A 282,650-nucleotide genomic window follows, 5' to 3' on the forward strand; every position below is an offset into this window, starting at 1 on the left:
CTTAACATGAACTGATGTAAAGTGAAATGAACAGGACCAGGAAAACATTGTTCATAGTAACAGTGATTTACTGTATAATGACCTACTATGAATAACTTAGCTATTCTCAGCAATATTTGTCCAAGACAAATTTGTAGGGCTCATGATGAAAAGTGCCATCCATTTCTAGAGAAAGAACTGGTAGAGCCTGAATACAAATCAAAGATACTTTTACTTTAATTTATTTTTCTGGAGTTTTTTTGGTCTGTGTTTTCTTTCACAAAGTGACTTACATGGAAATGTGTTTTGCATAATTACACATGTATAAACTATGTCAAATTGCTTGTTTTCTCAATGAGAAGGGAAAAAGAGGGAGGGAGAGAATTTGGAACTCAAAATTGAAAATACAATGTTAACATTGTTTTTACATGTAATTGGAAAAAATAAAATGTTAAATAAGGAAAAAAAATAGAGTCAGGGACTCTTTCCCCTTTTTCATATCCTCATTTTTTAGCATAATATCTGGCACATGGTAAGTCCTTAATAAATTCATATTGGTTATTAATTTACATATGAATTTTATTTATTTACCTCTGCATATGTTGTGTTCTTCAAGTAGATATAAACTTGAAAATTTACCTCATTTGGCTTCAGGAAAATAGATATCTTGATATACTATTGTTGGAGCTGTGAACTACCTTTCTGGAAAGCACTTTGGAACTATGTCCATAAGATACCTCAACCCAGCAATACCACTACTAGACCTATACCCCAAGGAGACCAAAGAAAGAAGAAAAGTATTTATATGTACAAAAACATGCATAGCAATTCTTTTTAAAGTTGCAAAGAACTGGAAACTAAAAGAATGCTAATCAATTGGGGAATGGTTGAATAAATTATGAGTATAGTGTTCTTGTGCAGCTAGAAATGAAGAATGGAATAGTTGCAAAGAAACCTAGGAAAACTTAGGTGAATCGATTCAGAAATTAGTAAGCAGAACCAGAAAAATAATGTATAACATAAGACTGTAAATATAAAAATGCTGAAAGACTTCATAATACTGATCAATGCAGTGGTCAGCGGTGATTCCAGAGGACTGATAATAAAGAGTGCTGCCATCTTTTTGACAGAGTGGTGATGTACTAGTATGCAAAATAAGACACATTTTTGGATGTGGCCAATATGGGAATTTGTTTTGCTTTACTATACTTATTTGGCTTAAGGGTTTTGTTTTTGTTTTTATTTTTAAGAGGAGGGAAAAATAAAAATAATTGAAAAATTAATTTAAAAAAAGATGAAAGTGTACCAATATATTCCCCCTTCCTTCCTGGAGGGACCTGGAAGGACCCTGGAGGACCAAAGATGTGATACATTGAATATACTATTAGATACATAACTGAGTTTTATTATGATTTTTCTTTTTCTTTTAAAATTTAAATTTTTAAAATTAAATTAATTTAAATTAGATAATAAAATATTCATATTTTTAAATAAAATTAATTAAAATTAAATCAAAATTTAAAATTATTACAAGGGAGGGAGGAAAAGAAGGGAAGTATATTTGGAAAGAAAATTTATGCAAAACCAAAAGAAAGCAATAAAACTTGGGGGGGGAAAGAATGTATGCACCTTGAGGGAAGGAATTGTTTCATTTTTATCTTTGAATCTCCAGCTTTGAGTACAATACATAGAAAGTACTTAACGGCTGTTGAATTGGACAGACTTGTGTTTTCACTAAGACTAACGTATCCCTGGGAATGATCCCCCCAGGAACAAAGTCTTTCAGCCCTGAATGGGGTTAGGGGACTTCTGCACTGAAGCTGATACTTGCATGATTAATTGAAAACATTGAATTTCTCACAGCCACTGGGAGTCACGGAATGATAACATTTTACCCTTCTTTTCTCCTTCTCCCTTTTCTCCTTTCCCCTCCTGGTAATACTGTTAATATCAGAACCTTTTTGTGTCTGAGCAATTTCCTTTCAAAGCTTGAAAGACCAAAAAAAATGCTGCTTATACCATCTAAATATTATAGATTCAGCTATTCCCTGGCAGCATGAGGCCCTTTGACAATTCATACCAAGTCTTAGGAGGAATGCTCTTGGAGAAGGTCTCATGACCCTGCATAGTGCCCACAAGCCCAAGAACATGGTTACCAGAGCATCCACCTGAGGTGGATATATGGCTTGAATTCTTAGATTTACAAATGCCACTGAAGACAACTGCCATAATAGAAGAAAGCCTGAGTACATCAGGGTAAAGATAGACAAGGAAGACTCAGCAGGGCATAGTGGATTTGGAAAGCCTGGATTTTCTATTGCAATTGTTTACTTACTCTTGCTATGATCTTGGAAAAGCCGTTTTACTTGTTTGGGACTCAATTTCTTGATCTGCAAAATGAAGAGTTTCTAAGGTTTGTTCCAGCTAGAAATCCTATTATCCTTTAAGACAGTATCTTAGCTGAGATGAAGAGGCACTTCATTTCCATCATGGGGATTTGGAATTCCAGCCCCCAAAAGGCTATTTATTAGTCCCAAATAATTATCCTGGGAGCTGGGTGTACAGAGACAAGAATAAAGTCTCTGTCCTAGAAGAATTTACATTATTTTTCCCCTTTTTAATTTTTAATGACATCCTTTATTTTTAAATTACCTTCATTCTCAAATTGGGCAGCTAGGTGGCACAGTGGATAGAATTGTGGACCTGGAAATCGGGAAAGTCATCTTCATGAGTTCAAATCCAGACTTAGACACTTAATAACTGAGTGACTCTGGGCAAGTCAGTTAACTCTGCCTCAGGTTCCTCATCTGTAAAATGAGCTGGAGAAGGAAATGGCCAACCACTCCAGCATCTCAGCCAAGAAAATCCCAAATAGGGCCACGGAGAATCAAACATGACTGAGCATTTCCAAACATGTCCCTTCTCCCCTCTCCAGAGAGATATCCCTTGTGACAAAGAATAAAAGGGAAGGAAAAACAATTCAGGAGGAAACAAGCAGGAAGCACAATGGAGAACATGCGTTCAGTTCTTTTCATCTCCTGCTCTGAAACAAGTCATGACCTATGGCCACTTGTGCATTCAGGAGGAATTCCTTGACTTGTGTTCCTGTAACCTCGGTGCCTGACATTGCTAAGACCTGTGATTTCATCAGCACTTTAGGGAGCACCCAGGAAGGAAACAATTTCCACTAATGTTGATCTATAACTGCTTTGCAACTTGTGATGTTAGAGAATAACCTGCAGGCATGAATGATTCAGTGATTTGCTTGGAGTCCCACAGATAATCTGTATAGAGGTAGAATGTGGACGCTGGTCTTTAGACTAGTTCTCTAAACATTAAGCTAGGCTGATTCTCCATTGCACACAGTGGGTGCTTAATGTTTGTTGAGCCAACTTTTCCCCATATGGATAGTTCATCTGGTCCTTTTGGACAGCGTTGGCCCTACGGTACTCATCCACGTGGGATGCTTCTGAGCAGTCACTCTACTCCAGCACTGATGTACCCTGCATCTTGAGTCTCAAGCCTTGTTCCGTTCAGCTATAGTTGCACAGGTCTTCCAGCCTGGGCATAGGACTTTGGGGACCTCGTAGCTTGGCTCGGAACACTGACACCTTGATTTTGGGGAGTGGGAACAAGGCCTACCTAAGCCAGAGAGTGACTGGTGCAGAGGCAAGTATCCAGTTCCCAAGAAGCTCATCTTTGTCTCTGTCACTTATCTGTAACAGACCCATCCTCTTCCCTTTCCCCCATTCCCAAACAGCAATTTCCAATGCTGTTTCTTGCCTAAATGGCCCATCTTGGCTCCCTCCCTTGGTCCTCTCCGGTTCCTGGCCGGGAGAGTGGCTAGTCTCTGTCACGTATCACTGCTCGTAGGGGGCACGGAACGTTTGTGGGGATACCGCGTATGTGGGCTGCACATCTGGGTGGGGCCTTTGTGCTCTGCCATGTAGACTTGCACACATCTCGGGCTGCAGTGCCTCGGAGTCATTTCGGGGGCATCCCCCTCTCACTGCGCCATCCACAGCGGTCCCTGCCCCCCAGGACCTGGCTGACATTTTTGCTCTGGGCCCTGGCTTGCCTTCTGTCAGTCACATCCACACTGAGAGGGAGATCGGGGGCTGTCCCTTTGGTCCTCTTCCTTAGCCATCTGATCGTTTGTCAACCTTACACTAGGTAAAGTCCATTACAGCAGGTGAAGGTGGCTGCCACCGGTTCAGGAGCCCAGCCCCTGAAAAATGGGAGTGAGAAGCCTCTCCCGTGTCATTAATTCTCCTGCGATGGAGGCCTTTCTGGAGGGATGGACGCCGGGGTCAGGGTGACTGATTGCACCTGCAAACGCCTGGTGAGGGGCTCTGGCCCGTGCGAGATGTTTGCTGTGTTTTCAGAGTGAAATGTCATTTGGAAATTAACGACTCCCAGCCTTTGTATGCTCTCAGTACATCAGGCTGAATTGTGAGGTGGGGGAGAAGGAAAAGCTGAGCTTCCACGCGGCCAAGCCTGGCCTGTCCATTGACCCCCCCATCCAGAGCGCCGGCATTGCTCCCCAGTCTGTGCCCGTTGCGCCTCCCACTGCCTGGTAGCTGGCTCGGGGCCTTCCTACTGGGGCAAGTTGCCATTTCCTTGGAGACAGTATCTTTTTCCCTAAGACTTCCCTGGAAACCAGCTGCCTCAGCTCCACGCCTGAAAACTCAAGCACAAATAATTTTCAATTTGTCCAGGAGTTTCAATATCACAATCCCATGTTAAATAATAGATTAGATGCCCCAGGGAGAGAAACAGGATTTAAAAAGAAGAAATAAATAAAAGGAAAACTGAAATTCAGCATAAAAGTTTGGAGAGCGATAGGGAGCTAGGTTCCACTTTTTCTGTAGCTCCTTGGCTACATCCTGCCCTGCCTCTCCTTGTATTCCTGCTCTCCAGAGTTCACCTTGATTGTCCTTTGCAATGCTCTTGGTCCTCTGGGGAGTCTGTGGCAACGACAATACCATGTCTGGGGAGAGAGTCCGGCCCTGTTAGCATTATCGGAGCTATGTTCTCTTAACATTGGCCCCTTATCTTCCTGGGCAGCACCCACAGAATTACAGAATTTGATAGTTGGAAAGGCCCTCAGGAGCCATCTAAGGCTTATCCAGCAAAGGAAAATTCACTTCCACGTGCCCCTCCTCGGGCATGAGCCCTCCAATCAGCACAGCCAGACACACTGACTAGATACTTAAAGGAGCTGGCCCCAGCCACCTCTCCAGCCTCATCATACATCATGCGCCTCCTGCATACTGCTCCTTGGCCAAAACGAGCTTCTTGCTGTCCCTCACAAGTAGCCCATCATCTGCCATGCCTTTGTCCTCCCTGTCACCCACGTCTGCTACATATTCCTCCCTCCGTTGCAACTTTGAGTGCCTTGTTCCCTTCAGGAAAAACATCTTTCAGCTCAAGCATCACCTTCTAGTCCCCCAAACCCTAGTAGCTAATTGCTCCCTCAAATCACTTTGTATGTGTTTTACTCTTATTTTCTGTAATACATACCTATATGTGTACGTGCTGTCTCACTGGGCTGGACCATAAGCTTCCTGAAGATTGAGACTATTTTTGCTAGTCTGTATCTCTAGGGCTAAGCCTTATGGGCTTAAAAGGCACTTACTAAATGCTTGTTGGCTGATTGACAGACAGACAGACAGACAGACCCGTGAGTAAACCTTCCCTTGTAACAGAAGTGATTAAGCAAAAACATCTGGTTTGGAGACCTTGACTTTCAGTTTATAGAGTTTTTTGTTTTAGTAATGCTGTCAACTCTACTGTGAAGGGAAAGCTAGGGAGGGGAGATGGCTGGAGCTTCTCAGATCTTCTAGGAACAGATTCATGAAGTAGGCAGGAAGACAGACCAGACATTTCAGGCAGACGTGCAGACAGGGAAACAGAAAAGCCAGTAGACAACCTCCCACTTGGCTACCCTCGGCTGTCTCTCTCTGTGTGGCCCTCATTGCTGTGGGAATTGGACTACAGCTAGCAGATGCTTGTGGGATGCGAGCTCTGCTTATTCCACTCCCCTAAGGATTTAATAGTGTATTGCCGAGCCCCTGGCCTGGGCCATGTTTTGTAAGGCTTGTGGGCTTCTGGGATGGGGCTTGGGCCTGGGGGTGGCTGTGTTTGGGGTCACTGCTCTCCCTGGGGGCACTGAGGCAGAAAGAGGGTGAAGATTAAAGTGTGTTTTAGACCCCTAAGGACCGTCTTTGAATGGGGTAGGTCAGATCTTGCCTATCAAACCAGGACACAGAATCCCACAGGGAGGCTGATCTTCATTGTTCTACTTTCCCTCAGGAAGTGTCAGATCATACCATATTCTTTGTTCTCTTCCCAGGGGCTTGAAAGAGCTGTTTTAGGGAGAACCTACCCTTTCTTATTCTGCCACTGACAACTGCTTATAAGAAGGACAGTCCTGGACTAGGACCCTTTCCCATGATTCTTCACTCTTAGTCCATAGAGTGGGCTGACCCAGGCCTGTCATGCAGCCTCCTAACCTGGACGCTGCTTTCATTCAGTGCCTCCTTGGCTTCTGCTTATTAAGTTGCCCTGCCTTCCCCCCTTTTCTTTCCCCAACATTTCCAAGAATCACAGTATATCAGGGACCTCCAAGGTCCTCTTAGACAATACAGAAAGCCAGGGTGATGACCTAAGGAAAGGAGCCTTTTACTTGAAGTGAAGAACTTAGCTTCAAAGCCATACTCTGTCACACACTACCTGTGTGAGCCACCCTACACTGCTGCTTCACTCCGGCCTCTGTCTTCTGTCTGTAAAATAAATAGGTTGCGAGGGATGATCTCTATGACCCTGATAAGTAGCCGTCCCTGCTTGAAGACCTGCAGGGAATGGGCCACCCGTTACTTCAAAGAGCAGCCCGACCCTTCTACCAACAAACTCTACCTGTTAGGAAATTTTTCTTATTGAACCAAATTATCATATTCCTTGTTCCAGACACTTTGCCTTTATTAATGGAGACCAAACATCAATGGCTGAAATCTCTCTCTCTCTCTCTCTCTCTCTCTCTCTCTCTCTCTCTCTCTCTCTCTCTCTCTCTCTCTCTCATTCTTTCTCTCTCTCTCTCTCTCTATCAATATAGTGCTCTCAGATTTATAAAGAATTTTAGGTAAATGACTTCATTTCATCCTAAAAACCTTGTTAAGTAGGGAATATTGCCCCCATTTTGAAGATAAAGAGACTGAGGTATCTATCTATGTCAATATAGTGCTCTCAGATCAGATTTATATAAATGACCTCATTTCATCCTAAAAACCTTGTTAAGTAGGAATAATTGTATCCCCATTTTGCAGTGAGGTTCAGATAATTTAAATAACTTATACAGTTAGAAGTATATGAGGAAGGTTTTGAAAATTAAACTTTCCTGATTCTAATCTAGTCTTTTTTCCACTAAACTACACTGCCTCTAATCACATTAGTCTTTTTGATTCATGTTCAGTTTGACATCCAAGAAAACCCCCAGATATTTTTTTATATAAGCTAACCAGCTTATAACCAGTCATGATTCTCCATCTTATGCTTGTGTCATTGTTTTTGTTTTGTTTTGTTTTTGTTTTTTTAATCTAAATATAAGACTTTATATTTACCCATTGGAGAGAGAGTAGTGCCTGAAATCCCACCATTAGAACTTTACTTTTAAAGATAATCTTCTGACAGCTTCTAAGGTCATATGATTTTATTGATCTAGACCTGAAGGGATGTTAGAGGTCTTCTAATTCAATTCCCTCATTTTTCAGATGAGGAAACTGAGACCACGGGCAATAAAAGGTAAAAGTTCTGGAGGGACACAAGGGGAGCTTACATGATTCATATTCTCAAAAGGAACTGTCTGGCTCAAGGATTCTTAACTAGGATTTTGGAATTTACAATTTTTGATAACTAATATGATTTGTTTCTGTTGCAATCCTTTTGTATTATTTAAATTCTCCTTGTATTTGAGCAAGAATTCTGTAGACGACTCTCCCTTCTTGTGGTCATCTGGCCTCTTCTTAAAGATCAGAATTAGAGAAATGGTGGATTTTTAATAAAAATACAAAGTACTTTTAGTTAATTCCTTTTTTCTTCATATCGTTGTTATTTCTCTCACTGTTATGCAGTAAACTCTCCATTGTGACAGAAAAAAAATAAGCAAAAAATCTGATGCAAAGACTTTGCTCAACAATGTATATAATATTTTGTCCTGGTAGTCTAGTTCTTTTCCTCCTGCCTCCCTCAAATTCTTAATTATTAGGGAAGAAGTAGGTAGGGATGGTTCAAGACTTAGGTCTTGAAGGAGCACTTTTCTAGGTCTCCTGGGTAGCTTAGGTTCTTACAGGATCTCAGGCCTGAGAATCTGGGTAAAAGCAGAAAGAGAGGAATGAGATGGGCATTGGGAAGAGAAGGCAATGGGAAGGAAGTGGTGGGGAGAAGAAGGAAGAAGTAGGAGAGAAAGATAGGGCCTGAAAAAAGAATGGCGGTTGGCTGGAGAAAAGCCAGTATTTTGGGTCACACCTCAGGCTGAGAGAGGAGCTAATGCTTTCCTAATTCCTTAAGCTTCCCCTACAGTCTGTGAACCTCTCTTAGAACACAGAGGAGCAGCTTTGTCCCTGAAATTGTGTATTTGCTGCCATCTCATGGTGATTATGAGGAAACATCATTGCCTGCCTGAATGAAGATGGACACCCTTGGACCTAAGATGCTAAGGCCCACTACCCTGAGACTGTCCAGGGGGGAATGTGCTGAGGCTCCAGACCATCAAGCTTACTGTCTAAAAGATGTCTGGACCCCAAGGGCATTTGCCTCCAAAATCTAACAGTGTGAAAAATAAAAACAATAAATTCAATTCCCATTGAATCCCGGCGGGAACTCCTGAGGCTTACTGGGAAGAAATTACCTCTTTTGGGTACTTTGGATCCTGTGGATGCAATCATATTTTCCATTTAGTTTGAACTTCTATAGTTAAATCTCCATCCCCAGGCTGAGCCCCAAAGACTTGACCTCCATGGGGCAAAGGCAATGCCCCATCCCACTTCCTGGCTTGATTTTCCTGCTCAGCTTTTCAGGCCTATGAGGGTTCCAAGGGTCATAGACAGAGGATGACAGCTTCCCCTAACATATTCAGTGGCTGTCCCCTGGGCTCCATCCCAGGTCCAGATTCTGGCTCTTTTTAACTCTGGCCCTATCCTAACCTCTAATGTTAGGTTAATCAGGGACTAATCCATCAAAATCCTACCCTCCCTCACAGACCCAGCCATCACCCAGGCCTTCTGAAATAATATACCTACCTGTTTTTTTTCCTCAGGCAAGTGGCTGTAGGGCAATAACTTCATCTGGACCTTTAGAGGAAGCACTGCCGGGATGAAACCTGTCATAGCTGTGGGGCTGGGAAGAAGTACACTTCAGGGCCAGACCACTGCTGCTTTTACCAGGAAGGGTGAGGTTGTCAGGGAAGTAGGCATGTCCCCAGTGTTTTAAGTGCTTTCCAAATTTTCTGCTCTGGGGAGAACCCTAGTGACTTTGCCTTAGTTATTTAGGTCAGGCTAAAAACTGACTGACCCCAGCTCTGACACAGACGAAGTCTGGAAAAAACTGAGCCCCAACTCTAGCTCCTGAGTGTGTAAGGGTGAATCATCTCTAGATGACTCAGAAAGAGGGAAAAGTGGTGGGTCGAGCTTTGGCGTTCCCTTCCAGCCATCCCATAGTTTCTTCCAAGGCCTGGAGCTATTATAATGGAGTCATTATGAGGCCTGATCCAACTTTTGTCCTGGGAGGGCTATTGATGCTTCTTCCCTGCCAGGATTCTCAAACCAATACTTCATTGAACCCTTACACAATGAGTACTATTGAGCCCCTCCAAATCAACTATCTGCATGTGGGACATGGCAAGTTGGCAAACAGTAAATGAGTCTACTTTAGAACAGAAACAATTAGAGCAGCAGCTTCTGCTCTTCCTAGGACGCAGTTCAATCCCCCTGAGTTGGTCCCTCTTGAGACTGCTTTAACTTCTTCAGAGCATACGTATGAGTAGGTTCCCTTCTTTCAAGTTGTACAAGCCAATTCAGTCCAATAGATCATTATGGGCCCTCACGCTCCACTGATTAAGATGAGGTGGAAGGGTATAGAGAAAGAATTGAATGGTTTCTGATCTCAGGACTAGTGATTGACTAGTGGATAAAACATAAAAACAATTAGAGAACAAGAGGGTACTAAGTGGTGTGAGATAGACATGAACGTCACAGGCTTCAGAAAGGAGAATCCAGTCAGGGACAGAGTAGTCAGGGAAAACTTCCAGTAAGAAGCCTATGGCCTAGTATAAAAAGAAGGGTAGAATTTAGGTAGGTAAGTAAGAGGAGATAGAAATGTTAGGAAGAAGGGTATGAAAACAAAATGAAGGTATGTAGTCAACTAAAAATGAGATTGGGCTGGTTGGAGGAGGATAGACTTCTCCAGTGGAGAAAAGAATGGGAACACAATTTCAGACCAGTGGAAGCTTTGAATTTAGTTCAAATTAATTCAATTCAATACATTCATCCATTCTTTAATCAAGTATTTATCAAGCACCTATTAGTTGCCAGACAGTGCTAGAGAGAGACACAGACAAAAGGGTCCTTTGACCCTTTGAGGTCATTGTCCTTAAGAATCCTAGCAAGTTAACTGGAAACATTTTAAAAAGATCTACTATTTGCAAAAACACTATGCCAGATACTGGAACTACAAAGACACAAGGCAACTTATGTCTGTTTTCCTGAAGATTTTAAAAAGCAAGGCTAGAGAGTTAGCATTTTATGCTCTATGCAGCTTCAGGTTCCTGCCGAATAGCACCTGAAGGATGGCCATTCCAGGGAAATGCAGCTACAGGCGGATCCAAATTCAATATAAAAATGGGTTTCCTGTCACAAAGACCCAAATAGGACCCATATAGGCTCATTTATCTGTAAAAGCACCGTCTCCTCCCCTTCCCAACCAGCGCCCTTAAACAAACCCAAGACCCTAGTTGTGAAAGCTTAGATTCAGAATTAGGATCAGAGTTACAGGGAAAATGAAGGTTGGAGCTATTTAAGGTTTGGGTCGCATTGAATACTACTTGAAAACAAATTAGGGTTAGAACTTGTCTGTAGCTGTGCTGTAGGGGTGTAATAGAGGAGGATTTCCTACGGTATGACACCTTCTGTTTGTGGGCGAGGTAGACTGGAAAAAATGGTCAATGGGAGTTGAGACTGAAGTGTTTCAAGAAGGCAAGAGATGACCAGAGGAATAGATTGTGTATTAGGTATTGAACTTACTGGGGAAGAAAGAAAGAGACCCAAGGAATCATATATGACAGCAGCAAGGATCTGGCATCGATAGAATAAAGTTTAATGGAATGTCTTCTTATTTCTCAAACTAATGCACTTCATCTCTTAACTTAAAGTGTTTTTCTGAGGCTGTCTCTCATACCTGGACCCTTTTCTCCTCATTTCTACCTCTTGGCTTCAAGTTTCAGTCAAAGTTCCACCTTCTGCAAAAAGTCTTTCCCTATCCTTATTAATCTTAGTGCCTTCTAAGATACTTCCTTATCTCCCGTTTATTCTGTATGTATCTTCTTTGTACATAGATGTTTACATACTATCTCTACCATTAGACTGAGTTTCTTGAGAGCAGGGACTGAGTTTTGGCCTTTCTTTGCACCCCAGTACTTAGTGCTATGCCTGGCACATAACAGGCATTTAATAAAAGTCAATCTCCTCTATAAGCACACCACGTACCGTGAGTTAGTTTTCTATATGGTAAAAGAGAGTTTGTTTAAAACAAACAAACTGCTGATCTTTTCCATTTTTCTTCTATTGTCTTCCTTTTAGTCTTATCTTTAAATGTCCTCAAAATGACTTTGCTTAGTTGAGTCTCTTGCCAAAATTTCTGTAAACTTGTTTTATACTCCATATGTGTGTGTGTGTATATACACTTATACTTGCTTTTTAGTGTTTATGAGACGTTTGCTCGTTAACCTTCCACCGTCCTTTCCCTTCTACCTCTAATATTTCTAAAGTGTATTTATATTCTGAACCAGTATTTCTCTGGACTGCCATGTCTTTCCTCTTGGCAAGCATGTCAAATGTTTGCTGACTGAGATGCTTTTTAGGCTTTTTTGGTCTCATTACAATAATTGATTTGAATTGGCTAGAGTGTTGCTATCCTTTCTTCTATCCATTTCCCAATTTTGTTTTTGCAACAATAACTCATTTAAATAGTTCAAGCTAGAGTTGCTTTTATTATAATAATGCTTCCCCCCTCATTTTTATTCTTCTAGATGTGTAATAATTTTTCCTCTCTATTCTATTAAGTCAGTGATCTGTGCTTAACTGTAGCCAGCTTGGGAGAGGTAGGGGGGTGAAAGAGGAAAAAAAATTAAAAAGTGCATAGCAGAGAACAAAAAAACAAAAACAAAAACAACCTACAAGCAAACAAAGAAAAGATGTACACTCATGAATATAATTTCTTCCATTATTATATATGATTTCTTGAAATGGAAATTTGTTGTTATATATTTTTCATTCTTCTTGTTGGTCTGTTGGGCACATGAGAATGTTCTGCTTTGTTTTCTTTTGTTTTCTTTTGTTTTCTTTTGTTTTCTTTTGTTTTCTTTTTCTGTCTTCATTTTCCAATTTTTTTTCTTATTTTATATTTGGTGCAATAAGTAAATTTTTAAAAATAAAGTCTTTCAAAGCTAAGAAAAAAAATCAGTGATCTGGCTATAGAGAGACAGCAGATTCATAAATGCTCTTGTATCAGAAAGGAGTCATTTTCTGACTGTTAAAATATAATGTTTTTTTTTTTTTTTTTTTGAGATGCATTGGGTGCTCACCATGTCCTAAATCTTCAGATTTTTTTTTAAGGAAAGTATACATGATGTATAGGCACAAGTCTTCTGTATAGTCTGAAAGTCTATGGCCTCTCCGGATCATTATTTCTGAATCATAATTTCCAATAAATTTCATTCTTCTCACCTATTCCAATCTTTGCATTGAAATCACCAATTATCAAAGTATTCATTGATTTAATTAGGAAAGGGTTCCCCTCCCCTCCCCTTCCCCCCCCAGGGCTGGGGTTAAGTGACTTGCCCAGGGTCACACAGCTAGGAAGTGCTAAGTGTCTGAGACCACATTTGAACTCGGGTCCTCCTACATTCAAGGCTGGTGCTCTATCCACTGCACCACCTAGCTGCCCCTAGGAAAGGGTTTTTATCAAGGTCTTTATAAGATTGCTCTATCTCTACAACAGGTGTTGACACAAACTGCAATTATATTCATGGTGGTCTTTTTACAAGCATTGCATTATGACGTGGCCAAATATCCCATTAAACTTTCTTGTAGTCTTTGGATACACAATAAAACCAACCTTACCAATTCTTTGATTTGCCTTTCCAAGGGGAATCTAGGAGCCACCTTTCCATTTCACCACAATTTTCTTCTTGCTGCTGATTTTATTTATGGTGAGAGGATCAAGATTGATATGATTCAGTTTATGTATTAGTATTTATATTCAGATTAAAAGGTGTCTGTGTGTGTGTGTGTGTGTGTGTGTGTGTGTGTGTCTATAATTCATAGTATCCTTTCCCCTATTTTTTTAATCGCCCTCTGTCATTGTCACTGCAAAAGGGAAGCTGGAGGACAGAGAGACATTTTGTATTTTCGTTTTATTGGTGCTATGGCCAAAGAATTCATCACTAAGTGGCCACTGGACCAGTGATGAACTTCTCCATATTTACTTAGTCTTTGGAAAGTAAATATAATCCATTGAAAGGACTATACTTGAAGTCTTTCTAGAGTAGTAATAATAACAAGTATTAGTGTATGCTTTAAGGTTTAGAAAACACTTTACAAATCTTATCTGAATGAATATTTTTAACATCTTCCTGAAATAGGTGCTATTTCCATTTTACAGTTGAGAAACTGAGGCAAACAGAGGTTTAAGCCATTTGCCCAGGATCACACAGCAATTAAGTATCTGAGGTTGGATTTGAATACAGGTCTTCCTCACTCTAGTTTTAGTACTCTGTTTTGTCATTAGCTACTGACAGTAGAAACTATCAGTGTTTGAACTCTGTTGGAATAACCTGTACGAACCCAATCTTAGTATAAGACTTTTTGGAGTCACAGGCAAATTCCTAGAACAAACTACCTAGATGAAATCTTCTGCACAGGTTGCTTCCATTTCTTTATTTTCCACTCCCTCTTTACAATATATATATATATATATATATATATATATATATATATATATATATATATATATATATATATATATATATATATATAATCTCTCAACTACAACTGCTCTCTCTAAGGTTACTAAATTAATTACTAAATTAAATTACTAAAAATACTAAAAATAAAATAAATTACTAAATTAAGGTTACTAAACTAAGGTTGCTAAATACAATGGTCTTTTGAAAGAAAAAGCATTTATTAAGTGCTTACTTAATATGTGCCAAGAATTGTGCTAAGTGTTAGGGATACAATTAGAAAAATCAAAATGGTTTGGGAGAAAACACAGAGAAGAAAGTTCAGCACTATGATACAAAGAAAGCCCAGAAGTTCTAAGTTTGCAATAGATGGGTGGATGGCAAGGTCCAGGGATCTTTAGGTTCTTAACCCTTTTTATTTTTATTATTTAATGTCTCAGTAACTTTTGACACTATTGACAAAACCCTCCTTTCCTTTCTAGACTTCTATGTCATTGCTTTTTTTTTCCTGGTGTTCCTTTTTTCCTGCCTGGTTTTATCTTTTTTTTTTTTTTTTTAAACTTGTCTTTTTTTATTGAGCCCTCCTCCATTTTTTACCCATTAATAATAAATGTCCCCCAAGGGTTATACTGTCATGGTCTCTCTTAGTCTGTTTTTTCTGTCTCTCTCTTTCTCTCTTGATTCTTCTAATAACCCTGCATCACAACCTTGAGTCCTTCTTGACTCTTCCCTACCCATTTTCAATTCTTTGCCAAATCATTTTTTCTTCAATAATGTCTGTTGTCTTCCCTTTATTACATAGCCAGTAAAGACTTAACTCAGACCTTGATCACTTCTTTCCTGGACTATTGTAACCATCTCTTAACTGATCTCCTTGCCTTTAGTTTCTCCCCTGCCACTTTTCCCCCATAGGTAGCCAAAGTAATCCTCCTTAGCATGTGTCTGGTCATGTAATTCCCCAGCTCAAAAATCTTTAGTTGCTCCATGTTATCCAAGGATCAGAAGTTTAAGAAAGAATCGTGGCCCATCATTTAAAACTCTTTACAGCAACACTCCAAACTGACTCTCTAGGCATGATTCCCTTTCACCCGCTCTGCTTTCCAGTCCAACTGGCTGGATACTGACTGTTAAAGTTAGTATTCCATCTCCCATGCTCATGCCTTTGTAGATTCTGTCGCCCATCCCTGGAATGCAGTCCCTCCTCATTCCTCTTTGAATCTGTAGCTTGCTTCCAGACCCACCTCAGGTACCACATTCCATAGGAGGTCAATTCTGATCCTACTAGTTTTTGGTGCTCTCGATTTTATCACTTATCTTATATTTACTTTTCTGTTGAGATGCTGTGTCCATCAATAAGAGAGTAAGGACTATTTTTCATGTTTGTCTTTGTATCTCTAGTATCTAGCACGTTGTGGGTGTGTGTTGGGGTGGGGGGTGGAAAACTGGTGCTAGTGCAAGATACTGAAGCTGGGATTCCACTAATAGGAGTAGTTAGCATTGAGGGAATTCTCTCCATCAGTGAAGACTAACATCTGGTCTTCAATTTACAAGTCTTTAAGAGTTGCCTAAGGGGTTGAAAAGTTAAGTGATGTATTCAGGACCGCACATACAACTTGTGGTAGAGTTGGGACTTGAAAGTTGGGACTTGAACCCAGGTCTTTCTGGCTAAAGCAAGTCCTCTGTCCTTCATTCCATTGCTGCCTCTCTGCCTTGAAAATAGGAAGTAAATGCTCAATAGATGTCTGTGGAATTAAATTGATTAGTCCTTTTTTCATTATATCAATTTGCCTCATTCAATACATGGAGTAAAGTTCAGATTTTTGAAGTGCCCAGCAAGAATAGCCGGAGCATGTCCAGGAGATTGCTAAAGCTTCCACTTTGACTTTGATCATTTGCTGTTAAAGTGAAAGGCAGGAGGGATTCCTTTCAAATAATAAGCTTTTCTCCTTCGTTTCTCTTCAAGATCTGGACCTGGCTCTCCAGACTTCATCATGCCCAAGAAGCCGCCTCATCCTGGAAGCTTCATCTGCCTCTGAAGCCCCCACCCTCAACCCTCTCCTGGCTCCACTCCTGCTTTCCAGGCTCCCCCTTTTTGATATTATTTCTCCCTATTAGAATATAAGATCCTTCAGAGCAGGGATTATTATTTTTTGCTTATATTTGTAATTCTAGAGTTTAGCATAGTTCCTAACATATATAGTGAACACAATACATACTTAATAAATAGGGGATACTAGATGGTACAGTAAATAAAATGGAAGACAAGTTCAAATCCAGCCTCAGGTACTTACTAGTTGAATAACTCTGGGTAAGTCACTTAACTTCTGCCTCAGTTTCTTCAACTATAAAATGAAACTAGTAATAGCCCCTACCACATGGGATTGATATGAGGAACAATTAAGATAATGTTTGTAAAGTGCACTTCTTACCACATAGCAAACACCTCAAAAAAAGGCTTATTCCCATATCTTCTTGTTTTTAGCTCTTTGTTTAGGAATGGGCTGACTGACCAAGTATTTCCAAGCTACATTGCCTCTAGTAGTGATACTGGAGCTACTACACTGAAATTCTTTAAGATCACTGCCCTGTGTGTGTTTCACGAGGAGGTAGAAATGTCCCTAAGACATTAGCTGGAGGAAATTAAGCACACATAGAGATCTGTGTTGGAGGTGACACCATTTTAAGGGCATTGATTCTCAAGATATCTGAAAGAGAGGATATCAAACAATTGGGAAATATAATAAGCTTTGTTATAAAAATACCTGTGTCTATACCTTTATAAAATCTTTAGAAAAATTCTTCTCTCTCTCTCTCTCTCTCTCTCTCTCTCTCTCTCTCTCTATATATATATATATATATATATATATATATATATATATATATATATATATATGTATTATATATATTCAGTGACAAAATGCAAGCGGTTATTGGATTCTAGAACTCATATCCTTCTGAGATAGCCTATTTTTTTTTAAAGACAGCTGTCTCTAATTCCCCCTTCTATCCTCCACAACCATATTGCTCCCCATTGCACCCTTTGCAGCCAGTCAGAACAAATATTACCCACCTTTTAGGACAGTTCTTCAAAACTTTCTGACATCTGTTACATTCTCCCTAAGTTTTCTCTTTTCCAGGCAAACTATCCTCTTTTGTCAACTGATTCTTATATATTGTTCTCTCACTAATCCTCACATAGCCTGCCCTCCAAACTTCTGGACATACTACCAGTTTTCTGCTTTCTACCTTCTGAGAGACATCAGCTCATCTATAGCATTCCTAAAATTCGAGGCCTTGAATTAAATGTAATACTCTTGGTGTGTTCTGATTAGGGCAGAGAATGGAATCACTATCATATCCCTTACTCTAGACCAGTGGTTCTCAAGCTTTTAGTCTTAGAACCACTTTTACACTCTTAAAATTAGTGAGGACTCTGAAGGCCTTTTATTTTTGTAGGTTATATCCAGTGGTGTGCTGGAGCCAGCTTGTCCAGCCTCATTAGAGTCAACTGTTAAGTTTTCAGTGTGAGTTCTAAATCTCAGAAAAAAGCAAAAGTTACAAGTCAGGGGTTGATTTACTGCTTTGTTGATTGTTGACTTTAAAAAGTGATGGAGAAAATGTTAATAACTAAACTTAAAAGTGGACTATGTGTGTAGTTTTTTGTGTGCTTTTTGGAAATGTTTGTTAAATACTTACCAACCCATTCCTAGTTATATCTATCACTATTTACATGCGAGCAATTAAAGATACATTTTAAAAAATATTTATTAATTCATTTAAAAACAACAATAATAAACCCATTACACATTAACATAAATAACATTTTTATGAAAAATATCTATTTTCCAAAACCAAAAAGTTTAGTGAGAAGAGCAGCATTGTTTTACATATTTTCACAAACCTCTTTGATGTCTGGCTTAATAGAAGACAGCTGGATTCTCATAACTACTTCTGCATTCAATCTGTTGCAATATGTTGTTTTGGTTGAAGTATATGAAGAAAATTTGGCCTGACACAGATACATAGTTGGAAAAAGGAGTGTTTTGACAAGCAAATAACATCTCGGTATTATTATGAAAATAGCTTTTGCCTTGCAGACCCCCTGAATGGGTCTCCGGGATTCCCAGGGGTCTGTAAACCATACTTTGAAGGCTGTCATTGCAGACAGTATGCCTCTTTTAACTTAGGAAGTAATTTAACTTTGTTGGCTACCAGGTTGTACTTGTAAAGGAGTGACATTATTTCATCTTTGGGGAAAAGTGGTAACAATAATTACTGACATTTACATAGTGAGTTTGGCTTGTGAATTTGATAACATACATATGTATGTGTAGATGTAAAAGCTCATTTAGCGATAACAACCCCGACAGTAAGGTGCAGGCGGTCACCTGCGTGGTGGAGACTGATTTCTGAGGATGGTGGGTGGGGGTGACATAGAGCATAGACTCCAGAGGTGATTTACCCTGATTCATGACGATGGCCCTGGTAGAGTCTGAAGGCCTCGCTTCACCACAGCTCCATCTGGTCCCTTCCTGTGTTGTGCCTGAAGTGATTTCCCCAGGACCCAAGCTGGTGACCATGGTTACGGTGGAATTTAACATCATTTTTTAACCACAACGGAAATATAAGTTTATGCTAAAAGAGGCTAACAATGGCATGAGAAAAGTTCAGTTCAAAAGACTGACTCAGTCCCCAGACCTTTCTCCACTAGCCATGTCACAAAGAGCTGAAATAACCTCTGAGGCGAGGAGCTAAAAGAGATGATGGGCCCTTCTCCCAGGAAGAAAGGTGGCCCAGCAGTTCAAGACCAGCAGGTGGCAGCAAAGATCAGCAGAAAGCAACTCAGTGAAGCTCTAGCCTACAAGCTGGGAAACTAGCTCTCTCTGCCTCCTAATAATTCTCATTCTGCAATGCATCTGCAAGAAAGCAAGTGACAGCAACAGAGGCAAGGGGGTTTCCACGGGGAGTGCCGCTTTGAGAACATGACTAGTACTGCCTACTGTGACCACGTGTTCCCCAGGCGTGTATTACTCCCGTGTCCTAGCTTAAGTCGTCCCTCTTGTCTTCCTGGTCTCAGAGGTGGCCATAACCTGGAAGGGGGGGATCTCTCTCAATTTTCCTTGTCATCTGTTTTGCTTTATTAAATGTCTTTTGCTTCCTGTAATGTGTTTTCTGGTTAGTCGAGCAAAAGAGACACTGATATTGGTGAGCTGTGGCTTGGAGCGTGTGCTGACCCAAAGTGCGCCTTGAACCCTGACTAGCAGTACCGGGGCCAGTGACTGACCGTGCCGAGTTATAAACTTCTGACTCACTATTGAGCTGGCAGCCAGGAACACTCCCGAGTCTTTTTCACAGGAAACTATCGCCTTCCATACTCCCTTCTTGTGTGTTGGTGAAGTGGGGTTTTGAGACAGTCCTACATGGATCCCCATTACACTTCATTTTAGAGGACTTCCCTCCTGTCCCAGCTCACGTGCTTCCTGACTAGGTCACCCAGCGCCAGGCGTCTGAGATTTGAGGTAGCGAGGTGTCATGGCAGACCGACCATGGACCTGAGTCAAGAAGAGAAGTTCAACTCTAACCCCAGACATTTACTATGTTTTCTTGGGCAAGTCCCGTAATTTGTGTGCTTCTGCAACTCTAACCCCAGACATTTACTATGTTTTCTTGGGCAAGTCCCGTAATTTGTGTGCTTCTGCAACTCTAACCCCAGACATTTACTATGTTTTCTTGGGCAAGTCCCGTAATTTGTGTGCTTCTGTTTTCTGTAACTCAGGACTGTACTAGTATCTACCTCAAAGGGTGTCGTGAGGATGGAATGAGACCTCCAGCTCTGACAAACAGACTGTCTATGACTGAACCGAAATCAGTGATAAAGATGCTGCGCCACCCAAGGGCCAGGAGATCCCAGGGGCAACCCGCCAGCAACTTTCTTCCAGGTTGGCAAGGACGGTGAGAGAACTTGTGTCAAATGTTTTGTTGATACTACAGATACCAGGCCCCTGAGCTAGCCTCGTATATATTTAGAGCTCAAAAAGATCTTAGAGGCCATCTAGTCCAGCCCCCTCCTCATTTTACATGTCGACAAATTGAGGCAAGTCCCATTACTAGTTCAGGGTCACCTAGTAAGTGCCTGAGGCAAGATTCCAACGCAGTTCTTCTGGACTTCAATTCCAGGGTCCTATTCAGAAGTTTCCCCAAGCTCAGAGAGGTTAATTGATTTGCCTAATGGCTCATAGATAGGAAGCAGTAGAGCCATAATTTGAATTTCGGATTTTTGGCTCCAAATCTAGTACTCTGTCCATTGTATCAAGCTGCCTCCAAATCAATGCCTGGAGAAGTTTAAAGGGCTCAGCAGAGAGTTGCAGAGCTGTGATCTGAATGCACCGAATCTGAATTCTCCCACTGCATCCTCCTCTTTTTTCCATTATACCACTGTGTCTTCTAGCTGATCTCTTCTGATGGAACCCAGCTCCCTTTGATCAAATCTTCCTTCTTTACAAGCTCCCAAACCAGGCCTTTAGCAACCTCTTTTTAATTCATTGTAAAAAGTCAGTTTCATTGACTAATGTAGTTCATAGACATTTCTTCCTTACCTTCTTTTTTTTTTTTTTTTTTTTGTATTTTGTGTTGTCTTTTTCCAATCTCAAATTCTTGGGTCTTTCACAGGCCATTCAGAGCAAACAACAGTTCAGTAATCACATCTGCCAGTTCTGAGTCTGATGACTTTAACTCACTGTGAACAGGTGGGTGACCTCCTACCAATCCCTTGCTTATCTTTAGATTTAAATCCCTATTCATTTTTTTTCCTTTTCTCTTCATCCCTTCAGCTATCAACCCATCTTAGCCATCTTGGCATCTGCCTGCTGTCAGTGCCCCATTTAGACCAGAATTCTTCACACTGAACCTGGACTTTGGCACCTTGGAGCTCTAGAATTTATATCCTTATCCCTGAAGAAAGTGAATCTTTGGATTCCCCACTGCAGACTGCGATCGTCGTGGTTGGTGACTACGTATAAACTACTTCAACATACAGAGCTGGTCCCAGACCCTATGTCCTAGACCATGCTGTGCTTTCACATCCAATCCAACTAGTCACCCATGGCATCTCATCATCTGCCTGCTGACAAATATACCTCCCTCCCTCTTCTACTTCTCACTCTGGGCACAGTAAGCAAAGCATTGCAATGGGTAACACTGCTTCTGGAAAGGGAATGTGCATTGGCTGCTTTATACATGAATTTGCTATCCTTGTGACTGCCCAGGCCAAAACTCTTCCCTGGCCACCCCTCGACTAGATATATTTTTCCCCTGGTAGAATTTGAGCTCTTTGAGGTCAGGGACTCTCTTTTGTATTTATAGCTTGTGCTTAGCACAGTTCCCAGCATATCACCAGTGCCTAATAAATGTTTTTCCATGAATTTATTCAGTCCTAGTCCAAAGATCATTCTCCAAAGAAAGAGAACACAGAAAGAAAATAAGTCAAGTAGCTTAGCCTTATCATTCTTGCCATTTATCATTATCCCATCTGCCTCAAGGGGAGTCCGTCTCTTCATCTAAGTGACTCATGGACAATGGTGGGTATGAATCAGGAAAGCCTGAGTTCAAATCTGACCTCAGACACATCTTGTATCTCCATAAACAAATCATTTAACCTTTCTCTGCCTCAGTTTCTTTAGCTATGAAGTAAAGATAACAGCAGCATCTATCTCATAATGTTGTATGAATCAAAAAAACATCTGTAAAACTCTTAGCAAATGCTTGGCTTGTAATAGGTCCTTAATAAATGGCTAATCTTCTTCCCCCACCCCCATCATTATCCTCTTGCCTCCAGTGAATTTTAGGATCCACCTTTTTTTTTTGTAGTTGTATTTAACATTTATCACCAGCTTCAATTCATTCTAGGTTTTAACACTCCAGAGAACAGTCTAAGAGGACTGTGCTATTCCTTTTTATCCATCCTTAATGAACTGTCCTTGTTTCCATCTATTAAACACATATTTTTTAAAAATCTGAGTTGTCAATGAATTCTTTGTGAAGACACATTAATCTCTTTAGATGACTTTCTATTCTCTTCCTTATCAGAATCAGTTATGCTTGTGTTTTCAGAATTTCATTTTAAGATTTTTCCAATCCCCTTGGCCAACTTCTTGCAGAATATTAGTCCATTGGGTCCTACCTAGCTTTTCTCTGAACTCTTCAAAATTCATTTTCCTACAATCTTAGGTTTATGTCAGACTTTCTTGACTTTTCTTTCCTCTATTATGAACTAACCTCCAAAATTCCTGTCACTTTTGGCTTATTAACCATTTCAGATGCCAGTGACCAGCCGGATGTAGTTCACTGAATTGTATATTATAGTTTAAACAAGAAGCGCTCTTCATCATATTTTTTTTTTCCTATGTGAGTAATTTGACTTTTTTAGTCTTTTTAGTCACTATGGATGTCATTTAGGAGACACTGCATAATATGGAGGATTAATGGGATTGACACAATAGTTCTGGCAAGTAGAAGCATTTGGTCCTTTTCTATTTGATTTTTGCCCAAGATGTGAGATTATAGGATCCCAAGCTGGGAAAGATCTTAGAGGCCATTGAAACCAAGTAACTCATTTTATATACAGTGTAATTAAGGACCAAAGGAATGACTTGCCGAAGATAACACAGTTAATTAGGTAATAAGCAGTAAAGTCCAGATTCAAATTCATGCTTAGTGATTCCAAGATTCCACTCTCTTACATTTTCCATGATAACTGCAAAACCTTTTGAAGATCTTGTCTCTCACTTTCCTGCTTGCCTTATATTAATAATTCATATTTGTTGGCCATACCCAAGTCCATAAAAATGATTTCCTTCCTGCACCCTTTGAAGATTATCAGTGAGGCAAAATTCACATTTCTCATCTACTTTTAAGTAATTTTTGAACATTTGTAGATGTTTAGATCTTGATCCTTAAAGTCTTCCCTTCATGCTAGTTTTCTGATTTATTCCCTTGTCTAATTTCTTCTCTCCAGTTGGCCTGTGGTATATTGTCATGACAATATCATTTCTCTTTCTCCATCTTTTCATACTCTGCACCATATTTTTCTCTCTTTACCTTGTTTTTGGATTTCCTCACATGAGGCTATCTTCTTAATTTACAACGAGACTTCACCAGCCAGCCACTAAATTCATATGTCGTTCCTGTAAATAAGATGTATCCTTCCATCCATTGCATTTAAAGACGGACATGTGAGGCAATAAGTTTTGTTGATGGCTCTTTTTGGATATTGGCTTCTAGGAATTAGTTGGGCCCTTTCTTCTATTTTACTTTTCATGGTGTGTACTGGCTACTCTTTTTGATACAAGGTTTGGCGGTTCTTTGTGGACAGTTTCTTCCCTACTGATTCTCTTTTATCTTAAAGCCTTCCTTGATCAGATTTATAAAATGCTTGGAATACATGCCTTTACCAGCTCATTTTCAGAATATTCCATTCTTGGCTAGAAATTTTTTATTCCCATGTTTTAATGTGTGGTCCAAAAAAAATCTACATTCTATTTTTTCATATGTCATATTTTTAGCCAGTTATTCAGTTTCCAAATATTCCTTTCTTTTCTGAATCCCTGATCTTCATCTGGCAGTATTGTTTTGTTGAAAACTCCTTCTGTGCTCCTAAGTAGGGATTCTTAATCTGGGGTATCTAAACTTCTTACATATATGTATATATATGCACACATGTGTGTGTATAAAAATTGGTTCCTTTTATAATCTTATATATTTTATTTTAGGCATTTAAAAAAGATTATTCTGAGGAGTCCATAGACTTCACTAGATTGTCAAAGGGGTGCATGATGCAAAAATGGTTAAGAACTTCTACCCTAGGGGCAGCTAGGTGGCGCAGTGGATAGAGCACCAGCCCTGAAGTCAGGAGGACCCGAGTTCAAAAGTGGTCTCAGACACTTAACACTTCCTAGCTGTGTGACCCCGGACAAGTCACTTAACCCCAGCCTCAGGAAAAAAAAAAAAAAAAAAAAAAGAACTTCTACCCTAAAATCTTCAGTTTCTTATCTAACTTCACAATCTTAAACCATATTCTCTAGGTTAATTCTGGTTATATAACTTAGCCCCATGTAAATCATCAGGACTGGTTATAGTTGTTGGGTTTGAGAAATCTCAGGAGTCTCCCTAATATATCCTGGATACAGGCCGGAGGCCAATAGCCAATTCTGTTGTTCATATCATGTCAACAAACTGCAGTCTGTTTTTTAGTAGGGGTTCTCATTGTCCTTTGACTGTTAATGGATGTCTTCTCACCTGCTGATGCATGTGGATCGATGCCATCATTCCTTGGAGACTAAGTAGTGACTTTCTCCTGAGATGATCCATTTCCATCCTTTGCAGAAAGAGCCTTATACCTGTTAATGAACTCCAGAGGTTCAAATGTTCTTTCCTTCCTTCATGTGCTATGCTGTTCCTATGTCTGACCTCCTGATACTAGTCACCTTCCTCTATTTCATGTACTTTTTCTTCTTTGTTTCCTCCTTGAAGCACAGCCTCTGTTCTTTCGAGGAAGACTTCACTATTCCTGATAACTTGGGGAGATGTGCTCTCCCTGTCCTTTCACCATCTTCTCTAAGAAAAAGAATAGTTTGTACTACTTATGTTTAGCTGTCACTTCAGGTTCCTGAAAAATTCTTACCTCTCTACCTTCTTGAAGACAGACCTTCAGGCTAGCTCTTTTGACTAATCCTTGTGCTTAACTATAATGCTTGTTTCTTACCCTGGTGGGTTCTTCTGAAAGAAGTTAAATTTGTTTTATTTTATTTATTTATTTGACTGAGACAATTGGGGGTTAAGTGACTTATCCAGAGTCACACAGCTAGAAAGTGTTAAATGTCTGAGGTCAAATTTGAACTCGGGTCCTCCTGACTTCAGGGGATAAGTTTAATTTATTTAGGGCTGACTTCCTTTTTTCTAGACAGGGAAATTCTGTGTGTTCAACTATTATTCATTGGCAATTTCCACACTATTGCCACACCCAGATTCTGAGAAGCAAACAAACCAATTGGTAAAGAAGTTCAATGATCTAATTAGATATATCCAGCCTTATATCTTGTTGCTCATCTCCAGCTTTGTCCCTCTTGCCTGGTTGAGTGGCTAGCTATAGTTGCAGTTGATGTTCAGATTAGGATTAAAAATCAGGTTTAAGGTTAGAATTATTCTGGGCTTCAGGCCAGGGTTGAATTTAAGGCCAAGTTTCCAGCCAGAGATGCTTGCAGAAGACTGGGTTCTAGACATTTGCCCTAGCAGATTGTTTAGAGATTGATCTTAAGGACTAGGAGTAGTCCTCCTACAGTTGTCATTTGGGAACAAATTGAGACTGGTCCTCCAATAACACTTGGTGTCCCCTAGTTCTGTACTTACCATCCTATAGATGCACTCTGTATTTTTGATGCAAATTCATCTTCCCTTCTTACTTCCCTTTCCTCCACCATTTTCCCTAGTCTGTATATGAATAAATTATTGATCATGACTATTATTACTAAAAATAGAATAAGTGCTTGCCCTTTCACTTCCACCTGAATTCCTACATAATTTGAACTCCAGGTAAGCCCCAGCACAATCTGATCCTCACCCCAAATACTCTATCCTTTTCCTTTCTCTTCTCTCCTCTCCTCCCCTCTCTCATTCAGCACAAATATCTTCCTTCTTCCTCCCTTACCCTGAGAAGCCATTATAGGTGTGGGGGCCACAACTAGGTAATGCTCTATCAAATTAGCATTTATTAAGTGAATTCTATGTGCCAGGCCCTGTGCAAAGTTTTAGGTTAAGTCTATGGTTGAGTAATTCCTAGGGTGTGTGGCTGCTGGGGGTGGTGATCAGTGAACCCCCTCACCTCAGGTCTAGAATCTAGTTTCTCAAAACTCTCTTGTTCCAGTTCTTTTGGCCGAGCCTGCAAATCTCAGGGCTATTCATGTGAATTGCCCAGGGAAAGGTTATCTCTGAAAGCTGAGTGGGGATGTTTGACTGAAAGCTCCTCATTGCCTAGGATGTTGTCAGGTACCTTTTGCTGTATCTAGATAGTTATGAACTGTTTCCTGTGAAACTAACAGTGCTTTTGTGTCCAGATGGTTCAGCAGGATTTTCTGAAGTAGGTGGTGTTTGTACATGTGCTCCTGTTTAGTGGACGCTTGGTGTGGTGCTGATGGTACTTGGGTAGAGCCTGATGTGTGTGTAGTTATTGGTACTGTGTGTACCGATGTGTAGGGGCTATTTTGTGTGATTGGTGGAGTTACAATGTTGATAGGACCTGGTGACAAGGGAGGATGGGAAGGTCAGCGCTTCATGGATTATTTCTTCCCAGTTTAGGGGTTTCAGGATGAGCTCATAAAAACTGCTTTAAAAAGTCCAACAAGTACCTGTGAAGCAAATAAGCTAAGAGCACTTCTACATCAGTGGCTCGGTGACAGGCACATGGTGCTCAGTCTCCCAGGGCAACACTCACCTTAAGCAATATACCTAGTGACATACAGCAACACCATGATACCCTTACAGTGGTACCCTCACATACCATCACACAGTGATACCGCCACACCCTCACAACAGCCACAATACAGAATTCCAACTCACTCTTGTAAACCTCCATTCATTCAGCTGGACCAACCATTTTTTGAGGAAATGGCGGACCTTTTAGGGACCTCTACAGGGATCGAGGGAACCAAGTGTCTGCAAAGGATGAAAAGGAGTTTCACAGATTGGGATGATGATTTAGGAGAGTAATCCTATTCCCTTTATGCATGTGCCACAGGGTAAAATAGGAGATAGGGGACCCACTACCAAGCATAAGACACCTCAGTCTGACACTGTACTTGAGTATCAAACAAATGCTAATGGGCTAGGCTGTGAGTTTGAGTTTGGGACAGACCCCGCTAGGTAAGTGAGATCTGAGAGACTGGAAGTAGGCGGGAGGGAAGGCTGGACAAAAACTACTACTTAGAAAACGTGTGCTTTATTGGGAACCCAATTCCACAGGGGATCTCTGCCTGCAGAGTCAAGGGAAGAGAGAATGGAGGTTTGAGAATTCCCTGCCCTCTGAGAGCCTGGCCTCCAGTTTCTGGGACCTCACTCCTCCCCAGCCTGGGGCCCTTGGCTTTCCATGTACCTACCTGGTTGAGACACCAAGTTACAATTAAGCCCCTTTTAGCCTTAGACAGGAGGAGGCCTTACATAAACACAGGTTTGAGCTTCTGCCCCTTGTGGCTCCCTGACATGCCCTCTCACAAAGCCCCCTGCTCGCTCGCAGCTGAGTATAGCTGTGGCGCTGGTTTCTTAGGGGGAGTCAGCGCCCCCACAACCTGGCTGTCTCCTGCGCCTGTCTTTTCTCCGGGAATGCCAGCTCCCAGACTGCGGGAGAAGTAGTGTTTCTAGGAATGTCAGCTCCCAGAGTCAGAAAACACTGTTCTCGCTGATCGGCGACCTTGGGCCCAGACTCGCCCCTGACACTGGCCCAACCCCGACCCTTCTGCCCCCCGCAGCTCTCAATACAGGTCATCAAAGGGCTTGGAGTAATTGAACATCAAGTAGTCCATGTAGTAGAAGTCATAGGTGCGCTGCCGCTGCAGGGGGGACAGCTGCGCGAAGTAGTGGCGGGCAATCCTCGTGGTGGTCCGCTCCTCGTTGGAGTGCCTGTCTTTAAACCTGGGGAAGGTGAGATTGCGAGGTGCCCCGACCAGGCGCAGGAAGAAGTCGGCGTCTTCCTCCATGCTCTCAAACTTGCCCACAAAGTCATAGTCAATGAGGCATGGGCTGCACAGTCTGTTCACGTGGTCCCAGTGAATGTCCATGCCCACGGGTCGGTGCACGTCTAGCAGGTACTGGACGAACTCAGAGAACCTCACGCCCGAGCCCGTCCGCAGGGCCTCCCGCGTGGCGTTCACGCGGTACCGGGCCAGGATGGCCTTGCCAAAAACCGGGTGGTAGTAGCTGTTGGGGTGCTCGAATTTGTCCCGGAAAGCGGAGACCAGCCTCTCGAAGGGCTCGCGGACGAAGAGCATCTTGGTGTAGGTGTTGAGTCGGTGCGCGATGCCCTGGCGGTCAAAGGCGTCCAGCCTCTTGAGGGTGTTGCCGTAGTGCACGGTGTTGTGCTGGATGTCCCTGGTGGAGGAGGCCAGCCCGCTGAGGACCATGAGCACCCGCTTCCAGTTGGAGCAGCCGGCCTTGGGCACCTCGCAGTACAGCACGCGGTACTTGTCCTCCACAAAGATGCGGGACACGTGGTAGGGGGTGACGACCCTGCGGCTGTTGCTCTTGTATTTGGCGCATGTGTCCCGCATGGTCTTCTTCCGCTCCCGCTGCACCTGGTAGAGGCGCTGCCAGTGGCCCTCGGGGGCCCCGGCATCCTGGGGGCCCAGCTGAGCCAGGGTGACGGTGGAGCTGTTGAGAGTGATGACGATGGGCGTCTTCTTGATGAGAAGCCTCCTGCGGCGCTGCCGGAGCTGGGCTCGGCCTCCCTCCGGCCCGGGCTTTGCCTGGTCTCTCACCAGGACCACCAGGCTGCCCGGCTGCTGCTCCGGGCTCCGAGCCCCTGGGCCTGGCGAGCCCTGCGGAGAGACCTTTGCCAAGGCTCCTGATTTGTGGCCCGTCACTCTGCCGTCCTGGCTGCTGCCTGGTGGGCAGTCCTGGGGGAGGAGGAAAGAGAGGGTTAAAAGTGTCCCAGAGACCAATAGCAAAGCACCCCCAGGGCCGTCCTGCTGCTAAGATGAGAAGCCACAGAGAGCTCCCCTCGTGGACTGAGCAGAGATAGCAGACAGATTTGGAGTCAAGAAGACATGGGGATGTCTCAGAGCATCACGGCAGCCTCAGCCCACGTCACTCCAGTGCTAGCCATGGGTCAGGGGCTCGGCTGCGGGACTCCGGATGAAGCTCAGTTTCTCTGCCAAAGAGGATAACACGTGCCCCTTCTAGTTCATGAGGGAAGTTCGGAAAGCTTGGAGCAGAACAGGAGTGGAAATGATTAATTATGGGATCATGAATATTAAATTGATCGCATGCTTAGAAATTATCTGGCCCAACCTGCTCATTTTTTAGCTACCTGTTCTTTCCCAGCTTTCCAGTTTTCTTATACTTTAGTCACTTTCACCTAACCTAGCTAACTGGTTTTGCTGTTCACAATAATACAAGTAATAATAGCTTTTACACAGTACTTCAAAATTTATAAAATGCTTTATAAATATTATCTCCTTTTATCCTAACAACCACCTTGAGAAGTAACTGCTATTATTGCCCTCTTTTATTGAGGAGGAAAGTAAGAAAGGCAGAGTAACTTTTCTACGGTCACACAGATGGTGCCGTCAAGCTGTCCTCCAGACGCTCGTTCCATTCCCTCTGCAGAACTCATCCTTCCGGTGGCTGTCCCTCAGACCCACAACACTTACCTTCCTCACTTCCTGGCCTCCCGGCCTCCCTTCAATCAACTCAAATCTCCCGTCCAGCAGGAGCTCTTTCTCGGTGACTCTCCTCTTCCTGCCCCACCCAGCCTTTATTGCCTTCCTCTGAGAATACTTCCCACTTACTGTGCATGTATCTTAGACACACAGTTTTCTCCATGTTATTCCCTTCCTTTGATGCGAGCCTCTTGCGGGGCACCGACTGTGTTTTTGCCTTTTTCTCTGTCTCTAGCACTTGCCTACTTGTTGATTGATTGAAATGACTTACCCAATGTCAAATATATGCCTAGATCTGAACTCAGAAACAGAGTTGGGATGTGAATGTAGACCTGACTGAAACTGAGGCTCCTTCCCCTAAGCCCCACTGCCCTATTCCCCCGGGTCTCTTTTGGGAGCAGGAAGAAAGGGTAGTTCATTTTTTTATATGTGAAACTGAAGCACTCAAAGGAAAGTGACAATTCTCTTACGTTTATCTTTTTTATTTCATTTTATTTTTATTACACATTTCTTTATGAATCATATTAGGGGAGAAAAATCAGAACAAAAAGGAAACATCACAGGAGAGTATATGTGCTTATCTTGATTATTGGTGCTGGGACTTGGATTACTATCTTGCTTCTTGTCTCTGACGCTAATAAGCTTGTAAGTCATTAGGGGAAGACAGCGAATTGAAATTTTGTGTCGAGAAACAGTCTTGGTGAAAAGTCTCCACTTGTGGCTGCAAGGGTCCCCCAGGGCCCTGTAGATGCCCGCATTAGAAAGGTCTCTGCTGGCAGCCGCAGTTATCTAGGGAGCCACTAGATGGAGCAGTCTCACCAGGCTCTCACCAGTTCCCCTTCCCTACTGCGGTTTCTTGGGGTTCCCCACTCACCCACCCAAGATTGACAATCACTGTTAGCGGTCCCCAGAGCAGCAGTGGATGCGTAAAGGAGAAATTCACAGCTCAGAAAGGCCCTGCCTTCCCTTAGCAGCGGCAAAACTTACATGTCGGTGGCGCTGAGCGTTATACTTTACTCCTGGAAAGAGAACAAAGAAAAAAACAGGGTTATCAGTTCGTCCTTAGCTCCGGACCTTGTGTGTACAAGCCTCTGGCCACCAGCACACAGGCTTCATGTCTGTCCGAGATGAAGCCCCGGGAAAGCCTGCATGGTCGCCCCGTGCTTAGGCGAATGGCCAGGCGCATTCCCACAGTTCCCACCAGGCCCATAATCGAGAGGGAGCTAAGTGGCTATCCGTATGTACCCAATGACACTTGTGAGTGGCGGCTTTTTCTGTCTTCAGATAGCACACATGGAAGAGCAGTCCTAGAGTTTGAGGCCCAGCTCTGATAATTATCAGCTAAACAACTCCCCAGAGGGAGGTCCCTGTAAAATGGAGATAACAATCCAGATACTCCTTTCTTTCCAGGGTTATTATGAAGCAAAGTGCTTTGAAAAATCCAGAACACTGAAGATATCTAGGCTGTTATTATTTTTTATTAAGGCATGAAATCAGATCTCTGATCATCTGTGATGTCACATGTGAGCTGTTTTTATATTTACATGACTTAAGCCATTTGTTTCCTACATGATTATTGACATTGTATCAAAGAACCTTTCATACTCTCCCAATTCTATAATATGAACTATTCTCCTGTGCTCAGCCCCACTACAGCATAAGAAGGGGCCCGGAAGCTTCCACACTTATGACTGGATGTACCAGATCCACGAGCAGCAGCTCCCTTTCTCTTCCTCCACTTCACCTCCGCAGTTCTTTTTTGCTGCCCACCAGTCTCTTTGCTGGTCCGCAGCACCTCGACCTCCCGCTCCCATTTGGGTTTATTGGATTTCCAGTTTGGTCATCCTCTTTATCCTACTGTGCCCTCCCCACTCCTCTTCCATGCCCATTTAGCTCTAGGCATTCTTTAATGTCCATTTTCAATCTGACCCCCTCCCTGACTACTTCAGTGTAAAGTCATTTCTCCCTCCTCTGACCTCACATTATCTCCTTTGCCTTTATGATGTTTACCTTTTCACGGATGCATGGATGACTTGCTTTTACAACTAAGCCAGGAATTCCCGGAGAGCAGGGACTGTCTTCTCCTGTCTATATCCCCAAAGGGGCCATTAGTACAATAGGCCCTCAATAAAAGTTTATTGATTGAGAGAGAAAGGACTAAGTACCTCCTGGGTTTCAGTGCCATTCTCTCTACTCCCTTGATGCAGCTCCTCTTTGGTGTTCTGGACATAGAGGTTGCCTTATACACCGGGACTCTATGTTAAGAGTCAAACTAAACTGAACTAAAGACAACTAAGGGATAGAACTGGAATTCAAACTCAGGCCTTCCAGCTCCAAATCCAGACTTGCTGTTGTTTTCCCATAATACCATGCTGCAATCTGAGAGGTGGGCATTCATATGCAAAAATCAGATTTCCTGACTTGGTTCTTTATGGGGATAATTTCTCAGTCTCGGAATCTGGCAAATGTGCCCACCACCATCACCGGCATTATGAATATCCCAATGGCATCATCAATACCATCAATAGTAACATCATTATATCACCACCCCTATTTTCAACATCAATATCCCCTTCTATATCGTCACTCCTTTTACCATTGTTACCATCCACAACAATCTTGCTATTATAAGTTTCTTCTGCATAATGACTCCCATGCCTGTGGTGTTTCTTCTGGTAACAGCATAATTACAGATCCCTTCAGCTAAAGCCCTTGTTTATGGCTCTGATTGCTACTATAGTCATGGGCTCGCTCCATCATATTTCCTTCTAGAGACTGCAGTTGTTAAATCATTTCTCCTCAGCAGTGTCACAGATCCAGAGGTTTGCTTTGGCTGTCAATTTTGTCAACATGTAGAGATGACAATTTGCATATTTACATATTCATCCCAGAGCAAACTAGTTATACCAAATTGAGGCAGGAGTGGGGCTGAGAAACTTACTTTTTTGTGGAAAATTAAAACTTAACTTCCAAATGATTCAACTTTGTTACTTTTGAGTAACTTCTCCTTCAGCTTCTCATTAATCAGATAAATGTCACCTCAATTCAATTCACCAGACATCTATTATAAGGTACTTATTATATATCAGATACCAAACTAGAATCTGGAGCTATAAAGAGAAAAATAATAAACAGTCCACAAGGAGTTTACATTCTCTGAGAGAGATGAAATGTACACATTTGAGTAAATGCAAAACATATGCAAAAGGAAGAAAACACTTACAATTGGAGAGATTAGAAGATAGAATCTGATCTATGCAATTTCAAGGGAATCAGAGATTCTACAGGGCAGGGATAAGAGGGAATTCATTATAGACACGGGGGATCATTTGCATATGGAATGTTGAGATTCTAGGAACCACCAGCAGGTCAATCTGGCTGGAATGGAGAATGAACAAAAGGCAGTAAAGAGAAATAAATACACACTCTGTCTGCGATGTTCCAGTACCAACCTGTTTGAATAAAGGTATTGTTCTAAGTTCTGACTTAGAAATCTCCCTCCCAAGAAGACTAAAGCCTGGGAGAACTGATCAAAGGAAGCTTCCAAGGTGGATGCTTTGGCAGGATCAGAAAGAATTGGGGGAATGGAAAGATAGCTTATAGCTTATAGCAAGCCACTGGATGAGAAGCAAAAGACCTAAATTTTTCATCTAGGCTTCATTTGTGACTTGCTGTGCAACCTCGAGTGAAACACCTTAACCTTCTTTATTTCACTTATTAATACAGAGCAACCACCCCTGCTTCTTCTGGTGGTATTGTTTTGGTGTTTGGGAGAGGAGTAGGTAGAAAAGGCAATTACCACTTAGGATATCAGGATCACATTCTTGTTACTTCTGGTAAGTGAAGTCAATTTTCATGAAGTAGCTCAGCTAGGTCATAGTAGTTTCTAGAAAGCTCATAGTCACACTTGTTCTTTTGAGAAAGAAAACTCTTACCCAATAAGGAATTTATCTGGAGTCTCCTCTACTTATTAAACCTCACTTTCTTGAGCTTCTTTAATACAGTTTGTGGGAAAATAATACTTCATTGGATACAAAGCAACGGAATTGTGAGCTTTTTCATATAAAGAAACCAAATTAAGTTTAAATAGGGTTGGATTAAAGCAGGTCAAAAGACACTATATCTGTCTTTGATTAGAGACAACTCTTAGCAGCATGTCCAATATTCCAAGATCTTTCCCCCAAAGGAAGCTGCTTTCCTGTGAGTAATTTGGATAAATGCTACAATACCCAGATCCCTTGAGGGATTAAAAGTTATAATCTATGTATATCCTGGAGTCAAGCCAATTATGCTGAGTCTGTACACTAATTCCCTGGCTTTGGGGAAACAGATCAATCTCAGAACCTGCAGTATAGCTTGCCCTGTCTGTGGGGATCAAGATAGGATGATTATATAGTAGTTGTAATGATATGTATGTCAGGATTCTGGAGAGAAACATGAAAAGAAAAAGAGATGATCCTTGGACAAAAGTCCCAAAACATCCAAGACTATGTCTACCATCGTATGTCATCACCACTGAGCCCTTGGTAGTGGAGAGCCACCAGGCTCCCTAAGGGCAGGCAAAAATGGCCCACACCAACAAAGTAGAACAGGGGCAGGAGTGGCCTTAGACAAATAGAGGGCCCAGGCTAAAAAAACAAAAGAATCCACCTCATTATTCCTGTCTACATTATCATAATAATTACTACCATTATCACCACTACAGTTGAATCACCTATCATCATCCTGGTCATCCTTACCACCACCAAGAACATTATCCCCATCATCATGGTTAGCTATCTACCACTACCAGCTATCATCACTATCACTGCCCTCACCACCTGATATCATCTCTGGGGCCACACAACTATGACTACCATTATTATCACCATCATCAAAATCAGCACCATTGTATTTAATATGGCCAATAAGCCATTCACCAATACCATCACGATTTATCACTTTTATTGTTGCCATTTGGTCATTTCAGTTGTTCATGATTCCTTTTAAGGTTTTCTTGGCAAAGATATATTTCTTTTCCAATTCATTTTAAGAGGAAACTGGGACAAACAAGGTTAAGTAACTAAGCTAGTGTCTGAGATCAAATTTGCATTTAGGTTTTCCTGTAGCTAGATTTGGTGCTCTTCCCACTGGGCCACCTAGCTGCCCCTCTATTTTTCACTACCACACCACCATTTCTAGTGGTCATCCTAGAAGGCAGAATGTTCTCAATCTAACACAGGGCAGAGAATTACTAATAACCGACCCTTGCAGTGGGTCCAGCTCTACACATAATTTAGGAAAGTGTAAATATCTCTGTCCTTTTTCATTAAAGGTATATAATGAGAGATCTACCATTTTTCTCTAGGCTGGTGGGCTGAACACAGAATGTCCTTCCCTTACTGACCTGAGGGTCAGGATCCATAGCTACCAGGGAATGAAAACATACATGACTAAAACTTGTGTGAAGAGTGGGAGGCTAACATGTCTAAAGGAACTCTTTGTATAAACATAAGATTTTCCTATTCTCTTGATCTTTTCTTTCCTTTTTTTTTTTTTTGGGTTGAGATAATCTGGATTGTGACTTGCTCAGGGTCACATAGCTAGTAAATGTCTGAGGCTGGGTTTGTACTCAGGTTCTCTTGACTCTGGGCCAGTGTTTTATTCTCCCTGTACCATCCAAGTGCTACTCTCTGCATTTTCAAATGCTATGCTTCTTTTGGGGCTGAATTCAGCTCCTCCCAGCTTCAAGGAACCATCTTTGATTGCTTCATGTGCTTCTATCTTGTTTCTCTAACTACTGAAGTTTTCAAGGGAAAACTCTATGGAAAACTATAATTATTTTTGTAATCAATATGTACTTAGCCTGGGGCACACTAAATGTCTACTGATTGGGGGTTTTGGAAATCCTATTCCATTGACTAATAAACTTAGAACATTCTTTAAAATCATTGTTTCCTTCACTCACCAAACATTCAAGTTTCTACCATTTAAGAACGTTATTAAGAATACAGAGATAAATCTTGTGTTTTAAAAAATCATCTGCATATAGGTAGAGGTATAGCCAGACCAAAAAAAAATTCTATGTACAAAATATCTAAGTGGTTTATGAGATTGCAAACTCAGCAAAAGTTAACACTGGTATAGCAGCCCCCCTCCCCCCTCCAAAAAAGCATAGGTTGAACTATAGGAGGCAGAATTACCTCCAAACCAGTCAAGTCAACAAACATTAAATATCTACTGTGTTTCAGGAAGTATTTTAGGTACTGGAGATAAAAAGACAAAAATTAGTTTGTAATTTACTGAGGGCAAACAACATGTGTAAATATAATGCAAAAAATCTTAAAAATAAATACAAAATAATTTGCAGAGGAAGAATATTGATAATTTGGGAGATTGGGACAATCTTGTAAGAGATGGCATTTGAGCTGAACCTTAAAGGCAAATAAGAATTTCGTGAGAGGACAATGAGGAGGAAGGGGACAGGTTACGGACTTCTGTTCTGGACACGTTGCAGGCATTTGATGATATGAGTGGAGAAAGATAAAAGCAGGATATATAGATTTGGGAATCATTTTCATGGAGAGGATAATCTCTCATCTCTGGTTAGACCACATCTAGGATATTCATTAAGATCTAGGTGCCACATTTTGTGAAGAAAATAAACTTCTGTGCACTTAGAAGATAGCGACGGTTTCTCTTGGAGTGGTACCATGGAAAGCTCCCTGGAGCTGGACTCTAGAGCTTGCAGAGACTTCAATCCTCTTCACCAGGAGGTTCTGGAGCAAGTCACAGCAGTTTGAGCCTTCATGGGGAGGAAGGAATGGTTGGGGAGAGGTGAGATATCCAGGCTTGCAGAGAACAGCCATGGTCTAATGGCAGCAGTGTGCCCTAAAGGCACTACTCCCTGGATCATCTTCATTTTCCTTCCCACAGTTTTCTGGATCTTCTCAACATAACTTGTTAAAAATCCACAAGGGAATCCTTTATTTCCCCAGTCCCTCCTCACCCCCCCCATTAAAAAATAAACAGCCATTTTCTTTTTTTTGGACAGACTACATTAATAGCAAAACAGACTCACAAGCAGGAGGAGATGAGTGTGTGCCAACGATAATAAATACGACATGAGTTATCAGGGCTGCCAAAGTGTATTTCATGTTCTGTAGTTTTCATCTATTGCTGTTTTTCTTCACCGTGTGTTATTTAAACGTTTCCTATTTATCAGCGGGGAGGGGGGGCTGCTGAGGGATGCCTTTTGGATTTTACAGATCCAAAGGAAGGCCCTGCTTTCTCTTTGCTGGGGTAGACACTGTGGGGAGAAGGGCTTCAGAGATGAGTTTTACCTGGAGTAGGGAAACTATGAACATGGGACAACTATGTACTTCAACTGTTTGATGCACATAAGAGAAGGAGAAAGTTACTCAAGAATGACTTGGAGTTTAAGTTTCACTTGTACTAGGAGCAAATTAATTGCTGCAGGCAGGGTAGGGGAAACAGTTTGAATTTCTGCATTGTTTTGAATTTAATTTTTGGCCATGTTATATATTGTAGCTAACTCCCGGTTAAATTGGTCTGAAAACTTGTGTTTTCATTGCCCTCTTGTCTATTTAAATTATCGTTATTTCCTCCCTGGATACAGAGGTAAATAATGATGATTTGAAGAGAGTAAAGAGTGATATGGTTCCTGAGGAGTGACCCTCCCTTTGAGAGTACTGTATCTGTAGCCATTTTTTTCTCACCAACCAGCTATGTCACAAATTGTAGCTGGAGGAGGTAGAGAATTAAGGGGATTTGAGTGTAGAATCAATGTGGGGCAGAGACCACATGAAAGGTCTGAGAATAGAATCTAGTATATAGGTGAACTTTTCTTTCCTTTTACTTCTAAATTTCTGCCCTTGAGATTTAAATCCTTCATTTTTTAAGCCTATCATTCAGGTGATGGCCAAGAAGAGAGAAAGGCACAGACACCAGCCAGGAGCCATACAGACACTGCTACTGGCTGCTGCTGTTACTGCAGTACCCCAGATGGTGACCTCAACCAAGATACTCCATCCTTCTGAGCCTCAGTTTCCTTATCTGTACTAGATGATCTCAGAGGACCTTTCCAGCTCTAGAGTTATGATCCTAAGACTCGATGCTTAGGATTCTAGATATTATATATTATATATCCATATTATATTAGGATGCCAGAGACTAAAGTGACATGACAGGGATTTAGCTAGAGTAGGGCTGGATTGATACTGCCATGAAACCTTAGCAGCTGGTAAGAATGCTGGAGACCATACATCTCTGGAGGTCACTGCCTGCTAACTTTCTTCCTGACTTGAAAAATGGACCCAAGGTAGGTCCTAGACACATGAGCTTTTCCCTTGGCCATGTCCAAGACATTTGAAGGAGTAGGATGAGTAAAAGCATGGGTTTATGGATCTATATGACCCCAGAGAGCACTTGAAATTCTTATGGCTTTTCTATGCTTAATAAAAAGTATGTGGTTTTACAAAGTAGATCGTCTGTATAATATAATCACATCAGGTTGTGAATGAGAAAGGGATACCATTTAGAAGTAGAAAGTGGATATTCTAATCACAAAGGTTATTTTATAATTTTCCAGAAGTTTGGAGCAATATTGTACTTACAAATTCCTAGAATTCAGAATCTGAACCAGTAAGAGCTTCTTTTCTGCCCTCCATCACTGGTTAATTAATTTATTAGGGTGGTACCCTGTTTCCTGAGTCTGGTGTACTGCATCTCGAGTCACCTGGGAAAACCTACCCACCCCTACTGTCCCATTTGGAAAAGGTAATGTTCCTGAGACATTACTTTCTTGTCAGGAAGGAACATGGACACGAATGCTGGAAACAGATATATTCCAAAATACTGTCTTAGATGATCTAGCTGTGGACAGGTGTAGCAGCAGTGGGGGGGGGGGAGAAGGAAGCACTGCTCTCAGGCCAGGTGGATCATGACTGAGCAATTCAGAGATGCTCTGGGACTGAGTAGGGTGAGAAAGCAGAAAGCTTTGTGTACATGATTGAAGGAAAAGAAGGAAAATAACAGGAAGAGAAGAAAAGGGAAGGGAGAGAGAAAGAAAAGTATACAAAAGGAAAGTAAAGAAGTATGTTAGGGTCATCCTCTGACAAGGAGAGGACAGGATGATGTGGAAGAAAGAAGGGAGCAAAGGACCTTTTCCTGCACCTCCTTTTCAGGCCCCAATATTTTTCAGGCTTTGCTAGCTGTTAGACCACACTGTCCTTCAGACTACCCTGTTCCTTAGGCCCTCAATAGCCTTTAGACTACATATGACTTTCCACATTTTGCAACATTCTTGGACTTTGTATGTAAAGTCAGGGGCTTCTTGTAATGCTTTTGGAAGGAATGCTGCTTCCTTTCAACCATTCCACCCTTCAGTGCTTACTCTCAGGTCATGCTAGACTTCCTTTCATATCTGTCTTCCTTTTTTGTTATCTCTATCCCACAGTTCTTTAGATCTCACCCATCCTTCATATTCAGAGCTGACCCAGGTGGCCATGACTGGTGTGTGTGTTTGTGTCCCACTCTCATGGAGATCAGCAATGCAGGGCCTTATGGGTTTGGTGGCTAAGAATGGTAAAGCCTTCTAAATCTGGGATGTTTTATTTCATCAGCCCAAGTTTATTCATACTAGAGAATTACCTTATATCTGACCCTTTCCAGCCCTCTTCTACATAGAACAGCAGGGCTACTGTGGCTCCCTGAACCCCAAGGTCCAGCCCTTGCTCCCCCGAGTACCCAGCAGGCCACAGCACCCCCTCCATCCACCAAGTCCAGAATGCTTGTGAGGGGAACTCAGAGGATGTGGAAGAGGGAGCTCTGCTAAAGTCCCAGGCAGAATGCAGTGGTGGGTCTGTCAGCCGAGTCTACTCTCATCCCAAGTGTCTCCTCGGAGCTGTTTGGGCGTCCTCATTAGAGAATGACATTTTCTGATCCTCATTTACATTCCCTAAGAACTGCACCCCAAGCAGGAGCCAACTCCAAGCCGAAGATACGCTTTTTCCTGGCCCCGTCCCTGGGAATACCTTAATTAGCATCATTAGCTTTCAGGCACTGTCAGCAGTTACTTGCAATTTCTACTTAACACCTTTCAATTATTCTCCATTGTCACATTTAGCATTTGCATAAAGCAGCCTTCACCAGCTGACTTTGACAAGGACGGCGCTCTCACTCACAGCCAGCAGGAGGGGAAATGAAAGTCCAGCCTGGCCTATGGATAGGGGAGTTTGAGGGGAAAGACTGGGGGCCAAAGGATCAGGGGGACCAAAGCCACATGTAGCCAGCCTGAGAGAGTGCACAGATAAATCCAATTCCACAAGCAGAACTTGGGATCCAACTGAATCATAAGGTTTCCTTTCATTATTCAGTCATGTCTAACTCTGTTATTTGTGATGCTTTCTTGGCAAACGTATTGGAGTGGTTTGCTATTTCCTTCTCCAGCTGAGAAAATGGAGGCAAATGGGGTTAAGTGACTTGCCTAGGGTCACACAGTTAGTACCTGAAGCCAGATTTGAACTCTGGAAGATGATCCTTCCTGACTGCAAACCGGAATCCTATTCCCAGTGTCCCCAGCTGCCCAAGGTTTTCTTTGTGGCCTCCTTGTAGCTCCCCCAGGGCGACATTCTATCCTCCAGGCCGCCACATAGAGCCCCAGATGGGAATGCTCTCCTTCCTCACTTCCATCTCCTAGAATCCCTAGTGGCCTTCAAGGTTCCTCCATTTGGAATTTCCTGATTCCCCTAATGCTTAGCCCTTTGTATTTGTATTATGTTTATTTACCTGGGTAGATCCTGTTCATCTTCTAGATGGTAAGCTGCTTGAAAGGTCATAGACTGTTTTCATCTTCATTATCATTGGGAAGATTCCTTGGGAGCACGTAACTTCAGATTAAAAGGAAGATTTAAGGGGAACCCATATGGGGCAATGGGAAAAGCCAACAACAAGGAGCTCAGAGCCCTGGGTTCTAGTTTATGTCCTTCTACTAACATTTCCTGCAGAATTCAGGCCAATGACTGCAATTCAGAATTGCAAAGGTCTTACAATCCTACTCATGCACCCCATTATGGGGGAGGGGGAGGTAATGGACAGAGAATTGGACTTGGAGGCAGGAAAATCTGAGTTCAAAACCCACTTCAGATAATGACTCGCTATGTGACCTTTTCTCTGCCTCAGTCTCCTTATTTGTAAAAGGACGACGATGGACTACATGATGTCTCACGGTCTCTTCCAACTCTGAGTTTATGTTCCGATTCTCCACTTCCTTTGGCTAAGCATCTGAATCATTCTCTTCCACCTTAGAATTTGGGAGGAACTGAGGGTATCAGAAGCATAGGAACCTATGGGAGGGCTCATGAGATCAATGGGAAGCTCTAGGAGAGGAGCAAGAAGTTTAATTGAACTCTCTGACCTCTGCATTCTCACTGACTTCCCCTAGTTGCTCCTGCCATTTCTGCCCAAATCACCTAGTAGCTTTTTTTTTTTTTTTTTTGGCTGAGGCAATTGGGGTTAAGTGACTTGCCCAGGGTCATGCAGCTAGGACGTTTTAAGTGTCTGAGACCAGATTTGAACTCAGGACCTCCTGACTTCAGGGCTGGTGCTCTATGCACTTTCCCACCTAGCTGTCCCTATCTTTTTTTTTTAATATAGAAAACTGGACTTGCAGTTAATGAGACCTGAGTTCAAATTTGACCTCAGATACTTACTAGCTATGTGACCTAAGCATGTCCTTTTGTTGAGGGCGGTAGCCCCTTGATATTCCTTGTTTGATCTCCAACTTCCTTTGGGACTTGGACTTTGATACAAGATCTGGTCAAACTAGTCTGGGCTTGTACCCAGCCCCCCACTGGATCTGAGCTGGCTTGGATAAAGCCCGCCAAAAATCTGGCCTTCTAGGAATTAACCTGAGCTCCGCCCATTACTTCTTCAAGCAGATAAAAAGAGCAAAGCTAGAACCATCTTTGGTTCAGAGATTTGAAAGATGTCAGCCAAGATGCTTGCATCAGAGATTCTCTGTCCCCGCCGCTTTTGGCGTTTATCTTCCTCTATCTAATGCCTTTTACTAACCAGACCTTAACCTTGCTTCCAAACCCTGCAATAAACATCTTTTACCCATCTAGGTTTTCAGCCTGTAAATTCATTTACAGGGGACTCTCACCGCCACTAGACCTGATTTAACTTTGTATCCTTGCGCCGAATCCTAAGGGGGTTGCAGGGGAGCTCCACGTGACTCCCTGTACCCCGAATCCTGCCACTAGAGCTCACTTAATCCTATTGGGGTATATACCTCATTATTAGGTATTTATGTCATGATTTGGTTCGTTACCTCATCATTTTGAGGTTCCCTATTACCTCATCACTTTGACTACTTATTAGTTTATTCTGTAAAATAAGATTGGATATTTAGACTTCCAAAGTTACTTCTAACTCTAAATCTATGAATATATATATGTATTGTACATACAAATGGGCATATAATGTATGTGTATTTATACATGACTATATGTAAGAGTGTATGTATATATACATATGTTTGTGTATAAATACCCGTACATTAAATGCCCATTTGTATATACATATGCCTATGCATATACAGGCTATACACATTAACATTTTCTTCTATAAAAATATTAGCTTCTTGAGGACAGAAACTATTTCATTCAGCATTTAGCATAGTATTTGGTATGTAGTAGGGACTTACTATATACGTTTGGTCAATCCTCACAGAACCGGGGGACACTAACCAATAAAGTGTGTGCTGTATATACAATATTACACTAAATTTGAGGCACATATAGGGATGAACAAGACACAGCTTTTACCTTTGGAAGGTCAAAGTCTACTAGAAGAAACAGGACTTCCACACAGGCAATATGAACTCAACACCAGGCAATATACGGTACCAGGTAACTGGGTTATTTGTCATAGACGGTAAGAGGAGAAGGGGTGGATGCAGGCTGAGGGATCTAGGGAAGGTTCACAGAGGAGGTTAAGCTGTACCTTGAGGGGTAGGTTACATTTGTGACTTGAGATGGGGGACTATGGGGAAGCCATTCTAGGCCAATCTGCCTGGACTCTGCTTGCTTCACCCAAGCAGGAGAGATTTCGAGTCAAATGATTCCCAACTAGCCCTTTCTGTTCCTCACCGCGTTCCCAGCTCTGTGCTTGGCTAAGCTGTGGGGGAGATCAGTATTTAGTGGGCTGTCACCAGGAAGAAGGGTAGATTTTGGCATCACCCCACAACGCTTAACTAGGCACAAAGGGTGGTTTGCTTGTGGGAAATGATGCTCTTTCCTCTTTTGCTCACCTTTTGTTCTGGCCCAAAATTTTTGAAGTGTTTTAGGAGTTCTTAACTCCGAATGATGTATGTAGTCATCTAAGACAAAGGAGTCAGCCTAAGACACAGGTTACAGAAAGACGACAATCAAAGTTTAGGGGGACTCTGCCTGGCTTTTGTCAGTTGGATGTAGTGCTATTTTATCCTTTGTTTTCAAAGAGGACTAATGATAATCACAGGGAGGGAATTGCCTTGAGAGGGAATTGAATTTAACTGACAGAGCCATGTGAAGTCATCAGCTTCGCTCTCTGTCCAAGTACACTGTCCAGACAAAAGCCAGGATACCTAGCTGCGGCCCAGGATGCAGCGGATGACCTGGGTTATCTTCAATTTCTGCCCACTCCAAAGCACCTGCTTCAGCCATCTTCATGGATATTGGAACAAATGAGAATCTGCCCATTCTACCACACAAGTCTTCCTATGTTTGGGGCAGACATCCCTCTAAGTCACCCAAAGGCTTGAAGTCTCTAGGCTACCCTTAACATCTGCAGAGACAATTCTCCTGGGGTACACCTGGCACACACGTTCCACCTTCTTGGAGCCGCAGGTGAGAGTTGGTTAAAAGATGAACACCAAAGGTGGGTGAACAGCCCTGGAAAAATCTTGGCAAGCCCTTACAGCAGAGGCACTAGCCCACCTTAAACACTGTCAAGGCTAGACAGTTAATATTTGCCCTGAGAGGGAAAAGTTTCTGGCCACAATGCAGGCCCTGAGAAGAGATGAATCCTAGAAGTTTTTAGATAGTGGGGAGTAATACGAGCCAGAAGCTATGTCACCTTGAAACTACTGAAGATTAGTGGCCCAGTGCCTGAGACTGTGTGCCCAGCAGCAGCCAGTCACCTGAGCCCGGCAGAAGTCAACGGGGGAAAGCCCCCAGGAGAAACACCATTTCCAGGTTTTCCTGAGAGTAGCAGTAGGCAGCCCATCTATAGAGGACTAAAACTGCAATCAGTAAGAACCAGTCTAAATCCATTCTCAGACTTGACTAGCTTTATGATTCAGGGCAAAGCACAATTTTTGCCTGCCTCAATTTCCTCATCCTGGAAGATGGGGGATGGAGACAATAATGGTACCTCTTTCCCAGGGTTGTTTTGGAGAGAAAATGAGATATGTAAAATACTTTGTGAGTCTTAAAGCATTATAGTATATATTGGAAGAGGACTGTGTTCCTGTATTCCTGGAGGCAAGTTTCCCCTCTCTTTGCCCTGACTATGTGCATTGTTTATCTATGTGCCCCTCATGCCTGATACCTATGTGTACCTTCTCTATCCATCAAGGCTAAGTTTCTTTGTGGGAATGTATACTCCAGACTTATGGGGGAGAATATTCTATTACTCCTTTTCCTCTCAGGCCACTTAATTGTCTTTGTTTTGAACTGTATCCCCTGACTGACTAGAAAAGCAAAATAAACAACTGAAGTTAGGGGCTCATGAGCTATGTTTTTGAGTAAATGAGGACTCACAGCATACCTTGAACCTGGGGGTCTGTATCTTGGGGACACCCCACATGAAGTACCCAAGGTGCTACATAAGGGGGAAAATCCTATTAGAGTTCTTCAAAAGTGTAATGAGGAAGTGGGCTTAACCTTCAAAGGTTTTTATGCAGAGCCTGGCTGACCATTTATCCACAATTTTGTAGATGGAATTTTAAAAGATGTACCTTGAATTCAATGGTCTTAGAAGTTCCTTCCATGTGGTTCTGACACACGTGGGCCCTTGCTCCCTTGGAGCTCACAGTCTATTTGGAGAAACCAGACTTGTGCGTACAGAATACCTAGAGATCTGGAGAGTAATAAATGAATGTGGAAACAGTTCTGCTCCATCCTCCAGATCCTCTGCATGCCTGGTTCCGGGGGGGGGGGTTCTTGGTGCTTGCCTGTCTGCCTGATAGGGTTCCCTGGTCTCTATCTTCAATCTCCCCAGGTTCTCTCTCCTCTGCCCCTCCTCAGCTATGCCTTGGTGTCTCTCTGAGACTGTTTAGGAACTGTTTGAGAATTTAGAGATCAGATTCTGGGCCCCAGGGGCTATTTGCCTGGACATACTTGGAACTAAGGAATCTTTTTTTTTTGATGAAAGTGGGGAGAGATGTCCAGAGCCGCGCCCAAAAGAATGAATTTCTTGAGCTCAGGAGATCTTCCCTTCGTATCTGTCTCCATAGTGCCTTGTTAATTGAGCTGCAGCTCAAGTGCTTGTTGAAGGAATAAATGGAAGGGAAATTTCTATTCTGATAGATGGGTTAAGGAACGACCTGCTTCAATTCTAGAGATCCTCCTGAAATGGACAGTACTGCAGGACACATGATAGAAAACATGTTCTCTGTGAATAGCTAAGACACTGATCCACAGACAAAGAAATCAGGACCAATCATGAATTGGACCTTACTGGCTTTCCTAATGTCACATAGGTAATAAGGGACATAAATGGGATTTAATTATGGGCCCTCCAACTTTAAATCAAGGGACTGTGTTACCTTTACTTCTGATGCCCGTTCCAAAAAAATCACTCTGGCCCTCACCTTCTGACCTTGATGATATTATTTCATACACATTACCTCATCTGATTTGGTGAGACGGGCCAAGCAAACACTATCATTTTCATTTACCAGAAGGAGAAAACAGATTTGGAGAGGGGCATGTCTAAAAGTCACAAGCAAGACAGAAGCAGGGCTAAAATTAAAACGCAGACTTTTAGATTTTCGGCCTGGAGGCCATCCCGCCCCGTCACATGGGGCAAAAGCCACAAGTGCAAAGAGGAGGCGGCAAGGATGCTTTGGGAGCATGTTTCTTCCCAGAAAAATGGCAGCCCCACACTGATTCCGGCACGTTAGAGTAGAGAGAGCACCGCTCAGCGTTCAACTCCCATTTCTGATAACTAACTTCCTGGGTGTCTTTTGGAGAATCACCTCACAAGCCTCAGTTTCCTCATCTGTCAGCTGAGGACGACTAGTTGGCCTCTTGAGAGCCCTTCTAGCCCTCCTAGATCTAGGACCATGTAAATGTTCACAGGTTCAGGAAAGAGAGAGATTTTGGGAAGCAGACACCCCCCCAACCCCATCAGAATGCTAGGAATCGGAAGGGGTTCAAGTACCTCCTGGGGGTCCCTCCCCCAATCTCCTAGAACAACTTCCTGCCATGCTGTCCCCCTGAGCCAGGACGGGGCAAATGGGCGGGTGAAGAGATCTGCCTGTGCCCTAAAGGGGAGGAAGAGAGACCTGTGGCTGGTCGTGGCTGACAACCCCACTGTGGCTGCTGACAGACCGCACTGCGCTATTACATCAATGAGTCACGGCCCAGATTTGGGGCTGTTTGCTAATTTATTTAGATTAGATGCGAAACTGAAGCTTAAACACGCTGTCATCCTCAGACACACTCAGGCAATTAGAGACTGGCTCATATTAGGGACTTATAATTCAAACGGAAGAATCTCATTAAATTCTCAATTGTGTTTATAGGAAAATTCATCTTATTAAATTCTCTGGTCAGGCCTCATAACAGCACCTCGAAAACGTGCCTTTGTTTCCCCTGTCCTTACCCACTTGAGCTGTCTGAGCAGATTGGAAGAGTCAACCAACACATTACCACCTCCTGGTAGGTGTGGATACGCCAACCCCATGGGGCCAAAGGTAGGAAGGACCCAGAGTTCCTCCTCTCAGAGCCATCAGGGCCTCGTGGAGACAGGAGGGAGCCGAGGAGATGGCGGGTCCTTGGGCCGGAGAGGGGACAGCCGGACTCGGAGTCTTCTCCCCAAGGGACAGTGTCTCCTCCATTCGTGCATGAAGGCTTCCGACCAGTTCTGAGAGTTCTCACCGTTCCCTCCGGCCCTGCTGTTGGACTTCCAGGGCCCAGCCCTCCCCCACTCGTGCACAGCCGAGTCTGACCAGCTGTGGGTATTGTCACTGTTTATCCCACCCCGGTAACTTGCTTTTTGGAAACAGTGAATGCTCTGCTCCTGCAGCGTGGTGTCTGAGTGGCTGTACGTGTTCTCGCCACTGGCTGCAGACCTGCTGCTTGGCTTCGAGGGGTAGAACTTCCCCAGCTCCTGCTTGGAGGAGTCCGGCCGCAGAGGGCCGTTCTCACCGCTCCCCCCGGTCTTGGCGCTCAGCTTCCCAGACACGGGCTTTTCTTGCTCCATTATGAGGACGTCTGACTGGCCCGCGATCTCTCCGCTCACCCCGGTCTTGATGATGGACCTCTGAGGATTGATCTTCCTCTGCTCCGAGCCGAGGCTGTCCGAGCGGCTCTGCGTGGTCTCCCCCACCGAGGTGGGCCTGATGCTCTGCTTCTGGGGACAGAGTCTCCACTGATCGTAGATGGTGCCGTCGGGGTGGCTGTGCCTGTGCTCGCTGCTGGCCCGGATGCTCGGCTTCTGGGGACAGAGTTTCCACTGGTTGTACAACGATGCATCGGGCTGGAGGTATGCATTCTCAACACTCATAGCTCTCAGGTTCGGCTTCTGAGGAAAGAACTTCCTCCTCTCTTGCAAAGAGCCATCTGACCAACTGTGTATGTTGTCGCTGCCTGTTCTAGGCCTGCCTCTGTTTTTTCGGGAGGAGTGCCTCCCCCGCTTGGGCATGGAGATTTCTGACTGGCTGTGCGTGTTCTCCTCCCTCAACCCCAGCCTTCTGTTCGGCTTCCGGGAACGGCGCCTCCCCTGCTCGTTCAGGAGGGCGGTCGCCTGCTGACCGTGTGTTTTCTCGCCCATCACCCCCTCTTGCGTATTTGGCCTCCGGGAATAGCACTTGCCCATCTTGCGCATGACGGGGTCTGACTGGCTGCGCGTGTACTCCCGGCTGGCCTTGAGCTTGCCGCCCCATTTCTGAGAAGGGGAATTCCTCATCTCTAGCCCAATGACATCTGGTTGGATGCGGGTGTTCCCACCGCTCGCTCTACCCCTGCTTCTCGGTTTTCGGGAAGAACGTTTCTCTTGCTCCTGCACAAGGACTCCGTCAGACCAGCTGTGCATGTTTTCACTTCTGCTCTTAGTCCTGCTACTCTGTTTTTGGGGATGGAACTTCCTTGGTTCCTGCATGAGGCTCTCGGACCAGCTGTGGGTGTTCTCACTGCTGGCCCTAGTCCTAGCGCTCCGCTTACGGGAATAGCCTCTCCCCCATTCCTGCGGGGGTGTGAATGACCTACTATGGGTGTTCTCGTGGCTTGCCCCGGCCCTGCTTCTCTGTTTGTGGGAATAGTGTCTCCCCCGTTCCTGCCTCGTAGTGCTCGACCAGCTCTGGGTGTTTGCACTGCTCGCTCTGCCGGTCCTGCTGCCCTGCTTCCAGTGGTGGGATAGGTCCCATTCCTTCATGGCGACCTCGACTTGGGGCTGCCTGTTCTCGCTGTGGGCCCTGGTTCTGTCACTCCACTTCCGGGGCCGGCCTCGGCCCCGTTCTTTCGCGGGGATGCCGATCTGGGTCTGCAAGTTCTCGCCGCTGGCCCCGGACCTGCTGCTGAACTTCTGGGAGGAGCGCTTGCTGCATTCCTTCAGGGGGGCCTCTGCCCAGAAGTGGGTGTTCTCGCTGCTCGTGGCGGGCCTGCTGCCCCGTTTCTGGGAGCGCCGGCCCCGTTCCTTGATGGGGGGCTCCAGGCAGATGTTCTCCCTGCTGGTCCCAGTCCTCGCTCTCTGCTTCCGGGGACATCTCCCCCACTCTCTCAAAGAGGAAAAAGACTGACTGTGGGTGTTCTCCCTGCTGATGCCGGTGCGGCTGCTCTGTTTCTGGGAGGCGCGCCTCCCTCGCTCCTTGGCAGGCGCGTAGGGCGGGCTGAGGGTATTCTCCTTGCTGCTCCCCGCCCGGCCGCTGCGTTTGCGGGGGCCGCGCCGTCCCCGCTCCTGCACCGAGGCCTCCGGCCTCTGGGTATTCTCGCTGCTGGCCCCCGCCCGGCTACTTCTCTTGCGCAGGCTGTGTCTTCCTCGTTCGGGCAGAACGGGGGCGTCCGCTCGCAGGTGTCCATTCTCGCTGCTGGCCCCGGCCCGGCCGCTGCGCTTGCGAGTGGAGTGTCTGCCCCGTTCCAGCAAGACAGGGTCCAGGCGGCCCGAGTGCAGGTTCTCGCTGCTGACCCCCGGCCGGCTCCTCTGCTTCCGGGGACTGCGCCTGCCCCGCTCCGGCCCGACGGCGTCCAGGCGGTGGTGGGTATTCTCGCTGTTGGCCCCAAACTTGCCACTCCTCTTCCGCGGGGAACATCTCTCTCTCTCCTTCAGGAAGCTGTCCGACCGACTCCGGGTGTTCTCGTTGCGGATCCCAGCCCCACCACTCCGTTTCCGAGGACTGTATCTCCCCCTCTCCAGAAGGGTAGTGTCTGAGGGACTGAGGGTGTTTTCACTACTCCTCCCAGCCCTGACATTTCGCTTCCGGGAGCAGCGGGTTTCCCACATATTCATGGAGGTGTCTGACTTGCTGTGGGTGGTCTCACTGCTGTCCTCATAGTTTCACATGCTTAATCTGGACAGACCTGTAATGTTAGCCTTCATCTTAATTCAAATATGACATTTTCCAGTTGTGACCTTATAAGATTTATGGCTTGACCATCCACACTTTCTTTTAATGAATCCCGATAATCCTTTGCTGTGTTAGATGTTTAGAAGGGGAGGACAGCTGAGAAACCCCCAAGGCTTCGATGGATTCTGCAGGAAGTCAGAGAAACAATGAGCTTTCCAAAACCCCCACTGTCATCTAGTGTCATAGAAACGTGGAATCATAGAACAATGGAATGTCTGAGCTGGAGAGGGACCTCAGAAGGCACTCTGGGGCCCACAGGGTGGAAGCCACTTGGCCCATGACCAGCCCGTGATCAGTCATGCGGAGAGGAAACCCAAACCGAGGGGTCCTGGCTCTTAGTCCGGAGGCCTTCCCATGACCCCCCCCCGCTGGCCATGGCGGACCTTCTTTCAGGCGGCTTCCTCTGGAAGCGGGAACTCTCCCACTCTGTAGTTTCTGAGAAAGCCTGGCGTGAGACTGGCTCTCTCTGTGGTTCTGGGGCCTTTCAGAACCGGGCTTTTGTTGTCAGAGCTTTTTACCAGACAGTAGCTGTCTGTGCTGGTCCGGGACAGTCCCGGGAGCCTCCCAGGCAGAGGCCTACCGCAGGCGCCGGCTCGAGGCTCCACAGGCCTCGGGGCTCGTGATTCTGGCAAATGCTCGGTTCTCTCTGACTTGCTGAGGCGAAGGGCCGCAGAGGAAGAGGGGGGGCTCTTGGGGAGGAGGCCGAGTTTCTCCCAATGGCTGCGCTTGTTCTATGGCGCTCTGAGCAGACAACAGGTGCTAGGAAGGTGGCCTTGCATGGATGGGCCCGAGTTATAGGCTGGAGGGCCCTGCACCCTACAACATGCCAGGTATGTTGCACAGGGCATGACAGGTCAGCAGGCGGGGGTCAAGGAGATCTCCCGGTGACAGCGGCTTTCACCCCCATACCACAATGACTTAACATGTTCATATTGCAAATTGTGACATAGTGTGAATGCCATAAAGGTTTATCACTCAAGATGGGGAAGGCTGTTTTGAGTTAGCTCTGTGCTCCTGTGGGACCTTCTGGGCTAGTCTAATGGCTGTAACACACAAGGTGAGATGAAGGGTAAAATTTGAACAGGTCCAATCAGCTCCACACAAAGAACCCTTAGTCCCTACAGACAGCAGACTCATCCCTAATCCTCAGCTCGACTGTGCCTTAACTACTGGCTAACTGAGTCCCAGCCCCTATCTCAACCCCCAGCGAGTGCTGCTCCTGGCAGATGCCTTACAGACGTGGGTCGCAGGGGGACCCGAGAGTAGGGATGTCCCCATTCAGACCGTCTCTACCGTGGGAAGCCGCAGCATGGAGCTCTCTTCCCGCTGGGGAGGGGACGGGGGCCTAGGAGAGGGCAGTTGGGTAACAGGCCCACTGTACAAAGAGAAGCCGAGTCGTTTAGTTCAGGTAGCAGTGGCCGAGCCGGGGACCGGAAGCCTCCTCTCAACGACAAGAGTAGTTCTGAGCCAAGGCCAGGGCAGCATTTGCCCATTTCTGAAGAATTTCCACTGGTTTTGCTTATTTTTCACAGTCACTTAAAATCCTCAGAGTCCTTTCTCTAAGGGTGCAGGAGTCCACGTGGGATCTGATTCTCGAGTCTGGTTTCCCCAAGGGAGAGGGGCTGGAGGTTGGAGTCCCTGAGGGCTTGGAGAAGGGGCGGCCGGGACCTTCCCATTTCCAGGCCAATACCTCAGAGGTAGGGAACCCTCACAAGTCTCTCGCCTCAGTAATTAGTAACAATGACTGTGATGGATTTTGCTTTTCAACGGGGTGGCCTTTGGGACTGGCCTAGCTGAGTGTACCCACTGGCTCCTCTGTGTGGCCAGCTCCCCTGTGATCCGGGCAGTCGGATGGTGGTCCTGGCTACTCCCAACATATGATTCAGTCAACCAGCCACTCACTCACCCAGGCCAGCCGTCAACACTTTCCTCTCCGAGGTTCATCCTGCATCTCCATGCCATGAATGGGCTGGCCACGCCGCCCTGTCAGCACGCCACGTCCCACTAAACGTGGCAGCTGCTCCCTGGTCCCAACGCCCTCCAGGCTACGGCTGTCTGTCAGCTGAATGACACAACCCTGGGCCTGGAGTTAGGAATACCCGAGTTCAAATCTACCCTCAGTTATTCGCTCCCGTCATCCTGGGCAAGGCGCTTAACCACGGTTTGCCTCAGTTTCTTCAGCTATAAAATGGGGGTTGTAATTAATGGGGATCATTTGCAGGGTGGCTGTGAGCTCAAAAGAGATAATATTTGTAAAGTGTTCAGCACAGTGCTTGGTACACAGTGAGTGCCACAGAAATGTTAGCTATTATTAGTTCATTTTCACATGGTACATGTTAAATGCTGTGTGCGATAATGGTGTCCTTCATGATGTGTACTACGTGTCACCATATATACAAACATACATTACACAGATTCTGTCACTTTTATCAAAGTATATTATATGCTAAATATGCTCTGAGTTATACAGAGTGTGGCAAGTCATTTTTAGATATATCTATACCCAGGGAATGATTACTGGGGTGAAAAATGAACTGTCACAGATACTCTATAACTGTGTCATGTATGTATGTAGTGCAATGAGTCTGTGAGCTTATGAGAGGGCAGAGATAAACATGCCCTCTCCTCCTAGGACTTTCATAGTAACTGTTTGGTACACCCATTTTGTACACTTATATACCTGGGGTCACATAACAATTTCCTGGGCAAAAAAGGATTGTGAGTGAAAAAAGTTTAAGAAACCCTGATATAGGGTGCTTGAGTAGAGAGCTATTGATGCAAATTGAACTTTCTCCTGTATCATACAACATGGTCAAGTCAGACTAGGGGGTGGACTTCCTGCTGTCATTGCTGAAGTAAATAAGGTCAGGCACAAAGGAGGAGGTGCAGCTGGTGGGATCTTGGGTGGAGGTAGCAAAACCAGGAAAATCTACAAGGATCCATAAAATTGTCCACAGGCTAGGAAGCCTGGCCAGCAAACTCCATTCTTTCTCCATTGTGGCTTCCTGACTACACAGGATATGCTTTATAATACCATAAGCCACAAGGCAGTTAATCAAGGAAAGGACAAAGTAGAGGAGAGCAGCAAAAAGGATATAAGGAAGACTCTAAAAATATCCTGATTGCCTCCTTTCTTTCCTCCCTCCTTCCCTTCCTTCCTTCCTTCCTTCCTTCTTCCTACCCTCCTTTCTCCTCTTCCTATCTCCTCCTTTCCTTCCTCCAATTTTTCCTTCCTTCCTATTCTTTTTTTCTCTCCCTTCCTTCCTTTCTCTCTCCCTCCCTCCCTCCCTCTCTTCCTTCTTCCTTTCATTTTAACAACACTCACTTTCAGACACAAGCCTTTTGATTTTTCAAATTTAAGTGTTTCCCATGGACGGACAGTATGACATGTAATTAGGAAGTCAGGAAGCCAGGAAGCCAGGAAGACCTGAGTTTAAATCATGCCTTTGACCTATATTGTCTAGGTGAGTCTGGACAAGTCTCTTTTCAACGATCTATGAGATCTGTAAGACATGTAAATTGGAGAGAATGTACTGATTTGTCTTGGCAGAGGGAGTTTCCTCACCCAGGAGTTCCCTGAGCCAATAAAAGTCCCCATCCCCCATCCTCATTTTCAGAATACCTCTTTCCTGTCAGGATTTCTTTCTCGCTGAGCCTTCCTTTTGGACATACAAAAATTTAAGCAAAACCAAATGGTCCAGTGACCCTGATTGATGGCACATTCACCATACTACATCCATAGACTGCCACCACTTTAAAGAAAGGAAGGTTGTATTTTGACCTTCCCAAGGCTCATCTTCCCCTTTATTAATATCCCATTGAGGTGAGAAAGTGGAGATAGCATCTCCATTTAACAGAGGAGCCCCAGAGATAGACTCTGACTTGCCAAAATCTCCCTCGAGTTAACAGCCGAGTTTGGACCAGAACCCCGGTCTTTTTCCTCATGTGCTGGATCCAATGTCTGGTCACTATCAAGAGTGACAGTGTCACAGAAGCCGCCATCCTTGTGCTAAGTGACAAGGAGCACTGAATGACTAAAACTATTAACTGACACATTTATCCTCCTTCCGAAGACCCACTTCCTACTCCTTCCCAGCTCCCTTTACCTGCTGCATCTCGGCAGGAATAATTGCCCAGCCCCAGTGACAAGTGATGAGGAAATACAAACGAGCCCTGCACGGGAGGACGGCGCCGGGTGGCGGGATCGGCGCAGCTTTGCCCTGACCACGTTTCCCACACGCTCATTACGGACATGCTACTTCTTGGCAGGAATATAGCCAATGAAGTATAACTCCACACACCGCTGAGCACAGCTCTGATGGCTGTTTATCAAACTATCTTCAGGCAATATGTCATCTTTTAATGGGACAGAAATGTTCCAGCAATCGAGGTTAGGAGCCAACCAGCATGAGTCCTCATTACAGTGTCCTGGCACTGCAGCAGGAGGAGGATCACTCTGTGTTGCTCTGCGTAGCGAGCACCCGGAGTCTCGCCCAGACGACTGACTCTCCCTTTACCAGTGCCCAGTTATGGTGCTGATTACTCCTGTGGCCAGCCGTTCTCCAAAAAGCCGGGAAAGGGATGGCCAGACCTCAAAGATGGCTCTAGCCAAGGACACAGACTTTAAACACCCGGCCTCTGCTTAAGGACACAGGTTCTAACATGGATCAAGTATTTCTCCCCCCACAGATACAGACTCTAAAGGGTGCTGAACATCTACGGACCCCAAAAGGTGCTGACCTCTTTGCCCAAAAGCATGGATTTCATGCACGCTCTGCCCTCAAGTTGTTTCTCAGTGGTTTTTGTTTTTGGCTCCATCTACCCCAAAAAGTTGCTCTTTTTTCAGGGGGAGTTTCATTTCTTCCTCTCCTATCATTCAGCCATGAGGTTCAGTTAGCTCTGGAGAGTTCAATAATGTTCAGTCATGGAAGGGCCCTCTTGGCTCTAACAGTGGTGTGCCTGAGCACTTGTCAGCTCTTTATTGTACAGCATGTTACCTTATAGAATTGTCCAATTTTCACACACTAAGTTTTTTAATACGGCAAAACCTTATCTCTCTAACCAGACAATGACATCCCCGAGCACAGAAATATATATATCTCCTCTTTCTCCCCACAACATACCTGAGCCTGGGGCTGACCATGGAGTGGTAGAGGTGTTAATAATTATCCCCATAGTGTAGATGAGAAAACTCAGGCCCAAAGAGGTTAAATGACCAGGGTCACAGAGCTACTCGAGTACTGGAAACCAAATCGCTCCCGAGCTCGTTCTTCTCTACACACTGTCTTCCAAACACTTAGTGACAAACTGAGCTGAGCTCTCCACTGTAGAGTCCCTTCATTGCCTCAGATATGTTATCCTAGCTCTGGAGGCCTTTCTCTTCCCTCTCTCCATGTACGCTTTCTAGCAGCGACCTTTCTCAGGGAGGCAACTTTCATTTTGTAGCCAAGGTTCCGAGGTGCTCAGGCATGTATTCTTCCTGGACCAATTTCCCCAAACCCTCTCAGGCTCGTCTCTGATCTTCCCCTCTGCCACAGGTAGAGACTCTAGCCTGCCTTCTGGTGATCAGCCCACAAACTGTCACCATCCTTCACCAGTCCAGCTTGCAGTCAGAGGCGGGTGGTGGTAAGGGGGAGGAGGCTGGTCATCCTTGCAGTCAAAGGCTGGTGGCGTCGGCCATGGGGAAGAGGCTGGGGGGAGAAAGCCGAAAGGCAGCCTAATAGTAGCCTCCACTTAGAGCTGTGGTAATACTTTATTTCTCCCTCATTTTTCAGAAATCTCATCTGTACCGTTTGATAAACTCAAACAGGTCCTAAGGCAGCAGCCCATCTTTGATCTATCAGCCGACCATTCCGTGCATCATTGCCCTTAACTATTGTTCTAACTTCCCAGGGAGTTTGTCATCTTCCCAGCATCTGTGCATGGGAGCTGGGTTAGTACAGCCCTGTCCAGCTTTGACAATGCTTGTTCATCTCTCTCGATGGAAATGCCATTAAATCACCACAGTGCAGGGCCATCCATAAATGTTCTCCCCAAACACCACCCAGCCCCGGAGGGGCTCTCCCAGGGGGCCTTCACACACTGATTTCTTTCTGGGAAGATTCTGGCGCCATTGCCTGGAGGGATGGGCCACAAACTATCAAAAGTTTCATAATGATTTCCTCGGTGCTCTTTAGGGAAGGGGATTGAGAGCCCGGAAAATGGAGATCAAGAGTAAAAGGGCAGCGGTTATGAGGCTGGTTTTCACCATTAAATGCACTCAGAGCACTGGGCTACCCAAACCTCATTGCAGGGAGAAAGTGAAAATCAGTTTTTACTTCTACTCAGGCCTTTCTATAGCTTAAATCACTTTGTGGGATGTGAAAGAAAAGCCCAAGCCTGTGAATTATATAGATAGAAAAATAGCTGGAGCTGACTTCATTTCAGACTCTTCTAGGGTATGAAGGGCAGTTTGGGGAGTTGAGCCTGACCAGAATCATTCTTTGCTGCCTGGCTTTGCGTAAAATAGAAGGGAGGACAAAGAATGCTATTAAAAACCCATTTTTCTCTTGCCAGTAGAAGAGGATAAGGCAGTTGGTGGGATGGCCAGGTATGCCAGAGTTCAACAGCATTTATAACAGAAATGGTTTAAGCCAGATTTTCAGTACCCTTGGATTGGAAGCTGGGGATAACTTTAATATTATTCAGTCATGAGCAATTCTTTTGGGACCCCATTTGGAGTTTTCTTGGGAAAAAATCTGAAGGAATTTGCCATTTCTTTCTCCAGCTCATTTTTCAGATGAGGAAACTGAGGCAAACATGGTTAAGTGACTTTCCCAGGCTCACAGCTAGTAAGGGTCCAAGACCAGATTTAAATTCAGGAAGAGGAGTCTTCTTGACTTTAAGCCCGAAACACTATTCACTGAAGCACCTTGTAGGCCCATTCTAACCTAGCTGAATCTCAAAAAGCCAGAATCATCAGTGGGGAATAGAGATAGATGAAGCAAGGTGAAGATAGGAGAAAGATAGGGAGGAAGAAACAGCTAACAATTCAGAGAGACTTTGTTACAGCATTGGAATCTATTTAGTCTGGCATCCTCCTTCTATAGCCCCAGAATGCACCCCTCTTAAAGCTCCTATAATTGTGGTTTTTCACCTGGGGTCCGTGAATTTGTTTTTTTTTAAATAATTGTGATACTTTGCATTTCAGTATAATAGAGTGCCTTTGTAATTCAATGTATTTTATGTGTTTAAAACATTATTCTGAGAAGGGAGCCACAGATTTCACTGTATTTCATTACATAAGGCAAGAACTGATGTCATGAGCCTATTTCTTCCACAGCCCTGGTACTTATTTCATCTGTAACTCCAGTGCCCATTTCCATAGGCCGAGCATCTACCACACCCACACTAGTTGCTCACCCACAGTTATACCGGTCTCTCAGTCCCAGTGCCCGCCTCTCCCAGAGCCCACCTTTTCCATAGCAGTCATATCTACTTCTCCCACAATCGCAGCCAGAGAAGAGTATGGACAGAGAAGGTTTTAGAGTCTAGGTTTTAGAGTCTATGAGAGGGGTATAAGGAGAGTAAGGGAGAAGGGGCAACTTCTATCCCATGTATCGAAAGATATCCCTCTGTTAATATATACTGTTGGTTCACAGATGGGAAGAGCAACTGCTCTCATTTCTAGCCCATTGTGCTTACAAAATACGTTTATGTGGACCTTTCGCTCTGATTCTCCAGCAGCTCTGGCTGGAAGGGAGGCAGGACCGGGCCCTTGTACAGATGGGGAAACTGAAACCCAGTGAGGGAAAGAGATCTGCTTACGGTCCCCTCAGTGTGGGCCAGGCCAGAGCCAAGCTAGGGATAAGGACCTGTGGGAGGCACTCGCTGCTTTCTGCATGGCATGCTAGTTGTCGTGGATTATGTGGAGCGTCATGGTCATGGCTAATTCACTATCTTCATTCAGATTTACCTTCTGCAAATATTGACACGTGGAGCTGTGGGGATGATTGTCAGAAGCCGAGGTTTTTGGGAGATGGGGAGGGTGGGGGAAACGGTGTTCCCGTTTTCAAGGACAAATCCCAGCTCAGACTTACTGATAGGTAGAGGTAAAAAACGACACTGCATGCCCTAAAACTTAAAAGTGCAGAACCAGCCTGAAGGAGCTACACAGATAGATGCTCTCACACACAGACACCCCCAGCAGACAGATACGTACTGTACATAAACATGCATGGACACACACAAACACTCCACACACAGTGCACAGACATGTGCAGAATGTGTGTATCACCATCATGCACGGAGACAATACATATAAAGACACTGCACACAAAGTGTCCACACAGAGCTTATGTGTGCAGAGGCACATGCACTGATGATATGCAGACACAAAATCAGCACCAGAATGCCCCCACTTACATGCATATGTAACTGCAGAGACATGTACACACACACGCATGTACACATACAGCCCCCCACTCTCCAATAGCAGGCAGACATTGGCACCCCCATAGACCAATGGCACACGTACATCATACAGCACATGTACACGCACAGAGCCGGGGCAAACGTGATGTGGACCGTGACTGATGCTCCCAGGCCCAGTGCCCAATGAGTGTGCTCTGCTGGGACTCAGAATTGCTAAAGGAGCTGTTTTTCACAGTAAAGCCCATATTTCCTTGGGTTTGCCATACAATCTGCTTTATTTTTCACCAACAAGCTGCTTGTTATGCACAAACAAGAGCAAAAGGCAAGAAATGTTGCTTGGGAACCATCTCGGTGCCCCTGTACAGTGCCCTGGGTCCTCTGCACGTTTTCTCACATTTCCTAGTACTTTGGTCGCAAGGGAAGGATTGTAAGCAACCATCCCTACATTCCTCCCCTCCCGGAGGGGGCCCACAGACAATCTGGCTAGGCAGGCTTAATTACAAAAATAACAACTCACATTTATATAGTGCTTAAAGGGTTCGATCAATCAAGTAATCAATAAACATTTATTAAACTCTTAGTAGGGGGTCAGATATGGTGATAGAGATTCAAAGATAGAAAGTGAAAGTTTTTGCCCTCTAAGAGTCTTATTTCCGTCAGAGGAAACAAAGATTTTCCTTGCCATAACCTTATGAAGTTACTGGTATTAGCAAGGGCTCTGGGCTCACTTTCACAAGTAGCACTAGAATAGTAAGTTGGGCCTCCAAGTATGGCTATTGCTCCCCTCAGGTGTCATGGGGCAACTCTCAGAGGCTGAATGTCCAATAGTTTTCTCATGAGACCCTAACAATGTGACTGCCCCAAAGATTATCTGTTGATATCAGCTAGCTAGAGTCAATGTTTAGAAATAGGTAGACGTTGAGGTGGCAGAGTATAGTTGGTAAGCACCCAGTGGTACAGTGGGTGGAGTGCCAGGTCTGGAATCAGGAATACTCATCTTCATGAATTTAAATCTGCCCTCAAACACTTTACTAGCTATATGATCCCAGGCAAATCACTTAATCCTGTTCGCCTTAAAACCACAACTGTAAAATGAGCTAAAGAAGGAAATTACACAATGTCCAGTATCTTCGCCAAAAAAAATCTCAGTGGGGTCAAGAATTGGATATGACTGAAAAACTGAACTGAAGAAACTTCCCAAATTGGAACCCCAGAAGGCATAAGCACATACAGAATATAATGAACTCAGGTTTAACAAGGGGTATCTTGATTCCTGGTTGGACAGAAGTCCATTTCTCCCTTTATGGACTCAAAAAATTCCCCTTACACTTGATGTTTGGCTCCCTTTTGAGTCCTTGAATCCACCTTACCATACTATCCAGTTTGTCCAAATGGAGGAGATGCTGTTAGTTATCACATTATCACCAATTGATAGTCCAAAATCTTTTGACATTCTAAGATTTATGAGATCATTCTCTGGTCAAGACAGGGAGGCAGAAGCGGGGCGGGAGGGAGGAAGGGGCAGAAGCACACGGTCTCCAAAATCAAAATGGTTCTTTCTCAGAGGCCTGGCTAAACTTACTCCACCATTCGTCTGATCTGCTACTAAAATATCCTGGATTCCAAACTAACTTGCTAGTTTTATTCAAGCCTCACTGGGAATCTTCTCAGTGAATCACAATTCTTTTTTAGCCAATGGCTCAAAAGCATCATTCCTCCTGATTGATTGATTGTTCCTGATTTATGACTTTGAATGATTGATTCAATAGAAACACCTAGCTTATACTTCTGATTCAATTGAAAAAACTCCAGATCCCCCCCCTCTCTGTATATCTAGACACACAATACATACCTACATATATATATATATATATATACATATACATACACATATGTCTATATAGACATACCCACAGAATACCTCTCTTACACCATTTTTCAGATGAGGAATTTAAGGCTTTAGAGGTAACGTATGTTCTCTGTGTCATATGACTAGTAAATGTCGGAGAAGCATTCTTCAACTTCAGGTTTGCTCCTAAGTCCAGCGGCCTTGCTACCTTGCCACATCATATCTAACTTGGCTGATTTTACCAGTCATGTGGGGGAGGGAAGGACTGGCCCTGTAACACAGTCTGTATGACATCCAAAGTGGAGTCCTAGGAGCTGAAATGGTTCTCAGGGCCAGCTTGCACATGGTGTCTGCCCACGGAGACAGACTCAGAGTCTCATAGTGTTAGGGGACCCTTCTTCAATCTAACTTTCAGGAAGCAAGGGATTCATTTTTTTGTTCTCTCAAACTTATCTGCCAAAGATGAATTTAGACCTGAACCTTTTTCTTGGCTCAGAGTAGTTAATACTTTTAGGGAAACAATAATTTAAAGTTCATACTGCACTATTTTGGGCACCTGCCTAGCAGATACTGGGAGATGCCATTTCCTGTGTTTGAGCCAGGGCATACAATTAAATAGTTTATAGCTAAAGACTAGGTCAAGCTCAAAGACTAGCTTAGGCCAAGACCCAGGCCTGAGGGCCAGTTCAGGACCAAAGCTTCCTATTGTCTTCATTTCTCTCTTCAAACTTCTCTGGCTGGAGCTGCCACACACTTCAATTGTGGATATTTGTGCAGGTCCTGTCTGTCCCACTAGCCTCTCCTTTCCCCACAGTTCATAGACCCCTCAGGATCTCATGCTCATCAAGTACAAATTAGGAAAATGAAACTCATAGAAAGGATATCATGTGAAAAGTGATGCCTTGGGACTCCTACTCTATTCTAGTCAGTATTGATCAGCTTGATGTTTTACACAAGTCATATAAGATAGATAGGCTCTCATAGTGGCCTTAAACTTTAATGTAATGTTTCAACTTATTTTTGTACCTCTGGACCATTCTCTTTTGTCCAACATGAACAAGTAACCATCTTATGGCCACTTAGTGGAGAGTTAGGGGATTGCCTTCAGCTTCGCCCAACTTATGATCCCATTGCTGATATGCCATTTTTGGCCCTCAACAGCAAGACCTATCAACCAGTGAGAATATACAAAAGAGGCATGTAAAATACAGAATCTCATGAAATGTCCTATTCTTCCAGGACTTTGTTTTCAGATCATGAGGAAGCTCTGAGGTCCCCTTCATTAGAGGACGACCACGGACCTTTTAACAAAGTGTCATTGGCTCAGAGTTCTGTCTCAGTCTCTTATCGTACATTGGGCAATTGTAACTCCCACAGTCACGTAGCTAAGCAATGACAGAGCTCTTTAAGCCCCTCTCCAGCATTTTTTCCATGCCCTATTCTTGCTCTTCCTTCCTTTAGAGAGCCCTGGCATAGTGTGCTCCCCCACAGGGGTGACGGATGGGCCCTTCTCCTGTTGTTGGCAGCTTCTCTAATAACCTAAAGCTGAGCTCTTTGCCCAGCTGCCCTCTTCCCCCTTCATCCTCCTACCTCTGAGTCTTCCATACTCCTCAGAGGAAAGGAAAAGAATGATTTTCCCCCCTTTTCCATATAAGGAAGTTGAGACCCAGAGGGAAAATAAGGTGATGTCACATAGCCGCTCAGAATTGAGCTAGGAGCCACCTGTTATTGCAAGATGAGAACATCCTGGCTCTTTGACAGATTCCCTGGAATGAAGGACTCAGACAAACCACCTACAGCTGCCTGACTCATTTCCAAATACCCCAAGGAACCAGTGATTTTATATTGCTCATCACAACTCTCTTATTAGTGTTAGGCAGGGAAATGTTAACCAGAATTAAACACTGGAAATGCCACTTAGCATGTTTTCAATTGTCCTGTGTATTCAGATTGTGTCAGAGACATCCTAATGCTATCTTTCTAGAATATAATAATTGCAAGTCTCAACCCTCTCTCCTCCTCACCCTTCTGGGTTATTTCCTGCCCCCATGAAAGGCATCAGGGTCCAATGAAAAGAGCTTAAGGTCAGGGGCTCCGGTGCCAGCTGTCATTATGTAGCCAGGTCACTTTCTTCATATAAACCTCAGTATCCCCATCTATAAAAGGGAATTAATAACCCCTGCCCTGGATCCCTCATGGGACTGTTGTGAAGATCAGATGAAGTCCTGAATCCTGACTTAGAAAGAAAGTGCCTGAGAAAAAGAAATGAGGATGAGGTAAACATCTTCGAATAGTCAACTTCCAGGATGGAAAAGATGGAAAAAGGATTTAACTTATTTCAGTTGGCTAAGAAGGCACAACTAGGAAAGTAAAAGATACAAAAAAGTAGATTTAGGCTTCAGGTCAGGAAAAACTTAACCATCAAAGCTATCCCAATGGGGAATAGCTGGGCTCTAGAGACAGTGGTTGGATCTGGCAGAGGGAATTTTGTGGAGTGAAAGTAGGTACCAGTGTGAATGGGACCAGCCAGTCTCTGAAGTCTCTTGCAGCTCTTGAGACTGTGTGATTTAGATACAAATTCACTTTATAGGTACAGCTTCTGATCCATATATATCTTCTTGGATGGGGGAAGTTGTGTTCTGATGGGAGAGCAACAGACTTCTTTCCTTAAAGCTCCTCACTCAATACTTAGGGAGCGAGCTTGGAATAAACTTTCCTGTAGCTCTACCACATTTTGTCCCTTTCTTTTTTTCTTTTTTTTTTTTTTTTTTTGCAAAGATCATGCAGTCTCCTATTGCACAGAGAACAGTAAAACCATTGAGAGGCTATGGTCCCACAATCCAACAATTCCAGTGAAGTGGCCCCGGTCCAGAAGTCCCAATACAAAAGGCAGAGTCTAAGACCCACAAAAAAGAAGTCACAGTTTATGAGCCACAGAAGGATCATAGTCCAGGAATCACAAAGAAAATAAAATTCAGGAGACGCAGGGACTTAGCCATGACCTAGGAGTTATGATACAAAGGACATAGTTGAAGAGCCACAAAGAAAAGGCCAGAGTTTAGGAATCATAGTGAAAGCATCATTGTCCCCAAAGCACAAGAAAGGGTGTCGATCAGTCAGTCCATCCATAAGTATCTATTAATGAAACATTCCCTATGTTCCAGGTGTTATGCTAAGCACTAGAAACACAAAGACAGACCACAAAGAGCTCGATCTGATGGGGGACTCAAACCTGAGGGAAGAGCCCTAGGAAAGGGGCCACAGGTTAGGGATCATGGCCCGGAATAAAAAAGACATGATCCAGGAACCACAGTGAAGGGGTCACAGGACCACCAGAGGATCACCTGCAGTCCATCTATCTTTTTTTTTATTCACTGAGAAAACTGAGCAGCAGAAATATTAAATGGTGAAGGTCACTTGGGTAGTATTAAGAATCAGTTCAGATTTGAACCCCTGTTTTAAAAACCAATTAATTTCTCTTCCCATTCTATGACACTGCCCCTTGGGGTATCTATTGTGGGGGAAGGTGCCAACTTCACAAGTGTCCTCTTCCTGATTCTGAAGTTTGACCTGAATGCAATGCCAGCAAAAAAGCAGATCAGGAGCACTCAACCTTTATATCTTTGGAGGAAGGAACAATCGTCACCAAGGAAACAGACCTGATCACCTCTCTGCATTTTGGGTGACCATTCTGAGTATGTTCTTCTGAAGGAAAAAGCCACTGAAAGCCACCACCCCACAAAACCATCCTTTGCCCCATCTCTTCCTTCATTCTGTCCCAGATGTCCTTCTATTGCTGAGGCAAACCTTGCACATGCAAGTATCCTTGATCCCTTTTCTTCCCATTGTCTCCAGCAGATCATCCTCATTATCACCCTCTCCCCTATCTTCAATCTCTCCTTATCTATTGTTTTCCTCCCTTAAAAAATCCTCACTAGTCTCTGTCAACTTTCCTACGGATCACCCTATCTCTCTTCAGCTAAACTCCTTGAAAAAGTGGTCTACAATTAATCCTCCAGCTTCCTCTCCTCCCACTCTTTTCTCAATCCTTTACCTTCTTGACCTCTGCAAAATGTGACAATGTTGACCAGTTTCTCTATGTTCTCTCCTGGTTTTTTGGTGGCAGTGAGTTACCATTGCTTCTCAGTCTCCTTTTCATTACACGTCACATCCACCATCGGTGCTCCCAATTTCTTTCTCTTTGGCCCCCCTTCTCTTTTTCTTCTACCTTCTTGGTGACATTATCTTTCATACATTCACACACTGTTATTCTCTTTATAAAGATGATGCCCAGATTTATATATAGTTATATTAATATATCTAATCCTAGTCTCTCCCCTGAGCTCCAGTCTAGATATTTCAAATCCAACATGTTAAAAACAGAACCCATTATCTTTTTCTTCCAAACCCAACCTATCTTCTGAATTTCCCTGTTTCACCCAAATCACAACCCCATGTCATCCTGAGCTCCTCATCTTTATTCATCCCACATATTTAATCCGTTGCCAAATTTTATTTACTCTTTCTTTGCATTATGTGTCGTATATGTCCCTTTAGTCCCACAGCCACCATCTTAACCCTCTCCCCTCCCCTCCCATCTGGACTGCCACAATGGCTTTCTACTTGGTCTTGCTGCACTGGGTCTCTCCCCATACTAATCCATACTCCACAAGCCCCCAAAATGATTGTCCTAAAGCGTAGTGTCATCCCTTCCTTATCTCCATTGGCTCCCTATTACCTCTAAGATGACACAAAATCCTTTTGAGGATTTAAAAGTGCTCACAACCTTGTCCCTTTCTAACTTTCCAGTCTTCTTGCTCATAACCCACTTCCACGGTCCAGTTGTACTCCTCTGTCTGCGCTCTTCACACAGTCTAGCTATTTCTTGTATCTCTGCCTCTGAGACCCTGGCCGCCTCTGAGCTTCAGCCTTCCTCTCCCCAGATCTCTCACCTCCTAATGCCCTCTCCTCTAAGGTTGCCTTATATCTATTCTATGTATGTCTTACATATACTTATTTACATACATGCTGTACCCCCCCCCCCACCAATTAGCATGTAAGTTTCTTGAAGAAAAGGACAATTTTTGTTTCCCCCCTCCCCCGCTATCTCTAGAATTAAACACAATGCCTGGCACTTAGTGAATTAAATAAAAATTATAGGAAGTAGCAACTACATGCAAAGCACTGTAATAAATTAATAAATTCTTGTTGGAATGATTAATTCTTCCATCCAAACTTGATGAGCAGTTCTAACACATCCATCTCTGTTCTGAAAAATAAATGAATAGTCTCAATTCCTGGAGATGGGAATTTGGGGGCAGGGCTGGGGAAAGTGTCAGGGTTTGGGCGGGGAGTGGCTCTCTTGCTCAGGGAGACCCCCACAGATCAAGTGTATCCTTGACAGGATAGAATGCCATTCCTTTTAACAGAGCTGATTTACTTGCTTGGCTGTCTGACTCCAAACACAACATTGCACGGTGATTATAAATCATGCAGAGGATGTTTACAACAGAGATTAGCATATTTTCTTCTCGGGAGTCAGTTAAAGGATGAGGGGCTGCCCTATCATGAAACGTCAGTGGCACTGTGGGGTGCTGCTGGGAAATCCTGCTGTCGGATGGGCTGGTTTGTGAAAGCATAAGAGAGGCAGGTTGTACGGCCTAGTGAGCTCGCCAAAGCGGCCCCTGGTTAGCTGTGTGATCCTGAGGAGGGAATTTCCTGCCTCTCAGTTTCCTCATCTGCAAAATAGGAAACTAGACTGGTTGATCTATACGGTCTATATAGGTATACACACCCCCACCCCCACACACCCACCCACACCCCCACACCCACCCACACACACACACCCACCCACACATCCACCCACCCCCACTCACACACACCCCCCACCCCCCCCACCCCCCCCACACACACACCCACCCACCCCCCCCACACACACACCCCCACTCACACACCCCCCCCACCCCCCCCACCCCCCCACACACACACCCACCCCCCCCACACACACACACCCACACACACCCACACCCACACACCCACACCCACCCACACACACCCACACACCCCACACCCCACACACACCCCCCACCCACACACCCCACACACCCACACACACCCCCACACCCCCCCACACACACCCCCCACACACACCCCCCACACACACCCACACACACCCACACCCCCACACATCCACACACACCCCCCACCCACACACCCCACACACCCACACACACCCCCACACACACCCACACCCACACACACCCCCACACCCCCCCACACACACCCCCCACACACACCCCCCACACACACCCACACACACCCACACCCACACCCACCCACCCACCCACCCCCACACACCCCCCCACACACACACCCACACCCCTCCATACATATAGGTTGTGTGACTCCTGGACAAATCATTAATTCTCTTAAGATTATTTAAACTGTAGAGCAAGTACCTATCTGAACTGGAAGGGGAAACAGCTCTATTAGGAGTTCACTAAACCACTGAAATCACAGGTTTAGCTCCCTTGCCCTCCTTTCTAATTCTGACTCTGCCCTGTTGGGTTCTTGGTATGAGGGGGACTATTTCCTTGTGTTAGCGGTAACTTTCCTTCCGAACCCTTCACTGGAATCTGGACACCTTCCCTCCTCCTGGTGCAGGGGAGATGACTCAGAGCTGTAACCTGCAATTTCAGCATCTGGGGAGACTCCCATAGAGCCAATAGTAACGAGCAGGGCAGGTGCTGGGAGCTAGGGGCGCCCCGCCTGGACTCAGGGAGACTCCTCTTCACAAGTTTGAATCCGGCTTCAGACACTTCCCAGGTGTGTGACCCTGAGCAAGCCCCTTAACCCTGTTTGCCTCGGTTTCCTCATCTGTAGAATGAGCTGGAGAAAGAAACAGCAAACTGCTCCAGCATCTCTGCCAAGAAAACCCAAAGGGGTCACAAGAGTTAGACATGACTGAAAAATGATCAAGCAACCACAGGGCAAATATTAGGAAATGCACCTCTCAGCATGTGGTAATACAGCATGAGGATACTTCTGGTGTAATCAAGACAAGTTCAGCTGAATGAAAGGAAATGTTAGTTACAGTATTGGGTTGGGGGATTCTGAAAGAAGTAATCGGGCTCACACACAGGACTCGGGGGGTTTCCTCTGGCTCAGCATGTGGGAGGGAAAGTAGAACACAGATTTTTTTTTTTTTTTTTTTTTTACTGGCCCTAGAAGAGAAACATGTTGTGGCACATATGTAGTGACAGTGACAAAGATTACTCTGCTGAAAAGGAGAGAGATAGGGAACAGAGGCAACGAGTGACAGGCTGAGCAGTTTACTGCTGCCCAGTCTGTGCACAATTGAAATACCTCTGCTGGGTCAACATGGGCACCTCTTCCCCTCCTCTGGTAAGGAGTACAAGAGTTAAACTTTCATACTTTTTAAATCTTCTGCCCAAGAGCAACTTCCCTTCCTCAATACCTAGTTATGCTAATTATGATCAAGGCCAGGAGAAGGATGCAATACAATGGTTTCTGCTCAGCTGATGATCTCAGAAGCAAATGGGATGGATCAATATCTCATGCAGATTTGAGATTGAGAGTCAGAAAGAATTCAAGTGATTCCTGGTTAAGTGTGATGCTGCTTTCAGATTCAGAGTGCACATCTGTAAAATGGGAATAAGAGCATCCATGTCACAAGATCAAATAAAACAAAAAGAAGAAAACTACCACATAAACCTTAAAGTGCAATGTAAATGTTAGCTATTATTATTAACACCAGTCCTTGGTCCTCTGCCTTGCTTAAGGTAGGACTAAATGTTTGATGAATTGAACAAATTCCAAAAAGACAGTACATAGGATGCTGAGCCATTCCTGGGTTCTGACCAGCCCAGAGGTCACAGGGAATATGACCTGATGTCTAAATCGGAGAAGTCTTGAGTCAGATAAGTTAGTCCTTTGCCTTCTTGAAACTTGAACGTTCAGATCTTCCTGACTCCAAGTCTGGCACTAGCCATCGTACTAAGCTGCCTTCCATAATTGAGGCAAGTTGTTGGATCTCTGCACCTCAGCAGCTTGGTGGAGGAGAAGACAGAGCACTGGGTCTGGAGTCAGGAGTTTAAATATGGCCTCAGATATTTAACTAACTAAATAATCCAGAGTAAATCATTTACCCTCCGTCTGCCCCCAGTTTGCTGAACCATTTTCCTATTGCTACAAAGATGAGATGAGATATTTGTACAGGTACAGTGCCTGGAACCTAGTAAATAGGTGATAAATGCTCATTTCCTTCTTTTAAAGTGAAGTTTGGATTATATAACCTCTAAAGATCTTTTCTGGTAGTAAATCTGTGATCTTGATAACATGAAATCTGATGAGATTATAACCTCAGTCTTCCAAGGAAACTGCCAACCTGACTTTAGTGGATACCTCTAGACTGTCATTCAAAAGTAAACCAACCTAGCACAGTGGAAACCGGCTTCTCACACTGAGTCAGGGAATAAAACTGGGACTTCTTTTCCACCACACTCTGGAAAAATGAGGTCAAAAGTCTATAATACTGGGGGAGCCAGGTCACTCTTCAGAACTGGCCCAGATTGAAAATAGAAGGCCAAGCAGCCAGTCATTGTTCTCTTTTTCTTTCCCCAGCATACCTACAAATTCAAGGGGAATGGTTTTCAGGCTTTATAAGGGGCTCAAGGCCTTCCGGACCATAGGTAGATCCTTTGTGGCATTATTTATAGAAAGATAGAGACAAAAATCACAGAATGAGAAGGATCATGTCACGCACACTGAAAAGTATACATTATATACTTTGCAGACGTTATAATAGCGTTAGCTATTCACTTATTGAAAAACCATATGTTCTGGCCTTAGCCAATGCAGGAGTGGTTAGATGGGTTCTAGAGGTTTCATCACATCTAAACAAGAGATCACAGAACTGTAGGCCTAGAGCTAGAAGTCATTCAGTTCAACTCCCTCATTTTATAAACGATAATACCCTATAATAATGACAAATTATATATAAACATATTACATATACATAAAATATATAACTATAAACTATAATTATAAATGATAATCAATAACCTAGTTAATAGCACCAAACTTAAAGCTTTCCAATAATCTTCCTGGGGTGAGCAGCAGAGAGAAAAACAGGAAAGATACAAATTAGCCAAGCTAAACCAGTTTTCTGTCACCCTAATAATGATCTGATTGGACACTCAATTTATACTCCCCACCCCCCAGTACTTTACAAAATAAGTCCACTGCCAGGCCATTTCATCATATCATCCATTAAAGATATGAGAAGATTTGGTGAATTCTATTGTTTGGCAAATTGAGGGAGGTAATGAGCCAGGGAAGTCCATAATGAAAGCTGGATCAAGTCAGTATATTCTGTAAACTTGAGCCCCCCACATAGTAAAATAAGCTGCGCATACTTTCTTCCCCCATGTGCTAGGCAGACATAGAACCACAGAGATGGCTCCGCCCCTACTCAAGCAAAATGGCAAATGGGTAGGAGTTAATAGAAGACTGAAGTGTTACATGGATCTTGTGACATCTTATTACCCTGCAGCTCACAAAATACAGAGACAGACTTCCTTCAGACGGGCAATTCCAAACAGACTAATAATCTCTTCTAAGCAAACTGTCTCTCTGGACTTTAACGATCTCTCTGCTGCACTTTGTACGTGATAAACAGGGCAGAGAGATTCCAGGTTTCTAAGAATATGAATGACTCTGGCCTCCGAAGAGTGTTTGGCCAGGTTTTCTCTTCTCCATTACTAAAGCTAGTTGATCTGATGGGTAAAAGATGAAAGAGCAGGTGAGCTGGGGGGGTTAGGGATGGGCACCAGGGTCTCATTTCCTTCCAAATCTCAGGATAGTGCCCTGTGAATGCTGCATGAATCAGTCACTTTGATGGCAGGGTTTCATCAATCTCACTCTGCCCGGGCACTCTCGGGGACAGTCCAGACACAGAGAGCATCCAGACATAAAGAGTACACTCCTGATTCAGAGCTGCGAAGGGCACTGCTCAGGAGAGAGGATGCAGCTCTGAGCCCCCACAGCTGAATCTGGGAGTCCCAATGTCCACGAGCTGTTTGCTGGCGTGGGGGCTAGAGAAAGACAAAGGAGGAAGAAAACTGTGACTTCTACTTTAGGCAAATTCAGAGAAAGACCAGAGTTGGTTCTGACACTTTTAATCTTCCAACTCAAAAAAGCTTTTCTCTCTGAATCAAGATTTTAAATCATTCAATTTAACATTTATCAAATGTTTGCTATATATCAAGCACTAGTATATAAAGAAAACTGTAGGGCTTGGCCTTGAGGAAATTCCATTATATTGGGAACTCCTCAGACCTTAGTTGCCACTCCCTATCAGATCCATCCCACTCCCTTTCCACAATGTGTCACTATGACAGACGTCTCGAGTTCTTCCACACTCCAAAAGGGAATGGTTACGTCTCTAAGCTCAGTTCTGTGCACTTTGAAAACAAAAAGATATCGTATCTCTTTTGTCAGAGGCCGAAAGAAATCTTCCTTGTCAGAAAACAAAATAAATCGCCCATCTTGGATCAAACTTGGGTGAAAGAGCCAAGTGTTCTGTTGTTTGATGGAGTCTGGTAGATTTTGATAACGAGTACTTTAAAATATATGATATTGAAGCCTTCCTAACTCGAGGCAGATAAGAAATAATGGCAGCATATTTCAGCCTCAGAGACAAAAGTAACCTTTTATCACCTAATTTAACACCCAAACTAATGAAATATATTTGGAGATTGGGAAGTGTTCTGAAGTAATGAAACATTCCGCCTTAGGACAATGAGTTTTAATTGTAACCGTCCCAGTCCAAACATCCGGCTTCAAAGAGAGCCTCTCAGAGTTAGCATTTCCTTAACCAGGATTTCCCTGGTCTGGGCCCACTTGTCATAGGAGCATAAAATCTTAGTGCTGGAAGGAACCTTGGACATTCATCATGACAACAGTCTTCAGGACTGCGTGCTGTCTTGGCCCCACCAGGATATGATGAAGTCTGGTAGCAGTCCACACAGCTCCTAATAATTGTCTAAAGCAGTATTTGAACAAGACTCCATATTCAGCCCTCTATCCCTTCCCTCTTTTAAAATTAGGTATCGTTTTAGAGGCAGCTAGAGTCAGAAGATGTATCACGTGAGGAGGCCATGGAGGACCGTGGAATACAAATGATTCCAAGGTCATCTCGATAGGGCATGCAGAATAATCTGAGTTTAAGTGTGTCATCTTTGCAGAGAATAACCAACTTTCTCCTGCATTTGTCAAAGTGATAAACAGCAGGATGCTGAAGCTGTCTGAATTATGGTTGCTGCAGATGGGTCAGAGGATGGGGTGGAGCCGGCACTATTCCTCTGCAGGAACATGGAAAAACAATGGGGACCGCTTGTTGTCCAACCATAGACCCTGCGCTGTACTGCCAGCCCTGGTCCTGATCTTGGTGAAAATTCCCGGGGATTAGGTACTCATGTCCTAAGCGTGCAGGGGGAGTGAAGACTTTATTGGGTGTCAGTCAGCCACTGGTGGGGGAAGAGCTGGGTGGTATTGTACTGGGCATTAAGGCAGAGGAAAGCTAGCTGTTATGCCATGTGCTATCTCCTAAATTTACACTGGGGTGCCCTGGGACTGCTATCCCCTGCTGAGGACAAGACAAGACACATTCCTGAAGACCGCTGGCATTACAAATGTCCAGAATCCCTTCCAACACTGGTTGGACTCTGGCATGGGTGGCTGGTTCTCCCCGTCCTTACGGGTAGGGTCCTGTGAAAGGCCCCCTCTCCTCAAAATGGCCTGGATGGGGAGGATGTTTTCATTTGCAACTGCTCCTACCTAATGGATTAAATATGTGTTCACTAGTAGCTAACTTCCATGGGCATCAACACATCTGAGCGCAATTACAATTTTAAGCACTAATTATTTTACTTGTGCTTCTGAGTCTGAGGATCCTTCAATTTCAGTTTAATTGGAGAAAAAATGGTCATCAGTTATCGAACAGCAGGGAATTCTGCTTTCCGATTTCTTGACACATTGCTTTGCTATGAATCATCCAAACATATGGGTGACTGTGTGAGCAGCCTGGCTGTGGCACAAAGCGTGAATGAGGTGGGAGAGGTTGGGGACCCTGTCTCAGAGCTCCTGACATCTGCTGGGAAGGTTGCACTGCCGAGTTAATTACTCGCCTTTTTATCTTTTTCATTGTGTTCAGTTTTTTGGCAACAGCATCTGTTGCAAGAAAACAAACTGCAAAAGGAAATGGGTTTCATTATTAAAAGGAGAGATTATAACTTCCCCTTCGTTCTGCCCCTCCTGTACTTGATAATAATCTTGTCTCATAATGAAATTCATAAGGCCCTCACCACAGAGATGCTCCTGGAAGGAACCAGGCCCTGCTGGATGGTATCCATTTGCATACTAATGGAGAGAACAATGCTATTAATATGAGAAAACTAAAGAGTGTCTGGGTGCGACTGGAATGCGCAGCAATGGATCACCGTGGGCCTCTGGGAGCCAGCACACTTTGCAAGCTGACCACATCCCCCCAATCTCCGACCCTGCCATGCCAGGGACCCTGGCAGGGCCGTTTCTTGTAAGTGAATTGCTTTATGCAGTGTGGTATTGCGGAGGGTTCATAAATGGATGCTGGCAATGTGCTTTATTACTTGTACTTTATTGGAAAATAAAGAGAACTGAAAAATACAATTTTCTTTTTGCTGCAGAGGTTGATCAAAAAAAGAAAATTAAGAAGAGATCCATGAGCAAGCTTCACTTAAGGAAGGGTGAGGTAGCTGGGAAAGTGTGGTGTTTTTATTGGGAGGTTGTTTTTGTTTTTTACAGATGTCCCACTGGTGGCCCTGGTGCTTGATGGCTCTTAGGGTGGGACAGGTGGACATGCAGCCTCGGGAAGGTGGAAGAGACTGGATCTCCTTAGGGTTGTAACATCCTGGATATTGAGGACTGAGTAGCAGAGGGACTCAAAAGCGACCCCACAAGGAGGGAGGCAGGTGTGACCCCTGTTTAACCAGCTAGTACCTCCCCATAAGGACTGGTTTTTGAGGGGTCAGGTCAGAGTTGTGCTACATAAACTTTCCAGTTTTAAGCTACATCTCCAAAAAATGTAGGCATGTAAAACTTAAATTTAATCTGTATTATAGGCATTTTCTCAAATCTCTATATAATCAGCAAAACAATAAATGAGGCACTGATTTGTAGTGTCTGTGGATTTATGAGGTGAACTTTTTCTCCTTCATATGAGCTGGCTCCTGTACTCCCCTAGCTCAGGCCTTGTGGAATTAAGTGCCCAGAGCTAGCATGCTAGCCCTGAAAGACTAAAATGTAAACTCATGTTTACATGACATATAACACTTTATAGAACTCTTTCTTAGATGACAAAATTATATTATAGAAAGAAAGTACTGTCAAATCAGAGGGTCTGAATTCCAATTTTAGCCCTATTTTTTTTTTTTTTTACAAGGCAAGTATTCCACCTTGGAGAATCACAGTTTTTGAGACACATTTCCTCATCAATAAAATAAGGGGTTAGGTTAAATGACTTTTCAAGTCTCTTCCAACCTAGAAATTCTGAATTCTGATCCTCTGATTCATAATAGTTTGGGGAGCATCACTACTGACCTTCTAGGATGAAGAAGGAAGACCCTAAGAAAAGTGGCTTGCCAAGATCACACAGGTCATAAAGTCCAGTGCTTTTCTTTTATAAATTTTCTCTCTTTAAATCTAACAGAAACGTAAGCATTTCAGTTTACAAAGAACAAAAATGTGTGTGTGTGTGTGTGTGTGTATGGAACTGTGCTTTAGTTACATTTAGTATGTAACTAAACTTTTTTAAACAAATTAAAGTACATATTAAATTGAGCATGGTAGTAATAAACCTGCCCCATTTGTCTGTCTGCCTTTCTGAACTGTTTCCTGATCACTTGATTTTCAAATGCTTCCTTGATATTCTCTTATTTTGCACTTATCACCACTCACCAAATTCTCCCCAAGCACTCTCCACAAACCTTTTCTTGTAATAAGTAAGTATACTCAAAGAAAACAAGCGGATGCCCTGGCTACACCAGCGCCACACTGACTTAGACCTGACTGACTCTTAGCAATGGTTCATGACATCTTTCTGGACACTTATAGATTCACTTCAATTTTTAAAAATTCTATTATTAAGTGCCCATGACTGCACAATACTAAACTATATTAGAACAAAGCTCAAATAGATTAAGTCCTTTGTAATAGCTAGCATTTGGAGAGGGTTTTCAGCTTTGTAAACATTACCACAATTGATCCCTACAACAACTCTGTGAGATAGATGTTTTATGAGCCCATTTTACAGTTGAGATAAATTGAGGCAGACAGGTTACTCAAGGGTAACATGGTTAGGAAGTGTTTGAGACTGGATTTGAACTCAGATTTTCTTGACTACAAGCCCAGCTACATAGTGTTCCTCTTAGGTCCTTTCTCTCTCTCATCAATCTCTTTCTCCCTCTTTTTCTCTTGTCTTCTTTCTCTCCTCTCCTCTGTCTCTATCTCTCTGTCCCTTCTTCCCCCCTCTGATTCCATGTGTCTCTCTGTGTCTTTCTCTCTGTTTCTCATACCATCTCTTTAAATCTTTGCTCTCTATCTCTCTCTTATCTCATCTCTCTGTCTCTGTTTCTTTGGCTCTGGCTCTGGCTCTCTCTCTTAAACTCCAAATTAATTAAACTCTGTTCCTACCTCCAGAGAGACAGCACTATTGGAAATTTCCAGTCAAGGGACTCTCATTTACCTTCTTCGACAATAATATGCTTTATCATAACTCAAGTTATAGGACTCTGGCAGGAGTTTGTCCAAGTGAGGAAGGGAAAGCTTCCCACCCCATGCAAACTGTAGTCATCCTAACACATCACATTTAATTCCAGCTCGGGGCCCAATTTTGATTTTCAATGAGTTTGCTATTTTTCCAATCAAAGGAGATTAACTTGTAGTCAAGAGGAATATTTAAGGTATTATCCTGCTCAAGAAGCTTTGATGGCTCCCTAATGCTTCTAGGGTAAAGTAAGAATTTTCACTCCGTCATGGCCTGGATCACTCTCCCTTCATGCACTCTATGAGCTAGCCAAGTTGGCTTATTTATTGTTCCCTTAATCAAACATTCTGTCTCCCAACCCATTCACAGTGATGGCCCTCATGCCTGGAATGATCTTTCTCATCTATGCTTTTGAGTCAGCTCCCTCACTCCCCCTTCAAGGCCAAGTTCTGTCTCCTACAAGAAGTCTTTCCTGATTCCCTCAATTTTTAGTAGTCTTACCCCAATCCACTTACTCCCTGAAATTATTTTGCATCTTTTTTGCATATATTTTGAATTTAGTTATCTATGTATAGGTTGTGTTCCTTCTCCATCCCCCCCTTTAGAACAGTCACTTTGTTGGTTCTGTTTTTGTATAAAGTGTCAGCACAGTGCCTGTCATTTGTTATTTTGATGTACATTAAATAGAGATTTTAATAAATGCTTGTTAAATTGAATTGAAGGAGAGTACATTTCATCCTTGCCTTCATGGACACTAGCCTTGCTCTCTCAGAGAACAGCTCATCATTTCCTTTTTATCTGGAAAAGTGGACTTTAATGGACACCCAAAGCTACTCTTCCTTGTGTGACTCCCAACGGTTATCATGTGGAGTTACAGTTGAGATTCTCACTCTTTATGCAAACCTCACCAGCCCAAGATTGGAGCTGTACCTAGATTCTTTTTCTGGGTACCTCCTGTGCCAGCTAATGCTGGCCTCCATTTCTAAGAGCTATTCTGAGTCTGGACAAATTTCATTTGAAATCCTGGCCTGTCTAGGTCACAAAACATTAAAGAATAATAAAACCTGCTTTCCTAAATATGGGATGGGACTTGGGAACTCTTGGACATGCTGTTTTTGAATTGATAACATGAATCATGTACCCAATTTAAAACACACACAAGCTCACAGTCACACAGAGATAAATGGACGCTTAGGTACATATAGACAGAAGCACACTCACTGGTGAATTTGTTTCCCCAAAAAGGTACAGACTCACAGAGGTTTACATAGACATGCATAAGAAGAGACACAGATATAAATATATATTATATAACTATATCCAGGGAAGTATATGTAAAAAAAACTTACAAATGTATGTATACCTAAGTCTGAGGAGGCCCACTGAGACTTCTCTTTGATGAGCCTTGAGATTCTATCCATTCATTAATTCCACAATTCTGCCTGACAGAATAAGCCCCAGTTTCAGAAAACAGTCTCCCCTGCTACAGAAAAGACCCCTTACAGAATCACAATTCCAGCAATGGGGCAGTCCCATGGTGGAGGAGATGCCTTCCAACTTGCTTGGGAGGGAAGTTTCTGAGACAAAGAGAAGTAGCCAGGGGCGGGAACGCAGAGGAACAATAGTGGCCTGCTCCTGGCCATCCACATTCTTGTTCCTCTGCCCTCTGTCGAAGCTCCCCTTTTAGGCGACAGCGCAGCTTCTGGGCCCTATAGAGGCTTTGAGTAGAGCTGACCTTGGAAGAGCTGATTTGGAATTATCTCTCTTCCCCAGATCCGGGGTCTTGGGGGGAGGGGAGGAGTTTCAAAGTCATGTAGTTGGGCCTCCTCATATCACAGGTGAGAAACAAGACCAAGAGCCGTGTGCCTTGTCACTTGCTCAAGATTCCTTGAGCTCAGTGCTCTTTATGCCACACCAAGATGCAGTTCCATTATCCACACGTTTCCTAACTCCCCAGACTGGGAAATGAATCGACCACTGTAAGTATGTGTGTGTGTGTGTGTGTGTGTGTGTGTGTGTGTGTGTGTGTGTGTGTGTGTGTGTGTGTGTGAAAACAGAAGGTGAGACGCAGAAATACAGACACTGTGCATGCAGAGCCGGGCATGACAGCAGATGTTACTGATTGGAAGACAGTGCTGCAGAAAAAATTACCAATTGTTTTTAAAATGAGAGAGAGTAAGAGGGCCAGAGTTCTACCCAGTTACCTTTAACCAGTCAGTTGTTGCAACAATGCAGCTCAGTATTATTCAGAGCAAGAAGCTCAGTCCCTATGGCAACACAGCCTAGGAGCTGCAGTCATGCAGCATGGTTACCACAGCCAGACCACTGAATCACAACGGTGGTCACTGCAGCAAATGCAGCACTTACTGGCATAAATGCAATAAATGAGCCTAGCCATCACAGGAAGCAAAGCAAGCCCATCTACTCCCTGCAGCCACACAGCCCAGTCACTGCCAAAAAACTGTCCATACCACAGCAAAGCTACCTGATCACTGAACTTATCCCCCTCCATCGCCCCCCCCCCAAAAAAAAAAACAACAACAACAAAAACCTCTCAGGTCAACGCTGAGGTCGTACAGCCCAGTCCCCAAGGCAACAAAGCCTAGAAATTGCCAAAAAAAAGGATTAGCTGCAGCAGCCATGCAACCCAATTACTGCAGCCAGCTACCCAATCACTATAGCAACAGCCCAGTTAGTGCAACCAAACAGTCCGACTGTCCCAGCCAGGCAGCCAGTCTGGTGCACATCTGTCCAGCCGCTGACTTCGTCGTACACTTGAGCCAAATCCCTATTAAGGGAAAGTTTATTGGGAGAAGGTGCATACCTGGGAGAAAAGACAAGTATGTTGGAAGGTACAAATTAATTGTGTTCATTTCTTTTCTCCCCTTCTTTCTTCCTTATCATGACTTCTTTCCTTAAAGAGGCCTTATTTAAACTTTCCCCATGTCAGGCAAGAACTGAGGTTCAGAGCAGAATGACAATTAGCACCGTTCCCTACCCAATCCTTCATTTTTGTGGGAGGCAATTATTTTTTAGGGCTGAGAAAAAAGATGGAGTTGAACTGGGAAGGAGAGGATACAAGGTGGGCTTAATCCCACTCACATTCAGTGGCTGCCACAGCGGTAGTGTTCATGGCCAGCCAAGTAAGACTTTTAGCTAAGAGAAGGAAAGGGGATCAGTTTCTCCGCCAAAGTCCTCAGGGGAGGGAAGAGAAGAATAGGGACTAAGCACTGATATGGCACCATTATGCATTAGGCTCTACACCAAGCATTTTTACAGAGATCAGCTCATTTGATCCTCACAATAACCCTGTAATAGCACGTGCTATTATTATCCTCATTTTACAGGCAGGGAAACTGAGGCTAAGTGATTTGTACAAAGCCACAAAACAGGAAGTGTCTGAGGCCAGATTCTGAGCTCAGATCTTTCAGCCCTCCATTGTATCATTAGCCACCTCTAAAGACGGGACCCTCAGGTGCTTAAGTATCCTAAGAAGAATGTTTGGTCGTTGGCCAAACTGGACAAGGATTCTCTGGTGACCCTTCTCACCACAGAGATGACTCGTGTTCAGAGAATGAAGAAACCACACAAACTCAACTCTAAAAAGTTTGAGTGAACCGGGAATAAGCTCTATTTATCTAGCAGAATGTTTCCTGGTTGATATCATATTCTCATCAGGAATGAGGAAAAGGGTAATTGGATTTAAATGTCAAGATGTTCCCTGTGTGGGTCTGAAGTCACATATCTATTTTCTCAGCTATGGCTTTTTCCCTCTTGTGATTATGAAAACTGTGATCATTTGGCAGTGGCAATGCCAGGGAACCGGATCTCTAGGATCACAGCCTCAAGGGTTCCCCCGCATCAGGGGAAGGGGTGAGGTGAGGGCGGCGTGGGGGTCACAGCAGGCGAAGGAGGAGCCCCCAGCACAAAAAGCCAGACACGGCGGGGGTACAATTACCCCGAGGAACGCTCCTCATGGTCTTCGGGCACCTGTTCTCGGCCTCCCTGGGGTGGAGAAAGAGTGAGAGCGTCCTGGCTCTGTTCCTTCAGGCTCAGACTTCATTACACAGTGAGCCAAACTCTAGCTGGTCTCTCAACTGGAAGCAGGTTCCTTAATTGGAGGACAATTCCTTCTCTGTGTGCTGAGCAGCTGCTTGTCCCTGGGTTTTAAAAAGCCAGCCCTCTGCTTCCCTGAATCTTCTCCTCAATTCATTAACTGTGTGGTCATAGCCAAGATAGGAGTGTCCTGAACAGCAAGTGCCCCACATCTGGCACCCAACCCGGGAAATAAGCCGTCTTCTAAAAAGCACTGCAGTCATAGCCTCTGGATTCAAAATTGAAGATCTCCCATTTGCTTCACCTTGGGGTAAATCATAATCCCTCTGGGTCTTAGTTTCCTGGTCTGCAAAATGGGACAATAGAGTCAGACGACCTCTAAGTTCTCTTCCAGTTTGAGATCTATGGTCCTCTGAACAGGTGATGCTGAAACATGATGACTAATTCAGAAAACTGAATAAGGCACCTGCTATAGGTAAGGCACTATGTTAGTGAAGCCTGAGACACAAAGACTTTTTAGTAATGAAGCAGCATTGCTCTAATCAAACAACAAATGTTCTTACTTAATAGTATTTTATTTTTCCCAATTATATATATATAGTTTTCCAAATTCTTTTTGTAAGATTTTGAGTTCTAAATATTTTTCTCTCCTTCCCTTATATCTCCCCCTCCCCAAAACATCAAACAATTTGGTATAGGTTATACATGTACTATCATTTTAAATATATTTCCACATTAGTCTTGTTGTGAAAGAAAAATCAAAATAAAAGGGAAAAAAAACAAGAGAAAGAAAAAAACAGAAAGTGAAAATAGTATGCTTCGATACATTTTCACTCTCCATAGTTCTTTCTCTGGATGCAGATGGCATTTTCCATCCCAAGTCTACTGGAGTTGTCTTGGATCTTTTATTACTGATAAGAGCTAAATCTGTCATAGCTGATCATCACATAATCTTGGTTTTACTGAGCATAATGTTCTCCCTGGTTCTGCTTATTTCACTCAGAATCAGTTCATGTAAATCTTTCCAGACTCTTCTGAAATCAACCTGTTCATCATCATTTCTTTCTTTCTTTTTTTTCCTTGGTGAGAAGCAAGTTGTAGAACTTTATTTTTTTTATTTAAAAATATTTATTTATGATGGACAGAAACAGCTATACCCAATGAAGGAACACTGGGAATTGAGTGTAAACTGTTTGCTCTATTATCTTTCTACTTATACCTTCGGAATCCAATTCTTACCGTGCAACAAGAAAATTGGATTTGCACACATATATTGTATCTAGGTATACTGTAACACATTTAATATGTATGGGATTGCCTGTCATCTAAGGGAGGGAGTAAAGGGAGGGAGGGGAAAATTTGGAAAAATGAATACAAGGGATAATGTTGTAAAAAAATTACCCATGCATATTTACTGTCAAAAAATTATAATTATAAAATTAATAAAATATATTTACTATTTCCCCCAGTTACATTTAAAACAATTTTTACATTTGTATTTCAAATTTTTGAGTTCCAGATTCTCTCCCTGTATCTCCATTCCCAACACCCATTAAGAAATCAATATGAAGTTATGCAAAACATTTCTATAAATATCATGTTGTGAAAAAAAGATCTTAAAAAGAGATTTTAAAAAACCCTCAAGAAAAATAAAGTTTTAAAGAGACAAACATTTTCCCCTTTTGATTTTATTTTTCTTGTATAGCATGATAAATGTGGAAATATGTTTAGAACTATACATGTAAAATCTATATTTGATTACTTGCTGTCTAGGAAAAGGGTAAATGGTAAGGGAAAGAGAAAAATTTGGACTAAGGTTTTGCAAGGATGAATGTTGAAAATTATATTTGCATGTATTTTGAAAAATAAAAAGCTGGGGGCAGCTAGGTGCCACAGTGGATACAGCACCAGCCCTGAAGTCAGGAGGACCTGAGTTCAAATATGACTTCAGACACTTAACACTTCCTTGGCTGTGTGACCCTGGGCAAGTCATTTAACCCTAATTGCCTTGGCAACAACAACAACAACAAAAGCCAAAAGAAAAATTGTGTGTGTGTGTGTGTGTGAGAGAGAGAGAGAGAGAGAGAGAGAGAGAGAGAGAGAGAGAGAGAGACAGAGACAGAGAGAGAGAGAGAGAGACAGAGACAGAGACAGAGACAGAGAGAGACAGAGAGAGACAGAGAGAGAGACACAGAGAGAGAGAGACAGAGAGACAGAGAGGGAATTTTCAATCTGTATTAAGATATAATTAGTTTCTTCTCTGGGTATGGATAGGATTTTTCATCCTAAGTCCTTCAGAGTAGTCATAGATCGTTATACTGCTGAGAAGAGTAAAGTCATTTATATCTGGTCATTCCAGAACATAAACTCTATGTACAGTACATTTCACTTTGCTTGAGTTCATGAAGGACTTTCCAGGTTTTTTTTCTGAGAACATTCTGCTCATCATTTCCCATAGAACAATAATATTCCATAACAATCACATCCCATAATTTATTCAGCCATTCCTTAATCAACCATTACTTATTAAGTATCTACTATCTGCTAGATATTGGGAATACAAATGCAAAAATATGAAACAATCCTTATTCAGAATACAGCAATTATTAACTTTCAGTTAACACCTAGGAACTGATTTGGACTTGCTGAGTGAAAGAAGAAAAAAATCAAGAATGTCAAGGAGCTCATAAACCTGGGTGACAGGAAAGATGATGGAGCCCTTATAGAAATAGGATACTTTGAAGGGGAGGAAGACTAAAGGAGAAAATAAAGAAGATAAATATTTTGGGCAAGTTTCGGACACATTAAATTTGAGATCCAGATAATTGCAAAAGCAAGTTTAAAGTTCAAGAAAGAGAAAAACCCAGGCATATGTAGATTTTAGAGTAATTTTCAATGAGATACTTAAATGCATAGAAGATGATGGAATCGTTAAAGGAGAGAGTACAAAAAGAAAAGAGAAGAGGGTTTTAAGGAACATACATGTTCATTGAATGGAAAGATATGATCCAACAAAGAAAAATAAATAAGAACAGTCAGATACAGAGGAGGAAAAATAGGAAAGGAATGTCATGGATAACGATGGAAAAATAGGAGAAAGGAATGTCATGGATAACGATGGAAAAGGAAATGTCCAGGAAGAATGATCGGTCAACAGTGTTAAAAGCTATAGGCAGGCCAAGGAGGAGGTGGACCATCAAAACAAATTAGACTTAGCAGTTAAGATATTATTTACAATCTGGGATTGAGCAATTTCTGTAGAGTGAGTGATGGGAACAAATCCAGATTACATAGTGCTGAGATGTAAGAAATTGGCAAAAAAGAAATAGCAAGGGTAGATGATTCTTTTAGGTTGTTTGTCAATAAAAGGGAGGAGAGATATAGAATGACTTCTTGAGAGGAACTTTTCAGAGGAAGGTGAGAATAAATTTGAGAGAGGGAATTGTCTGAAGACACTGATATGGCTACAAAGAGAACTTCACCAACAAAATTAGATTTTTAAAAGATACATAAATATAATAAAATTCATTTGGAGGAAGAAAATATTGAACATAAAAAGGAAAACATTGGAGAAAAGTAATAATAAAAGAAGAATAGCATTTCTATACCTCAAATTATATTATAAAATAGTTATCATAAAACTGTTCTGTACTGAATAAAAAAATTAAAAAGTAGATTAATAGAACAGATTACAAAAAGAAGAATTAGAAATAATTGAACATAATAACCCAGTGTTCAATAAATCCTAATACATAAATTACCTGGGGTAGGAATTCTATATTTGATTAGAGTTTTTGAGAAATTGGAAAGCAGCCTTGGCAGAAATTAGTCTTAAATCAATATTTTATGCCATGTATTATAATAAACTCAAAATGAACATGTGACTTGAAAAGTAAAGGTTATGAGATTAAAGGTTAGAAGAGAATCAAATCAGGTACATTTTACAGCTATGGCCAGGGAATGAATCCTTAATCAAAAAAAGGGACTGAAGTAATGAGCAAAGATGAATAGGTAATTTTGGTGATAGAAAGTTGAAAAATTTTGCACCAAAAAACTAATGCAATTAAGATTAAAAGGGAGGGAAAACCTTGTGTGTGATGATGATAGTAATAATAACTAGCATTTATATGGCGCTTAGGGTTGGAAAGCATTTTACAAATATTACCTCATTTTATCCTCAAAACTCTGGGTAGTAGGTTCTATTATTATGTTCATTTTACAGATGAAGGAACTGAGGCAGAGTTCAATAACCATATAGAAGCAACTAACTAGAAAATTTGATAGAAGGCCATTCCCCATTAGAGAAGGTTAAAAGAGATGAAATAAGTTTTCAAAAAAGAATTGCAAATCATTAACAACCGTATGAAATAATGCTCCAAGATTATAATAATAAGAGGAACTCTAAATCAAAGCAAAGAATCTTTGAAGTTTCACCGCACACCCAGGAGGTTGGCAAAGATGAAAAAAGAAGGAAAGGAATAAGCTTTCATTAAATGCCTACTAAGCATTTAATATCAGGCACTGTGCTCTAAGAATTGTACAAAATCAACTTATTCTACCCTCCAAAGACTGCTGTAATAAAAATGCTATTATTACTTCCATTTTACAGTTTAATTAAACAGAGGCAAAGGTTATGTGACTTGCTTAGGGTCACATAGCTAGAAAACATCTGAGGGTGAATTTGAACTCAGATCTTCCTGATTCTGAGTCCAGTAATCCAGCAATTAACTGCTGTAAGAGACAGTAATAGTCAATAATAGAGGGAGTTGTAAAAAGACAGGCATATACTAATGTATTATGAATATGATTATATCATGTAACCCCAAGAAAGTCAGTAATAAAATAAAAGTCCCACATATTCCAAAGCATTTGTAGCAGCACTTTTGGTAGTGGCAAAGAAATGGAAACACAGTAAGTGCTCATCAATTGGAGGCTAAACAGGTTATGGAGTGTAGAGATAATGGAGTATTAGTGTATAAATAGTCAACATGATGAATACAGGGAAGCATGGGAAGACTTGTATGAACTTGTAAGAACATAGTGAATTTTGAAGAGCCAAGAAAACAATAGGTAATGATTACATCAAGGTGAATGAAAAAGAGCAACAATAGGAAAACAAGACTGGTTGCTACATAGTTATAATGACAAAGGCTTTAAAGGTGGTTTTTAGGGAAAGGCACCTTTTTTTTGGCAAGATTTAGGGGGGCTAATAGTTTAGTATACTACCTATGATATCAGACACTTCATTTTTAAATTTTCAATAATATTTTATTTTTCTAAATACATGTAAAGATAGTTTTCAACATTGTTTTTTGTAAGATTCTGTGTTCCAAAATTTTCTCTCTCCCTCCCTTACCTCCCCCCTCCCCAAGACAGAAAGTAATTTGATATAGGTTAAATATGTTCTATTCTTTTAAAATATTTCCATATTTGTCATGTTGGATAAAAAAATCAGATTAAAAGGGGAAAAACTATGAGAAAGAAAAACAAATAAACAATAATAACAAAAAGAAAGGTGAAAATACTATGTCATGATCCATATTCAGTTTCTCTCTGGGTGCAGATGTCATTTTCTGTTCCAAACTTACAGAACTTCCCTGAATCAACACATTTTTGAGAAGAGTCAAGTCTATCATAGTTGATCATCACATAAACTTCTGTTACTATGTGCAATGTCCACTTGGTTCTGCTTGTTTTCACTCAGCATCAGTTCACATAAATCTTTCTAGGCTTTTATCAGACACTTAAGGATTTTCTAGGTGGTGCAGTGGATAAAAGATTTGAGTTCAAATTCAGACTTAGACACTTACCAGCTCTGTGAACCTTGGCAAATCACTTAATGCTATTTGCCTCCATTTTCTTACCTATAAAATGAGCATAGCTCCACTTTTTTCAATATCTTTGCCAAGATTAAGACCCCAAAAGGGGTCACAAAGAAAACAACTGAACCTTTTTTTTGGCATTCATTCTTCATAAGAAATAGAAGGAGAAGAAGAAGAGGGATTCACTGGGAAATGCCAGCAATGTAAAAAGAAAGGATAGAAATAAAATTTTAAAATATATGTACAGAAAAGGGAAATAAATTAATGTGAAGTAATGGACCCATAAGAATAGAATGAACTAAGGTTGGTGAGAAAACTAAGAATAGTTTTAACTATTATAACAGCAAATAATAACAGCAAAAAAAGGTGGGTTTTTTTTTTTTTAATAAGCATTTGTTAAATACTTACTGTGTCCCAAGCACTATGGGAGGTGCTATGGATACAATGACAAAAGCAAAAGAGTCCTTACCTTCAAGGAACTTCTAATAGAAGAGACAACATGTACTTATATAGGAATATAGAAATCACATAAGACAGATAAAAGGTGTAATGGGGCTTGCAAAATGGAGGTCCATGCTCCATTGGATCAACAGGGCCTTCACTCCTGTACTGTCACAGTCTGGTAGTTTGAAATATGCAACCCATGCCAGCTATACAACCAACTGGAAAAAGCTGCTCTTGCTTATGTAGTAGGAGAATACAGAATGTTTTCTTTCACAAGCAGGACCCTGCAGTTTTCCACATGGATATCCCTTACTTAAATGATCTGGGAACTCACAATGCTCCATTATTGAGGTTATCTGGGGGAAGGGGTGACATTTGATATTAGGGGTAAGGAGTAAGGGGCAGTATCATAAAAACTCATAAAGGAGAAAATATCCTGGAGAGGGAAATGGTCAACAGTGTCAAATGTTGAAAAGAGCTCAAGAAGGATGGGAATTAAGAAAAGTCATAGGGATTTGGAAATTAAGAAATCATCAAATTGGAAGAAAAATTAGGATTCCAGAAGGGAAGAAATAGTTTCTTGAAGTGGATGAGATGATAATAATTGGCAACCCAGAGAAGCTTTTTGCTTTGCTGCTGTTTTCTCTACCATGGAGATGACCTTTAGACTGGAAAGAACAAAACAAAAAATGGCTCAGAGGGAGTTCATACTCAAAATAAATAAATAGATATAACAGACACATAGCTTTTCTTGATGAGTTCAAGATACCTGACGCAGGTGAACTACATTCTCGAGTACTAAAAGAACTGATGGGTGTGACTGCTGAACCACTGTCAGTGATATTTAAGAAATCTTAGAGAATGGTCGAACCTGCAAGATGGGATAATGGCAAATATCCTTAATTCCAGAAAAAGAGGAAGAGAGGGATAAAGACAGGGTTAGGGAGAGAAAGAGAAGACAATAATAGAACTTGCAAGCTATAGGCCTGTTAACTTTATTTCAATTACTGGGAATATTTTAGGATGTTATTGAAGAGATTGTTATTGAACCTTTAGAAAAAGGAAATGTGAATTTAAACATCAGATGAGCCTTATTTCCTAATTTTGTCAAGGCTACAATACTTGTAGGTCATGAAAAAAATGTGTATAATTTACCTAATTTTTTAGCAAAATATCTGACAAAGTATCTCTTACATTTAAGGGAAAGATAGAGAAATGTAGGTTGATAGTATGGTTAATGACTTTTGCATTTGTTGAATGACTGAACCCTAAAAGTAGATATGAATGGTACCTTGTGAACTTGGAAGGAGGTATCCAACAATGTGCTTGAAGAATCTGCTCAATCCTAAACATTTTTGTTGATTATTTGCATAAAGGCATGGGTAGAATGTGCTTAGCAAACTTTTGAATGACACAAAGCTAGTTGGATGATGGATTCTGAATCCAAAAATATCTTGACAGACTAGAACACTGGAGGGAATCTCATGAGAGGAAATTTAATACTAATAAATGTAAAAAATTCTACAGTTTACATTCATAAAAATGAATATACAAGTAAAACAGAGAACAAAGATTTAGATAGAGGCTTATCTGGAAAATATGTGAGGGTTTTACTGGACTACAAACTCAACATGAGTCAATAGTGCAATATGTTAACAGTAATAACAAAAAAAGCAACTGGAATTTTTTGGCTACTCTAAAAGGGTGAGTCTGTAAAAGTAATGAGGTTGAAAGTCCCACTGTACTTTGACCTGGTCAGAACATTTCTAGAATAAAACTTTTATCTGGGGGCAGCACATAAGGACATTGACAAAGTAGAGAATGTCTAGGGGAGGGCAACCAGGGTGGTGAAAGCTATTGAATCCATTCCCTATGGGCCCTGGTTGAAGGAAGTGGAGCTAGCCAAATGGAATGAGATTGTGAGCTCTCTGAGGGCAAGGGCTGTCTCTTGCTTTTCTTTGTATCCCTGGAGCTTAGCACAGTCCCTGACACAACATAGATGCTTACTAAGTGCTTACTGATTTGGCTGACTGGTGGAAAAGAAAAGGAAGGACTGTGAGCATGAGAGTGTCTTCAAGGACTCAAGTGCTGGTATGTGGAAGAGTAAACTCATTCCAAACCTATTCGTGATAAGCTTAACAAATGGTTGTTGACTGAAACAGTTGTCCACTGTTCTGGGTGGCCCCAAATGCCAGAACTGAGTCTACTGGGGATAGAAGTTTCTGAAAAACAAGTTTAAGCCGAATGCCAGAAACAAACTTCTTAACAATTTCAGTTCTCCAAATATGGCATGAGCTACCTGAGGAAGAAGTAAAGTTCCCTTTCACTAGAGAGCTCCCAGCAGAAGCTACTGAAGGACCGTTTGCTGGATGGGTTGGGTTAGAGAGCTGCTAAGGTCCCTTCTCATTCTGAAGGCAGCAGATTAAGGAAAGTTCTTATTTTGCTTTAAGAAAATAAGTTGCCTTCTACATTAGCTTCATTGTCATTTCCAAGTATATCTCTTATTCCCAATCATGGAATTGAATCCTCCCTTGCAATAAATAAAAACAACAGACATGATTAGTATGTCTGGCCAGGCATGTAACTTTCTGCCTTTGCAGATCCTACATTCTCTGTCTGGGGAGGGAGATGTTTCCTCATATGGTCTTTGGGCCCATCAGTGCTGCTTTGGTAACCCAGAGCATGGCTTTCCTTGAGTGATTTTTTCATGTATACTGTTTTAGATATTATACATATTGTTCTTTTGATTCTAATTCTGTCAATTCCTATGGATCTTGCATTTCTTGAATTCTTCATAACTGTAATTTTTGACTGCATAATACTATTCCATTGCATTCATATACCACAATTTGTCTAGCATACTCCCCAATCATTAAGTACACACTTTGTTTTCAGTTTTTTGATACCACATAATGTGTTACTATGAATATTTTGGAATATATTAGACCATTTTCTTCTATTTTTGATCTCCTAATAGTACATGTCCCATGGTGGGACAAGTTAAAAGTAGAATTGACATGAGCATTTTTGTAAACATTTGGGAAGGAGCCAGTAGAGAAAGGCTGAAGGTATAGAGAATGGGAGTGATTGATAGGTCAAGTTACTAGAAAAGATGGGAGGATATAGGATTCATAGCATAAATACAGGAATTACTAAGAAAGGCTACCTCTTTTTTAGAGACAGCAGTAAAGATGGAAAGAATGAGGAAAGACATGGGGGGGTTTCCATAATATAAAGTGGAGGGTCATAATAGATGACTTCAATGTTTTTAGTAAATTAGAAGAAGATAACTGTTGATAGAGGGTGTTAATGGCTTCATGGGAACAACTGCCAGGGGTAAACTAAAGATTAAAACAAGAAAGGACAAAAGAATTGATTTGTAGCAGTAAGAGTCCAGATTATCGGTGGTATTACTTTTTCAGCAGCATTTAAGAACTCAGAGAAGAAAAGATAGAAAATGGCAGGAATGATTCAGAGTTGAAGATTAACATCTCGTGAAAGATATAGGAAATAGAGGACAAAAGAGTCAAAAACAGAGAAGAATGTAACACTGAGTTGGTTAACTGTGGGTTAATTGGTTAACTCAGAACAATTAAGGAGAGAACATGGGGCCAATGGAGGTTGTAATGATACGGTGATGCTGTGAGATAATGTTTAGGAGTAGTAGGATAGAAAGATAGATATAAGGGCAGGAAATAATGATCAGAGAGAATCTGAGAGTTCAATAACATAGAGGTAGCATAATTATGAATGATGAAACTTAAAGTAAAAGTATAAACATTCTTACAGGTCACTGAAGTAAAGTGAAGAAATACATCATGACAATCTTCTGTGCCCTGGTCTCTCATTGGGACAAAGTAGCTGGATTTGTCTCAGGAAAAAGAGAAGGTTTCTGGGAAGATCTTAACTTACTGTGTAATCACAATACAGGCTTAGATTAATGAACATAGCAGGCAATGTCAGGCAGATCTCATGTATACACCTGCTTATGTTCTGATGTGTGAATTAGTCTACCATCAAATATTTTAAAAATACCAGCTTTGTACTAAGTATCATTTGGGGATGTGGTTTTGCCTTTAGAGAAGTCTAAAGCTAAGGAGGTAAACAGTGTCTGCTCCTAAGTTTCTCCTAATTCAAGGGAATTTTCTTAGATCCTGTCCTTGGAAAGTCCCTGGTCTGTGGGAAGAGATAAAGTCTTCCTCTCAAAAATCCCCAGTTTGAGAGAGAAAAATGGAAGCAACCAATCCGGGGAGCAGAGGGGTATCTATAGAAATAAGACTCAAGGAGAAACAAGATGGGTAGTAATATGGGATAGTGGAAAAAATCACTAGTCTGGAAAGAAAGCTAAGGCAAAATCCTAGCTTTGCCACTTATTACCTGTGCAACCAAGGGCAAGCTTTTAACATTTCTTAACATAACTGAATCTATTTTTTAAACCTAATCTATTTTGTTTTAAGATTCCATTTTGTGACTGAGTAATTGTTATGTAAGTTGTTTTTCTAGGGTAAGATAAAAATTTGAATGGTATAAAGTTTGGCAATGATACATGTGTGTCCCAAATGTGGTAAATAACCACTGATGTGTGCCCTTCAAATATAGTAAAATGAAACAAAACAAAACTTAATAACACTTGCTAATGATAATAATTTTTATGGGTAGCTTACTTTCATCATAAATTTAGGTAATCAATCTCCAGTCAGAGAACATTGTACAGCAACACTGTGCAATGATCAACTCTGATAGACTTAGCTCTTCTCAGTGAGACAATGATCCAAGACAATTCCAAAAGACACATGATGGAAAATGCTATCTATAAATCAGAGAAATTAAAGTAGAGTCTGAATGCAGATCAAAGCATATTATTTTCACTTTTTTTGTTTTTTGTTTTTCAGTTTTTCTTTTTTGTTCTAATTCTTTCACAACATGACTAATGTGGAAATATGTTTAACATGATTATATATGTATAACTTAGATTGCTGTCTTGAGAAGGGGGGAAGAAAATAAGGAAGGGAAAGAGAAAAATTTTAAACTCAAAATCTTACAAAACTGAATGTCAAAAACTATCTTTATATGTAATTGAAAAAAATTAAAATTCTATTAAGTATAAAAAAATCTTCATTTCAAACTTAAGCATAACCAGCTAATACTCAGAGCTAGAACTATTAGAAACCCAACTGAAGACCCTCAGTCTTTAGCCTAATCTTTTCTCTTGCATTCTATATACCTGAGACTCAAACATGTTCATTTAAGGGCGGTGCTGACTGACTGACTAATATTTTCCAACTTGCCAAGCAACCACCTTTGGGAGGGAGATACATGGCTGAACAGAGAGGGAATCTTATAGTTTAAATATAAGTAGGAGACATGCTTACTGGAAAGCCCAAGGAAATCAGGTTGATGAGTTATTTCTAGTGGGGTTAATGTTTGTACTGTCAAATAATATAAATTAATGTTTGCACACATTTGATTAATAAAGTTTGATTGCTAGTATTGAAAAATATAAATCCAATTAGTATTTCTGTTGTACTACTTAGCATAAGTCACAGTAAATCAGTTTTGCCACATGCACTATATATCACACTATAATCCTAAAATATAATCTAACAATTAGATTTCTGTTTATTTCTTTTGTCTGAGTTACTGTGTGGCAGGAATGTTCTGACTGCTAATTAGAGGCAACTGAGCAGATTACATGTTCTTATCTCAAGAAAAAATGGTAAGAAATTCCATGATGAGCTTCAAATAGACAACTAACCTAGATACAAAAGGTTATATTATAAACAAATTAAAGGAGCAGCCAACGAGATATCTTTCCAAACAAAGGATACAGAGAGTTCTTGACCAAACCAAAACTAGAGAAGATCACAGAAGATAAAATGAACAATTTTGATTATATAAAATTAATTTATTATATTATATATTATTATATATATTATAAATAACTATGTATAAACAAAATGCAGTTAAGTGAGGAGACTTGCTAATTTGGAAAAAAGCTTTTAAGTGAAGTTCTTTGATAAAGAATTGATGTCTAAAGTCTGATGTCTAAGATATATAATAAATTGATTCTAATTAGAAAAATGTAAATTAAAACAACACTGAGGTCCATATGCATTAGATTGGCAAAAAAAAAAAAAGAAATTCACAACTGTTGAGGTTATATTTGAACAAGCATGTGAATACATTGGAGCTGGAGCTGTGGATACAATCATTCTGGAAACAATTTAGAATGATGGCCTCAGCCTTTTCAAATCTCCAAACTGTACATATGCTTTTTGGCCTACTCTCCTCATACTACAAAGAGTTAAAGAAAGGAAAGGAAAATATGTACAAAAGTATTCACAGTTATACTTTGTATTATAGCAAAGAATTTTAATCTAAGGGAATGCCAGTTAATGGAGAAATCACTGAACAATTATAGTATATGAATACAATGAAATGTCACTATGCTGTAAGAAATTAAGGGATAGATTCAGACAATCCTGGGAGCTCTTGTATGAATTAATATATATTGAAGTGAGAAGAACCAGAACTATTTGTACGATTGCAACATTGCAAAAAAAAAAACAAAAAACAAAAAGACTTTGAAAAGCCTAAGAACTCTGTTTAATGCAATGACAAAGGACAACCCCTCAGGACCAGAGATAAAAAAATGCTTCCTATCTCTAGACAGAGAGATGATGGACTAAAGGTGAAGGATGAGACACTTTTAGTGTCCAATGTGTGTATTTGTTTTGTTTAACTATATCAGTCAGACTGAGACCTGTTAAAAGGTCAAGGTCTCCCAGTGCATCTTGAGCTATCTCCAGTCATCCTGATCTATTTCTGGCCACTAGAATTAGATAATTCTGGAGGAGAGTAAGACTGGTAACTTTGCACAGCCCTCCCTCACTTAACTTTAATTCCCTTGCAATCATGGCATTGCCTCCTGATGTCATGGTCCTCTTTCTAAAAGAAGGACAAACAACATTTATTGATTACAAGAAAAAAAATAGACATTTTTTGGGTGGAGAGGAAATTTAGGAGGTAGAATGGAATTATGATAAGTAGGAAAAAATGCTGAGAGCATTAATGAAGTATTTTTTTAAGTATACAGAACAGAACAAAGGAGGTTCAGAGAGAAACAGACAAGTGTGATAACTGGATCTAATGTGATGAATGTATCATATATTTTAAAATACCAAGTAACAACCAGCCATGCCCAAAGTGCAAGTTGTTTTCTTTCCTTGAGGAGATGATGAAAGGGATGAAGGAATGTAATATCTCTGCTCTTCTAGCTATCAGAGGAAATGAAGTATTCCTTAATAGATGGTACAAATGTTTTAAGGAAGAAACAAGAAAAAGACTGAAAAAGAGGAGGGGAATTCTGACCTGTATTAAGAGGTTGGAAGGTGAAAGACTGTGACACAAGGAAGGTTAAAAAAAAGAAAGAATCATTGAGTATTTTAAAGCTAGATATCAAGTAGGATGCTCTTCCTAAAGAAGAGGAAGTGGGTCCATCTCAATTCCATTCAACGTAACAAGGAAGTGGTTTCTGTGTCTCAAAGCATAACAGAGGGAATCCCCAGGCAGACGGTGGTAGAGTGGATAGAAGGATGGATGTGGAGTCAAAAAGATCTGAATTCAAATCTAGCCTCAGATACTTCTTAGCTCTGTGTCCCTAGGCAAGTCACCAAACTCCAGTCTGCCTCAGTGTCTTTATCTGTAAAACAGTGATAATAATAGCACTTATCTTACTGGGTAATTGTGAAGATAAAATAATATCTGTTAAATGCTTTCTAAATCTTAAAATGTTATATAGATGCTAGCATAATTATAATTGTGATGATGATTATGATGATAAGGAACTGTTGGTCAAAAGATCACCCAGTAATGGTCAAAGGATGAAGAGTCAAATAATGATAGTTGATAATTTCATTCTTTGAAGGACTCTAAGGCAAATAGTTGCTGACATGACACAGACAATAAGGAAGTCTGCTGTCTTTTTGAGGATATGTATCTATGACGTGATAGAGAATTCTCAAGATAGTGGTATCCTGGTAAATATTTAACAACTAGCTCTCCTCCCACCAAAATGTTTGCATGAGATTCTTTTAGGTTTAACTCACAATATTAATGTTTTCTTCTATTTTTTGATAGCCTTATCGACATAGCCATAAACCAGACCCTGATTTTTTTTTTTTAGAATTTCTTATTTCTGAAGTATAAATGCTCACACTGAAAATTTAACAATTGGCCCTTACTGTTACCTCAATCATTGTCAAACCCTGTGACCAGGGTAATCCTCACCTCCCATGTGGGGCAAATTACACCACCATAGGAACTTAGAAAATAACACTTAAGGATTATGTTAGTACTAGGCAAAAAACAAAAACAAAAACAAACCTTAGGAACAGGTGGAATCTTCAACTTTGCACTCTCCTTTACAAATCCTATCTAATCAACTGACAAATCTTGTTAATTCTACCTCCATGCCATCTGTTCCACCTATCCATTTCTTTCCAGTCATATAATATTTTCTTGTCACCCTGTTACTGGCCTCCCGTGTCCATCAGATTCCTTATATTCCTTTTCCTTGATCTCAAGTAAAGGTCTAAGGTCAGAATTTCAGACAAAGTTCTGATGCTGCCCAGATCTGGCCTCCCAAATCAAGTACCAAAAGGACCATCATAAAAAGATTGGTCAGATAAAGGCCGGGATGAGGTGGGGGGAAGGGAGGAGGAAGATGGGGTAAACTTATCCTGAATAAGGAAAAACTTGGAAGGATGACATGATAGCAATTTTTTAGGTATTTGAAATGTTATCACAAAAAGAGAGAATAGATTCACCCTGCCTGGGCAGGGTGAACTAAGAAAACTAGGTTAGAAAGGGAAAGATCTAATCAATTTGATGTAAAGGAATACTCTGTATCAATTAATTACTCTGTCTTAAAGTGGAAGAGGTTGACTTAGTAGCGAGTTGAAGACCTTACTGGAGAGATCATTTTTTATTTTTAATATATTTCCCTCCCACTTGCATACTTACTTAATAGTATTTTATTTTTTTCCAATTATATTGACATTTATAAGATTTTGACCTCCATTATTTCTCTCTTTCCTTTCCCCCCAAAATGTCATGCAATCTGATATAGGTTATATATTAACAATCATGTTAAATATATGTCCACATTAGTCATATTGTAAAAGGAGAATCAGAACTAAAGGAAAAATACAAGAAAGAGAAAAAACTAGTGTGTTTTTGTGCTGTATTCAGACTTCGTAGTTCTTTCTCTGGATATGGATGGCATTTTCTATCATGAGTCCTGTGGAATTGTCTTGCATCTTTGCACTGATGAGAAGACCTAAATTTATCAACAATGTTGTTGTTATTGTATATAATGTTCTGGTTCTGCTCACTTCATTCAATATCTGTTCATACTATTTTCACTTTATGTTTTCTTTCTTATAGTTTTTCTTTTTTGTTTTGATTCTTCTTTCACAACATGACTAATGAGGAAATATATTTAACATGATTGCACATGTAAAACCTATATAAAATTGCTTGCTGTGTTGAGGAAGGGGGAAGAAAAAGAGGGAGGGAGAAAAATGTGGAAATCAAAATCTTACAAAATGAATGTTGAAAACTATCTTTATATGTTTTTTTTGAGCTGATTTCCCCCCCCCCCCCCCCCTGAGGCTGGGGCTCAGTGACTTGGCCAGGGTCACACAGCTAGGAAGTGTTAAGTGTCTGAGACCAGATTTGAACTTGGGTTCTTCTGAATTCAGGGCTGGTGCTCTATCCACTGTGCCACCTAGCTGCCCCCTATCTTTATATGTTTAGAGAAAAATAAAATGTTAAATCTTGAAACATTTTAAAATAGTTTTTAGAAGTTAAAAAAGGAAAAAGTTTTTTGGGGGGAGAATCCCTGCTTGGTCTTCATTATCATCATTGTACTAAGGCTCAAACAAAATTTTGGATACCCAACTGCTTGGAGAAGCCCCCAGGAAGGGGATCAGGAATCCTATATCTGTGTTCAGGTGATACAGGTGTTAGTTTCCCTAGTTGGGGAAGGGAAGGTTGGGGCGGGAGGGAGGATTGAGGACATAAAACACTCTCAAACTCTGTTGGGAACCTACTTTGTGTTAATTTGCCACTGAATTTCTAGGCCCTGAGCCAGAAGCCCAAGGCAGCATGGAATTCAGTCTTAGATAAAAACCCATTCCATCTCTTTTGACAACAATTCCCCAGCTGCACAATGTTCATTTATTTTAAACTCTGATCAGAGTCATTATGAGCGCAAGCAAAGCATCAGGATAGGGCAGGAGCTGGCGTGAGAATAGAAAAGGACTGGGCCTCATTGATCATACCAGGGTCTGATCCCCTCTATCCGAAAAAGAGAGAGACCCCGAGGAGTCCACCCACAGGACAGCTAATACTAGTAAGCTGAAAGGACTGAACCAGAAACTTCAACTGGGAACCAGGGCCTACTTTGGTGACCAGCCATGGGCTCAGAGCTGTATAGCTGTATGAATGTCCACCACAGGAGCTCTGTACTAATGGGGCCTCATGATTAGTTACAGGAACCAGTTAGGTGGACAGCATATGAATACAAGAACCAGATGGAAAGATAGCAGTGGGTAGTGGAAGTGATGGGGTGATCTGGGTGGATCCAGCACTTAACAACAACAACAACAACAACAAAATATTACCTCTACAGGGCTTTAAGACTTGCAAAATGCTTTCCATATATCATTCAATCTTCACCACAAACCTGTAAGAGAGGTGCTATTATTCTCATTTTACATTTACACTGAGGGAAACAGAAGCTAAGTGACTTGCTCAGGTTCCCACATCCCATCAACTGTTTTTGAGTGAGAACTTGAACTCAGGTCTTCCCAATTCTGAGTTCAATAATATGTCTCCTATACCACTCACAGAATGAGGCTGTCACCAAACGGGATGATGTCCCTTTTTTCTCAATGTGGCTGTAATCAAATATTTACTCTAGCTTAAAGTCTTGGGTCCAGAGTTGTAACTTTGTTGTTAGGGGGTCATTTCAGTCATGGCAAATTCCTGTGGTTGCATTTGGAGTTTTATTAGCAGAGATACTGCAGTTGTTTTCCCTTCTCTCCTTTCATTCCTTCTCTCTTTCCCTTCCTTTCTTCTTCTCTTCCCCCTTCCTTCCTTTCTTCCCTTCCTCCCTCTCTCCCTCCCTCCCTCCCTTCCTCCCTTCCTTCTTTCCTACCTCTGTCTCTTCCTCCTTCCTTCCCTCCCTCCCTTCCTCCCTTCCTTCTTTCCTACCTCTGTCTCTTCCTCCTTCCTTCCCTCCCTCCCTCTCTTTATCCCTTCCTCTGTCCTTCCCTCTCCCCTTCTTTTTCTCCTCCCTCCCTCCCTCCTTGTCTCCTTCCCTCCCTCCTTCCCTTCATTTCTTCCTTCCTTCCTTCCCTCCCATTCTGGCCACTGACACTGCTTACAGTATCCACACTGGATCCAGAACCCGATATAATGATTTTGGTTTCCGAGGGCTATGTCTGCTCAGACAAAACTTCATTTTCTAAGCTAATCCTCTCCATCATGTGGCATGTATACATAGTCTGGGTTACACCGAATCTCTCGTCCTTCCCATAGAGTTTTGGCCCTATGCTGTCCATCTTCTGATTTGGTTGGCTGGAGCATTTCCAGGCAGAAGCCTGTTTCTAGAAAGATACTAGGAGCTTAAATAGACATAATGGATTATTAAATTTTCAATGAAAACACATACACTTCAGAATTGTACAAATCAAGGCCTTTTTTGGATGTGTTATATTATTGATTTCCAGATTTAAGAAAATGATAGAGAAAATGTTAACAATGGAAATGAAACTTTAAAGTATCTCCAGCTTTTTGGAGAGCTGCTTGTTAAATATTTACCAGCCCTGATTTTACTTCTAAATTCCCAAAGAATAGATGGCAGATCTGTGATCCAATCTTTGCTCCCAATTTATGTGGAAGACAATGGAAGGTTAGTGTTTTTTTTCTTTGAAATCATTGTTTTGGTTTCTAAAAACTAATATGATTTGTCTCTGTCAAATGGGGATTCATCTTGAAGTATCCTGGGGTCTGATTGAATTTTATTAAATGGTTATCTTTTTAATCTATAATGGCAGGTACTTCGAATGTATTAGTGTCTCCTGTCCTTTTGCTTGTGTTTTATAAGCTTCTATGAGCCTTAAATGGTATAGAAACTCTATTGATAATTATAACAGCAATATTAATCAATTAATATAAATGCATGGTACCAATGAAAATCCTGGCCAAACAAACTTAGGTAACCTGGGGTACTAACAGAGCAAAGGCTTCTCCTGAAGGCTATTCTATCAGTGCCTGAAATTCCACCATTAGAATTTCATTTCCTTGGTGAGGAAATGCTTCCTGTAATGTATAATTTCCCCTGGGAGGGGTCACATGTTCGAACCTCAGAGTCAATCAGCTTTAGTGAGACAGACTCCAGGGAGAGAAATGAGAGAAATCCTTCCTTCTTCAATTTTTGTCCAAGCTGTAAGAAGGAAGGTGTGTTTTGTTTCTGGGCTCTTGGTGTGTGAGTCTGTCTCAGGCACTAATGAAGCGTGGAGTTTGACGGGCTGTTGCCAAACATGTCCCCTTTCCACAGGGAGTTGTCGTCTTGTAAGGATTTCATCGTTCTGCTAACAGCTTGTGAGGTCCCTCTTTAAACAGAATTGTGTCTCCTTATTCTAGCAATAAATGTCTGGCTGGGTGTGAGATTTGGAGTTGGTCAGATGTTTTTGATGACAGGTAAGTGCTGTCATTTTGGCTGGCCGGCCAGAGAGAGGGAGGGGAAGACAGAGGAAGGAGGGAAGAGTTCTTTCTTTGTTGGATGCAGAAAGGTAATTTTTCAAGATATGAGGAGCAGGAGAAAGAGAAGGCTCTCATGGCAAAAGGTGAGCTGGGGATATGTGTGAGAAAGGAGGAGGAAAAAGGGAGTGGGACGAAGAGAAGGGGGAAGGAAGATAGGCAAGGAAGGGATGAGCTGGGGGAAGGCACTTGGCTGGAGGCAGAAGGTCTGTTCTTTCTCACATTTTCGTTTTTCACACTGCCAGTGGTACATTTGACACCTTTTCCAATCAATCTGTGAATTCTCCTACACAATTTCCAGGCTTATTTAGTACTTCAGAGACCATTTAAGCTCTTCCTTGAATGTGCCAGCCCCTTCCCCTCACCTTCAGTTTTCTGGGATAATAAGAACCAGAGAAGGGTGAAGGGATACAGGAACTTCTTCCCTAGAAGGAGAGGTTCCTATTCTTTCTCCTCCCCAACTCACCAGAAGCTGAAAAGTTATAGGAAAAAATTACTTTTTCTTTGAAACCATTGCTTTGGTTTCTAAAAGAATAATTGATTTGTTTCTATCAGCTAAGGCCCTGTCCTAAAGTATTTTGGGATCTGATGAACTTTTATTAAATGTTATCTCTCTCATCTACAATGGCAGGTGCTTTAATATTGTTAGTGTCCTTATCTTGTACCTGAAACTCCTGCCTCATTCTCCACCAAACAAAGCTCACCATAAAGAACATTCTTTGTCTATCTCTGTCTCTCTTTTTTCTCTGTGTTTGTGTGTTTTTTTCTCTCTTTTTCTGTTTCCATCTGTCTGTCCGCTGTCTCTCTTTGTCCCTGTCGGTCTGTCTCTCTGTCTGTCACTCTGACTCTATCTCTCTCTTCCTGTGTCTGTCTCTCTGTTTCCATTTCTGTCTGTGTCTATCTCTCTGTCTGTCACTCTGACTCTGTCTCTATCTTCCTCTCTCTCATTCTTTTTCAGTTCTATGAATTTTTTCCAGAGAACCTGTGTTTCATGGGATGGTTCTTCTCTCAAAGAGATGGTGGGCAGACAAGGAAGAAAGGGAAAGGGCTCACTGGCCAAGCTGCCCCTTATTTGAGAGAAGAAGCCTAGAGGCAAAGAGAAATCAATCATGTGGGTTCATGTTCTCCAGGCAAATGCTTCAGGACCAAAAGCTGACTGGGAACAGAAGCATCACCCATGGAAGCAGACCAGTTAGGTGAATGCCAGTAACTGTCAGGGCAACACAGTTAAGACACCAAAATCTGAGAGTGAGATAAGTTCAAATAAATGATGCACAAAACTTAAATTACATCCTCTTCAGGCCTAAATTAGTGTATCCTCTAAGATCCAGTCAAAGGCCCTAGGAATCATTGTGCTTCTGGACTCATGGTAACCAAGAGTTATTAATTAATTACTAAGACTTTGAAGAATACATACACAAACCAGATAATTAACAATGTATTGAGCTGCTTCCAAAAAGAGAATATTCTTAAGACTCAGAACTGGATTAGAGGTAGTATGGATGATAGAGAAAAATTTGCATTGAGCTAGAATTTCAGAGACCTAGATTCTAGTCCCAGTTCTATTCCCAACTCCTTCTGAAACTTAAGGCAAATCATTTTAATTTTTTTTCTGGGTCACAGTTTTCTTTTCTATAAAATATAAGTATCTGGATGACCTTTAATGACCTTTAAGTTCCTTTTTAGAAATGTGATTTTTGTGACCTGCGCCACCACCAATTTCAGAAATTTTCTGAAGTAGGAAGACCAAGTGGGGCTAGATCCCACTCTCACCCTGGCCTCAACAAGGGCTCAGTTCTGGGTATAGGTATCTGCCAACTTGTAGGAGTTTATTGTAGACCTCATGTAGGATCCAGAGAGGATCACTGGGCCAAACTCTTTCCGTCAGCAGGAGTCAGCATTTTCCCTCATCACCCTCCTACTGCCACATTTCTTAAATTCAGCAATCCATTATCCATGTCTCCAATAAACCATTCATGAGTCCCTAGAAAGTCAGCTCCATTTAATGATAATGAGAAATTTTCATAGAGAATGACTCATGATCCTCCTGGAACAAGCCAGGCAACTAAGAGGCCCTATTAGCTCTGTCCCAGCCTTACTAAATGGAGGGGTAGTTTCCTTTTTATCTCTAAATCCTCTGCTCTTTGGACCAACCAGCATCTGTTTAGCATCTTGCAGGGCCTTGCAAGGATTAATATGGTCTGTCCATTCCGAAATGCTGAAATGTTATAAGCAAACATTTTGCTGCATCAGAATCCACAGGTTTCCTGGACAATAATACTTGAACTACAGCAAGAATGAGGCAAGGGAGGAACTCACCCCATTTGCATCATGCTGAGGGGCATGGGAAATATATAAATTTCATATCTACCATCCTAAGCATATCAGGCCTTTTTGAATTTTTGTTACAGTTTAAAGATGAACTAGTAATGATGTTCCCAGTACTAGTACTACCATTTCACATTTTTATAGTGTTTTCCTCACAGTAGTTGAGACAGGTAATACAAATGTTATTCCCATTTTGTCGTTGTTCAGCTTTGTCTAACTCTTTGTGACCCATTTGGGGTTTCCTTGGGAGAAATATTGGAGAGGGAGGATTGCCATTTCCTTCTCTAGTTCACTTTACAAATGAGCAAACTGAGGCAAAAAAGTGACTTGCCCAGGATTACAGTAATTACAGGAGTATTAGTAAGTATTTAAGTCAGATTTGAACTCAGATCTTCCTGAGGCTCCATGTACTGAACCATCTAGCTGCCCCATTCCTATTAAAATGAGATTTGGATTTAGGCTCAGACTTGTACTCTCACTGAAATAGTGAACTTTCAATGAGAAAATAACTCCCCTTCCTATCTAACCTACGACCTTCTCTGCAATTCAAAGTGTTAGAGCTATCTGGGGCACTGACAGTATAAGTTACTTGGCCAGAATCACACAGCCAAAATGTATCAGAGGCAAGACTTGTACCCAGCCTTCCCTGATGCTAAGGACTGCACCACACCATCTGCATTTTACAGATAAGAAAACTAGGGCTTTAAGGTTCAATCACACAACTTGCAAATGGTAAAGCTGAGACTTGAACCCAAGTATTGACACCAAAACTCACCTTTGCTGAAGCAAACCATACCAGGGAGAAAGTCATTTCCCTCTCCTGGACCCTGTCCAGAGCTACTGAATTCCCCAGGGATTTCTGATTAGACAGAGGAGAAATACTGAATTCCCCAGGGATTTCTGATTGGACAGAGGAAAAATACCCCCTGGGACTTTTTGTTGTTGTTGTTGTTGTTGTCCCAGGTGACCAGTCTCAAGCTTTAAGCAGTAGCTCAGACCTGTCCAGCTCTATATGTACCCAGGAGCTCCACAGCTGTTCCTGCTCCTCCATATCAGTCTCTCACTCTCTCCATGGCTATTCCTTTGCAGCTGGAACTTAAGATGATTCTTGTTTAGGGTTTTCCCTTAAGTCTATAGAGTAGCTGCCATGACCCTCCACCACTCACTCCTGCTACCTTCTGTGGCCTCTGATGTTTCTCATGTGTGAACAGCTACTCGTGATCCATAGTTCAAGAATCTTTCCTTTACGGTTACATGCAGATTTCCAGAACCAGTCTTCATGGTATTGCCTTTTACTTCCCTATAGAAATTTTGCAAGGATTAGCCCTTGAAGGGGCTTAGTTTTTCCCAGTCTCCCCATCACCATCCCTAGAAAAGGGAGGGGAAAGAAGGAAAAACACAGCCTGTCTATGTCAAGTCCTTCCTGAATTGCTAATGTGCTGATGAATTCAGCTTTCCTTGGGGCTAGGTCAGATATGAATTTCATGACACCTCTCATATTTATAAACTTCAGGAGAAGTCACACTCATACAGAAGAGCCAGGAATTAATTCCACAGTCACCAATACAAAGACAGAGGGGCTGAAAGTCAGGCGATGTGTATGCAAAAGGGAGAAATGACATTATTGCCAACCTTTCCTTTCCGAGGAGGAGGTTGAAGGCCCCCAGGGAAGGCTTATGAAATACCCAGACAAACCAAGACAGCCAGTTTCCCCCTTTGTTTCATCACCCTCCCATCCCCACCACCCCCATCCCCACCACCCCCCACCCCCGAGCCCTGGAAGGGGGTGGAAGGAGGCACCAAAGTAGTATGAATTAAAGCGCAAACCACTGACTGGAATATTAAAGGCTAAGCTAGACGTGGGAGCCAGAGTAGTAATAAAGAATAAATGACACTCTGTGTGCAGAAAACGGCAAAGCAAGGAAAACAGACAGGAGGTGATTCTGCGGATCTCAATCATTCAGACTAAGAATTTTTTGATCTTCCTTCAAATACGAGGCAAACATATTCTCTCAGGAGACAGAGACTGGTGGGAGTCAGTTTAGGCCTTTCACAGAAATAGACTTCCTTCTACACCATCCATCCTGGAATGAATCACCTGCAGACATCCACCCTGGGAGACCAGGAAGTCTTACACACTTAGCTAAGGGCTGCCCTTGTCCCTCACCAGGTTCAGTTCAGCCATCCGAAACCAGGCGCAATAGAATACATCTGCTGTCCTTTACTCTTTACACAATTTGCCAATCATCAGTAGTGGGTAGAAACTTATATCTAGACAGTATGAGCAGAAGGAAGAGAAGCCTGGAATCTTTGTTAAGGCAGTTAGGGCAGACAGGCTACCTCACACAAAGTGGGACATTCTGGGACACCTGAAGAACTCCTTCCCAGCTTTGGGAATTGGCTGCCTGCCTACCCTGGATGGTCCAAACCTGTCACCATTACCTGCTGTCCTAACCACGGGACCCCATGGTTAAATCCCAACACAGAGCGCCCACGCACAGACCACCCCCTCTGGTTTCTCTGTGGTTGTCTTAGCAACTGACACATCCATGGGCTTCCATCCTTCACCCCACCTACCCTCCTGTAGTCATTACAGCACCAACACCAGATGGACACACTAACATATACATGCATGTATGCAGCAAACATACCCCTGAGGGGCTCAAAATAAGTCCCAGTAAGGATTCTATTAAGATATTCACAGACACATCTGCTTCCCAACTCCAGCCCCTGCCTTCCTGGTTTGTCCCATATGTGACATCCCAGAGGAACAGGCAGCCATGGGGTCAGGCCTAAAGTTACTGCAGTGAAAGACACAGCAGGAGCAAATGCCCCTCTCCCTGTGGCCCCACAAGGACACTGTGTCTAGTTCATTTACAGTCTCACAGACCATTTGGATTTCCCCCTATTAAAGTCCTCCTTCTCTGTGTTATTCTGGCATAAAAATGGATCCATATCCTTTTTATTTTTCATTTTGTCCTGTATATATTACACACACACACACACACACACACACACACACACACACACACACACACACACATACATGCATTTCTCCCTATATACATGCACATGAATATGCTTTATTGATGCTTTTTGCTTTTATATAACAATCATTTTTCTCCATTTGAGAATGAGCTCTTCTTCAAGATGTAGAAAAACAATTAAACAACACAAACCAAGGCCACTTTTGACAAGGTATAAGAATATCATTGGCCCTTGCCTCTCTGAAGTGATGAAGTGATTTATCTCTTCTGAGCCCTTCTTTATTTCCAGGACTCAGAATTAAGCTTCATATTAATGATGAATATTCATAAGCACTCTTGTAATAATATTTGTATTGTTCTCTTGGTTCTGCTTATTGTGATCTTCATCAGTACATACAAGTCTTCTTCCTTTGTTTCTCAGGATTCTTTGTTGTCCTTATTTTTTACTGCACAATAAAATCCCATGGTCCAAGAGGCTGAGTTATTAGCAAGAGACCAGCTCTGAAAGTTCCTACCAGGATGGAAAGGCTTTGAGCACAAGCGTTATACATCAATTACCTAAAGGCCAATGCAGCCAAGTTCTGAGAATCTCTCTACTATGCTGTCTGCAGTGTGATGGCAATTTTTGGCAATTCTCAAAGACAATTCACCAAGTCAAAGAAGGCTGCAATTTGATTTTGGTAAAAGGATTAACCTAAATAACAACTGATTCTCTTTGGGACAGAAACCCTGAAAGTTTTCTCTTCCCAAATCAATTAGCATCTTAGAACATTCCAGTTTTGCCTGCTGCCAGCTTCCTTTTGCCCAACCAGACAGAAGGAGTCAGGGAGGCTGGATTACAATTTACCAAGTTTTCTATGGGCAGAAAAACAAACAAACTAACTAAAAAACAAGGCAAAACAAAACCCCAAAAAACCCAGTGTCTAAGACTTGGAAATTTGGCTGCAACCCAATCCAAGCATAATCCTGAAAGAAAGGCGGAAGGAAGACTTCCTTAGCTGGCTGATAACTTTCACCCCCAAACTTTCTTTTAGCTTGAGGCTGATCCCTTTTGTAATGGACAGGCTTTGTCTAAGGAAGGGAGAATAATCCCAAACACAAAGAGAGTAACAATTCTGTCTAGAGATGATAACACAGAAGCAAGAAGGAGGCTTCTCTTTTCTCTGGAATCAGGGTTCTGCTAAGTTGGTATACATGGGACTACTCGACCCCTTGGCCTGCAACCTTTATATAGGAGCTCAGCTCGATGACATCCTGTGTGGTCCCTCTCAGAACAGATGCTCCAAACCCCAGTTTACCAAATTCTCCTCACATCGAGGAAGATGATTAATCTGTGCTTTCATGAACAGGTCAGTTAGGAAATTAAATACTGAAAAGCAGATTCTCCTGAGGGACCAAAAAACCACATACACCATCCTGGAGAAGGCAGGCTGGATAATGGGAAATAGAAACTGAATGTAGATCGAAACATAGTATTTTCACCCTTTTTTGTTTGTTTGTTTGTTTGTTTGTTTTAACATGGATTTTCTCCTTTTGGTTAGAATTTTCTTGCACCATAAGACAAATATAGAAATATCTTTAGAACAATTGCACATGTTTAATTAATCTGTATCAGATTGCTTGCTGTCTTAGGGAGGGTAAAGAGAGGAAGGAGGGAGAAAAAATCTAGAACTCAAAATCTTATAAAAATGAATGTTGAAAACGATCTTTAAATGTATTTGGAAAAATGAAATACTATTAAGCTGGATTATGAGCTTCTCCAATCTTGAGTGCAGGACTTCTCATGTCTTCAATCAATGTGAACAAAACTTTAAAAAACCTTTTGTGATCTAATCCTCACAAACCCAGCAAAGTGGGTGTGAATCCCTTCATTTGACAGATGAGGAAATTGAGGCAGAGAAGGTGAAATGACCTACCCAGGGTCATAGAAATGCTCTTGGCATATCAATCCAGAAGAACCCAGATTGGAGGCAGACGATCAGCTTTCAACACCTCCAGATGTTTCAAGATTACACTCTTGATGAAAATTTAGCCATTTGCCTCCACTGACAGTCTACCTTGCAAGTATCTCAAGTGAAATTAAACCCAGATCTTCCTGACACCAGATCCAGAATTCTCTTCACTGGGTACACTGTCACTAGCAGAATCTAGATGGAACAGTCAGTTCTCCAAGGCCCACTCTGTCCCCCCACAGCCTCATGGCTTTCTTCCAATGCAGGCAGCACCTACACAGCCGCCAGGACCTGGGCCACTGAATGAGTACCAGCTAATGAGGTGCTCTCAGCCTGTATCGGAAGCTTACATTCTTGGCCAGACCAGACAATGGAGCCAGGCAGGACTGCTGAGCCACAGAAAGGCCTCCTCCTCTTATACCAGCCTTGCATGTCTGGCTGCAGGGAAATCAGAGACAAGGATGCGCCCCTGATAGCCACATCCGTGGCCTCCTTCATCCTGATTAACCCACAGAGTCAATTACATAACGACTCCATTATGATAAAAACGTGGGCTTTTGCTGATGATATTCTAGACCTGAGCCTGGAAAGCTGCCACTGAGTGTGCCCCATTCAGCATCCCCAGGGAGCTGACTCATTTGGCACCTGATAGCACTAATTACTGTTGAACTTTAAAACCTTAATGAAGGAACCTCAAATATTTAACATGTGCTGCTCTTTGGGGAGGGGGGACGAAGAAGATATCGAGCAAATCTGGGGCTCCTAAGCTCTGACTACTCGCCAAATGGATAAAACACAATTAAGAGACAAAGGAAAAGCAGCCTCCCGGCAGTCATCTCCACCAACCCACCTGGGAGGCAGCAGCCAGGTCCGGGTCGAGTTTGTGGCTCCTTCTCATTTTGTATAAAACTTAAATTGATGAAAGGAAAAGTAATTTGCTGAAAGAGAAGCCTGGGTGCTGATACGTTTGCTCATGGCTACACACACACACACACACACACACACACACACACACACACACACAGTCCTGTCTCTAAATCCACTAGTAGCTACACAGACTGCCTAGTCTAACCCACCTATTTTTTCCAAGTTCAGGCCAGCTAAGTAATTTTCCAATCCACACTCTGGTCCTCTGACCTCAGAACTGGGGCTCTTTCTCTCGCACAGGATCAAATGCATACCACGTGTCAGGTTCCGAGCAAGGTGCCATGGAAAGCATTGCCTCCAGAGCCAGAGGTCCTGGGCATCAATCCCCCTTCTATCCTTACTTCCTTGTGACCCTGAACAAATCACTTACACTCTCTCGGCTTCATTTTCCTCACCTGTACAACAAGGGCGTGGATGGCATCTGAGGTCTCTTTGAGCTATAGATTCATCATCTCCTAGGAGCTTACTTTAAAATGGGACCTTATTTACATGTCAATATACTCACTCATGTGGTAAGAACTGGAGAGGTAGACAGTGGAAAAAAGGCTGAGAAAATGCAGGCACCCCAGTAAGAGCTGGGTGCTTCCCTCCTACACTGCGATACACTCCCCTCAATGGGATTTTCCAGTGGCAGGAAAATGCAGTGTGTAACTGAAAATATTTCAGCAATTATTTGGCAGCTTCATGCTTAACATAAGGTCTTCCTATAAAATGCTGATTAAATCTTCTAACTAAGGTGGGGATCATGTCTGCCATGGCCAGGAGCCCAGGAGCTCTGTTTGCCAGAGCTCAGTGCTTGATGAGGAAATGACAGAGGTGGTCAGTGGCCCAAGATAAAGGAAGAGATTTAACTGAGAATCCTCAGGCTTGAGGGGAAGAGAGCCATCCCTGTTGGCAGTGGTGTCTAAGCACATAATCTTAAAAGAGCATGGGGGCTTTAGGATAGTGGCCCATCACATTAACTGGTTTCTATTACTATGAAAGCTCACTTAGCTGTCAAAAATCAGGACCCTGAGTGTTCCAGACACTATCAGAAAGAGATCAGAGAAGGATATAGGATTTCACTGATATGGAAGCAGCTGAAGGGGTAATGGAGAAAGCTGTGACCTGGGAACACAGAGACAAGAATTATGATTCAGGCTCTGCTTTCTAGCTGTGTGACCTTGGACATGTTACTTTACCTCTAAGAATCTGAGCTTATCTGTTCTAAAGTGAAGGGGTTAGATGATGTCAGAGACCTTTTAGCTCTAACCTGGAGAATCTGTTGAGAGACCTCACCTTGAGGTTATGAGGTTATCCACATATGGGATGATTTAGGGAGCTCACAGAGGGCATGGAGAACAAAACATACAGTCTGGTTGTGCTCACGGGGTATTTGTGAGATGTGGACAAACCATTCAAGAGACAGAGAGAGGAAATGTTTCTGAAAGCTGAGGCAGTTGGAAAAGATGGGATCTGAGCTATATCTGGGAAAAGGGAGGGTAGCATTTGGAGAAGAAAGAAAAGGAAGAGATAGAAAGTATGACTTAAGCAGAAGTTTGGGGCTCATTAGTGAATAGCAATCATTTATGAAGCACCTATCATGTGCTAGGTACCAACCATACAAGGATCTCAGGAGACAAAAATGAGACAATTCCTAGTTGCAAGGAGCTAATAATCTAATGGAGGAGATAAGTACATCTATAAATATATAAAGCACACATGCAAAGTGAACAAATACAAATATATACAAAGTGGGTAAATATAAGATTGTTTGAGAGGAAAGACATTAACAGTTGGGGTTGGAGGGGAAAGCAGGAAAGGTTTACATACCCATAGATGGTGGTGCTTGGGCCACAGCATGAAGAGGTGAATTTCAGTAAGGTAGACTTGAGGAGGGGGTACATTCTAGCCCTAGGGAATTGGCCAGTGGAAGAGAGAAAGAGAGAGAGGGGGACGGGGAGGGAGAGGGAGAGGGAAAGGGAGAGGGAGAGAGGAAGGGAGAGGGAGACACACAAGAAAGTGAGGGAGGAAGAAACAGAAAGAGAGAAAAAGACAGAAAATGAGAGAGAGGAGAGAGAGAGAGAGAGAGAGAGAGAGAGAGAGAGAGAGAGAGAGAGAGAGAGAGAGAGAGAGAGAGAGAGAGAGAGAGAGAGAGAGAGTTGAGAGAAGGGGAGGAGGGAGGAATGGTGGGAGATAGAGAGAGACTGAGAGAGGTGGGGACCTGAGACATACCCTTGGGGAATACCCACAGTATAGCAATGTGATATAGATTTTCATTCACAACCCCTTTTTGTCAGAGAAATTTTTATATGACCCCGGGTACATAGGTATATGAAACAGATACAAATCAAACATTTACTGATAATAAATCATCATTTCATGATAGAAGCTGAGACATGGATAATAAATCAGCAAGAGACCAGAGGAGCTAGAAGAAACAGAAAATCCAGGAGGAAGAGTGGGTAGTCAAATGCAGCTCATCAGTCCAGAAAAATCATGAAAAGCCTTGAATGCCAAGCTGAGAATTTAAGGCTAGAAATCAAATATCCCAAATTTCAGATTCCTGGCCAAGTCTGGTTTCAGATTTCTATGGTGCCTTTCTGACAGGAAGCTCATTTTTTAATGCAAACTCTGATTTATTTTCCTTCTTGTGTCAAAGCCAAATGTTCCTGTGGATGGCACTGCATCGACTCCTAAAATTCATTGCCAAGAGGAAAGAAAATATGTGGCTGAATGTCTTGGCTCCCAGAAAAAATGACCAGCTCATTGACAGCTCAGAGGAGCCTGGAGTTTCCCATCACCATCAGAGAGCTCCAAGGTCTGCCCCCTTCTCCCCTACTGATGACAAGTCATTTAAAAGATCGAACCAATCAGCCAGGGAATTCAGCAAGCCAGGTCCTTTGGATAACATGGAGCTAGAAAATCTGCAAAAAGACCTTGTCACTTCAAACCCAGTGTTTGTGCTACTTTTTCTCCAGGTCTAGTTCTGTAACTAGCATCGGTCCAGTGAACTTTAAAGTACTGACATCCATGGTGTCTCTTTCCTTGGGGAGGGGCTGCTTTCTCCCCATGGCCATTACAGTCACCTAGACTGATGCCAGTCTTCCACTGGATCAACTCACTTTTCCCAGCTTCCATAGAGTTTTCTTCAAGAAAAATAGGCCCTAGATTTACCAGGCCTAATATTCCTGTGCTGTGAAAGGGGAGGAGGGGAGAGAATGAAGGAGAGGGAGAGGGAGAGGGAGAGGGAGAGGGAGAGGGAGAGGGAGAGGGAGAGGGAGAGGGAGAGGGAGAGGGAGAGAGGGAGAGGGAGAGGGAGAGGGAGAGGGAGAGGGAGAGGGAGAGGGAGAGGGAGAGGGAGAGGGAGAGGGAGAGGGAGAGGGAGAGGGAGAGAAGGAGAGGGAGAGGGAGAGGGAGAGAAGGAGAGGGAGAGAAGGAGAGGGAGAGGGAGAGGGAGAGGGAGAGGGAGAGGGAGAGGGAGAGGGAGAGGGAGAGGGAGAGGGAGAGGGAGAGGGAGAGAAGGAGAGGGAGAGAAGGAGAGGGAGAGGGAGAGGGAGAGGGAGAGGGAGAGGGAGAGGGAGAGGGAGAGGGAGAGAAGGAGAGGGAGAGAAGGAGAGGGAGAGGGAGAGGGAGAGGGAGAGGGAGAGGGAGAGGGAGAGGGAGAGGGAGAGAGAGAGGGAGAGGGAGAGAAGGAGAGGGAGAGAAGGAGAGGGAGAGGGAGAGGGAGAGGGAGAGGGAGAGAGAGGGGGAGAGGGAGAGGGGGAGAGGGAGAGGGAGAGAGGGAGAGAGAGAGAGAGAGAGAGAGGGAGAGGGAGAGGGAGAGGGAGAGGGAGAGGGAGAGGGAGAGAGGGAGAGAGAGAGAGAGAGAGAGAGAGACAGAGAGAGAGAGAGAGAGACAGAGAGAGAGAGAGAGACAGAGAGAGAGAGAGAGAGAGAGACAGAGAGAGAGAGAGAGAGACAGAGAGAGAGAGAGAGAGACAGAAAGACAAGGAGACAGAAACATAAAGACACACAGAGACAGAGAAAGATAGAGACAAAAAGACTGAGAGATAGACATCCTGACTTGGCATTTGCAGCAAAAATTTCACTGGTAGCATGGCTACTCTGGATACTCAAAGCAGCAAAAATTTTGGTCAATTATGTCCTTGAACCTCTTTTGCCTTAGAGTCATGAATAAGGGCTAAATCAGTGACCTCCTTCCAGCCCAGGAGTTCTTAACTCTTAGGCAGTCTAGGTAGAGTATAGGCTCATTCTCAGGCATAAAATAGAATACATGAGATTATAAAGGTATCTAATTATATGGAAATGTAGTTATCAAATTATTTATTTAAAAAGCCTAGAAGTCCATAGAATGCTCTCTCTAGCTTCTATCACTTAACAGGCTCCATACTGGCACCTGTCAGAAGCATCATCTACATCCTCCCCTGGCTTTATGATATTTTGTCTCCCTACTCATCTGCCTTGGGACTTTCCCCAAACTCATTCTCTCTCTGTGCAGTAGTCAAGTCTTGATTCTATCCTTCGCATCTCCCACATCTCTAGCTGTCTCTCATGCCTGGAAGGCTCCCCTTCCTTAACTCTCACTAACTACTCTTCTAGCCTCTTCTAAGTCACAACTAAAATTCCAACTTCTACGGGAAGCTTTCCCTAATCCCTCTTAATTATAATGCCTTCTGGCTCACTTTGTATGTATTTTTAATATGTTGTCTCCCCCATTAAACTACTGGAAGGCAGGAATTGTCTTTTGCCTCTTTTTTTTCTATCCTTAGCACAGGACTGGACGCGTAACAGTTGCTTAATCAATGTTTACTGACTGATTTATCTATTCCCTTCTCACTTAAATATCTACCACCCTAGCTCAGGCACTCCTTACTTCTCGGCCAGACAACAATAGCCTCCTATTTGGTCTCCCAGACTTATCTCTCCCCTTTCAATTCATCTGCCACAAATCTAAATAATACCCCTAAACCACAAGTCTGACCATGTCATTACCTATTCAATAAATCCAAGATCTCGCTATTATTGCTAGGATTAAATGCAAGCTCCTCTGTGGGGAATTTGATATTAGCCTAGCACCAGCCTACCTGCCTCTCGACGCACTGTTCCCCTTCATCCAGTAATGGACCAGCCAACCTAGCCTACTTATTGATCCTGGACCACGACGATGCTGTGGCTCCTGCTTTCACACCTCCTCCTAGTGCCTGGAAGGCACTCTTTTACCATCACCTCCTCTTAGAATTTCTGAGTTCCTCTTCTGTTCAGTTCTGCATGAAGTCTTTCCTGATATCCCCAGAAGCTAGTACCTCCCCTCAAAATATTACCACACAGGTATTTTGTGAATACTTATATATGTACATATTGTTTTCCTTGATACAATGTTAATTCCCCGAGGGCAGGGTCTAATTCATTTTTGTTTTTGTAGCCTTCTTCTTACACCGTGTCTGATACATGGTGGATGTTGAGTTCAGTTAGGAAGCCTGGGTTCACATGTCGCTGTTACTTGCTACATTTGTAACCTCTGAGTAACCAATTCCACTCAAGACCCATTTCCTTTTAAAGGCTTATTTATATTGACTAATTCAGAGGTGGTCAGACACCCCTCAATGGAGGAGGAGCAGGAGTCACATTCACTGTTCTTTCCATTAAATCACCCTGTCCCTGAAGTTCATTAGTCCCAAATTGTAGGGACTGCAACGTACAATGCTTATTTCAGTTCCTCATAAGCCCCCAACATGCCCCTTCTCCAGTGCAGGAAAGCAGACTTTAGAAAGGTTCTGTGTTCTGTGTGGACTTGGGTACTAATCCCAGCTCTGGGGGACGATGGGATTGACTGTGAGCGGACTCATACATAGGGAGGGCACAGTGATGAGGAGGATCCTGGAGGAACCTGAGTTCTGGGTCTCTGGGATAGTGCCCCAAGTTTACTCTGATGTTCTACATACAAGTTCCATATCTTTCCCTTCCCCTTTTCTGGAAGTCCAATAATCCGCAGATTATCTCTCCTAGATCTATTTTCCAGGTCTATAGATTTTCCCAGTAAGTATTTGACGTTGTTCTCCAGCTTCTCATCTTTTTTGTTTTGTTTGACTGATTCTTGGGTTCTCTGTGAATCATTCATTTCTATTTGTTCCATCCTGACTTTTAAGGAGTTATTTTCTTCTTTCACAGTTTTTAGTTCTTTTTGTAAATGCCCAATTTCGTTTTTAAATGAATTATTTTGCTCTATTGAATTTTTTTCCATTTCCCTAATTTTTTTTTTTGAGAATTATTTTCTTTTTCCAATTCAGAAATTCTATTTTCTTGAGACTTTTTTTATCTTTTCCAATTCAGAAATCCTACTTTCCTGTGATTTTTTTACCTTTTCTAATTCATAAATTTTGTTTCCCTGCATCTCCTGTGAATTCTTTATTTTTTCCAACTCCAATTTCAGGACGTTGTTATTCTCTACCATAGCTTCCCTTTCCTTTCCCCATTTTTCTTCAATCTCCCTTAATTTTTTAAGAGTTTCTTCTAGGAGAGAGTTATGTGATGGGGGGCAGGAATCGTTCCCCTTTAGGTTGTTATCTTCTGAATCTTTGCTGTTAACTTCCTCGGGGTTGGATACCCGCTCTTTCTTTGTATAGAAGGAATCTATGGTTTTTCTAGCTTTTTTGCTCATACTTAAAAAATCTTTTGGGGTCTGTCCCTGGGGTAGGAAATTATTTATTTACTTCTTTACCAGCTTCCTCCCAGACCGGATGGATGCAGCGGCTCCTGCGCCTGAGCTAAGAGAGAGCTCTGGGAGAGAGTTCCCCACCCCCTCCCTGGAGGTGCCTCAGAGGTGATTAGCACTACTGTGCTTTGAGGGCGTAGAATAGTGAAGACAGCAAGAAGCTCAGCCTATGTGTCCGGGTGGGGAGTGGATGTCTGCAGCAGGTGACGTGAGAAGCCCCTGCGCTCAAACTGGAAGTGTCTGCCAGAAACCGCGGTCCCTAGTTCAAAGGTTCCGCTTCTCTGGGACTTCCTGGAGCTGAGTTCCACTCCCTCCAGCTAAGCTAGGCCGTGTGTGTTGCCTTGGGCCGTATCCACCCACTTGTCAATCTCTTAACTATTCTCAGGAGGTAGCTGAGGCCACACCCCCTGGTGCTGAGTCAGCTGAGTCACCCCCAGGATCGGGGAAAATCTAATTTGAGTTTTAAAATATTTTGGCTTTCTCTTCTGAACTGCTAAATAATTAGCAGAGAAGAGCTAACAGCCTGTGCCAGATTCCTTTACCTCAGTGGCTTCTCTGATCCCAGAGCCCTTCCCAGCGCAATGGGCGCAGTGTGCCCCTACCCCACCGTCTGTGCTGGTCTCTCTTATTCCTCCCCTGGGAACTGACCTTTCCTGTTGAAACTCCAGATTCTCTTCAGCTGGTAAGTCGTGCTTCCAGTCCTTGTGGTATCTGTCAGTCCTGAGCTAATTCTGAGACTTAATTTATCTAATTGGTTGTGAGGGAGTGAGGACGTTCACAGAGTCGTGTGTTTCTTCTCCGCCATCTTGGCTCCGCCCCCCCCTTCCCCTTTTCTTATGGTGCATCTTGGGCTTGTGGCCACCAAATTGTGCCAGGCTCATTAGCAGCTCCTGGGTTTGTAACATCTGCCGTCTGGCTGGTGTCCCGCTGCCTGACCCCCTTCCTCATAAGGGACCGATTCTGGGTGAGGAAGAAAAAAAGGACCACAGGCCAGAGGAGTCTGAACATCCTATATGCTCATTTACCTCCTAGCAGCAACAAAAGGCTGCTTCAAAAGGACAAGGAGTTCAGGCAGGTACATAGGCACCTACCCTGTCCCCTACTGAAAACCTCTCCCAGGAATATTTTAACTTCCCTTTTAAAGAAGCACCTAGTGTGCTGGTGCCGATCATGCAGACAACACAGGGGAGAGGCTGCTTTGCTGAAGTCACTATCCCATATTTTAAGAGTCTTAAAATATTCCTAGCAGCTCTAAAAACTTAGACTTTGATGTGGGGACAAGTAATCTCACAGGCTCAGAGATGGGTTTTCAGGGGGACTTTGAGAATCTGCTGGGTCAAGGGGGACTTTGAGAATCTGCTGGTCTCTCTAAGGGGAAAGAGAATATTGAGCTAGAAAAAAATTTTAGACACCACAGAGCCAAACCCTCACTTGCAGAGAAGGAAATGAGTTTTGAGGGGAAGTAGGTTACTCGGAGCTTACAAATGTAGCAAGTAACAGAGAGACATGTGAACCCAGGCTTCCTAACTGAATTCACTGTTCTTTCCATTAAATTACTCAGTCTCTCTAGAAGCCTGCCCCAAATTTGAGGGACTGCAATATACAGTGCTTATTTCTGTACCTCATATACCCAATATCCGCTCCCTTTCCTTCTTAAGTCCAAGAAAGCAGACTTTAGAGACTTGGGGTTCTGTGTGGCTCTGTGCTGGTCATTGCATGGCTTGGGGTCACTAGTATAGCTGATAGAGTGATGTAATGAAGCCACAGGTGAGGATTATTCTGTATATTCTTTGTGACTCAAGAATCAGGCTCCTAACACGTGAAAAGGATTGCAGTCAGTCCTTCTTCGTTCTTCCTTTCTACATAGAAGTGGTTAGGTGATGAGACTGCTGAGCCTGGAGCAAGAATTCATGAGTTCAAATTTGACTTAGTTGCTGTGTGACCCTGGGCAAACCATGCAATCTCTGTCCACCTCAGTTTCTCTACCAGTAAAATGACAATAATAATAACACCTACTTCCCAGGGTTGTTATGAGGACAAAATGGTTTAATATTTGTAAAGCACTTAGCACAATGCCTAATACATAATAGGCACTATGTAAACATATATCGATATACCCATGATGCTATTTTTAAAAATGCTTGGCTAAAACATGGGGGGGGGTGAACAAGGTCAGACTTGGAAGCAGGACCAAACCCACCTCCAAAGGATGAGATAAGAGAAGATGTCTAGATAGTGTTTCTGCACCTTTGCAACATCTATAGGAAGCAGTGATGTGCTTATTCTGGAAGAATGAGCACCCAGTGGAAAAATGATTACCTGTCAATCACAGGTCTTGATTAATGCCAGAAAACTCTCTTTACGTTCCATTTGGCAAAGGGCTGACACGTTATTGATCTGTTTAGCATGTCTCAGTAAATACATGGGAGGTGGGGAAGGGGGAGAGAGAAGGAGAGGCAGTTGTCTAAGGAGCACACAATGTGTGTAAGGAAAAGATGTGCTTCTATGTGAATCAGAGAGACAGGCAGATGTACAGGGAAATGGGCAGATAGACAGAGAGACAGGCAGTCAGACAGAGGAGAGGCAGGAAGAAAGATAGAAAACCCTATCTAAACCCTTCTCTTGTTCTGTCCATCCCTACTATTATCTCAAAAAAGCCATCCTATCTGCCCCAGTGTTCTTTCCCAGGCTGGCTTGCTGAATCTCCATACAGATCAAGTCTGCTAATCCCTAGTATCCTCCAAACTGTCTTTGGCTCTCTTTTCTTCTTCTTCTAAAATACTAATTTACTTGGTAAGTTCATTAACTCCAATGTAGTCAATGATCTGCAGATGCAGAGGATGTGTCTGCTTATGCAAATGATTTTCAGATCATTTGTTTAGCCCTAAGCTCTCTTTTGAAGGGCAGCTGAGTGGGCGATAGGATAGAATGCTGAGCCAGACAGAAGTCAGGAAAACATCTTCCAGAGTTCAAATCCAGCCTCAGATACTTACTAACTATGAGACCTTGGGTAAGACACTTAACTCTGGTTGACTCAGTTTCTTCATTTGTTAAATAAGCTAAAGAAGGAAATGGCAAACCATTCCAATATCTTTTCCAAGAGTTGGACACAACTACAAAAAGACTGCCAGAATCTCTCCCAAAAGAATGATTCAATAACAAACAACCCCTCTCTTGACTCCCACTTTTGCATTTTCTTTTCTTTTTTTTTTTTCTGAGGCTGGGGTTAAGTGACTTACCCAGGGTCACACAGCTAGGAAGTGTTAAGTGTCTGAGACCCAGATTTGAACTCGGATCCTCCTGAATTCAAGGCTGGCGCTCTATCCACTGTGCGACCTAGCTGCCCCCACTTTTGCATTTTCAAATATCTGTTGGACATCTTGAACTGGATGTCTCATAGACATCTTAAACTCAACATGTCACAAACTGAACTTTTCCTATTACTAACGATGGCATCACCTCATCCCAATCACCTAGGCTTTCAACTTAGGTGTCATTCTGAACTTCTCTTTCTCCTATTCCCCATATTCAAACAGCTGCCAAGTTCTACAAGTTTTACACCTTTTTCCCCCTCTCCCTACTTCCTTGGTGTTCCTTGAGGAGAAAATATACTTCTTGACTGAAATTTTCACTGTCTGCCCCTCATTCTTGGAATTTTCTCCCCACTTTTCTTGGCTTCCCTGATACATAATAGGCATTATGTAAACACACATCAACATACCCATGATGCTATTTTTTAAATCTTTAAATCTCAGCTATAGGTCTACCTTCTGCAAATAGTCTTTCCAAGTCTTCCTTAAACTTAGTGTCTTCCTCTGATATTATCTCCAAAATTTCCTGCATATATCATTTTTGTTCCTGGTCATTTCCTATTTTCTCTAATCAACTATAAATTGCCTGACAGCAGGGACTAGCTTTTTTTTTTTTCCTTTACCCTTTCTATATATACCCTCAATGCTTGGCACAATGCTTAGCATATAGTAGTACTTAGTAAATGCTTATTAATGACTTAACTTGTTGACTTGACTCTAGCTTACTCTGGAACCCAGACTTATCACCAAGTACTGTCCCTGACTTTCCCAATACAAAATACTCCTCAAGTTTTACTTGTGCTAGTTAGATTTGTTCTGTTACAACTTAATCAGAGGATCACCCAGAAGGTCTCAGAATTCCCTTGAAAGGATGTCTCTAAAACCAACACAATGAGATGAGGAGTCAAATGCCCAAGAGTCTGCCAAAGGTCCTTGATGTGCTCACAGGATCACAAAGAAGTAGAAAAGCTCTATGGCTCTGGCTAGCCAACATCCTTGTGGATAGATGTCCATTCTATCAACTCTCTCAGAATTCCCTTTCCTTGGGTAAATTTCTCAACAATATGATTGTCTGAATGGGAGATAAGCTGTCCCATTTCTACATATGAATAAAATTTGCACCAGGACTAAATGTGCAAGAAATACAAAGAGAAACTAGATAAAAGTCATCCAGAAATGCATAGACAATAGGAAAAGGAGCCCACCAGCAAAGGCAACACCAACACTAGGTAGCTTCTCAGCACACACTTCCTAGAAAGGAATCCAAAAGGGAGGATCCAACAAAAGGATGCAAATCAGTTTCAATTGATCAGTAATGAACAGAACCAGCTACACCCAGAGAAAGAACACTGGGAAATGAGTGTGGACCACAATATAGCATTTTCACTCTTACTGTTGTTATTGTTTGCTTGCATTTTTGTTTTTTTTCTTCCCAGGTTATTTTTACCTTCTTTCTAAATCCGATTTTTCTTGTGCAGCAAGATAACTGCATAAATACATATACATATACTATATTTAACATATACTTTAACATATACCTGCCATCTAGGGGAGGGGGTGGAAGGAAGGAGAGGAAAAGTTTAAAGAGAAGTTTTTGCAAAGGTCAATGTTGAAAAATTACCCATACATATGTTTTGTATATAAAAAACTATAATAAAAATGTAATAGTAAAAAAAAAAAGAAATCTAAAAGAAATGTCAATCAAAAAATCAAGAGCTTCCAAAATACTCTAAGCATCAATACAATTACAGGTACCAGGGAATAAGAGTTAAGATAATGATATCTTGTATTTTTATAGAACTTTTAAGGTGTGCAAAACACTTTACAAATATTATCTTATTCAATCTTCACAACAACCATATTATTATGACTGAGGCAGTCAAAGAAAAATTTGGTGACTTGCCCAGTATCACACAACTATTAGTTATCTGAGTCTGCATTTCAGTGGGTTTTCCTAACTCTAGGTTCATTGCTCCAAACACTGCCACCTTCATGCCTCAAGGATCATACAAAACTTGGCAGCTTCTACTAAAACCAATATAGATCTTGGAATGCAATATTCTAGAAGCCAAAAGAGATAGGTTTATTACCAAGAATAACTTACTCTATAAAGCTGAGTATAATCTTACAAGGAAAAAAAATTGAATTTTTAATAAAATAGAGGACTTCCAAATATTTCTGATGAAAAGCATGGTTTTTAGCATGAACTTTGAAATACAAACATAAGAGTACAGAGAAAGCTAGAAAAGTAAACTTATTTAAGCAACTGGAAGAGACTGAATGATGATATAAGGCTAATATGCTCATTAGGTAGAAGAAACAAGTGTATCTTCAAAGAGCACTGAGTGGGGGTAGGCAGCTTAAATTAAAAAAAAAAAAAGTTCCTAGAAGTACTTTGTTTTTCTTCTGAAGGTTTGAAAAGGGGGAAAAAACAAGTGAAGGGAATGGGATTAGTATAGTAAAGAAGAAAAAAGGAGTGGAATCGACTATTTCTCATAACTGGGATCTATGAGAAGAATATACAAAAATGGAAAAAGGGGGAGTGGACATCAGGTGAACCTCACTCTAATCTAAAATGGACAAAGGAGGATTACACATATTCACACATATGAGTTTGATGATGATAGAAATACAGCAAAAAAAATACAGGGAAACAAATGATGAAGGGGGAGCTTGGGCAATAATATCAGGAAAATAACAATCGCAAACAAAACACATCTCTTTCTTGATCCTAACATAGTTTCATATAGAATTCACTTTTTCTGTTCTGCTTATATGTAGACATTTTCTTTTGGGGGTTACTTGTTTTTTTCTTTCTTTTTTCTTGGGTCAAGTGACTTGCCCAGAATCACACAGCTAGTAAGTATCTGAGGCCAAATATGAATTCAGGTCCTCTTGACTCTAAGGCTGGTGCTTTATTCACTGAGCTGTCCAGCTGCCCCTTTTGGGGAGCTATTTAAAAGTTTAGAATTTTCAAAGAAGAGAGAGACAGAGAAACATAATATTTCTGGATTGTCATTATTAGGCCTTAGCTGGGAAGAACTTTGAGGAGGAGAAGGCAGGGAATATCCAGCACATAGAATTCAATAGAGTGTGAAAGACTGTGGACCACAGCAGATATAGATAATTACTAATCCAAAGCACTTTTTGCTGTCCAGATTTTTGGCAATCTATAAGTCTTCATTGTAAATACCACCCAGACAGCTGGGAGCAAGAAACCACAGTTGTTCTGTGCTTCTGTTTCTAATTTGTGGTCTTGATGTCTGGGTAGAGGGGTCCAGTTTGGATTACAGTACAATTAGAGAGAGACTCAGAAGTAGAAACATATTTTAAATCCCACACCCAACTCAAATGTTCACCCAAAACACATTCTCTGATGCTCATAATTGTAGATGGTATGGACAAGGTTTGGAATTTAAGTTTTGGTTCTGAGTTCATGGCTTCAGTCATCACTGGAGTGGGTCTGAAAGCTAAGCCTGCCTGGCCAAGCCTAGGGACTGTAGCACAGAACCATGGGGCTACAAGGTCTCTTTCTCTTAGCCACCTAGCCATATGAGAAAGCTTATATTTCTCTAGCTCATATATTCAAATAGACCTAGACAGGTAGATGATACCTGAATTCAGGAAGACCTGAATTCAAATCCTGCCTCAAGCACTTACTCTGGGTAAGCCCCTAAACTGCTCTCATATTTAAGCTCCTCAATGATTAAACAGAGATCATAATAGCATCTATCTCAAATCACTGTGATCCTCAAATGAGATTGCATCTATAAAGTACTTAGCACAATGCCTGACACATAATAGGTGCTTAATAAATGCTCCCCTTAAATTTGTTTATCTGTAAAATGGGGATAACAAGAATAATATCTAATTCACAGAATTATTGTGAGGATCAAATGAGATAACAACTATAAAGCACTCAGTATAGTGCCTGGCATACAGTAGGTGCTTATAAATGATTTTTCTACTTCTCTCAATTTCCTCATCTGCAAAACAGGAATAACAGTCCCAATTTCCCAAGGGCTGTGGTGAGGATAAAATGAGGTAATATTTATAAACTGTTTTGCAAGCCTTAAAGATCTTTATGAACACTAGCTTTCTATTTACTAGCTATCATTATGTATCTCACCTATGTGGACATTCCCTCCAAAGTTGAAGACCACAATCCATCCAGCCCTGAGTCACATCCACATGTGACTCTTGTCTTGTGTCCTCCCATAAAGTTGCCCTTGGGAGTGTCTTCCCCCTTTACACACAATGTGCTTGGATCCTACACATTTTCTTTGGAAAAGGAAAAGATACCAGCAAAGCCCATGACTGTCCCTGGGTTTTCCCCTGCTCTCAAACACATTGCTAATGTATCTTCCACATACAGATTTTTTTTTTAATTTAAATTTTTCACTTTGCTTTTCCTTTGCAATTTCCTGTTTATGAGGGTACAGCCTATTCACATTATGGGCCTCTCCATGGCCCTCTGGGTGATTTTCAATTTCTTTTCTTCAGAGATTGTCATGTTCTACCTCTTTTTTTTTTTTTTTTTTTTTTTTTTTTTTTAAATAGGCTGGGGTTAAGTGACTTGCCCAGGGTCACACAGCTGGGAAGTATTAAGTGTCTGAGATCAAATTTGAACTCGGGTCCTCCTGGTGTTCTATCCAATGCGCCACCTAGCTGTCCCATTTTCTACCTCTTAAAGCAGCACAACAATACATAAGAATATGGGCAAAATGTGGACCTTGGTTTCAGGGAGAGGATTGGGCTCATTAAATGACTTTGTCATTTCTCAAGCTTTCTTCCTTCTCCTCCTCTTCAATTATGAGTTTGACTTTCTGCCTTTCAATAATATTTCTAAAACTTACATGAACTGATGATGAGTGAAGTAAGCAGAACCAGGAGCATACCATACACAGCAACAGCAAGATCATGTGATGATCAACTGCGATGGACTTTGCTCTTCCTAGCAATACAGTGATCCAAGACAATTCCAACAGACTTGGGATAGAAAATGCCATCCTCATCCAGAGAGAGAACTACGGAGATTGAATACGGATTGAAGCACAGTATTTTCTTTTCTTTTCTTTCTTTCTTTTTTTTTTTTTTTTTTGTTGGCTTGTTTGTTTTTTCTTTCTAATAGGTTTTTTTTCCCTTTGGTCTGATTTTTCTTGTACAATATGACAAATACAGAAATATATTTAAAAGGCCTGTACATGTTTAACCTATATCAGATTGCTTGCTGTTTGGGGGAGAGAAAAGGGGAGGAGGGAGGAAGAGAAAATTTAGAATATAAAATCTTCTAAAAATGCATGTTGAAAACTATCTTTATATTTATTAGGAAAAATAAAATGTTACTGAGGAAAATTCTTTTCAGATGTCAATTGTCATTATTATTTAAAATTTAGGAAGCACTTTTCTATCAACAAAGGTAGGTTAGGCAATTATTATCAATCACTATCCCCATTTTACAGATTAGACAATAGAGGCCAAGAACATTTAACTGCCTCACTTATAGACACTTAGGTCATTTAGCCTGGAAGTGGGCAGAACCTAGATTGAACCCAAATTCTGTGGTGAGTCCAGAAATCATCTCATTAGATAGAAATGCCTATACCAAAAAGAAAGTGGAATTTTGTTCCAGCTCACACTGTCCCTAAACTGATGAACCAGAAAGGCCTTTTCCAAACCTCTTTAAGCTGGATGCCATTTGGGCTTTTGATTCTGTTTCCTTGCCCTGGAGATTCTATGGTTGGGGAGAGAAGTTAGATTGGGAAGGAGCAACGTAAGTGACAGTGATGGTATAATGTAGAGGATGTAGTCCTGGCCTCTGAATCAGGAAAACCTGTGCTCAAACCCAGCTGCAGACACTAATTAGCTGAGTGACCTCAGCAAGTCACTCACCCTCTCTGAAACTCACTTTTCTGAATTATAAAATAGTATTTTTCTTAGTGCTCCAGGTTGGAGAGAGGAGTACAGAGCAGCAACAACAGATACTGAGGCAGACCTCTGCGCATCTAGACTGCCTTCATCAAGACTAGGGGCCCTAGCTGATTTTTTCCAGACTCAATGGAAACCCCACCCCCTCTAGAGGACAGGGAAAGGGGCAAGCGCAGCCAGCACTCTGGTCCAGGGGCCTCCGGACATATGAAGGCTTTCTCCAAAATCCACTCAGAGGATGCCTCTCATATCAGTCAGGTGCTCTCTATATGCCTTTGATGGATAATGGCAATTCTCTCCCATAAGTCAATGGCAATAAGCAGGAGTGGGGATGGGAGTAGGAGAGAATGAGGGGATAGGGTTCTAGAAAAAAGAGGCAGTTTGAGTCAAGGCTAATAACAGGGGGAAATATTTATTGTTCAATTAGTTAGTGGTATGTCTCTTTGTAACCCTGTGGACTATATTACCCCAGTCCTATTTATGGAGTTTTCTTGGCAAAGATAATGGGGTGGCTTGTCACTTTCCTCTCCAGTGGATTAAGGCAAACAGAAGGTCCGAGGGAGGTTGTCTCCTGTCCAAGGTCACACAGCCCATAGATGAATGAAACAGCATTCAAACTCAGATCTTCTTGACTCTTAGATCACCGCTCACCCACTACACCAACAAGCTTCCTTTCTGTACTTCTCCCTCCCTGACTGCCCCAACTCCACTTAATTTTGCTCCTGCCTGGGGCACTGTTTCCACCCCAATGATTCCCAGCATTTCCTAAATGTTGCTGCTGGAGAAAACAAACAAGAACACTGTCACATTTGGAAAGTCAAAGCAGAAAAGTGTCTCATTTGTAGAGTGGCTCCCTTCGATTTCCATCTTGCTGCTGTCACGGAGGACATGGGAACAGGAGCAGCTGGTATTGTCAAGAGACCTGAGCAAACCTGCTCCGTGGGCTGACTTGACAGCTGTTCCATGAAAGAGATTCATGGTTACAAGCTCAGGGAAAGAGAAAGGCCAGTTTTGTGGCTTAACCCCTTCCTTTCCACTCTGGACCCAGCCCCCACTTCCTGTGGGAAGCCCAAATCCAACAGGCTTTGAGTAAGAAGCCACAAGGGGCCAGAGTCCCTGCCCCTAGGCATGGAGACAGTACCGGCTCATGGCTAGAACTCCAACAAGAATGTACACTGGCCTCCCACACCAGCCTCCTCTGTGGGGAGAGGCGATAGAGCCCCTCTGATCCCTGATTTTCCTAGGCCTGGCTTTTTTTACAACCAGCTTCAGGCCCGACAGAAGGTATTTGCTTAACTTTGAAGGAAGTGTAAATACTATATATATATATATATTATATATATATATATAATATATATATATATATATATATATATATATATATATATTTTAGCAGCTTAACAACAGCTTGAAAAACACATTTTCAGTTCAGAGGAGGCTTAGGATGTAACGTGTTTCTGGCATGTCACATTTGGTCACATCAATCATATTTTTCCCACTCTGGCAAGTTGTCAGACAAGATAAGATGACTGGAGTCCCTCATTTTTTCCACAGATGGTAGGGCTTGGAGAGGGCAGAAAGTATCCGAGGCTATGGGCAGGACAGTGAGGGATTTATGTATGCTCATCAGCTAGTGTCAGGTTTGAGCTCAGGTGCTCCTGCCTCCAGGACCAACACTTTAGCTCCTGTAACCACACAAGAGAAGCTAGCTCTGAGAGCCTGAAGAAAGCTTACAGGCACAATCTTCCCTCCTCCTCCTCCAAAAATGAAAAGTGATACCTGCTAACAAAGATAGCCCGTGCTCAAGCTTTCCCCCCCCCTTTTTCTTGGTCACTTAAAAGAGTCCTGGAAATTTGGGGGTCAGAGGACCTGATTTCAAATCCCAGTCTCCTTCTAAGAGGCTGTTAAAGGTGCCCTCACCCTCTGGGCCTGAGAAGCCTGTCCTAGTCAATGCCAGTTCTTTCTGGCCCCCAATGCCTCCCTTGCATGACTCCATCCTGGGGACACTCAGGCTGTTTGCTGCAAGCAGGGCTCCTGCTGGGCTCCAGGCCTTGACACTCAAGGACCGCATTCTGTTTCTACAAACAACAGACATGCAGGCGGCGACGGGCGTCTATTTTTAGACCTTTGTTAAGGAGCATCTGAAAGCCTGAATGCGTCACTCACAGCCCAAACCTTGGAAGTTGTCCTCCTTTTGCTTAAGAGTTAGAGTAAGTCTGACAGGGGCTGCTTTCTTTCCCCAAGGTGGCGGGGATGGGGTGAGAGGAAACATCCCGGGATGGAGCAGGCACTGGGCCTCTGAGCTGTCACTCAGTCTGAGGGAGGGGAAATAGGACAGCTGTTTTTCAGTGTGTCCAATTTGTGATGATATCATTTGGGATTTTCTTGGAAAAGACACCAAAGTGGCTTGCCATTTCCTTCTCTACTCATGATAAGGAAACTGAGCCAAATAGGATTAAGTGACTTGCCCAGGTTCACACGGCTACTAAGTGTCTGAGTCCAGATCGAACACAGGAGGAGAGTCTTCCTGGCTCCAGTCCTGATAGTCTATCTCCTGCACAACCTAGCTGTCCCATGTCCCTTGTTCTTTCTAGGGAAGCTCCAGGAACCTGGACAGGGAGTTAGTAACTATCAAGTGAGACTAGGACATTGAGATTATGAAGGTGTCAGGAGAGGGATACTGAAGAAATCTGGCATTCTATGTTGAACTGGAGATTGAGGGTTTAATGATTCTCCCTTCTAGGGCTGCAAGGGATTGTCTTCAGTTCACTGAGTTCTAGCTAGGGGCCAAGGTTTCCCCAAATATCATATTGCAAGGGTAGTCAGATTGGTTCCTCCCTACTCCTGAACCAAATTTTTTTTTTCCAGGTTCCATTTCTGGCATGGAGAACTAGACATAGAATTGTCTTTGCTGGTAAAATATCAGAAGAAGAAAGCTATCCTTGTCTTCTGGGTGCCGAGGAAAAGGCAGTCTCATGCAATAGGAAAAGCAAAGTGGCTGTGTCTGAAACCTGGCTCTATCATATAACATCTGTGTGACCTTACACACTAATTTCATCTACCTAGTCTCAGTTTCCTTGCCTGCAAAATGAGGAGTTTCCCTCCATTTCCTCCAGATTAAAACACAAACTCCTTTGCTTGACATCTAAAGATATTCACTCTCTGATAGCCTACATTTCCAAGATGATCACACATTACTGTCTTTCACATACTCTCTACTTTAGTCAAACTATGGTGCTTGCAATTCCCAATTCACAGAAGGGTTCCCATCTCCATGCTCTTGTATAGGCCCTCCTCCATGCCTCCATGCCTTCCATCCTCAATTTTGTCTCCTAGGCTCCTTAGTTCTTTTTATATCTCAGCTTCCCACATCCTGATCCCTTCAGCTAGAACCCCACTCCTATAACTCTGTAGTTACTCTGTACATATGTATGCAATTAATTTAATGAAGACATAGTTTCCTTGATTGAATATAATCGCTTGAAGGCAGAGACAATTTCACTTTGGTCTTTAAATCTCCAGCACCTAACACCTATCTATGGTCTGAAAAATGAGAGGGGCTCAGTACATGCTTGCTAATTGATTAGATTTCCTCAAAGGTACCTTCCAATTCTAAATACTATGGTCCTATGGCTTAGATACTTTCTTTTAAGACATAGCTTGAAGTTTCTTGGGGTTTGGCTGCAATCAGTTCCTGGCAGTGGTGTGCTGGAACAAGGTCCTGGCTGATTGTTAAAAGTTTTAGTGTAAGCATTTACACCTCAAAGATAGGTAAATAGTACAAGCCAGGACTTGGTTTATTATTTTATTGTCTAGATTTAAAGTTCCATAAAAATGTTTTTAGAAATTTAGATCAAACTTAAATGGATGTATATCCCTCTACTATCCCAAAAGCCAGTCTTTAAACATTGACCATCGCACTCCTAGTTCAAGAGCTTACAGTCTGGATTGGGAGACAAGACTTATGCCTGGGGGTGGGCACAGATAGGAGGAAAAGCAATAGGCTCTTTGTTTTGTTTTGTTTTCTTTTCTTTTCAGAACTTAGCTAATTTAATTGCTCATTTTATCCTTTCCTACAGTCATCCAAATTTCCTATCCAACCAGTCACATTGGCTGTTATTATTATTATTATTTTTTTTACCAATAGACTCTTAAAGAAGAATCTATGAATGCAGAACAAAGAAAGTAGCTCAAGGCCATAAGGTGCTCCAATTATTAGTCACAAGTCCCTGTATCCAACTCCTTTAACTGGGAAATTCAGGACCAGAGACAGGCTTAGGAGCCTCCTATTTCCCTCAAGGCTCCTGTCATAGCCTTGAGTTCTAAAAAGGCAGTCCTGGGGATTCCTGATGGGCTGTAATTATCCCCTCCCTGTTCATAAGGAGATCTTGCGCTGGGAGACAGACTATACCTGTGAAAGGAACATTGAGAGTAGTCAGGTCTTGAGTTTGAATCTCATCTCTGCAACTTACTACCCATGTGAGGTTGGGCAAGTCATTTAAAACCCCCTGGGCATCAGTTTCTTTGCCTGTCAAATAATCCTTCCAGGCCCTTTTCAGCTTTAAATCCTCCAAAGTTCCTTTCAGCTCTAGGGTTGTGATTCCATGACTTCCTTCTTCCTAGAAATCAGTCAATAAACATTTATTTAGTGCTTACAATGTGCCAGGCACTGTGCTAAGTGCTTAGGGACACAAAGAAAGGCAATAGACAGTCCCTGTTCCCAAAAAGCTCACAGTCTAATGGCCTAAAATAGTGATTTTTTTTTTTGGATTGCTGGCTTATACTGCTGAGTCATATTGTGTAGTCCAATGAAACCTTCAGATCATTTTCAGAAATAGCTGCTGACTAACCATGTCTTCCTTACCTTATACTTGTGACATAAACTTTTTGGTAGTCAAATGCAAAACTTTACATTTATTCCTATTGAAATTCATTGTACTGGAGTGATACTAATCCTCTAGTGTGTCCAGAATGTTTTAGAAGCTGACTTGGTCATCCACTGTACCAGCTCTCCTTCCTTGCTCTGTGGCATTGGATAATCTGATGAGGACACCATCTATACCTTTATATTAGACATTGATAAAAATGTTAAACAGTATAGAACCAAGTACAAATCTCTGGGGTACTTCACTGAAGATCTCCTACTATACTGACATTTATTTAACCATAATTAAATTGAACCATTGTTAAATTTTATAAGGGAAGAGACTGAAGTGCAAAATGCCCCTTTGGGCACATAGAAGAGACATGGCTAGGATAGGGAAATAATCTCACAACTCCTGGCTTTAGTACCTTCCATCAGACCACAGCAGATTTCCCAGGAAAAACATCGTCAAAAGAAACTGTAGAATCCTCAAATATTTCAGCTACAGTTGGAAAGCAGGTAATGAAGTAAAAGATGAGGACAGAGATACATTAATAACAAAATATCTGAAGAGAACCAACTGCACACAGAGAGAGGACTGTGGGAACTGATGAATCACAACATAACATTTTCACTTTTGTTATTGTTTTTTGCAATGACTTTTGTTTTCTTTCTCATTTTTTCCCTTTTTCATCTGATTTTTCTTGTAAAACATAATTGAGGAAATTATAGAAACATTGCACATATTTAATGTGTATTGGATTACTTGCTGTCTAAGGGAGGGGATGGAGGGAAGGAAAGGAGAAAATTTGCAACACAAGGTTTTGCAAAGATGAATGTTGAAAATTATGCATATGTTTTGAAAATAAAAAGCTTTAATCACAAAATTAAAAAAAAATCTTAGAGACAGAAGAATGGACAAGATGACCACTATAGATCCTCTCCTGATGGTCTATTTTCATCAAGATCAGATGAATGATGCTATTTCAAGGCTGAGAACACTGCCTAGAATAGGCTATACCTCCCAGATGTGGCAGACATGAGAGCTCTCCGTGAGGGCCCCGACTGTCACACCACAACAGAGAACAAGCAAATACTCAAGTGTTTAAAAACAGGAGCAGCGCAAAAAACACATTCCTGTCTTTGAACCTGCCAACCATTCTCAGTTTGTATCTGTTGAAATCCAGGCTAACAGGAGAACACGTAGGACCACGGGGAATAACTAGAGGGAGGCAGGAACAACTGCTTCTAGGAGATGATTGCCTGGCTACAGTAGCAGTTCTAAGATTACTTTAATAATAGACAAGACTACAGCCTGCTGAGTAGGCGTGGGATGCTACACCCTTAACCATTCATGAAGCACGTTCCAGCCGCTCAGAGGCAGCCCTGCATCTCACTGAGAGCTGTGAATCAGCAGATGCTAACATGTTAATACTGTACCAGTCTTCAGAAGACCATCATTCCATCGTCTGAGGGACCCTGATCCTGGACTCTGGAGGGTGGCCTTGATCCTGAATCAGACCGACGCATCAGCCACACTGAGGGGGATTCTCTGGGGCTGGCCAGGGGAAAAGAAGCACAGGGGCCACCTAGAGTACAGGAGACCAATGTCTTTGGTTTAGGTGCTGGAAAGGGGTGTCATTATGTACCTCTTTCAGTATAAACATGTATAGCAGATAGTTTTCTGGACTTGTAGTAAGGAAAATCTGGATTCAAATCCTGCCCCAGATGGTGTTATGTGACTCTAGACAAATGATTTTCACCTCTCTGGATTAGTTTAATGAGGGGGTTGGATTCAATGACCTCCAAAGTCCCTTACACTTCTAAAACTATGATTCTATTATCTTAAATGAATGATAATAGCTAAAATGTATATAAAGTTGTATGGCTTGCAATGCACTTTACGTGTATTATTTCATTTGACAGGCAGCTAAGTGGCTCTATGGATAAAGGACCTGAATTCAAATCTTGCCTCATATAGTGCTAGCTGTGAGATACTGGATAAGTCACTTAACCCTATTTGCCTCAGTTTCCTCACCTGTAAAATGAGCTGGGGAAGGAAATGGCAAATCACTCCAGGATCTTTGCCAAAAAAAAAATACTAAATGGGATCATGCAGAGTCGAACAACTGAACAACATCATTGATCCTCACAACAATTTTGTGAGGTATGTGCTCTTATTATTCTCTTTTACAGACAAGGAAACTGAGGCAAAGCATGGTTAAATGACTTACCTGGGGCACCTAGATTATAAGTTTCTGATGGAGGATTTGGAAGCATTTTTATTCATATGTAAATGCTGGCACAAAACAAGCAGAAATAAAATGCTAAGGGTCTGATGACAGCTAAGCATCCCAAGCATCCATCAATGTGGTTAAAATCTCTGTTGCTCCAAAAGAGCAGTCAACACTAAAATGATGAGAACGCATTATAAAGCCCTTGATCCATGTAAACATGGATGGATAAATGGACAATGAGACTAAGAATGGATAGATAGATGGACAGCCAAAGAGTTAGAGGATTCATAGATAAATGAACAGAGAAAGAGGATGATAGCTGTTAAGGGTCTATAGATAGGAAGATAGAGGAGGAATGGATGAGCAGATAGATAAAGGAAGAATGTTTCTGCTTTGGGACTAAGATCCCCAACTTGGATGATGGCATTTGCCTTCAATAAAAGCTCTCTTCCTCCTGATGGAGTTTCTTGTCGAGCTCACCTTGAGACTTTCCAACAGGAGCAGATGGCTATACAGTCTATAACTTGTTTAATGATATTGTCTTCTCTTATTTCCCTCTGGGAAGGAGTGGTGTATGGGGGAATGGGGCCATCTTCTCTATCCACCAGAACTAGAAATGTCCTGGTAGCAGAGAATGTGCCCAATTGTGTCAGTTAAAAACAAACAAACAAACAAGAAAGACTGATTGATTTTTCTATATTCATTGTTCCAGAAATCCAAATTCAAGCAATTCCTTTCCCTCTGAATGGGAATCAAATGGCTCCTCATCTTCTCCTTCACTCAAGGTTAAAAAAAAAGAGAGCCATATCCAGAATTCTCTTTATTCTGGAAAAAGGTAAAAATGTGCAGTAAGGGTCAACCTATGTGAACTTGCCCATCTAAGCCTGGCACTGACTTTGCTCTCCTTCCTGGTGGATAGAGGTCTCCTGCCTAGCTGGCCTTTCATAGCCCCAGAAAAAGTCTCTGACCTAAAGTTCCATTTAAGCCAAAGACATTGGGTCCACAGCAGTCCATTCAGGGATGTTGCTATTTGTCCTTCCTTCTCGAAGAGGTCCGTGACATCAGGGAGGGGATGCCATGACATGTAAGTGAGGGAGGGTTAGGCAAGGTCACCTGCCTCACCTTCCCCTCCAGAGTCATCTGGGTACAGTAGTCAAACACAGATCAGGAGGACTGCAGATGGCCTGGATGCAGTGGGAGATTTTGGCCTTTATAAACTAAGGTCTTTAACAGGTCTAAGTTTGACTGAAACTGCAGGAGAGCTTAGGGTAGCCTCAAAAACACTGTCCCAGGAAATCCCACAATAACTTATGGCTGGGAAACCACTAATGAAGAGCAAAAAGAACCTAGACTTGTATTTCCTTTAAGTGAAAGTGTCCCCAGCAACAGGGGAGGGATTTCCTGGCTCTCTTCTCAAGAGATGCCCCTCCCATCTCTAGCAAACACTCTGACTCCTATCACACACTGAATGTGTAACCCCTCCATGTTCTACCAACCTGCAGAGAGGGCTTGGTTCCAGACCAGAAAATCTTTTAATTACTGGTTGCTACTCCTGGTTAGATTCTGGGAAGAAATGAATGTAAGCAGTGATCACTTGACCTGAAATGCTGGGAATGTAATTTCATTATCCGGTCTATTTGCAGCTCAGAACAGGGGAATCATAATAACCAGTTTCACAAGACTCCTGTAGGGAGAAGGCAATTCCTCATGCTTTTCTGGAGTCAGCTCCATTAGCAAACCAGGGCGAACTTCTGGGCAGCCGGAGAAAGCCCAGGCATGGACAGTGACTCTATTTGTCCAAAGTCTTTTCACAGGAGAGACGAACAATGGAGAGGAAAACCCAGAGCAAGCAAATTATTGAGTTTCTGTTTCAGGTAATGCTTCCCAATTATACTTTCAAGCACACAGACACACACAAATACATGTATATGCGATGGAATGGGTACGAACATTTATATACAGATATATGGACATGTGCATGTGGATCCATTTATAGATGTACACAGATAGAGAGGTATATAGTTATGGACTGCCACATAGGAACATTAGTGGATCTTTGGATCTGGACCCTATGGATGAGGGGATGCTGGAGCTCATTCTTAAGTACAGGTCGTTATCTTCTCCTTGATGGGGGATGATAAAAGATCCCAAGACAATCACTGAACCCAGTCCTAGTAGCAAAGAACGTGCCAGTGGTTTGGGTTTCTTTAAGTCTCATGATATTGGGCTGGCCCTGCATATGGTGATCCACATACTAGCCACTCACCTCGAGGAGACAGGAGAAGGAAGAGGTCTTGCTGCTTCCCTGCCCAGCATGACTGCCTGAGTTTGGGGTCTCTGTGGCTCCTGAGCCTCCTGAAAATAGCTAAGGACTCAATCCCTCTCTCACATTCTCCCATGCACAGCCAATCTTGCTGGCACTGAAAAAGTGATGGACATGGTGGTGCAAGCCCTAGGGCTGATGAGGGTGCAGTTTAGCTGAAATCTTTTTGGCATTGTGGCAGCTATCTAAGGACAATTCAAGTCAGTTTAATTCAACAGATATATATTGAGTCCATATTGGACAGGGCTAATCCATGGGGCTGACAGGAGGAGGAGGAGTTAACAGGGCCACTGCCCTCAAGAAGCAATGGTCTGAGTGCCAAGAAAGGGAGCAATCGCACAACCGGGTCTTTAGGGGCATGAAGATCTGGGTCCAGGGACACCTTGGTATACATCACTCATCTCCAGGTAGAACCATGTACAGAGACCACTGGGAAGTCTGGAATCATCATGCACCAGCAGAGAGAATGATATGTGTGTTCAAGTCCTCTGTGTTATGGGCTGAGCCTCTGCCTTCCTCTTCTGGAGCAGCTTCATTGATCAAGGGAGATTGCCAGACATATCCAGCCTAGGCAGGATAGACCTATAGATATGGGGTTTATTGTCTGTTTTTCTAAAAAATGATTCTGCAGATATTTACAGCAAACCCAGTCTTGCATTTAGATGCAAATATTCCCATATGAATAATGGGCCTGAAAATACAAGTAAATTATTTGTTCAGAGGAAAGCGAGGGGAGATATTTCTTCAGGGCCAATAAAGCACAGCTGAGCCACTGGCGACCCCTCCTGACTTCAGTCCCTGACAGCCCACGGAACTATCTGCTGCTACAGCTGAGGAGACAACACACATCCCTCATACTCAGAATATATCACAGAGACCGAATGCAGTTAGTTACGGCACTCGACTTGCAATTCCAAGACCTAAGTTCAAGTAACAGTTTCCATACTTCCAAGCTATGGACTATGGGCAAATTATTCAAGCTCCTCTGACCCTCAGTTTTTTCTGTAAAATGGGAATAGGACCTGTCACTCTTCTGAATCTCACAAGGTCACTGTGAGAAAAGCACTTTGTAAACCCTGAGGTTTTGTTATTAATTATACCATGTATCCTGTCAGGGCTTGGTATGAGGAAGTCCCTTTCTGAGTTCCCAGAGCTCAGATCATCTCTGAGAATCTAGAAACATCGTTTCAGTTCTGATTGGAAGACTGTCCTCAATACCTGAGATGAAGGGGACTAGTAGGGATGTGTGTGTGTGTGTGTGTGTGTGTGTGTGTGTGTGTGTGTGTGTGTGTGTGTGTAGAGAATGAGAAGCTAGTAGTGTTTTCTGAATTCAGCCTTAAGTTTGGTTGTCCAAGGCCCTCAAGACATGTAGTTTGCAGCTGTCTATAAGCTTCAGGAAAGAGAGTGCCTGAGCATCATAACCCTGCTTAGGGTCCCATTTTATCAGAGAACCAGTCAAAAAGCACCACAATGAGAGTCTGTCTGAAATGTGGTGGAGGCAGAGAGCTAACGGTTAAGGTTTTTTCTTTTTAATTAGCTAATTAATTTTAATACACATTGCTTTATGAATCATGTTGGGAGAGAAAAAAATTAGAAAAGGGAAAAATCATGGGAGAGAAAAAAAAACAGAAAAAGAAGTAAACATATCATGCATTGATTCACATTCAATCTCTGTAGGTCTTTTTCTGGATGCAGTGACCATTTTCTGTCCAAAGTCTATTGGGATTGCCCTGGATCAATGAGCCACTGAGAAGAACCAAGTCATTCATAGTCGATCATTGCACATTCTTGATGTTATTGCATACAATGTGATCTTGGTTCTGCTTGTTTTGCTCAGAGTTGGTTTGTGTAAATCTTCCCAGGCCTTTTTAAGATCAGCTTGTTCATCACTTTTTATAGAAACAATACTATTCTGTTACCTTCATATACTACAGCATATTCAGTCAATCCTCCAATTAAGTGGGGAAACTTACCATTTTCCAATTCTTTGCTACTACAAAAAGGCTGCTATGAAAGTTAAATTTTCAATGTGAGCATTTACATCTCTGTAGCAAATACCACAAATCAGTATTTGATTTACTATTTTGTTGATGATCTAGACTTAAGAAAGTGATGGAGAAAATGTTGATTATGCAATTAAAACTTAAAAATGCACCGTGCCATATGGTTGTCTTGTTTTGTTTTTGGAGCCGGCTGTTGAACCTTTACCAGCATACCCTGGAGTCTGTACTTCTAAACAACTTAGATGTTAGGATTTTGGCTCTCGTGCTGGAAAGGACTTCAAAGCCATCTAATCAAATCCTTTTTCTTTACAGATGAGAAAATTAAGGCCTAGGGAAATGAATTAACTTACCCCAAATCACACAGGTAGTGAGCATTAGAAGCAGAAGTTGAATGCAGGTTCTCTTGACTTCAGAAGCAGTGTTCTTTCTACCATGCCAGGTCACTCTCCAAAAGGCAGCTGGGTGGCACTGGACTTGGCGTCAGGAAGACCTGATTTCAAATCCTATCTCTATCACCTACGAGCTATCTGAGCCTGGCCAAATCATTTCTCAGTTATCTCATGTGTAAAATGGACACAATAGGACTCACCTCATAGAACTATTGTAAGGATCATTTGAATATATATATATATATATATATATATATATATATATATATATATGTATGTATATATGCATATGTATGTGCATGTGTAAATGTATACACACATAGTATATATTTATATATAATACACATACACACGTGTGTGAAGCTACTTGAAATGCTCAAAATTCTATATGAATTCTACACTAAGCCAGGATTAGTTTTTTTCTTTTCTTTTTTTTTTTTTTTGAAAATGTGTTGATTGTTATTATTATTATTTTAAGGTGGAATGGGTTTCTCTGAAAAGTAGTAGGTTGTAAAAGGGGGTGAGGGATGGGGATGGATAACCAACATCCATGGAGATATTGTATGGGGGGAGGTTGTCAAAGTACCAGAGGGGGGTTCTTCTTTCCTGAACATTTTGCTATCAGTTCTATGATTCTAATTCTTGTGAGAGGGTGACATGCATGGTTAGATAAGACCTTTAGTTTCCTACTCTGACCATGGTGCTTAGAAAGGACAATGTCATTGTTTCCTTCTGACAACATGGCTCATTCTGGTCCAGGTGTTACTGAGACATCAGCAGCAAGCCCCAGGTCTCTCCACGTTGCTAAAGGCAACTGAACTGATTTAGGCTGAGGGGGTTTTCCAGTAAATAAAATTAAAATGTGCATCCCCACAGAGAACTAGTTCACCAAGCTCTACCATGGTGCAAATTAAAATGGCAAAGTTATAAATCCTTGAAAATAAGCTTTATAATTGAAACATCCACAGACCTTTAATGACAGAGCTGCCATGGGCCCTGGTCACTGGAGACAGAGACCCAGACCCTAGAGGAGGGGGATAAGTCATGCAATTCAGATGGAAGGCATTAATTCTAAAAGGCATTAGCCTTTCAACCACCGGAGAAGTTGTATGTATCCAGAGATGACCTTTATAGCTAGATCCCGAATAATACAAATAACAAATTCTCTGAAGTAGTCCCATGTATTTGAAAAGATAATTATATAAAATATAGTAATTGGTTCCATCCCAATGGAAATACACAGTTCGAATTTGAGTAATGTAATTACTTCAGAAGATTCATTATTTGCACTAATAGGGACCTAGCTATATATCATTGTTCCTTAGTACTATTTACCTTGAAGTATGGTTTAATGGAAAAAGCAGTGAATTTGGAGTCAGAAGAGCTTTAGATTCAAATCCAACTTGTGACATTTAGTAGGTATATAAGTCATTTGATTTTTCTGAATTTCAGTTTCCTTACCTGGACAATGGGAATTAAAATCAATATTTATATTTTCTACCTTACAAGGTGGTTATTTTGCTGAACAAGCATGATAATCAAGGTAAAGCACATAGCAACTTTAAAGTGTTTTGTTCAGTCATTGTCAATCATGTTTTCCTTTGTCCTTTTGCATTTTCTTGGCAAAGGTACTAAAGTGGGTTGCCTATTCCTTCTCCAGCCTGTTTTTCAGAAGCTGAGGCAGCCAGGGTTGACTGACCTAGGGTCACACAGTTAATAAGTGTCTGAGGCTGAATTTAAACTAAGGAGGATGAGTCTTTCTGACTATAGGCTCTATTTCCTGCACCACTTGATTGCTTTATGCTTGTATAAATGTCAACTATTGAGAGGATTCTGAGAAGATGGTGAAGTATTAAAAAATCCCAAGCTCTCCAGATCCCCCTACAAACAAATCAAAATCGTACCTCAAGGTGAACATAGAGATATAAAAATAAGCAAGAGTTTGGGGAAAACAGTGGTCCTCATGGGACAACTGGAGAAGGCCCAAAGAAAGATAGCAGGACAGAGATTTGGCCCATGTGAAGTGTAAAAACTTCCAGGCTAGCTCCACTGAAACAGCAAGCAGCAAGCCCTGGGGCTCGCTGGGTGGGAAGTAGCCTCAGCTCCAAACACGGGAATTTTCACCTCACAGACATTGCAGGGAGATGGAAGTCTGCATGGGGGAGATTGAGGGAAGCTCTGCTGGATAAGGAATGCCAAGCTCAATGGTGCTGCTGACACACAGCCTGAACAAGAAGGAACCAAAACACTTGGTAAATACAGAAGCAGTGAGACAAGGATGCTACTAGCTGCTTACACTTATAGGAGAATGGAGTTCATGGTTTTGTGTTCTGGGCCAGAAGGGAGAACTGAAGGAGCACCTAACGCCAGAGGTACCATCTCCAATACACCAGGATTGAGATGATTACACTAAGAATATTTTTTTGGTTATTTTTTATGTATTTTTTAAAATTTTTATAATTATAAAATTTTTTGGCAGTATATATGCATGAGTAAATTTTTTTTATAACATTATCCCTTGTATTCAGTTTTCCAAATTTTCCCCTCCCTCCCCCTACTCCCTCCTCTAGATGACAGGCAATCCCATATATTTTACATGTGTTACAGTATAACCTAGATACAATATAAGTGTGTAAATCCAATTTTCTTGTTGCACGTTAAGTATTAGATTCCGAAGGTATAAGTAACCTGGGTAGATAGACAGTAGTGCTAACAATTTACATTCACTTCCCAGTGTTCCTTCTCTGGGTATAGTTATTTCTGTCCATCAAGATCAACTGGAAGTGAGTTGGATCTTCTTTATGTTGAAGATTTCCACTTCCATCAGAATACATCTTCATACAACATTGAAGTGTACAGTGATCTTCTGGTTCTGCTCATTTCACTCAGCATCAGTTGATGTAAGTCTCTCCAAGCCTCTCTGTATTCCTCCTGCTGGTCATTTCTTACAGAACAATAATATTCCATAACCTTCATATACCATAATTTACCCAACCATTCTCCAATTGATGGGCATCCATTCAACTTCCAGTTTTTAGCTACTACAAAAAGAGCTGCCACAAACATTTTGGCACATACAGGTCCCTTTCCGCTCTTTAGTATTTCTTTGGGATATAAGCCCAATAGCAGCAATGCTGGGTCAAAGGGTATGCACATTTTGATAACTTTTTGGGCATAGTTCCAAATTGCTCTCCAGAATGGCTGGATTCTTTCACAACTCCACCAACAATGTATTAGTGTCCCAGGTTTCCCACATCCCCTCCAACATTCATCATTATTTGTTCCTGTCATCTTAGCCAATCTGACAGGTGTGTACACTAAGAAGATTTTATTAAAAAATAAAATAAATAAGCAGATAAAAGAGAAAGAACCCAATGATAGAAAGTTACTATGGGAAGGGAGAAGACTGAAATTCATTTTCAGAGGAGGATACTGAAACAAAAAAAAAATCTTTCCTATTCCAAAGAGTAATGTAAAATGGCCATCTGCCCAAAAAAGAATTAATAGAAGAGCTCAAAAATATTTCAAAAATCAAATAAGATGGTCAAAACATATTCCCCAAAACACTGAAAATAAGTATTTTAATTAATTTCCCTAGTTTCATATAATTTCTCCTACATTAGTTCTTTCCTTACATCCATATCTGCTGCTTCTCCCTCCTCTCCCAATTGCTTTGTTTAGATTTGTATTAACTTATACACCTTGTTTTGGTAATAAAATATGTACTCTTGCTGCATATGGAAATGTTTAGAAAAAGTGCACATGCTTAATTTATATTGGATTGCTTGTTGTCTTGTGTAGGGGAGAGGGAGGGAAAAGGGAGAAAACTTGGAAAACAAGATTTGCAAAGGTGAATGCTGAAAACTATCTGCATGTATTTAGAAAAATAAAATACAATTAATAAAAATATTTTAAAAAATCAAATGAGGGAGGAGAAAATTTTTAAAAACTCTAGAAAAGCAAGATTATTAAAAGAAAGTGAACCAACTAGAAAGGGAGATGTAGAATCCTAAGGAAGAAAATGACTCCTTGAAAACTAGAATTGGGAAAGAAAAAGCCAGGAAAAGTCTAAAAGACCAAGAAATAATAAAATAAAATATAAAGCATGAAAAAATAGAAAAGAATATGAGACACCTGATAATAAAAACTGCTCTGGAGAACAGATCAAGAAAACATAAGAATGATCAGACTACCTGAAAGCTATGATTCAAAAAAGAATATTGATATAATAATCCAAGAAATAATTAAATGAAATTGTTCTGAAGTGTTATAGCAAGAGGGGAAAGTAGAAATAGAAAAAAAATCCACCAATTACCACCTGAAAGAGATCTTACAAAGAAAACTTACAGGGACATCATAGCCAAATTTGAAAACCCACAGGTCAAGGAGAAAATATTACAAACAAAAAAAAAAAATCAAATACAGTGGAGCCACAATTAGAATCACACATGACTTAACACTGTACATTAAAAGACCACAAGTCTTGCAACACTATATATTGAAGAGCAAAAGAACTGGGGTTTTAGCTGAAATTATCCTACCCAGCAAAATTCAGCATACTCCTAAATGGGAAGAAAAGGGGAGAGAGAGGAAGAGAGGAAAAGAGACAGACAACAGATGGGAGGAGGGAGGAAAAGAGAGAAAAGACAGAGAGAGAGAGAGAAAGAGAAAGAGACAGTCAGAGAGAGAGAGAGAGAGACAGAGACACAGAGAGAGAGAGAGACAGAGAGAGAGAGAGAGAGAGAGAGAGAGAGAGAGAGAGAGAGAGAGAGAGACACCGAGACAGAGAGACCGAGACAGAGAGAGAGAGACAGAGACAGAGACAGAGACAGAGACAGAGAGAAAGTATCATAGTGAACAGAGAGCTGGCTCCAGCACCAAGAAGACCTGGGTACAAGTGCTGTCTCTAACATAACACTGACTACATGCCTCTGAGCAAACCACTTAATATCTCAGCACTCTAAGAAGCTCTTTATGAGACCATAAACTGCAGAGTGCCAGCCTGAACTGGTAAAGGGAGCTTGTTCCCTTACGGTGAAATTGGGGGTCCGGCTCCCAGCCCCATCCCACCTTGTTCTGTTACTGAGGGCTAGGTTTGCAGACTGCCGGGCACTCAGTAACTGCCCAATGAAGTTCACATCCCGGACCCCTAAGGGATCACTTTCTGTCCTTGCCCATGATCTTAGGCTTGTGGTGTGGGGTTTATTACTTCAGAAGAAAGAGCAAAACTAGAGACAAATACTGGGAATTCAAAGTCTATGCTGCCAGGGACTATATACCTCCAACCAGCCATGGGCATTGGGACAAACCTATAGGAGAATGCTGAGAAATACCAGGAACCCATCAGAAGCCCTTGGGGTCCGGAAGAGGCCAGGCTAGGTCTCCCAACAAGGACCTTTACAAGGCAGGGACCCTTTGCTGTAACATTTCCCAAAGTGCTGCTCAGCTCCGAAGCCCGGAGAAGTCACTCTCTGCAAATCAGATCAGTATCACAATTTCTCTGATTCTCAACTTCCTCAACTGTGAAATGGAATAATAATCTCAGTAGTACCAACCTCTCAGGGCTGCACTGAGATCATGCATTAATATTTAAGACAATGCTTAATATTCAAAGGAAAAAGAATGAGTGAGGGACCGTCTTGCTTTGTCTCACGTTTCCAGGGGCCAGGACACAGCGCTTGGAGAGGGTTAGGTGTTTAATGAAGAGATACAAGCCCTCAGGCCTTGGGACAAGGAATTAGGACTCAGGATCCTCTCAGTTCTCTCTTCTGGGCCATGGGGAAGCTGTGTGACCCATCGGGCTTGATGACTTCAAGAGCTGAGAACTGAGAGCTCCTATCCCAGCTCAACCAAAAGTGGACTGTGCCCTGCTGAAATGTCTTTACCTTCTTGGGCTCTACATTTATCTGGAAAATAAGGAAACACAACGCTAGTAAGTCCCCCTTTCATGGAGGCCCATCTCTGGCCTAAAATTTAGCAACAAAATGAGTAAATTGTGCCTCTGGTGCCATTCCTGTTATCAACAGAATGATTTCCTTATTGAAGTGGTGATGGATTGTTCTTTTCATAGGAATCACTTAGTGTACTGGGGAAAGGAAGAAAATAAGTATACAGCATCTATATAAAATAGATTTATATAGTATATATAAATCTGTATATCATATATATATATATATATGCACATATACCACTTATGTTTGCAAATATTTTGTCATTTGATCTTCACCACATCCCTGGGAAGTTATTTTGTCCATTTTATACTTGGGGAAACTGAGGCAAGAAGGTTTTGTTTTTTTTTAACTTGCCTAATGTCACTCAGGTCCTCCTGACTCAAGGCCCTTCTAGACTCTATCTACTGCCACTGCCAGATATAAAATGGTATTTGTTGATGCTATTAGAGATAGCTTGCTTGTATTTACTCGTATGTTCCCAAGTCCAACAGTGTAGAGTGGATTTTAAAAGAAATCATCAAACCCTTTTAATATGTTAAAAAGGACCCCCAATTACATGGAAAAAATCCTTGACACCTTCTTGTTTAATTCCTAGGAAGAGCCTTTAGAAGATTCTCCCTCCTTTTCCATAATTGGAGTGATTTTGATTTTATAGACTTGATTTTAAAATCACAGCTTCTGAGGGTTTGGGTGCTTCAGAACAACCTCTCCAGGTCTTATTGCTGTAATAGATGTCACTCTGACCCATTGCAGGGGAGGGTTGAAGGTGTGTGTGCCTTTTTTTTTTTAATGAAAACAACCAATGGCTTATAGGGCATGATGAAGGGATTTAACACATTGCTGGCAATTTTTCTTTCGACCTCATTTGTATCTTGTTTACAAAGGACCCAGAGAGAAAAAGAAGATGATGATTGGGTCTATCAGACATGCAAAGCCACTTTGGAACCAGGAAGCCCAGCTCTCCCTCCCTGCAGTTTGTGCATTTTTTAAACCTGCACTTTCAACAGTGAAATGTGTGTTCTTTCCCCAGGGGATTTTTCTTTCCTTTCCAGATTTGTTTTAATGGTTTTCAGAAAAGAGCTGGAGGATGGACCTTCCCCAAGAAGGATGAAGGTGTAGAGTGAAGGTGGGGTGGTAGAAAGGAAGGAAGAAAAGCCCCAGATTCGGGAAGAAGCTGGAATGCACCCAAGAGTTCTGACTACCAGGAGGCCCTGCTTGATGATGACAACAATCCCTTCAACCTGCAAAGCCCTTTACAAGGTTCTAAGTGATTTCATACACATTATCCTTTGTCATCTTCATAGCAGCCAGAAGAGGTGCACAGGACAAGATGGGAAAAGACAGGGCAGGTCAAAGAAAAACACAATAATTAGTATTTATTCACACATCCATTCGTTCAATCAAATAATTATTAAGCAACTACAATAAGCCAGCACCAAGCTAGACACTGAGAATACAAAGCCAAAAAAATGCAAACAGCTGGTATTTGTGTTATCTGATTTGATCTTCACGCATCCCTGGAAGGTAGGTGCTGTTATAATTTTCATACAGATAAAGAAACTGAGGCTGAGAGTTGGAACTGAACCAGGATTGTGCAAATATTAAGTATCAAACTTAGGACTTCCTGGCTCCAGGTTCCATTTCATCATGTAGTTGCCTTGAATGACCAGTTTCTGTTCTTTGGGAACTTATTTTATTAGGGGTGTAGGTGGGAAGATAGCATATACACAAGTATGTGTGGATTTGCTATGTATATAAAATATATGCTTTTCAGAGATGAACATCTACACTTAGGGAATCTGAAAAAAAAAACTCCAAAAACCTCATGTTGGAGAGGACCTGAACTTTGAACTGAAGCTATGGATTCCTGGAGACAAGAGGACATAGGGCCATGAATTTAGAGTTGGAACAGCATAAAAGCTATCTTGTCCAACCGAGGCCCAGAGATGTGAAATTATTTTTTTTGAAAGCCAAACATTAAGTATTTAGAAATTAGTTCTTCTGAACAAGCAGGATTAGGAATAGATTGTACACAATAACAGCAAGAATGTGCAATGATCAGCTATGAAAGACTTATTTCTTCTCAGTGGTTCAGTGATCCAAAGCAATCCCATTAGACTTTGGACAGAAAATGCTAACTGCATCCAGAAAAAGAAATATGGAGATTGAATGTAAATCAACACATACTGTGGTCATTTCTTTTTTTTTTCTCTCTCATGGTTTTTCCCTTTTGCTCTGATTTTTTTCTCTCCCAATATGATTCATAAAGCAATGTGTATTAAAAATAAATTAAAAAAAACAAAAATAAAAAAAATTTTTAAAGGAAATTAATTCCATTGACTCACAAGCCATTGATCTTTGCACTGGATACCCAGCTTCTCAACTAACTAAAAAGAGAAATCCTATAGGTGTGGGGGCTAGATAGCCTGCTAAGGATGAGAATAATAAGTAGGCTGTTTAATTGGTTCATTTAATGACCTTGCCCAAGTTCACAGTGTATTTGGGCACATCTAGGATTAGCACTAAGGTCTTTAGATTTTTAGGGTCTCTATTCCCTAGCACAAAACCACACACAATTTTAAGAGCCAGAAGAGATCCCAATGTACATACCTGGGAAAAGAGTCTACAATAGACAAAACAAGTGATCATTTTCTGCTACAAAACCACAGATGGAGTGGACAGAACAATGACAAGACAAAGTTAAAAATCTCACCTCATAAGGTCATTTAATTTCAGTTTCCTCATCTGCAAAATAAGAGAGCTAGACTCAATAGCCTCAAAGGTTCCTCTGAAGTGTGTGAAAATCATGGTTCATAGTTTAAAAGAATTCAAAGAGATTCTCTTAAAGTCACAAAAGAGTTTATTTATGCCATAGCTGACGGGCTAGTCTCTAAAGGAAATCTAGCAAATTAGAAATAGTTTGGGAGGGCTTTGATATATTGAAAATTTTAGGCTTAGCTAGCAGGCTAACAGCCTACAAGGCTGTAAATTATAAAAGAGATATAAAAAGGAGCGAATATGTCTTTTCATCCAGATAAGGAGACGGGATGTCTTTTAGCAAGGTACTGTCAATCAGACAGGATGGGTTTTTTGCAGAAGACAAATAAGGAACAAGGCTTTATTTCTTCATATTCCTTATCTAGGTATGCAGTTCTGAGTGGAACCTTGGCTCTGACACATCATCTGCAAGTTCTAAACCTATGATGCTATGATTCTTTTAAGAAACTGTGCATGACCTTTGATCTAGCAGTGTCTCTACTGGATCTGTATCCCAAAGAGATCATAAAAATGGGATCTACATCTGCAAAAATGTCTGTAGCAGCCTTTGTAGTGGTAAGAAACTAGAAATTGAATGAATGCTCATCAATTAGAGAATGATTGAATAAGTTATGGTATATGAATGTAATAGGTTGTAATTGTTCTATAAGAAATGATCAACTGGATGATTTCAGAGAGGCCTGGGAAGATTTACATGAACTGATGCTGAGTGAAGTGAGCAGAACCAAAAGAGCATTGTACATGGCAACAATGTGATGATCAAGTCTGATGGATGTGGCTCTTTTCAACAATGAGATGATTCAGGCCAGTTGCAATAGACTTGTGATGGAGAAAGCCATCTGCATCCAGAGAGAGGACTGAATATGGATCACAACATAGCATTTTGCCCTGTTGTTTGTTTGCTTTTTTTCTTTCTCACTTTCCCCCCTTTTTGATCTGATTTTTCTTGTGCATGATAGATGTAGAAATATGTATAGAAAAACTGCACATGTTTAACATATATTGGACTTCTAAGGAAGGGGATGAGGGGAAAGGAGGGGAAAAATTGGAACATAAGGTTTTGCAAGGGTGAATGTTGAAAACTCTTTGCATGTATTTTGAAAATAATAAGCTATTAAAATAAAAATTAAATTAAATTTTAAAAGAAAGCCCATTCCACTTTTGGATAGCTCTTGTTAGGAAGTTTTCCTCTCTAAAAGTAAAAATTTTTGCCTGTTGCAATTTCTATCATTGCTCCTACTTATAACCTAATATTGATTTTGGAAAGGGAAGACAAAAACTTGAGGGAACAGAATTTGGTGAAGCAGAGTTTTGGAAGGGAAAAGGTAAGGATTGGGTGGCTATGGAGGTTATAAGTTGAGGTAGCAAAAGAATATCGCAAATATTCAGAAATCCGCTGTCGGATAAGAGATGGGGAACTTGAGAAGACTGATGTCGAGAATTTGATAAGATTGATTAGATAACTAAGGAAGTTAAATTGAAATGTTTGTCAAATTGAACGGAAAGGAAGAACCTCACTTCCCTGGGAAAGTCACCTTGGAGATCTGGAGAGAAGGAGGGCCATTACAGGAGCTGCTGCTAATTGGAGTATCATGACTAAAGCCTGAGTGGTACTGTGCCCTTCCTGGCGCCCAGAATCAGGGCTCCATTGATGGAGATAGACACCTAGGTGAAAAGTCATCTTAGTTAAAAAATAAAGAGTCTCATTTCAAATTACAGTTTAAGGAGTTCATGCTAATTAGACCTCATATAAATCAGTCCTAGTTATTTTAATTGGTCTCTGCTCTTAACACTTGCTAATTGCCCCTCACCATAGGAAGTGGGCAGGGCAGCAATCAGGGAGACCTGGCTGGAAGTGGGTGGTGGGAAGGGGAAGAAGGCAATGCATTCAGGAAAGCATCTCAGAAATCCAGCATCCTTCTCCCCAGGGCTCCGGGGTTCCTTCATTCACTCAGTCATTCAGCAAAATCAGGCAAGCAGGGACCTGATTACTTCACATCCGAAATGGGATCTGGCTTTGGCACAAGCATAGCACATGGAGAATAGCGAACAATTCATCTCAGAGGGGGAAAGAGATTTGAGGAACAATTCACTGCTGTTGAGACAACTTGAAACCAGGGATTTGAGAAAGGACAGGTTGGGTGCTGGCAGCCTTCATCCTCATCCATCCTCCTGCTACCCCTCAGCCTCAATTCGGAGCAAACAAGCAGGGCCCCATTTTCCAGGAAGGGGTGTAATTTCAGAAGATGTCTTTTGTTATGGATTTTTATCAGCTGAAACTTGACAGTGTAGACAGGGACTTGGCAGGGTACTGGAAGTAGCCAAAGGTAGCTTTCTGTTTCTTGGTTCATTAAATTGGACTGCAGCAATTTTATCTCCACTGAGCATCAATTAAGAAATGAATCTCTTGCCTTTAGAGAAAACAATAGAATTAAATCAGAAGACACAGGATATGTAATTTAACTAGTACCACCCCAGAAGGAGGTGAGAGCAGGGGCCAAGCCTGAAATAACTGTCTCTTCCCCCTTCAGTTTCATGCTAATAGACATTTAATGACTTTTTTACCTATCTAGAAATATTTTGCCTATTTTTTCTCATTCTAGCCCAGTTCCTTTAAATACAATAGCCGCTCCTACTAGATATGATAATCACATTTTCTTTCTATTCTTTCTCTTTAATTTTGCCACCCTTAGGAAATTTTAGCATAATAATTCTGGGACCATATTCTATTAATATCTATTTTCAGATTACAGAAATGTGATGCCTGTTTCCTAATTTAATTAGGCGTTTCCCGTTATTAGTTCCTACATGCTCATTATTTTTCATTTAGTGGATTATAATGCACTGAAGCAAAGCTGGGCTCCTACAAATAGTCTCTGAGGATGTTTTTCTAAGGGAAGAAAGAGTCCAAATTGCTGACTTCCCAATACGGGCAGAGTAATGTATAGAGATGATGTGTTAAGTTAAGGGAGTCATCATTTGGACAAATCCCATCTTGGATACCACAGGACAACATCACTTGGCTATTCTAGTACCATTCTTCAGAATGGGAGAAATGCTTGAGTTCCTCCCTTGGTAGGCTGGGAAATCTTGTCTCAAGAATAAATCAGTCAAGGAAATCTTTGGCATAAGATGGGATAGAATAAGCTGTAACCCAGAGACCCATGTCATATGATTTTACATTTAGAGAAGATAGGGAGCTTACAGGTTATTTAGTCCAATCCATTAACTCCATTGATGAAAAAGCTGAGAGCCAGAATGGAAGTGACTGGCTCTTCGGTGGTTGTCACAAAATGCCCTTTTGGACAAAGCGGGCTTCTCTGAAGTGGAAAGTTTTCACTGATGGGGCTGATGTAGACACCAGATGATGATAGGCACCAGAAATTAGGGTTCGGTTATGTATTCACAATGGCCATTTTCTTTGGCAAAAAGTAGATTTATTTAGGGGAATAGGTTACAGACAAAATGAAGAGATACAATAACACCAAGAATGGTAAATATGAATAGAGTTGGAGAAAGCATTAGAAAGGGGAATTAATAATTAATGAATGATTCCCTTGTAGAACCTGCCATTTACCAGGAGAAAGGAAACACTCCATGAGGTTGGGATGTGCCCTTAGCTGGCAGGCCAAATCCTGAAAGGCACTTGAACCCCATAAGAGTTAGCTAGGTAGGAGAAAAAGTGGGGTCAGGAGAGACACTACTAGGCATGGTGGGGAAACATGTGGAGAAAGACACCATGAGGGCAGACTGACCCAAGTACGGCGTGGACCATAAGTAGATATTATAGGAAATAACCTCAGGGACATGACTGGGATTTCTGACAGGACATGGCAAGGGGAGGCTGCACAAGACCCCTGCAAAAGTGGGCCTCGAGGGTTTGACATAACTTGGATCTCTGACAGGAGGACCTTCCCAGAGCCTGGGACCACAGAACTGAACTGATAGCTATCCTGTCCGCCTCAGGGATCAATTCTTCAGTTTCTCTCTGTCCAACACACCCACCATTCAGGACTTCATCACCTACTGTGCCTTCAAGAGAGCCCCTGAGGGTAGAAGCCCATTTCTGTCCATGTTGGATTATCAGTGGCCTCTGGCCATGATTCCATTTTTGGTCTTTCCTGGGTTTATTTAGTGGTACACTGGTAATTGTTTTAACAATCTGATCTCTGGGGGAAAAAAGGTACTCACAATACACTTTAAATTTAATCTGCATTATTAAGATTTTCTCTATCACTTTCTTAAGTCTAGACAATCAACAAAACAATAAATCAAGCCCTGATTTGTAGCAGCTTGCCAATTTCAGAGGTATAAATGCTGGCACAGAAAATTTAACAAGGCTTACAGCCAGTCCTGGCTGGCTCCAGCAAACCCCTCTCTGTTCATTCCATTCTAAGAAGTTAAGTATAAGGTCAGGAACAGCTACCTATTGCTCCTGATTTCTTATGCCTGTTCAGAGGCCTCTACCAGCCTCTCCAGCCGGCCTTATCTAATCCCACTCAATTTAATAAATATTACCTGAGACCCAGAATGGAAGTGACTTGCTCTGTGAGCTTGGTGTGGTTGTCACAAAATGTCCACCTCAAAGTGGGTTTCTGAAATGGAAAGCTTTAGGGCTAGCCGGCAGACACCAGATGATGGGAGGCACCAAAAGCTGGGGTTCGGTCATATGAAGAATTCACAATGGCCATTTTCTTTGGCAAAAAAGTAGATTTATTTATGCGCAAGGTGCTGTGCTAGATTTTGCAAATGCAAAGAAAAAAATCATCTCTCCCTTCTAAGAGATTGCATTCTACTAGAACCCTAAATAATCTGAGATGGAACACTTGTAATAAAAGCAATCAATAAAGGCTTCCCATTGGAAGTAGCATGTAAGCTAAATCTTGAAGGAAGCTGGGGATTCTAAGAGGCAGAAATGAGGACTCAGTGTCTTATGCGGGGGGCGGGGGGGGGGGAGAGAAACAGACTGATGGAATGCTGTGCAGTAGGAAAAACAAGTAGGTCAGGGTGGCTGGAATATAGATGCATGCAAGCAGAATCATGTGTACTAACTCCAGAAAGGTAGGCTGGAGTTGGAACAGAGCTCTAACTAGCAAGCCGAGAAGGTTATATTTTACCTTAGAGGCAATAGGGAGCCGTTGAAGTTTCCGGAGCAGGGAAATTACATTAGCCTATAGCCACTATTGCAGAGAGTCCTCCCTCTAAACTCCCCTCCATAATACCCAAGCAGGCACCCAGGATGAGCCAGCCCTTTGGATCAGAGGTAGAAAGAAATAATTTTAAAAGGAAATGGGATGTGAAGGTGATATGTGAGGAAAAATACAAAACCTACCCAAACATGTTCCCTCTTCACAGTCCCTAAGTATATATGGAAGGGAAGACATTCAAGGAGGTAAAGAGAGATCTGTGAGATGGGGGGTATGTGAGAAGCTCTACACCCATGGCTTAAGAACATGATTTCAGAAAAAGCAGCTTTGGATTCTGACACGCGTGTGTAATATTGTTCTCGCCCCTGATAGATTGCCAGCTACTTAAAAGAACACATCACTGCAATTACATGTCACTTCTGATCGCCACAGTCACAACAAGCATGTGTCAGCTGCGGAAGTTTTTAAAAGAAATATAGATGATGTTCTGCAAACCTGAGTTAAAAATGGTTTCTGGAATATGAGGTTCAAGAGAATCTTAATAAAACCCACTGAACTCTGGGACGGCAAATCAGACTTTGATAACTGAAGGGGACACGTTCTCTTGGCCCTCAGGAAGACGTATGGATTTATGAGCTGACACATCTTGCTCCCAGATTCAAGTAGGAGCCCCACAGGCAGGCAGGCGGGCGGCCAAACCAAGAGCGATGGGCCAGGACTGGAAAGCCCAGCAAGCAGCAATCACTGCTGCCTCTCTTACTTTGGCCCTGCAAAGTTGCTTCTTGCAGGGAAAGAGAATTCTGCATTTTTCACTGAGCCCAGGACCTCAGAGTCTTTCTATGTATTCATTGTCATCATCATCATCATCATCATCATCATCATCATCATCATCATCAAGATACTATCAACTTCTTTATCAAGAAAATCAAAGGAAAATGCACCTGTCTGGAATTAAATGGGTATGATCTGGGCCTTCCTGGAGTTTAAAAACCAAGACAACAATACAAGCAGAATAAGCCAAGGATGTTCACCAAACAAATACATACGCTGAGGAAACAAGTCCTTCCTGGATACGGGCAAAGCAGGGCAAGACAGCCAGGGGAATTGAACAGGACTGTGTGTCCTGACAGACGCCCACAAAGCTCTGGGAATACAGAGAGCTCCTGTTCTCAGCAAACACCAGAAGGATGAAGGGGAACTGGAAGGACACGCTGTAATACCCAACCCCAGAATTTCAGTGCCCAGATTCAGAGATAATTTCAGGCGTATCAGAAGTCAGGGACCCCCATGGACTCCCAATCTGAGCAGAAGAAGGAAGGATTTTAATATAGAGTTTAGCTGAGAATAAAACTAAGTGCATTCGAGAAGGAAGCCTCCCAAGAAACCCCCACGGGAAGCACCAAGATTTCAGAATCCAGGAAGAGGGTAGTGGTGAGACCTGGCATTAATGACGGGAGGCAGACAAAGCGGAGCGGGGGAGGACAGAAATGGACAGGGTGAGGTAGACAAGGAGATGGACAGATGACAGAGAAGGACACAAAGGCAGATTCAGGTTGACAGAAGGAGTTGGTCAAGAAAGAAGGTGAGAGCCAGGAGCCCCCCAGACAGAGAGGTCTAGAAATAAGCAGGGCAGAAAGAACAAGCAAAAAAGCTACAGGAACGGACTGAGAATCAGGCAGACAGAAAAGGGATAAGATCCAGGCAGAAAGAAAGACTGACTGACTGAGAGAGACCCAGAATCAGCTAAAACTGAGGGTACTATAGAGAGCCAGAATGGGCTCTAGAGGAACCCAAAACAATAAAGATAGGCCTTTTCTGTATCCATTCTCTGCTGTTTCTGCTGCAATGAACCCACCCACTGAAGGAGAAAACTTCACCCAAAAACCTAGAATTTTCCTTAGGGGCCAGAGTCCTCCTGTAGCTATCCAAGAGGTCATCTAGTCCAACCCCATTATTTTACAGATAAGGAAACTGAGATTTGAAAGCTCACAAAACCCTGCTCCTCTCAACTCCACTCATAACTTTCACAAACTAGTAACAAACCTGCTTTCAAGGTCTGGCTTGATGCAGCCCCTCCATGAAGCCTTCCTTGATTACTCCAGCCCTTGGTGAACTCCCTCCTCTTCAGAACTTCTGCATCTGAAAGTCTGCACTGTGTCCTCTTATTTTTCAATTATACAGTATATGGTACTGTTCCCTAATTGTCTCTCACAGGTCATTTGTGTCTCCCAGGCAGAGAGTGAGAAGGGTAACTATAATCAAGGACACAGTAACTATTCCCTTGGCCCCCTCACTGGGCAGTTCCTACCCTTAACCTTTCAGCTCCCCATATACGAGATGGAAAGAAGGGCTGAAGCTGTGCTGGCTGCAAAAGTGGTCGCCAGTCAAAATGCTTAATGTTCTATGTGGGCCAGGACAAAGACATGACAATGGAATTTCTCACTGCTTCGTGGGGACATAACACAACATGTTTTAGGTCTTTAGAAAACTTCAAGTATTGGGTTCTCTGTGACTACTCAGAGTCCAGGGTCTTCCAGATAGGCCATGCAAGGTTCTCCTTAAGGAACTCCTTCAAACAAGGGACTGGGGATTCATTCTCAAGTCATTCACTCTTGGGAAACAGTAGGAATTTGAAATGTATCAGTGCTTCTACAGGTACTATTCCCTTCTCTGAAACCCAGAGTACCTTCTACTTCTCTTGTTCAATTACAGCTCACCATTTTAAGTTTTTGTTGCTAAGTCATTTCTGTTTTTTATGGGCTTTTCTTCACAGACATATTGGAATACTTTGCCATTTTTTTCTCCAGCTCATTTTACTGTTGAGGAAACTGAAGCAAACTGAGGGGACTTGCTCAGAAAGCATCTAGGGTCACATTTGAACTCAGGTCTTCCTGACTCCAGACCCAGTGCTCCACCAACTGCTCCACTTAGCTGTACCATTTTATGTCCTAGTTATTTTAGTATTTGTCTTCTCTTCCTTACTAGACTAAGAATTAGGGCGTATTACAAAGCAAAGGCTAGAAGGAATCTCAGGATTCATCTGGCTTAATCTCCTTATTTTACAGGAACTGGAGCCAAAAGGAATGAAGCATCTTGAGTCTGAGGTCAGCCAGATGGCAAGGGGCACAGTCAGCATGTGAACATGGGCCTTTGCTTCTACATCAAGGCTTCTTTGAATCGTATCGGGACAGAAGACTTTGGCTATCTGACAGGATCTGTGGGACTTTGGCCAAATGTCAGTTTCCTCATCTGTAAAACGAGGGGTGTGATTAGGTGACCCCCAGAGTAGTTAGCTCTAATTCTAGGACCCATGACTTGTAGGGACCTTACAGCAATTTGTAAGCCATGGAACTATACGGAAAAGTGAGATGTCATTTTTATTGTTAATATTATTTGAGTTCCTTACAGTGCCTTGTGAAGGGCGGAGCACAAAGTGATGGCTCAGTAAATGTTTGCTAAATGAATGAAAGATGGGTCTTCTTAGCCCAGAAGCGATCTCCCCAAAGCAAATTAAATGTCCTTAAAAGTTGTGCTCCCCCTTGAAGGTCCTAAGGATAAAGAGAAGCCCTCACGAATGCCATCATTTGATCCTAGAAAGAGTTCCTGCTTTTCCTGAGGTATCACCAGGGGAGCCTCTTCTGGTTGGGAGGAGGCTTTATCAGGGTCCCAAGCTGGAATGCACCACAACTCCTCCCGGCACACATCCCTAAATGGACAAACCTCAGTGCTAACTGACCAAGGCCTTCTTTCTGGTTCTAAGAAGCAGTTCCCATCTGGCACGGGGGCCATGACACTGCTGCCTAGAACAGCTGCACAACGAGCCGCGGAGGAGGGGAGGGGCAGGTGCCATTTCTCCTAATTGCACGACCAGAGTCGTGTTCTGGCCGCACAGGTGATGGGAAAGGTCAGGGTGGTAACCTTGGCATTGGTAATGGGAGTCACAGTGGAGCTGCATTATGGAAATCACGGCACCGGGACACAGAGTCTTCTAGGTAACAAGATGTGCGTGTGTCCGGAATGAGGAATTAAAGAAAAGGGAAGGGCAGGGAGAATGGTGCATCTCTATTACAGGTCCCCTGCCCGAGGGCAGCTGTGCTGCTTCAGCCCAAAAGCACCCTGGGGGCCCCGGGGGCCTGGAGTAATCAGCCCCCCTCTGGCATGTGGCACCTACTTCCAGAGAAGGAGCAGGGAAGGAGGAGGCTCTGTGACAGGGCCTGCCGCCGGTGATGGTGCGGAGAACTGGGGCTACTGGGAGAGAGGAGGAATGAATGAACAGAACATCCCCAAAGGGACAGGGCTATGCCAAAGGATGCTGTTCTGGAGATCTCCCAGGGCACAGCAAGCACTAAATGCATTGTCCACCAACTACACATGCTTGACTGAGAGGCTATGGCTGGCATCCTTGAGCATCTCAGCCCTGACCAAGAATCTTCAGTCCTTGAGCCTTCCTAGCACCTTCTGTCACAAAAGAAGAGAAAGGCTCTGGGAATCAGAGAGGTAAACTATTTCTGTAAGCTGAAACAAAAAAAAAAGCCCGGCTTCAGGAAAACCCATTATATAGAAATTAAAGGACACTGGATTTGGCATCAGATATTCTGGTTCTAAATCCTTCCTTCTTCTTCCCCTTATCACTTATGTGACCATGGACAAGCCATGAAACTTTTCAGGACCTTAGTTTCCTCATTTGTAAAATGAGGGGACTGGACTGGAAATAAGGTCCCTTGGAGCTCTCAATCTAGAATCCTATAAAAGAGCTCTATTAGGTTTAAAGTATTCACATTATACAAAGCTTCCACAGAGTTCCTTTGGATAGTTGCCTCCCTAATGCATTTAAAATAGGATTCAATTTACAAAAATTTAATTTAGACAGTACACTTCACTCTCTCCCTTCCCTGAACTCTATAGCCTTTCTCCTCTGACCATGAACATTTTATTAATTATACACTCTCTGAAGCGGTTTCCTTAGTGAGTAGTTCGTGTCTCCTCATCCAGATTATGGACACCTCAGAGCAAGGCCTGTGTCTCCTCCAGAGCGTAGCTAAACACAGAATTGTTGGAAGATGCTCAAGAAAAGTTACTGATTAGATGATTTAGTATTTCCAAGGATACGTGATTTCATTAGTACAAGGAACTCCCTTTCATCTAGACTGCAACCCCTCCCTTCCCTGCTTTTGTAGACAACTTCAAGAACTGATTGATATATAAATACCTGAATTTAGAATACTGATAAGTTAGGAAGTGATTACTTCCCTTTTTTTGGCAGAAGGATTTGTTTGTTTTTCTTTCAAAAAAGAAGTCTTTACCAGAAATAAATAAACAAATAAATCTGTCAGTAGTGTTTTCCATTGAAAATTTAATCTGATTGACAAAACTATAAGTGAAATAAGCTAGCATTTGAATTACGGAGGCTAATTTCTCCCATCAGTGGCTGTGGGCTAATATGGCTCAGAGTAAAGCCATCCTTTGGAAAACCATGGCAGGGAGCCTTTCACTGGACTGGACAATCTCTTAAATCCCTTTCATCTCTGACACCCTATGTATAAAATGCCCAGCTTCTTCATTCATCACAAGCTTTTTAACCAACAAAGGATTCATGGGTACTTTCTCCTCGGCTCTTTGTTGCTCTCTGGCCAGCCTCAACCAAGCCCTCACACAAAGGTCCCCAAAGTGCCCGTTCCCCTCTAAGTCACTGCTGCAGTAAGAACCAGGCAAATCCCCGCTACATCTAATCTACCGGCTCCGGTGTTCTCTCGTGGTCTGGCAGGCGCTGCGCTCCGCATCTATGCAAACGTAGGGAGCTCCCATGTGCCAGTCAGCGGGCGGAAGGAAGACCCGGCCACCGGCTCCCATGCAGGACACCTAGACTGTGTAAGCATTGGTTCCCAACAGATAAATGTAATCAAGGCTTATATGCTCACAGAAGCCAACAGGATGGGATTGTTTCACTTGAAAGATCAGAAGAAAATTGTAACTAATGTTGTGGAAAATTACTTTGATATTGCTTTCTCGGTGCAGCATCACAATTAGGGTGCAGTGTGAAGCAAAGGCAAAAATAAATGAATAGTAACAAATCAACACAAACAGCCACTGTCAGAAGTGCTTTGCTCAGGGAAGGGAATGTAAGCATTACTTAAAGTGTTATGGCCGGGTTTTCCCTGGCGGACCGGGCGCATCCCCGGCTGGCCACCACACTCTGCCAGAACTCTGCTCCTCCAAGGCTAGCTTTGTAGCAGCCGAAGTCCTGCCTGGCCAGGGAGCGGAGGAAGCCCTGAGCATACCTTGCACGGCTCTCTCGGGCTCTTTGCCAGGGGTGACATGATTCTCTCCCAGGGAAGCCCCCAGCACTCTGAAATTCTCAGCTGCAAGCAGGGGCTCTCTACTTGAAATCCCAAAGTCAAAAGGTGGCAAGTGACAACATCCAAGCAACTTAGACTATTTGCTCCATCTAGGGCAAGTCACTTTAATCTCTCTGTGCCTCTGTTTCCTTAATCTGTAAAATGGGTAAACTGGACTCTGTGTGCCTGTGGACAGAGTTGCCTTTCTCTATAGGAGAACCCACAGACAAGGAGCTTTGGGGTTCCTTGCTTCAAGGGAAAGTGGGATCTCCCAGTCTCTGGCTGTCTTTTGTGGACAGATTTGAAGAAAGAAGCTGTGTGTGCAGGACATACAGCACTAAGGGTCATTGGGAACAGCAGGGAGATCCCCCTGCCCACTTTGCCTATCACTCCTGAAATGCCAATGTGCCTCAGACTAATTTCTTTCACCTCCTGGGCTGGTATGTGATGTCTCATAGCAATATTATTTAATTTAGTAATTAATATTTACATAGAACTTCAATTTGGGTTCTACTAATTTGAAATCTGTGATAATTTAGACAGAATCTGGGCTGAAGTTTACTTTTGCAATATCAATATAAAGACTGAGGTCAAGGGAGGTTTTTTTTTAACTTAAGAGAACAAGCAGTCTCAAGCAATTTTTAAAAGTATTATTTGCATACAATCAATATGCTAATTACAAATTGATCTTGTTTGCATATTAAAGCAGATCTCAATAGGCCACTACTTAGGACACTCTTCGGGTTCACCTTATTGAGAGTATTGTACACACTTGAAAACAATAAAGTGGCATTGATTTATAGTTTCTCTGCAATTCAAATTTACACTAATTCATACTAAATCTGCCCTATTCCTACCCCTTACCCATCCTTCATTATAAACTTTCAGATTTGGGACAATTCTATTCACTAAACTAAATAGGGGATGGGAGGGGGAGAATTGGATTATAGAAAACTCTCTTTCCTCTTAGGCACCTATATTTTCTTCTTGCTTCTTCCTAGGTACTATGGTCATAGCCATATGGGTCATGACCCAAAATGTCATTCTGGAGGACAAAAAAAGATCTTATGCTGACCTTCTCCTAAATTACCCAGTGCTGATGGGGGGGAGGTGTTAATAAAGGGGAACAGCTGGAGAAAGCTGAATTAAACCCAAAAGGAACTAACTTCTGTAGAGAAAACTGACGAGTTTGGTGAATATCACACCCTGATAGAAATTTTTGAATCTTTTAAAATTATTTGGAATTCAGAGTTGCAAATTTGGCTAACATTAACCTCACCTAACTGAAAGCTGTCCCAAGGTATGTGAAAATTTACTTAGTCTTAGACATTCCTTAGATAAAAAGACAGAAGAATCTCAACTATTCCTGTCTCCTTGGGGACTGTAAATCCTCTTCTACAATCAGCCTATTGTGAATCCTCTATGTAGTTTAATCTATAACCTGATTTAATTTACCTATTTTTTGACTATGAAGTTTGTTTCCTTAGGGAGCCTATGAGATTATGACTGTTAACTGAGATTGTTCAACTTTAATGACAATGAAGTTAGTATGGGATTATGGACCTTTTTCTTAACTTTTATGACAGAAGAGAAATGTACAAGATTGTAATATGTAAATGAATTATTGCATTGTTACTCTGATGTAACTTTTCCTGTATGAAACCTTATTAGAATTCTGATGATTATTTAGGTTTTCTCTGAGATCTGAATCTATGCTTGAGCATAATAATAAAGCCTAGATCCTTAAGCCTTCATAATTTCTGTTTGGTAAATAAATAAATTTGGCAGCAGTTATCCACCACATGAATTCAGAAGATTGTTGTTCAATCATTTTGCAGTCATGTTTGACTCTTCATGATCCTATTTGAGGTTTTCTTAGCAGATATACTAGAGTATCTTTTCCAGCTCATTTTACAGATGAGGAAACTGAGGAAGACAGGATTCCGTGACTTGCCTAAGGCTATACAGCTAATAAGTGTTTGAGGCAAATATGAACTCAGGAAGATGGGTCTTCCTGACTGCAGGCCAGTGCTAGCTAACTGCCGGGAGAAATGTTTCTTCTACAACAAAAGTGTGTATTACTTTCTGTAGGATGGTTGGTATCACACCTCAGCAGCACATCTGAATCATTGTCCAGGATGAGAAGCTTCTTATTTTTGGTTCATATGGTCATAATTTTGAATCAGAAGATGGCTTAAAGATCATTTAGACCAATCCCTTAAAGATAAGGAAACAGACCAAGCAAAGTGTTGACCTTCCAACACCACACAGATACTAACACGAACTGAATGTAAGTCCTCTGACTTCTTTCCAGGGCACAAAGATGTTTCCTTTCTGCCTCTGAGTCAAGGACAAATCTTTCCAGGATCTGAGACAGGTCTGCTCCATAATTCTAGTTCTTCTTCTCAACATGTCTGAGGACATGTGGAGTCCCTAAAGATACAGACTCAGAGGGAGAGGATGAAGAATACATCCTATTTATCATACAGTATCTTCTTAAACTGAAAGAGGCTAGGGAGCTATTAATAATGTTGATGGATCCTGCTCCAAGCAGCCTAAACTAATGGACTCCTAGTTCAGCAGACACCTTTGCTTGTCAAACATTGTCTCTTGGCTTGATTTACAATTCTCTCAGGATATCAAAGTGTTGGGATGCGCTGGTTTTAGGAGATGATCCCTTCCATTTGGCCTACCTTTAACTTGTCTTGTTGATTTTTTAAATCTAGAGCATAGATTTCACTGGTATAGAGATCTCCTCCACCTACCAATGGGGATCTATCAGATTATTGCTACTAATAATCCTAGAGAGATGCCTGGAACACTCCGAAGTTTGTGTTGCCAAGGATCATACAACCAGCCAGTATACATCATAGGTATGATTTGAACACAGGAGATTTTCTCTCTCTATTATGCCATGTGATTTCTTGGACTCTTTAATAGGATTATATATTGGCAAGGGGGATAAAGAGCTCTGAAAGTCCTCAAAATTAGGTACAGGGACTTGGGAAGTTACCTATTGCAAACATTGCAAACATTGCAAACTGTACCATTTCTTTGAGGGGAAAGGAAGAATTCCCAAACAAAATGAATGGAGTCATTATTTCTTGCTGGCTGTCTCACCCCTAGTCCATGGTTCTTCTCCACTGAGCTAAGATACTATGCTCCAACATGGATCCAGGGTCCCAAGAGAAATCTGTGCTGGGGCCTGGAATAGCATCAAGGGAGGCTTGTGAAGGGACAAACCTTGTGATGTGGAAGGCACTTGTGAGCACCAGCTGGGGAGATAAAGGTCACTAACCTGGTGTCTGCTGGGGGATGATTTCCACTGGATCTTGCAGGTGTATGAAGACCACAAGTCCTGCTGTCCCAAACAGCACAATGCAGGCGAACATGAATACCAGCCTCATAATTCTCACGCTGGAGGCAGTCTGGAAGGCGGCTGTCTCACTTGGAGAAAGTCTCTCCTGAGCTCATTGTGCGCTCCTCTCTCATCGTCCTGGTTGCTACTTCCTCCCGACGCCACCTGGAAGGGTTAAAATGCATCCACACCTTCAACCACCTCAGCTTTGTAAGTTCTACAAGGCCTGATCCAAGGCTGCCCAGGAGATGAAGGGGATTGTTTGCTTTATTAGGCAACCCAGACTGAGCTAATGAGCCATCTCCAGCCACCCCAGGGGTAGGACAGCTGGGGAATCTTCCTGAGTGATTGTTCAATAAGGGGGAGCTAGGGGACTCCTTGACATTGCTGAAGGAGGACTGGGGAGTCAGCTTCTCCACTGCCAATCTCTCAGAGATCCTCTAAGTCCTGGGCTGTCTCGCTGCTTTTGTTTTTACCCTTGTTAAGGCACCACATGAACCTTAACAAGAGATACCCTGAGATCTAAACTTCTGACGGCAAGGGGGACATAGTTCTACACGCCACAACAGTTAGCCTAAAACTTTGCACCCAGTCACCCACTCCAAGAACTCTAAAATTTGGGCACATTCCCTGGAGAAAATTAGTGTGTTCAGGGGAATATATGGGAATTAAGTGCACACTGAATGCCCACCAGGCTGGTCCAGGATATGCAAGAGGGACTCTCAGGAGACCGTTTGTGGTTCCTAGCTTTGACAGATCCTGTTCCCCCCTTATACTTGCAGAGAGACAGACAGACAAATGTAGTATATCCAGACTACTAGGTGGTACAGTGGACAGAACGCTGGGCCTGGATGATCAGGAACACCTGAATTCAAATTTTGCTCAGGTACTTACTAGCTGTGTGACCCTACACAAGTCACTTAATGCTGATTATTTCAGTTTCCTCATTTGTAAAATATGCAAATCATTTTAGTATCTTAAATGAGCTTATGAAGAGTCAGACTCATAGACTGAAATGATGAGGTCCTGGGTCCCTAGGTGGGATTGGCAGAGAAAGCCTGAAGTCCTGATGAGATTACTCCCTGAGGCCAGCAGGGGAATCAGTTCAGCTTTACAGGCCTGCCCTCTATGGAGGTCTTAGGTAACCCCACTATATTGTATCCAATCAGACATCAACCTCTTAAGCTTAAATTTTTCCTATAAATCTGCCCATAGCCCACCATTTTTGCTAATTCCTTTTAGATTTGCCCACCATGACTTTCTGCCTCTCTTTCTTTCTTTCTTTCTTTCTTTCTTTCTTTCTTTCTTTCTTTCTTTCTTTCTTTCTTTCTTTCTTTCTTTCTTTCTTTCTTTCTTTCTTTCTTTCTTTCTTTCTTTCTTTCTTTCTTTCTTTCTTTCTTTCTTTCTTTCTTTCTTTCTTTCTTTCTTTCTTTCTTTCTTTCTTTCTTTCTTTCTTTCTTTCCTCCCTCCCTCCCTCCCTCCCTCCCTTCTTCCTTCCTTCCTTCCTTCCTTCCTTCCTTCCTTCCTTCCTTCCTTCCTTCCTTCCTTCCTTCCTTCCTTCCTTCCTTCCTTCCTTCCTTCCTTCCTTCCTTCCTTCCTTCCTTCTTCCTTCCTTCCTTCTTCCTTCTTCCCTCCCTCTCTCCCTCCTCATGGTATCTTTCCTCTTATCCTCTCACCATGCCTCATGGTGTCTTTCTCCTTGTTAGAGTTAACTAACTTTTTTAGGGTATCCCTTTTAAGATTTAGCCTGCCAATTAAGGGCATATTCCCACCTCATGAAGTATCCCCTTTGTCCTGGTTAATTATGAGTTCCACTGGGGAACATGTCTTTTCCATTGTTAGTTATTAAAACCCCTTTCCTTGCTAACTGTATACTCTCCCAAGTCTATTTCATATTTACTAATCCTGGTGCCTATTGTACCTCTTCATTTTGACTGTAACTTCTCATAAACAAATCTACCTTTTGCCAAAGAGAAAGATGGCATGTACATAGATATGTACATACATACATACATACATCTAAACCTCTTTTATCCCCATCTCAGGAAAATATGTATTTTTAAAATAAAAGACCCAGAGTTGTATTCTCTGTCAAAGATCACAGATTTAGAGCCAGGAAGAATGCTAGCCTCCATCTAATCCCCTGATTTTATATATGAGGGAATTGAGGCACAAAGAAGCATATTCCAGAATTGCAGAGCCAGTAAGTGACAGACAGATCTGGGATTTGAAACCAAACCCTTTGACTCCAAATCTGGCACTTTGTTCACTACTGAAGCAGCTATAGAGGTTGCACAGCAGAGTGTTTACAGGAAAGGAATTGTGTTATTGTTTTGTTTTGTTTTTTTCGATTCTCCTAGGGGGGCAAACTTGTTCATTATAATCATCCAATATTTACTTTCATTTGTTTTGTACATTCTGCTAAAATTTTGTGTTCATTGTATATCTTGTTTTCTTGATTCTGCTTACTTCCCTGGATCAGTTCACATGCATCTTCCCATGCTTATTTGAATTCTTCTATTACTTATTTCTTACAACTCCATAATATTCCATTACATTCATAATTTGTTTAGTTATTCCTCAAAAGAGGAAGTCATGTAGACCTGAATTCAAATTTGATCCCACACATTTTCTATCTGTGTGATCTTGAGCAGTCACTTAACTTTTGTCTGCCTCAGTTTCCTCATCTGTAAAGTAAGAATAATAACAGCAAAGACCTGGCAGGATTATTGTGAGGAACCAATGAGATTGTATTTGTAAAGCTTCTAGCCCACTTCCTAGAACACAGTAGGTATTTAATAAATGTTTGTTTCATTCTGAGGGACTTATGATGAAAAAATGCAGATAAAGAACTGATGGCATCTGAATACAAATTGGAGCATATAATTTTTTTTTAAACTATTTTTCTTGAGGGTTTTGTTTTGGACGGTGTTTTCTCTCACAACATGACTATTATGGAAATGTTTTGCATGACTACACATGTATAACCTATATTGAATTGCTTGCATTCTTAATGGGGAAGGGGAAAGAATATGGAATTCAAAGTTTTAAAAATGAATGTTAACTGTTTGGACAAGTATACGTACATTGTATTTAATTTATACTTTAACATATTTAACACGTATTGGTCAACCTGACATCTGGAGGAGGGGGGTGGGAGGAAGGAGGGGAAAAATTGGAACAAAAGGTTTGGCAACTGTCAATGTTGTAAAATTACCCATGCATATATCTGGTAAATAAAAACTATAATTAATAAAAAAAATGTTAAAAAATGTTTTTACATATAACTGGGGAAAAATAAAATACTAAAAAACAAAAAAAAATCCCACAAAAATAAATGCTTATTTTCCTCCTTCCTATACAATACTACCCTCCTTGTCCCTCCCTAGGGAAAGAATAAGGGCAAATTTCTCCTGCTTACTTTGCATTTATTTTGCATGCATTTTACATATATATATATATATATACATATATGTATATTTATATGTGTGTACATGTCATCTACCTTGTAAAATGTAACCTCTCTGAGGTCCAGGATGAGTAATTTTTTTGTCTTTATATCCCTATTGCCTAACACAATGCTTGGCATATGGCATATGCTTGGCAGATGCTTTTCAGGATGAGTTGTAAATTTTTAACAACCAATTCTCTGGATGTGCATGAGGTAGGGTGGGGGTGGGTTAGTGTATGTGTGTAGAATATTCTTTTAAGTTAAATCTGCATTATTAATATTTTCTCCAACATTTTCTTCAGACTCCACAATCAACAAAGCAATAAATCAAGACTTGATTTCCTACCAAAAAATTAGCAACCAGCCCTTGAGCCTGAAGGAGCTGGCTCCAGCATCCCCTGTAAATAAATGCTTGTGGATTGATATTGATTGATTGATTGTTTTTGAGAACACTAATAATAAAAATAATAATAGCTAGCATTCCCATAGAGTTTTATGTGCAAAGCACTTTATAACTATCATCTCATTTGATCATCACAACCACCATGGGAAATCAATGAATACTGTTCTCCATTTTACCACTCAGAAAACTGAGTTTAAATGACTTGTCCACAGTCACTCGGGCTGATGAATATCTGAGGCTAGATCTGACCTCTCCAGCTCTATCATTCTACCTACTGTACTGCTTAGCTGCTCCACCACCCTGCTTGACTGATTAGAGTTACTTTAATAACAACATTAATCATACACATGGAGGGAGATTTATAACTATAAAATTCTCTGTATCCATTATCTTATTTGGTTCATCAACCATCATATAAGGAAAGGAGAATGGGAATTATTGTCCATTTTCCATATGGGAAGACTAAGGCTGAAGATGAGTAAATAATTTCCTAGCAGAGCCAAGACTTGAAACTTGGTCCTTTGAATTTGACCCCCTGAGTAAAATCCACCTGAAAGGGGAAATGAATCTCACAAGAATGAAACTGTAAGGTCACAAACATAAGGAATTCTGATGAAAAAGAATAGCGAGATCTGACTTAAGTGACAGATGTTTTTGCACAGGGAACTAAGGTGCCCATTTAGATTCTAGAATGACATGCAGAAAAGATGAAAGCACAAACTTAGTATGCACCAACTGCTAGTTTTATAGGAGATATCAGTATGAAATGGCTATCAAAAAACTAATGAGATCTTAGGCTGCATTAATAATAACAGCTAGTATTTTTCCAAGGTTTCAGGTCTGCAGAGCTTTTTCTTGCAATGTTTTATGGCAACATCCTAAGAGGTAAGTGCTATTATGTTGGTTTGTATGGCATTTGGGATTAGGTGACTTGCCGAGGTCACACAGTTAGTAAGTGTGTTAAGTATCTAAGGCCCTATTTGAACTCAGGATTTCCTGACTCCAGGGCTGGTATTCCATCCACTGAGCACTAGCTGCCCTAAATGCAATTATTATCTCCATTTTACAGATGAGGAAACTGAGATAACCAGGAATCAAGTGCCTTGCCCAGTGTCACACAGCTAGTGGGCATCTAAGGCTGGATTTGAATTCAACTGTTTCTGACACCAGTTCCAATACTCTATCCATAGTGCCACCAAGCTACCTACTGCTTTCTTTCTGTAATCTGCCCTGGTCAGAACGTGTTTGGGGTATTGTGCCCCACTTCAGGAGTCCCAGATCAGTGACATAGTCCTGTAGAAACAAGATTAGGGCACCACACTTCAGAGTGAGAGGTGATCAGCAATGAACACTAAACAAAAAAAGGTCTTAAATGTCAAAGGTGAGAAGACCAAAGCAGAATAGAACTCCTCTTCCAGGTAGATGGGAATGATGAGAAAAGACAGCAAATTGAGCTACTTACTTCTTATTTTGCATCTATTTTCTCTGCCAAGGAGAATGAAGTTTGGATGGAGAGTGACCAAACTAAAATGGTTAAAAGATTTCAAAGACAGAGAAAAGGGACAAGAGAATACCCAGATGTTCCAGTGAGTATAAATCTTCAGGCCCTAGGGAATAAGCTATGAAAAAGCCAGAAGATTTAATTACCAGTTATTGTTCATGACTTCCAAAAGATCCTGGACAACAAAACAGAGGCTGTTCTGGGCATTACTGGGCAAGGATAGGTGCTACCCCAATTTTTTTTCTTAAAAGGGAAGATAGTGAGCAGGCTTAATTTAGACTTTTGGCAAAATTCTAGAGTACATTATTATTTTAAATTTTTAATTTGGTTTTTATTGATTTTTAAATTTAACTTTTATTTTACCATTCCATCCTGAACTAGACTTAGTCAACTAATCCTTTAACAAACTCCCCCTCCCCCCCCAGGCTGGGGTTAAGTGACTTGGCCAGGGTCACACAGCTAGGAAGTGTTAAGTGTCTGAGACCACATTTGAACTCCGGTCTTCCTGAATTCAAGGCTGATGCTCTATCCACTGCGCCACCTAGCTGCCCCCTAGCAAACTTTTTAAAAGAAAAAAAAAAGTTCACTGAAACTAACCAAAAATAACAACTATATCTGATATAACTTGCAATACCCACACCCACAGACTCATACCACTGTTCTGAAGGAAAGGAATTGTGTTATTGTTTTGTTTTGTTTTTTTCGATTCTCCTAGGGGGGCAAACTTGTTCATTATAATCATCCAATATTTACTTTCATTTGTTTTGTACATTCTGCTAAAATTTTGTGTTCATTGTATATATTGTTTTCTTGATTCTGCTTACTTCCCTGGATCAGTTCACATGCATCTTCCCATGCTTATTTGAATTCTTCTATTAGTTATTTCTTACAACTCCATAATATTCCATTACATTCATAATTTGTTTAGTTATTCCTCAAAAGAGGATAATCTGTTTGGTTTCTAATTCTTTGCTATGTGTGACTATGAGTATTGGGGTACATATGGGGTCCTTCTTCCTGAACAGTGTTTGGAGGGATGGTATGTTAACATTTAGAAAGGGAAATATGCATCATTAAGACTTAGAACAGTTTCATCAAGAATAGCTCACACCAAGAATCCGGCCATTCTGGAGAGCAATCTGGAATTATGCCCAAAAAGTTATTAAACTGTGCATACCCTTTGATCCAGCAGTGCTACTACTGGGCTTACATCCCGAGGAAATACTGAGGAGGGGAAAGGGACCTGTATGTGCCAAAATGTTTGTGGCAGCTCTTTTTGTTGTAGCTAGAAACTGGAAGATGAATGGATGTCCATCAATTGGAGAATGGTTGGGTAAATTAGGGTACATGAATGTTATGGAATATTATTGCTCTGTAAGAAATGACCAGCAGGACGAACGAATACAGAGAGGCTTGGAGAGACTTAAATCAACTGATGCTGAGTGAAATGAGCAGAACCAGAAGATCACTATACACTTCAACAACAATACTGTATGAGGATGTATTCTGATGGAAGTGGAAATCTTCAACATAGAGAAGAGCTAATCCAATTCCAATTGATCAATGATGGACAGAATCAGCTGCACCCAGAAAAGGAACACTGGGAATTGAGTGTAAACTGAGAGCATTGTTTTTTTTTGTTTTGTTTTGTTTTTCTTCCCAGATTATTTTTACCTTCCGAATACAATCCTTCCTTTGCAACAACAACAACAAAATTCGGTTCTGCACATATATACTGTACCTAGGATATACTATAAGATATTTAATATGTATGGGAATGCCTGCCATCTAGGGGAGGGGGTGGAGGGAAGGAGGAGAAAAATTCGGAACAGAAGGGAGTACAAGGGATAATGTTGTAAAAAATTACCTATGCATATGTACTGTCGAAAATGTTATAATTATAAAAATTAATAAAAAAAATTTAAAAAAAGAGAATAGCTCACACCAGACTAACCCCATTTCCCTTTCTGATAGGTGGTGCAGTGGATAGAGTGCTGGGTCAAGAAGACTCATCTTCCTCATTTCAAATCTGGTGTCAGACTCTTATATACCTGTGTGATCCTGGGCAAATCATTTACTCCTGCTTGCCTCAGCTTCCTCATCTGTAAAATGAACTAGAGAAAGGATTGACAAACTGTTCCAAATATCTGCCAAGAAAAACCCAAATGGGTCGTAAGGAGTCAAGACAAGACTACACCACAACAAAAACCTGGATGAAGACATATAGGGCATGCTAATCAAATGTGTCAATGTCAAAAAGCCGAAAGCCAACATCCCAGAAATATCTTGATGGTCCTGGGTCCCTTCTGTGAATGATATGGGTCTTAGCCAGTCTGGTGAAACTCAAGGTCTCATCTCAGAATGTTTTTAATTGCATAAAAGAAAATACACAGGGGATTGCAAAGAGAGACCAAGAAATACAGTTATCAAGCTGCTTTACCAAAAAAAAAAAAAAAAAAAAAAAAGTTCATAGACCTCAGTTTAAGAATCCCTGCATAAGCCAAATGAAATAAGATGAAGTTAAAGCAGAATAAATGTAAAAGCATTCATTTGAATTAAAAAACACTATCATTAGGAGTAGGTGTGGGGGCAGCCAGGTGGCGCAGTGGATAGAGCACCAGTCTTGAATTCAGAAGGACCCAAGTTCAAATCTGTTCTCAGACACTTAACACTTCCTAGCCTCAGGGAAAAATAAAAAAAGGATTAAGTGTGTATGTGTGTGTGCATACTATTATGTGAAAGAATTCTAAGTTTTAGGTGGCTACAAATGTTATAAAAGTCAGCAATGGGATATGGCAGTCAAAAAAAAAGTTGATGGGATCATAGATTGTCTTAAGGTAATCATGTCTAGACCATGGGAGATGATAATCCTATCCTGGTTGGCCAGGTTTAGAGCATTATGTTCAATGAGAAGCATATTTTAGGATAACTGTGGACAAACTGGAGCCCATCAGGAGGAGGGTAACTAACATGGGTATCTCTGAAATGGTACCTATCAAGTTGTCTTGTATGGTCTTAATACAGTCCTTTAATATGTGTTCTTTGAAAGCAAGGAATATTTCATTTTTAGTTTTGTTTCTCCCAGTGCCTAGCACAGTGCCTTTCATACATAATAAATGTTCATCAGATTATTAAAGTGAATTATTATAGCCTTTGAAGCTGCCTTTTCTTCTATGGAGTCAAATGCTTTATTTCCCTCAAAAAAAACAATGAACAATAAACATGGTCTTAACAGCCTCAAAATCTTGGTGAAGATGTAGTATGTCTTGGAAATTAACCGTGAAGGTCTGCCCCTCTTCTCTTACTTCCCCATCAAAGAGCCACCTCCCCTTTAACTCCTCCTCATCCTCCACATTACCATTCTTATCAAAATCATAAAGATGAGGATGTATTTGTTAATGTTTTCTTGATGTGAGAGTGGGAGGCAACAAGGCAGGGTATGGCATAGTAATGTAATAAAAGTCCTGGCCCTGAAATCAGAGAATCAAGGTTTAGATTCCACTATCATTGCTTTCTACCTATGTAATCTTGGGCAATAATAATAGCCAGCATTTAAATAATGCATTAAGTTTGCAAAGTGCTTTACAAATATCACTTTACTTAATCCTCACATCAACCCTGTAAGGTAAGTGTGATTATTATTGCCATTTTATAGATGGAGAAACTGAGTCTGAGAGGCTAAGAGACTTGCTCAGGGCCAAATAGCTATTAAGTATCTGAAGCTACATTTGAACTCAGGTTTACCAAACTCTAATTCTATACTCTATCCACTGCACCAATTTAGCTTCCTACAAGTCACTTAGGGACTCAGTTTCCTCATCTATAAAATGAACTTGGTCTATAATGAAATCACTTTCAGCCTCATTTCTATAATCCCTTTTGGGTAGGAGGAAGGATATCATCCACGATTGCTTTTTATTATTATTTTTTGATTTATCCAAATAATCAGTATATTTCAATCTGAGATATCCTGAGGAATCATTTCTAAGTGACTTTAAAACTGTCACCTCCAGTATATGTGTGTGTGTGTGTGTGTGTGTGTGTGTGTGTGTGTGTGTGTGTGTGTGTGAATCTGGTCCAGGCCTAGCTGCCCTTCCCAGTTGCATCATTTCATGGGCCATTTTCAGTTACTTAAACAGCTGTGGCTTTAGAATCACCAAAATATGTACAGTTCTATTGTCACAGGGCTTGGGGATGGAGAGGACCTTAGAAATTATGTAGCTCAATCTCTTCATTTTATAGAAAAGGAACCAGAGTCCCAGAAATGTTAATAACTTTGCTTGAGTCTGATGGGAACAGGGTGAGTTTTGAACTTGGGTCAGTCAGGACTCCAGATCCCATGCTTCTTCTTGGCAATCTTACCAAAGTTATAGAGGAGGCAATTTGGAATAATGGGAAGAACGTAGGTCAGGAAATCAGGAGATTTGACTAGACTAGATGGTTCCTAAAGGTCCCTTCCAGTTCCAAGAGTTTGTGACGAAGTCTGACTGTCGTGTTTTCCATATTTATCTTACTTGAAATCTTACTCTTTGATACGATTTCTCTGAATCTGAATGGCTTCTGGGCTATGCCAGAAGCTATGTTGCATTCATTATACTTACAGGTTTTCTCGATTATGAATTCCCTCGTGCTTAAGAAAGTCTGAGTACTACCTGAAAGGTTTTCAGAATTCATAGGTTTTCTCTCCACTATGAATTCTCTTATGGAGATTAAGATCTGAGCTCCTCTTGATTTCCTTTCCACATTCACTACATTTATAGGGTTTCTTTCCAAGGTAAATTCACTAAAGTGAATAAGGTCTGAGCTTTGATTTAAGGCTTTCCCACATTCAATACATTTATAGCATTTCTCTCTCCATTCTCTCTGATGTTTAAGAAGCTCTGAGCACCACCTAAAATTTTCTCACACTTATTACATATATAGAATTTGTCTCCAATATGAATTATCTGATGACAAATAAGAACTGAGTTCCATTTTGGAATGATAAAAATAGATTTTTATAGTAATGCTGGCAAATCGCCTCCATTTTGCATCTATTTGTTAAGCCTTTCAGTTTCAAGCCTATGCTTTTGGGATGGGTCTCATGTCAAGGGTTTTGAAAGCTTCTTTTCCCTTTCATTGCTTTTCATTTTATGAGGTGATCTTGATTTTCCACTATAGAATGCTCTGCAAATAAACTTATACTTGAGATAGGGGTTGTTCTTGATTGTCATTTCTTGCAAACTGGCAAAGAGATTAAGTATTTGTTGGCTGAAACAGCTTCTTGGCTTTTTTGACCTCTTGTGTTGTAATTATTTTATATCAGTTAAATTTTTTTTCTAAGAAGTTATAATCATAATGAGTTTACTTTCATCCATTTCCTATTTTTCATCATCAATAGCTAGTTTAATAGAGCTATAATAATTGCATACAGTGTCCTCTTATTTTTATTCTTTCTTCTAATTTGGTATTGGGTGGTCTGATAGTACCAAATGATCTTGTTTAGAGATTACTTCCATAATTGTTTTTGTTCAGTCATTTCTGTCCTGCCTGACTTTTCATGGTCCCATTTGGGGTTTTCTTGGCAAAGATACTGGAATGGTTTGCCATTTTCTTCTCCAGATTTTACAGATAAGGAACTGAGCTAAATGTGGTTAAGTGATTTGCCTAGAGTCACACAGCTAATACAGGGCCTGAGGCTAGATGTGAACTCAGGAAAATGAGTCTTCCCGACTCTAGGCATGGCACTGTGCCACCTAATTGTCCCATTTCAATAGTTAGCAATTACTGATTTCTCTATCAGCAGATGGTCATCTCCTAATATGCTGTTGCTCATTGTTCAACATGTCCTGTATTTTATGACTCTTTTCTTGAAAAAAAAATATTCCTGATATATAGATAAGGCTTTGGAATAAACTACAAGTATTGATACTCCTACATTTTTTTTTCTTTTTGATACTGAACCGATTTTTTTTTCTTTATATTATTCAGGACCCATCTTTGCATTAAAATCACCAGCTACTAAGGTATACATTGATTAGTTTCAAAGAATCTTTTTAAGTTCAGCAGCAATTATCTTAGTAATTGTCTTTTTGCCTACATCCATCATGAACCTTGCAAAATGAGATGATTAAATATCCCATGAAATAATGAGTTTTTTTATGGCCTTTGATTATGCAAAGAAACCAAACTCTGCCAAACTCTTAATTTCTTCTCCAGGGAGAATCTTTAGCTTGTCTTTCCATCTACCCACAATTTCTAAAGATGTGTTCTGATGTCATTCATTGCAAGACAGAGCTATAGATGTGGCTCAATTCCTTCAGTAGTACATAAATTCTGGATGTGGAGAGAGACCTCACATTTAGAGAACCATTAGTTGACATTTGTAGGGGGTGTGAAAGCAAAGGTTTTTTTGTACTCTCTGATCCCTTTTATTCTGTGATCTCTGGGAAAACAGGAGGGGTTCACTCAGAACTGCAAGTCAGTTTGTCTTTTTTCTTGCTGCACGGGTTACCATGGCCAAAGAATCGATCACCTAGAAATCAAACAGCCAGTGATGCACTTCTCTGTATTCATCGAGATGATTCTTGAACAGGAAGTGCCACCTTTTTATCAGGGCCATTCACAGAGCTTTTCTAGCTTTGTAGAATCTGTCATAGATTGTGAGCTGTTGGCACAGCCTTCAAGAGCCCAAGACATATGAGAGTAGGAGGGTCAGAAAACGTTTATGATCCATCTGCAACAAAAATAGCTCTTCCCTTGGTTTTCCAAGGTCTGTATTCTTTAAACAAACAATTAATGCATTCACTTTTGGGTGTTTTTGCACAACTTCCAGTTATCTATACTGGGTCCCTCCAAATATTCTTTTTTGATCAAAGAAAAATAACTAAGTAAACTCAGCTTAAAAAAATGACTAAAACTGACTATGTATGCAACCATTTGTACCTAAAAATAGTAATGATCATCATGAATATAACACTTTAAAGTTTGCAAAGAACTTTACAAATATTATCTTTTTATCCTCAAAACAACCCTAAGAGATGGGTGCAGTAATCACCCCATTTACAGATGAGGAACCGGAGGCAGGTAGTGGTTTGGCGACGTGCCTACACAGCAGGTAAATAAACTGGATTTAAACTAAGATCTTCCTGGCTCCAGATCCAGCTCTCTATCGACTAACTAGACATGTTTTCCAATCATTTCTCTGAATAGTCATAGCTGGAATGGCCACATCCTGAAGATGAGGGAATTAGGAAAATGGGTGCGGATCAATGATTCTCAAGACAGGATCCATAAACAAGGAGGGGGTAGGCAGGATGATCTCCCTCAGATGAGCACAGAAGACACTGGGCGCTTTGCTAATGGCACAGTAATGAGCACACTGTTGCCGGCTGCCGGTGGGCACACTGCTTACCTAATGATGATGGGCATGCCGTTGACTGTTTAACAGTGGGTACTCTGCTCATTGCTCACTGGTGGATGCACCGCTTACAGGGAAATGGTGGGTACACTGTTTATGCCACCAGAGCGGTTGTCCCATTAACAGTGTGACAGCAGACATGCTATTTATGGTGGGACTTTAGGGTACCCTGCAGAAGCGCAAGGAGTGACTGGCCCATAGTACAATCTCAGGCACACGATGTCTGGTAATATAAAAGGTTTATGGCATTGTGGAGAGGGCACTGCCAGGGGACAGGGTGGCATAGCGGGTAGAATGCCAGACTCGGAGTCAGGAAAATCTGTGTTCAAATCTGCCCTCAGACACTGCCTAGCTGTATGACTCTGATTAAGTCACTTCATCCTGCTTGCCTCAATTTCCTCATTTGTAAAATGTAAAAATGAGCTGGAGAAGGAGATGGCAAACCACCGCAGAATCTGCCAAGAAAGTCCTAAATGGGGTCATTGAGGGTCAGACACAACTGAAATAACTGAACAACAAGCTACCCATGTTGTGAGAGTGAGTGTGCTGAGTAAGGTATGATAACTGACTAATTATCGCTGGGTGTAGTGATCATTATTAGAATACGACACAAACGTGTTTGCTTCCAGTAGGACAGTGGGTAGGTCATTTCTCACTTGCACTGGTAAATGACTTATTCTTTCCCTTCATTGCTTCTTTCAAGCAACACACACCAGCCAGCTAAAACTGCATCTGTGGAAGGGTCCGGGAGGGGCGGGAGCCCGGAGTGGGGCAGAGGCTGGGCAGTGACGACTGTGATGCAGGGCGGCTCAGCTTGCAGGCTTGGAGACTAAGGAAGGGTTTGTGATTGCCTGGAAGATGGGACAGTGTGAGGGGCCTGAGCAGGGCTGCACTCAAGCCGAGGTGACAGCGTCCCTTCCACAGCCTGTCCTGAAGGATCAATCCTTCCATGGGCACTTTCACAACTGCCAGCTTAGAACAAAAACCTGTGGAGAGAAACAAGGAACCCCCAGGGGAAGAGCTGTGCTCTGGGACCCTGACGCCCAGGGAAAGGCTCTGCTTGTGGGTCTGTGTCCCCCCCTTCCTGAGGAGGATCACCAGGCTCAGGCAAGAACGCTGCAGAGGGGATCTCCCTAGGACTTGGTCCGAGCCATGATGCTCCCAGCGGCCCCCAGAGAGTTAGGGCTAGTTACCCTGGGAGGAGCCCATGCCCCACAGTCCCCGGCTCTGGACCACAAGGAGCTGCACTGGGAGAGAACTTCCTCCGTCAGTGACTTCATGGCTCATTTCAGGGACTCCCGGACTCCTCTCAGACTCTCAGACTCGGCTTGGAACGCAGATGTGGAAGGTCATGTAGGACGGACCCAGGTAAGGAAACCGACGCTGACAAGCGAGGAAATACTGTTCTCAAGGTCGCACAGCTGGGACAGAGCCTCGGCTCCCAAATCCCAGCCCTGGGCCTTTGCCCACTGTTGTTCGCTGCTTCCTTGGCATCTTAATGAAGCTTCAATTGCCTTTGAAGTTGGCTGAAGCCTTGCCGCCAATTGCAGTGTATGTGAAGAAATGTTGAGTGATTGGGGAAAAAAAAAAGTGAGAATCTGGGATTTCTCCAGCAATTTCCCTTGGAAAGTAGACATTTCGACTTCTTGGTGTCTGGTGCTGGGAGAACCCATTTCACAGATGGAAGAAAGTGAGTTCAGGGCAGGGCTTGCCCTGCAGATGCTGCCGGGTATCTGTTGAGCACTACCAGTCCCGTGTCCAGCTGGGAGCCGCGCGGTCACATGTTCAGCCGAACGAGGCTGCGTGTGAGGAGTCTGCCCGGAACTGGCTTGTCCTTCCTCTCCTCCTGGGCCACAGGCGTCGGCGCTGACAGGGCCTGGCAGAGCGGAATCTCTAATGGCTCCTTCTGAGGGGAGACTGTCCATCATGCAACCGGCTGCCACTCGCACGCACCTGGGCAGCATGTTAATAAGCCCTGCCAGTGTTCTCAAGGGGAAGTTGGCGCCAAGGCAGTGGGCAGTTCCCATGAAATATACCCCTTGCCGTCCATCGCTGCCCTCCTGCCTCCGAGGCCCCAGGGAGGAGGGTGCTGGGCCCTCTTCCCACCATCCAGCCGGCATGGGCCGGGGAAATCAGGAGCGGGCACCCGCTGGAGGGGTGGCTCACCTGGCGGGCAATGGCTCTCGAGGCAGGAACAAGGAGAGGGGAGCCTGGCTGGAGGAGTGCTGAGCAATGAAAGGACACGGAGCCCTCCTCTATAAGACTGTCCTTGTGTACAGTTAATTCCTGCCCTACAGTCAGTGCCTTTTTTCCCAGCCCTTAGCCCTCATCCTCTACCGGATGTCCCCCTCCGTCTTCCTCCCTGTCTGTTCTTCTCCATTTGGGACTCTCCGGGGGCTGGCACAGGGCAGTGATGTAGGGCTGTGGGACAAGGTCATGACGGAACCAAGGACTCCTGCCGAAGGGTGTGTGTTTTGTGTTTTGGTCAGCTTCTTCTGGGGGGGGGGTTGGTCAGGGCCCCTGTTCCTTTGCAACAGGAAGCTTTCCTGCCTCTCCCCAAGTCTGTGCACTCGTGCCAACATATTTTATTCAGAGTAATAACGGCTTTGCAGTTCATAACATTCTTGGCAAGGTTCCCCCAAGTGCTACTGTCTGAAAGACAGCCTATCATTGGCTGGGGTGGCCCAACTGGAGTCACAGAGAAGAGAGTTAATCAGGAATACAAGGGGACCTCCCAGGGTCCTGGTGTTGGGGGGAGGGGAAGATGAAAGTCCACCAGCTCCATGTACTTCCACACAAGGCCATTAAAATTCCAGCTGCCGGGGGCCGCATGGTGCAGGAAGGCTGCGAACCACATGCAGTCTTCCCCTTTTCTCCCCACCCTCTCTGTCCTGCACCCCCTCACTACCAGAAAAGGGAACGTGCTGCAAGTTCAAGACTGGCAAGCCTGGCACAGACCTTAAGAAGTTCTAAATTACAGGTTCAGGCTTCTCCTGTCTTCACTTCCATGTAATTGTTTTTTTCACTCAGTTGACTTTAATTAACCTGCCCTAGGCCTGTGAGCTCAGTGAACGTGAAGGCTTTTCCCCCACACATGCCCAACGTGCATTCCCCTCAATTCTAGAGCTTTTGAGATCCAGGAGGCACAAGAAGCTTTTATAAGTCAGGAAGGGATTCTCCTCCTGGATAGAGTGAAGTTGAGTCTGGGTATTAGCACAGTGGTTCTAGTATCTTTCTGGGGAATTTTCCCTCCAAAGGCGGCCCTGACCTTCCCCCCTGGCTGCTTCTGGAGGCTGAGAGACCGAGGAATCCCCTTCCCCTCACAGCCACCCAAGAAGGCTCACCCTCCTGACAGGCACACTTAGAAAACAAAGTGTGAACGCTCTTCTCCTCCCAACTTGGAAACAACCTGTTTTGCTGGGACTGCTGGGAATAACCAGGGAGCTTCCTGCCTCCCCCAGAAGCCCAGGGGAGGAGAGGCGCTAGCAGCCTCTGTTAAACACAGAAACCCATGCTTCTTGTGGGCCCCCATCACAGTCAGCCCCAGCCTGTTGAGGAGCTGCTGCCAGATGGCTTCCTGTTCTTAAATGCAGCCCACATCGTGTCACAGTGTCCCTGAGTCACTGAGGGTCAGACCTGTCCTCAGCTTGCCGCTGTTGCCTTGGATTTCTGTCTCTAGGGAGGTTCCCTCCCCATAGGGGCTCAGAGGAAAGCTGAACAAACAAAAGCTGCTACAGGTACACACCTTCCTCCCAGCGAGGGAGGGAGGGAGGCAGTCGGGGCTGGCGCTCCATGCAAGAAGTGGCTGTCCTGATGATAACGCAAGCATGTGGTGTGGTCTGAGGTACTAGAGAAGCATCACCGAGCTCCCAGCCAAAATCTCAGGTAATGAGGGCAAAGGAACGGCCTCTAACAGGCACCCAACATGCCCAGTTCCAGAAACATCCTGAGAGTCCAGCCTAATCCGGCCACTCAAACGGTCACAAACACCCACACAACGCACACTCACAACCCACACACGTACACATCTGCCGAACACAGCTCTCGCTGACGCGCACCCTCACACACGTGTGCAAGCTGGCACTGCAGCCGTGCAGTCTCAGGAAGACATACCCTTCACTTAAACCCTTCCTGAACAGCCAGCACGACAAAGCAGCAGAACTCTTTTCTGATTCCAAAAGTGGAGATGCTTGTGACAGTGCAAAAAAGCCAACTCTGGGTTAGTGGGTGCCCTCATAAAGGAAGGGGCAGTTTCCTAGAAATAGTTCCCCAACTTTCCATTCAATTCAATTTAATTAAACGAGGTACCCACTACATCCTAGGGTAGAGACAGGCTCTGTATTTGGAAACAAGAGAACTGGATTACATAAAGGAGGGAGGGACTTGGCAAACAAAGCTCAGTTGTCAAAAATCCATGTTTCTTTCTCTAATCATCCCCAGTAGACCTGTTGACATCACTGATTTTTGTAGAAACAAAATATCTGCCCCTCCCACATCTGCACAAACAAAAAACATGACCTAGCAAACAGAAATCCAATTAGCTTTTTAACCTTCTAACCAGTGCCATAGTTAAGGGATGTGCCTTCATTTCATTTCCTCATTCATTGGATATTTCAATCCAGCCCTTTGTGGAATCCCATCAGGGTCCAGACAACAGAGAAATGAAAGCTGCAGCTGAGACATGGGCTCTGCTGGAGGAGACGGAAGACTCAGAGGGCCAGGTACCTGAGGGAGGCGGGGCAGTTCTGGTCCTTCCACACCTGCCAACTTTCAGGCTCAAGGTCAGAGGCCTTCCCACCGGCCTGCCCTAGTGATGCATGCACAAAGTAGCTGGCAGATCACCTCTGCCCCGGCCAAGTTCCCCATACACAGTCCTGTCTGTCACTTGAGAGCCGGTGCTTGTTCCCTCCCCCACACAAAGACAAGTGTGAGGCTGCTATGGCAACTTCAGCAAGAGAAAGCCATCCAGACTGCTCTCACCTGGACTCAGGCACCCTGGGCCCAGAAGTGGGCTGGGAGGCCCCGGCCCCGCCCAGCTCCCTACAGCTGGGCGCATCTGGCTGCTTCCCCACCCCCCTGGCCCTCTCAGCTTCCCTGCTACAGCCATCTCAGCTAATTTGTTTCTCCCTGAAACAGTACAAACATCCTCCCCCAGAGAGCTCCACCTCCATCTGTTTGCTCAGGGAGATTCTGGCTCACAGCTCCCACTTATTCCTGAGACAGGCTCTCTACTTGTTTTCATTTTTAGCTCATTAAAATTCTGCAGCCAATTAACACGAAGCACTAAAGGTAACATTAAATCTGCAAAGATTACCTACAGACTTTAGACCCGCATAAAAATAGTTACTGGGCCACCTAGGTGTGCTGCAAATGATGTGAAAGAAGTGGAGTTGGGAGGGGGAGGAAGGGCAAGAAGGGTTGGGTGCCTGGGAGCCAAGAGACCTGGATTCAGGTGAGCAAATCACTTCTCCTGGGCTCCGGTTTCCTTGGTAAAAGGAGTGTGGGGGAGGGGTGAGAGGGAGGACACCGGGCTCCATGAATCCATGAATCAACTGAGATAGTCTATGTGCATTTTTTTTTAAATATTTGCCTTTGCAAACACCAATCTGTTCCTTTTCTAGACCAGGCAAAAATTTACTTCTCAGTTCTTATGTTACCATAGGGATCATAGATTTTAGTGCTGGAAGGGACTTTAGGTATCATCCCTCTAGCCCTCTCATTTTACAGATGAGGAAAATCAAACCTACTTGCCCGGATCATAGACAGGTGTCTGAGGCAGCATCGAAAGCCAGGTTTTCCTAACACCAAATTTGGGTTTTATTCACTGCAGTGTAGTGATTGTACTAATCTCTTTTCCCCCCCTATTTTATTTTTTCAAACACATATAAAGGTGGTTTCCAACATTCATTTTTCTAAGACTTTGTGTTCCAAATTTTTCTCCCTCCTTCCCTTACTTCCCCCCTCTCCAAGATAGCAAGCAATCTGATATAGGATAAATTTGTACAATCCTTTTAAACAAAATATATGATTTTTGATTCCTTTTCCTGCTCTAGAATTTTGTTTTAGTACCTCATTTACTTTTTTGTTTTTGTTTTTTGCTTTTTATTTCCAAAATATATCCAGTTTTCAACATTCATCCTTGCAAAATTTTGTGTTAAAATTTTTTTCTCCCTCCCTTCTCTCATCCCCTCTTAGGCAATAAGTAATCCAATGTATTTTAAACATGCACAATTTTCTATACATAATTCCACAATTATCATGCTGCACAAGAAAAATCAGATCAAAAAGGGAAAAATGAAAAAAAAATCAAACAACAACAAAAAAGGTGAAAACTTGTGGATCCACATTCAGTCCCTATTATCCTCTCTCTGGATACAGATGGCTCTCTCTATCACAAATCTATTGGAATTGGCCTGAATCACCTCGCTTTTGAAAAAGAGTCAAGTCCATCAGAACTGATCTCTTCTTGTTGCTGTTATACCAATCTCTTTCAACAACTATTGGGGATTTTACCTCAGCAGCCTCTTCCTACCTCAAGGAATAGAGACCAATCATCATTATTGCTATCTGTGGGCTACTCCTTGAGTATCTTCACTGTCCTTCCTGAGTGATTATATCACTGAGACCTTAGGACAGAATGGTTGGATTCTTGAAAGATCCAGAATTCACTTTTTTGTAAACCACTTAGCTGTAGAAATTGAAAATTAGGGAGGATTAGTTGAAGTGTCTTTGAGAAAAGACACTTTTCATTTTTTTCTATTTGTATCCCCAGCATCTTGAATGTACCTGGCATAGCATGTATTTAATAAGTGACTGTTGACTGGGATGTTTGATGGCAAGAGTAGAAGCAAGGGGGAAGCAACAAGATAGCTATCTTCAAGAATCTGAACACCTTTATGTAAGAGAAAAGGTATGATTTGTTCTCTTAGGACCTAGGAAGCAGGACTAGGAGCAATAAGTGAAAGCTATAGGAAATTCAACTTGGAGTAAGGGAAAAAAGCTTCCTAACAAGTAGATCTAAAAGTGTAACAGGCTGCTTGGAAATAGTGAGCTTTTCGTCTTTCAAGTTTTCATGCATATATTGGATGGAAACCTGTTGGGAAGATAGTAAAAAGGCTTCTCAGTAGGGATGAGACAAGGTGGAGTCTAGGGTGCTTTCCAAAAATCCTTAGATCTATAATTCTGTCAAGGCCAAATAACCTCTCCAAGGTCTCAGAACTAATTAATAGTGGGACTTTGAAGGGATGAATCCCAAATCCCCACATTCCTTTTACAGGTTCCTTCCTGATGCTTTCTGAGTGGCTTGGGAGTTAGGAGTTGCAAACAGTGATCATCTGACTGAACAAACTTTGAACAGAAGAACCATTTTAGGGGCTGGGGGCTCTGTCAAACACAAATATAATTTAGCTTCATTCCACGTGGGGTGATCAGGTCTTTGTCCCAGTGTGCCAATACAAGGAGGAGGGCACCTTCCCTGTATGGACAACTCACTCTCTCTGTGGCTCTATTGGTCTCCACTTCCAACTCACTCTCTCATTGTTAAAGTACCTTTCTCATCTAAGACTGTACTGGACTGTGTGGGTGAGGGGCTGCCTTCACTTCAATTATATTCAAAATCATACTGTGTTCTATCTCCCTGTCCCCCTCTCCTACAGAGAAATTTGCCTTGGGAGCAAGAATTCATAGGGACACAGCATTTGGAGCGATGGAAGAAGCATTTGAAGCCATGTAATCCAACCCTCTGATTTTACAGAAGATGGACACAATGGTTAGTGAGCTGTTCAGTCACATAACTAATAAGTGTCTGCCACAGAAAGCTCCTGACTCTAAGTTCAGTGCTCTATTCACTAAATCACAGTACCTTCCCATTCCTACCCACAATTCTCAGTCCCTAGTTACTCCTCTGGCCATGACATTGTGGAAGTCTTTGTGCAGTCTAGAAAAGTCTAATGGGCTTTATTCACACATCTTTTGTCTCTGGCAATTTTAAATAAAAGCATGTTCAGTGTCTCACCATAAATCAAAGAGTTTTAACACTTAGTTCACATTTAATTCAATTTCACAAACATTTATTAAGTATTATGTGCAAGACACTGAACTCTAAGAGATAGGAGTTCCAAGAACAGTGGGACCAGGTCATGCGAAGTCCCCTGTGGTGCATATTTCCCCCTGCTCCCCAATTTATCACAAATAATGGTTGTCATTTATCTTTATTGAATGGTTCTTGGGTTGATCTGTTTCTGAGACTGATGCTCAATGGGATCATTTGGCCACTGAGCTTTTTGAATGTTTTCTTGAGACAGATCTGACCCTTTCTCTGTTCAGAACTCACTCGGCTGGAGTGCCAGCCAGGAAATGATTTTGTCTGATAGTCTCTGACCAGGGGATCACAGGCACCTGGAGTGCCTGGATGCACAGAAAGATCTGCCAGGTGAGCCAGTCTTTCTTAGCTGCCATTAGCCTTGGGCACATCCGTTCTTATCTTCCTCATATCAAACAGTGTGGCCTACCCCTAGGAGACAGGCATTGGGCCTTTGGACAGCCGTCTTTGATCCCTCTCCAAGTCAATACACAGCTGGCAACAGCAACCTGAGGAGAACTGGTCTATATGGAGCCTTCCTACAGGACTTTGTTGTATTTATAGACACCTTTTCCTTGGAACAATCAAGAACTTAAAAATGAAAATTACTGACCTTTCAGCTCATGCATAATTAAGGCAAGTTCTAATGTTGTCCATGTAAATAATAGATGGCCATTGTGTGGATCAATGCCATCTCTTGTTGAATGAGAAACATTTTTAAGTTAAAGAATTGTACCTTTAATAGGGAAATTTGATGCGCTAGCAACTACTGGTTGATCTTTGTACATTTTTCAATTGCAAATTGCACTTTAAAAATGCAAACAATTATTAATATTGATTTGGACTAAAACAATATTGAATTTCAATATATTTTTAGCTCTTTTATGAATTACCCTGTGGAGTCAGGGTGATTATGATAAAAGAGTATTTGTACGCTCAATTTCTTTGCAGTGAGAAACCTTGAAAAGGGTTAGATATGTTCACACAGATAATGAGTGGTGGAGGGACAAGAAGACTATCTTAAAAGTTCCTACACATAATGAATCAGCTTTCCATTCAATATATATAGCATATGGGTTTCCCACTTGTCTCTTCTTTACTGTACATATGTCCAAACTAATTCTGGAGATTGTAATGGTAAGCATCTTCACCAGATGTAGTCTACAAAATAGGAAGGGTGCCTTTAATTAGAGAGGTATGGAGTGTTCTGGTGTATTCAAGGCACTGAAATCCAGAATCAAAAAGCCCCAGAATTTCAGGGGTCATCAACTTTAACCTGTGCATAAACATAAATTGCCTCTACAACATCCCTGATTAATGATTTTTCCAACCTCTGCTTGGAGACCTCCATCAACAGGGAATTTTTTATCTCCCACAGCAAGTCATTCCCTATACTGAGTTAAAATTTTCTCTCTTAAACATTTACCTATTTATTGCTCCCCTTGCACTTTCTGAGGAACAGAAGAAAAAAGTCCCAAAACTTCCATCTTGCAATTTCTGAATTGAAGAGAAAATTCTGGGAAACTCTTAAGTGTTCCAGGAAAAGAAAAGATAGGCACTTCTGTACATCGATATAACCGCCTCCCCAGAAATATTTAACCCATCAGTGTCTCACAGGAGAGATACTTAAGAAACACTCATTGATTTTGATTTCCAGTTTGTACAAGGTGGGATGGTATGTGATCTGAGAGGCTAGTTTTCTTCGAAAGCCCACCTATGTGAATGTGCTCCAAGCTGCCTTTCATGGGATTCAGCAAACATGACATGCTACAAAGTCAATATAAAGAATTTGTTTTGCTTGACTATGCATATTTTTTAGAATGGAGTCCTGATTTTTGTTCATTAATCTTTTAAATAGGTGGAATCAATTTTTGTTCATTAAAATTTTTTAAATAAATAAGTAAAACAATCCTTAGACTATCCCAGTGACCGGGAGCTAGAATAGGTAGATAGAGTCCTCTGATTTCTACATTCAACACTTATCCCTGTGGCCTTAAACTTTATTTTGGACCAAACTTTTCTGAGGATTCAGAGTGACACTACCTCTTTACTCTGTAGCTGGTCTCTATGAAGGAGTTTTCAGTTACCATGGAATTCCAGAGGAGATAAATGAAGACAAAAACAAAGAGCTACAGTAGGACTCAGGAGGTGTGAGTTCTAGTCCCAGTTCTGCCATGATCCATCATCTGCAGTCATTATTTATGAAGGATTTATGATACAATCAACACTGACCAGCAGTGTATTCTTAAGTAAGCCACTTTAACTTTTGGAGCTAATGTTTCCTTATCTTCAAAGAGAAATCATGATAGCTCCCTAGCTCTACCTCACCGTGGAGAAGAAATTAATTAATGAAAGAGTTATTCATCCTTCCTTTTCCAAGACGATATTTGACATCACTGGGTGGTTCACTTGACTAGTGAATTTGATTGAAATAAAACAGAAGTGCACAGTCATCGCCCACACTTTCTCTTTTTTTTTGTTTCCTTAGTCATTTCATCTTTCTTTTTTATTTCTTACAGCTTTTTCATTTTCAAAGCACGTGCAAAAATAGTTTTCAACATTCAACTTTGCAAAACCTTGTGTTCCCAGACAATTTTCAGATGACGAAATTAAAACTATTTCCACTCATATGAAAGAGTGTTCCAAATCACTATAGATCAGAAAAATTCAAATTAAGACAACTCTGAGATATCATTACACACCTGTCAGATTGGCTAAGATGACAGGAACAAATAACGATGAATGTGGGATGGAATGTGGGAAAACTGGGACACTGATGCATTGTTGGTGGAGTTGTGAAAGAATCCAACCATTCTGGAGAGCAATTTGGAACTATGCCCAAAAAGTTATCAAACTGTGCATACCCTTTGACCCAGCAGTGCTGTTATTGGGCTTATATCCCAAAGAAATACTAAAGAGCGGAAAGGGACCTGTATGTGCCAAAATGTTTGTGGCAGCTCTTTTTGTGGTGGCCAAAAACTGGAAAATGAATGGATGTCCATCAATTGGAGAATGGTTGGGTAAATTATGGTATATGAATGTTATGGAACATTATTATTCTATAAGAAATGACCAGCAGGAGGAATACAGAGAGCCTTGGAGAGACTTACATCAACTGATGCTGAGTGAAACGAGCAGAACTAGGGGATCATTATACACTTCAACAATGATACGGTATGAGGATGTATTCTGATGGAAGTGTCTTCAACATAGAGAAGAGCTAATCCAATTCCAATTGATCAATGATGGATAGAATCAGCTACATCCAGAAAAGGAACACTGGAAAATGAGTGTAAACTGTTAGCATTATTTTTGTTTTGTTTTGTTTCTCTTCCCAGATTATCCTTCCTTTGCAACAACAACAAAAAAAAATCGGTTCTATACATATATATTGTACCTAGGATATACTATAAGATATTTAATATGTATGGGAATGCCTGTCATCTAGGGGAGGGGGTGGAGGGAAGGAGGGGAAAAACTCGGAACAGAAGGGAGTACAAGGGATAATGTTGTAAAAAAAATTTACCTATGCATATGTACTGTCAAAGAAAATGTTATAATTATAAAAATTAATAAAAAACAAAAATAAAAAAAAACAAAACCTTGTGTTCCCAAAATTTTTTTTCCATCCTTTCCCATTTCCCTCTCCCCCATACAACAAGAATGCAATATAGGTTAAACATGTGCAATTCTTCTAAACATATTTCCACATTTAAGTAGGATGAGATTTCCAGCACCATTCTGTCTAATTCATAGGTGCCCAAGAATTTCCCCTACACCACACCTGACAAGTGCTCATCTAGTCTTTGCTTGAAGACTTCTTGTGAAGGGAAACCCATGATCGTTGTGAGGCAGGTGACTCAAATTTTAAAAGGCAGGTCCTTTTAAATAATTCTAACTCTACTAACAATGTTAACACCTTAGTTCAGGCAATGAAGCTCTCTTCTGGACCATGGCAATAGCCTCCTGATTAGATTTCCTAACTCTCCTCTCTCTCCATTTAGTCCACCATCCACCTTGCTGCCAAAGGGACTTTCCTTAGGCACAGGTTTGACCATGTCATTCTCCTACTCAAAAACTCTAGTGACTATTACCTTCAGAATAAAATATAGGTTTCTTTGTTTAGTTTAGTTTTAGTTTTTTTGTTTTTAAACAAAAATGACTTGTCCAGGTCACACAGCTAGGAAGTGTTAAGTGTCTGAAACCAGAGTTGAATTCAGGTCCCTCTGACTTCAGGGCTGGTGCTATATCCACAGCTGCCCCAGAGTTTAGTTTTTAAAGCCCTTTCCAACCTATCTTTCCAAGCACACTGGGGCATTACTTGCCATCCAACACAATGGGGATCTGGCCATATTGATCTTCTGACTGTTCCTCCATTTCCCATCTCTGTGACTTACCTCTGACTGTCCCTTACGCCTAGATACATCCTTCTCTTTTCTATCTCATACAGCCCCTTTCTTCCTTAAAAATATAGCTGAAGCACTGCTTTCTACATGAAATCTTGTCTGAGCCCCCCAACTGCTGATATTCTCCCTCTCTCCCTTGTATTTAACTACTTTGCATTTATATTTATTTAATTTTTATTTATCATGAAGAATATATACACATATGTATATATTTTGTGTGTATGTACTTGTCTCTTCTACTAGAATGTAAACTCTGCAAATAGGAATCACTTCATTTGCTCTATCCATATCCCAACTTGCTAGCACAATACCTGCTACATAATAGGCACTTAATTAATACTTGTTGATTGATTGATTGAAGTTTGTTAGAGACATCAGGTCTAAATCTGACTCTTTTTAACCTCTACCCATGGGTCCTAGTTCTGTTCTTTGGGCTCAGCAGAATAAATCTTTCAGGTGACATTTTTTTTTAGATACTCGAAGACAGCTATCATTTTCCCCCTAAATCTTCTCTAATCCTCATATGGCATGAATTTGAGCCTTGAAAGATGAGAAGGATTTTGACAGGCAGAGATGAATAAAGAATATATCCCAAAGATGGGGGAAAGCCTTTATGAATGAATGGAGTAGAAAATGGTGGTCAAGGCTGAGGAAGTCTCTTCTGGTTAGAACAAAGTCATAGGAGGACATGATATTGCAAGGAAGAAAAAGGCAATGAATGTAGGTAAACACTTAAGTTGTATATTTTATTGAGAGGATCATTGGATGTCATTGTAGACACTTCTGCAATAACTGTGGGCCCTTCTCACTGGGACAGCTCCTACACTGAGCTTTTTCTCCATAGGCAAGGGATGCAAGATAAGGACAAGGAGCACTTTTCCTATGAGGTAAGCAACAGCAAGAGTAACGTTAGAATCAGAGACACAGATTGATCAGGTGTAGAATTGACTGTGATTTCTAAAATAACTTTATCTCTGATTTTTAAGGTTTACCAGCACAGAGAGATTCAGTCACATACATTTCTGTGCTGGACAATAAAGATCTCCCAGAATTGTCTTCGGATGAGTGCTCACATTAGGAAATCACTTCAATTACTCCAAGAAACCTCTGCATGGTTCTAAAAACACAGGACCAACTAGAATATGGATGGTTCAGTAGTCCAAAGGGGCCTGCAGAGAGAGATCATTGGACTGAAGGAATCTGCAGAACTATGCAGGTATTTTAGTCACAGCTGTGGATTTCTTGGACTGGGACCCAATCATTAAAAGAAGCCATCTGAGTTTAGGAAAGATTAGACTGACCAGACAAAATAATCTATGAGTACCAATTAACCTTCTATTGTTAAAATAAAAAAAAATCATGCTTGGAATGATTAGCCTGACAGAAACAAAGCATCCAGCATTCTGTTCCAAAATCTAGTTGTGAAGGTAGATATTGATTGAGAAATAATTTGTGAGTCATGATTAGGGAAAGGCTGAAGTCATCTAGGATAATGATGAGTCTAGTCCCACTGGTCCCATCACTGACAATTATCCTTAGGGAATTTTTCTGTTTTTAACAAATTTGCTAAGTACCCTCATAAATGCTCTGACAAGGGGAATTAAGCTTCTGCCAGGGCCCTATTTTCTAAAGACAGTATCATTCAGTTTTCTATCGCATTCCTACTGTATGCAGTGCATGTGGCTAGGTGCTAAGGAAGAAACAAAGTTTAGATAATACAGTCCCCTTCCTCAAGGAACTTACCCTTCAGTGTGTATGTATGTATGCAGGCAGAATACTAACTGAGGAGTGAATAGGACAGTATTGTTAAGAAATAGTTTGGTATGTGTTGGTACAATATAGATACTGATACAGGTAGACTTATGAGTGTCTATACCTCTATCAGTCCCATGTCTCCCTACAGACATATATATACACCACATTCACATACATAATCAGACATCTATAAACAATTATGAGTCCATGGATTCTAACACAGACAGACACACAGACCCACTGTCCCCCATCTGGCTGGGTGCCAGCATGCTCAATTTTTAAGCCTTCCAGCTTTGCAGGATTCTGCAGGAGGCTGAGTCTGTCTTGTCCAATGTGGCTAGAGAATATGTTTTTACACACACCAGCAAATAAATGCAGGGATACAATAAATGGCACACGCTCCTACTTGTTCCACAACCACTTGGTTCACATCACAGTGCCCCCTGACTTTTTCAGTAAGTCAAAGTACAAAACAGAATCTACTTATTATTAGTACTGTTTGTTTGATGACAACCAATGACATCACCAAGCTGGGTAAATCATGGATGATGGGTAGAGAGATGTCTTGACTTGAACACAATTGGAACTCAGTGAGGTGGAGCTGCACCAGATTGTTAGCCTCACTCTTCCTTCCTGAGCTGTCCAGCAGCAGGACAAAAGTCAAGATGACTGGGGTGGGTCGGGATGCAGTGGATGACCGTGGCATCTTCAGCCTCTGTCTAAGCTCTAAGTGTTCCATGAGACCTGCTCAGCTGTTTTCATGGCCGTTGGAACAAGTTCTCATCTAACCATTCAGTCAGGGAGAGCAGAGCCCCTGGTAGGGCCTGACAAGCCCCTCTCAGGCCTGCTCATCCACCCGACTTCAACCAGCTGTGGAGTTTGTGTGGTCACAGGTGGAGGGAGAAACCATGCAGAGGGTAACAGGCAGACCTCAAGTGAGTAAGGGATGGCTACCCCAAGAGGGGACACTGTCTGCTCGGCAATACTGGAAGTATGTCCTTCAAGGCTTCTTAACCAATCAGATCCTTAATTTTAGATCTAGAATCAATCAATCACTCAACAAGTCCTAACAAGTATCTATTATATTCCAGCAACAGTTACAAAGAACAAGGAAATGCTCCTACCTTCAAGGAGCTTACATTCAATTGGGGAGAAAACAAATATAAATATAAGTATATGCAAAATAAATACTGGCTAATCTAGAATGAGGGAAAAAGTAAAGGAAGTCACCAGAGGCTGTGAAGTATCAAAAAAATCTTCAAGCAAAAGGTGGGATTTAAATTGAAAATTAAAAGAGAATAAGGATAGTAGAGAGAGGGAGAGCTTTATAGGTATGGGGGCAGATTTGGAAAAGAGAGAGGACATTAAAATCAATCTGGCTGGACCACAAAGTGAGTGCAGGGAAATGTGAAATAATATTATTGGAAAGGTAATTTAGGATCAGATCATAAAAGCTTTCAGATGTCAAGAATTTATATTTTATCTAGAGATACTAAGGAGCCATTTGAACTTGTTGAGTAGGGGGATGGCATTGCCCACCCATACTTTAGGAAAATTATCAGAAAGAGAAGAGAAACTTGAGGCAAAGAAGCCAATTCAGAGGTTATTGCTAAAAAAAAAAAAAAAAAAAAAAAAAAAAAAGTTATCGTAAATGGTTCAGACAGAAAGTGGTAAGAGACTGAACTAGTATGATGGTTATGTGAGTGCGGAAGAGATGTAACCTTTCTCACTTTACAGGAGGAAACTGAGGCCCAAGTTACAAGAAAAATAACTTGGCTCAAGATTCCACAAGGTTAAGTAACACAGTTAAAATTCCAATTCAACTCTGCTGAAACCAAATCCACTATACCACACTGATTCTCAGTAGCTCTAAGGATTCAGGTTACAAGTACGGGCAGAGTGTGGAAGTGAAGTAATTGGTAATAACCAGTGTGAGGAAGTGAAAATAGAGCTCAATGTCCCTGGAGCCCATACTCAGGCTGCTTGAAATCCATAGTGAGAAGCTCATGTCTCTCCCCCCCAAACACTGGGAAAAATAGCTCAGGAGATCCACACTCTCTCATGTTGGTGGTAAGCTTTGAGGTAACTGGCACTTGGGGGATTTGATGGAAGTGAGAATTAGCTTCCTATGTGTAATGCCATCTGTTCCAATTCTGAGAGACTCTTGATTATAAGAAAACTTTTACCATCTCAACTCAACATTTTCTGCAAAGGTTCATTGACTGAACTTATTTTGGATTCACCATCTTTTTCTCTTATTGTTAAAATAAACTTTCAGGAACAGTTCACCTAATTCAAGCCCTCTCCTAGGCAAGAATCCTCTTTTTGGTATCCTTGAAATAGTCATCCATCCTGTTTGAACATTTCCAGTGAGTTCACTATCCATAAGGTACAACAGCGGTATAAATTTAAAATGAAATATAGCCACTAAACTTTCCATAAGATTGTCTGCAGCTTGCATATTAACATTATCTGTATTCTATTATATTTTTAATCATTTTGTTAAATATTTTCTGATTACACATTTATCTGGTTTAGGCAGCACTGAGGATTATTGGGAAGAGCATTATGAGTCTACACATATTTAACACTTCTGGAATACAGACATAAGTAGGGCAAGCCTATCAGGGGATCAATGTCCTTCTCAGGACAGATCATAGGAGTACTGGGTCATGGTTTAGAACTGAAAAGCAACTTAACAGTTCAGGAAACCCGGGGGCCAAAACATTGGGTGATTTGCTCAAGACCCAAGAGGTACAAAGAGAAAGCACCTGAACCCAAGGATTCTGATTCCAAATCCAGTGTTCTTTCTTCTCTAGTTTGTGTATTTTCTCTCCTATACAATAGCAAAGTATCTTCTATAAGGTACCACTCCCCTGATACTTCCTGGTCATCATTGCTCCCTGTTCACTTGCTAAGCCTCAGTCACCCCAAATCTGACAATATTGCCTCACTCATCCAGCCTTACCTCCAATGTCCTATCCTTCTAGTGCTCCTCTATCAAGGGTCCATCAACCATTATCAATTCCTGTTTTAAATACAATTGAGAAGGAAGTAGGGGGAAGGGAGGGAGAAAAACTTAGAACACAAGGTTTTGCAAGGGTGATTGTTGAAAACTATCTTTGCAAATATTTAGAAAATAAAAAGCTATTACAAAATTTTAAAAATTAAATACAATTGAGTCTCAGGGATGAACCACTTCCTTTCCCAAACAACTGCACCAAGAATTGATCTCTCCATTGCCTCCCATGACATTGTCTACCACCACTCACCTACTGCTTGCTGACTCTCACCCAGGTGAAAGAATTTTTGCTTTTTGCTCTTCACTGTTGGACAGCTCATGGATTTTTTTTTTACCTCTTGCTGAGCTTGGATGAGCCTAGGACCACAGGTTTATGGATGTAAACACACTATAGAAGATCCAGTGTAAGGGGAGGAAGGGAAGGGAGGATCAAGAAAGATTTCTTGTAATATGGGATTTAAGTTGGGACCAGAAGACAGAAACGCCTAAGAGTAGAGATGAGGAAGAAGAGCATTATAGGCATAGGGGACAGCCAGTGAAGCTAACTATAGTCAGGAAATGGAGGGTCTTGTTCAGGAAACAGCAAGAAGACCAGTGTCATTGAATCACAGAACAAGTAAAGTGAAAAAGATTGGAAAGGTGTGCTTCTGTCCTACCAGGTTGTGCAAGGTTCTGAACAACAGAGAATTTTATGTTTGATTCTGAAGGCGATGGTGAGCCAGGGAAGTTTACTGAGTAGGAAGTGGGGTGATACACTGGGAGCTCTTACTTTAGAAAAAATCACTTTGATGGAGTTCTGGAGTGGGCAGAGGCTTGAGTCAGAGCAATCAATGTGTAGAAGACTATTTCAAAAGTCCAGGCGTGAGGCGATAAGGGCAGGATTCAATGGACGACCCAGGTATCTTCAAAGTCTGACCAGGTTCTGAGTGTTCCACAGCACGGACTTCAGGCGCCTTCTCAGCCATTGGAACAAAATGTGTCTCATCCACCTAGACTACTGAGGAAGTCTTCCTGTGCTTGAACTAGACATCCTAATTCTGCAATGGGCCTGAAACCTGGCTTAGCAGGTCTACTGACAAGGTTTCACCGTGTGTGCTACAGGTAAAAACAGAGTGCCAGGTGATACTAAAAGTGGATGGGCAGCCCTGAAAAGGGCTCAGCAAGCCCTCACACCAGAGTCCTCCCTGAACATCCCATACACCCAGGGCATATGTAGGTAATGTTATGAAGGTAAAATCAATAGAACCTGCCTACAGATTGGATATGAGGGATGACAGAGTGACGAATCAAAGATGATCCCTAGTATGTGAGCCTGAATGACAGAAGAATGCCTTTGAGAGTAGCTTCAGAAGTGGGGCAGCTAATGAATTCAATTTTAGACCTGCTGGGTTAAGATATCTAAAAGACACCCAGTTCAAGATGTTTAATAGGCAGTTGAAGATGTGATTCTGAAAGATAGGAGAGAGTTTGGGAATCTGAGAATCAGAATAAAGATGATAGTTGAATTTATAGGGAGTTAATGAGCTCACCAAGTGAAATAGTATAGAGGAAGAAGAGAAAAAGACCTTGAGAGAGTCCGGGGGAACCCCCATTATTAATTGTTGTGACCAGATGAAAATCCAACAAAAGAGACTGAGAAGGAGCAGTCAGGCAGGAAAATAACAAGGTGAGAATACTGTAATGCCAGAAAAATCTAAAGAAACAAGAGTATCAAGGCAAAGAGGGTGATTGACATTGTGAGAGCTTTCATGAGGTTCAAATATGAGGAAAGTTGAAAAAAAGTCATTAGATTTGACAATTAGGAGATTGCTGTTAACTTTGGAGAGAGAAGATTCATTTGAATGATGAGATTGGAAACCAGATCGCAAAGACTTAAGAAAATAGTGAGAGGAAAGGAAGTGAAGTCATCAATTATAGATGGCTTTTTCAAGGACTTTGACCACAAAAAGGAGGGACCCTGAGACAATAGCCAGCAGGAATTAATGAATCAAATAAGGACTGTTTAAAGGTGGAAGAGATATGGACACATTTGTTGGTAGGAGGGAAAGAGCTGGTAGACAGGGAGAGCCTGGAGATGAGTGCAAGAGTGAGAATGATAGAGGGGATAATCTTCTGAAGATGAGATGAGATGGGATCACTTGTGCATGAAGAAGAGCTTGCCTTGACAAGAAGGGCTACCTCTTCATATAAGATAGGTCAAGAAGTTTAAGAGGAAAGGTATCCCACCTGAGTGATGTGAGATGAGAAAGGGAAAAAGAGGGGGATCTTGACAAATGGCCTCAATTTTTTCAGTAATATACTTAGGAAACAACATTCTTAACTGAAAAAAATGAGTGGGATAAGGGAGCTATGGAAGGTTTGAAGAGGGATAAAAAGTTTTGTAAAAGCTATTTGAGTACAGTAAGCCAGTTAAGAGAGTTTAAATGGATTGCCTTGTCTACAGTTGAGATTGCATAACATAACTTTGTACTGAACACAATCAACAGCATTTTCTAATTTACTCTAGTTTTGCTCAGCAACATGTGAATTGGGATGAAGACAGTAAATGGTAGGTCATACAATGCTTTGTCGTGGCAGGGCAAGTTTGGAAATAAGATATGGAATGGAGGGCCTGGAGAGAAGAGCTAAATTGGTTCACTATGGTGTCAAGATGACCAGGTATAAGAACACTAGTACCTCCCTGATTCTAGATGCAGATGCCTCTGTTAAAGCCTGGAATCACTGGGGTTATTTTTGTTGTTGTTTTTGACTCATGTTGCAATTCATGAAAACTCCCAGGACATCATCTAGCCTGTCTCTCCCATCCTTAATTTATGTAGTTGGCTTTTTAAAAACTAAATGCAATGTGAGACACACAAACACACACACATAGAGAGAGACAGAGGTTGATTTTACTGGTAAAATGGAAATGGAAAGATCATCAGCTGAAGAGTTCAAATTTTACTTCTGACTATATCCCTCTACATAATGGGAAAATCCCTCAACATCTCTTGCCTCAGTTTCTTCATATGAAAAATGAGGGAGTTGGACTAGCTGGCCCCCAAGGCTACTTGTAGCTCTAGATCTGAGCTCCTAGGAGCCTTCTGAAGTGAAGGGCCCGCCCGCCTGTGCCACAAATGTTTTCTCTATTCCTGCCCTATATGCCTTCCTGGCACATCTCTCTAGAGACCCTTGGGAATTTGAAACTAATTTTCCACCATCATTAGTGATGGAAATATCTTTGTGCTGCCTTTCATTAGAGCCAAACATGGGAATGAGAAAAAAAGAGAACACACTCACAATCTCCTCTCACTGGTAAAAGCCATATGCAAATAATTAACTGAGGCATGGAACAATAATTAAAACTTCCACAAAACCTCCTCATTAAGGGAAGCTGTGTCTAAGCCAAGGGAGAGGTTGGCAAGGGCCCCTCCCCCACAGTGCACAGATGGTTCATTGTGGCCCAGGAGGAAAGGGCCCCTATATTCCATCACTGCAGAAGAGCTTAGCCAGGCTCTGCTCCCTGGCAAAGGGACTAGCAGACTGCCTCAGCAAGAGAGGCTGGGGTCATTTCTGGAGCTGTGCTCTCAGCTCACTCTCTGATGATGTAAGAAGAGTCACATTCTGCAACGTGGGGTGGGTTCCCCGGTGTGGAAGCATCGGAGCCAGTCAGATACAGCTCACCCCCCAGCCTCCTCTAGGGGCTTTGTTTTACAAGTACAGAGGGAGGTGGGAGAACGCACATCTTTCACAGTATATCTTGCTGTCACCTGTAACACACAGCTGAACTTGCCTTGCCTCCCCGAGCGGTGAAACAATTTGGAGCAAGTGAAGAATAAGATCCTTGATTTTATTTGTGTGGCCAATGCAGGATCAAGATTGACGAGTCTGAAGCAGCATAGTATGCCATCATACCCGGACTGACAGTTCCAGGGATTCACATCTCAGCTTTCATACTTTACTACAGTATGAGCTTATTAAGAGCACTCTGTGCCTCAATTTCCCCAATAGTAAAATAATGACAGTGATATCTGCAATATATGTGTCAGGCCCATAGCAAGAATCCAATGAGATTATGGTTCACAACTTACTTCACATGCATTAAGTTCTATATACATGTCAGTGATGCTTTTCATTGTAATTTATATGGAGTCACATGCTGTCCAGGAGCTGGATTCAAATTCTCATTGTGCTACCTTGAGCAAATTATCTCAGCAGATCTGGATCATCATTTGGAAAACGAGGGACTTGGGCTGGATGAATGCTCAAAGTCACTTCAATTGTAAATTTATAACAGAAGAATCTGATCCATTGCTATCCAAAGGTCATGAAGGAAGCAAGCTTTCTAGTTATGGGAAGCAGAGCAGTGATATGGAACAGTGGATACTGCCAGCAAGATTGAGAGATGTAGAAAGAAGGGACCAAAGTGAGAATTCATGGGAGATACTATGCTTGTCCCTCCCTGTACTAAGATCAACCTAAGCTAATCATCATTTACTTACTCCTATACCAGGCACTGAGCTAAGTTCTGCATTTACCAAGAAAAAGAAAAGCAGTCCTCGTCCTCATCCTCAAAAACCTTACTTTCTAATGAGGAAGAGAACATGCATTTAAATAGCTGCATACTAGATGCATTCCGAGTAGATGGAAAGTAACTTAGAGGTGAAGAGATAGAACAGGAAACCTACTCTGCTAAGGGTAATTCTTGAGCTGCATTGTGAAGGAAGCTGAGGATTCTAAAAGTTGGAGGCAAGGTGGGATGCAATCTTGACAAGAAGGACAATCAATCAAAGCCATAATGATGGGAGACAAAGAGGTAGGAAGAGTAAATAGATCAGTACGGTTGGCCTGTGGAGTGTTTGAGAACAGTAGAATGTAAGAAAATTGAAAGAGCAGGAAGAGGTGAAATTGAGAAAAGCTTTAAATGCCAAACAAAGGATGTCCTGCTTGAGTCTGAGGTAGTAGGGGATCACCGGAATTTGCTGAGGAGATAGTAGAGTCTTAGCCATTCTGAACAGTGTTTTCCATTCAGGGTCCACACCATGGAGGCAGTAAGTGATGTTTCTTCTAGGACAGAGGAACTGGGAGAGCATTTTTTTTGTCTGGATTTAGAATTGGATGCTTGGAATGTGGCTCTTAAGTTCTGCATCTCGAGTCTGAATGCAGCAGACTCCCATGTAGAAACTAAAGAGATAAGACAGGCCATTAGGAAGTTCAGGGATGGGGCTAGCCCCAGATGTTTGATTTGAAAGTCCACAGACATCCCCAGCTGAGTGCAATAAATTGTTTGGAGATTTTTGCCTGCTCAGACTTTTTGGGTTTGCATCCTACTTTCCCTCCCCTTTACTGATTTACTACTATTTAGCTCATATCTCTTATTGCATCTCTAGATAAACAATAAAATGAAGGCAAAAATAATTATTTACTATATATAAAATCTGGGGGAAAGATCATAGCTAAAGTCACCTTTAACAATCACTAAAACTACTGACTTCTTAGTTCTGGAAACACAGTCCTGCCATTCATTCTTCTCAGGTTTCTAATTTCCCAAAATATTCATATTTCTTTGCAAAATAAGAGTTAAACCCAGTTCTCTCTCTTTCCTATTTTCAGCCTGCATATTTAAAAGTTAAGCTTTCAATCTCTTTATATATTCCTTATGTCCAGACATTTAAATTGTTACTCCAAGAGCAATTTGGAACTATGCCCAAAGAGTGATCAAACTTCATACCCTTTGACTCAGCAGTGTTATTACTGGGCTTATATCCCAAAGAGATCCTAAAGGAGGGAAAGGGACCCACATGTGCAAAAATGTTTGTGGCAGCCCTTTTTGTAGTGGCTAGAAACTGGAAACTGAGTGAATGCCCATCAGCTGAGGAATGGCTGAATAAATTGTGGTACATGAATGTTATGGAATAAAGAAGTGACCAGCAGGACGATTTTTGAGAGGTCTGGAGAGACTTACATGAACTGATGCTGAGTGAAATGAGCAGAACCAGGAGATCATTATACATGGCAACAACAATATTATACGATGATCAATTCTGATGGACGTGGCCCTCTTCAACAATGAGATGATTCAGACCACTTCCAATGATCTTTTGATGGAGAGAGCCATCTGCAACTAGAGAGAGGACCATGGAAACTGAGTGTGATGCAACACAGCATTTTCACTCTTTTTTGTTGTTGTTTGCTTGCATTTTTTTCTGGTTTAATATGATTTTTCTTGTTCAGCAAGATAATTGTATTAATGTGTGCATATATCAGATTTAACACATATTTCTACCACGTTTAACATATATTGGACTACTTGCCATCTAGGGGAGGGGCTGGGGAAAGGGAGGGCAAATTAGAACACAAGGTTTTGCAAGGGTTGCTGTTTTAAGAATTATCCATGCATATGTTCTGAAAAATAAAAAGCTTTAATAAAGAAATAATAAATAAATAAATTGTCACTCCAAGATGCCCTTCCCTTTTAAAGTTGCAGGAGATGTATTTGCCATCTCTTTAAGAAATGCTATTGAATCTAGTATTAGATATGTGTTCTATATAAACCTAAATATGATCATGTTATCTTTATTAAAGTATAAGCTTTTTGTGGACAGGAACCTTTTTATGCTTTTGGTTTTATATTTCCAACCTTTAGCACAACAGCCTGGCATGTAATAAGCATTTAATAAATACTTCTTTTCCTAGTTGACATGTACAGTGGAAAGAGCACTGGATTTGGAGTCAGAGGATTTGATTTCAAATCCTAACTCTATTCACTATCAGTGGGACTTTGTAGAAATCACTTGATTTCTCTAGACCTAAATTTCCTGATATGTAAAATGAGAAAACTGGATTAGTTGACATTTAAAATGCCCTCTATTGACTTACATCAACTGATGCTGAGTGAAAAGAATAGAACCAGAAGATCGCTGTACACTTCAATACTGTATGAGGATGTATTCTGATGGAAGTGGATATCTTCAACATAAAGAAGATCCAACTCACTTCCAGCTGATCAATGATGGACAGAAACAACTACACCCAGAGAAGGAACACTGGGAAGCGAATATAAATTGTTAGCACTACTGTCTATCTACCCAGGTTACTTATACCTTCGGAAGCTAATACTTAATATGCAACAAGAAAAAGGTATTTACACACATGTATTGTATCTAGGTTATATTGTAACACATGTAAAATGTATGGGATTGCCTGTCATCGGGGGGAGGGAGTAGAGGGAGGGGGGGATAATTTGGAAAAATGAATACAAAGGATAATGTTATAAAATGCCCTCTATTTCTAAATCTATGACCTGTCTCCCCAGTTTCTGATATTAGCTCATTGTACTTCATTTCTGACTCCCAACTGTTCTAGATTTATCTTCTCCCTACTCTCCATGCAGGGCCAGAGTCCATCAGAACCCATGGAATTTGCTTACCTAACACCAGTCTGTGACTCATCCAGAGATAGAGCAGACAGAACAATACTGGAAAGCAGCAAGCACATGACCAACCACTACTGCTGTTAACAGCAGACTCTAGAGACAGACTGTTTCTCAAAGAGGGATAGGGATGACAGGTGATTGACAGGAAATACAGAATTCACTTTGGGCATTGCTCATCTGCTCCCAGAAAGGAGGAAAAACAAACATGCCTCTTTTTGTTTTTCTTCCTCTGTCTAGTGTGTCCCACATGACTTTGGATGAGTTCTGCTCATCAGTTCTACTATGAGTTGCTTTTCATTGCACTACGAACAATCCAGAGATTGTGAACAGCTTTCTGGAAAGCCTTTCCGCCTGCCTGCTTATGGCTGCCTGTGGGAGGCTAGAAGAATTGGATAAGCAACTCTGACTTCTACTGCCTGGTTAATTCACTGTTGACAGAGCTGTGAATTGGTCCAGCTATTTGGAAATCAATGTAGAATTATGCAAGAAAAGTTACCAGACTTTTCATATTTTTGACCTAAAGATTCCTCCAATGGGGCAGTACCATCCCTTTCCCCAAACAACAAAGTTACTGACAGTAAAAAAAAGATCCAGATGTATAAAAATGTTTGTAGCAGGATTATTTGAAATAACAAAAAGCCAGATACAAAATATGTATCCAACTATTGTGGCATATGAATAAAATAGAATACTACTATGTCATAAAGAATAAGAATAGGAAAAAAATCAAAGAGACAAGGGAAGACTTTTATGGAGTGGTAGAGAACAAAGAAAGCAGAGCCAAAAGAACAATACATACAGTTGCAGCAGCCGTGTAAATAAAATCAACTTGGATAGTCAACATACCGTCAAAGCTTAAGGACACATTCCCTCCCATCCGTTAACAAGCAATAGCTAATTGTTTTAGCATAATGTACTTTGTAGGTGGGTTTGTTTGTGTGTTTGTTGGCAAGCATCCTTTGTAACAAAATAGAACACATCAATAATTAAAAGGGGAGAAAAGAAGTTGCTATTTCTCTATATTGTCTATACCACCCAAGGAGAAGGTGAAGTAGCTGAAGTACTAGATTCATTTTGGGTATCCTACTTTAGGAAAGATGTTGACAAACTAGAGCATATCCAAAGGAAGGCAAAGACATGGAGAGTATCCCAGAGAAGGATTGTCTGAACTGGAGATCCTTCTAATGCTAGGTCTATGATCTCATGGACGTCTAAGATGAGCAGATGAGATGCTTAGCCCAGAGAAGAGATGATTTAGAGACAACACAATAACTGTCTTCAAGTATTTGAAGGGCTTAAAGTTATTCTTCTTGGCCCCAGAAAGAATTAGAAGTGATAAGAGTTAGAAAGAGGCAGATTTTAGCTTAATCAAAAAACTTCTCAAGGATTAGAATTATCCAAAAGTGGAATAATGCCAGAGTAATTTCCTATTAATAAAGTTCTTCAACTGAAGGTCAAATGACTACTTATACTGGATGATATAGAAGGGATGACTTTTCATATAACTGTTAAACTGGATGGTGTCTGAGGTTCCTTATGGTGCTGAGATTCTGTGATTTTGTGGTGGCCATGGTTTGGGAGCATCAGGTAGGCTTCCCTGAAGTGTCCTGGAATGGAAAATTTGGATAGCCAAGCCAAAGCTGTCAAAGATGAATAAGAGCAAGGAACATAACTAGGCAATTAAAAGCATGGTAACAGGGAGAGGTAATCTGGTACAGTGGGGAAAGCCTAGCTCTGAGCCAGGGGACCTGAATTCAAAACCCCTCTTTGATACTTAATATCTCTGTATGACTTTAGGCAAGCTAACAAATCTCCTTGGTCCTCAGTTTCTTCATATAAAATGAAAGGCTGGACTAGATGAACTCTAGGACATCCCTTTCAGCTCTGAATCTATGACCTTGCACTATAATCTAAGGCTTGGGAGAATCAGCAATGAGCTGTAATACCTTCTGAGGAAGCTGGCCACGACTAACCTCCAATAATTACTCAGAGTTCTAGAACATATTCTATTTTTCTTTGTGTATGCACGTAGACTACAATGCCCAGATTTACTTCTGATAATATTCTGCTGTGATGACATAGCTAGCCCTGGTCACCATCACCCTCAAATTCCCAAGAGAAGTGAGAAGATGATAAAAGAGTTCTTAGCTTCCCTAAATGAGTTCAAGACATGAGACTCAGATAAACTACATTACGGACTACTTTCATCAGACCAAATCTAGAGCATCCAACATACATGCTCACAAGTCAGAATATATCCAGAGAAAGTAATATGGATGGGAGTATTGACAGACAAGAATTGACAGAAGGAACTAAGTCTGCTTAGCCTCGAGAATATTTAGTGGAGTCACACTGGCTGGCTTCGAGTATATGAAAGGTTGTCATTGTCGAAGACCTTTTCTGTATAGTCTCAGAAGGCAAAACCAAGAACAATGGGAAGAAGTTGAAGTGATGCTGTCTGGAGGGATGTAAAGAAAATTCTTCCTGACAAGTAGAGCTGTCCCAAAGTAGAAAGGGCTGTTTCAGGAAGTTGTGAGTTTCTCTTTAAAAGTTTTTCAGCAGCCTCCAGCTGAACATTTGTTGGCAGTACAACAGAGGGGATTCCTAATCGGGACTAGTTTGGATAGAGGTAATATCTGAGGTCCCTTTCAACTCTGATTATCATTCTGCAAGTCACATCAGCCATGTCTCCCATGTTAACTAACTCCAGTAACATCCTCTTCAGTAACTTTCTTCAGATCATACTGGTTTCCTTATTAGCAGCTCGGGACTATTGCATATGTCATACAGAGTTGCACCAGAGCAGGGAGAGCCATGGCATGTGTGAACAGTGAGCTGAATGGATAGATCTGCTAAAAAGAATTTAGATCATGCATGTCAAGTCTAACACCAAAGAAAATGCTGTGAGGGCCTTCAAAATGAATGTCTTAACAGAAGAATAAATCTAAGCCAGAAAAAAGCTCCGAGGGCCTTCAGGGTGAGAGAGAACACAACCAGGACAGCCAAGCCCCAGGGCATGGGTCTGCTAAATTCTCAGCCAAGTTCTCTCTGAGGCTGGGGGTAGAGGAAAGAATAACATTTGGTGCAGCATGGTCTCCATTATTGATGAAACCAAGGCAAGTAAACAAGTGGATAATTTTAATTTACTTATTGATCCTTTCCAAGTGAATATTCACATTTATTCCCAATCAGAGCCCATTTGTTTATATTCTGGCCCCCTTTTTCATCAGCTGGATCAATGGCCCTCAGAAGAAAGCATTTAAGGCACATGCAAAGAGGAGAGTATTGATCTCATATGCATGGCTCTGTAGCAGCTGTCTGGAGGAGGCAACTCGAACTCTAAGTGTGTTCTCAAAGTCAAATCCCAGGAAACCAAACCAAGGGCCAACTTCCTGTACTAACCATGGTTCACTTCTAAAGTAAAAATGCCAGAAAAGACACAGATATGTGTATCAGTTGCATTTAACTCACTGTCTTGTCTTGCTCTGTCTGTGAGGCTTCTCTCTTTGTTCTATCTTGCTCTCCGTGACACGCTTGGAACTCATCAAATGCAATTTTCTGCTTCCATCCAGGAGTTTGGGTGGCTTTCTGGCCTGCTGGGGCTGTTATTCAGAGGGTAAGGGTGTGCTAAACACCACAAACACCCTCCAACCAATCCCAGATATTCAGAGATACACCTAAAGCCCAACAGTTGGATTTGCCATCAAGTGGGATTAGAGATGGATGGTACATTCTTCTACCTTGGGGATTTTGACAAGACGAGACTTTTGTGAGGAAGACAGGATTTTAATGGATGTGCATGGCATGGAGGACCAATGCCCAAGAGCTCTGAGCTTCCATCCCTTGGCAACAATCACTCAGATGCAATTTAGGTTAATTCTACTGCACAATATCTCTGCATTCAGAGCAGCCTTCAAAGCCCTGGACACAATATCTGGAAATGCAGAGTCATGGAGACGAATGGGACTTGGGAATCAATCATCCTTTCCCCAGGACTGAAAATCAAAAAACAATCTTCAAATGTCTGGTTTAAAGTGTATGAGGTGATGACCAACTTCCTTTAGACCCTATTGTTTCAGGATAAGATGAAGTGATTTTAAAAAGTACAAATGTTTCTCCTCTTGGATACAGAGGCATAAATCATCAAGTCTTCTGAGCTCTCTCACTCCTATTGATCCCTTCATGAACTAAGTCAGGGGGGTTCAGATATGAGCATGATCTAATATTCCCCTTTGCTTGATTTATAGATTTCTTTACGAATTACTTGGGCATAAAGAAGTCGTGCATTATTCCTTGTGTGCCTGTCAAATTAAAGTAAAATATTCTCATTGACCTTTAAGCCTAAAAAAAAAAATCAGGGACATTTTCCAGAATGTATTAGAGAGATCTGGCCGTTTGATGCCAATTAGAAATTTGTGATTATGAGAGGGGTCTAGCCATTTGTGTTATATGTAATGGTTTAATTTTGCTTTAAAGCATGCAATGGATAGAGAAAAAGCAAATAAACTCTATTATAAATATCATCATGGAAGAAGAGAAACAGAGGGCAATTTAGCCCCACATGTACTTTAATTTATAGAAATGAGCCAGGATTCTAAGATTTCAGCACAGTTCCTTTCTAAGAGGAAAGGAATCTGAGGCAGAAACCAAAAGGGAATGGTGGCTGAGCTTTTGGTAGAGGTTAATGTCCATGCTCCCTTTTACCACTGATAAGTATTTAAGAAGGAAAAAACTCTTGGTAATAAAGAGTATATACCCCTACCCTCCTTGACCAACCCCCCCACACACACACACTCCCCATCCATTAGGGATGGATCAAAGGCTATCTGCACCTAGAATTTTTCCTGATCTTTCCTATGAACTTTGTAACAGCTTGAGTATATTGAGTATATTATACTACATCCTAATGTATATTGTATTTATTTCTTTATCTTCCCTCTTGGACTGGGAACTCTTTGAGGATAAGACCGATGAGTGATTTCTCCTTGGTCACTCCCAGCACTTAGCATATTGTTCTGGATATAGATAAAGGATGCATTTTTAGGAAGGGAAAGAAAGAACTAGGAAAGACGCTTTGACCTATAATGACAGAGTTTGTGACTTGCTGGAAGCTTTGCTAATGTCTCTTTTAGATCAGAGTCTTCTTCCATCTACCCCATCTCTGGGCTGTAGCATCCTCAAGAATTTTCTGTGTAACTCTGTCCAAACAGACTGAATTAACTGCAGAGGCACCCTGTTCTCCTACATTTCAGAGCCTGTCTTCCCTTGTCCCTCTTCTAGCTTCTGAGAAATCAGCAGCAGCAAAGCCATTTCAACAGGGCCTTTATTTCCATCCATTTACTTTATAATCCAAAGCAAACAGAAGCAAGAAGGGAGCTCTCAACTCATTTCTGTGGCTACTTTTCCTTACTTATGGAAAAGTTCACTTTATAGGATATGATTTTAGCCTCTACATGATAAATGTGGAAATATGTATAGAAGAATTGTATGTTTAATCTAAATTGGATTATTTGCAATCTGAGAGAGGGTAGGGAGACAAGGGAGGGAGAAAAATTTGGAACACAAGATTTTGCAAGGGTGAATCCTGGAAATTATCTTTACATATATTTTGAAAATAAAAAGGCTATTATTTAAACTATTTCAGCCTCTAGAGATGCCTATAGAGGCAGCTAGCCTGGAGTCAGGAAGATTTGGATTCATATTTACCCTCATACATTAAATAGATGTGTGACCTTGGACAAATCACTTAACTTCTGGCTCCTCAGTTTCCTCATCTGTAAAATGAGATAATAATAATAATACTTATTGTCCAGGGTTGTTATAAGGATAAAATGAGATAACTTTTGTAAAGTGTTTTGCAAACCTTTAAGTGCTATGTAAAAGCTGGCTCTTTTTGTATTATTGAAAGTAGCCCATATAGCTAAATAGTCTCCTTTGGTTTAGGAAATGATGTTCTGGCTCTGATCATCTAATCTCATTCATGAGCACACAACAGTACACAAACTTGAGGATCAACTGAGATACTTTTGATAAAATGCTTAGTACAGCATCTGGCACTTACTAAAGGCTTCTTCCCTTCCCCATCTTTAAGAATAGTAGAATATGGATGAGTAGCATTTCTGGATACTGAACTTTTCAAGACAGCACATGCCACAGAGTGAGCATGTGAATGACCACCTTGCCAGTTAGCATACCAAAAAAAAAAAGGGCTCCCACTGCATAGACAGAAAGATTTTCCTATTCATAGAATTATAAATTCTAAGAGCTGGAAAGAATTATAGAAGTCACTGTGTTGACTACTACAGACTTCTGTAGATGTTTCCCCCGACTCTTACATCAAGAGTTGTGGCTCCCCTCTTAGGAGTGAGCAGACCAGGACCAGAAGAAGATCCAAATTAGTGAGTACCTATTTTAAAAGGTAGAATATAGAACATAAGTCACCCAGAATTGAAAGTATGGATAGTTTGTCATTTACTATACAGTACTTGGCAAATAGTAAGCATTTAATAAATGCCTATTGATTAACTGATTATACACTGTTGGAAAGTATACTCATATCACAGAACCCTCCAACTGTTATCATGAAAGAATTGCTTTCCCCTGCCCCAGAGTTGAGACAATTGATAGCTCCTTCAAAAGTGACTGCTGCCGTTTTTCAAGGAGTGAAGAGTGAGAGAGAGGAGAGAATTTGGAACTCATAATTTTTTAAAATCAATGTTAAATTTTTTTACATGTAATTTGGAAGTATTTTATTAGAAAGGAAGGAAGGAAGGAAGCAAAAAAGGAAGAGAGGGAAGGAAGGAAGAAAGAAAGGGAAGAGACATAAAGTACTTTTCACAGATTACTGGCTACCCAAAAATCTCCATTATTGGTTCTAACAAAATAAGTGACTCACATATGATCTCCAGGTTTAACCATGGAGGAGATGAGCAACACAATCTCTGTACTTATCTAAACTATGAACCTCTTTTTCAATAGATTTTGATGCCCACTAATGTATTAGGAACATTTTAGTCTTCAGTATGACTTATTAGTAAATTCACTATTTCATTTTGTGAATTTAATTAAGTCTCGTCCCTTTAAAAAAAACATCTAGGATGACCAGCCTGATTTTAGAAAGGTATAGAAAGATTTATATGAACTGATATTGAGTGAAGCAAGCAGAACCAGAAAAACATTGTACACAGCAACAGTAGAATTGAGCGATGACCATCTATGATAGACTTGGCTCTTCTCAGTGGCTCAGTGATCCAAGCAATCCCAATAAACTTTTGGATTGAAAATGCCTGACGCATTCACAAAGAGAACCTCAGAGACTGAATGTAGATCAACATATAATATTTTCACTTTTCTTTCCCCTTTGATTCTGATTTTTCTCTCCCAACATATGGAAGTATGTAAAAAATTAATATACGTGTGTAACAAAAAATGTTTTTACATGTAACTGGGGAGGGGAGAAGAAATATTCAAGAAGCTAAAGGAAAAGTCTGACAGGTTAGACTGTGGGTAATCTAGAGGGAAATGGAAAAATAGCCCATTAAGAATGTAGGAATCCTATTTTAAATTCCCAATCTATAAACTATAAATAGGCTCAAGACTTGATATAAAAAAAATATTCATTTTGCAGTTGAAGGTTGTGGTACAGGGAGAAAAGCATTGAGTTTGTAGTCAGAAAAACTAAGCTCTCTCTAATGAAGCCAGTCATTCAAAATGACTCTTTGGAGGTCAATTTCCTCATCTATAAAATGAAGGGGTTGGATTAGAAGCTCCTTTCCTGCTCCATATCTATTAGTGTTTATTGGAATGAATGTCCAGTTTCCCTTGATTGGCAGATGGTCAAGGAAAGCAATGTGGAATGATGTCATTGAATGTCAGGTATGACAGTCATAACTGACATCTGGTGGGAATGCGTTTTGAAACCTAAGAAATCCCAGTTTTCATTGCATTGACAAGTCATCTGAATCTAATTATCTTGGTTTCCATTGCCCTCCATGCTCAGGAGTGGAGTAGCAAAAATCCCTTGTTTCTAGTTCTCCTTTTTGAAAAAGATTTTCAAAGACTTAACGTGAATGAATGGTGAATGAAGTGAGCAGAATCAAGAGAACATAATATATAGTAATAAGATTATGTGATGACCATCTGTGATTGACTTGGCTCTTCTCAATAATGCAGTGACTCAAGACAATTCTAGTAGACTTGGGATGTAAGGTGCCATCCACATTCAGAGAAAGAACTATGAAGACCAAATGTGGATGGAAGCATTGTGTATTCACCTTTTGGGGGGTTTTTCTTCCCCTTTTGGCCTGATTTTTCTTGCACAACATGACAAATATGGAAATATACTCAAAAGGATTACACATATTTAATCTATATCAGATTTCTTGCTGTCTTGGATGGGGGGAGAGAAGGAAAAATTTTGGAACACAAAGTCTTACAAAAATGAGTGTTGAAAATTATCTTTACATGTATTTGGAAAAATACAATACTATGAGAAAAAAAATTAAATACCTCAGTTGGGGAAAAGAAAAAAAGAGAAAGACTTTCAAGAGAAAAACTTTCAAAAGTCTTACTCAAAAGTGAGAAAATGAATTTCTATGCCTTTTCTCCCCTCCCCAACCAAAAAATAAAAATCCCTTGCTTCTAAGGTTCTTTTTGAAAAAAATTTTCAAGAGGAAAAATATGCTGCAGCTTACCATTTTTTCAGAAGTCTAATCCAAAAGTTTTGCAATGGCAGAGTGGAGACCTCTATAGCTGCTGCAGGTATAGGTTGGAAAAAGTGAAGGGGTAAAATTGGTGGAGGGACAGGGCAGGAGTGACATTGGGATAATTCATTATTACATTGAGTCACTGAATATCAAAGATGCATAAGGTCTTAAGAGATTTTCCTGTTGATTAAAACTTTTGTAGTAAATACTGAGCTGAAAGGGACTCTAAGTATCACCTCAAACCAAACCTTTTTTGTTGTTATTTTACAGATGACAAAACTGAAATATAAATAAAAGAGATTAATATGACCAAATTCACATGGCTTCTCAGAGCAAAGCCCAAGTTTCCTGGCTCCCAGTAGATACCAAAGCTTCTTAACTGATTTGCGACCCAAAATGGGGTTTTATATAACTGAATATGGAGACTGCAAAACTATTATTTTTATCAGTAAATGTTTGATTTGTATACCTATTTTACATACCTGGGGTAGTATAAAAATTTCTTAGGCAAAAAAGGGGTCCTGAATGGAAAAAGTTTAAGAAGCTCTGGTCTATACAACTTCTCTGCTACGAACTGTCTTCCTTCCTGGCTCAGCTCTGGTGTTCCTCCATTCAGGTTCATACTGAAGGACTATATGGGCCTGCTATCCTCCTGGTCAGAGCCTTACCTACCTCACTTTCCCTTTGTCACCCCAGCCATTTCTGAACTGTCTTCTTGATCCATGCTTAATTTTCTTTCACCAGAATCTCTGAATTCCCTTCCAAACTCCACTCTTCTCTCCTCTCTCTCTCTCAATCTTTTTCTCTCTCTTCCCATCCCACCATAATCTACTTTAAGCCTCTTTTCTCCTCATCTTCCCAATGTCCCCCCTTTCATAGACTCCCTTCTCCCGCATCATCATCATGCTTAGTCCCTCCTACACTGAGCTCCACTGATAGCCTCCCTATTCCTCCCTCCCTGAGACTTTCTTCCCATTCTTTTCTGATGTCTCTCATATCTCCCTCTCTCACCTTGACTTCTCTCTATCTCCCAGATACTCTTCTTTCTCCTCATAGTCCCTATACTTTACTCTCCCTATTTCTGTATTTTACCTCCTTGTCTCAGGAATAAAAATGGCAGTGACCTAATGCCAGGTTAGAGACTCTAGGGTAGATTCTGCCCCAAGCCCAGCCAATCCAAGATGATGGATATTCTGCATGCTCCATAACTTTGTCTCTAGAGTCAAGGCTGGCCCCTGTCTTCATCCTCCATTGTTGTTTCATAATCAAATTCCATGCTCTGTTCTTTTCCCCAAATCCCCAGGCCTTTCAATCCTGATCATCATGTCTCTTCTCTGTCCCACATACCACACTTCCTCCACTCAAGACGAGCTACGCAGTCCCTCGTGTCTCTCATCAAACCAATCCCCCTCAACTGTATTTATGTCCTTTTGCTTCCCCTCCCTATTCGGTCTGTGAATATTATTCCCCTGGCCCAGGCCAGCCACTCCTGGCTCTCCTTCCTTGAATGAGTCGAGTCTCTGTGGAGCCGCCTGATTCCTTTCCTTCCACATCTTTCATTTCTGAAGCTGCCCAAGGCTGACCACGAACATCACACATAAATGGATCTCTAGGGGCAGTAGGGACAGGCCTGATATTAGTATTTAGGTGAAAAATACCAAGTGGGAACGGGGGAGGGACATGTCCAGCAGAGCCATGACCTGCCCACAGCTAGGCTATGGGAATATCATATTTAGAAATGCAGCTAAGTCATCCAAAAGTCACTTAAGAGTCCTGCAATGAGAAGAGGTCTTTATTTTTTCCCCTGACCTACCAGGGCATCTCACCAACATCAATAGGGATAATAAGCCACTGAGATTTCGATTCAAGAATTCATTTAAAGAATTTCAAGAAATTCATGCATTAATCTGCACTGAAGCTGTGATTTCCTCATCTGGATGGGGGGGTTACCAGCATGGGAACTCCATCATCTCCCCCCACCCCTGTGCAGATCCTAATGTTTATGATTCAATAAATTCATCTCATCCTAAGAAGTTGCCTGAAGCACATGGAGCATCATGTAATAAGTGTAAGAGAGAGGATTTGAACCCAAGGTTTTCCAATTTCAAGCCTAGCATTCTATTTTACGAATCCAGGCTATCTCTGACAAATTCATAAGGACTGAAAAAAATTAAAAACAAAATGTAGTCCAGAATGGAAAGTCATGGAGACTGACATTGTTCCATGTTCAGTGGAAAACCCCAAAATAATATTTTGCCTGAGAAATGGGGGCAGAGGAGAGCAGAGAAAGTGGCCACAAATTTGCTTTTAAAATAAACCCCTGGTTTGATTTCTTGGAAAGGACTGGAAGAGGGGGTCCTAATGAATCTTTTCTGGGAAAAAGCATCACGTGAATCCTCACTAGAGCTGCTTAGCCCCCGTCTATTGTAGGGAGGGAGCCTGATTGATTCTCAGCCTGACTTAGCCTACAACTGATGTGCTGGATTGTGGTGAAGGAAAGCAAATGGTAACCATTGGAGCTTGGAAGCAGGAATTCAGTCCCCAGCCCTGTGATTGAAGAGAGAAAGAGAGAGGAGAGAGAGAGAGAGAGAGAGAGAGAGAGAGAGAGAGAGAGAGAGAGAGAGAGAGAGAGAGAGAGAGAGAGAGAGAGAGAGAGAGAGAGAGAGAGTGTGTGTGTGTGATCTAAAGGGCAGTAGTGTCTGCACTGGCTGTTTATTCTCCCCTCCCTGTAGCTTCCTGAGGAAAAAAGATTCACACACACACACACACACAAAACACTATCAGTCCCTTATGGCACAGGTGTCCACTCCTTTCCCTACAGGTCTACCCAACACCTTGTGCAAAAGGCTTACCAAGTATTTCTTATAAATGAGAAAGAGGCTCGAAATGAAATCTGTTACTATCTAAAACAGGGGCTCTTAGCTTTGGGGTTTGAGGACTTGGTTTTTGTTGTTTTTGTTTTTAAATGCTAAGATAACTCTTTCAACACAATTGTTTTCCTTTGCCATCTAACCAAATGTATTTTTATTTTATATATTTAAAAAGCAATTTTCTGTGAAGGAGGGTTCAGAGGTTTCAGCAGACTGACAAAGGTTACCATGACACATACACAAAAGATTTTAAGGCCTGCAGTCTAAATATACCAAATTGTACCTGAGTCTCACTTTTGGAAATGCCTAAATGTGTAATCTCATTTAGAAAATAAGTCCAGGGAAATGAGGACTTTGTGTATCTTCTTGGAAGGATGGAGAAAATTCCAAGATCTCCCCAGGAATCCAATGTTTTACTTCCTTCCACCTACATGTCCCTGAAGTCTGAATATATCTAAGCCTTGGTCAGCCAAAGCCTCCAAGACTTTCATAGAAAGATGCTTCATTTGATCTTGTATGAATTTAGAGGGTATAACCTAAAAGAGAAGACTTCCTTGGACAGAGAAATCTCGTAATACCTGGAATAAAAAAATCCCTTCCAGGAAATGAGTAGAAGGAGAAATAAGAGAACTCTGGGTCCCTTTCAGTCAGCTCCCTCATTTTACCAATGAGGAAAAGAGGGCCAAAGAGACAAAGTCATTGGTTCATGACTATAGGATGACTAAACACCAAATTTGATTTCAGCACTTTAAACCCACTACACTTTGGAACAGGTTAGAAAGAGAGAAACAATTCTGAGTTTCTCAGCCAAAAGATGGAGCAACTTCTTGGAGCTCTTTGGGAAATATTTAAGAGGAAAGTTCTCAGTTAAAAAAAAATCAACAGGCTGTGATGGGGTCAAAAGGAGTAAGTTTGGTGATTTGTTAGACCAACTTAGCTAAATAAGAGCCTTCATAAAGAAATGCAAATTACTCCTGCAGGTAATGCATCCTGATCCATCTCTTGAAACTTAATGGAAAGTTCACCTGTTCGGGTTCACTCTAGGATGCCTGTGGTTCCCACATTTTCCCCATAGGAACCTTTAAAGGTTTATCCCAAGAGGAGATGCTAACATCCCACAGAGGTGCCTCTGGCTATGAGCTTCTACACATAGAGCCTACTTCTATTTCCTCACATATCTTCCCCAATCCCCAGGTAAATAAAGGATATTTAGGGATGGAATGATTACTTCAATGCCAAGTTTCCTAAGAGTCTGACTCACTATTTTAGGCCAGAAATGTCACTGACCAGACCTTGAGTCATTAAGTAATTGAACAGAAATAGGTTCTTTATAGGAAACATGATCTAGGCTCTCACTTTAACTCAGAGAGGGAACCAAATTTGTCATCTGACAAATGATAATCTAAATCTGAAATATGACTCTGGGAAGATTAAGGTACTGAGTATCGATTCATTATTTCCCCCCAAATGTAATCTCTTTGGGGTAAGAACAAACAAGTTTGTCTTTGTCTAAGCATCCCTAGAGAACCTCGTATGTTGCCAAGCACATAGTAAGTGCTTAGTAAATGCTTCTTGAATTGAATTGCAACTGATAAAACAAACATCTTGAGCTTCAGGTTAAGTATTTTGGGCCAGTTTCAGTGACTACCAATTAATCAATCTCCTTTCATGCACCTAAACCCAATCCCTTGGATGGTCAAGCAGAGGGGATCAGTAAAATCAAGGTGCAGGTGCAGTCCCTTGAATAATTTACAGTCTGGTTAGGAGTCAACTCTCACCCACAGATGGAAAGACAGATGTGTGACTGATCCTTGATTAAGGGCCTTTAAGGGCTAGGAGATGTGCTAGATGGCAGTGAACAATTCTTACAAACAGTTCTATGTGAGTATAACTAGAACAGCTGGGGAAGGCTTCCTGAAGATGGTAGGCCTACTTCTGGATCTCATTGCCAGCAAGGCATGACAGAAAATTCATCTAAGGAGCTTGGTTCCCTACTGTTCAGAAGCAACACACTTCCCCTTGTCATTTTAATGATATGGCTTTCAAGGCAGACACACTCCTTTCTAAACTGTTCACATGTTTAAGACAAAGCTGCTTACATCGAGATAGAGGTGTGAGAGCTTCTAATATGTGGCACAGCTTTATTTATTTAATTTTTTTTTTGCTAATCAGGAGAATTCAACAACGGCTGTGCCATTTATCTGAAACAGAACATTAATTTTTACTGTCATTAGAGTCCATTCCAATTTTGTAATAACATAAAAAGTTAAGAGTCTAATTTATCCATGCAGATCTTGTTAGCATCCAATTTTCACACAATATACCATATTCTTAGGAAAGCTGACAAAGCAGACTGACTTTTACTGTATCCAAAGGAAGTGCAGAATGAATCATCCCATCCCGGGGGGTCTCATCCCTCCAACTAAAGCGGGGCAGGGGGAATATCAGGGCAGGCTTTCTCTTCCCCTACTTTCCCTGAAAATTCTTAGAAATTCTTAGAAATCACAGAGTACCAGAACCATAGAATTTGAAGGGACCCCAGAGACCATCACGTCCAACTCTTCAAACCAGTGTCGTGTACCCTGTTGCCTCCTGATATTAACCTCTCAGAAACCAGTCTATTCCTAGGACCAAATAAAGAAATGGAAGATGAAGTCTGGTTTAAAAACCTATTGAATTAGATCTTTTCTGCAGTTTCCAAACACCCCTCAGGCTTGACTGACAAACTCTGGCAATGAGGATTCAGGGCATGGTGTTTTGCTTTCCTTTTACTGGCGTGTCTCTGATGCTTTGAATCCCCCAAAAAACTCTCTATCTCAGGCTCATGTTTACACCAACCATCAAGAGACGCTAACTTCTCTTAATTACCCGTCTTCAGTGTCCTCCTCTAGAGCACTCTGTCTCCCGTCACGCAGCCCCACATAGATCATAATTGTGCATATTCACCTCTTTTACATGTTATTGCTCAGTGTTCAACAGCTGCTGATGGAAATCTGCAAAACCAAAAATTTTAGCTATTTTGTTTATTCCTCAGCTAGAAACAGCTACTGGCAGTAGTGGAGGGCTTCCTTCCCTTACTTTAGGGAGTACTTATGCTATGGAGTGCTCCAGAGACAACTAATAGTTTCTGTCAGAAATAAACCACTTTTAAACACAATTTTTAGCTGTTTACTTGCTAACATAAATTTTAGAGGAAAGGTCATCAGCAACAAACAATCTCCCAATTACCTGCCACGGAGCTTTTTACACAGCCCCGATGTATTAATCAGACTCTGTTTACATCCTTTTTTTTTTTTTCAATTGTGTGCTGTAACCAATTGGATTGGGGGGGGGGCACTCAGGGATAGGCAGGGATTTCACAAGGGAGAATGGAAGAAGGTATTGTGAACTTAAGAAATATCCCTGGCAGTGAGGTTCCAAGGTCACCGTCAGCATCAGGAAGGAGAACTATAAATTACAAAGCTCTGGATGACTGCCAGGTCCCAGGGAGCGGGATTTAGCATATCACTCTCTAAGCAGCAGGATGAAACCTTAACTCCCTTTCAGAGAGAATTTGAATGGAATTTGTTATAAGAACATTCTGATTGAAATATCACCAATTGGCTTTTCGTGACAACTCTGCAGTGGATTGCAATTGTGTGTGTGTGATGGTGGGGGTTAGGGGGAGGTGTAGGGGAAAGGATGAGCTCTTGAGTTAGCCAGAGATGGTGATGAGAGAGGCAATGGTGATAGAGCCCCATACAATATTTATGAAATCTAGATGAAGCTCTGTGCTTGCAACGAGCTGATATTGTAACACAGACTTCAAAAAAATGCCCCGACATTTGCCCAAGATCAAATTTCTCTCTGAAAAAAAGGAAAGAAAAATGCCCCACAAAGCTTTGTGATTAAAGAGTCTAGTATACTTTTTTTCCTCCTGTGTTTTTTTCCCATTTAAATACTAGTAATTAATAATGAGATCAGGAAAGCTGAAGCAGTAAAGTGATATATAAAATAATATGCCACTAGCCTACTCCTTCCTAATGAGAAGCATCACCAGGTTATACTGGCAGGAGAAATTATGGGTTTTGACCTTTTTATTTAAAAAAAAAAAGTCCCTATGAAGAACACTGATCATATTTGGATGGAAAAAAGATTGTCTCCAAAGTAAAGAGTCATTGTGGTACCATCAATTCTTCATGAGAAAGTGAATAGTTCCTATCCTCTTCCCTTATTCCTCTGTGAGAGCTCCAGTATCATTACTGAATACTCAGGTTAGAAGAACAGTGAAAAGGAAAGAATACCAAAAGTGAACAGGAGAAGTTTGAGTAGAGGGAAGAGAAACTAAGTGGGAAGATATGCCTTCATTGAAAAAGAGTTCAAATCTATTGACTTTATTTTACAACCAGAGATCGACTATTTTACTAATAAATCAGGCCAGTCACAATATTTTCTGGGGAATCAGTAGAACAGAGATTTCTACATTCCAGGGACCTTTCTGTATACAACTTGAAGGTGCTCTTATGGGAAAATTGTTTCATAACAAATCACCTGGGTAAGCATGTAGCCAAAATACCTCTTTGACTGGAAAAGGGTAACTGATCCCTTTAATCACTCAGAAGACCTGGATGCCTATGTGTTAGATCTAACCCAAAGATGAACTTTACCTATTCCATCTGACTTTGGGACGAGCCAGATAAATCATAACTGAGATGACAGATTATGATAATATATAAAAAGTGAACTGAATGTACTTATAGCCATTTTATCCCCTTCAGAAGAGAAAGCATTTTACTGGCCTCTAACAAAAATTAAATAATCAAATCCATAGACTAGATGGAAAAAGGAGGAAAGGTCAGAGGTTTTATAATTTCCCTTCCCCACCTCAGACCATAAAAACTTCCATCAGTAGGCTTTTGTTTTCGTGAAGTAAACAAAAGGTAGCCATTAGTATTGGAAGAGCAAAAAACAGATTACTGGCATGCCAACATTTGTGGGAGGAGAGAAACATCTGGCTAACTGGGCAGGCCTCTGCTGACAATTTAATCTATTATACCATGGCTTGTTATCTTTCCTTAAGTGCATCCTGTGCCTCCAGAGAAATCCAAGCCCTAAAGTTCCACAGCATGACCTCTCTGATTCTTTCTTCATCTCGAATAAATACCCAGAGGGACCAACTACCCTCATAGTATTTTGCAGAATTGTGCATGTCTTCCTTTTATTGATGAACTTTGGATTCTAATCAGGAAAGCTACATACTTCCTGCATAGCACTGCCTGTGTGTGTGTGTGTGTGTGTGTGTGTGTGTGTGTGTGTATGTGTGTGTGTGTGTGTGTATGTCATTAAAGCTCTGCCTAAAGAGATATTAAACACCAGAAGCCAGGCTCAGAGTTTCCAGAGATTCTTGATGATCCAAAGCTTAGGGATATTTATGTAGTTTTTGATAAACATTTCATATGAAGTCGCCAAGGAGAAGCCTAATAATTGTCAAGTGTGCATCTTTATGAGCTGTCCATCCGCAAAGACTGGGAGAGAAACATGCAGTTAATATTGGTTTGACAGTCAATTGGCACTGTGCTCAGGTCTGTTGCATCAAATTAGCATCGATCCATAAAAACATTGCTGAATGATTCCTTAAATCTGCCAAGTCTTCAAATCAATTCTAGAGAAAGCATTGAGAGCTTAAAAAAAACTTTGATAAGTCTTTCACATATTAGTTATCACAAAAGGAATGCAAACCTTCCTAATCTGCCTTCAAAACAAAACAAAACAAAAAGACAGCATTGCTTTTTCCAAACTCTCTTCAGCTTTACCACTTCCACATGCTCACCTCTGGAAGGCTTTTTTCATGGCTTTCACTCAGGGGGACTAGTTTGAAAGTATCAGGTGCTATATACATATGCAGCATCCCTCCTCCTTGACCCCCCTCTTCTCAAGAGTATTTTAATCTGGTCCAAATTCCTTTTCATGTTTAATTCTGACTACTAGCTCATAGTTCACCTTTTCCAGAGAGCCTCCTTGGATTACCTAACACATGACTTTAATCAGACCTTTATTTTGTAGTATTCTGAGCATGTCAGATCTGTTCTTTTTCATCTCTTTATAGCTTTGCATACTATTACTCCTTTTCTCATAGATACTCTCTTGGCTTCTGTGACATTATTCTCCTTTGCTTTTCTCCCTTCTTAGTCTCTTCTTGGGGCTCTTCTTTCCCCAGTTGGGGGTAGGAGTTCATGAGATGAGGTAATTGTCTCTGCTAGAGAGAGACAAGTCAAACAGAAGCTAAGACTGTAGAACTGTAACCTTAATTCTTGAATGAGCATTCATTTGCTACCTCCTCACCATGGTTGTCTCCCAAGTCTGTAATTTTTTGTCATTTCTCTCACTATTCTCTCTCCTTTTGTGAACTCACCAAGTCCTTTGGATTCAGTTATCACCTTTACACAAATGATTCCCAAATTTATATATCTAGTCCTAGTCTCTCTCCTGAACTGGTGTCATACCAACTCCCTATTGGACACCTGCTCTTAGAATTTCAAACTCAACCACATCTCCATTATCTTTTTCCCTTAAACAGCCTCCACCAAACATCCCTACCTCAGTAAAGACATCCCTCATTCCAGAGAGAAACCTCTGGACTCTTCATTCTCTCACTCCCATATCCAAACCAGTTTGCAAATCTTTTCATTTTTAACTTCTGCAACATCTTTCATATGTGATTCTGTCTCACTATTCTTGAGATCACCACCATAGTTTAAATAATTCTCTCTTGTCTATACTATTTAAAATTGCTTTTTAACTGGTATCCCTCTTTCCAGTCACTCCAATCCATCTTCCACACAGATACCAAAATAATGTTCTTAATACATGCATGATCTGACTATATCACTCAGCTATGCAAAAAAAGTCATTTCCCTATTATTCCTATGATAAAACACAAATTTTACAGCCTAATATTTAAAACCTTTCATAGTTTAGTTCTAGAATATCTTTTCAGATTTATTCACATTCCTCACCTACTTACTATTCCAAGAATTTGGCATTTCATCTTCCTCCATCCCTCCTCCCTCTCTTTCTTCCTTCTCTTCTTCCTCTATCCTTTCCTTCCTTTCTTCCTCCTTCCTTTTGTTCCTTTCTTTCTTCCTTTCTTCCTTCCCAAAAGACCTACACACTGTTTCTGAAGTCTTTCTTTAGGCTTTTTAATATGTCATATATCTCAGTGCAACACTTGTGGGCCATCCAACACTTATCCCTCCCTCCTGCTACACAAAAATATTTCATTTTTTATATATAAACACAAATGATCCACAATTCATAGAACACATAATTTGGGTTGGTTTTTTTTTTTCTCGTGGAGAGAAGTTGCTCACTTTTATTCCCATTTTCTTACTAAGGGCTTAACAAAGCTATCTGACACACACAGGAATAAGCCCATGACCTTGGCATTCCTTCACTTTACTAGTTGGAGTTAACCAGCCCCAGATAGCCCAGGGAATTATAATCAGCAGGAAGGTCACTGCATAGGAACCAGAATACTATGTATTTTCTTGGTTCTCTCCTTTCTGGAACAGTGGAGGGAGAGCATATAGGAAAAGAGGAATGTCAAGTTTAGGAAGAGACAAAGAAGATGCAATCAGATGCAGTAAACTGTCAATGACTAGACTCTGATTAACAAGACTTCTTGTTTTTTATAGTCTTCAATTTTTAAGGGGAAAAAAGACAAAAGCATCAGCATCTGGTGAGATTTCTAATATTCACATCTTAAATACTACAAGACCAAGCAAGGGTCAAAGAGGTAGTGACTAAAGTAGGTATTCTTTTTTTGCCTCCAAAAACAGGTTTTAAATGTCTTAGGGAAAAAATAGGTGACAAGAGAAACCCCTCCAGAAGTCCAGAGGATGCTCAGGGTGGAAAAGAAGGTAGAAATCTTTGTGGGCAATGTAATCCCTGATTTACCTCAAGATCTGATAGGTCCTTAGGATGATGGGATATAGGCACAAATCTTCTCCCCTCTCTGACCCTCTTTCCTGATCTGTAAAACTGAGATAATAATCCTTATTCTACTGACCTCATAGGAATTTTGTGAAGACTACATGAACTAAGTGCAACAGAAGGAAAACTGACTCTGGAATCAAAGCAGGGAGCAATCTTGCCTCTGACCTTTACCCTGTGTAACTATGGGCAAGTCAATTAACTGGCCTGGCTCTCCATTTATTCTCCTGTAACATTACAGTTTGGACTAGATGGTCCCTCCTTTTGGTCATCACAATGCTGGTAAATCTTTAACAATCAACTCTTCTAGGAGAAGACTGTAAAGAAGATGGAGGATGGTGAGTGTAAGCACTACCCACTTTTACATTTTACTTGTATTATTCAGATTTTCTCCATTACTTTCTTAACTCTAGATAATCCACAAAAACAAAAAAATCAAGCAAGTATTTGCCAGTTTCTGAGGTACAGATGCTCACACTAAAAAAATTAACATTTGGCTTGGTAAGAATTGGCTCCAGTGTGGCCCTACTTAGAAGTCTGTATCTATGATCTTATGGATGCAAATGTGTTTTGTAACTGCTAAAACTCTGTGTAGGTGTGACAGGAGGTGTTATTTTTAAATTGATCAATTTTATTTTAACATATCGTGCAAACTCTGACAAACACAATTAAATCCTCCAAACAGGCAGGAAAACCAGCATAAAAGAGTACATGTAACTTGCTAATAGAAAAGATGTGTGCCTTAAATTTAATAAGTTAGCATGAAAGTTTTCACTTGTTTTTACCCAAATCTTGTTACCATCTTTGCTAACCATCTACCAAACTTCTCTTCATGTGCTGCAGGTATTATACATATTGTTCTTTTGGGTTCATTTTTCACTCTGATGAGACATGATAGTAAATTTGGGTCAAGGAGCTTGGAGGACACAGTCTTGCTTAATGAGGGCTGATGGAAAATCCAGAGGTGGAAGAGCCATGGGGGCTGTGGTGAGGGGTAAGGCCTATTGTTCAGGGCAAGTTTAAGTTTTTTCACTTAAGAGTCTGGAGAAGTCACAAGAAGTTGAATCACCTTTGTAGAGACTGCTCTTGTTAGAATAGTTAAGACCCAAAATGTGGGAATACAGGCAGTGTTGATAATGGCAGAGGAAGATTAATGTCAACACAAGTAAAGAGGCCAGAACCACAGGCAGGAAATAGCAAAATGAGACTTGCCCTAGAGAAATAAAAATTCACACATACTTGGGAAATAATCTGAGCTCAAAGGATTTTCAGAGAGCATAAGAGAACAGCAATACCCAGAAATGCATTTGGGGGTATAAGAAATAGTCCAGACACTGAATAACAATTGGCTGGAATATCTAGATATACCAGAAAAATGGATTGTGCTATTCAAGCCAATCAGACAAGTATTTATTGAGCACCTACTGCATACCACGAGTTATTATCTAACACTTTTTACATATTCTAAAGGCTGAGGATACAAAGAGGAAAAAAAAATTTCTTCCTGTTCTATGAGTGAGACTCAATTTACATATATATTGTGGATACATATGCAATATATATGGAAACATTTTTTGTGGTAGCAAAAAACTTTAAAAGGTAGATGCCTATTGATTGGTGAATAGTTAAACCAAGTGTGACATATGAAACTAATGGAATATTACTGTGCCATAAGAAATGAAAAATATGAAGGATTCAGAGAAGCATGCAAAGCTTAATAATAACTGGTACAAAATAAAGTAAATAGAACTAGGAAAGAAAATACCCAATGAATACAACAATTCAAATGAAAAAAAAAAACCCAACAAAATAAAACAACTGAAACTGAATGCCAGAAAATTATAATGACTAAGCTTCTCTCAAAGAAGAGATGTACAGAAAAATACAAATTAAGAGGTCTCTGAGATAGCACTATACACCTCGCAGATTGGCTAAGATGACAGGAAACAATAATGAAAAATATTGGAAGGGATATGGGAAAACTGGGACATTGATACATTGTTGGTGGACCTGTGAACAGATCCAACCATTCTGGAGAACAATTTGGAATTATGCCCAAAGGGCTATCAAACTGTTCATTCTCTTTGACCCAGCAGTGTTATTACTGGGCTTATATCCCAAAGAGATATTAAAAGAGGGAAAGGAACCCAGATGGGCAGAAATGTTTGTGGCAGCCTCTTTGTAGTGGCTAGAAACTGGAAACTGAGTGGATGCCCGTCAATTGGAGAATGGCTGAATAAATTATGGTATATGAATGTTATAAAATATTATTGTTTTGTAAGAAATGACAAACAGGATGATTTCAGAGAGTCCTAGAGAGACTTACATGATCTGATGCTGAGTGAAATGAGCAGGACCAGGAGATCATTGTACACGGCAACAACAAGACTATACAATGATCAATTCTGATAGATGTGGCTCTCTTCACCAATAAGATTATTGATGCCAGTTCCACTTCTGCAGTGATGAAGAGAGCCATCTACACCCAGAGAGAGAACCATGGGAACAGAATGTGGAACACAACATAGCATTCTCACTCTCTGTTATTTGCTTGCATTTTATTTTCTTTCTGTTTTTCTTTTTCTTCCTTCTTGATCTGATTTTTCTTGTGCAACAAGATAACTGTATAAATATATATAAAACTGTATAAATACATAAATATAAAACAAACTGCACACGTATATTGTATCTTCCGTGTCCTTCAACATGTTTAACATGTATTGAACTACCTGCCAGTTGGGGGGGGGAAGGAGGGGAAAATTTGGAACAAAAAGTTATGCAAGGGTCAGTGTTGGTAAGATTACCCATGCAAATGCTTTGTAAATAAAAAGCTTTAATAAAAAAAAGTTATAAAAAAATCCCTTAACCACTTCTTTGCAGTATAGTATTAGGGAACCATGAGTATAGAAGACTGTATAAAACATTAGACTTTTCCAATGTGTAAAGCTTTTGCTTCTTAAAAAATTATTATAAGAGAAGACTCTCTTGTTGAGAAGGTTGAGGCAAAAGAAGTTATATAAAAATAAAAGATATCAATTAAATGTATTTTATAGACCATATACAAATTAAATAGAAGAAAAATTATTGAGGGGAGTCATGAGTATGTGGAAGATAGGATTAGATAAGAATTCATATAAAAGATAGGAGCATTGAAGGAAACTAGAGATTCTGTGAGACAGAAGTGAGAAGTTAGGCATAGGGGGATAATAAAGAGCCTATGCAAAAGCACAAGTGGGAGGAGAGGAACAAAAGATGGTATATCCTATGTGAGGAATAATCAGAAGACCAGTTTAACCAAAATAAGGAATCCTAAGGAGTATAATGTGTGATAAAATTGGAAAGACATAGGTTAGAATCAGATTCTAATAGATCTTAACTACCAGAGGAATTTGTATTTGACCTTACTAAGAACCCACTTGTGCCCAGAAGCTAGGTTCTACAGAAAATGAAAAATGGGCATTTGGGGAATCTGCAAAAAATATGGAATAAATCATAAATGCTATGGATTAGGCTTGTCAGGAAAGAGAAATCTCAATGATAGCTGCAGCAATCATAGGAGGCTGTATGAAGGTGGGAAAAGAGGCAGGATTCATTCTGAGGCCTGGAAAATAAATTGGATTTGAGTGGGCACAAATACCAGGGCAAGTACCCCAAGGGAAAGGGAATAGCCATACATACAAAGAAGACATGAAAGAGACTGGAAAACCTACAATGAACATGGCCAGACTGGATTATCTAGAGAATTCAATTAGCGTAGACTATCTATATAATATTAATCAATTCTACCAAATGTGGGAGTGTTTTATGCAAATGTTTTCTATCTGAGACCTCTTCTTGGTCGGCTGTTGATTTAGAATGTCAGTTTGCATTTGGGGTTTCAACCCTTCTGATAAATGGTTTTATGGTTGTTTGAGTCATCCAATGTGTTTTGTTTCCTTGATAATATTCCTAGTAAACTAAAGAAAATTCTCTGAGGTGCCTACTATGGTGCTTTGCAGCTCAGTAGATAATCTCATAGGAAGCTTTTGTAAAACAAAAACAATGTTTTTGTTGCATATATTGAAAGGATCATATTTTAGGGTTAAAAAGAAAACATTTTAGGGCTAAGAAAATATCCTTATATTTTAGGGCAATGCAGAGTAGCTGCTGGCACAGACCTGGCTGCTAAACCTCAATCGACCCCTAGTCCTACCTACACAAGGTAATCCTCAGCTCCCACACCACCCCAACATATAGCACAGATATACCAAACCAAGGAGTAATCTCCAAGAGGCCTCACCAGTCACATCCAGGGCTGTCAAAAGGGCATCTGTCTGTTCAAACTGGGGAAAAGCCCAGCTTAGACCAAACTCCTAGGGCATAGGAATGGGAGAGTGGAAAAAAAATCATTGATTACGATGGACAGAATCAGCTACACCCAGAGAAGGAACACTGGGAAATGAGTGTAAACTGTTTGCATTTATGTTTTTCTTCCCAGGTTATTTTTACCTTCTGAATCCAATTCTTCCTGTGCAACAAGAAATTCGGTTCTGCACACATATATATTGTATCTAGGATATACTATAACATATTTAATATGTATGGGAATGCCTGCCATCTAGGGTAGGGGATGGAGGGAAGGAGGGGAAAATTCGGAGCAGAAGTGAGTGCAAGGGACAATGTTGTAAAAAATTACCCATGCATATGTACTGTCAAAAAAAGTTATAATTATAAAATTAATTTTTAAAAAGTATCAAAAAATAATTGATTTTGGTGTTAAAGAACTTGGGTTCAAATGTGACCTCTAATACTTATTCTCTTGGTGAATTTGGTAAATAATTTCACTTTCCTAGATCTCAGTTTTCTCACTTGTAAAAGGAGGAGTCCCTTCCACTTCTAGTTCTATGATTCTATAATTCTACTAATGAGGACCAGAATTCTCCAAAAGGCTGAAAGAAGGTGAAGATTTCTTACTATATCAGCTCAGCCCTTACTGGTTTACCTCTCCTGGGGTCCCACATATTTCCCAGCTCTGATTTGATGAGGAATGGCCAAGTCTGCATTTGTCTTGTCCAGGGAACCTGCCCAGAACTGTAATAAGTGACAGAACAAGGTCACTGTGACCTGAACCATGTGATACACATTCTCACTGTCTCTCTGAGCCTCCTCTCCTCAGAACACACAGCCAGAAATAGGGATGTGGTGAGGAATAGGCAGGGTGACTCATCATTCTCTGCCCAAGAACCCAGTGACCAGAGCAGAAGAAGGTGAGCCAAAACGTGAGCTGAGTTAGTAAGAAGTGAATGTTTCAGAAAGGAGCAGAAATGAAAGAAAATTTAATGAGCTCAAACCAAGCAACCTCTTTAGCCATAAGAAACACCAGAATGTGAGAGGCAGAATGGAATAGACTAGGGTTCAGGTAAGGGAGGAGGGGATAAGGAAAGGAAGAATGTCAATATTTTGGAAGCTACCTCAAAGAACACTCCTCCTAATCAAGACTCTCTTCCTAGCATTCTAGATTAGTGGTTCCCCAGCCTTTGCTTGAAGACCTCTGGGAATCTGAATTGACCACTTTTAAAATTAACTCATTTTATTTTAGAACAGTTCTAAATTTTAGGCAGTTAGAAATGTTGAAGTCCTCTTCTCTTTGGTATCTGTGCCTTGTTCTTAGAGCTTCTTTCCAGGGCCAAGTGGAATAAGTCTATTCCCTTCTCCATATGACAGCCCTTTCAAATCCTTCAAAGACGTGAGGAGAGCAATCAGGTTCCCCGCCTCTTTACAAATCTTTCTTCTCCAGGCTAAAAAAAACTCAGTTATTTCAACTGACTTTTTTATGGTATGGTCTCCTTACCATCTTAGTTCATCCTTAGACCCTAGTTTAAGAAGGATTCATCTAGCAGGGTATGGTGATCCACAACTGATATCCAAGCATGCTGAGGGCTAGCTTAGCTTGGGAGTTCTGAACTTCAGTGGGCTAAGCAGACCAGGTGTGGTCAACCCCAGAAGTAGAGAGAGGACATCAAGCATCACCAGCATCATTCTCATTCTAATCACATTGCTTGTATTTATATAATGCTTTAAGGTTTGCAGAGCACTTTACAAATAGCTCATTTTACCTTCACTGTGAGATAGATGCTATTATTATCACTCCCATTTTACAGATGAGAAAATTGAGGCAGAAAGAGGTTCAATGACTAGTCTAGGCTCATATGACTACTAAGTGTATGAGGCAGGATTTGAATCTTCCTGACCAGGTAGAGCTCTGTATCCATGATGTCACCTAGATGTTTCCAGGAATCAGCCCAGGTCCAAAATACAGAACAAAAACTCTAATGTGGATCAGCAGTACATCAAAGGAAAAACAAAGAAAGACCACCAATTCACCTTTGACTCCTTTGTGCCCATGATGTGATGCTAGACCATGTAGTACAAATAAGGGAGCCAGGATGGGTGAAACATGGTCTCACGAAACATGAAACACAGAAGCCAGAAGATTTAACAGAATATCAAGAGAACATGGATGGGGCTGGGCGAGAGGAGGGGGTAGAACTAGTTCACAGGATTATAGGCTTTGGAGTTGAAAAGTGTTTTAATCTGAACTAATCTAACTTCCTCATTTTATTGATGGTGTAACTGAGGTTCAGAGAGAAAAACCAACTTGCCTGAGATCACATAGCTAGTAAGTAGCTGAGTCAGAAATTGCATCCAGGTCTTCTGATTCTATATCAAGCATCCTTTCAATACCACTCTGCTGTCGGCGACAAGGATGAAGTCCTTGTAACCAGTCAATACCAAGAACATCTGCCTGGACTTAAGAAGCTTTATATTTGGAGCAGGGGTGGGAAGAAAGGAGTAAAGTTTAAAGGACAGACAGCACCTTGAAGAGCTGCTGGGGACCTCTGGAGAACCATCAGGATTAGGAAACTGCCTTTCCAGCACTGCTTGCATTTAATCTCATTACCAGTAGTGGCTCAAACCCAGAATCAACTATTAAATTTTTAAGGTGAATATTTATTCCTTAGAAATTGGCATTGTACAAATCAGGGTTTGACTTACTATTTTGTTTGTTGCTTCTCACTGTATTGAGGGCCATTTCCAGTCGACCTGTTCTCTATCTGACCACTGGACCCAGATGGTTTTGGAGGGGAAAGTGAGGCAGGTGACCTAAGACAGCCCTCCCTCATTTAAATCCAATTCAATTGTGTGCATAGCATCACCTCCCACAGTCCCCTTTAAGAACAAGAACAACAACCTAGCCTGAATCACAGAATGGGTGTTGCCTCAGCCAAACAGAGCTGGGAAAGACCTTAGCTTAAAAAGGTCAAGGTCTCCCGCTGCCTCCAGGGCCATATACAGTCATTCTGATTTCTGAAATGCCCCTAAACCATAAACTATTCCGGAGAAGAAAGTGAGTCCAGTGACTTTGCCCAGCCTCCCTCACCTAAATCTAATTCACTTGCATGTTATGGCTTCACCTGGCTGAAGTCATGGCCCTCTCTGAGAACAAATGACAAACAACAACAGAGTAGAGAGTGATGGAGAATACATTAGTATTTCAGACCATACTTTAAAATGTATCATATATGTAAAAATTATATGTAATATATATGTTGGGAGTGAGCTGATTGTTAAACATTTACTGGCAGTCAGGGCTTATTTCCTTCATGAGAGAACAAATCTAGTTTGCAGATCATGACAAATAATAATAATAACTGATATTCATATAAAAGTCTAAATTTAGGTAAGTACTTTACACATATGATCGAATTTAAGCATTACAACCACCCAGTGGGGTAGGTATAATTGCAATCTTCATGATACAGATGAAGAAACTGAAGCTGACACTTATGTGCACAGGGGTTATGAAACTACTGAGTGTTTGAGGGAGGATACAAATTCAGGCTTTCCTGACTCTGGCTAGCTAGCCTCCAGCTATTGTACAGTCCTCTGAGCCTTTAAATACAAAGACTTACCTAGAAATGAGTGAGATGGCCAGGATAAGACATTGTTATCTGTTAGAAGCATGCAACTGATCCTTTTCTAGTTTAATCCAATATAAAAACACTTGGGACACGACTTTAAGAATATCACCTGGGTGGCAAAGTAGACATGAAGCTGAGCTTGGAATCAGGAAGACTCAGGTTCAAATCTAGCTTCAGCTAATAATCAGCTAATAACCAGCTGTGTGATTTAATCTCTGGGTGCTTTGTTTCCTCATGTGTAAAATGGTAATGATAATAACACCTACAGTAATAGTTCAATAACAAAGGGTTACTATGAGTTATGTAAATAACTTAGTACAGTGCCTAGCACTTAATGTTTGTTCCCATCCTAAGTGCCGTACAATGGAGAAATGCAAAAAGTATTATTTATCCAGGTACTTGGGGAGAGGGAGAGGTTGTCAGGGTAATGCTCTTCATACTCATATTTCTAAATATGCCTTAACTATATCAATCAGACAAGCTCTCTCAAGGATGTCCAGAGAAAAGACATCCCAATCCTAGGTACTGAGCAGAATTAAAGAATCAGCTGAGGATTCAGTTCCAGCTCCAACATTGGCAATCCAGCAAGCCTTCAGGAGCTGCCTTGTTCATTTACCCAGAAGCCAGTCTCTAAATGTTCTACTCCACTCCTGGGACAACATCTTCAACACAATAGATATTTAATAAATGTTTGTAAGATCAGACATACAACCAAGTCAAGAAGTATTTATTAAGCATCTACTATGTACCAGACACTGCAAAGTGCTGGAGATACACAGAAAAGACATAAAAAAAAAAAAAAAGCCTGTGCTCCTAAGTATCTCAGTCTAATGAAGGAGATAACATGCAAACAAGTGCAAACAAATTACACACATGATAAATTAGAGATAATCTCAGAGGGAAGGCACTAGCTTCCACCAGTATTAAGGCGGATTGGGAAAGGTTTCTTGCAGAAGGTGGTATTTTAGCTGAAGGAACAGGAGACAAAGATGAGAAAGGAGAAAGTGAAAACTAGGCAGCTGCCTTAGTATGATCCCACACGTGCAAAGCTCAGACCCCTAGGAATGTATATGTGCAAACCGTGACTTTCCTAAAGGTTGCTTTTGAGAGAGAATCAATATTGTTTCTTCTTGTCAACTGATGTGAACACAGGCATTCCCCCCTCCTGCCCAAGGCTGGGACTAAAGTTGAATTTTTAACCAACCTAAGAACATTGTTAACCAGCAAGCCCTCTTACAGACTATTTCCCTCCCTACAGATGCTAGCAGCTCTTACTTTTCCTACTACAGTGGTCAGGATCAAATATTCCACTTTCAAATTTGGGCTCTGCCACTCTGAACCTCTGTGACTGTGAATAATGATGATCATGATAATAATAATTATAATTATAATAATAATAATAATAATAATAGCACCACTCATTTGTATAGTGACAAAATGGCAGGTTTGCAAAGGTTTTAAGTTTTATAAAGTGTTTTACAAATATGATGTTCCAAGTCTTAGTGCATTTTTAAACCATTAAAGCTTAAAATTGCACTGTTACAAAACATCATGTTTTTTTTACTTGATTCTCACAATAACTCCAGGAGATAGTTGTTATTATTATCCATTGTTCTACAGTTGAGGAAATAAATTGAAATTAAGTGACTTTCCAAGTCACATACTTGATGCAGGATTTGAATTCAGGTCTTTCTAACTCTAGATCCTGTGCTCTATTCAGTAAGCCATCTAACTACCTTCTTATGCCTGAGGTTTCTTTTCCTTTGTAGAATAAGAAGGTTGGACTATCAAATGTAAAACATTCCTTCCCTTAAAAATAGAACTGGGATATATTTAATAAAATAAATAAAAATCTAATAAAACATAGATAACATTACTTTTTAAAACTAAGTCAATATGTAACCTATAGGAATTCTTCTGCCTGATTTCATTTGACTAGACTAGGTAACCTTGAAGATTTCTTCCAGCTCAAGGTCAATCTTGAATGTTGAATCATTTCTATAATAAGAAATCTGAAAAGAATAGAGGCTAGAGAGAGTACTACTTTAGCCCCTAAAGCTTTGCATTCATTCATATCCACAAATTTCATTCTACTTTCTTTGTGTGATGATGCAAAATAGCCCTTCTGAAGCCTGTCTCTCCTGTATCTCTGTCTTGTCATGGTGGAGGAGCTTTCATAAGTCAAGGAAACTATGCCATGCAGAGTTACCAAGATAGACAGGTCATTATGGAAAGTTCTAAAAGAAGATGATCCACTGGACCAAGGAAATAGCAAACCACTTCAGTATCTTTGCCAAGAAAATCCCATGAACAGCATTAAAATACTATAAGATATGACATCAGAAGATAAATCCCTCAGATCAGAAGTTGTATAGAAGAGCCTGGTATGCTATGGTACACAGAGTCACAAATAGTCAGACATGACTGAACAATAGCAACATTCTGCCTAGAGGGTTGTATAGAGTCCCTTTGCTCAGACTTCTATAATGGGACTCCTGGTATAGTTTGCTCTCTCAGCACAGACCTGTCCAACTTAAGGTTTCCTGACACTCTTGGACAGAAAGGATTTCCATTTATAAGCAAAAAGTCACAGTGATCCATGTAATCTGGCATAAAGTCTTTAACTGATCATTATAAGGCAGACCCCACAGACAAAGCCATCACCTTTTTAAACCACTACATTAACCTTGAGTGTGTAACTTATGCCCTAATGGTTTGGCTAATTTCCTTCTACAACGTTTACTGATTCTAATGGCATTCATTATTTATTCAGAAAGTGAATTCTTTTACCAACATTACTGTCCGGGCTATGTTAACATGTCCTCTTGTTGGAAAATTTTAAGATTTCTACAATAATGAACTGGAGAAGGATATGAAGAGGTAGGGGTTGTGTTGTATGTTTTTCCAAATTAAAAATAGATGCAGGCAATATTGTATAGCTAAGTATCCCTTTTGGTGCCTAGACAATAAGCCAGTCAGAGTCTGCATTAAACTGAACCAAGCACTACTGTGAGACCTCAAAGATGCTCTGAGAAGATTCCTAAACCTAGAATAGGAATGGGAAACTTTTTTTTTTTCTGCCAAGGGCCATTTGGATATTTATAACATCATTTGCAGGCCATACAAAATTATCAACTTAAGAACTCAAACAGTGGAAGGTTGTTGTATCTACCTTTTAGCTTATTATTGTTTGCAGTTGTCTTGGCAGGGCCAGACCAAATGAAATCTTGGGCCATTCAGCTGATCCCCATCTCTGCCCTAGAAGGATCCTGCTCTCTGTGATTTGATTCTCCAGCACCAACATCTTCCAGCAAACTTCCTTAGCTGTCTCCTTCCCACCACAGAAATAATCAACACATAGCAATAAAAGCTTTTACAGTGCCATCCTGCCTGTGATCAGCAAAGTCATAAAAAGCATGGAAGGCAATTGATTTCTGGCATTAATTGTGAGTAAGAGCAATACAATGCATCTTCACAAAGTTTCCATGTAAGACCATGTTATGTTGCAGTTCTCAAAAAAGTGAACTGGAGACAAAGACTGAGATGAGCCCTACCACATTTTTTAAATAATCATGTGGCTCAAGAAAGTGAATTCCTGAACTTTTCCAGACTTATTAGCTTACATAAACAGAGATTTGAATAAATGTTTAAAAAGCTAAATTCCCTGGATGCCCTGTAATCAGTAAATGTTCATTACTGAAACACAGCAAATATGCATGAAATTTCCCAAGTGACATTCCGCTTACAAGATTAAAAAGGCACATCAGAAAGCAACTCAAGTTACAAAGCATCTTCCTCCAGATGCCAGCAGAGAGGAAACTTTCCCCAAATCCAAAGGTCACACAGGCCCAGCTTAGATATTCTATGTTTTGGTAGTGACAGGAAATCAGAAGGAGCATTGACTTTTGCAGCCTCGGTGATTTATAAATAAGTCATCCACACTTGCTGATTGATGTCTCCATGTAAATAATTAATCCTGACCTTATGCTAAGAAAGCCTCGACTTTTTAATTTGGGGTCTTTTAAAAAAAAATCAATGCTGAAGAAACATAATTCACTCCCGCATACGTGGGTCCCAGGTAAACAAATAACCTGTCAGGGTATTAATGTGTAGGGCCTGAGTTTGAAGCATAAGTCACTATACAACATGGCACACCAAAAAGGGTATGGTCTGTGTGCTGAGAGAAGGGGCATTCTTCACCCACTAAGTATTTCATGTTAATCAATTATTGATTATCCATTTCTCAAGGATCTAGTTTTGGTTGCTCCTGATAGGTATTCTCTGGACATCGGATCCAAATTGGAGATTCTGATATCACTATGTAGCTAATGACAGAATAATCTCCCAGCTCAGGCTACAACTTCCATTCACCTTCCATCCCTCAGTCATTCTACAAATACACTTTCCTCAGTCTGAGAACTATAGACACTCAGTATCTCTTCCATTTTCTTTGGCTGGGTGGAGGGAGCAGGTGTCAGCAAAAGTTTAATTTAGAAGCTTATGAATTCAAAAGAGGATCTGGATGTTTATCCTTCCTACTTCACAAAGCTGCTGCTAGGAAGACAGAGAGAGAATCATGAAAGGTATCGTGTGTGTGTGTGTGTGTGTGTGTGTGTGTGTGTGTGTGTCCCCTTCCCCACTAGCATTAGTCCAAGGTGAAGCAAAGGACACTTTCCTTTCAGGGTATCACCCAGAGAAGGGAAAATGGTCATGCTATTGCTAAGTATCTCCCTGTCTCCGCCCACCCCAGTTGGGGTCAGGTGAAATCACAAAACCTTGGGGCTCTTAAGGGATCTCAAGGATCATGATCTTAGAAGTAGAAAGGATGGATCTTAGAGGTCATTTGGTCTAATTCCCTAATTTAACAGGGGTTAAGTGACTTGATCAAAGTCATCCAGATGACAAATGGCATAGACTTTTTTAATCTATGTCCTCGGACTCCAGCACTTCTACCCAATGCTTTGTCATTTTGATCTATATCTTGCCACTGGACCCAGATGGCTCTGAAGGAGAAAATGAGGCAGGTGACCTTATATAGCCCTTCCTCACTTAAATCCAATTCATTTGCATGTTATGGAACTACTTCCCCTTATGTTCCTTTTCAAGAATGAAGGACAAACAATACCCCCTTCTCTCCTACTGCACCAAGTTGCTGCTTCTTAATGTGGAGCCTGGAAGAAATACTAAAGTCTAAAGTCTCTTAAGACACATATCTAACTCCAAGAGGGACCAGACAATCCCAGCACCCAAGAGCAGCTTTCCCTTTGTTCTCTAGCTGCACTTACCATTTCTATTGAGAGAAACCATAACACCTGGGGAAAATGCACAGACCTTTCATTCAAGTTTGAGAGGCCAAGAAATGTACAGTTCAGGAGACAGACAACACCAGTTGTTGGTTCCTCCTTTGCAAGGACTCGGAAGCTAGATCACCGATTCCCTGTGACCAAGTATCAGGCCTGGAAGAGGCTTACGGGACTGCCAAATGAGGCTCTGAAGAAGAAAACATTTGCAAATCCTTTCCTCTTCAGGGCCTCATTGAGTGGTGAGTTAATATTAATAAAAACAATTGGGGTTTTCTACCTGCCAATCCTGTATTCTTTCCAATATATCACACTGTTCATGGTATAGACCAATCTACAAACTTCCAGCAGGAACTCAAGGGGCCAGACTGGAAAGGGTGAATGAGTGCACATTTTGCAATGAAAGGTCTGACACACCCCCCCCTCCATTTCCTTTACAGCCTAAAAGCCCCAACCCTGAGCAGCCTTCAAAAGACAAGATCTAAGTGAAAGAAATCTTGCTTTTCAGGTAGGAATAAGTGAGATGGAAAACGAGAGAGGGAGCCCCTCTTATTGAAGGCTCTTGACTGCATCCTGGTAACAACAGCTACTTAAGGGGGATCTAGTTAAAGGAGGAAGGTGTGGTGAGGAAAAAAATACACTCAGAGGAGGGAAAAGGTTTCAGGAAAAAAGAGCATTTCTGGGACAAAGTAAAAAAGTATGCCCCTAAATGGGTTTCCCTCCCTCCCTCCCTCCTTCCCTTCCTTCCTTCCTTCCTTCTTTTTTTTTTTTTTTTTTTTTTTAAAGCACTGCCACTACTTCAAGCCCTCCAACCTCGAACTTCGACTACTCCAGACCCCGCCAAGTGTCTAAGACTCTTCGCAATAAGTAACAGCTCACTTCCCTATTCTGTGTGTCCGGTGTCCGGGATTTAGAACTAGAAATTCCCAATTAGCACTAAAGGCTTTCCGGGGGGTGAGGGAGAGAATAATAGGGAAGGGGGCTGAGGGGAGATATGCCCAGGTGTCAGTGCCTCTTTCCTGACTACGGAGATCCGACTTCACTAAACTTTCCCCACCCAACCAAGAGGGGGAGCAAGGAGAACCCCCTTCTGAATTCAAAACAAACCAAATTAGACCCCAAAGTGCACCAAACTCGGGGGGGGGGGGGGAAGGTAAATCTTTAGGGAAGGTGAAGGCATAGGGGACGACAATAATTTGCATTTTGTAAGTAAAGATCAAAATGTTAACTACAGAAAAAAAATATAGTGTGAAATCATCTCAGTAATTTTCTGCTTACTGAGATGTTCTCCCACCTCTAAATAAAATTCGGATTATTAAAAAGACATCACCAATCATACTATACATTCCATGAAAGAAAGAAAAAAAATAAATAAAACAAATCAAAACCTCGCCCAACACCTGGCTTATGAATGCACCCGGAGCTTTCAGTCCCAGAAGCAGTTTTCTATAGTATTAAAAGCCTAGAATATTCTCCTCTCTTGCCTCCAACTCCGAAGCGTGATGAAAGTCCATCCAGCTTTGGCTCCAGCACGATGCATCCCCACTTCCTCCCTGATCGCTGTATCTTTTCCTTTTCCCTTCCTTCCACCTATCCACCCACCCCGGTCTGAGGGGCGAGTATGTTCCAGGGCCGCTCGACCCAGCCTGGAGGAAGTCAGCGCTAGTCCATCTACCTGCACTTTAATGAGTTTTCATTTTATTTAAAGTTCTCGCAGCCCGGGTGCCCCTTCTTTCCCCAAAGTGCTGGACTAACGTCACGAAAAGCCTCAGCGGGGCCCTGAGGAGCGGAGAGGGCGGCAAACCGGCAGAGCGGGGAGAAGGCAGAGCTGGAGGGAAGGAATCTCGCGCATCCCGGCCAGCCACCTACCTCGTCCTCCGGCTGCCTGGAGTGCCGCGGCCCTACCCCGGCGCGAAGGGGAGGACAGGGGGCGCAGGGAGAGCCCCGCGGGGCTGGGGCGCGCAGCTCCTCACTCACCTGACCGAGTCTGGAAGCTAGTAGCAGCAGTAGAGGCGGCGGCGGCAGCCAGCGGTGAAGTCCCAGGGCAGCCGGCGCCTCCAGCCCAGGGGGACTCAAGGAGCTGTCCTCGGCAACTGGGTCTCCTCTTGCCAGAGCTAAGCGGCGCCCGCTCCTGTCCCCGCTCGGGCTCACTCCTCTCCCGGCGGTCAGGAACGTCCAGCAGCCTTGCCCAGCCCAGCCCAGCCCTGCCCTGCCTAGCCCAGCCCAGCCGGTGAAACCGATCCGAGCGAGCGAAGCCGAGCTTCTCCTCAGTTCCTGCTCCTGCTCCGGTTCGGGCTTGGGCTCAAGCAGCCCAGCCTGTGCTCCCCGGCTCCTGACCAACGGGAACAAACTCGGCTGGGGAGGAGGAAAGTGGGACAGGCAATCGGGGGGAGAAACTGCTGCTTCCCTCTGTTTCTCGCCGGCCCTTCCTTCTTCCTTTCTTCCTTCCTCCTTTCTCCCTCTTCCTTCCACCCACCTTTTTTCCTTCCACCTCTCGGCTCGCTTTCTCCCGCGCCACCGCCGCCGGCCCGGCTCTCTAGCTGGGAAGACTCCCAGCAAAGTGATGCTGTTGCCTTGAGGAGCGGCAGGGAATAGCGCCCCCGCCCATCCCTGGGAGGAGGGGGCCCAGGGACACTCCGCCCAGCTCCTGCCTGCTGCTGCTGCTGCCTCTTTATATCCCTCCCTCCTTCTGAAAAGCCCGGCTAAGGAGGAAAGAAGGGCCGGCCCAGCAGCCTTGGGTCCCTCAGCCTTTGCTTCTGCCTCTGGGGAGACCCGAGGCTGTTTCCCGGCCGCAGCCCTGGGGTGTGCCTAGGTGCGCTGCGCGAGGCGCATAGGTGCGGGCTTCCGGGCGCGGCGCCGCGCGGGGCTTTCGGAATTTCGGAGTCAGCGCCTGCGTTACTAATAGGAACGTTGTCCGAGAAGCCCGAGGCTTCAGGGCTAGGCTAGGGTATGAGACAGGGAGAAGTGGGGAGGGATGGAGCTGCTGTGGGGAGAGACAAAGCAAACAGGAAGGAGGTGAAGGAGTGCAACGATCCGGGATCGAACTCTTCTGGTATCGGGGTCCGCCGATCCCGAAAGCAGATTGTCCTCTCTGTGGACTTCCACTCCTGGAAGATTCAACTTTTCGAGTTCGAGGATAGCAGCCCCAGTAGACCCGGCTGAAACAAGACTCCTGAATGCACAGGCTGGAAAAAGGTTACCCAGGGTCCTGATTTGTGCCCTCCTGATCCCGAAGAGTGTCATGTCCTAAATCACCCTTATCCCCACCTTCGAGCTCTAACTTTGGCCACTATCCTTCGGAACAGCCAAGGGACTTGGATTCACTGCCAGTCAAGGAGCATGCTCAGCTCAGGCCTAAACTGAAGGAGAAGGCATCTGCAGAATACCCTGACTCGCCTGCTTCCATCATTAGAGGAATGGGAAGGGTTCCAAGCGAACCCAAACGGTCCTACGTCTCAGTGCCAATCCCCAGGGCTCAAGGTCTATCCGAGGCTTTGTAGTTAATAAGACCTGGACCACACGACTAGAAAGCCCCTGTGTTCGTGGGGAGCAGTAGAAGAGGTTCATTACGAAATGTTTAAACATTTCCTTTCGGCAGCCTGGGATTAGATGCCTGTAGGTAGCCCTTGCAGCTAGGTGGCATAGTGAATAGGGCACTGAACTTGGAGTCAGGAAGACCTGAGTTCCGAACCTGCTTCACATTTACTAGTTGAGTGAACATAGGCAAGTTACTTAACCTCTCAGCCTCAGTAGCCTCATGGGTAAAAATGGAGATAACAGCACTTCCTTTAAATGGTTGTTGTAAAGTGTTTTACAAACCTTAAAACCTATATAGATGCTAGCTATTATTATTATTACCTTTTACTCTCTCTATCCTCAGGATGATTCTGATGGAAAGAAAATAAAAAGCGAATTGTCCCCTTCTGGAGTTACCAGAATAAATAACTTCCTTCACTTTTCCAACCACCATTGCCACTGATTTCCAGTCTACTCCAATCAGCCAGTATTTCTTCTGTCCAAAGGCTGACAACCTCTTATCTCTTGTTCCCCAAATCTCAGAATTGTCATCTGCAGCCTTTCTCTTGCTATCTCTTCCTGAACTTGCATTTGTACATGGATCAGTACTATCTCTCCTCAGTTCCTACTCTTGTCTTCTCCACTTTGTTTCCTTTTAATTCTCTTCTTAACTCTTTTCATTCTGACTTAATCTCATCATTCAAGAGAAACTACTCTCTCTAAAGTTATTAATGATCTTTTAATTGCCAAAATTTAATTTAATTGCCACAACTAATCTTAATTAATTACCTTTTTTTAGTCTTCTTCATTCTAGACCTTCTCTAAAACCTATGACACTATTGATCACCCTCTTCTCTTTGTGACAAAGCCCTCTCTTGGTTCCCCTATTTATATGACCATTCCTGTGTTTCCTTTTTTGGATTTTTATCTATCTTAACCTGGTAATAGGAGGAACTCCTCAAGTATGTTTCCTTGACCCTCTTCTCTTCTCTCTATTTCACTCAATAATCTGATCACTACCATCTTTCTCCCACATAATAATAAAACCCCTCATATCTGTCTCCTCATCTCCTCTCTCACACTGCCACTACCCTTTATACCTAGACTACAAGCCTCTCTCCATTCCATCTTGTCTAATTGGTCTTTCTGAAATATAGGTCTGACCATATCAATCCCCTACTCAAAAAAACTTCAGTGTGTCTATTTTCTCCAGGGTCAACTATAAAATACTCTATCTTTCAAAGTCCTGACCCTTTTTTACTTTTCCAATCTTTTTACATCTCATCCCTCTCCATGTACTCTATGTAATCTCTCTCTTATTCCTCAAACAAAACATACTATCTCTCAACTCCAAGCATTTTCCTTGGTTGTTCCTGTGCATAGGATGTCCTCTTTCATTTCTTTCTTCTAGCCTCCCCTAGCTTCCTTCAAGCCTCAGTTAAAATTTCTCCTCTTGTAAGAATCCCTTCCCAAATATTTACCAGTTGGGGAATGAATGAACAAATTTTTGGTATATAATTGTGATGGAATTCCATTGTACTATAAGAAAAAATGATCAGGATGTTTTTCAAAAAAAACTGGAAAGAATTCATATTAAACTGACATAAAGAGAAGTGAGCAGAACCAAGAGAACATTGTACATAGTTACAGTAATATTGTACAATTGTCAACTGTGAATGACTTGGTTGTTTGTGACCATAAAATGATGAATCAAGACAATTCCAAAACACTCGTGATGAAAAATGCTTTCTACCTCCAAAGAAAAGAACTGATGGCAACTGAACATAGGTTGATGCATTTTATTTTTCATTTAATTTTTTTCCTTTGGAGGAGGGATTGGTATTTTCTAACATGACAATATGGAAATATGCTTTGCATGAATTACAAGGGTGTAATTTATATTAAGTTGCTAACTGTTTCCGGGAGAAAAGAAAAGCAGAGGTATAAAGAGAATTTAGAATTCAAAATTTTTTAAAGTGTTAAAAATTGTTTTTAAATGCAATTGGGGAAAAATAAAATGTTATTTAAAAAAAAAGAATCCCTTCCCAGTCCTCCTTAATCTTAGTATCTTCCCTCTGAGACTACCCCCAAATTATCCTGTATAATTCTTGTTTTTACATGTCTGCATGTTGTCTCCTTCCTTAGACTAAGCAATTTGAGGATAGGGACTGGGTTTTTTTTTTCCCTTTCTTTGTATCCTTGATGCTTAGCATATTGCCTTGGCACACAGTAGGTACTTAATAAATGATTATCGATTGATTGACTCTTTCCTCCTGCAGTGCTTTTTGGAACCCCTGCTCTATCATTAGCAAACTCCTCTTTATCCTAGGTTTCTTCTCATACTCTTTTCATATTCTGACACTCATGGAAATGGAAATTCTTCAGAAAACATTTTAATTCCTTGTCACTCTTAGCAACATAGTTGCTCCTTTTTTATGCCCCTTGACATTTCAGGCTAGGAGAAATAGGCATTTTCCTTTGTCTTTACTGCCCTTATCAGAGTCTCCTCTTTTTATATCTCTGAGCAATCCCTCTGTTTTTGAAATTCATTACAATCATATATGTCATCCTGTCTGAAGTCTTGTTTCTCTCATCTATTGGCCTCCAGATAACTATTCCTTCTTTCTCAAGGAGTGTTCATAATCATTTTTTTTTCACTTCATTTCCTATTTTTCAGTATCATTTATATAACTTCAAATAATTTGACTTTCTTAAGTTATCAGCCTTCTGAACTTCCTTCAGATACATATTCACTCTACCTCAGCCAGTACAAAAATAATCACATCATCACCCCCCCCCCAATTATTCTACCTCTATGATTTCAAAACACTGAAATTTTCTCTCTATAGGCATATCTTGTTTTTTTGTGGGGGGTTTTTTTGGGGTTTTTTTTTTTTTGCATTTTACTTTATTGCACTTCACAGATTTTCCATTTTTTTATAAATTGAAGATTTGGGGCAATCCTGCATCAAGCAGCTCTATGGTGCCATTTTTCCTACAGCATGTGCTCACATTGGGTCTCTGTCATATTTTGGTAATTCTCACAATATTTCAAACTTTTTCATTATTTTTACTATATCTGTCTTGGTGATCTGTGATCAGTGATTTCTGATGTACTATTGTAATAATTTTGGGATGCCACCATCTACATTCATAGAATACAACTATCTTAATAAATGTGTATGTTCAGACTACTCTACCAACCCTCTGCTTCCCATCTCCCTTTCCTTTGGAATCCCTATTCCCTAAGACACAACAATATTGAAATTAGGCCAGTTAATAACCCTACAATGGCCTCTAAGTGTTGAAGTGAAAGGAAGAATTAATAGAAGCAGCAAACTTTATTGTTATCTTATTTTAAGAAGTTGCTACTGCCATAACAAACTTCAGCAACTACTACCCTGATCAGTCAGAAGCCATCAAGACAAGACCCCCTCCAGCAGAAAAGATTATGACTTGCTGAAAGTTTAGATAATGGACAGCATTTTTAAGCAATACTGTTTTTGTTTTGTTTTGGCAATAGGGGTTAAATGACTTGCCCAGGATCACACAGCTAATAAGTGTCTGAGACCGAATTTGAACTTGGTCCTCCTGAATCCAGGGAGAGTGCTCTATTCACTGCACCATCTAGCTGCCCTAATAAATTGTTTTTAAATTAAGTTATGTATATTTTTTAGACATAATACTATAGCACTTAATAGACAAAGTATAGCATAAATGTAGCCTTTACATGCACTGGGAAGCCGAAACATCTGGATGACTTGCTTTATTGTGATATTTTATGGTAGCTTGGAATTAAACCTGCAATATCCCCAATGTATGCCTGTAATCACAATCTCCTATCCTTCCAGTTCTCCCTCTACCTCACTTCTAAAACTATTCTTTCTCCTTGCCATGACCTTCAACACCTCTCTTATTCCCTGTTTTCTTAATAGATTCACTTTATTTTCTTCACAATATTGACCCTATAGTTAGCCAGTTCAACTATGCATTATCTTCCAGTTTTATCTTTCTTGCTTCATTGTCCTTCTACCTACTCTGCCCTGTCAGTCCTCAACCTTGAGCCACCCCAACCATCTGCTTTCTGTTTCTATTCTGAATTGCTGAATGCCACCGAGGAAGTCATGCAACTATGCTGACTTGGTCTATTATGAATTTATGACATCTAATCTCAACTGGGTCCTTAGTGCTACAGAATTATCTTTTTTGCTCTTCCTTCATTTAAGAAAACTCCCTGAAGCAGCTTTTCTAAACCAGCTCCTTAAGCCCCAACATTATCCTGAATCTTTCAGCACATGACCTAGCCCCCTGCTTCCCTGAGAAAATTGAAGCCATCTATACAAAACTTCTATGCCTCCCTGATTGTGCACTTCAGAACCCCTCTGCATCATTATCCACCCTCTCCTTTGCCTTGGCATTTGAGGAAAAGGTGGCCTTTTTTCTTGCTAAGACTACTACCCATGTTATTATCCTTTCCTGTTTCTTCCAACTTTCCCCATTGATTATTCTCTCTCTATCTCATATTCAATCTCTTCTAAACTATTAGATTTTCCCCCGATGCTCACAAACATGCTTGTTTTGCTGATCTTAATAAAAACATCTACCTAAGATAATATCCAGATAAAGCATTTATTCTAAAGTCCTCTTCCAGTTCATCACTAAATTCCTAAAAAGAGTATCTCCTCGTTGTCTTTACATTCTCACTACTCCTCAACCACTAAAGGTATGGCATCTCTACTATGGCATCTCTACTACTCTTATGAAACTGTTCGCTGATAATCTAAATTGAAAAATTGAATAGCCTTTTCCCAATTTTCCTCTTTAGTTGTGCTTTGGACATCGTTGATTGCTTCCCCCCTCCACTGAACACTCCCTCCATTGGCTTCCCTGTTCTTTCTCCCACATTTTTTCTTCGATAATTTCCCTCTTACCTCTCTGCTCCTCAGCTTCCTTTGCTAGATTATTAAGCATCTTCTACCACCTAAGCATGGAACCCTCCCATGTTCTGTCTTGGGCCTTTTCTAAATATACTTTCTCCCTTGATGAATCCTAATCATAATAATATGTTTAGTTATAATTATTATGCAGGTAACTCTCATAACTCCAGTCCTGCATTGTACATTGTTTGTTTAGTAGCTCCATTAGGGTATCCTAGTAGAACTTCAGACTTAAGAAATCCAATATGGAGCCCATCATCTCCTCCCTAAATCCATGCAACTCTCTAATCTTTCCTCATATATTCAAAGTAATAGAAAAGAGTGAAAGGAGAGCATTAGCTATTTGGAGCATGTCTCTTCTACCTTGTAATAGAAAACAACACTTGAACTAAGTCTTAAGAAGATAAAAAGCTAAGAGACAAGAAGCTAATATTTTAAGAGCAGAAGAAAGGATAAAATCTATTCTAGTCTAGGCAATCTGTGCAAAGATTTGGAGGTGAGGTGTGTGATATAATTAGTCAACAAACATTTATTAAGTACCTACTATTGCCAACTGTAAAAGAAACAGAAGTGTAGCCATTTTTGCCCTTAAGAAGTTTACAATCTATCCAAAGAAGACAAGGAATCAGACTCAAGCAAAAGGAATTACCCCCACTGACTTTGACTAATATTTGTTTAGGATAAGACAAAAAAATTCCCACTGATTTGAGAGGGAAGGAAGCATTAGCAGCTGGAAAGACCAGGAAAAATCTTTCAGAATTTTTAGCCTCCTGCAAGGTTCATGGGCATCCTTCTGGTAGAAGGTAAGTTCCTTCAGTTTGGAGCTATGCCCAAAGGGCTATCAAACTGTGCATACCCTTTGATCCAGCTGTGTTTCTCCTGGGCTTATATCCCAAAGAGATCTTAAAGGAGGGAAGGGGACCCACATGTGCAGAAATGTTTGTGGCAGCCTTCTTTTTAGTGGCTAGAAACTGGAAATTGAATGGATGCCCATCAATTGGAGAAAGGCTGAATAAATTGTGGTATATGAATGTTATGGAATATTATTGTTATATGAATGTTATGGAATATTATTGTTCTGTAAGAAATAACCAACAGAATGATTTCAGAAAGGCCTGAGAGACTTACATGAACTGATGCTGAGTGAAACGAGCAGGACCAGGAGATCATTATACACTTCAACAACAATACTGTATGAGGATGTATTCTGATGAAGTGGCTCTCTTCAACAATGAAAGGATTCAAATCAGTTCCAATTGTTCAGTGATGAAGAGAGCCATGTACAAGCAGAGGGAGGACTGTGGGAACTGAGTGTGGTTCACAGCATAGCGTTTTCACTCTTTTTGTTGTTGTTTGCTTGCCTTTTGTTTTCTTATTTTTTTCCTTTTTGATCTGATTTTTCTTATGCAGCATGACATTTGTAGAAATATATATGTAGAAAAATTGCACATGTTTAACATATATTGGGTTGTTTGTTGTCTAGAAGAGAGGATAGAGGGAAGGGAGGAAAAAATTGGAATAAGGTTTTGCAAGGATAAATGTTGAAAATTACCTTTGAAATAAAAAAAACTTTAATAATAATAAATAAAACAAAAAAAGTAAGCTCCTTGAGGGCAGATGATGTTTCCTTCTTGTCTTTGTCTCCCCAGTGCCTAGCATAGTGCCTTGAAGCTAATGGATATTATTTAAATATTTGTTGAATTGTATCAAATTCTTCTTGACCATCACACTTTGAGAAAGAATGAGCAGGAATTATTGTTTTCATTTGAAAGATGGTTAGGTTAAACAGAAGCAGAAAATATAATTAAATGACCTATTAAGTCATAGCAATATATGAAATAGTATTATGCTACAAGAAATTACTTATATGGATGGGTTTAGAAAAACTTGGAAAAAATTTATATGAACTGATGCAAAGTACAGTGAGTAAAACCAGGACAACATCCTACACAATAATAACAATATTATAAGAATGATTAACTGTGGAAGAGTTAGCTAATCAATACAATTATCCAAGATAATTCCAAAGGATTTAGGATTGAAAATGCTATCCATCTCTAGAGAGAGAACTGATGAACTCTGAGTAGAGAGTGAAGCAAACTTTTTTTTATTTAAAATTTTTTTCTTACTTTTTTTGCAACACAGTTAATATGGAAATATGTTTTATATGACTTTGCACAAATAATTGATATATTGTTAGTCTCTTCAAGGGGTAAGGAAAGGACTGGAGAGAATTTTATTTTAATTTTACTTTATTAATTTCAGTAAGACTTTATTTTTTCACTTATATATAAACATAGTTTTCTGCATTCATTTTTGTAAGATTGAGTTACAAACTTTTGTTTCTCCTTTCCTCCCTTGCCTCCCCCTTTCTCCAAGACAGCAAGCAATCTGATATAGGTTATACATTAACAATAATTTTAGACACATTTCCCTATCAGTTGTGTTGTGAAAGAAAAATCAGAACAAAAGGGGAAAAAACACAAGAATAAAAAAGAGGAAATAGTTCATTCAGTCTCCATAATTCTCTCTGTAGATGCAGGTGGCATTTTCTATCCCAAGTCTATTAGAATTGTCTTGGATCACTGTATTTCTGAGAAGAACTGAGTCTTTAATAGTTGTTCATCACATAATCTTGCTATGTGCAATATTCTTCTGGTTCTGCTCACTTCATTTAGCATTAGGAACTTAAAATTTTAAAAAGTGAATGTTAAAAATAAAAATCTTCAAATCATCACCACCAATTAGTATCTGACATGGGACCAGACATGGGGGTATTCTAGTATCTCAGGCCTCTTCTCTTTCCACATGTATTATGTTAGCCTATTTTTGAGGCCTCCGATTTAGGTGATTATACCAACTCCACAGATAACTTGTGGGTCTAGTACTCTTTATGGATGAGAAATGCTTTCTAATGACTGGCCCCATTCCCTTCCTCGGCAACTGAAAGTCATACAAAGTATGCGTGTCTCTCTATCTGCCCAATTAAAAGAAATGGCCAACCTTGGAAATGAGCTGTGTTGCTTACCCATGCAAGTAACCATTTATCCTTGGCAGAATGAGATTCAGGGAGGGTATTGTTTTGAGCTGAAATGAATTCATTTTCCTCTAAGACTCTCTTAAGAGTTCTGCTCCTCCTTTATGCTATTCAGAAACTCTGAAGAAGCTGAAGAATAGCAAATAGAGGGCTAAACTTGCACGTAGGGACTCCTGGATTTAAATCCTGCCCCTGTCTGTCATCCTGAGCAAGTCACTTGCTCTCTCTCAGTTTTACTTCTCTCTACAAAAAGGGAATGACAATATTATTGTACTTGCCTCACAGGGCTGTTGTGAAAGGTAAATAATGCAGGCCAGCTAGAGAGGGCAGTGGATCAAATACCAGGCCAGAGGTCTGGAGGACCTGAGTGCAAATTTAGCCTCAGACACTTAACACTTACTAGATGTGTCACCCAGAGCAAATTACTTAACCCCACTTGCCACAAAAAGTTAAATGATGTAATTCATATTCAAATGAATGGTGTGAAGCCTTAAAACACTATAAATGTGAGGAAGTTACAGAAATCTCCTTGAGGGCATGGACTGTTTTGTCTTGTTTTGTTTGCTTTTGCTTTCCCAGCACCTAGTTCAGGGCTTATTGACTAACCTGTGATTGCATTTATGGTAGCTTCTATGACAGAGACTGGACTTCTTTTAGCAGGTCAGAAACTGGTGTGTCATGAAGAAGTTAATGCCTTTGTCATCCCCAGATTGTAACTTTGGTGCTGGTCATATCTGGGTGATGGAGGCTCTCTGAATACTTTAGGGGAACATGGAGAAGATGCAGACCCTACTCTCAGGGACTTGCCATCTGAAGAGATGGCTCTGATTCTCTACAATGCTACACAAGATTTCACTCTCCTTGACAAAAAAAAGTTATGTAGAAATTGAAACTTTGCAATTTGAGCCTTGTTTTAAGAGGACTAGGGGAAAGGTTGATTATTCTAAAGAAACTAAAGGGAGATGCCTTAATTATTATTATTATTATTATTTTGCAGAATGATAAATTATCTCTCTCACCTAATTTTTTCTGTTTTGTAAATTTGAATTTTCCTGAAATAGGTCCCACCTGTGTTCTGGTCTCAGTCTCAGCTAGAAAACCAAGTGTCCTCTCTCTTTGTGGCCCAAGCCCAAGAGACTTATTGGGATAAAAATCCATCTGGAAAGGTCAGGTGGACAGGAGGCTCTTTTCTATTAGTGGGGAAAGAGGGGAGATTCCAGTTCTAGCTGAAGCAGTCTAGAGTAGGAGAGATACTAGATGGGATGCTTAAAGATCTGGTCATTTTCCCACTAGCTAAAGCCTATGAAATAAATCCACCACTTTGTGGCTCATCCCTAGCTCCTGCACCATTAAAATAAAGGTAGCATTAAATGGATGAAGATGTGATTGGGGGAGGAATAAATTATTAGGGAAACTTTCTGGAATCAGTGTCATCAGAATTCCCTTTGGAGTTTGGGACAGGTGCAAGCTTTCAGAAAAAAAAGGAAGGGCTCAATTAAAAGAAGAAAAAACACAGAGTGATCCATCTGAGATGTAGGAGACAGGAGAGGTTCCCTTCTGCCAGCCACTGTGAGGTGATAACAACAGTAAACAACAAAATATATTCTTTAAATTAAAAAAAAGGAAAAGGAAACATGTTAGCACTCAGCAACCACATATCCTTATGTAATTGGTCTGTTGGGAGGGGGTCCTTTCTATTAAGCAAATTCATGGTGGTTGCTGGTGGCCCATTATGTTCGATATGTGAAAGCAATAAAACTGTATTTATTTTCAAAATTCCCTACTTTCCATTTCCAGTAATCTGGGCAGGACTACCTCCTTCTCTCCATTCCTCTCTTCTATGGAGCTCACAGTGGAAAGAATGATAAACTTGGAGTTCCAATCCTGGTATTTATCATCTGTGTGACCTTGGGCTTTCCATTTCTCTTGTGCAAAAGGGGGATAATAATATCTGCCTTATTGACATCACAGAGAGAAATGGTGTTAATCAAATGAGACAATAAGAGAAGAGACCAGGAAGAGATGGGATGAGACCTGTGATTTCACTGGTATAGAAATCTTGGTGAGGAGCCATTGCAGATGGGTATACTACTTTGCAACATGCTTTGTCCCAAGAGAATTACCTACAGAACCAAGAGAGTCACATAGCCTCTGTATGTCAGAGATGAACCTGAATGTAGGGCTTCCCTCTCTATCCACCAGGAAATATTGCCTATCTATAACCAGGAATCACTGTAGAAACGTAACCAATTGTTTTTTCCAGACGGGTGAAACTTCCCTGAGTGAACTCTGTAGAAGGTCTGCCCTTAGTAATGAGTACATGGCACTTGTGGCCTAGGATTGGGAGAAACAGGTGTCAGAAACCTTCCTGAGTCTACCTTGGTTTCTCTGGAGGTAGAACAGTTTCTCACCCTCCCTGAGGTGATTCCTATTTGCAAGGTGAAGGATTAGCTGATGAAATTCTTTGGGGCAGAAATCTCCAAGGAGACTTAGATAGTTGATTTCTAGTCTCCTAAAAGTCAACTGATTGAACCCCAAAGGCATTTTAAGTGGGTGACCTCCTTTGCAGAGATTAACTGACTAAAAGATGCAGCTTCTTTCCTCCTCTGCCAAAGATAAATGGTTCCTGGCATGGGCGAGCAGGCTTGTGCTTATTTCCAAGATTGGGCATAAATCACTGTGTCCTTTAAGTGCAATCTGGGATTCTCTGGTGGGACTGTTGCTCTGGAAGGAAGCTGGAGGTGAGCAAATCTTATCCTTACAGAAGAATAGGAACTCTCCTTATCCCTGTGGGCAACAGGTATCTCTTGTTTACTTCCTCCATGGTGTCCCTGAGTACTTCATACAGTCAGTCACCCATTCCACCCGGGAGCAAGCCAGCATTAGCAAATAGAATCTCTATTTGCTAACAAATGCTGCAGAATCTCCCTTTGGGAATGCACTCTGATTTCAATTCGCAGCAGCAGGGCCAAGCTGCTTTGCTGGGGTGTGCTTCATCTTGGTGGACTGCCTGAAATCCTACCCCTGGGAGGGGTAAACAGAAGGAAGCCAATATCATTCACTAACACTGTGTTGTAAATTTGTTTTGACAAGAAATGGAGACAGGAGAGGGAGACCAAGAAGGAGCCCAAAAAAGAGACAAAGGAAAATAAAAGACAAATGTCCCTCATTGACTTGGAGACATCATTGAATCTTTGATCTTCCTCAACGGTTTCCTATCAGTTTCCAAGTCTTGTCAATTCTAGTTAAACTCTCTTTTCTATTCCTTTCCCCAATCTACTCACAGGGTCATACACCCTCGCTATCTCTAGCCTGGACTATTGAAATAGCTTTCTAATTAGTCTCTGACTCTGGTTTCTTCCTATTCCAATCTCTCCTCTGCACTGTTACCAAAGAAATTTTCCTAAAACACAGTTGTGACTGTGTAATTTGCCTGCTCAAGAAAAGCAAACGTCTCCTTATCTCTGGAATCAAAGACAAATGCTTCTGCTGAACATTGGAAGATCTTCACAACCTGTCTCCTCTCCGACCTGCTTTAACAGCCTTCTGTGTCCTTCTCCTTGATGAAGGCAAACTGGCCTTTTCATTGTCCCTTGCATGTGATACTCTCACCTCCATGTTTTTATGTGAGTTGTCTCCCTTTCCTGGAAGGCATTTCCTCATCACTTCTGTCTCTTATAATCCCTATTTCACTTGAAGCTCAGCTCTGTCTCTTTCACTGATTTTCTATCCTGATCCCTTTAGCTTCCAGTATGTCCCCTAAAAATTACTTGATATGGATCATAAACAGATTGTGAACTCAGGATCAGGAAGACTTGAATACAAATCCTGCCTCAAACATTTACTAGCTGTGTGATTTTAGGCAAGTTGTTTAACTTCTCTCATACTTGCTTTCCCCATCTGGAAAAATGGGGATAAAAATAGTACCTATCTTAGAGGGTTGCTCTGAAAATCAAATGAGATAATATATGTATAAGGTAATTTGCAAACCCTACATGGTCTATAAATCTTAGCTATGATTGTATAAAATACCATGTGATCTCCCCTGCTCCTTGAGGGAAGGACTCTTTAATTTTTGTTTTTATATCACTAACATACTGTAGTAGCACATAGTAGGTGTTTTAAGAATAATTTCTGAATGGTTGATTATTGTCCAGGTGTATCATAGATATCAAAGTCTATGAATTATCAGAAATAGTGAGGAATCATGGATTGTCAGGGCTACAGAGGGCCTTAGAGATCATTTAGTCCAACAGAGAAGTAAACTGAAGGATACAATGAAGATGAAATGTCCAAAGTCCCAGAACAAATTGATGACAGGACTGGAATTAGAATCCATGTCTCCTAGAGGGTCCCCTTGTCCCTGCTATTGACCCATACTTCCAATTATGACCTTATATTTGAGTTTACAGTGGTCAGAGAAATCCTTTCTACAATCAGCCAATTTACAATTACAATTTTTAGAGTACCAGGCCACAGACACAAGAGTCAAAGTGTGATTAGTGTTGCCCTTCCCTCTCCATCCAGGTGCCCACATTCAGAGTTCCTGTCCCTTGTTCTGATTATTCATATTTTCTGGATCCCATTCTGTTCTTCACTATAGTCTAATAACAACCATGAGAATTGTGACTCTAAACAAGTGGCGATCTGGCCTCTGGACACACTTTTGGCAAAGGCCATTTACACAATGGAGAGATAGCAAAAAAAAAAACTGTCTTGAAATTTGTTGAAGCCTTAAAGCTCACTCCCTAGTCAAGTATACGTTCTCAGCTTTCATCCTTACAAAGCTGTAGGATCATAGTTCAGAATTGGAAGAGATTTTGGAGACTATGAAATTTGACCCCAACCAACCTGACAGATGAAATAGGTTTAGGCAACTTGCTCAGGGTCACACAGCCAGTGTCTGAGAATGAGTTTGAACTCAGTACTTCCTGACACTACATCCAGCCTTCTATTCATTGTGCTACTGATTTTTCAGTCTCTAAATACCAAAAAGGGGGAACAGATTCTAAGAAGATTCTCAGAAGAAAATGAAACTGAATTAATTTTTGTTAAAAAAACAAACAAACAAACAAACAAAAAAAAAAACAAAACCTAAACAAAAGCAGGATGGTGCTGGTCACATGTTAGACACTCATGTACTTTGCTAGCCTGTGAGCTCCAGTGGGAGTATCATCTCCCAGCTTTAGAACAGAGCTAGACACTTAATAATGCTTGTTGAATTGAATAGAATTGAATGCATCCTGGCTGACTGAGTGACTTTTAGGAGGTGATGGGGAGGGACCATGAAATCAAATGGCCATGTAGTGTGACAAACTGAGGCTAACAATCAGACTCTGCTTAATTTATTCTTTCTTTGGGGGAAAGAAAACTGTAGACTTCATCTAGCTGAGGGAGGAAGAAAGCAGACCCTGGGAATTTTTTTCTGCATAAAAAGATTCATTTAAACTCAATTCATTCACAAGCTAACATCTAGCACTAGTGCAATGACTGACACATAGTAGGCATTTAATAAATGTTTGATGAATGGAATTGAATTGAATTGCTGTTCCCAAAAGACTGAGGTTATAGGGAAATGAGAGGTCTAGCACATAAATAATGAGAATAATACCTTACACTTATACAGACTTTTATGGATTACAAAGTGTTTTACTTACAAAGTTCTTTACACACACGTACATCTCATGTGATCTTCACTATAATCTTATGGGACAGGTGATATAAAACACTTAGCTAAACTCTAGACTTCCAGGATCCTGCTCTCTCTCATTTCTCCACCTAATTGTCTGACTATTCCTTATCATTGCCTTTAGCTAAATCATGATGCTTCTCCCTCCCATTAAATTTGGGAGTTCTATAAGACTCAATCCTCAACCTCTTTTCTTTCTCTATACATTCTCTCTTGGTAATCATTGAAGCCTCTGCAGGTTTAATTATCTTTTCCATACAGATTCTCAAATCTATCTATCCAGTCCAAGTCTTTCTCCTGAACTGCATTTACCATATCCCCAACTACCTACTTACTGGACATCCAATGTCTCGCCAGCATCTTTAATTCAACATGTCCAAAACAGAAATCACATTTTTTCCCAGACTCACTTCTGTTCTAAATTTTCCTGTTTCTGTGGAATTTTACACCATCCATCGAGATTTGAAAACTTGAAGGCATCCTTGACTTTTACCTCTTACTCATCTTCCATATTCAGTTTCCAAGTCTCATATATCTTTCCTGGACAATGTCTTTAGTACTATCAACTTCTCTTCATTCATACAGCTTCTCTCCTATTTTGCTTCTTCATATCCTCCTGTTTAGACCATTTTGATAGCTTCTTAATTGGGGTCCTTTGCCTCCATGCTTTTCCTCCTCCAAACCATCCTCTAAATAGTCACCAAATTGGTATTCTTGAAATAGATGTGACAATGTTTTGTTATTGTTCAATAACTTCCAACTCTTTGTGATCCCCATTGGGGGTTTTCTTGGCAAATACTGAAGTGGTTTTCTATTTCCTTCTTGAGCTAACTTTACAGGTAAGGAAACTAAGGTAAACAGGGTTAAATGACTTACCTAGGGTCACACAACTACTAATTGTCTGAGGACAGATTTGATCTCAGGAAAATACATCTACCTGACTCCAAACCCAGCATTCTATCCACAGTACCATCTAGCTGCCTCCTGCAGTAAAGAAGGTTCTGATGGAGTAGAGAAAATGATGAACTTTGAGCCATAGGACCTTGCTCTGCCATTTACTTTGATGCCATGCAAAGAGCCCTGGTTTTTCAGAAGACATAGGTTTAAGTGTCACTATTTACATGATATTGGGCAAATCACTTAACCCTTGTAAACTTTGTTTTCCTCATCTTTAAGTGAGGGAATTGCCTAAAAGACTCTAAGGTCAGCATTAACTCCAAAGAATGATCAAAAGGAGTTACTTGGAGACAGTTCATCAACTAGCATTTATTAGGAGTCTTCTAGGTACAAGACACTGTGTAAGCATCAGGGATTCCAAAAAAGGAAAAAGAAAGTCCCTGTTCTTAAGGATCTCACTATATCATGGAGAACATGGTGTGAGAACAACTACATACCAGTAAGATGCATCCAAGATAACCCTGGAGGTGATCTCAGAGGGAAGGCAATATGGGACTAGAACAGACTTCCTGTAGAAAATAAGACATACTGTGTCTTACTTTCACAGCATAACTTGCATGGAAATAGTTTTTGCATGACTACACATGTATCATCTATGTCAAATTGCTTATCTTCACAATGAAGAGAGGAGAGAAAGAGAGTCTGGGAATGGATTTAGAACTGAAATTTTGAAGAAAAAAGAATGTAAAAATTATGTTTACATGTAATTGGGAAAAAATAAAATATTAAATTAAAAATCACACACACACACAAAAGTGAGATATAATCTGAGACTTGAAAGAAGCCAGGGAACTAGGGAGTGGAGATGATGAAAGAGGGAGTCCAAAATATGAGGAACAGCCAATCCAAATGCTCAGTCAGGAAATAAAGTATTTCAAGTGAGAAATAGCAAGAAGCCAGTGTAATACAAGGCTTGGCACTGGCAAAAATCCTGGTACTTAGCCCAGTCTTGCCACTTGCCATCTCTGTAACTTTGGGCAAGTGACTTAATCTTTCTAAACCTTCCTTTTCTCATCTGTCAAATGACAACCTTGTATTATATGAGCTTTAAGTTCCCTTTAACTCCAGATCTATGGTCCTGTGACCCTGCTTTAAAAAAAAAAAAAACTTTCAGTGTCCCCCTAAGGCTTCAAGAATTAAAGATAAAATCATTAACTTGGTATTTAAGCTCCTACTTCCATTTTTAGGCTTATTTTAACTACTCCCATTCTTTCCACTCCAATCCACCTGTCCTGTTAGCTCTTTCATCTACCAGATATGTTATGCTCCATTTTGTATTTGTACCCTCTTATTAGGGTAGCACAGAAAGTAAGTGGGGCTGAAGAAATGCCTGGGATTTTCTCCAAGTTAAACTTTTGACTGTTCTTCAGAGTACAGACCAGAAAAGGGCTTCAGTCCACATCTAATTCATTTCCCTTATTTTATACAAAGGATCCATGACCCAGATGTTAAGTGACTTGTCCAAGAGAATAATTAGCAAAGCTAGGACTACCACCAATGTCCTTTCAGAAGCCAAGACTGTTTTCACTGTATCAAACTCCATTAACATTTTGTATGCATCCACTTGCACATAAACAATTACTGTACTCATTAAAAGTGACTTAACTATTCATTAAAATTGGCCTGGCAGGGTGGACTACTATATTTCTTTGAAATTAACAAAATGACATTCCTTTGAAAATATTCTCTAATTCTGATTTTTCATTAATTTCCATGGTCTTTTTTTTTTTATCTTTTTCTCTAGATCACTGAGGCCTGTCACTATTGATACATAGATGGGATTTTCTTGCCTTAGGATTTTCTCATTATATATAGTCTTGTTATGCTTTTTTGTCTCTTCAGAGAATAGGTTGAGAGCCAATGAAAGTATAGCCTTGGGAGAGCAGTATTTTCATTTCCCAATTTATAGTTTAAAAGTTTTCCATCCACTTAAGAAATTAACAATCAGTCTATCTGAATTATGCTACAAAAAATTTTTTTTAAAAGAAATTAAAGCATTTTAAAATTATTTTAGAAAGTTCCTAAGGTAAGATAAAGTAAGAGGAAGTTTGTTTTTATTTTTAAGGCAAACATATGCCTTTGGAATATGGAACATAAACAAAATTAATACCTACATTTAGGAATTCTGAGAAGATAATTTATAGAAACTAGACAAATAATTTTCCACTTACAAATCTTCCCAAAATGTCCATCAAATGATTTATGTGTGTCTCAGGGCATCTCAGTTTCTGAGTAGAAGTGAGGTATAGGGAACAGAAAACTAGACTTGGGTAGAAATGATGGTAACCCTGAGGGGCAAGACCTGTTTTCACCTTAGTATTTATGGTAGAGAAGAAAATTAAACACCTTCTCATATGTGACTTATGTTTTGAGAAAAAAAGATTTCTTTCTTTTTTAAAGTTAGTTTTATAATTATAATTTTTGACAGTACATATGCATGGGTAAATTTTTTTTTTACAACACTATCCCTTGTATTCACTTTTCCAAAATTTCCCCTCCCTTTTATATCTTTAGAGGCTTATTTGAAGAAAATTGAGAAAGAGAAGATTAACGAATTGGGCTTACAACTTAAAAGGCTAGAAAAAGACCAAATTATAAACCCCCAACCAAAAATTAAACTTGAAATACAAAAATTAAAAGGAGAAATCAATAAAATTGAAAGTAAAAAAACTATTGAATTAATAAATAAAACCAAGAGTTGGTTTTATGAAAAAGCCAATAAAATAGATAAACCTTTGGTAAATTTGATCAAAAAAAAGAAAGAGGAAAATCAAATTGATAGTCTTACAAATGAAAAGGGGGATCTTTCCACCAATGAAGAGGAAATTAGAGAAATAATAAGGAGTTACTTTGCCCAACTTTATGCCAATAAATTTGATAACTTAAGTGAAATGGATGACTTCCTCCAAAAATATAGGCTCCCTAGATTAACAGAGGAGGAGATAAATTGCTTAAATAGTCCCATTTCAGAAAAAGAAATAGAACAAGCTATTAATCAACTCCCCAGGAAAAAATCCCCAGGGCCAGATGGATTCACATGTGAATTCTACCAAACATTTAAAGAACAATTAGCCCCAATGTTATATAAATTATTTGAAAAAATAGGGGATGAAGGAGTCCTACCAAACTCCTTTTATGACACAGACATGGTACTGATACCTAAACCAGGTAGATCGAAAACTGAGAAAGAAAATTATAGACCAATCTCCTTAATGAATATTGATGCTAAAATCTTAAATAAGATATTAGCAAAAAGACTTCAGAAAATCATCTCCAAGATAATACACTATGATCAAGTAGGATTTATTCCAGGAATGCAGGGCTGGTTTAATATTAGGAAAACTATTAATATAATTGACCATATTAATAATCAAATTAATAAGAACCATATGATCATCTCAATAGATGCAGAAAAAGCATTTGACAAAATCCAACATCCATTCCTACTAAAAACTCTTGAGAGTATAGGAATAAATGGACTATTCCTTAGAATAATCAGGAGCATATATTTAAGACCTTCAGTAAGCATAATATGCAATAGAAATAAACTGCAACCTTTCCCAGTAAGATCAGGAGTGAAACAAGGTTGCCCACTATCACCATTACTATTCAATATAGTACTAGAAACGCTAGCCTCGGCAATAAGAGCCGAGAAAGAGATTCAAGGAATTAGAGTAGGAAATGAGGAAATTAAACTATCACTTTTTGCAGATGACATGATGGTATACTTAGAGAACCCCAAAGACTCTGCTAAAAAGCTACTAGAAATAATTCAAAATTTCAGCAAAGTGGCAGGATACAAAATAAATCCACATAAATCCTCGGCATTTTTATATATCACTAACAAAATGCAACAGCAAGAGATACAAAGAGAAATTCCATTCCAAACAAATGTTGAGAGTATAAAATATTTGGGAATCCATCTACCAAAGAAAAGTCAGGAATTATATGAGAAAAATTACAAAACACTTGCCACAAAAATAAAATCAGATTTAAATAATTGGAAAGACATTCAGTGCTCTTGGATAGGCCGAGCGAATATAATAAAGATGACAATACTCCCCAAATTAATCTATTTATTTAGTGCTATTCCAATCAGACTCCCAAGAAACTATTTCAATGACTTAGAAAAAATAACAACAAAATTTATATGGAAGAATAAAAGGTCGAGAATTGCAAGGGAACTAATGAAAAAAAACTCAGAGGAAGGTGGTCTAAGTGTACCTGATCTAAAGCTATATTATATAGCAGCAGTCACCAAAACCATTTGGTATTGGCTACAGAAATAGACCGGTAGATCAGTGGAACAGATTAGATACAAAGGACAAAAAAGGGTACATCTATAGCAATCTAATCTTTGACAAACCCAAAGATTCCAACATTAGGGATAAAAATTCATTATTCGGAAAAAACTGTTGGGAAAACTAGAAATTAGTAGGGCAGAAATTAGATATGGATCCACACTTAACACCATATACCAAGATAAGATCAAAATGGGTCCATGATTTAGGCATAAAGAGGGAGATAATAAATAGATTAGAGGAACAGAGGATAATCTACCTCTCAGACTTGTGGAGGAGGAAGGAATTTATGACCAGAGGAGAACTAGAGATCATTATTGATCACAAAATAGAATATTTTGATTACATCAAATTAAAAAGTTTCTGTACAAATAATACTAATGCAAACAAGATTAGAAGGGAAGTAACAAATTGGGGAAATATTTTTAAAAACAAAGGTTCTGACAAAGGTCTCATTTCCAAAATATATAGAGAACTGACCCATAATTTATAAGAAACCGAACCATTCTCCAATTGATAAATGGTCAAAGGATAAGAACAGACAATTCTCAGAGGGAGAAATTGAAACTATATCCACTCACATGAAAGAGTGTTCCAAATCACTACTGATCAGAGAAATGCAAATTAAGACCACTCTGAGATACCACTACACACCTGTCAGATTGGCTAAGATGACAGGAACAAATAATGATAAATGTTGGAGGGGATGTGGGGAAATTGGGACACTAATACATTGCTGGTGGAGTTGCGAAAGAATCCAGCCATTCTGGAGAGCAATCTGGAATTATGCCCAAAAAGTTATCAAACTGTGCATACCCTTTGACCCAGCAGCGCTACTACTGGGATTATATCCCAAAGAAATACTAAAGAGCGGAAAGAGTCATATATGTGCCAAAATGTTTGTGGCAGCTCTTTTTGTTGTAGCTAGAAACTGGAAGATGAATGGATGTCCATTAGTTGGAGAATGGTTGGGTAAATTATGGTATATGAAGGTTATGGAATATTATTGCTCTGTAAGAAATGACCAGCAGGAGGAATACAGAGAGGCCTGGAGAGACTTAAATCAACTGATGCTGAGTGAAATGAGCAGAACCAGAAGATCACTGTACACTTCAACAACAATACTGTATGAGGATGTATTCTGATGGAAGTGGAAATCTTCAACATAAAGAAGATCCAACTCACTTCCAGTTGATCAATGATGGACAGAGGTAGCTACACCCAGAGAAGAAACACTGGGAAGTGAATGTAAATTGTTAGCACTAATATCTGTCTGCCCAGGTTGCATGTACCTTCGGATTCTAATGTTTATTGTGCAACAAGAAAATGATATTCACACACATGTATTGTACCTAGACTATATTGTAACACATGTAAAATGTATGGGATTGCCTGTCATCGGGGGGAGGGAATAGAGGGAGAGGGGGTAATTTGGAAAAATGAATACCAAAAAAAAAAAAAATTTCCCCTCCCTCCCTCTACTCCCTCCCCTAGATGACAGGCAATCCCATACATGTTAAATGTGTTACTGTATATCCGAGATACAATATATGTGTGTAAAACCAAATTTCTTGTTGCACAGTAAGAATTGGATCCCGAAAGTATAAGTAACCTGGGTAGAAAGACAATAGTGCAAACAGTTTACACTCAATTCCCAGTGTTCCTTCTCTGGGTGTAGCTGTTTCTGTCCATCATTGATCAACTAGAACTGAATTAGATCTTCTCTATGTTGAAGATATCCACTTTAATCAGAATACATCCACATACAGTATTGTTGTTGAAGTGTATAGTGATCTCCTGGTTCTGCTCATTTCACTCAGTACCAGTTCATGTAGGTCTCTCCAGGCCTTTCTGAAATCATCCTGTTGGTCATTTCTTACAGAGCAATAATATTCCATAACATTCATATACCATAATTTACCCAACCATTCTCCAATTGATGGGCATCCATTCATTGGGAAAAAAAGATTTCAAAGAGTTCACAGAAATACTTGATAGGATTCCAGGGCCTAAAATTCTATAGAGATAATTAGTTCAAGAAAATTGGGAAGCCTCAAGTATAAAATTCTGAAAGACGAGAGAGACAGCGAGAGTAATTCAGAAGAGAAGGAGAAAAGGAAAATTGTTTAAAGGACCAACATGGCTGCACAAGGAACTCATTGATCAACTTAGGTTTGAGAAGGCATCTACAGAAAATGAGGACAAAAGCAATCAAATAAGGAAGAAAACAAGAATGGCAAGGTTATATATGGTAGAAGAAAATCTAATTGAGTCTCTTTGTAGAGAAGAAGTCCCTAAGACTTGATTGGTCCAGTGGCCTACGGCTGGAGCCATTGATGGGTTTCCTGGTTGCCTATGATATAAAGCGGCCATTCCATGGGGAGTTAATATCTCTCAGACTTGACACATGTCCCATTGTCTTTCAAGTCAATATACTCTTCCAACTAAACATAATCTTTCGACTAAATGCATTTTTGTATGAAATATAAGGGAACTGTATCTGCCAAACTAGTGCTATATCTTTGCTGAGTATGCTTTCAATGCTATTATTAACATGTAATGTTAACAATATTGTTTAAGTAAATTTTTTTGTTAAGTGTCAGCCTCTGAGTCTCTCATTTATCCAATCTTGATCCTGAATCATAAGACTGACTTGGGTTAGGCCTGGACTAGAACATCTTATAAGAATTGTGTCAATAATGTTAAAGCTCAAAATGAGCTGAAGTCAGATAAAAGAGGAAAACAAAAATTGTTTTTAAAAGCTATGTTGGAGGAAAGGGAGTAGAGGAGGAATAGGAGCATTACTATAATTGGATAGGAAGATGAATAACAACTGAAAGAAGGTATGACTTATTCAAGTTTTATTTTGCTTCTGTTTTTCTCTGCCAAGCAAAATGACCTTTGAACTGGAAAAGAAAGAACAAACATGGTGAACAGGGAATTGAAACACTAAATAAGTAGTGAGAAAGAAATCATCTGACTGACCTTGATGAATTCAAAATCATTAGTCCAAATAAACTGCATCCTATAACACTGAAAGCACAGAAGAGATGCCTGAGGACTGGAGATGAATAAATGTTGACCCAATTTTCACAAAAGGAAAGAGAGTGCACATTATAGGCCAGTGAGCTTGAGTTTGATTGCTGACATACCTCTAATATTTATTATTAAAATCATAGTTAGTGAGTATTCACCGGAAGAATTGATGATAAGGGAGCATGACTTCATCAGGGACAATTCATATTCATTAATATCATTTACTTTGTCAGATTTTTATTGTGTTTTTTTAACAAACGATATTAGATTAATAGATCAAGGGAATTCTGTTAATTACTTATAATTGGATGTTAGAAAAGCATTTGACAAATTCTATAAACCTTTTTTTCAGGAAAAACAGAGAGATGTGAATAGGTAATAAAGGATAGATTTAGAACTTCTTAACTTACTAAATTCAAGAAATAGTCATTAAGAGTGTTAACAAGGAAAGTTGTATTCAATAGGCCAGTAGTATCAAATTCAATTAGAAACAGATCTTTGTGGGCAGAATATTGAGTTAGAAAAGCACATATTAACATTATCTCTGTTTTATTTTTATCTATTTTGTTAAGCATTTTCTAATTATATTTTAATCAGGTTGAGTTTCACAGAAAATTTGACACTTCTAAAATAAAGTGCTTCATGGATCAGTGCTTAGCACTCTGTTACTTTAAATTTTTTTTATCAATAACTTGTATAAAAATAAAGAAGATACTTTATCAAATTTTGAGATGGCAAAAGAAATGCTAGAAGGAATAATTACCACATTGGAAGAAAGATTAAAAATCCAAGAGTATCTTGACAAACTGAAACTCAATCTAGGATATTCAATTTTTAGGGATAAATATAAAATCATTCACTTGAGTTCAAAAAACCAACTTCACAAAAAGATTGTGGGGGATGCATGACTAGATAATGTTTTGTTTGAAAAGAGTTCAGTATATTCTAAACCAGAAGTGTCAAATTCTCAATCTATGAAATTCTAATGTGACCAGAACTAAATTAAAATTTAATTAGGAAATGTCTAACAAAATAAATAAAAATACAATACAATGTAGATGATGTTCATTATTTCCTAAGTCAATATGGAGCCTGGAGGAATTCTTTTCCATTTGAGTTTGACAGCTGGACTCTAAACTAAATATGAGTCAACAGTGTGGTGTCAACCAAAGCAAAGCTGTAATATTAAGTTACATCAAGACAGATAGGGTGTCTAAGAGAGTTGCTAGATTCATTGCACTTTGACCTGGTCAGAATAGCTGGAAAGCAACCAGATGAGGACAACTAGAATTTAAGGTCTTTGAAATGATGACATTTGACAGACATATAAATGAAGGAAGGAGTCATATTTAGCCTAGAGAAGAAAGACTTAGAGAGCATAGAATATCTGTCTTCAAGTATCCGAAGGCTTAAAACAAAGAACAGGTTTTAGAACAGAGCATAGAACAAGGATTCAAGTTGATCTGTTTGGCCCTGGAGAGAAGAGCTAGGGGCAATGTATAGAAGCTGCAAAGTTAGATTTAGTCTCAATGTAAAGAAGCATTTCCTAAAGATTAGAGCTAGACAAAAGTATCTTTTTCAATAGGTTATCTCTCATGAGAGGTCTTCAAACAAAGAATGCATGATGATTTGGTAAACGTTGCTCCCAGTTTGAAATCAGTAAGATTAGATGACCTCGGAGATATCTCTCAACTTTGAGATGCTTTAGTTTTGGGAGTTGAGGTTGATGGATACTGATGACTAAAAGCAATTTACAAACCCAGAGGAAGAAGCCAGACCTAGAAGGGAGTGGGTATAGTCCAAAACAAGACTTAAGAATATCCAGAATTGTCTATTACACTCAAACTAAAGAGTTTATTTGGGGGAATAAATACAGAAGGCAAGGTAGTAGTCATGAAAGCCAAGAAGAAGAAACTAAGCAATGCCATAATCATGGGAAAGGAAGGTCAGCATGGAGTAGAACAGGTAGAAGAGAGCATTGCAAAGAATCAATGGTTCATGTGAATTCTCCAAGAGAATGCTTATGAAGACAGTATCTCCTCCTCATTCAGTTGAATTATCTGTATCTTAGATCCCTAAGAAATTCAAGTAATAAAGGCAATTTGCCATGTATTTTCTTTTTAAAACAGGAAGATCATTTCTGTGGATGTTATAGGAGCTCAATTTACAGTGTGCAGGATCTCCCATACCATATCTTATTAGAATAACAAAGAAAGTAGTATTGAACACATCTTGAGCTTCCATAGATTAGTCTGAAACTTGTCATTTATTCTTTCTATTCTTGCCTACACAAAGCAAAGAAATGTGATTACCTCTAAGCAGAGACTCTAAAAATGAATTGAGCTAATGAAGAAAACTTGATATTTAGAAAACAGTTCTAAATCTAGAATCCTATAATCCATTAGAGCAGCTCAGGAGCTAGTATAAAACATTAATGTCACTATCCCTATTAGAAACCTTTAGGATGGAAGAGATTTCCTCTGAATGGAGGGACCAATCATGGATGCCCAATTCTGCCTATTCCTTATTGATATTTTGTTCTTTGAAGATACTTCAGTGGGATTCACTAAGAGAGTGAAAAATGGAGAATCTTTACTTCATGACTTTCAATCTGAAATGAGTAGCTAGAAAAATAGAATCATGTTTAGTATTCAGTGTCTTTTAGAATCTTCGTTTGATTGTGACAATCCAGAAACCAATCCACAATCCCCATGAGTTTCCTGACAGCAAAATTTCTCCTCATGCTTAACCACTAGCTATTCTCTAAGTCTGAAAAAGGTCAGTGTGCTTTGGAAACAAAAAAAGGTTGCTGGGAGAGGGCCAGCCAATGGGAATAGAGAACTCTAGCTGGGGTAGGAGTAAGAAAAATTTTATGAAAGTGAAAATACTTGAAACCAGTGAGATTTCTTTGGAGAAGAGGTATCCAGAAAGTAAGCCCTAAAAGATCTCAGGGGGAAAAAAACAGCTAAACTTTGGTTCTTTGTCCTTTTAAAGAGAAAATTTAAAAGCAAAGGTGTAAAGGCAGAACTTGAGAAAACATCTCATTTGTAGCGTAACCAGAAATGTGAGGAACTTTATATGGAAGCCAAGACAATCCAATATCAGCCTTTCACTGAGTTCTCAAAGGGTCTGCAAAACTTTATTCTCTGCTTAGAGCCCAGGGTGCCACTGGCCTCAGAGCTCTACCCAATGAACACTGTCGGTAGCTATGGAAACAGTGAGACAGTCAGCTTCCAGTTGGCTGCATTTCCAGGGACATCTAGCCATCAGTAGATGTTTAAAGTTTGTGTTTTTTTTAAATTCCTTCTTGACACTTAAAAAAATCCCATAATGATAGCACCAGCCTGATAAATTCCAGCCAAACTCTTTCATACCTTTAGCATTAATCCTTAATCCTATCCCTATGCTCTGTCCATTTTCCCCTCCTCTCAAGCTAAATTGCTCAGGGAATCCCTTGTGTAAATGCCACATGCTTAAACCTTGATTCTCTCACAAATTTCTCCATTCCACTATGTTCTTTCCTTCCTGGGCTCAGAGGCTCTCTTTTACTGTAAAGGTCACCTCCAAGCCCAATAAATCCTCCTTTTCAGAAAATAAGTCTCTTGAAAAGTATTAGATTGCAAGCTTTTTGAAGGTAATATCTGTATTTTATTTTGCCTTTGCATTCCCAGCTGAACGTGGGGCCTTGTAGGGTTATACTGGTTTAAAAACTGATTCTCAAAAACAGATTAATTCAGGACACACTTTTAAGTTTAATGTTCATCATTAACATTTCTCTCTTCACTTTCTTTAGTCTACACAATCAACAAAACAATACATCAAGCCCTGACCCATAGCTTTTGCTTATTTCTAAGATGTAAATGCATACAATGAAAATTTAATAATCCACTCCTGAGCCAGTCAGAAATGACTCCCTGGACTTGTACACAATAGGTGCTTAATAACTATTTGCTGAATTTATGTTCAGTTCAAAAGGGATTGAATAGTCTTGCCTCTCCTTTCTCAGGGATTGGGAGGTTTGGATTTATGCTAGTCTGATTGATGTCTGCTTCCCATTGGAAGAACCTCAGAGAGTGGAAGAGCTGTCTGGATCATAAGCAGCAGATGACATTGAATAATAAAGCTAAAGCTTTGCTTTGATCATGTTTTCTGAGTTACTTCATAGGACAATATTATAGATAAAATTCAGTCTTAAGATTTCAAGCAACCCACTACCTTTATTCAGCTCCATGCTTTGTACATGGTAGATATTTAATCCATTTACTATGTTCAAAACCCTGGATGATAGTGGGAAATTAAGGAGAGTCTATATTCAAGGATGTCTTTAACTTGTGACATTTAGGTCCTCCATAAAAGTATCACTTGGTGCTCCTCTCAGGCACAATATCCAAGGGTTAGGATCTGTGGGGCTGATAGAATATAAATTCTTATTTATGTCCTTATGAGTGGTCCATTTTTTCCTCTTTTCATGTCCCTTTATCTTTTAGTTTTCATTTTCATTTTTTAAAGATCTAGTTTTTTGATCCGAGGACATAGGTCCTATTCAGGCCTTGATTTTGCCATGGCTCTATGTGTGTGTGTGTGTGATGGTTAGGAGGGCAGGCTTATCCATGAAGAAGTCCTATTTCCCTGGGCAAAGGACTTGGCCCACTTCTCCTGAGCATCACCTTTAAAAGTTTCTGTAATGTTTCCTAAAATAGGGAGAACTTTTCCCTGTTTTATCTGCCCAATGAGGATAGTTAATGTTGCAAACACTGTTGACAGAGCCTTGCCTGGAAACTGACTCATGTGTTACTGTTTAATTGGATATTGTGGAATATCATGGCAGATGTCTTGTCAATTGGGAAATGTGTGGTTTTTGTCCTATATAAAAGAATGCTCTCACTGCTGGAGCAATGTTGCTTCTTCCCACTCAACAGAGATGCTTCTGAAATTCAGCTTCTGCCTCTTCTTTCTTATTTCAGTGGATCCCCAAGGTCATTTCCTAGAGGACCTTTGGATTTCATCAGTTTTGCCATCTGGACTTGATGAACAAGGTGGTGACAGAAAACCCCTCTATGGACCACCCTCCATCTGCAAGGGATGCCTCAAGTTTCCAAAAGGAAGATGGGGGAGGAAACAGCTGGGAGAGGAGATGAGTAGGAGGACATGGAAGACTGGATCATCATTTTATTTTCTTTTTGAGCCAAAGTTTTGGCATCTTCTCAAATGAATGGGGCACTGTCAATCCTCATCTTTCACTTGCCTGGGGAAAATACCTTCTGGAAGCTGTTCCAATAGAGACAATAAAGAGTCAATTTCTATATTTCAGTTTTTACAATACATGGATTTTAAAAATATGAAAGAAAATTTTAAAAAACTGGAACCTTAGTGTCAGCACAGTATAATAACCACTTATTTCCCACCTGAGACTCTAAAATATAGAGTGTGGAGGAGGAAAAAGTGCATGAATCTACTTGGTCTATCCCTCAGACAGACAGTGGAACATGAGATATTATTGACATTCCAAATGTATACACATATGGTACTCCTTTCACCTTTGGAAGCCAGAAAATCAGACACCTTTTAAGGATATCCTATTAAAACAAGTTATTATGATGAAGAATTCTTATTTAGAGTATTCGTTGCTTCCAACACTGTGGAACAGGCTGTTGTTAGCCCCATTTGACATATGAGAAGCCAGGGAATCTGAGTTATTAACCCCCTGAGTGACAAAGGTATCTTAAGCTTCAGAGTTCAGTCTGTTCCTGAATTATGCAGCCCCTAATTCATAAGAGACAATTCATAAGAGACATGTATTAGGTGATAAACCGATCACATCTGTCATTTCTTCCTGAGTCCAAATTTGCTTTTTGGTTGCTATGTATTCATCCCAAATATATGGCTTGGGTACATATTCTTTTATTTTGACCCAAAGTTAAGCTACACTAACTTTCTCATAAAGGTAAAAGTTCCCCTCAGCTTATAGATGGAGAGAAAAGAGCGGGTATAGAGGGAAAAGGACAGGAGATAGTGTTAGGAAGACCTTTATTCAAGTCCTGCTTTTGATACATATTGACTAAAAGACCATCTAGATATCATTTAGCCTGTTAATGCCCCTAGGAAACTTTCTAAGACTATGAGTTATAGACTTGTAAATTTGTATCATTGAAGGAAGTTTCCACACTGGGAATTTCCTAGACAGACAACCAGACTCTGGTCTGGTCATATACCCCCCTCAAAAATCCATCCAGTTCTATTGCTTAAAAGAAAAGGAGAACAAGTTAGACTTTTCAATGACAACAATTTTATTCAAGGTGAGTCGATTATTGAAGTGTCTGACCTTTTAAAACAACCTAATGATTTCCAAAAGGTTGATAGAAGCTCCCTTGTTAAAAAAAAATTAAATCAGTCTTCCCCTGGTAACTGTCCTTGCTACCAGCTTAAATACAGTAAACCATTAAAAAAAATCTCCCAGGAACAGCTAACTTCATTTCATTACATAGTATAATACCTCATAATAGAAAATGGGTAACAGTAATACCAACAGCAGGCAAGATGGAGATTTTGTATCAATAGAAAATTCAATTTTAATTAATCTCCTTGAAGCAAATGTAATTGAGTCATCATAGGGACACTCCTACCTTCCCCAACAGTTTCTTCTCTGGTTCCTTTTAATGTGGATCTCTGTGATCCATTTCCCATCCAGAAGAATATCTGAAAACAAAGAAGGGGACACACAATTGACATTTTCTCTCGAGTTTCGACTTGTGTATGGAATCTCTTTATTCCAAACCTCGAGTTGTTATTGACATCCCAAGCACTACTGCTGTGGTGGTGGCTGTGTGGCAGGCTCAAAGGCTTTCACTGACTATGTAAATATCTTTCTGCCTTGTTATTTATTTTTTGTCCCCCGCCTTCCCTCCCCGACTTTTTTTCTTCAACTACATCACAAGGGTCACATCTTTCTTTGCTATCAGGCACTCTCCACTTTAGCAGTGTAAGAATGAATTATGTGTCAGGCTCATGTGTGCGCTGGGTGTGCGGGTATATGTCTTGTCTATTTCTACAGCCTGCTGGGCTTGATGCAATAATTCATGCATGGGTGACAGCCAGTTTAGAAGGGATCCACTGTAGAGCCAAAGGGGAATGAAAGGAATACATAAACTCCCAGTGCTATCTCCTTTGATCTATTTCCCTCCTTTCCTTTTCCCCAAACATTAAATTGTGATTATCTGTACAGCTAAGGAAAGTTATCAGTTGCATCAACTTAATGTTCAAAATCAGGCTCTGTTAATTAAATGCTGTGCTTCATTTGCTCTGCTTTCTAATGGACTTTGTTCATGGAAATTGTAGTACATGCAAACACATGAAGCCTGGAATTGACATTGCTCCTGGCCTTCACTACAGGTTCTCATTGTTCCTCATAAGGGGCAAGCAGCTATCAGAGAGGAGACACCTTGCCTCCAGAGAGAAATAACTCAGGAAAATCTAGCTTGTTCAGTGGATAATTAAAGTATTAATTTTTATTTGGGGCAGTGGGAGCAGAGCATACATTCATGCTCCCATCTGCCTCTCACTTGGTCCAGAGGTTTCTGGGGAGTGACAGTGCCTTCTTCTGATAATTGCAGAGCTCTGAGTCAATGTCATGAATCAATAATACTTTATTAAGGGATTAGAAGTCCACCTTTTGAAGCTGGAGGAAGGGAAAAGAGATATGGACAGTCTTGTCTCCTCAGAGGTAAGGAGAATTTGTCCATTTTAACAAAGATACCATTACTATGATACACAATTAGAATGATTTAGGAATGAGGGGAGTGTACAATGGACTCTGATTTTTTTGGGATTTTCTTCTTTTGATACATCTATTCAATGGTAATGTGTTTTCTTTTTTTAAGTTTATTTTTAATACCTGCCAAAACAAACACAGGAATTATATGAACATAAATATAAGACACCTTTTAGGCAAATAAACTCAGATCTAAATAATTAAAGTAATATTTATTATTTATGGATATGTAAAGCCAATATAATTTTTAAATGACAGTTTTATCTAATCTATTTATTCAATGTCATCCCAATTAAATTACTAAAAAATTATCTTACTGAGTTAAAAATAATAAAAACAAAGAACAGAAGGTCAGAAACTTCAAAGAAACCAGAAAAAAAAATAAAGGAAGTAGATTCTGTATCAAATTTTAAACTATATTATAAGGGAGAGCATTATTGAAATATAAAAGGATAATTTTGATTATTCAAAATTAAAATTTTCTTGTCTAAATAAAACCTATGTAGACAAGAATAGAAGAAATACAGAAAATTTGGGGAGGGAACTTTCACAGACAAGAGTGTGATTGGATTGGAATAGTGCTGTGGAGTAGGAAATGATAAGCTGGTTTAGTTAGGAAACATGGAAAAACTCGGGCCTATGAAGGAAGGTGTTATCCATCTTTAGAGAAATAGATGACAAGTGGAAATAAACATTGTACAATCTTTCATATATGTATGTGTGTATGTGTATGTTTACAAATATCTGTGTATTTTATATATATATATAACATATATATATAGCCACACTTAATTGTAATCTTCTTTAAGTGGAAAGAAGGATGGAAAAAATGAAGCAAAAAATGCACAGCAGAGAACAAAAGAAAACCAACAAGAAAGCAAAGAAAAACTGGTCAGTTTTGAAAATATGTTGAATTTATTATATAGCTTTTTTTGAAATGGAAATTGATTGTTTTATAGAATCCTCTCTTATAGTCTGCTGTGTACATAATGTTTTCTCATTTTCTCATTGTGTATAAAAGATTAAATTTTAGAAGATTATAAAAATAATAAAGTTTATTTTCTGTTCTATCTTTTATTTGAGAGGGTTGTTGGAAACAAAGACTTTTTAGAAGGCTGAGGACAAGCAAGGGTGCTTTATTGTTTTTTTCTGTTGTAACAGATGCTTGTGGTTAAAAGGACTTGACTTCCAATTGAATTTACTTCTCACTTCAGGGAGAGATAGATCTTTATCCTAAATACCTCATGAGGAATGATGGACAGGCCAAAGAAAACAGAGGAGTACTACATAATATGGGACTTGGGACTCTCTTGACTCTTGGAAAAATTTGAACTGTATGACTTGACTTATCCACTAATAAACATGAGTAAGTGACAGGACAGGAGAGAGACAATGTTGCTAATCCAGGACTCCAATATTGTGAAACTTTAAAAAAAAAAACAACCTCCTTTTTCTAAGAAATGATAGCCTGGTGAACCAGGTTCTCCTATAGAGGTAATATGGAAGGAAGGGATATCTCATCATTGAAATGGTTCAATTTTCTTTGGTTCAGAGAAAGGAGAAGAATTTTTTACTGACCACCCTAAGTGGTGGTAGCTGTCCTGAAGTCACTTAAAATAAGACTGCATAGAAAAATGACGTTCTGGCTTGCTGCTCTTGCTAGAGATATTCCCGTGCTTCCTCCTTTTTTATTCACGTTTTTGACTACATTTTACTCACTTGCTACTGCTGTTTCTCTGCACTGTCCAAATTGCTGGCCTGGAATTCCTAATACAATTCTATGCCAGCAATAGCTTTGGAAGTACATTTCAAATTTAGCAGTAACCAGCAGAGCACTCTGGTTGTTGCTGTCCATGGTACTAGTACAGTGTGAATTTTAATCTCTAAATCTGCTAAGAGGACCACTTTTCTTTTTGTCTGTTCTTAGACCCTAAACTAAAGCAGCTTGCTTAGTGCTCGAGAAATGTTTCACTCTGCTGGGCTTTAGATTTAACACAGGACTAGGCAAATGATGGATGTTTGGTAAGCATTTGTCAATTGATTGATTGTTTAATGGAAAAGAAGGTCTGGTGGAAATAGGAAAGGAGTTGAGGAAATATTACAGACATAGAGGGTGAATTATGATGAAGGTCAGGTGCCTACAGTCCTTTCTGGGCTGAAAGGTAGTTTTTATGGGCCATTATATGTCCAGCCACAAAAATGTCACAGATCAGATGTGGTATGGAGAGCGTACAAATGTTTCTCTAACCATCGATTCTTGGGCAGAGTTTTGAGCACAAACAACCTAACCCTCAGGGTCAGTCAATCGTAATCACTACTGATTAGTATTGAGGAAGAGTTCATACAACACTTGGAGCTCTTGTAGAAAAATGTATAGAACTTAAATGATCTGAGTTGTTATACAGATTGGTCCAGTCTGGGTCACTAATGAACAATGGGGACCAAGATAGAAGTTTGTTGATGAAGGGGCTTGCTGGTGATATTATGGCATGGCCAGTCTATTTTGTGAACAGTTCTTTATCCATAAAAAATAAGAATGTTCTTTCTTTACATGGGAAGGTTCTGTGGGACATGAAAAATAAAAGAAAAAATATAGATCAGTATCCCCAAGGAAATTGGAACAGGACTTTGGGAGAATTAAGAGGAGTCCAAGAGTTTGTAACTGATCCTATGATAAAAATTTTCTCTGTATAGTAACTCAGGCAAAAATGAGGAAGGAATCTTGGGAATTTGGGCCCATTTACTCAAGTTAACAACTAAGATATTTGCTTCCAAAAGAGTTTTTAAAGCTTTGTTTACTTAGCTCAGTAGGGATTGACTCTGTTACATTTCATAAATGTGTGGCTCACTTTGGCATGAGGTTGAGGTTCTGTTCAGCACTTGCGATTTGAAATGACTGAGGTAGTGGTTTGTTGGGGGGAACTCTCCTTAATAAGATATGTAGCTTCCAAAACAATTAGCACCAGCAGCCTCTCTCTTGCAGAATCAGGAGGGATTATACATATTGATGCTGAACCAGGTATGGAAGTTGTTTGGTAGAGGGAGAATTTCTGGTATATTAGGTTAATGAAAGGAGTGACTATGATAAAATATTTGAAAAGTGCTTAGCACAGTGCCTGACATATAATAGGTGCTTAACAAATACTTGTTCCTTCCTTTCTTTCAAAAAAGAATTTCCAAGACATTGATGGCAAATTTCAACCACTGTTTTCTCTAAACTGCATCCCTTCCCCTGGATTTCCCTTTTCCAAAATTGTCATGATACTTTTTTGTATTTTTCCTATCATCAGTCATTCCAGAAATGCTTATTAAGCACTCCCTATGTGCCAGTCACTTGCTAAGCACTGAGCATGCAACAGTTCACGTCCTCAAAGAGATCACAGTCAACTGGGGCAGACAACATGTAAATATATACAAGCAAGAGATACATACAAATATGGATACACACGTGATAGTATGGAAGCAATAAACAGAATAAAGTCACTAACATTAAGTGGGATAAAAAATGGTTCTTGTAAAAAATGGGATTATATATCTGGGACCTGAAGGAAATCAGAGTTGAGGGGGGAGAACTGGAAAATGCTAAGTGAAAATGCATAGAGTTGGGACATGAAGTTTCATATATAAGGAAAAGCAGAGACTAGCATCACTAGAATGCAGTGTACATGGTGAGGAAAATAAGGTGTAAGAAGATTGGAAAGGTAGAAAGAAACCAGGTTATAAAGGTCTTTGAATGTCAGACATAGGAGTTTTTATTTGCTCATAAATATCATGTATTTTTTCTCCTCCTTCCCCACTCCCCCATCCCCTCCCCTAGCTGGCAGGTAGTCCAATACATGTTAAACATATTGAAATACATGTTAGAGCCAATATATGTATACATATTTATACAATTATCTTGTTGCATATACATATTTATACAATTATCTTGTTGCATAAGAAAAATCAGAGCAAGAAGGAATGCACTGAGGTTGGACAATCGAGCACTTAAGGCTAATTACCGATTGGACAATAATCTATATGAATATGCTTGGAAACTGGCCCTTCTCACTATTCTGTGGTGGCCCAATCATTTGGTGTATACAGAGAATTATAGGAGGGATTAGGGGGTGGAATAAGACTGGCCAGAGTCACTTCTGGGCAGGCGTAGAAGAGGTGAGGTCATGGAGATCCTACGCGTCCATTCCCTTCACTTCTACCACTAAAGACCAAGAATAAAGACTAAGGACTTTAACTTACTTGACTTTGGCTGATTCTAAGGTACCCAAGGTGTTAACGTAGTCTTCACATAGGAAGAAAAAGAAAAACTGAGAAAGAAAACAAAATACAAGCAAATAAAAACAGAGTGAGAATGCTATGCTGTATTCCATACTCTGTTCCCATGGTTCTCTATCTGGGTGTAGATGACTCTCTTCATCACTGCACAAGTGGAACTCATTTGAATCATCTCAATGTTGAAGAGAACCACTTCCATCAGAATTAATAGTCGTATAGTCTTCTTGTGACTGTGTACAATAATCACCCTGCTCATTTCACTTAGCATCAGTTCATGTAGGTCTCTCCAAGCTTCTCTGAAATCATCCTGTTGGTCATTTTTTACAGAACAATAATATTTCATAGCATTCATATATCATAATTTATTCAGCCATTCTCCAAATGATGGGCATCCACTCAGTTTCCATTTTCTTGCCACTACAAAGAAGGCTACCACAAGCATCTTTGCACATATGGATCCCTTCCCCTCCTTTAGGATCTCTTTGGGATATAATCCCAGTAGAAACACTGCTGGATCAAAGAGTATGCACAGTTTGATAACTTTTTGAGTATAGTTCCAAATTGCTCTCCAGAATGGTGGGATCTGTTCACAGTTCCACCAACAATGTATCAGTGTCCCAGTTTTCCCACATCCCCTCCAACATTCATGATTATCTTTTCCTGCCATCTTAGCCAATCTGAGAGGTAAGTAGTGATATCTCAGAATTGTCTTAATTTGCATCTCTCTGATCAATAGTGATTTAGAGCACTTTTTCATGTGGCTACAAATAATTTCAATATTGTCATCTGAAAATTGTCTGTTCATATCCTTTGACCATTTATTGGAGAATGGCTTGAACTATTATAAATTTGAGTAAATTCTCTATATATTTTAGAAAAGAGGCCTTTATCAGATCCTTTAGGTGTAAAAATGTTTTCCCAGTTTATTGCTTCCCTTCTAATCTTGTCTGCATTAGTTTTGTTTGTACAAAAACTTTTTAATTTAATATAATCAAAATTATCTATTTTATGATCAATAATGATCTATAGTTCTTCTTTTGTCACAAACTCCTTCCTTCTCCACAAAGCTGAGAGGTAAACTATCCTATGTTCTTCTAGTTTGTTTATAGTATCATTCTTTATGTCTAGATCATGAGCCCATTTCAACCTTATCTTGGTATACAATGTTAGGTGTGGGTATATGCTTACTTTTTGTCATACTAATTTCTAATTTTCCCAGCAGTTTTTGTCAAGTAATGAATTCTTATCCCAAAAAGTGGGGCCTTTGGGTTTGTCAAATACTAGATTGTTATAGACATTGACTATTTTGTTCTGTGAATCTAACCTATTCCACTGATCAACTTCCCTATTTCTTAGCCAGTACCAAATGATTCTGATGACTGCTGCTTTATAATATAGTTTTAGATCTAGTACAACTAGGCCACCTTCATTTGTTTTTTTCTTCAATAATTCCTTTGAAATTCTTGACCTTTTGTTCTTCCAGATAAATTTTGTTGTTATTTTTTTCTAGTTCAGTAAAATAGTTTCTTGGAAGTTTGATTAGCATAGCACTAAATAAATAAATTTAGGTAGTATTGTCATCTTTATTATAATCGCTTAACCTATCCATGAGCACTTGATATTTTTCCAATTACTTAGATCTTACTTTATGTGGAAAGTGTTTTGTAGTTTTGCTTATATAGCTCCTGAGTTTCCCTTGGCAGATAAATTCCCAAATATTTTATATTATCAATAGTTATTTTAAATGGAATTTCTCTTTGTATCTCTTGCTGTTGGATTTTGTTAGTGATATATAAGAATGCTGATGACTTATGTGGGTTTATTTTGTATCCTGAATCTTTGTTAAAGGTGTGTATTATTTCTTTTTAGTAGAATATCTGGGGTTCTCTAAGTATATCATCATATCATCTGCAAAGAGTGATAATTTGGTTTCCTTATTACCTACTCTAATTCGTTTAATCTCTTTCTCAACTCTTATTGCCAAAGGTAGCATTTTGAATACAATATTGAATAACAATGGTAATAATGGGCAATCTTGTTTCACCCTTGATTTTTTTGGGAATGGTTCTAGTTTATCCCCATTACATATGATGCTTGCTGATGATTTATCATAGATGCTACTGACTAATTTAAAGAAAAGTCCATTTATTCCTATACTCTCTAGTGTTTTTAATAGGAATGGGTGTTGGATTTTATCAAATGCTTTTTCTGCATCTATTGAGATAATAATATGGTTTTTGGTAATTGGGTTATTGATATAGTTAATTATGCTAATAGTTTTCTTAATATTGGTATAAATCCTTCTTGGTTGTGGTGTATTATCCTGATGATGATTATCTGTAACCTTTTTGCTAATATTTTATTTAAGATTTTGCATCAACATTCATTAGGGAGATTGGTCTATAACTTTCTTTCTCTATTTTCATCCTACCTGGTTTAGGGATCAGTAACTTGTCTGTGTCATAAAATGAATTTGGTAGGAATCCTTCATTCCCTATTTTTTCAAAAAGTTTATATAGTATTGGAGTTAATTGTTCTTTAAATGTTTGGTAGAATTTACATTTAAGTCCATGTGATCCTGGGGATTTTTTCTTAGGGAGTTGCTTAATAGCTTGTTCTATTTCTTTTTCTAAAATGGGACTCTTTAAGTAATTTATTTCCTCTTCTGTTAATCTAGGGCATCTATATTTCTGTAGATATTCCTCCATTTCACTTAGGTTGTCAAATTTACTGTGATAAAGTTGGGCAAAGTAACTCCTGATAATTGCTCTAATTTCCTCTTCATTGGTGGATAGTTCTCTCTTTTCATTTTTGAGACTAACACTTTGATTTTCCTTTCCCCTTTTTCTAATCAAATTAACTAAAGGTTTATCTATTTTGTTGGTTTTTTTCCATAAAACCAGCTCTTAGTTTTATTTATTAATTCAATAGTTTTTTAAGTTTCAATTTTATTGATCTCTCCTTTTATTTTAAGAAGTTCAAGTTTGTTATTTGATTGGGGTTTTTTAATTTGTTCTTTTTTTAGCTTTTTTAGTTGCAAGCCCAATTTATTGATCTTCTCTTTCTCTATTTTATACAAGTAAGCATCTAGAGATATGAAATTTCCCCTTATTACTTATTACCACTTTGGCTGCCTCCCACAAATTTTGGTATGTTATTATTGTCATTCTTTTCGATGAGATTATTTAGTTTCCAATTTATTTTTGGTCTATTTTCCCATGGCCCTTTATTGAATGTAATTTTTATTGCATTGTGATCTGAAAAAATGCATTTCCTATTTCTGCCTTTCTGCATTTGATTTTGAGATCTTTATGTTCTAATATATAGTCAGTTTTTGTATACATTCCATTAACTGCCGAGAAGAAAGTGTACTCCTTTCTGTCTCTATTCAATTTTCTCCAAGATCTATCATATCTAGTTTTTCTGATATTCTATTTACCTTTTAACTTCTTTTTTAATTTATTTTGTGGTTTGATTTATCTAGTTCTGAGAGAGCAAGATTGAGATCTTCCATTATTATAGTTTTGCTATCTATTTCTTCTTGCAACTCTCTTAACATCTCCTTTAGGAATTTAGATGCTACACCACTTGGTGCATAAATGTTTAATATTGATATTGTTTCATTATCTATTATACCCTTTAGCAAGATATAGTTTCCTTCCTTATCTCTTTTAATTAGATCAATTTTTGCTTTTGCTTGATCTGAGATCAGGATGGCTACCCCTGCTTTTTTTTTACTTCACCTGAAGTATAATAGATTCTGCTCCAGCCTTTTACCTTTACTCTGTATGTATCACTCTAATTTCAATGTCTTTCTTGTAAAAAACATATTGTAGGATTCTGGCTTTTAATCCAGTCTACTATTCACTTACATTTTATGGGAGAATTCACCCCATTCACATTTATAGTTAGAACTATTAATTCTGTATTTCTTGCCATCTTATTAACCCCAAATTATACTTTTCTCTTTCCTTTTCCCCTTTCCCTCCTCCTCAGTATTTTACTTATGAGCACCACTTGGCTGAAACAGCCCTCCCTTTAGAATTCCTCCCCCTTTCTTATACCTTTTCCCTACTATTTCTGTTTTCCCTTCTATTTTGCCTACCCCTTCCCTTTTCCCCTTTCCCCTCCCACTTTTCTAAGATGACAGATGTTTCTTGGTGAAGCCAAATATATCTATATTCTTTCTTTGGGCCAAATCCTATGAGAGTAAGATTCACACAATATTTGTTATCCTCCCTTCTTTCTCTCAATTATCATATGTTTTCTTTGTCTCTTCCTGAGATGTAATTTCCCTCATTTTACCTCCACTTTCCCTTTTTTTTCTGTTAAAATCCCCTTTCCATCTCTAGTTTCTTTTTCATATTATAATAATAAAATCAGATTATACATGTACTCTCAATGTATACACATAACAGAAATACAGTTCTCGAGAATTTTTTTTCCTTTTACCTTTTTATGCTTCTCTTGAGTTCTATATTTGGAGGTCAAATTTTTTGTTTAGCTCTGGTCTTTTCATGAAAAATAAATGGAATTCACCAGTTTCATTGAACGTCCATCTTCTTCCCAGAAAGAAAATGTTCAGTTTAGCAGGGTTATTATTCTTGGCTGCATTCTAAGTTCCTTCACCTTTTGGAATATCAGATTCCAGGCCCTTTGATCCTTTAAAGTAGAAGCTTCTAGGTCCTGAGTAATCCTTATTGTGGCTCCTTGGTATTTGAATTCTTTCTTTCTAGCTGCTTGTAATATTTTTTCCTTGGTCCAATAGTTCTCAAATTTAGCCACAATATTCCTTGAGGTTTTAATTTTGGAGTCTCTTTCAGGAGGCATTTGGTGAAGTCTTTCAATAGTCATTTTACCTTCTGTTTCTATGCTATCCAGGCAGTTCTCTTTGATGATTTCCTGAAAGATAGTGTCTAGCCTCTTTTTTTTATCATGTACTTCAGGGAGTCCAATAATCCTTAAATTGTCTCTCTTTGATCTATTTTCCAGGTTAGTTGTTTTCCCAATTAGGTATTTTGCATTTTTTTCCCTATTTTTTCATTTTTTTGGTTTTGTTTGACTGATTCTTGTTGTCTCATTGAGTCATTCCATCCATTCTGAATTTTAGTGAATTATTTTCTTCATTTACTTTTTTTTTTTACTTCTTTTTGAATTTGTCCAATTGAATTTTTAAATGAGTCGTTTTGTTCTATGAAATTTTTTTCTCATTTCACAAATTCTGTTTTTTAGGGAATTATTTTCTTTTTCTATTTCACAAATTGTTTTTTTAAGGAATTATTTTCTTTTTCTATTTCACAAATTCTGTTTTTCTGGGAGTTGCTTTCTTTTTCCATTTTGTCAAATCTATCTCTTAATGAGTTATATGCTTTTTCCATTTCACTAAGTCTATTTTATAGTTTCTGTGTTGCCTTTTCTAAAACCTCTTGCAAATTTTTCATTTCCTTTCCTCATTTTTCTTCTAGCTCTCTTTTAAGATCCTTTTTAATTTGTTCTAGGAGAGCTAGGCGATCTAATGGCGATCAGGTTATATCACCTTTTGGGGCTTCATCTGGAGATGATCTGCCTTTAGTTTCCTCAGGGTTTGAAATCTGTTCTTCTCTTTTGTCATAAAAGCTATCAATCGTTAGAGTCCTCTTTACTTTTTTTACTCATTTTTTTTTTAAAGTTAAGGAAGGTCTGCCTTTAGGGAGGAGAGGTATGGCCACAACTGGTTCAGTGCTGACTCATTCCAAGTGCTGGATGGACGTGGTCAGGTCCCATGAGATTCAGGCATTTTGGGGTTCACTATTGATCTTTTGTGTTTGTGTTGGATGTTTTATAACTTCTCTGCTGATCTATGGGCTTGCAACCAGGGCAGACTGGCTAACACTGCCAGAGATTCCTGTGCATTCCTCTCCATAGATTCTCTGCCATGCAGAGTCTGCACTGCCCCCTGGAGTCCGCACCACCCAAGACTGTGCTGTCTGCGCTGGTATTTGTGGTCAGCTGTTTGTGTTTGGCTGCCTCCCTCCTGTTTCCAATTGAAACAGACCTTTTCTGGGGATCTGTGAAATTATCTTCTGCTGGTAATTTGTTGCACTCCCAATAATTGTGGGTTCTGCCCATCCAGAGCTGATTCAGAGGCTGGATTTCATAATTAGTATGAGGGTTGTAGAGAAGGTCAGAGAGAAACGTGTGTCGTCTCCTCCATCTTGGCTCTGCCCCCAGAAGTCCTAAATAAAGTCCTAAATATCATGTATTATAGCTATTTACACAGACATTTTGTCTTTTCTATTAGATTGTAAGCAGCCAGATGGCAAGAATTCTATTTTCTTCCTCTGTATTTCTTCTACATATATATGAAGAGAAACCTTTTCATATTATAATTCTCTTAAATATTTGTTCAATTAAATTAATTAATGGCGAGAAAAAAAAAACCTATAACTCCTTTCAAAAGAGAATGGTAATGACACAAACTACCAGGACTACAGAAAGCAGTGGTGGTAGTGGTAGTGGGGATTAGCTGCTTGAGAAAGAGGAAGTTTTTTTAATGACCCATCTCTGTTCTTAAACAGGCCAGTAGCTAGCTGGTTCCTTTAGCATCCATTCCAGGGAATGGTTACAGGAGATTCATAGTTTTCACTTTCACTTTCAGGAAAAGCAAATGGATAAGTTAGGAGAAAGCCCCTAGGTATCTAATACTGGCTAATACTAGGTAAGTAGAACTGGAATATCATGGAAAAGAAATGAGATCTGTGACACATCCAGGAACAAAACACAGGAGCACATAACAAAACTAATTATGGATCTAATATGACATTGTTATATTTTTTTAAATAAACTTTCCTTATTGAGCAAAAGGAGGAAGTGAAGTGAGAATAGTTAGATAATAATGGTGCCTTTGCCAGAGTGGCATTTATCTCTTAGGGAGTTCTCAGACCTTCAGAAAACATCCAAAGTCAAGACCCCCTGCCATGGGATCCCAGTCGCTTAACTAATGAGACTTTTGCTCTAGTGTCTGATCAAAGAGATTTTTGGGGTTCCTTCAGAAGAAACAGAAGACTGTTTCCTGTCATATGCAGTGAGGGTGGGAAGGAGGTGGGGAAGAGGGAAAAAGATACCTGCTAGACTAGAAACAGATTTCTCTTGTACCCTTTTTTGAACTCAGTGGACACAAATCAGGAGTGGGAATGCCAATTTTCAGTTCCTCAAAGACCAAGAAAAATAAGTCTCTTCATAGCCTCTAACTGACTTCTAAACCAGTGGTCTTTGTAATGACCCAGGCCCTAGGCAGTAAGGACTCACATCAGGAAAGGAGAGTCTCATAGATGTTCCCCTTGGAGCAATTAGCAGCTTGTCACAGTTCGAGAATCAGTAAATAAGCCTGTGGGAGAAAAGTTGGGTAGGGTAGAAACAGAAGATTGTCTCTCTCAGCTGTTTGTTATTCATCACATCACTCAGCCCCCAGGCATGTACTGAGCCTGAGGTTTTGCCAAATTGCAAGCAAAGATCACTCTCCCAATCCTATCTTCCTATAACTCCCTGAAAATGGAGGCCTGAACATGATAAGCAGCTGGAGCTGGAGTCATCCCAGTCTTGACTCATCTCCAGTACTCCAATCCAAACTTAAAGTCCTTAACTCTTTGGAATGGACTGTTGGTGAAAGACTTCCTTGAAGGCAGATACAAGTATGTGTTATCATGGCTTTGGGTAGATCCAGTCATTTCCTGGAGAGGTTTTCTGAAAAGAGACTGTGCATTGGAAGAAGATATAATTTGGCATATAAGTGCCAGGTCAGGATTACCATCAAGTGAAAGAGAAGTTTATCCATGCTTTTGTGGCTCTTCTATGCTAACTTTGACATAAGGTAAAGTTTTGGTAACCTATGGAGCAGAAGCTTATCAACAACAAAACCCAAAATATTCATTCATCATTAACAAGAAAAGGAAGAGAAATATAGAGAATCATCTGGCAACAGACTTCTAACCAAAGCTATTAAGAAATGGAGAAGTGAGCTCTAGAGAATTAGAGAACTTTCAAATTCAGTAGATTGCAGCATTCCAACTTCTAGAATAAATTAGAGTCCCTTGCTCTGATCCTTGACATTAGAGACACAAAGAAAGCCATCTGCTTTCTATGCTATCTGTGTATTTCTAGCTGTACTAGGTAAAATGAAGATTGATACAAGACAAAGCCTCTTCCATTGCAGTATTCATTTTCACCTTTATGTAGAGTAGATGGTAAAATCGTGTGTTAGCACATTATGTTTGGTACTTTGTTGTGTAATTAGATATAGTCCTAGCACTCTAGAAACCAGCATCAGGGATATAGACAGACATACACACTTACTATGAGTCAAAACACCATAACTGAACAAATAACAACCTTGTGAATCAGAGAGGCGTGTGTATGTCAATCTACATCAATATCTACACATATCTGTGAAGAATAATCATTATGTGTAAATCTAGGCAAGACCTTATGTATGTGAGTAAATTAGTACATGAAAATGTTAAGTCAGACAGCCAGAAAGACAACAAGCATTTACTAAGCATCTACTATCTACCAGACATTGCACTAAGTACTGAGAATACAAAGAAAGAGCAAAAGACAATTCCTGCTCTCAAAGACCTCATAATGTAACTGGGGAAATAGCAAATAAATATATATGTACAAACAAGCAATACAAAAGATAAATAGGAAGCAATTAACAAAAGGAAGGCAATAGAATTAAGAGCATGAATCTTCATTACAAAATGTAAGATCTACAAATCAAACAAACTTAAGGAAATGTAAACATATTTTCACTTGTTCATGGATGCTAATTGTAATCAACATGAAACTCACTAATGATTATCCTTAAAAACAACATCCCAATAGTGAATCTATTTAAGGTTTCTCCCTGTCACCAGCGCCCTGTGTCATAGACAACTGAACCACAGTAAATCCCTTTCCACACTTCACATCATCTATATATGATCCTAATGTTGGGAGCTGGTCACATCTTGAAAAAGATTGCTGGTTCCTTAAGATCAATTTGAAGCAATAGCACATCACAGGAAAGGGAGAGGAACAGTTGCCACAGATAGCAAAGTATCTGCCTCCCTCAAATCTTGAGTCTCTGGGATTTCTGGGAGTATTGGAATCACCTCCAGCAAAATTTACTCTTGGTGATTGAAAATTTACTTTGAGGGAGAGTCTAATTGATCTCTGATCTTTGGAATTACTCCTTTTATCTTTTCTTTTCTTTTTTTTTAAACTAAATAATATTTTATTTTTTTCCAATCACATGTAAAGATAATTTTCAACATTCATTTTTATAAAATTTTGAGTTCTAATTTTTTCTTCTTCCCTTACCTCCTCTCCTTCCAAGACAGCAAACAATCTGATACAGTTATACATGTACAATAATTTTTTAACACATTTCCATATTAGTCATGTTGTGAAAGAAAAATCAGAACAAAAAAAGAAAACCACAAGAAAGAAAAGAACAAACTAACAAAAAGTTAATATGCTTCATGTAACTAGTGATGGCTTTAATTTCATCTTCTGAAATTGTTCATATCTTTTGATCATTTGTCAATTGGGGAATGATTTGTGCTCTTATAAATTTGACTAAGTTCTCTATATATTTTTGAAATGAAACCTTTATTATAAACATTGGCTGTAAAAATTGTTTTCCAACTTTCTGCTTCCCTTCTAATCCTTGACTGCATTGGTTTTATTTGGGCAAACCCTTTTTAATTTAATGTCAAAATCCTTCATTTTGCATTTTACAATGTTTTTTATCTCTTGTTTTGTCATAAATTCTTCTCTTTTCCAAAGATTTGATTGGTAAAGTATCCCTTGCTCTCCTAATTTGCGTATCACCCTTTATGTTTAAATCATGAACATGTTTTGACCTTAACTTGATATAGAGTGTGAGATATTGGTCTATGCTTAGTTTCTGCCATACTATTTTCCATTTCCCCCCCAAAAAATTTTGTCAAATAATGAGTCCTCATCCCAGAAGCTGGGGTCATTAGATTTATCAAACTATTGATTGCTAATCATTGAGTATTGTGTCTGGTGTACCTAATTTATTCTACTGATCCACCACTCTATTTTTTAGGCAGTACCAAATGGTTTTGATGACTCATTTTGTAATATAGTTTTATGTCTGGTATGGTTAGGCCATCTTCCTTTACCTTTTTTCATTAATTCTATTAATATTCTTGAGCTCTTATTCTTCTAGATAAATTTTGTTATTTTTTCTAGTTCTATAAAATAATTTTTGGCAGTTTGATATAGCACTGAATTAATAGATTAATTTAAGTAGAATTATCATTTTTATCATATCAATTTAGCTTACCTATGAGAAATTGGTATTTTTCTAATTGTTTAGATCTGATTTTGTTAGAAAAGTGTTTTGTTGTGTTCATAAAATTCCTGGGTTTTTCTTGACAGGTAGACTCCCAAATAATTTATGTTGTATATGAACTACTCTTCTTTTCCAATGTCTATGGGTCAGACCAGTTCCTTCTCCTGTCCTGCACACACACACACACACACAAATAAAATTGATAAAACAAGACTAGTTGGATGAATGAATGAATGAATGAATGAATGAATGAAGGGAATCATCTATTATAATCCTTCCAAGTAAGTCTAGAGATCCACTGAGTTTTACCATCTGCCCTGACATTGCACCCTTAAAGATCATCAAATTTAGTATCTGCCCTACTATTATATCCTCCAGACCCCTAGGCAATGACATCTTTTTGCCTCTGTGGACTCCAGAACTTCTAGGCCAGTACTATCACTGGTCAAATTATAAAATCGGGTATATAGAAGGATAGGCGTAGAGAGTACATATTCACTTAGAAACCACATGCTAATGTTATCTATTATTCTATTGTATTTGTATTTATTTTGTTAAATATTAAAATTACATTTTCATCGGGTTCAGGATCAACAAGTTGGGGAAGGCATGGTTTTGACACTTCTACAAGCTACCTTCTAGACTTTGCCATCAAATGTTCCAATGTACTGCAAGGTCCACTGGGCCTGGTCATCTTCCCTGCAGCAGAACTTTCTAATTTGTGTTGTCTCCCACAATTAAAATGTAAATGCCTTAAGTACAGGACAATCTTCCTTTTCTATTTGTATCAGGAATGCTTAATACAATGCTTGAAACACAGTGTTACTTAATAAGGGCTTTTTCATTCATTTAGACACAATGCAATTATCCATAGTTTGAGGAAATATAGGGTTTCAGTAGACACTAGGAACTTTCACTATTGCTAATTGGAAACAATGAACTAACCCCAATTGGGCTGATGTTTCTGGTTTTCCTTGGTGGAAAAAGCAAGCCTGCTTATGTCATAAGACCAATACCATGGAGATAGAAATAGCTGGCATGAAGAGCAACCTTGACATTCCAATTTTTTTTTAATCCCTAATTGCTACACATATGCAAATCAAATACATGAATATGCATGGATTCAGAAGCTACCAGGAATTCATCATTTCTTTTTTTCAGAAAATTTTACTGACATCTTTTGCTTTTTATACCATGGCCATTTCTTTATGTATCTTCTCCCCCTAGACCACACCTTTGGAATAAAGAAAAACAATTAAGTAAAACTGACAGATTCAGCAACCTAGTCTGCAGTGTATGCGACGTTCTGAATCCATAGTTCCTTCCAAATCTATCAAAAGGAGAGAAATGAGTTTCATCATTTGTCCTCCAAAAGCCAAGACAAGTCATTCCATTTAATTTGTCAGAGACACAATCTTGGTTCTGGAGGACAAATGATGAAACTCACTTCCCTCCTTTTGATAGATTGGTAAGGGACTATGGATGCAGAAACTTGCCTATACTGTCAGTAGTGTCAATTTACTGAAGGCTTTTCCATTGTTTTGTTTTACTAGAGATATTTTAAGCATCCAGACTATCCCACTCTAATGTCATAGAATTAAAAGAGCAGGCTGGTTGAACAGGGCAATACAGCACAAGCAGTTTTCAATCCTGGCCAAAAAAGAAATTGTCCAAGAAGAACCAACAAACCTCCCAGCTCCAAGCAGATGTTCTAGCTACTTACAAAATTCCACACCATCTAATTGCAAACTGATGTCAATCAAACCTTTCCTGGGGCTAGAGGGAGGCTTTCGACTTGGGCTATTTAGCTTTTAATATCAGGCTCCAGCTTGGCTCCATATTGAGGCAGCTGTCAGAGAGCCGACGGAAAATCCACTTTTATTGGAACTGAAAAGGTCAGTTTTGTTGGATGTCTCCATGGTAAAAATAATAAATTCAACATATTCAGACCCCTTATGATATTTAGGATCTCCAGCCAAAATGACCCCTGGGAGCAGTTGTCTCAGGTTTTAATTGCATTTCCTGTTCTTTCTGGCGACTGTCTTCCCTCCTAGAGAAGGCTTGCTTGTCCTGTCCTTTCCACAGGGTCACAAACAATCTGCAGAATGACAGAATACAGGATTGTGTTGCTGCCAGGACTGAGGGTGATCTAAAAACTGACCATGTGCCTCCATAGTGGAATTGACTGACTCCATTGGGTTGACACATCCATTCAGTCAAAAATCAGTTCAGTTCAACCAGCTGTTAGACTGACTTTGATGATCCTTTTGTTGTCATTGCTCTAGTTTGTAATAAAGTTTGCCATAGCCTAGCCATCTGTTCATGTGGAGAGGGGATTATTGTGTAAGAATCAATATTGCAAGCTTCTGAAGCCTTCCTTGAGCCTCTAGAGTTGCCCAATGGAATTTTCTGGTGCAATGGTTCTCAAATTGGGATCCTTGAGAGTCACTTAGACCCTTTTAAGAAATTTTCATACTAAGATGCTATTTGCCTGCTATCACCCTCCTACCTTTTCTAATCACATTATTTGCATGAGACTATTTTCATCATAAATTTCAACTAAAACAACTAAAACTAAATCAAAACAGATTGAATTCAATAATAATAGCTAGCATTATATAGAGCCTGTGCTAAGTACTTTTCAAATATTATCCCATTTGATAATCATAACAATCCTAGAAGACATTATTATCTCCATTTTCCAGGTGAGGAAACCGAAGGAAACCTAAGTTGAGACTTTTCCAAGATCACATAGCTAGTAAGCATCTGAGGCTGGATTTCAATTCAAGTATTACTCCAGTTCCATTATGTGCCATTCCCCTGTGCTACCTAACTTCCTCTAATGCAGAAACAGATATGAGAATCTACTTGTATTCTATTAAACTAGACAGTAAAATTATTTGCAAAAACATGTAAAAGAATGATACTTCTTGCTAAATATTTTTGTTTTAGAAAATATGGTTATTTTTCATAAAAATACTTAATATGTAATTATGTTACTTTTAAATGAATTAAAATATTTTAAATTATCTATTTTAATTTATAACATGATAAATATTTAAAAGTATAACCCACATAAATAAAAGTTCTTTGAAGTACTCAATAATTTCTAAGTGTGTAAAGAAGTCCTGAAATTAAAAAAAAAAAGTTTGAGAAGCAGTGCATTTATTGTCTCAATCTTATCCCAAGTTCATTCCAGAATGATCACTGCAAAACAACTTAGTTGCTAGATAAGGAAAATTTTTCCCTAATTATCTTTTAGGTGGCTGAGCTTCTGAGCAAAGGTATGAAGGGTCAATTAAAAAATGAAAACTCAACTACAGCAAAACAATTAATGTATGGCTCCTTCTAGATTTATATTCAACTGAGATTGTCAAAGCCTTAACCCAGAGTAACAGATTTAATGGTGGAAAGGACCTCAGAGATTATTGAGTCCAATCCTCTCATTTTGCAATTGAAAAAACTGAGGCAAAGAATTGTCATGATTTCCCCAGTGACACACAGGTCGGTAGAAGTGAACTGTCTTTTCAAGGACCTCTGCATTCAAAGCCAGGACTTTATTTCAAACTAGTGTCAGAATTCTTGACACAGTGATAGGCAATGGAAGATATTTTAGGCAGGAATACTTCTTGGGTCCTACTCTAGGGCTGGTACAGGTTTGTCAAGGCCATCTAAGATTATGTAAGCAACCTATAGAACTATATTTTCTATATAGGGACAAAGAGAGAAAGGTCATGTCAGATGATCCATGTGAGTTGTACAAAACAAGATATCGAATCCTTGTATTAATAAACTGATAAAAACAAGAAGTGGGTGAAAGGCAATTTCAAACACTGAGTGTGAATGCTTAATGAATTGATCAACATTAACTTCTGCTTCTCAAAAGAGGGCTTTTCTGCCATTTTTGAACATGGGTTGTATGACGATGGAGGGGGAACATATCAAGAAGATACATGCAATGGGAGGATCAGGAAGTCTGTTAACTTTGTCATTCCCAGCCAACAGAGTGACATGGAAGGGACCTTGTGCTTTGGGATAGGAAATTAAAAGGCTCATTTTCGTCTCTTCAAGTAGCGATCTGTCCAGGGACTGCCCCTAAGTGGATTGCCCATTTCTTGTAAGAATTGTAAATAAACCAACTTACTTCATATATTCCTGAATCCTTTTTATCTTGTTAGTGTATTTCTGATAGTATCTTCTCAGATACACAGGATTACACCTTTTATTCTTGATCTTCTCCTCTCCCTCTCCAACCCTAACCCTTCTAGGAATATCCACGTAGTCACCTCTGCCAAGGCTGATCTCTCAACCCCCAGCCAAACAACAAAAAGGTACCTGTGCAATTAGGCTGGCATGAACAAAGAACCCTGGAAGGAGGGCAATTTAAAATAGGCCTGGACAGGAATTCTTTGGAGATTCATTGCCCCCTGAAGGCATTCAGGAACTATAGTTTGGCCTCTTTGTAGACAGACCAAAGGCAGCCCCATTAGAAAGGAGGAGAAAATTGTCTTTGATGACCTCCTATTTCCATTTCAAAGAGTCCTCCCCCAATCCTTTGTTTATAGAGCTGCCAAAATTATGTTCTTTAAGACCCAGCTCAGACAGTTATCTCCCAGCTCAAAAATTTCTGTAGTCCCCTATTACCTTTAGGATCAAATAGAATCTGTTCATCTTGGCTGTACTTTAGCAAGAATCTTACTGCAAACCACCTTATTTCACATTACTCCTTTTTATGTATCAGCCAAAGTGGGCCATCAACTGCTCCTCAAACTTATTTATCTTATTTTCCTCTAGTTATATGTTAAAACAACTTTTTTAATATTAAGTTTTTATTTCCAAGCCCTTTTCACACAAATAAAGTCAGAGCTAAACAATTGGGAAAAAAATATCAATTGCTCATGGGTAGGCAGAGCTAGTAAATGAAGTGATAACTCTACCTAAAGTTTTGAGTTCCAAATTCTATCCCTTCCCCCTCTTTTCCCTTCACAATAATTTGGGAATTTCACCTGTTTCACTCCTACACAAATAACTTAGCCTGAAAAAGATCTTTCTAAAATTTAAAATATGTTTGAAATGTTTATAAATTAAACAATCATTAAATCTTAGTGATGAAAGGGACCAGAGAAAAAATCTGGCCTAAAATCTTCTGACCAATTGGCCAAGGGAAAGAATCCTACTGCTTTCTCAGGCAGCTCACTCCATTTTTGTATTCTCTAATAATTTAAAAGTTGTTTTTCATATCAAATCAAAATCTACAGCTATGCAGCTTCCACTCATTGCTCCCATGTTATCCCTTTGAGGTCAACAAAGTAAGTCTAATCCTTTTCCATACTGAAAAAGCATTTCAAACTGGGAAGAGCCAATTTGCTGGAATAAAGGCAGGGATTTGCCTGAGCTGTCCCTCAAATTTTTCCAAATACTATAATGACTCAAAACAAATTCTAGAAAGGCAAAGCCCACAAAAAGATGGAGTAAAACCATTTTCCAATCCAAGACAACTTAGAAGGGGAAAAGTATGCTGCATCAGGGTGAGAGAGGAGTACAATCCAGAAAAGCCTGTGTTCTACAGATTGGGTACCAGAAAATCAGGAGCAGGCATTGGGATGATTGAATCAACGGCAACAGTGGCAGTTTCCAGACATCTCAGCCCACAGAAGGTAAGGGCATCTGACAAAGGGCCAAAAGCAGATCAAAAGGAGAATTACAGGGATCCCTTTGATGAAGTCAGGGAACCAAATGATGAGGTGCAAACGATGAGGTTAGTGGTAGTTGTGATGAGGTACGAGAATTGGGCCTCTGGTTGGAGGCACAGGAGCTATTTGCAAACCCAAAATCTGTGTGGCAAAAAGGGATTTACTGGCACTGAGAAGCCAGCTTGCTAGGAAGACAGATAGCAAAGGTGAACATGAGAAGAGAAAATTTTCACCAGTGGGCAAAGGGTCCTGGCAGAACAGCTTGTTAAGAAGAGAGCTTCCTTGGCAAGCATAATCCTTTTTAGGACTTCTGCAAAGATATCTGGGCATGTAGCCCTAGAAATATTGGAGCTTGCTTTGATCTTTGGCCTGGGGAGGAGCTGCAACTCCTGAGAAACTGATTTTCAATTCAATTCAATTTAACTGGGAGTTGCTAAGCTGCTGAGAGTTGTTTGTGTCAATTTAATGGAGGGTGATTGACCAAGATCTCCAATTGAATGAAACCACTTAACTGGGAGTTTGCAGGCTTCTGGGCCCCCCAGAAGATCCCAGTTTTTTTTCACCTTTGGCACCAGGGGAAGGAATTTGTCTCTGTTTGGATCTGAGAGCAGTTCTGAGTCTTTGTCCCAGTGTGAGTTGGAGCATTAGCACAGTGCTACTTGAGGGCTACAGGGGAGCAGGGACCCTAGTCACAGTTCCAGAGTTGGAAAAAATGCTTGTGGTCATTAGTGCATTGTACAGGAAAGTATTAACACTTCTCTCCCTAGCTCATACCATCTTGGAATAGCTAAAAACTTACAGGTCCTCAGAATTACCTCTGAAAATGACTACACACAAAAAAAAACCCTTGGAACAGTGTTTGGGAAGTGCTTGGGAAGCAGAACTCCATTAGCATAGAGTTCATCGTTAAGAAATAGGCTGGAAAATGTGCAAAGAACAGAAAAAAATCTAACTTTAAAAAGTTATTTTGATGATAAAGAAGATCAACACACACACAGAAACAAAGTCAAAATTCTTCCATTCAAAGTCTCAGAGAAAAATATGGATTGGTCTCAAGCCATGGAAGAGCTCAGAAAGGATTTTTAAAATCAAATAAGAAAGGTAGAGGAAAAACTGGAAAGAGAAATGAGAGTGAAACAAGAAAATCATGAAAAAAGTCAACAACTTTGCGAAGGAGACAAAAAAATTCTGAATAAAATAACACTTTAAAAAACAAAACAGCCAAATGGGAAAGGAAGCACAAAAATCTAATAAACAGAAGAATGCTTAAAAAGCAGAAACTGACCAAATGGAAAAAATCAAAATATCACTGAAGAACTCCTTAAAAAGTAAGGTTGGTCTCATGGAAAAGGAGGTGCAAAAGCTCACTAAAGAAAAGAATTTCTTGAAAATTAGAATTGAACAAGTGGAAGCCAATGAGTTTATGAGACATCAAGAAACAATCAAGCAAAATCAAAAGAATAAAAAAAAATAGGAAAAATGGAAAAACAACTGATCTGGAAAATAGGTCCAGCAGAATTATTGAACTATCTGAAAGTCATGATCAAAAAAAGAGCTTACAAATCATCTTTTAAGAAAACATCAAGGAAAATAGCCCAGATTTTCTAGAATCAGATGGTAATATAGAAACTGAAAGAATCCACTGA

The 282,650-nt window shown here is 40.8% G+C and overlaps 1 protein-coding gene across 1 annotated transcript; it reads right to left on the reverse strand.

Moving 5' to 3' along the window:
- Positions 1–18,013: 18,013 nt before the first annotated feature.
- On the reverse strand, positions 18,014–230,231 carry CHST8 (carbohydrate sulfotransferase 8). Its single transcript, XM_074293217.1, has 4 exons — positions 229,431–230,231; positions 157,156–157,380; positions 30,622–30,653; positions 18,014–28,869 (listed from the first exon to the last, which is right to left on the reverse strand). Exons 2-4 carry the CDS (start codon positions 157,262–157,264, stop codon positions 27,730–27,732), a joined length of 1,281 nt encoding a protein of 426 aa, XP_074149318.1. The 5' UTR covers positions 157,265–157,380; positions 229,431–230,231; the 3' UTR covers positions 18,014–27,729.
- Positions 230,232–282,650: the final 52,419 nt, after the last annotated feature.

The sequence above is a fragment of the Sminthopsis crassicaudata genome, chromosome 2 (assembly GCF_048593235.1).
Source record: "Sminthopsis crassicaudata isolate SCR6 chromosome 2, ASM4859323v1, whole genome shotgun sequence".
NCBI lineage: Eukaryota > Metazoa > Chordata > Mammalia > Dasyuromorphia > Dasyuridae > Sminthopsis > Sminthopsis crassicaudata.

Coding starts and splice junctions, on each gene's coding strand:
- CHST8 (XM_074293217.1), bottom strand. CDS start 157,264: ATGAGGCTGGTATTCATGTTCGCCTGCATTGTGCTGTTTGGGACAGCA. Junction 30,654..157,155: donor CATCCCCCAGCAGACACCAG/GTTAGTGACCTT, acceptor TTCTCTTTCCAG/GAGTAAAGTATAACGCTCAG. Junction 28,870..30,621: donor ACGCTCAGCGCCACCGACAT/GTAAGTTTTGCC, acceptor CTCCTCCCCCAG/GACTGCCCACCAGGCAGCAG.